The 288,358-nt window shown below is 40.3% G+C and overlaps 4 protein-coding genes across 4 annotated transcripts in view; 3 read left to right on the top strand and 1 right to left on the bottom strand.

Moving 5' to 3' along the window:
* The first annotated feature begins 99,053 nt into the window (after positions 1–99,053).
* SNX2 (sorting nexin 2) lies at positions 99,054–134,714 on the top strand. The gene is made up of 15 exons (XM_059833302.1): positions 99,054–99,161; positions 108,309–108,426; positions 116,865–117,028; positions 118,326–118,392; positions 118,602–118,645; positions 118,735–118,876; positions 122,243–122,321; positions 125,532–125,607; positions 126,875–126,988; positions 127,216–127,309; positions 129,096–129,301; positions 130,350–130,493; positions 133,169–133,249; positions 133,357–133,428; positions 134,232–134,714. The coding sequence occupies exons 1-15, from the start codon at positions 99,054–99,056 to the stop codon at positions 134,280–134,282; spliced, it is 1,560 nt and encodes a 519-aa protein (XP_059689285.1). The 3' UTR covers positions 134,283–134,714.
* Positions 134,715–141,552: 6,838 nt separating this feature from the next.
* SNX24 (sorting nexin 24) lies at positions 141,553–237,594 on the top strand. Its single transcript, XM_059833927.1, has 7 exons — positions 141,553–141,626; positions 189,494–189,577; positions 198,985–199,089; positions 230,124–230,218; positions 231,360–231,392; positions 232,310–232,374; positions 237,051–237,594. Exons 1-7 carry the CDS (start codon positions 141,567–141,569, stop codon positions 237,119–237,121), a joined length of 513 nt encoding a protein of 170 aa, XP_059689910.1. The 5' UTR covers positions 141,553–141,566; the 3' UTR covers positions 237,122–237,594.
* Positions 237,595–239,743: 2,149 nt separating this feature from the next.
* On the bottom strand, positions 239,744–248,310 carry PPIC (peptidylprolyl isomerase C). The gene is made up of 5 exons (XM_059833548.1): positions 248,196–248,310; positions 244,148–244,261; positions 243,564–243,657; positions 241,694–241,878; positions 239,744–240,272 (listed from the first exon to the last, which is right to left on the bottom strand). The coding sequence occupies exons 1-5, from the start codon at positions 248,301–248,303 to the stop codon at positions 240,144–240,146; spliced, it is 630 nt and encodes a 209-aa protein (XP_059689531.1). The 5' UTR covers positions 248,304–248,310; the 3' UTR covers positions 239,744–240,143.
* Positions 248,311–281,134: 32,824 nt separating this feature from the next.
* PRDM6 (PR/SET domain 6) overlaps positions 281,135–288,358 on the top strand; it is a 72,597-nt gene continuing 65,373 nt past the window's right edge. Inside the window, exon 1 of the mRNA XM_059834263.1 lies at positions 281,135–281,660. Coding sequence (XP_059690246.1) covers positions 281,135–281,660 — 526 coding nt within the window. The remainder of the gene's footprint in view (positions 281,661–288,358) is intronic.

Genomic DNA, 288,358 nt, shown 5'->3' with positions numbered 1-288,358 from the left:
TGATTGCAGGAGGAATGGATTGCTCACACAGCACTCATTTTAAATTACCAGGTACACTACAACTTTCATCTATTCAAACACAGTGACATGAAGAGTTATTTAAAATATAGGAGAGAAAAAAGAAAGACGCAGCAGCGTCCACAGCATAGAAAGGCAAAAAAATTCTGTTAATCAGGTTGCTCATTTTGTTCCATTCAGAATAGTGTCTTCATGTATCGCTCTGGCCTTGGTTCATTTTGGCTATTGCAACTGTTTTAAATTTAGCTTGGAAAAAGTGTCCCATATGCCAGTTTTATGAACCATTTACTTTGTAGCACTGAAATAATGCCGTTTCTGGATTGGTCAGGCCAACGGGATTACCTGGTTGTTAATTGCTTGGGTTTGGCTTTATTGAAAGTTTTTCACATTTAAGAATACGCTTTAAAAGATAACCAGACACATACTGTTCTTCTCTTAATCTATTTCCGCTCAGATTTGCCAAATGGCTGCTAGTTCTGGCATGAATTCTACATAGTAGGTAAAGAAAAGAAGCCATATGTATTTTTACAGGTAGTACATGCATTCATCTGAATATTACCTGAACTGGAAGTTTCTGTGCTAGTGTAGCATGGCTTGCTTCAGGAAATCTCTGTTAGTGCAAAGAAAAACTTAAACAGGACAAGAAGCTTTTCAAGAAGGCAAAAGCCTAACATTATATCTATTTTGACCATCCATTTTAAGATCACTGTAGAAAATATACACTACTATTGTTTTTATTTCATCGTTTCTTTTCTTCTGTTGTTTAGTCACCTACACCGTGTCCATCATGATAAAATTTAGCCATCTGTACTGTGTCATATGGGCCAAATATTCCTTCTAATGAAGTTCCTTGGGAATTTTGTCATTAATTTTCAGCTATATTGGGAATTTTTCCCAGTCTTTACAATTAATTAATGTCTTCATCTCCAGAGATCCTCAGAGTTTCTCGCATGCTGTGGATTTGCCCCGACTCATTCCTAGTTCTTCAAAGAACTTGCCTCCAGTAGTGGGATTTAGGTTTTAGTTCAGCACATGCAGTGCTGGGAGTGTATATATAATGTTTTTATATCAAAAGCAAACACGTTTTTGTATGAGCGCTTGAGTCTGTACATGCACAAAGACAGGTTGTGTGTTTTTAAGAGCCATTGTGTCATTTACCAGGAGAGCGTAACACAGGAGAGGCTGATGGGAGGCAACAGAGTTATTATGAAGTATTTTGGCCGGGAAGTCAGGAAAATAGCTGAGATCCAAAGAAGCAATTTGATGCTTTCTCATCATCTGCAAAAAGATTGTCTCAGCTGGTTGGTATAGGCTGCTACAGACTGTGAGTGAGCTCATGCCTGTGTCTGTCTCACAGACCTTCCTGATGCAGTCGCTGGAAAGCCGATTTTCTCTCTCTGCAGTTTCAGGCAACGTTGCTGAGGAAAGACCATGACAGCATGAAAGTGGAACACACGAGATCTTCCTATGAGAGGCCAACTTCCAAAAATTAGTTTTATTTCTTTTATTTGGTCTTTTGATTTAAAAAATAAGTTACAATTCGATAGTAATAGGAAACTGCTAATAACCCTTCTTCAGTTTGCATGGCTCTTGTTGGAATCTGAACCGCGTCGGCCACTAGTTGCTATTCAAATTCTTCTTTACCTTCACCTGTGTTCTTTCTCCTTTCCTCTCCTTCTGGAGGGAAGGAAGGGTTAAGTCTATGTCCTCGCAGAGGAGTAATAGTTCTTCCCAAAAGACAAGTCACAAGCAAACTATTTAATTGTAAACGTCTCACTGAAGAATTGGTACACGAATGAGACATGACTTCATCCTTTAACCCACATGCTTCACTGGTCTAGGGAACCCTGATGGGTTTGGCCCATTTTAGTCATAGTTGTCATGGGAGATCCTTAATGACTTAGTAAGGTAGCTTAAAAAATCTCCATACAGAATCCAGCATATGGTATATTTATTGGCAAATGTTAATCCTCCTAGGAACAAGTTCTGTAGTAACAAATGATGAATTATGTGGCTTCATAAGCACTCATGTCATCAAATACACCATTGACCTTTTTACATTTTCAGGGGGATTTTCTACTGTGTGCAGTTTCTCTGGTTTGGAAGTGAAGCAGTTTAACAATGTGTCCTGAAGGAAACAGGTAATCAATAATTTCAGTTTTGGTTACTGTAAAAGGTAAATGAGACCCATATACTTGTTGGGCAAGTAAGCAATCCAGGGTTTAGCGAAGCTTAAGCAGGGGCTAAGAAAGAACATGAATACTCATAGCACAGGGACACAAAGTAGAATTCCTTGACAGGAGGAAAGAAGTAAGAGTAGGTCAAATAGGTCTTACAGTGCCAGAGAAAAAAAAAAAAAAGATCATTTACAGCATGCTTTTTTGGGGCAAGAATCAAAAGTGGGAAAATACCTTACTCCGGTGAAAAAGTCTGTTACAAATTTTAACAGAAGATGCTTATAAGGTAGCCTGCAGTTAGCAACCAAGAGGACGGATCACCATTTAGGTTAATGAGAGACGATCTGAATCTGTTGCCTGGATCCTGTGATTATAATTTTGGTCTTTGGCTTGTTAGGACATGGAGACTGTAGAAACCGTATTGAGAACTGCAGAAGGGCTGCCTGAAATGACCAGACTGAGAAATGGAGCAGAGAAGATCAGGATACAGTCACATCTGGCTGTCTTCATAGCTTGAGACTAATCTGCCCACAAGAACAGTATTTCAGCAAACATCAATTCAGCAAAATAAGACTGCTACTGGAACCAGAGCACCATTTCCAGCGGAATGGTTTTCAAAAACTAACATTTTGAGATCAGATACAAAGGATCAGCTATTATTACGTGTATATAACACACACAGTTCTGTGTATACAGTATACAGTCTGCTGCACGTGGGTGCCCACTGACTGCAGCACAGGCAGAACTGGAACAAAGAATGCTTTCCTTTTCTAATTGACCATAGTCTGTGTTAAATTCAAAACTATACCCTGTGTTGAGCCAGCTGATGAATTTGAGCTCTTCTGTCCTTGCCTTAATCACTACCACAGTTGCTGTACCTAGAACTATTTCTGAAAGCTGGGTGCTAGAGCTGGTATCAGGTCAGGCAGCCCATGTGGGAGAAATTGAACCTATGTTTCACAAGGTGCACCTGCTGCCAAGTGAAACCAAGGAATCCACAGTATGGTGGTAATGTAGTTATTTTTGGTCTCGGCCTCTCCCTGTGCTCTGCGCAACAGCTGAGATGAACTAACATAACAAGGTGTTGCAATGCATGTACATGCTGTCCCAGCTGTGGGCAGACAGATAGCTGTTGGAGACTCCTTTTTTCCTTGTGTCTGAATCTGTAGAAGGCATGTAAGTAAACATGTAGGTAAGTTGTCTTCATTGTAATTCACTTGTGTGGTAGACGACAGCACAATTCTAAGGAACAGCTAATATTAATTTACCACGCGTTGCAACGGCACACTACGTGCCCCTAAAATCAGTGCTAGAAATTGTTCAGGGATGAGTCAGAGGAAAGGGTGAGCTGTTGGCTGGACCGCTACCAGTGTTTCTTTGTTTTAATATATTTCCTACGTGTTTTTTCTCCATGGCCTGACTGGGCTGGACCAAACTTCACTGTAGAAGTGGAGCAAGGTTGCAGATGAAGTTCAGCTACAAGTGCCACTTTCATTACTTTTGTGAAGACTGACCGTAACCATAACGTGGGTGCAGGAAGCTGGGCAAGTCTGCAGCTCCTCTGCCACCATACGCTTCAGGCTGCCCATCCATATCCACAGGGACGGTTCTCCAGAGACCTGTCAACCACCTCCCCTATCACTGCTGCTCACACTCAGGACCCAAGGTAAGTAGATGTCTCGTCATCATCGCAGAAACGGTCCTCAAGGTCCCACTCACCTCAGAAGTATGAGGCAAATCACACTAGACCAGCACAGGCATACTGGAAAATAGAGTAATCTAAGCAGACTGAATCACTTGGGGCTTGGGCTGCCAAGAGAATTTTTGGGCCCTGAGAACATTTAGGCCTGGGCTGCCTTCTCCATCCCATCATGACTAATGGTCCTAATTGATTGGAACTGCCAAGCCCGGCTGCCAAGCGGAATATTTTTACAATCCTGGTTCTATTTATGCACTGACAAATACAAAACTTGGTGTCAGAAAAGAAAGTGTGAAGCAGAACTTCAGGAAAAGGAACAAATTGGCAGAGAGGACGGTGAAATTATGAACGACAAGGCACTAAGGGGTGGTACCACATGGGAATACCTGTGCCTGGTGCAAGTGAGTGCTGAGAGAGCTTCTAGAAACAAGTCTACAGAGGTCTCTGAAACAGCATTTGGTGCATATTTTGAGAAGTTGTTTTATTTTGAAATATCCACTGGCCTCTGCTGGAGATGCACTTGCTTTTCTCCTTTCAGTCTTTTTGAGGGACAAATGCTACCCAAATTTATCACCTTTATCAGAGCACGTTAAAACATAGAACCAAGCCTGTTACAAAATGACAGCCACAAAGGATCTCAGTAGGAGCGTATTGTTTTTATTGTCTATGACAGAGAAAATCCATTTTTTGGAAAAGACCATTCCCCTCTCAGGCAGCACTGCAGAATTTTTAGCCAGGAAGAGGAAAAGGTGGTGTCCTGATCTGATTTCTTCACAGAGTAATCAGTGCATGTCCACTTGTTATAGAGGAATGAGCTTGGAGGAGCATGGTATTCTTAAGGCTGGTTTTTACACTAGCTCCTGATAACCCAAGCATTTACTGCAGCTGATCCGATCTAAAATAGCTTTTCTCTTTCATTGCTACCTAAAAAAGACAGGGGAATAGTAACAACTTCTCTCACAACAGCTCCTCAGCTCTGGTGCTGCTTGTGCACTGACTGCAAGCCTTCATAAGCCTGTTCGGCTTACCTTTATCAGATGAGGCTGTCCCTCCAGTTTTACAAATGCATCAAGCTTAAATGAAACACTTGGGAAAAGCCAGAGAACATCTTGAGTAGACCCTAGGAGGCAGGAAGGTGAGGGTAATCTGTAAAATGATGATTTTTACTTTACCTGAGTTTGGATTCTCTCCGTGTTTTCTCCTTTGCTATTTGGTATGATGGACTTCTGTTTCCTGTCAGTCTCTGAGCCCAACCCTTCCTACAGCACAGGCTGTCTGTAGCTGCTCATCAGGCTGGTAAAATTAAAGACTAAAAGTGAGAAGTGGATGCATTTCCAATACTTGGTAAGAGCTTATCTGAGCTCTTATATTGTTTTCTTTGGGTTTCTTGACGGGAGCAAAGCGCAATGAGATGTCCAGTCAGAGACTGGAAGCAGATAAGCTTGTCAAAAGACAGTAGCAAAGCAAGGAGATTCAGTAAGAAGCTGTGTTACTCGGTAAGTGAATACAGCCTCAGTCCCAGCAGCGGAGGCAAACTGGCCCAGAATTGCCTTACTGTAGTAAGATCAGTGCCCCTTCTCACGCATGAAGTAGATGACCTGATCTTTTATGTGATCCACCAGGAGTGTTTTATAAGCAGAACTGCTACACAGTCATTTGTCACTGTAGGGCTGGGAAGATGACTACCGAGTTTTGCCCTTCTGTCTCCCTCCACAGAAGAAAATTGATTGTGTATTGATTGTATGGTATATCAGCTTACTACTAACATCATGAATAAGGGCTGTAAATCTGCCTGCTTTTTCACAGCACTGGCTAAGATGAGGGTCTGCCTACACAGGATGAGTGCCCTTCGGTGTTTTTCCATCCAGGCATTAGTAGCAGCAGCAAGGGGCAGAAAAATGACCAGTTATCTCACGTGACATAACATGAGATTTTGGCATGGCCGGGTAGCAACGGGCACAGGGGGAGAAGAACGCTTGTGAAGTGAGGGAATCACCTCTTTCCACCCACACAGCCTTCATGGAGAGACGGTATACCAACCTTTCCTTTCGGCACCCCTCCAGCAGGAGAGACGCCAGGCTTTCATAGTCACTCTAAAACAACACCGCCGTGCCCAAGAGCGCCGGCGCCGGCCGAAACAGCCTGTTTTCCTCTGGAAACTCATTTCCCCGCGGAAGGCAGTAGAGGGGGCCCTTGCCCCGCAAAGAGGCAGCGGACGGCCACCTCCTGCCTCTTCCCCTCCTCCGCTGAAGCGAGATGGGGTACCCCCCTCGCAGGCGGCCGGCGGAGGTGTCTCCGTCCGCCGGGAAGCGGCCCGAGCCCCTGAGGCGCAGGAGGGTCCAGGAGCCGGAGGACACCCTGCCCGCCCCCCGCCCAGCCCGCAGCGGCGGCGGACACCGGCGGGGGATGCCCCGCTCCGGCCCCGGCGCTGCCTCCGGCCGCGGCGGCTCCGCGCTGCCCCGTGTCCTTCCCACTCTCCGGCTTGTCTTGTCTGCGAGGGGGGCGGGAGCGAAGCGGAGGAAGGAAACAAAATTTGCCAAGTGCTGCCCCTGAGATAAAGGATGCGCCGCCACGTTTCTGCGACGTGGGGGACAGTGCTCGACGGACTCCGCTCTGTGCTGACCTTTGCAAAACTAGAATGAAAGCTAGCAACCCAGGGCTACTGCGGGCAGCTGTGTCCTTTTCCCTTCCCCGCACCAATCCTCCCTCCCCGCAACAGGCAATCTGAGAAAATGCTCTTCCCCATCATGCCCCCCGTGACTAGTACACGCACAACTGATGTTTTTGCTCTTTTTACTAAGGCACAGTTTCGTCATGCATGTTTTTGGAACGGACCGGTCTCAAAAAGAAAAAAGATAAATCCATTGAGACTGAATTGCTTCCTCTATATTCAGGAAAATCAGACACAAAGGGTGTCATGCTCTCAACCCTGTCTGATTTTCCAGGAAAGTAATTTAGAACAGCACGTGTTTGCATCCGTCATGAGTCAAGAACATGAAATGAGAAATTTCCAGAATATTTGCCCTTTGTATGTCAAGTGCATTGGATGAAACTGATAAAAACTACAGAATGAGTTTTCACTAACAAGGCAGCATTTTTTTAATCACACATAGAGTTAAAGTATAGGTAGTGAAGAATTGATTTAGCACTCATCACCAAAATTCATCTTATCTCTGGGCCTAATTCAACAGGACAGCATTAATGCCAATGGGATAGTGCACAGAAGTATTCAAGAGGGAATCTAGTTGTGAGACCCTGTCATAAAGTACAATCATGATTATAGATATCACTGCAGAAGAGTTTCTTTTAGTGATTAGTATTTCCTGAGGCTTCATGTTCTCTACAGGAATAAGAAAGTGAACGATTGTCATGTATAATTCACACTTACTCCATGTGTGTTTATTAAGCAAGAACTATATACCTTAGCAAAAAAGGCAATCAATCCCTAATGCAGCAGCCTACAATTCGGAGACAAGACAGAAAAAGAAAGGAAAGGAACAGTGAATGTCAACAAAAACTATTTTTATTTACTTGTGATGTTTATCCTTTCCCTGGGATTCTACCTTGTACAGCTGTCTCACTTTTTGGAGCTTTCTGTCTTCAGATGCAATGTAATACATTATGTTTGATTCCTCAAATGGGCCAAAATTTTCGTGATGATCTGGAAAAGGATTTGTGCAGAAATTGTAAAGTACTTCCTTATTACTTTTTTTAAGATGGTAACAGATAGCCTGCGAGGGGAAAGGAGGGATAAAAGCATCAGGATATGTAATCCTATTTTAATATAAGTTTAGAGGTTTTATGCATAAAAGAGATAATTTTCTTTTTCATAGTTTTTAAGTAGCCATGTGATTTCTTAAAAGCAATGATTAGCATGCATTTCTGAGCAATTTTTCTCTACAGGAAAATTCGCAAGAAATGTGAAAGTTATGCACAGTTGATCTTCATGAAGTATAACTTAAGTATAAGGGAAATATCTGTACCTTTTTAAAAGCAAATTTCTGTGATTATTTTTGTCACCTTGCTCTTTTGGGAATCAGAAAGGTTTTGTTTCTTTGTGAAACACATGGAGGAGACAGAATGATGTTGAGCATGCAATAATGATTCAGATGGAGTCCTCAAACTGTCAGCACTGTCCATCTGTCAGGACAACTGGCTTTGGATAAACAGTGAGAAGCCAGGAGGAAGATACCAGATTTTAATGACTGTTAGGGAGGAAAACTGAGGAAAAAGGTGTGAAATAGAAGACAAAACAAGAATATGAGTTGAAAGTTACCTATCTTCTCCAGAGTTGTGCAGCAAGTCCATCTCTGGGAAGGCATCACAAGGTAGCATCAAGCTGAACTTGCTTAGGACCGGCTGGAGCATCAGTCTGCTGCACCTCACAGCACAGCATGGATATACCCTGTGCATAGCCCTCATGTGGCCCCACAACAAGGAACATAAACTTCACAGAGGTTAAGAGCTGAAACTGGGTTTGCAGCCCCTTGCAGCTCAGGAACCTTTGCAGGTCCCTGGGTTTTGCATGTTTCTTATCTGCCCAAGCTGCTGTCAGCTCCCTTCTTCTGTAAGTGCGTTTGCCTTCCTCTCCCTAGTCAAAGAGCATCTGGACACTTGTGGCAGAAATGGAGTCACAAGGAGGAGGAGCAGCTCATGGGGAGGGAAAGTAATGTTTTTGGGAGTGCTATGCAGCAGGCTGTGAACCTGGGGGAAGCGAGAAAGGCTGGAGAGAGAGAACAGGTGGAAGTAAGGAAAAGCCAGAAATCTAGATCATTTGCTTGTACCTTTGTGCCTCTGTGACCTTTTGGCCACTTCATGTCACCCCATCTGTCAGCCTAGAGCCTTGGAGCCATTTGATGTGCCCATACATCAGTGGGTAGCCAAAAAGCACAAGGAGGCTGGGACTTGGGGTGGCAATTATCACCCAGTGATGCTGTAACACTGAACAGGTTTCTAGTGACCTCAATGCTCAGACTTTCACTGAAACCAGTCAGTGATTCTGATGCTTCTCTTAGTTGGGCAAGGAAGCACCGCTGCTCTGAGTTCCCCGATGAAAGAAAGAATGGTGGCAGAGTAGGTATGTGACTTTCATGGCGTTGAAACATCATATCAGCAATGTCTCTCCTCCCAGCTCTGTGCTCAGCGCTGTACCATGGTGTCCCTTCAGTCACTTTCCCATGGCACTGCATGCTAGAGATGCTACAGCTCTGTTACAATGCATATCTACCGGGAAAGAGCTAAATCCTCTTTAATACTTACAGTGTCATCAATATAATTGTGCATTAGAGTTTTTGCTTTTCAGTGGATCCTCGTTTTACAATAGGTCCTGTGAAAAAACCGCTAGATTAATAAACGAGCGTAAATAGTGTGCAGTAATGACCTGGGATCTGTTCTTTCACAATATCCAGGAAAACCACCCTTTACCGGCTTGCATTATGCTGCTGAGATGCTGCTGCTAACCTGATACTACTTCTTGTCCATCTTGACTAAAAAGGTAGCATTTGATTTGGAAACAGTACATTTTTTATTTTAAATGGAATAGAAAAAAATTGATTTTAAGCCTTAATTGCATACATGTCAAATAACACGTCACATTTAAAGGCTGTCGTGGGAGCCAACCGGTGTAATTGTATATAGACAGTGTTATCTAATTTACCCTGGTTTGTATGATTTACTGGTATGTTTTGCTGTGGGTTGCATTATTTAGTTGTTTGATAATCTCTTTTCTTTTCTGTTGTGATTTATAAGATGGCATTTCTGCTTGTTTTATAACAGCATCTTGTTTTGTCAATCAAAATCTCTTTGTGCAACAGCGATGTACAAAAAAGATAGAGGAAAACAACTCAGAGTGTATCTGATGTTTGCTTTAAAGAGATTATTTATGGGGAAATATATCGGGGAAGCAATTTACAAAGCAATGTCTGGTTATATGTAAAGAACAAATGCTGCAATCAGCAGTCTGTGGGTTTGCTTGCATATGTTCTGTGGATCTGTACAGTTGTCTAAATGATTAATGAGGACAAAATGAATATTCTTTTTTTCATTTTGAGTCTTTGTACTTTTTCCTTCACTCTCCTGATGGTGGAGTCATATCCTCTGTCTTTGCTGCACCACATTTCCTCCTCACCTTTCCAGACTTATCTGGGACCAAGCACAGAAACGGAACAGGGCCTTGCTATTGCCTTTCCTTGCTACACAGGCTACTGCTGCAGGCTGGGGAGATTCAGAGGTTTTTGTCTGATTTGGCAGCTTTGTACCCGAGTCACAGCTGATGAAAGAAAAGGGGATGGAATACATCCTAAGCATTCAAGGCCCTGTGTTCAAGGGGCTATGTATGCATGCCAAAGGCAAGATGTAGAAAAATAAGGTAATCATGGTCCTTAATATCTCCTAGTGAGATGAGAATGCAGGTCCTTCATTTGATCTCCTTCTACATGGGTATTCAAATTTTGCATTTCATAATAAATAATTTTACAAGATCTTTCACTGATTACTTACTGAGTTTTTTATTTATGAAAACCACCAAAAGGCAAGAATTTACTGAAATGAAATAAAATACACTTTAGATCTGTGAAACACGTTTTATTACGAACTCTCCACAAAATACGGCAATGCAGTGACAGCGATGCCAATACTATTATACAAAGTAGAGAGAACAATGTTGTAAGTGTACCCAATGTTTAAAAGAAAATTTCATATCAAATGTTTTCCATTTTATTAGAACCAATTCTGCTAAGACAAGCACCCATTCAGATAATCAACTTGAGTCCCAATCAGTTGAATGATAATGTATAGTATATGCAGGAATTCTTCTTGGATCACTACAGAGGGCATAAACACAGTGTTAAATTGGTGCGGTTCAGTTTTGTACCTCTATGAATTCATGGTCCTGCTTCTGGCAATAGCAAAAAAGTGGCTTCTTCAGGGACTCAAATTCATCCATTATATTAATTTATCAGCTAAAACATTAAATCTCTAATTATGGCCACAGTTATTTACAATATATATGATTCAGATGTCAGCATGATAGAATCAGGACTTTAGATGGTTAAAAGGAAAAAAAAAAAAAACGCACTACCTCTGTTGACAAGGAGAAAATACATGTGTCTGAAATAACTTAGGAAACTGGAGTCTTTTTGTTGTCCCTCCAAAGAGCTTTGGAGGGAATGTGAAATACTTAGTGCAATATTGCATGAGGTGTGCTTATACCTTTAATACATCTCACATATTTGTCAGGGAGAAAAAGTGAATCTATTTTTAGAGACAAACTTTGCCAGAGAAAAGGGAGCATGAGAAAGTGCAGTTCCCACCCAAGCTGCGAATTGGTATTTCCGGGTTAAGCGACCAGAAGGTTTGATGGCCCTTCTCAGAATTACAGGTTTACATGCTTTCTTTCTCTGTCCTTATCTCTATGTTCACAAGCTCGATGGACGCTAGGTATTTAACCAAAAGATGACAATTTATTCCCTTGAAACAAGAAAACTTCATAGGTCCAGGTGACCTTAAAATTTACAACACAAACAAAAGCAAGACAGAAAAGAAGCTAACGTAATTCTTTAGCATCAAATCTGCTGCGAAAAGATATTCAAGAGTATCCTTAGTTTTATAAAATACTAGACAATCAAAGAGCATTGTCTAAGGAAATGAGAAGACAAGCAGGGTGCTGGTTTAGATGGAGGAAATAAACAGGTATGGTATTTTGTTATCTTTCTGACAAAATGTAAAAATTTAAAAAATTAACTGCAGAGGCAGTGTTCAGAGCATATATAAACCAAAGGCTTTCCTCTAATCCTTTACTAATCCCTTACTTATCTCTCCTACTGTACATGCATTGTTAACAAAGATACAAACGGAGCAGAGACACGCAGGCACTCTAAAGGAGTTAAATTCTGATATTTCAAGTACAAAATGCAGAACAACCTCCACTGAAAAAGTCTTTGTACTGATTATAACATATTTAATTTTTAAGATTTATAAAACAGTTTTACAGTAGTTAGTAGCTCACATATGCATATTCCTGGATTGTTCAAACATTTCCCTTTTTTTACTGTGATAGATATAGGAGATTTGTAAAGATAATGTAATGATCATGTTTGAATTATACCAATGTACTAAATTCTCATTATAATTTAAGGAATAAATATTAGGAATGTAATTAAACTTCCATATTTTTAATGTACATTTTATGAGAGAAATTGAGTTAGAATTCTTATCTTTTGCTAGAACAATACTTTCAGTAGAAGAAGAACACAAGTTGGTCCCTAAGTGATATTCCAGTCCTTTTCTGAAATTTAGTTCAAGATGAAGGTTGGTGGAAATAATACAAATTATTGACAGTGAATGCACTGCTTATATCTGAAGAACAGACCATTCGTAGTGATAATGAATTTGGCATTTCAGCATTCCAGAGACCTGCAAGATTTTGTTCAAGGATACAATGCAACTGAAATTTTCAATTGGCCTTATTTCAGACAATTTGAAAAAGACATGGCTACAAAATTGAAGCACAACTTTGTTTAGCTTAATCTTGTTTTTTGTTTTATTTTATAAATTACTTCCATCATTTTGATTTTAAAATTGCAGTGAAGGGGAAAACCTTTGCAGATGTGACTTGTATAATCAAGTGTTGTTGATTCCACATCCTTTAGTGCATATTTTAGTGGCTAAATGTGAAGGATTATCAAGTCATCAAGTATGGAGGTGTCTGTGACTATATTATTTAATACTGGATATTTTTATGAAAAATCTACACCACTGTTCATTGTGTATATGTTACTGTTGCTGTAGGACGTATGAAGCAAAGTTACAAACAAAATAAACTAAAAAAAAACCCCAACTCTTTAGAGGCTGGATAAATAGTAAGAAGCATGTTTAATACAACTAATTTATAGATGAATGTGGTGCCAAGCCAGAATACATTAACAAGGTAAGGCTGCAGGGTCTCTAGGTAAGATAATATATTGCTTTCATTAAAAAGCAATCTGCATGGACCATATCCACTAACACTGGAAACTCTGCAGCTGTCACCTTTATCAGGGGAACAAGAGCAAGCCACTACATTTTAATCACTGGAGTTTGTCAGGAACGAAAAACAGCCAGCTTCCCACAAATCAACAGACATGTATCCTGATAAGGAGAGTGAATTGGAAAAGGACAGCTACACCCCGCACTACACCACCTATTCTAGAGTGATCAAAGCGCTGTAATTGTAGCAGATAAATCTACTGAATTAGGCTCTGGGATGAAACACCCGTCTTTTCACAAAACAAACGCATGCTTACTTGAGTCATCCGTGACATATTTCACTTTTTAGTTTGAGTATTACTGGTAGTTCACAAAGGCAGCTGGAGAGAAAAATAGGACGCTTGTATTCAAAATCCGGTGGCATTTTTTCCAAAATCTCTTTCCTGATCATTACACAGTAATTAATATCTGCACTGCAGTTACTGAGTTATTCTTTTGAGTAGCTCTGCCAATAAAAGTAAACATAATTATTTGTTAATACTCCTTGGCTTTGAATTTGTCACATCTGATATGCACAAGAGCAGATACTATTTTTCTATGGCAGATAATTATTCTTCAAAGAGATGGCACTAAAGAACTGAGACGGGAAATGAGAGTCAAATTTTGTATTATGAGATATACATACTATGAGAGTCAAATTTTAACCTCTAGTGCAATCATTGTTATATGATAGCTATATGGTAGGCAATGACAACAGATATGATCCCTATAATGAGTAATAGAACAAGGATTTCCTGTAATGAAAGAAGTATTAACTATAAAACTGTCATGGAAAATTATTTTGTCCAAGGGAAATATGGAAATATTTGTGTGCTTGTGGAGGCGTGACTGTAACTTTTTTTTAAGGAAGGGAAGGACTGATAGACAAGATTTCTTTTTTTTATGAACTAGCACAGTAAAAGAAAATTAGGTTTTGGGGAGAGGTATTTTCCTTTGCAACAGCTTTGGAGTACTGATTAAAATCAGTATAATGTAACAGAGAGGTCTTTTAAAAAGGAGTAATTCTAATACTGTGTATACAAAGCTTGGAGGGAATGAGATATAGCAGCTTCATAGGATTTACAGTTCTGAACTCCCCACTAATGTACTAAATTGGCTAGGATTAGCCCATTTCCGTGAGCTGGTACAATCCTTGCTGGCAGTCCAGGTGAGAGCACTTAGCTAAACAGCTTATTGCCATTTGCACCAGCAGTTTGGGTTCTTAATCAGCAGTGAGAGGGGAATAAAATAACTATTACCTCACAAGGTAACAGTATTAATCCTGAGAAATACAATGCACCAAGGGTCATTACTGTGACCTGTTATTTGCTGCTCATTAGAAGATCAACTTTAGGTGGCACATGTATTCTTATTTATAGCATTTCAAAACTTTCTAACATTCAGAAAATAGTCCTAATAAATCAATTAAATATATGTTATTGGAACTCTTCAAGGTAGTTTCGTGTATGAGATCCATTCTCCCATTGCTTATTTGCATACAGTTAACAATCATCAAATGTCAAAGCCACAGATCTCAGAAATTAATTTGAGTTCATAAGTAGAAAAGTTACTGTCACGCTGTCCTGAGAGCTAAGCCTCAGAGAACTCTTCCTGTGGTGTAGTCTCCATGAGGACATGCATCTCATCTACAGCAATCAAAAAGGCATGCGGAGGCAGGCACCAACAGATACGGATGGGTCACTGCAGAGACTCAGGAAAGTGCCGAGCAGTTCTGCAGGACACACGTCCAAGCCTCCATCAGAAGTCTCGGGCATTTGGACTCTAATTTCCACAGGCACTCTTACAAGCGTATGAGGTCTGCAGCTGTGTGACTGCTTCTCCCTGTGCCCCTTTGCCAGGCTTACACGATTATGCCAGCACAATAAACCAGAGTTCACAGGACTGTCCACCATATCTTTTTGCTGCTTGTAGGCCTGGCCGGCTATCCATGAGAACGGCGCGAGGCGATTATACCACTCACATGCTAAGCAGGTAGCTAAGCAAACCAGCCCCTGTCACTTTCCCTGCTGTGTTTTCCTTCTTGCTAAAAGCTGTGATATCTAAGCATCACCGCCCAGCACTCATACACACAGAAAGAGGTATGTGCATGAACACTCCTCCCACATGCTCAGCCGCACTGTAGCATGAATCCACAAACACATGATTTTCCCTGGTTTCGCTGAGAGGTTTTATTTATGTATTTATTATTTATTTACTTTAATATTGCAGTGGCTCTGTATGTCTTAACTGCTCAAGAGGTGGGGACATCAGGATTTATTCTGATGGATGTAGGAAGCTTGCTAGACAGCAAAAAAGAGCTACCTACCTCTGTTTTCAGGCTCTGTTTAATTCTACAATTCATCTCAAAGTGTAAGAGAATGATGTTGCTAAACTCTTCTGGAAAAAACAGGGAATTGCGTTTGCGTTTTCTAAATTGTCCAAGTATTTATCTATGAGAGAACCCCAAGCTGGGTTTTATCATATGCTTGAAACCTGTTAGTTAGCTGAAGACCAGGAAACCAAACATGAAATCAATTTATTCTTACGTTTCACTCCTCAGAATCAATTTTTTTTATTTCCTCTGCATTTCAACAGTCCTTTTAACAGTAGAATAATATCCAGAATGGCATAAGAATCAAAGATTTCTTTTTAGCTATCATTTTCTTCTGGAATAAAAATTTGTGTAATCCATCATCTGGAGAGCTGCTGAAATAAAATCACCAATACTCTGTCAACACTACAAAGAAAGTCCCATTGTCTTTCTGTTTTCTTGTACTTTACAAGAGAAGATCTGAGTATTTCATGTTGATTGCTTGATTGGCTGCACTGGGACTCTTTAAAAATACTAAAAAAATCAACAGTCTGGTACAAATCAAACACAGGCTTCTATCAATCATGAGCCTGGGGTATTATCTGAGGTTTTTACCCAGAAAGATGTCATTAAAAGTTGCAGAAATTAATTGGTGCCATTGGCTGTAATGGCCTTTCCTGACACAGTTTCTCAAATGTAAAGAAAAATTATGGATAAGGCAAATTCCTCATGGGATTTTTATATATGTCTGCTTTGTTCTGTTATTGTTTATTGCAAATGTTATTACTGTGATCTATTGCCCCATCATGCTTTGTCTATACTGCTTATGCCGTTTCGCAGCCCACAACAACTGAGGGCTTCCGTCACTGACCAAAATAGCATTTATTTTTAAATTCTATGTTTTATATATTCCTATAGCGATCTCTAGGTGTTAATTTTGTGTGTTTAAAATTTCATACTCAAACAGATCTTGTTCAGATTGATTAAATGTTGCCAATGATCTTCCTAGAGCAGTTGTGAATCTTCACTCAGTATGTGCATCTTCTTCTACAGTTTGTTTAATTGCTGTACAAAGGTGCAGGAGCTATTAGTTTATTTCAATTGTTCTGTTCTGTATATCTATGAAACAGGTCTGTTACAAGACAGTTTTCACTCCTTTCCTTTTTAAATTTATTACTTATAAGACTATCTTCTTAATTACAAGTTAGATTATCCTGAGAGCTAACCTTCCAGAAAGGTAAATCTTTCAGGAGCAGAAAACTAAGAAATGCATCTTATGCCTTACAACAGTGCAAATATAGTAGTAAATGAATGCCCAAAAATTAGATTTGAGATTTACAAAAGGTGTCGTATTTAATACCAGCAGGTCTTCTTAATACCGTCACTGAAGTCAGATTATGCAATTATATTGCATTGCATTTTCCATTCCGGGGCTTGAAAGATCCACTTAAAGGCATTTGGGACCATAAGTCTTGCTTTAAAAAACTGCTGTGAATTAAACTTTAAAGTATACTTTTCTTCATTAAACCTTCTCAGAATACGCTGTGTATAATTTATTGGACCTTTAGGTTAATCTGTTTAGTGTTTGCTGTAAAATGTAATAGACTGAGTGTGATATGCTCTGGCAATACAACCAAAACCCAAGAAACACGGGCAAAGAGTAAAACTTATTGCTCTATTATAATTTCAGCAATGAAGGGGTGTTTTCTTTTTTTCCCCTAGGCTTCGGGCTCATCATACACACGTGTTAAGCAGTGTGAAAGGATCAGCTTCTTCAACCACCTGCCCAGCCTTCAGTCTGTAAATGAGTGATAGTTATCCTGTCATCTTTCAGTTTTAATCTGCTTCTGCCATGCACATTAGTAATCTGTCTTCTGCCCATGCATTTTAACTCTGTCTGGTGATGCAATGCCACTACTCTATCTAGTTCTGGTAATTTCAGTATACAGCTTTCAAACACACGCTTTAACTCTTTGTGACTGTCAGTTTGGTTTTGTTTGGACCGTTTCAGAGCCATGCTTCAGTATTCGAACTGATTATCCTGTGCTAAAGTTGTAAATCCTTGCAGAGCACCAGCAAGATTTCACTGCAAACAGGAACAGTGGGGTGTGGGGGCTCAAGAGATCAGTACAGAAACACAGATTTTCTTTTACATGGTTTTCTTGTGGTGCGCTTTCTCTTGGCACGGGCAGGCTTATTCTAGGGTAGGTCTTTGGTGGCTTATTTTACATGGTATTATAGTCAGATCCTGGTTGCAATAGTCAAACATCCCCGTAGCAAAAGTGTGACCATTGTTATTTAGACTTTTGCTGTCACTCTCAGGAAAAAAGGTCTGCATTTTAATAACTCTAGGGCTTGAATATGGCTTTTCTCATAAAGGCGGTTCCTGCAGGGCAGCATTGTTAGACTGGAGATGTTAGCAAGTCCCATTCTGTAAATCTCAGATCAATGGGAAAGGGTTTTCTCTACCCTTCCTTGGTGATTTCCAAGACCACTACTCTGCCATCTTTCTTTCTTCACGTTTATTGTTTCATCCTCATCTCTCCATTACGAGTCAGACATCCCGTATCATTTAATGGCCCTCACTGGGTGTATTAGGGAACTGCTGAGAACAGCTGTATGTTTGGTGTCACCTTGGGTCTTCAGGCAACCCCATCAAAATGGCACAAATCTAAGCTGGAGCTCCCAGTGACGTTGTTCCCATCTGGAATTGTTACTTTTAGGACCACAAACAGCACTGTCCGTATAGCTAGGTAGTTGTGGGACTACATTGTTTACCATTAAAGCAGCCAGAGTACATGTACTTCTGCAGTACCTGAAACTTAAAGCAGTGCTTTAGGCTGGGTTCTTGCCTCCCTTGTCTGATCATCTCCCAGCTCCATATGGTTTTTCAGGTGCCCATTATGAGTATGACGCTGAAGCCATTCGGTGAAGGTGTGACACAGCATGTCAAGTCATGTGGCATTTACAGCAAAAGCTGTAAGTAGGCAGACACATTTTTTAAAATCAACTATTCATCATATGATTTAGATTTTTCATTATTTTGTAAAGTTGTGATCTATTCTTAAGCATCTCACAAAACGGCTACGTTTGCCAGATCGTTTTCAAGACCTAGCTCAACCCTCTGTAATTCATGCCTAAAAAGCTAAAGTGACGTGTCTGAGGTCTCATAACCACTGTGTGTCCTTGTTTGTACTGAAAATGGAGACTGGGCTGCATGTCAAGTGCCTTGCTCATAGTTGTTTCATTTCATGGGAAAAGGAACCCTTGGGCAGTATTCTGTTTCTTCTTTCTCATTCAGATAAACTTGTACAAAGGTACTCAGAAGCAATGCATCAGAAAGTTCCTGGGTGCCCATGTGAACCACCTGTACCTAGCACACTCTCTTGGCTGCCAGGTCCCAAGATGAGACCCTGAATAGATGCGAGGAGCATCTCCAGAGAGGGTGGGCAGTTATCTGCTACAGTCATTTCTACCATGCAATGTTATCTTCCCTGTGCCTTACAGGGTAAGGAGGCAGGCTGCCCTCATTCGCCTTCAATTTCCCCCAGGGGCTGGTCAAACAATATATGAGATGGATGGAAGGACACCAGCTTGCTGGAGCTCAACCACTTGCTCTGCTTTCCACCAGGTTGCAGTAGCAGCAACCAACAGGTCTCAGAGTGGTATTTCCTAATTATACTCCATGTATCGCTCTTCTGACAGCCATCCTTACAAAGAGGAGCTATAAAAATCAGCCTTTCAACGTGCTCTGGGAACGGAGTTAGGTTTTCTTAGAGGATACTGTTCTGATTTATTGAACTTGCTGATTACTTGACAAAGTTAACAGAGAGAAACCTTTATTTTTATCAGGTCATCCATGTAGTCAGGCTACAAGTCTCTGTGTAAAGACTCTGCAAGACACACAAAAAAAGGCTTGTTGTGCTTTCGCTAGTGTTGAGGCAGTGTGAAGAGGAACTGCTTCTGATTCCTCACTGGTGTAGTTCTGCTGTTCCCAGAGGTGCAGAGACAGTACATAAGAGCATAGTCAGGTCCTTTAAAAGCCCTGGAATAATGGCATGCAGACCAGATCAACTCTTTTTTCAGAAATGAGCATGGGCTTGATCCTCAGGTTGTGTAAACTAGCACAGCTGCTACTAGCTTTGGTAGGGAACTGTGGCGATTTAAAATATTGGAGTGGCTGGCTCCCTAGACAGAGCATTGAGAAATGTAGGACAGTCAAAAAAAGAGATATAGACCATTAAAAATACGTTGATAATACAGATTTTTTAAATATATACTGCAGGCTTGTCTTTAATCTTTAAAGTTTTAATCTTTTGCTGTCTACGAGACAGAACATGATGTATTTTTGATACATTTTCAAAGGTCAGGCCCAAAGTCATGCTCCTTTAGAGGTCTTATGGCTGTTTGTGCTTTTTTGATGTTTGTACCATCATGCAGACCTGATAAGTAGATGAATGACCATGATAAATGTGCATAATGAGAAAGTGATAAGAATTGCAGCATCTGACATGAGTTATGTCTCTGTTGTCCAGAAATGGAGATGCTCTACTTTTATCTTTACTCTCTAATTTCTTAATTAGAAAGCAAGCATATTTTCCACCCAGTGCGTATGTATTTGGCAAGCATGCTGTCTAATAACAAGATATCTCAGCCAATGACCTTATTATAGATACAGCTGTAATTTTTTGTTTAAAAATGTCTCTCCTCCCTGTACAGCATGAGCCCCAGGATGAAGCTTTGTGCAGTGATATATGACAAAAATTGCTAGATATAAAATCTGATGGGATCCTGATGATTTGCAAAAAGTGAAGGATTAGGACCCGATCCTGAAAGCTTTTGAAAGTACATGTTCCTTTTCTCACATATATGGTCTGATTCAAGTTGCTGGGATGAGTTATATGAGTAATGACACACACATGTATTTTGAAAACCTAGCTGTGGAGATCAGATTTTAATCTGAGATGCCCAGAAAGTCTGGATCCTGAAAGCCTTGTAAGGACAAAATTCCCTTTACGGAGGTTTGTCCCATTGATAGGACTCTTGCTTTAGAAAGGCAACAAAAGTGTAGCCATTGAAATAGTTCTCTAAAAATTATCCACTGCGTGCTGTTGGAGAATTAGAGCTGGGGATTTTTTTTTTTTTTAGAAAATGCAGTCTGCATTCAGGGACCTTAACTTTCCAGAAATCAAATGAATGGTCTGAATTAGTTTATAGCACGGATGCTTTCAATCCAGTGATCATTCATTGTCTTTTGCCTCTACTCTGCAAAGATTCACACACTTGCATGCTTTTTCAGGCCAAGCACTTCTGCATTTGTGGAAGCAGAACTTAATGGATTGAACCTACTTCTCTCAAAGTCAGTGGCAAAACTGTTCACTTGAGTGAGAGGAAGATAAGATTAACAGCAATAAAGCTATACCAAGTTAAGAAATTCTGCATGCTGTAAGCAGCAAAACTGTATTGGCTTCAAAATCATAGAAAGAGAAATTAAAATTAAACTTTTTTTATTACATACTGCACAACCGTTGCAATACAATATTTTATTCTGCAATTTAACTATTTGTGTTACTTTTCTGTAATATTACCAAATTACTTGTGCTTAAAAGCTACATGAATAGTTGAAAACAACTACCCCAGGTAACTGCAAAAGCATATTGTGCATATGTTTTTGTTTTGCTGGCACCAAAAGGCAAGATTTATAAAACATCAGCAATACTATGTGTAGCAAAGAGGAGAGAAACATTTTGTGGACAGTGTTTATTTACATTTTCTTGGTTTCCTTTCAAACTAAGATTTGTTTACTAGAGGCATTACAATTTAGTGAGATAAATTAGGCTAAACTTTTTATCTCTGGTGGTTTGCACATGCACTGATTGAACTAGTATTTCTTCTAAAGATTGCCTAGGAAGATAAATGAACAAGAGGAGCAATTAGAGTAAGGAAAAACTAAAGATTGGCTGACATGATTTAAGTTTACCTCTAAGGCAGTTTGTCATTTTGTCTCTATAATCTCTATCAGAATTGACTAAAACCGTAAACATAAATCATTATACTAATTTATTTCACCACACTGTGGTCTGGGAGAAGAAGATTTCATTTTTTTCAACAGACTTTGGGGGATTCAAGCATTTGCAGAACTTTTTTAATATAGTAAAAAAACAAGCCAGCCTAAAGAATCATTGATTAGTATTTCAGCTTCTTTAAAATCTGATTTTTTTGGTGTTAAGCCAAGAAATGTTCCTGTTACTATTGCTGAAATAACTATTAAGAATTCAGAATAAATGGGCATGGATTTGATTTTTTAAGTGACTGTATAAAGCTCAATGCATAACAAAATGTGATGCAAGGCCATCAGTTAATACTTCACACTAGACCAGTTAATAAGCAGCCTTCTCTCCTGAGATGCATCAGAACGAAGCTTGTAGGACTGTAGAATACCTTTGTGGGAGAGAAACCAGTAGATATCTGAGGACATCCTGCAGTATAAATCTCCATGGGCTGTCATGAGGCCTGTTATAGACTCTCCAAAAATAGAGCTCTCTATATCTTCATTAGGAACTGTACTAACAACACTGTCTGCCTGCAATTTTATTCAGACACCACGGTAAAGCAAGGATTATTGTATATTGCTCTTGTCAAGTGAAATATTCCTTATCAGTGACTTTAAGGGACGGATTTTCCAATGCCATTTAGACATCTACATCCTGCTGACTTGCCTATTTGTGAATGGTCTCATGCCATTCGGTGGATCTCTTTGTATATGCCAATGGCAGCAGGATCACTGCCTAAATTGTTCCCCCAAAGGAACACCGTCAGAGATTTTTCTTGCCTCGTGCCCACGCTCCCACATACCCCCTAAGGCCCAGGCTGCGTGTTGCCTAATTTCATTGCCAGCCAACCCTACCAAAACCAAAACAAATTAAGGTTAGTTCTGATAGCTAGATCCAATGAAAGGAAGGGGAAGTAATGCCTCTCCAGGTCTGGGAGGGCAGCCTGCAGCTGAATCTGGTTAAGCATATTGTGACTATTCTGAGTGTATTTCTAAACCTGGGCTAGGGTGGGCACTTCCCTACAAAAAAAACCTTACTTAAACATAGGAAATTTGAGGATGACTGGAACTTCAGGAGTCTGATTTCCTATGGATTTGTGTCTCCTGGTTGACCTACTTAGTAGTCCAAGAAGGAGAGTGTCTGGCATAGCCATTTCCCCTGTCAGATTATGTATAGGTCTCTGTGCCCTGCCTTGGCACCTGTTTTCATGAAACCTTAAGGAGTTTAACTCTCTTTCAGGTCACTGTCCCCGAGTCACCCATAACTCTATGTAAGCAAGGGTTCAAATGCTGTTATGAGGGAATACACAGATAAATATTACACATATTTACAGAGCACGATTGCATAAGCCATAGGAAAATGCGATAAATCAGGATCCATCAGCAAGTATTTTTAAACAGAAAGCTTTAGGGTTTTCAGAAGCCTAGCTTGCCTTGATAAATGTTTCAGTCATCAGTCTTCTGTGTCTGTACTCTACTTAATTTACACTAAATTCAGCACAAGGAAAATATGGCAGGAAAATGTGTCATTTCATTACTTCACTGCTGCTTAACATAACACACACACCACAGACGTGCATATCTCACTGAGAAATGTATACAGGACCTGGTGTTCCATTGATTTCACTGGCACATTCATTGCAGGTGGCAGTTCATCCTCCAGCCCATAGTGATCCCTTGTAGTCCCTGCAAACCACAGAAGCAGTTTATGGGGTTGGGCACAAGCACTGGAATAAACTCTGCTACCTGTATTTTCCTTTCCTTCCACTTTATGGTTTTTTTTTCCTTCTTCCACTGGGAAGTATGAGTAACTGAGACCCCACTCTTTCTCGGATTTGTGTTTCTGGACCAGATCTTTTACCAATTAAATTGTCCAAGCAGCTTTGAACACAAACAAAAACCTGTGGCTCTGAACAGTCAAATTACCACAGAATACAATAGAATGGCAGGGGCTCTTACTTTTTTTTCAACTTGATTTCCTACACTTTTTCTTGAAAAGCATGCTGCAAAAGGTTAGGTGTGTTTCTTATCTCCCCTTTCCCTCGTGATAGCTGGGACTGGCTATTAAGGCTGGAACAGTAATTTCCATAATTAATGTCAGTGTGTGGGAACAAGAAACCACTGATGCCCAAAAATGCCAAAGACTTCTAAACATCTTTGAAATAGTTCTAAAGTCAAGATAAGCATTAGTGATGTAATGAACCAAGATTAGCTCCACTGCTGGCTTGGCCCTAAAGCAAAAGATGCGTTTGCAAAGAGCAAATATTTCAGTGCTCACTCTACAGGTAGGCCAGGCTGAGTGAAAGCCAGTAAAATTCCTGTTTAGTTGTAAACTCACTGAATGAAGCGAAAAGAGGCAAATAGTGCCAAGCCTGAGAAGGAAAGACATTTTATGTTGAGAAAATGCTCATCCCAGCTTTGAACTCCAGAGGGCAATAGTCCACAGCATGACAGGTGTGTAGACATTTATTAAAAAAACGTCGTTTCCAGTAGCTTTCTTGATACTACCAGCAGAACCGGGGTCATGCCAATAGACACATAACAATGGTGGGCACAGAACGTACAGCCAGGGCTGTCAGAAGTGCAGCTGCTAACAGAGTATGGGGCTAATTGGAAAAAAAAGTGCTCTCTTACCTCTGAAAACAGTCAAATGGGAGTTCAGTAGCATACTGGAGGAAAAGCAGGATAGGACACAAGTGAGGAGAAGATATGTTGTGGAAGCAGGTCAGAAGGGTCATGTTATTTGGATAAGTCCTCATGTGTGCCAACTAATAGCTTTAAGATGAGCATGACAGGTGTATAAAAATTTATGATTATTTATTCTGATTATACGTAAAAAATCACACTTTTCACATGTTAGGAACACAGGAATTCTTGCAAGTATCATCTGAGCCGCAAACACTCTGGCACAGCTTTGTTAATGCAACACACCATTTGACTCTGATTGATCAGGAACAAAAATATCTTAATACCACTAAATTCTTTAATAGTATAATTGGTTTTTGAAAGGTGCACTGGATAGGGCCTATGTTTTTCAAGTAAACCACTCCCACTCCGGCAGTGTCATTCCTAATACCAGTAAGCCCTCTCCAGCTTCTCGCAGAAGGTCACTTTTGGTGGCTTTTGCTACTACCTGGAGTTTATGAGTTGTTTTAATCCCTCCCCAAGATGTCTGCTGCCTACCTTGTTGCTGCTGGCACTGTGCCTCTTCTCCCATCATGCAGCGGAGATTTCCTTGTCCTGCTCCAGCTCCAAGCACAGGTAACCTCACCTGGGCAACATTATAGGTTTAATCACAGGCTCAGCAAAGCAAAACAGGCTCCAAACAAAACTGGAATAGACAGTAGGTATATAGGAAAAAAAAAAGAAACTGAAGTTGTCTTTTTGCTTGTCATTGTTTTGTGCTTCCATGAGTCATGTTTACCATACAAAGACTTTGCACGATTTGCTGTTACATGCTAGCATCACTTCTCTCCCTGAGATCAAGGAAGAGCTACACCTACCTGCCAAGGCTTTGCTGAGGAAGAAAAGTTTGTCAGGAAGCAGCTGGAAGTTAGACAGCCACCCATCTAGGATTCAGAGAGGTGAGGGATAAAAAAGTACTTCACTGTACACAGATACTTCTGAATATCTTTTTTTTTTAATCCCAAATTGATGTGGTAGCCAGATGCTCCTGTTCCTGTAGCTATTTGTTTATGTTGTACAAATAACTGGCTATTTGGCTTTATTATTTTTAGGTTTTCTGGGGTTTGTCTTCCCACACTAGTTTTCAGACTGGATACTGTACAGCTGCATTTTGTTGTAGTTTTACTGGGGTAGCATGGGTATAAGCTATATTACCCATCTTTAATCTAAATAGCACCATCTCAGCTGCTCTCTGAATAATTGGAAGTTGTGTCTGGTTCAGGCTGAATACAAGTAAATTTGACATGAGTCTAGATTTGGGGGATTTTTTTCCTTTAGTTGGGTTTATTTTTGAATTCTTTTTAAAACACCTAAGTTTTAGGGTTTCTTCTCTTGATCAATTAACTGGAGCAACAGCACGGGTCTTTACAGTTACACAAAGCTGTTGGATGATCACATACTTATAGAAGCAATACCTATGATTCCAGAACATTTCTACCTATCTTGTTAATCCCAGAAATGGGCACAGTAATCACAGATTTGTTATCCCTGGGTGTGACTCTTATTTTTAAAACCGAAATCACTGCAAGGGGCTTAATATTGCCATACTTGCCTGTAACTAAATCTAGATTCTGTTCTATCACTGCCTTCATACTGAAAGCACTACATTTGCCTGGTTTAGATACCTGAGGGTCATATTTCCTTCTGCAGAGATAACCTCCTGTGGCAGTTGCATTCCATTGTACCCAGGAAACTACTGCGCAGTGAAATTAAAGAGGATCTTGTTTTTTCTTATTATTCCTCCTTATTAATAAGAACAAAATTTACGATGGAAGTATTGGCACAATACAAAGGGACAATGAGTCAGGGGATCATAGACAAGATAGAAGTAAAACTCAAATTTGCATTTAACTCTTTGAATTCAATGTGAGTTTAAAATAGAGAGAGTGAATAATCTCTGTCTGACAATTGTGGAAGCTCTGGCATACAAGTTCACAAGTCAGGCAGTAAGCATTTATAAGAAAACTGTGATACCACAATCAATTTTACAGGTTCGTAAATAGCAGTTGATAGCTAAGAGAAAACAAGTGATCCAAGCAACTTACTCTCCCAAAGCTTGATACCATTCTTCAGTAATTGATTTTGCAGAGAAGGCGAAACAAAGATACCCAGACTTCAGTAAAGCATATGATACCCTCTAACATGGAAAACAATCAGTTACGTTAGAGATTAACATAAAAACTGTGAAGTTGGTGGTAATTGGCTAAAAATGGGGTGGCAGCAGGTTCTTTTGAACAGGAGATTAAACACCTGCTCTAAGGTTACAGGCAGAGTTTCTGAGACGTCACCATGGGGAGTGATAATACTTAGCAATCTTTGCACAAAAAGTTATGACAATTGTCCCAGGTGCAGAGCTGAGAGGAACTGCCAGCAGAAGGTGATCTGAGTGTCCTACAGGAACAACCAAATAACCACAAGCTTTACAGTAATAAAAACAAAAGGAAACTTAATCATAAAAACTGCCAGATTAATAATGTAGGTACTGGTAAAAATCTCTGCTACAAGTGAGAGGCTTTGTACTTGAAAATGAGAGAGGGAGAGAAACAGCAGTGATCATAGATCACAATATAGTCCTCAATCATGTACAAGAAGAAAAAACAATGATGGTATAGTAGACCAGAAATAGTGTACAGCAACATTTGAGAATTCATGGGGATGTATGAGGCATGTAAAGTTTTATTGCCTGCTAAAAACAAATAAAGCCTGCAGGTGTTGAGAAAGATGTTCAGGGAAGATGAGTAGATTATGAAGTTATTGCCCTCTACTCATGTGCCTTCAATGTGTCTTTAAGGTGAAGAGAGTTCCTGTACTCTTTTGACTCATTCTGATGTTACAGAAGATGGCTTTTTATATGTGGAATTGTAATTGTGATTAATTTTGTAACTTGCATACTACCCTTTCCCATTCACCAACAGACTCTCCTTCTTGACGTTCATTTTTTGAGGGTGTCTTTCAGACCTCTTTTCACAGAATCACAGAATCATTAAGGTTGGAAAAGACCTTTAAGACCATCAAGTCCAACCATTAACCCAACACCACCATGTCCATTAAACCATGTCCCACAATGCCACGTCCACATGTTCCTTGAACACCTCCAGTGATGGTGACTCCACCACCTCCCTGGGCAGCCTGTTCCAATGCTTCACCATTCTCTCAGTAAGTAACTTTTTCCTAATACCCAGTCTAAACCTCCCCTGGTGCAACTTGAGGCCATTTCCTCTTGTTCTATTGCTGGTTACATGGGAGAAGAGACCAACACCCACCTCACCACCACCCCCTTTCAGGTAATTGTAGAAAGCGAGAAGGTCTCCCCTCAGCCTCCTCTTCTCCAGACTGAACAACCCCAGTTCCCTCAGCCGCTCCTCATAAGACTTGTGCTCCAGACCCCTCACCAGCTTCGTCGCCCTTCTCTGGACACGCTCCAGTACCTCAATGTCCTTCTTCTAGTGAGGGGCCCAAAACTGAACACAGTATTCGAGGTGCGGCCTCACCAGCGCCAAGTACAGGTGCATGATCACCTCCCTACTCCTGCTGGCCACACTGTTTCTGATACAGGCCAGGATTCTGTTGGCCTTCTTGGCCACCTGGGCACACTGCTGGCTCATCTTCAGCCGGCTGTCAATCAACACCCCCAGGTCCTTTTCTGTGGGGCAGCTTTCCAGCCACTCTTCCCCAAGCCTGTAGCGTTGCATGGGGTTGTTGTGGCCAAAGTGCAGGACCCGGCACTTGGCCTTGTTAAAATTCACACAATTGTCCTCAGCCCATGGATCCAGCCTGTCCAGATGCTTCTGCAGAGCCTTCCTACCCTTGAGCACATCAACACTCCCACCCAACTTGGTGTCATCTGCCAACTTGCTGAGGGAGCACTCAATCCCCTCATCCAGATCATCAATAAAGATATTAAACAAGACCAGTCCCAAAACTGAGCCCTGGAGAACACCACTTGTAATTGGCTGCCAAATGGATTTAACTCCATTCACCACGACTCTCTGGGCTCGGCCATCCAGCCAGTTTTTCACCCAGCAAAGAGTGCACCTGTCTAAGCCACGATTCGCCAGCTTCTCCAGGAGAATACTGTGGGGGACAGTGTCAAAGGCTTTACTAAAGTCCAGGTAGGTAATGTCAACAGCCTTTCCTTCACCCACTAGGCGGGTCACCTGGTCATAGAAGGAGATCAGGTTGGTCAAGCAGGACCTGCCCTTCATGAACCCGTGCTGGCTGGGCCTGATCCCTTGGTTGTCCTGCACATGCCCTGTGAGCGCCCTCAAGATGAACCTCTCCATAGTCTTCCCCAGCACTGAGGCCAGGCTGACAGCTCTGTAATTCCCCGGATCCTCCTTCCAGCCATTCCTGTAGACGGGCGTCATGTTGCAAAGCCTCCGGTCATCTGGGACCTCCCCCGTTAACCAGAACTATTGATAAATGATGGAGAGCGGCTTGGCAAGCTCCTCCGCCAGCTCCCTCAGCACCCTTGGGTGGATGCCATCAGGCCCCATAGACTTGTGGGTGTCCAGGTGGCATAGCAGGTTGTTAACTGCTTCCTCCTGGATCATGGGGAGTTTATTTTGCTCTCCATCCTTGTCTTCCAGCTCAGGGAGCTGAATACCCTGAGGATACCTGGTGTGGCTGTTAAAGACTGAGGCAAAGAAGGCTTTAAGTACCTCAGCCTTTTCCTCATCCGTGGTGAAAATGTTCCCCCCGTCCCTGCACCGTGTGGTGTCCCCCTCCCCCTCCCCCCCGCCCATCCAGTAAAGGATGGAGACTCTCCTTGGCTCTCTCTTCCTTGTTAATGTATTTGTAAAATCTTTTTTTTTTATCCCTTACGACCGTGGCCAGATTGAGCTCTAGCTGGGCTTTTGCCTTTCTAGTTCCCTCTCTGCGTGACCTAACCAGGTCCTTGTACTCTTCTTCAGTTGCCTGCCCCTTCTTCCAAAGGTAATAAACTCTCCTTTTTTTCCTGAGTCACAGCAAATGCTCCCTGTTCAGTCAGGCCGGTCATCTTCCCCGCCGGCTCTTCTTACAGCACATGGGGACTGCCTGCTCCTGCGCCTTTAAGATTTCCTTCTTGAAGAAGGTCCAGCCTTCCTGGGCCCCTTTGCCCTTCAGGACCATCTCCCAAGGGACCCTCTCAGCCAGTGTTCTGAACAGGTCACAGTCTGCCCTCTGGAAGTCCATCGTAGTGGTATTGCTGACCCCCCTCTTACTTCTCCAAGAATTGAGAACTCGATTATTTCATGGTCGCTAAGCCCAAGACGGCCTCCAACCACCACTTCTCCCACCAGTCCTTCTCTGTTTGTAAACAGCAGGTCAAGCGGGGCACATCCCCTGGTAGGCTCTCTTACCAGCTGTGTCATGGTAAGTGGTATTTCCCATGGTATCTTCTTTCTGAATGTGGAAATGCAGTATCCTTGGCTTTTGCCAGACTGTTTCTTCTTGCCCTGTTTGCAAGCTTAGAGTCTAAAATGTTTCTTATGTGCCATGCTAATATCAATGATATAACAAACCTCAACATTAAATTAAGGTTCTAAACTTACATGACAGAACGGTTCCAGGTTAAGAGTAGGTGTGTTGCAGATATCTTTGGATCAAAACAGAGGCAAGCAAGTTAAGAAGGATATTAATCCTCATCCTACGGTGTGACCAGCATACAGAGTAGTGTGTGTGGCTTTTTATTTCGTGTGCAAGAAAGATCTCTTCTGTAGATTTCAAATCCTGTATTTGGTAGGATACATTAAAAAAAATTTTTGCATTGAAGCAGCAGCTCACAGGCGAATGTATTTGCCTCACTGAGCAGCTTGGCATCTATATTTAAAAAAAAAATCATGAAAGTAACACTTCAGTATTACTCAAATATGCAATTAAAGCTGACCCGCATTACCAGAATTTCCATTACTACTGATGTATATTAATCTTGATACATGTGAAAACAATAGTTTTGTTCCTAGCACAAGCTCTGTCTGTATCGAAAGCATATTGTACCTTTTAATGCCAAAAAAGTACTACTTTTCTGTAACATGAGTTTATATCCACTAATTCTGCATTGTCTTTTCCACCCTCGCTTTTCCACGTATCTCCATTCCATCCACTTCCTTTCCAGGACACACACAGATTAGATTAGGTATATTACATGGCAGAACAGTTAGTTTTTAATCATAAATATTTTGCATCCTGGTTTTCTTGAGGCACAGTTTTGCTTCCTATATATTTTAATAATGATGTCATAAATTTATAGCCTACTTTTCTGACCTTTTGGGTCTGTGCCTGCCTGATACTTTTAGAGTGCTGATGGTGAGCTACACCTCTACCCTGCACCTTGTTCCTTGAAGAGTGTCACCTCTGCCAGAGCACCTCCTATGCTGGCCATATATTTCCTGCATCTCCAACACTTTAAAAAAAGCCAGTAAGTTAGTTTTCACTGTTTCCATGCAGGGTCAAAGTAAAAGGATTGCAGGAAGAGTAACAAGGGGCTGTGTTTTAAGGTGTAATCAAACCCTCCCATACCAAAACCAGCACTGAGCTGTATTTAATTATTTTTATTTGTTTTTCTAGGAGTGGTTTATTGAGGTACCATAGTACGCAAGTCCATACCACTCAAGTATATTTTATTCAAATGCATCTTTCAAAAGGGGAGAAAAGGTATGACAGACAAAACATGTGATTGCTAACAAGAGCTCACACAACTTTCAAAATGCGACATGGCAGGCATCTCCTCACACTCTGGGTAAATGGCACACGGTACCGGGAGACATTAGGTTTTTAAAAGTGAAGTTAAACTGATAAATTAGACCTCATTTATTGAACAGCAGTTACAGCCAATTGCCCAGGGAGTCATTTGACACCTTTGAAGACCCTGCTAACTTAATTGGTGATAGTTTGGGGGCTGAAGGAAACATTTAAGCCTGTAGCAGCAGGACACCGTGCAGCATGAAAATAGAGAAGACAGGCATTCTCACTGACAAGGGGAGTCATATATAGATTTTTGTGTCCATTGTTTTTGCTTATTTGTGTGTGTGCTTTACTCAGTCAATCAAATATAATTGACACCACTGGGTTCTGTTGTTTTGTGGATGACAGGAGCTAATGCAAGGGAAAAAAGCTGGAAGTAAACTTCCCCCTGAAAGGCTGTGTAAAGGTTTTTCCACTGGGCTTGTGACATTTTTTGCTCAGTTGTATTAATTGATGTAGTGACAAGGCAGTTGGAAAGATGATGGATACTGATCACTACACTTTTCTTTTTTTCTTTTTTTTTTTAAGTATCCGGACATTAACATAAATTCTGCTTTTGTGTAAGTGGTAGGAATACAGCCAGTAAGAACATTAAGATGAAGGTTTAAGCACCTGCAGACTGAGCTTATGGGACTCAACAGTCACAGCTGGATGTTACGACAGAATGAGCAAGGGATGTTGCCTTGGGACAGACTTTTACTCAGGACACCCAAGTCCCCACCTTCACTTTTCTGCTCCATTTTTTACCCTTTTGTTGGAGCCCTCCAGATGTACTGGCTCCTTGCATCAGCTCAAAGAGCATATTTAATTAAAGCTAACCTGGCTCTTTGCTAGATTTAAAGTATCTCCAAATTCAGGTTGGAAACTTAATTGCCTGAATGAGGTGATAGAGGAGGTCAGTAGATTCTGGTTCCCACAGTTAGTTACCACAGTTAGGAGGGTGGCTTCCAGCTATGCAGAGTACAAGTGTGGGTGATGCCTGGTTTCAAGGTACAATGTAGTAACTACCCTGTGCCTTTCTGTGAGGATGCTGACAAAAATCACACACGCATTTATTTTTCTGCCTCACAGCTTTCCGCAGAGGACGCTGTAGTGCCAGCACAAAGGAGATGCTCTGATGTGCATGAGACCAGTACAGAGACAGCAGGAATGTGGTAACACAAGCATAGCTTTGCCTTTGAATACAGATACTTCATCTGGGCTAACACAGACATCAATCAGTCAGTTTCCTAAAGGATGTCATCTCTGGAGTTGGCTCAGTATGTAAATTGCATAATCATAATCTTAGTTTTTCTGAAAAGACACCAATGCCAGTTCCTTGCTTCTGGACTTCATTCAAAGGAGCTGGCTAAAAAGGGACTTTGTGAGAGTCCAGAATTCTAAAGGAGAAAGTCTGAGGCCTTGACACAAAAATGTAAGTACACCTGTGAATCAACATTAGGGGGAGCATAGGTATCGTCTATGAACACACAGGTTGAGTGAATATTGAATCAGTCATACTCTTCCATTTACTCATTTTCTGTGGTTGTGGTTACTAGGCTGGGATGATTAACGCATTTCATGTGTTAATCTCCTAATTAGAAACTTGGCTTTAAATGTCCCACCATCTTCTTCTGGATCCTATTGCCTATTACTGGCTTAAGACCTACAGGTAAGAGGGGACATTGCCCAGAGAAAGTTGTCCTCAAAGATTGCATCCAGATACAAAGTTTCATGAAGAAAACTCAGGCAAATTCAGGAAAACCAAGGCGTTTTTTTCATAAATAAATATTCCCATGGGTGTCTCTATCCCATAAATATTTGCTTTAGCAACTTGCAATAAAAGAGTTGTTTCCACAGTTTAAGTGATCTGAATTCACTTCCTCCTCTACCATTGACTTTTTGTATGATGGTGGCAATTTAGGGTGAGAGCCACAAAAGGACTTAATATGTTGCTCCTTCTGGAAATCCTCAGTACAAGGTAAAGCACAATTTTTACCCTACAGTGCAGAAAGCCACATAAGGATAGGATACCCACAAAAAGGCAAACTGGCTAGGAGGAGTCCAAATTAACCAAAAGGAAATATGTGGAAGGGAGAGACTCAGCTCTGTGAGTCAGGGAAAGGGGGCCACTTCTTTTAGCCAGAACTGTAGCCAGGTACAACCTCCTTTCTCAAGATTTCTAACCCAGTTCTTCTCACACAACATGCTTCAGTGGTACATTGGCTCACAAGAAATGGTGCCTGGTCATGGGTTCGCTGCCCTCTCTGATGTGGAGCAACGTTTTGTACCTGGACTTGGGGAAGCATCATGACCCCAAGTCTGTATGACACCAGATGAAGGTTGTCTCATTGGCTCTTGCTGGAGCTGTTTCAGGAGGGGTGGATCCGGCCAGCATGGAGCCTGGCTTTCGCTGGTAGTGGCCTTGGGAAGTCATTCTCCTCTCTGAGCAATGAACAGTTTGGTGCCAGGACTTGTCTGGTTGTGCAGCAGCAAAAGTGAGTAGGAGTTTTACTGGTAGACATGTGAGAGTCTGGAGACTGTCTCTTTTTGTATTTGCAGGCTGCAAAATCTTTTTACCTATATGTGCACAAATCCCCAGGAAAAGCGCAACAAAGAGAATCCATAGTTTCCCTCTGGTTTCAAGGTTCACAGTCTTTCCCTTTTGGATGCTTTGGTGTGCCTGATCATAGTGCATAGTGTGCAATACATGAAACAGTCGGGTCTCCTGCAAGGGCAGATATCTCTAGAAAAAAGGTAGAAACATTTGCAAATTAAGTGGTAGATAATCAAAAGCTGATGCTAAAACAAAGTAAACAATGTCGGTGTAGAATTATCTTAACAGTTCAGTCAAAGTGTAAGAAATTCTTTCTTGTTATTTCTTTGGTACCTATTGATACAATTTGTCCATTTGGAAAGTGGAGATCCATCAACAGAAACCTGCAGTCACTTCAAAGTATTTGACTGTTATCATTCTAGTCTCAGTCAAAAGCCAGTAATAAGCTGCATACAATTAGACTGCATCGCTGTTTGTATTGCATACTTTTAGTGTGCAAGCTGATGGGAAATGAAGAACCAGTCAGAGATGCATTCCTGCTTGAAGAATGCCAAGTAGCTATCAAAGGGAGAGCCATGAGTTTCACACTTCATCGAAGGATAGGATTGTCCACCAACCATTGCAGACTCCTGGTATAAAAAGTGATATGTTTGGATACCTACGGAAAGGAAAACCTTTGTTTTTATTAGGAGGAATAAAGTCAAGTATCTGAATGAGGGAAGGGGACCCTTTTTTGACATAACCTTAGTGTAAGCAGATGAATCGCTGTTCTTGTTGATTCTTCAGCTTTGCCTTTTGTTTGCATAAGCGTTCTGCCTGGTTTTAGATTTTATGGACAAGTAACGTACTTAGCCTGCTTTGATTAGTGGCTTAAGGGAACTGGAAGACAAAACAATATTCCTCACCCAAGGATGTGGTGAGGCTATAAAATGGAGCCCAGGGACACCTGATATGTTTCAGGTCCCCAGCACATCCTCCACACTCTAGCCAAAGGATTTCAGACACCCCTTTGAGCTGCATGAGCCACAGGACAGTGTACACCACAGGGATCAAAGGAGGCAGAAGTTTCCCAGTGACTGTAGATGACACTGAAGGCTCTCTGCAGGCAATAAAATACTGGAATATAGGCTTGAACTTGGAGGGTCACAGGAGGAGATGTCTCACATTTGTGAAGATGAGATTTTTTTGCCCATGTAGGAACTTGTAAAATGATGAGGAAGCCAAAACTCAGTGTCTTGAAGGAAGACATAAAAGTTAAAATATTCACCTAATGAAACAGAAACTGCCTGATGAGACTTTCAATTTTCATGTCAAGTTCATCTAAAGCATTTGAATTCCATTAATTTCATTAAACTTTCAGTCACACCCCCATAAAGTTTAAGAATATACAACACATTGTCCATGTTCAGATGGAGTACAACACAAAGAGATGATTTTCCTATGACAACATACACAGCAAAATGCTGAATCAAATCTGGAACTCAGTTCTTCTGGAACCAGTGTAAAGCCTTGTCCTTTGAAATGTACTGTTACTTCAAGTGACTGATCCTACAAGGGAATTAGTATCTCATGGTCCTTGTAATTTAGCAGATAGCTTCTAAAATGTGTAAACAGAACCAGCCATTTTCTGCTGCCAGGGAAAGCACCACGTGGCTGGAATTGCGGATCTTTGCAAGGTGCCATGAAACGATAACATGTGCTCTGAAGTCCCCTGGAGGTCCAGCAGGACAGGTCTGCCAAAAACAAAGACCTACACAGAAAGGATGATTTGGACATACACAGGTGAAATGGGGTTTAGAACAATTTTTATTTTCATTTTTTTCCCCTTTAGATCCCTTTCAGACACTGCAAAAGTATTGGTGTCACCCTGGAGCTGACCTTACTAATTAATCCTTCAGAAGTTTGATCATATATGTATCGATTTATGTTTCTGTCATGTGTTGTGTCATTATAAGAAGTAGGAGCATGGCCTGGCATCACTGAAAAAATCTGTCAGTTGATGTTTTGTTCCATTTCAGTGGGAGATTTTTGCTCTACCAGCCTTTGTACGAGTGGAGAGGGAGTTATTTTCAGACATTCCTGGAACTGAAGTAATTGCACAGTGTTAGTACAAACAGTGTGAAACAAATGTACAGACACTTCCCCCTGCAGATGTTTTTTACTTTCTGGTTAATTGTCCCAATGTAATTATGGCAGTGCGGGAAACATTGGCAACACTGGGTGAGCCTGTAGTAAACGTCCTTTCTGTGTTTCATTATGAAGTTGGAAATGCTCTTCTGTGCAAGGAAGATAAAATCCAATACAGCTTGGGAACTGTGGCTCCAGAATCTGCTATCTCTTCATAGTGAAATGGGCTCTACTTTCGATCAAAACCCAAGGGAAAAAAAAAGCAAATAGTGTTTTTTCTTGTTGAGGTGGTGAACATCCTAACTTAAACTTCATTACAACATTTTTTCCAGTTATTTTTTGCTTATCTGCATAGTAATTAGTTAAGTCCTTAAGATAAACAACAAGTGGAAATCCTTATGCTAAAAATTGGAAGGAAGACTGAACTCATTCAAAGCAAAATGTTTCCCAAAGTATTCCATAAGCTGTCATTTGTGGGAACTGTCATGTTTTTAGGAAAGCTCACTAATGCATGGTACAGCTCATCATTCAATTCACCATCCATCTATTGAAAAAAATCCATGCATTGTTACTTATTATCCTTCTTGAAGTATACTGATTGCTTCACAGAAGACATGGAAAAACATGATGATTATTCAAGGGGCTTTCACTGTGCTTCAGCTGTATAACAATAATTGCGACAAAAATAGAGGCAGCACTGGATGTAACTTAGTATAAAAAAATACACGTGTGACTCTTCACTGTAGTACTGAGGAATACAGTCTCATACTGCTGTCTGTCCCTTCATGCTTAGTTGTATCTGCTATAGCTTCTGATCCAACAACATTTTTTATTTCCAGACCATCATTTGCATAGTCCTTGTTAGTATCCTTTGGATGCATATCATACGTATGTCATACCAACATGCAGATGGATGATGATGCATGTTAGATAACTACAAATCTATCTACAATTGTATTTCAGTGTTGCTTTATATGCGTGTAAATGCAAGTGTGTGTTTGCTGTTTGTGCAAAGCCAGATTTATCCATTTATCCTCTAGTCAGATTTGCAGGAATGGAAAAGCTGTATTTCTCTTTTAGACTAATTTTATGAGGTTGTACTGTGTGTGGCATGTGCAGAGACTAGCTCTTCTATGTGCAGAGATGCACCTAATCTATGTGCACATGCCAAATGAACTCACAGTATTTTTTGCTACTCTTTTTAGGTCTTCAATAGATAAAATTTGTCTTAAGATACACAGGGATCCTGACTAATGCCCACTGAAATTGTGAATATAAAGAAGCAGAGGGTTTATGTCAAGATAGAGAAGGCTGGAGCATCTGCACCTTAGCTGCCCATGGGATCATTAATACCTTGTGGCATATCTCCAGGTTATGGCATGAAGCCACCGCTGCACCACTTCTTCAGTTTCCCATCCACAGCACAGATGAATGTGGTCCCAGACTCAACACTCTTGCAGTAAATGGTATGGGAGCTGGCTTTTTAATTATACCCACTATTGAGATGCCTGTGTAATTAGGCTTTCTAATACAGTTTATCAGTAATCAGTGCCCTTTCCTACTTTAGAATTCGCATCTAAATTATGCACAATAGCTCAAGATTTTAATAAGGCTTCAAAGGATCTAGGTCTGGAGAATGCATCAAGGAAGTAATAAATATTTTAAGGAGTAGCATGTATAAATATTATGTGCATGTGGAGATGATAATGGCAATGCATTACTTTTGATAATGTCTTGGGTTAAATATTCTGAAATCAGCATATCTGCAGTATAAAAGTCTGTATTTTGTAGAATTTAAAGGCTGCAGCCCATCAGACCACTTGACTTCTGCTTTTTCACTTATAGCCAAGGCAGGTGCTTGGATGTATATGCAAATATGTTAAAGTTAATGGGCCTTATATGAATGCAAGCAGTTGCTAAAATTGACTGTAAATTTGTAAATAAATGAAGGAACAGCTTTTGTACAGATCTCTTGACACATTTTTTACTAAACTTATTCTAAAAAAAAAAGTCATGTAGGCAGAACAACGAAATTTAGTAACACCATAAAAGCAGAAAAGGGTCAGGAAACATGCAATGAAGTCGAGCCTTTCAGTGGATTGTCTTAACCTTCTGTTTTTGCTGAAGCTACGCCAATGTCATAGAGGTCTAAAATTTGTGTAATCACCATGTTCTTGTGTACGCTTGCATTTGCCAACTAGCATGAGTTTTTCAGCTGATTTAAACCAGCATATTGGATCAACGCTGTTAGTGTTTTACATCAGCAGAGAATGCTGCCTGTACTATGCTGCTGGCATGCTAAAAGAAAAAGCCAGGGTTTTCCTGAACTTGCTACCTTGCTTGCCACAGTGGGAGGCAGAAATGTAGGGCACATCTTCCTTAACACATTCATAGGTGAATGAAAGTGCGGTGTGCAAGAAATACTTGACACCAGGGGCAGTTGGATTCATGTAATAGACACAGTATTTGTAGGGTTGACTCTAGCTTTGGACACCTGCTCTTCACTGATCAAGTGTGATCGCACTTGCACGTTGGAATGAAGCTGACAGCATTTTTGCAGGCCCTCCAGGGGCTTGTGTTTTTACTTTTCACAGTAATAGATGAAAAGCGAGCAGAGCAAACTGTTGGCGTGGTTATCCAAAGTTCATTTTCTCTTTCTGTTTATTGTCCTGCAATTGTTTCTTTAACCCACTCTATTGATCGAGGGAGGGGAGGCTTAGTGCTGTGCCACAGTCACCTGCTCCTTGGGGGAAGAATAAATGATCCCAGAAAAAGAAGGGGAAGAAAGGAAGGAAAAAAAACCCAAACCTGAAGATTGACTGGGGGCCCTAGTGAATTCCTTCTTACACCAGAGCATCATTTAAGTCTATGTTCTTCCATCTACCTTGTTTGCAGTAAATAGCTGCCCATTATGTCGGGTCAGGCAAGCGCTGTGGCGTCACAGCTCAGCGGCTGTGATCAGCTTGCAGAGCGTGCAGGGGACGGCCTCCAGGGAGCAGACACATGTGTCAAGTTCTTGAGCTGTCAAGGCTCAAAGCGACAGTTTATCTGGAGGGTTTAAAACATCCTTGCAAAGTTTCCCCTTCTTCCCTTCCCCCCTCCCCTTGTTGACAATCTGCTTGAAAGAAGACAGATGCTGGAGCAGTTTTCTTTAGGCTTGTTTAATTCCACAAGGTGCAATGCACCAAATACAATACTGTCCGTCTTTCAAGAGGCCAAGCTGAGGAGGCAGACACATTGTTGGGAGGAGGGTAAGGGGTCCTTTATGCTAACACAAATATTTCCAGAAGAGTTTGATGTTGTCATTTTACCTTCCTTATGTTCTTTGCCCACAATAAACAAACTAGGTTAAAGTTCCTAGAGCAACCAAAGAATTGTGTCGGGGGTGACATTTTTCAAGCCATTTTTCAACCGCGTTTAGTTGAATATTTTATAGCCCTTTAACATAGCAGCAAGTTATCAATATAACATATATTTTCCCATTGCATCATTTTAGCCTTAGAACACAATAGGGTTGTGTGTGGATTTGTTTCCCTGAAAATAAGATTTGTCTTGTAAACAGAGCTGAATCACTTATGAGAGCATATCTTAAAATGCCAGTTTCATATCACTGCCACCTTTGTAGGCTGATTCTGTTCATGGTACAAATACAGAGCCATTTGTCCTAGACATTATGTCCGATAGAGTATGCTTTAAAAACTTAACCTCTCAAAAAAAAATTATTCTGCACTCTCTTTGTAGTTTGTCATCCTCTGATCACAAGGAAGCACATTTTCACTCAGGGCAAACCTTTTTCTGCTCCCGAGTACCTTTTGCCACATACCCTTTCAAGACATCTTCTCTCTTTTTACTGTGCTTCCTTTCTGTCTTCTACAAACATAACCCAGGCGGCCAGTAATAGAAAACATTCCTTTGAGACGATCCTGCCATTAGCCATCTCCATAGAACAAGAAAAGTGATAAACGTAGTGAAGAAAAGCGGAAATATTCCTCCCTCACCACCACTTTTGCCATACTTGATCTCCTTGAATAATTGCCTTTCTCCATTAGAAGTTACAGAGTTTAGAAGAGTTCCCAGCAGGGAGAGGCATAGTTGAAACCAGGGAGTAGACAAAGGTGCATCAGGTTTACTTTCATGCTTTCTTCATTCTTCAGACAGGTTAGGGAGTGCCCTTGAGCTGTCTGCAGACACAAGTGATCAAATCTTTTGGACTTCCACATGTATATCCTCAAACTCAGAGGCAGCAAACTGGCCTGCATGGCATTCTCACTTCTCTGTATGGTTTCCCAGCACAGATCATGATGCATATGCACAAGTCACTGAACAAAAAGGCACTCACTCATCCTTCTTTAGCAGGTAACCAGTCAGGTTTGGAGTTAGCAACATGACTCTGTGATAGCTCTGTTTGATTTGCATCTTCCAAAAGTCTGTCTGGAAAACCTGTTCTCACGGAAGCTGCCTGACTAACCAGAGAGGTCCATTATAACATCCATCCGTCCTTTGGTATCTATTTCTTCAGAAAGGGAATGCTCACAATAATTGTATTTGCAAAAGACATCAGCCAATGTCTGAACCTATTCTTAGAGGCTCCTTGCTAAATGTCTTTAGGTGGCCATGGTCTTTTCAACTGATTCCTATGATTTTCTTCTGATTTCCACCCAAATTCAGATAAAAGAAATCTATACTGACCCTGATAGCACTAGCAATGGCATCAGGTCTATTTCTCTGGTCTAGACAGTTTCCTGTGCCTCTCCCAATTCTCTTAAATGTGTTATGCTAGATATTGCACCCAAACCTGAATTGCCAGGTTAGTTACTGCCAGCAGGACATTGTTAATCCCACTCAGATGTAACACAGAATGCCTCACAGTAGCACTAAGCTTTACACTCATGGCCTGCACCGTGCTGAACTTGCAGCAGGCACAGCCTGGAATTGAAGGAAAGGAAGATCAGTCACTGTGGTACAAGTAATCTTTCTTCTCCCATGCTATCAGCAGACTGTTAAGATAATTTTTGAAGAAAAAAAAGGATGTTGCGGATCAGTTGTCACAAGTTATTTATCTCTTGATTACTCTGCAAATCTTTTTGAGTCACCCCCCTCTACTTTTGCCTGGCAGCTTACCAGCCACTGGATGAGCATCTTGGGCTCTTTCAGATCTGTAAACTGAACCTAGATGTCATGGCACAGAGATGCCACAATATAAGGTCTCTGAGCAAGTTCCCACAATAAAAAACCCAGGAAAGTAAGATTCTCCAGCAGTAAAATTTTACTAGCAATGCAAGTACATACAGTAACTTTTAGGCTCCTCAAGCCTATGCTTAGCACAGCACAGGCTCAGTGGAGTACCAAGTCACAAAGTGAAGATGTGGAGTAACATCTGGGTATGTGATGTCCAGCTGGTGCTCTGCGCTGCTTGGGCAATCTCATTCCTCTGTGCAACTCCTTCACAAGGACAGCACAAGCTGGCCTTCCAGAACTAAACCTACATTATTTTCAGCCCCAGCCATCCCCTCTCTTATCTGTGCTACTGCATAACAAAGTGTCGATGACTGGTATTCTTCCTGTTCCTTGTATCCAGCATCCTTAATCTTTTCTTCCACTATGTGACTTCATGCTGTGTGAGAAAGACTGAAGTAAATGGCACAAATATAATACTCAATGTTAGAGTTTGTTTACATCCTTTGCATAAGCTGCTAAGTGGCATAGAAATGCTCTTGAGATCATTAACCGTTTTTTTAATGCAATGGAAGGTGTGAAGTATGTATCCTAAGCACAGGACTCTGCTCTAAATAATGAAGTGAAAATAAAATATTGAACAAGCTTTCTTTCTCTGTACTGAATAATAAAATGAACCTATCAAAAGTATGTGATGATAATGCATTGACTGATTGGCTGGCACAATCAGAATTTTGAGGGCAAGATGATGATGCAAACATGATGCAAACATGATGCAAGATGCAAACATGACGTTATTTCAACAAAGTTTTTTGTCTGCAATACAGAAACTGAGCAGTTTGTAAAGATGATATCTTTTTCTTAAATGGCTTTCATATATGTCTCCATGGAGAGCAATGTTTATTCATACCACATTGGAAAGCAGGAGTTAGATTACAGAAATTGCCAAGTACTACAGTAACTGATGAACGCATATTTTAAAATTATTTTTTCCTATTACATAGAAATTGATAACCTCAATACATCTCCTCATGACTAACACGATTCCAAAATAACAATTTTTTCTGTCTCTTCTATGTCTTCTAGTAAATGGAGAAAGTGATAAGGTTAACTATTTTATGTGTCATTTAGACTTGTTTTTGACAGTGGCCTATGAACAGTGACCTTGTTCACAGCAACCCATGACCATGCCTTTTGAAGGAGCGCTTCTATGTTTTTTTGTGACAGCTTTGAAAGATGTATCACCATCGTTAGAAAGCCTTCCTGGACTTCAAATGGTGTTTTTAAAAATATGTACTTGATCTTAAATGGCAGAACTGCACGAATTTTGATTTCTCCACTAAAATTCAAAATTTCAGAGATGGCAAGAGAATCCAGGATACCACTGTTAGGATTCTGTTAGTGTCCTGCTGGTTACACAGTACAGTGGAAACTTACTAAGCCATCCTGTAAGATACCAAGTCTCTATCCATTTCAGGAATGCTCAGAATTGTAACAAGGGAGCACTGCAATTCATAAAAAACAGGCTGCAATCAGGAAAAGAGGATTTATCAGAATGAAGTCTTTAAGTGCTTTTTTTCCTGTTAAAATGCATCAAACTGAATAACTGAGTTGTATTACTGCTATTTGAGGAAAATTTACCTAGTGATTAGAAAATGTCATTAAAAGGAAAATGATTGGCTGTAAAAGTCTTTCCCTGATAAAATGTGTTGACCTAAATGATATTCCTCAAAGGTAAGTCAGAGTGTTATGTGATGTTCTCTTATCGATTGTTGATTCTATGTGTACCTCTGGGAACAGAAACTGCAAAGAAATGTTTTGAAAGGAAAAAGAGTGACCTTTTCTATGGAGGCATTTTAATACTATGTGATGCTGAAATAAATAACTGAAAGTATAACAAAGGGGGAAAAAAATCTTTGTGAAAAAGTAGGCATTTTTATATATTCAGAATGAAATCAGAGTTATAATACAGAAACTGCTATTTACACTGAAAGCTATAACTTCAAACCAACCCTTTACATTCATGCACTCAATATTGGAGAGGTAAGGTAAAGTAGCAGTCTTTTGCATAGAAAGCATGAAAGCCCCATCTGGGATGATAAATAAAGTGTTGCATCATTGTCATAATTGAAAACCAGAAGTTTCTACAGTAATGTTTTTGCAATCCTCTTATATAAAAAAGATAATATTTTCTGGGGTTTTTTTTTTGTTTGTTCGATATTTCAGTCAAAGATAGTGGTATCGTTTAATAGCCAAGCCAACCCTCATATCCTTAAAAGAAGAGGCTTGGTAGATGCTATAACAGTAGGAAGAAACTAAACTACTTTTATGGAACTGAAATAACTTGACGATCATGATTACTTTAGTGCCATATTTGAATCGTGTTACAGGAAAGCTTATTTCTGGCCATCTGTCAGGCTGACTTATATATGCTAAGTTATATACAAGCCTTACAGGGAGCACCATGTGACTTATTCTTCATCAGTTTCTTTATGATCTAAAGAGAGCTAAACAATCCATCCTAAGCCTAATGTAGTCCAAATCCCGAGAGGAGGAAGGAGGGTAAGTGTGGATCTATAGAGGGTTATGACCTTTAAGAGAACTCCAATTACAGGTACTGTGGGTAATTTCTCTTGGATCTTTACACGCCTTGAGACTAAGTAGTTACTATTCTCACATTCAAGATATGGCTATACAAACTAACATATATCATGAAGGTATTCCTAAACATTTTGACTGGAATATATTTTGGACATGCTATTAATGAATCATAGGGACAGTTTAATACTGAAAATCAAACACAGCAGAATGGAAATAACAAGGCATTTACATTAGAAGGAGTTTTTGTAACAGTGCAAATACAAAAATTTTTTTCTAGACAGACTATTCCATCTGTGTTCTGTATCTCGTTATTGCTAAATTATAGTAGTCATAAAATTGAGTAAACTGAGATGAGTAGCTAGCATTAAGAAGAACTAAATCTAAAGATGGGATACCAGGTCTTGACAGGGGGATGGAGTAGAGGCTTATATCTTCACCTTTCGTTCCAACAAAAACCAAAATTCCCTTTTTTTTTTTTCCTTAGAAAACTGGTTAACTTGTTTCCAGATACTTACGTTTTTCTGCATTTTTTAAATTCTAGCTGGAATTAGAAATAAAGTATAGAAAAAATGCACAATATTGTCAATCCATTCTTGGACAGGAAAGCAGGGCAGGCAAGCACAGGCTTCCTAGTATTTAGCTGGAGTTTTGTAGCTTCCTTGCTGTGGTACCAAAGGCATACACAAGTACATAGAGTTTCTCCCCTCCAAATCTGGACAACAGAATTTGCTCACTTTTATAGTCATTATTTGTTCAAATCTACCCACTCTTTAGTTTACCTCTGCTCCTTATCAGCATTTGAAGCCAAGTGAAATATGTCACTCTGCTATGATCTGGAACAATGTATTTTTCTACAGGGCAAAGTCTTTCCAAACTCAGAAGCTACGAGGTGATAATTTATGCTGTTCTAATTAATGACACAAAAATTGATCTCCCTGTGACTGAAGATGTTTAAATTTGAATGTGCAGAGGATGGGACAATAGAAACATTGTACAACAGTGCATTGTGGTTCAATTCATGTATTCCTGGCAAGACAAGGAGGAAAGGAGCAGAAGTCCCTAGGGCAGAAGCTGGGCTGGAGGTCTGCCTGCCCAGCAGATCAGCTTGGCCCACAAGTTCAGAGTAAGCCAGTGCCCACCAGAACTCAGCAAGACAGATGCTTCAACAGGGGAGGAAGGTGGGAAAAGAGACGTTCTCCTTATCTGTTGAAGAACCTGGCTGCAAGGGAGGAAAAGGAAGAGAATGCCTGGCAAAGGAGAGCACTGCAGGGCAAAATGGTGTTTTGATACTACTCAGGAATTTTCCCAGCATCTCCAGGGCTTTCTTGGGTTGAACAGATGGATCAGACCAGCAATATCACACCTAGCCAATTCTTCAGGTTCTTTCCTTCCATGTCTGTTTTTAATAACTGCAAGACACAAATGCAGTCAGGAGCTTTGCCAACAATGCTGTGGTCCAGTACTGCAGCCGTATGCCTGCTCTGTTGCTACAGCATCCTCTCCAGACGGCTATCCGGGTTAGCCCAATTTTCACTTAGGCACTCACTTAAGCTCCAGCACCCTTCCCCACAGGCCTCTTGTCTGCTCCCTGCACAGCAGTAACACCAGCACCTCTCCCACCCCTTGTCACATACCAGCGACCAGAGCTGCCGGAGCAAGAGGTCATCTGGACTCTGCCTGCTGTGGAGGCCATAGCAGCCGCCTCCAGCCCTTGCACCTTGCCCTCAGTGCTCTCAGCTCTTGCTGGAGTAGTTCTTTCCTGCAGAAGCAGTGTTGGTGGCTGTTGCCATGTTCAGCAGTGGTCACTGTTTCAAGTGCCCACACAAGTCTGTATCATTTGCACCTTTTGGTTTGTTTCTTAAGTTTTATCTTCCTTTTACAGTACCATGAACGTTACCACCTGTTTTCTCAACACTACAGAATATCTGCACTGTGAGAATTGTCACTGCCTACACAGTTGCTTGTTTTTTAAATTTTTTGGTGTTTTAGGACTTTTTCAATATTTTTATGCACCTTTGCTGCTGTTGTTTTCCTTTAATGTTTGTACTCTTTTTTTTTTAACTATCGTTGACCTCGTTTACTTTTCCAGTTTGCTCATGCAATCTGTTTGCATTTGATTTTTGTTCTTATCTCTCTTTGCATTTGATATTATTGTTTGCACAATTCATACCAATTAAATGTTTCTGGTTCCCTGCAGTGTTTGCGCAAGCAGCCTGCCATCCAGGTGAGAGGCTTGGGCACGAAGGAGCAGGACAACATTAAGATCTGTGCAGAGCCCATTGTCTGCCATATGCTGCCAATCACACTGGAAGGGAGAAGGTGGAGGGGAAAGAGATGATAAAAGAATAAGACAAGAGCAAACAGGAGATGGTGTTGGGGGAAAGACAGAAAGAAGGAGCTACGAACTCAGAAAATATGAGATGCCAAACATTTCAGGTTCCCAACAAAACAGTGACTTAGACTTTTCTTGCTCTCATAAGTAGCAAAACCAGAAAAATGGGCCCCGCCATTCCCCCTTGAGTGGGACAATCCCATCCTCCATTTGCTGTAAAATATGCCAAAAAAAAATATTTCATTGACTAACTGAGAGTCAGCCTTGAATGTGATACAAATAGGCTTCTGTGTTCCCTTTCAGACCACAAAACACACCTTGCAGTGTCACGTGGAAGTCACAGAGGCAGTAACTGAGGTCCCTTGGTAAGGTGTCTTGGTGCTTGTGAATGGCTTCGTGAAGCAGGGGGCACACAAAGGTAGCATTGCCACACATATAGGTAGCAACTTCACAGCTCTGTTAATATCCAGGGGTCCTGTGGTTGTTACAAGCAGGCCTGGCTGAGCTCAACCCAGCTAGAGCTGTGGGACACACAGACGTCATGCAGCTGCCTGCGCTGCTGCCACTGATGGTCACGTACCAGCGGAGATCTACCATGGCCTGAAAACACAACAGTATAGTATCTTTTTCGGCTGATGAAGACCTGCACATACCACAGGAGAGCAAACAGAGATTAACATCCTCTCCATATATTTGGTGCAGCCTTTAAAGCCCATGCACACAGTGCTCCGTGTTTTGATAAGCACCGTCAAATCAAGACAATATGGATTCCAAACAAGCAATGTATTCTCACAGGCGGACTGACAACCTTGCTACTCCAAACAGCTGAGAAATAAAGTTGGAGCTGCCAGGAGCAACTGACAAATGACTAGGACAGCTTTTTTCCTTGCAGTTAAGGGAAGAGTGCATTCATCCACTGATGCAACACAAAAAGGCCAAGCTCAAAAGTGAGCCCTGCGAATACTGTCTCCCTGCCTGTGAACATCAACATCTTTTCATGATCCTCCCTGCTTTGTAGCCTGAAGTACAGTCACCACCCGTCCCTCTCTCGCCTACACGGACATGGTGTAGCAGGAGAAGGTCCAGGGAGGTATGTTACCTGCTGGTGAGTTTGACTGTTGCAATCCACTGGCAGCAGTGTGGTGAGCAGAACACAGTCATATACTTGAGAAAAAATGTATCTCATCAAATAATTTCCTAGAGACCAAACAGGCTACCAAGCATGCCAGAGTAGAAGGCTAAGAGCAGGAAGCTACACCAACCAGCAAGGCCACCTTCCACAGCTGCTTTTTTTGGGAATGAAGGTGTTTTCAGTGGCATGCTCAACAATGGCACAAAAACATACCCTGTGCTCCTGCTAATTTCACACAGATCACATCCAACCTGATCATGTTTTAAACTGATCCATCAAATGATCCAGTGTAATCCATCGTGAAACCTCAGCCTTCTCAGCAGACATGTGCTGCTTGTAGCTGCAACGTGGCAACTGCAACTTGGCGGTTCTAGCCAGTTGGAAAACAGCACCTCAGATGAATGCCTTTCTTACTAGTGACTGTCCCCCAGAGAAGGAATTACATTTTGGAACTGAATTTTCCAAAGTTTATAAAGAGGACTATGAGATTGCCCCCAGGCTGGTCAGTGTAGGCCCTTAGTACCCTCAGGTACCTTTGTTTCAGGTTAGCAAAAGCCAATGACGTTTCAGAAGACACCACTGATATTTCATGTTCCTTAAGGTAATATTAATAAAGTGTTTAAAGTAGGTGCCACAAGCTAAAAATTTAGAGGTACTAAATACCTTTCTATGTACTAAGAGATGTGACTTCAGGTATGGTGAAGACTTGGCAGTCATGATTGTGAGTACCCTATAGTATAGGCATACATACAAGGTACGGTCACTGGAGCAATTTAACCAATACCTTTATGCAAACCAGTGCAACAGGTTTGTGACCAGACTTAGCTGGATAACCATAATGAACACAGTTGTTGGTGTTCAGAATTTGTATGTAAAGGGATCGGAGATCTGTTGGCAAAACATGGTTCCGTCTGACATTTTGTCAAATTTCACCTTTTACTTCATGTAAGTTCATTGCATTTGGGAATGGTCTCAACTGTTCAAAGTAAAATAAAGAGTGTTAGCATGGTTTAAAAGTTTATTTACCCAGCCTTGATCTTCTCTAAGTAACACCAGGGGGAATAACCATTACAGAGGGAATGGACTAACAGATGACATTAGTCAGATATATTGAGCCACAGGATAATTTCTAGATGAGCAGATTGTCTTTAAAAAGCTGTTTTACAAAAATAGTGATCATTTCTTTACTACCACTTTGTGTGTCCTGGATCGTTTTAAAGTTCTTTCTTCACTTATGTACCAGGATTTCATATGTTTTTAAATCTTATATTTTCCTATGGAACTGTTGAACCTTTCTAATGATAGCTGCTCCATAGCCTCCCCTTCAGAGCTTTGTTCTAATCTGTAGAAGCAATTTGCAGTCACCTTACACCAAATAAACTGAGTTTCTGTACTGAAGTCAGTGGAGTTACAGAAATGTTTAATATAGAGGAATCTGTCTGCAGATGGCTGGAAATGTAACCTGATTTTTGAGTTAATATTAATTAGATTGTTTTGGCATAAAAAGACCGGAAGAAGGGGGACAACAGGCTGGAGAAAACTTCATTGTATATAGTATTTTTTCAATCACAGCAGAGAGCACAATCTGATACCAGGTACTATTCTTTAAACCTACAAAGCAGTCTATAGCAGTCAATGGACTGTGCCTTGAAGAAGATAAACACAGTTTAGTGTTGCCATACAGATCTCTCTCTCTTTTTATTTTTTCTTGAGTTGTAACTAATGTTTGGATACATCTTGATAACATCTCTCCCATGTAAGTTCCAGATTGCACAAGATCAGGATATTTTTCAGAGTCACATTTTTGCCTTACAGCAAAATGTTGATACAATCAAGACTGGCTAGATTACAGGCAATCACAATTTTTTTAAGTCGTGTTTCATATTAACACAATATATCTATCACCTGAGCAGATAAAATTATACACCGGATAAGATCTTATAGTTTATTTGTTTGCAAAACTGCCAGGATGATTTTTTAGGACCTTATTTCACTGTCTCCATGTAGACACGACTGATATAAGTGCTGGATAAGATTACAGTTCTGTTCTGCCTCCAGGAAAATGTATAGAATTCTTCCTTTGTTGGGGGAAGTTGCTGTGGCTTAGTTTTCCCCTGAACATCTCCAGGTAGCTGGCTGGAGACTCTTCTAGGCGACTGGGAGCAACTATAAAACTATTTTAATGTTGTGCTTACTCTTTTTAAGGTGTAGGTACTCACCCTGCACTGAGGGAGCGAGGGGGTAAAATCAGCCTATGTGACAGCCAAATTGCCACGTGAACTAGAAAGGAGGAACGACATCTGCTCCTCTCCTCTCAGGTCGTGTTTGTTTTCACAGTGGCTCACAGTGGATGGATGAGCGAGCGCTTCTCACTGCATTCCCTCTCGGGGACAGAAGGCCATTGCACAGCACCTGGCACTGGGGACCGGGAGGCATGTTTAGACCAACTCTTTGGAAATCACAGGAACACATGCATGCAGCAGTCAGTGCCCAGCCATGCCTTTCCCCTTGGTGGCATGGCCTGTCGGTGGTCCTGTTAGCCTGGCAGGCAGAGCGCTGATGCTGTTGTTTCATGGGGCTGGTTACTGCCCCTGACCAAGGGAGCTCAGCACCGCTCCAGGTTTGTCCTGGCCATGGCCCATTCTCCTCACTCATAAAAGGAGCCCATCACATGGAGGTGAGCAGCAGAAAAGTGTTTCTCGTGGCTTTGGGAGCATCACAAGGGACAGCTGCATGTGCTGCAGGGAAATGTCCCTAAGGTGGCTGCAGCCAAGACGGTGAGGTTAGAGCACACCAGTGGCACCCACAGAAGGAAACCGCACTGTAAGCACCTTGTTGACCTGAGAAAACAGGAGGCTGTAGCAGTGCATGCACTGGGTATGTACATCTGGCCAACAGGTATGTGGTGGAGTCTTGGGTATGTTTTTTTCTTCGGAAAAGAAATGACAGGGCAGAATATTTTAAAAGCTCTAAAGATAAAAAGTCCTGGATTGCTTTATTATATGTTGAATACTTACTCAGTATTACAAACCAGAATAAACATTTCTACCATATAGTAGACACTGGCCTGTATTGGTAATATCAGCAGTAATCAGCACTATCAGTACTTATCTTCAGTAATTTATTATTGCAAGTAAATAGGTATTTATTTAGCATTTGCTTTCATTGTAGATCTACATGAAATACATCTTTGGGATTTTTAATTGCAAGTGTTACCAGATGATCCATTTTGCAACACAATAGTGAAAAGACTTTGTGATTGGATTTGTACTCTTCTGCCCTTAGTCTGTATGCGTTCCTATTGATTCAGGTAATGTATCCATCAGGGAAATAAAAATGTTAGGTCTTATTTAATTACACCAAATTACTTTTGTGGCTTTTACATAGTTTTGCTTATTTTTTCCCTCCTGGGAGTCCCATTAACATCTGTTGATCTTTGCATTTTATTTGTAACCAAAGAAATAAGAGCAGGAGATAACTTCTGTGAATTGCAGTCATATGTAACCTATCACACAACACAAATCAAAGACCGTTAAGTGAACATCCTTTAAAGTAACATTTAACTTTAGAAAAGAATCAGAAATCTGGAGGATCTAAAATTACTTGGCTTGAATCTCTGTTGCTATATTCCTTTTGATACAAACCTCTTTGTATGTTCAGAACCACAGCTGACTGCAAATCAAGTTCCAAATATAAAAAGGTCTTAACTGGAGACAAGGAACAGGTAAATACCTGTAAGTAAATACCTACACAATGTAGCTGTCAGTAGTACTGTAATCTCAGTGACCACATCAGATGCAATCTGCAGGGCTGGAGAAGACTTTCAGAATACGTATTCTGGAAGACCCAGCCTTGCGCCTTGTAAAAATAATTCAAATCCATAAAATTCAGATATTACTTTGTACATCTTAGATCTCCACTACTTGCAAATCTGTTAATGATTGTGTGAAAAGTTCTTGCATGTCTCTATGCACCTATGTGATTATAAAATAGGGGTACATAAGTGACAAACCTCCATATTCCTTGGTTGTCCCCATTCTGCCATGGTCTCAGCATTTCTGTGTCTTACACTTCCCTGCAATTGACACAAGCAGATTTAGAAGGAACTCTAAATGAACGGTAATGCTAAAGAAACTAATTTCTTCACTATATTGAACAGTTTTTATAATATTAATAATTAGATTCTCAGACGAGATAAACATTCATGATTCCTATCTAAATTAGAGTTTTCTTTCCGCTGTAAATCTTCCAAACTACACAACAAGGAGTAGCCTATTTTTCCTGTGGAGTTTGTTTCAATAATCTATTCTGAAACACACTTTCCTGACAGAGGGGAGTCTCAAATAGACAAACAATGCAATATCTTGTAATAGCTGACAATCCTCTCATTTCTGCTTGTTTTTATTTTCATAGCAACTTAAAATGGATACATCAGTTACCCAGGAGGACAGTAATTACATTAAAGCATTAATTTGTTTTCAGTAAGAATGTATCTGTAAATAGCTAGACAAGTACAGAGTGAAAATTTTACCAGCAGTCATTATGCAGCAACTTCCTGAGCATCCTGAGCATGTTGTAGGCTCTTTCTGAATACAGTGGGCTTTTATTTTCTTATTTGCAAATTTAGTACCACATGGAATTTCTGAACTAAATAAATAGTTTTCCACTCTATTTGCTACATGATATAACACTGAAAAACAAGCTGGATCTCTGGACTTAAAAACACAGATTCATTCACCCTCTTAAGCCTTTTTTTCCCATATGCAATATATATTCAGTTACAAATACATTGTTCACAGACATTACTGTGTTTCACTAACTAAGCTAAGTGAGGAAAAAATAATAATAGAGGCTTTAACAACTGAAGTATATTCTGAGAAAATGTCCCCTGTTAATGCAACAACAAGAAGCGTCTCCCCACAGATGTTAAGAAAAAGCGGTAACTCATGCTCTGTCTGTTGGAGAGAAACTTACGGGCTTCCTGGAATGATTAATGCTCCTCATGAGTGACAGAGCTTTTTCTTTTTGCCCAGATACCTGTTAAGACTTTCTTAACCCTTGGCAATTTTAAAGAGTATCAAGGGGCTGCAAGTGAGCAGGATGAGATGGGACAGCCAGGCAAGTCACAGGAGAGTATGACGGAAGATGGAAAGTGGTTCAGCACACCACTGTTGGGAGTGTGCCAGCACCACAGCTAACCCAAAGAGATTGTAGTCCCGATCGGGCATAGTGCAGTAATGAAAAACCATCAGATTCATTCAGTATTCAAGGTGGGCAGCTGTATAACAATTTGTTTCACAACAAAAAGTTGACAGAACAAATCCAAAACAACTCTGTGTGCATGTTTACATGGGAAGCTATTGGCATCAGCAGTGCATTTGAAGGTGTGCTTCAAGTCCCTTATGCTTTTTGTAACATTTTCAAATTCATTGCTGTCTTCAAGATGACAGGAAATTCAGGTCTGCCTTCCTCCTGGGAGATCTTTATTCACAGACAAGTCAAAAACCCTTGACAAAAGGCAACCAAGGGAACTTGCTGACCTTTTAGCTGCCTGTCTAACATCAGTGCAAGTATTGCTTCCTGATAAAATGAGAAATTCAATTTAAGGGGAAACGTAGCAGGTATTTGAGTAGGCTCTCATTTTATTTTACTTCTTGGGCTGTCTCTCAAACTGAAAACAGATGTAAATAAACAGGACTCCATCCTTCATGCCTGTGTAGTTACCAGAGCTAACAATGCTGCACACAAGGGTAACATCATTCTTGCACCATTGTCCACCCCTCTGTCTGCTCTGTCATTCACTCGTTGACGTTTATCTCCCCAAAATAAAACTGTCATTTAGAAATCCTACTGTTATATTATCCCATTAATTTTTGTCCTTAATTTTAGGAAGAGAGCTCCCCTTCATTGAAAACCCATCAGTACTACCTCAGTTCTTTGGAAATCAGCTGATTCCTCAACGATGGTTAACCACAGTAACTTCCATAATTTGGAGGAGACTTATAATGCACAAAGCTTGCTGGGTTATAAGAGCAGTCTAGATTTGTGTCCCAACACATCCAACACCTTTTCTGTATGAACCCCTTTCCACCCTCCTCATTCGCCCCAAATGAACAATTTTTTTCTAATATGATCACTCTGAAAGCCTTCAGCTTTCACATGGGAAGTCTTGTCTGAAGAATGCATCAGGGAGTGGAGCATCTCCCCTATGAGGAAAGGCTGAGAAAGCTGGGAATGTTCAGCCTGGAGAAGAGAAGGTAAGGCTCAGGGGGGATCTTATGAAAGGTATAAATACCTGAAGGGAGAATACAAAGAGGACAGAGCCAGGCTCACTTCAGTGGTGCCCAGTGACAGGACGAGAGGCAATGGGCACCAGCTGAAACATAGGAGTTTCCCTCTGAATGTAAGAATACTTTTTCACTGTGAGGGTGACCAAGCACTAGCACAGGTTGCCCAGGGAGGTGAGGGAGTCTCCATCCTTCGAGATATCAAAACCCATCTGGACATGGTCCTGGGCAGGTGGCCCTGCTTGAGCAGGGGAGTTGGACCAGAAGACCTCCGCAGGTCTCTTCCAACCTCAGCTCTTCTGTGATTATATGATGCATGCAGGACATTTGAAGCCAATAGACCAACTGCGTTCTTCAAAGGAGAAGAGATGCCATTTTATGCATAGGAAGAAAATGAACATGGCACTCCAATTTTGAGAAAGACAGGGAATGACATTAAAAATGCTTGCATTAATATATTGTAATTTGGAATTATTTCCCTGTTGTACCCTGCCAACCATTTTTTTTTTTTTGTCTTTAGTGTATTAACAATTAAAAACATTTAATACATAAAGTTAGCTTCTCTCCTTTGGTGTGTACATAAGGATGTACTATTTTTATTTGCATATAGGACACAAACTATAGGCAAGTTTCAAAAATAAATTCTCTGAATCTTGTAGAAACTAAGATACCAGTCTAAGATTAAGTTGTGGTCTGTTATGAAAATTAACCCCAAAATGTAGAAATGTTTAATTACAAAGTTTAATCTTAGAGATTAACACATCAGGCTTGATTTGTACATATTTATTGCATATCTTTGGCATCATTAGTTTAAATTTGCAAAGCTGGTCAATACAGCTGGATTTGGAGGCTATTTAAGAGTTTCATCCCATCCTAACGCTACAACAGGAAAAATATCCGTTGTGAAGAGACAAAGAGAAAAGGCAGAACAGATCTGTGACTGGACCTGTAAAATGATTCACACTGTAGTATCTTTTGGTTTTTTGTTATTTGCAGTTAGCATCCATGTTGTAGATGATGCTTTTAGGAACAATAGCAATCTAGCTTAGCTAGGTATTGTAGTGTGGATTAATCTTGGTGTTTCTTGTGGCTTCAGTTTACTGCAAGTAGCTAAAATACACTTGGTCATTAATTGCCTCCCTCCAAGCAATCTGTAAAATTTGTATCTAATGAATGGAATAAAACAGGGATTCCTACTTCCTGCATTAGATGTCCAGGAAGAAACATATGCCTTGAGAGCTATTTGTTTTCTTAACAGCCCTTGCTGGTTATATGAACAGCACTGTATTCAAGCACATGGGAAATATCCTCTAGCACTGAAGCACAATTATCTGTCATAGTAAACTGCTAAAATTCCCTGGCACTATGCAGGTCTGCCAGCCAGCACCCTGCAAAGCACATACAGCATTGCTGGGACTGTTCCTAACAGGCAGTTCACATGCAGCCAGCTTGTTTTGGACCTAAAGAGAGTTTGTCTATATAGTCGTAGGCTGTTCTATGCTACTTGGTCTTAGCTGACCCTATTTAATATATTAACATAGATTCACCTCTTACCTGGTCTCAGGCACGGCTGCTGGTTAACCTTGGAAAGGGCAGTTATAGCAGAACTTGTGCACCGGCGCAGTAGTTTTTGCAGCTGTCTCCTTTTCACTATGTCCTTCTACTGCTCACTCTACATCTAAGAATCTCACTGCAGTTGAACAAACCCAACAATCTAGTAATATTTTTCTTGAGGTATTTAGTAATATTTATATCTGCTGTAAAGATGCATGTGGAAAATGAGGTGACCAGCACTGAGTGGCTAAAGTCTAAGAAGGAGCTGAAGTCTCTGGTCTTCCTTGCTTGTGTTTTCCCCTCTCAGGAAAGCTGCAGCTACAGTCGATGTTGATGCATGAGTCCCAGAACCACTCCCCGTGACACCACCAGCAAATTTAAAACTATTAGGAGCTATTTTTCCTTCATTCATATCCATGGTAACAAACATTACCATACATATACTGTATGTGCCGGTCTGCAACGCTGATTTCCAGTCCTTCTGACTGAGCTGCGAAGATATTTTCTCATTAGTATTTTAGCTATATACTACTGACCTACCTGCTTGGGCAGTAGGAAAGAAAAGGGTTTATTTGAAAGGGCTTTATGGGAGGCAGGAAAAGGACAAGGAATTTTGAAGAATGAACTGAAAATGTAGAACTGCCTCATTTCTCCTGAGCTTTCAAAAGATCCAGGTAAATGCTGCAGAGATACCACAGAAATACCATTTCAGATTGACACCATAGAGCTCTCTAGTATCCCTCTTAATTATTACATATAACTCCATAGGACCGACTTTTTTCAGTATGTCATTATCATGAATCTTGGATTGCTGATGACTTTGACAACTAGAATTTGATGATTGAAATGCTGCCTGCATTCTCCATCAAAATACAAGAAGGCTTCTCACGGGAAACTAAACAACACTTCCCTATGCAATACTGTCTGTTCTGCATTGCTTCAGTGATTATGTATCTCTTTTTTTTTTTAAGTGACTGGTTCAGTATACTGAAGATACACTAAGGGCATACAACAATCAGATCTTACCAGCTGTTTCATATTCAGCCCACACATCCTGCTAGGAGTGGAAAACGCCCTTTCAGAATGGCCTTAGCTTCTGTGTGAACAAAGAAAAGGCAAAACAAATTGTCAAAACTCTTAAAAAAGAGCCAGCTGCCTTTCCAGGGCAAGCTGCCTCTTCAGACCTACATTTGCTGAAATGGTCCACTTTGCGCACTGTAGGGCGTTCTCCTCCATATACATGTATGGTCTGGTACTGCCTGTTAGTACACTTAAACTTTACTGCAGTTGTGTGTACAGAGAACAGGGACCTTACCAGTGGGATGGTGGATCGATTTGTCAAACTCACACACCTTCTAGCCCTACTGCCATGGATCATCACTCAATCCTAGAAACCAGGTTTCTGAAACATTCAGAAAAATCAGTTTCTTCAAATGTCAAGCTGGAAACAGAAAAGCACGCGTAATGAGGTTTTTTGATACCTCTCCAAGATTTTTGCACTTCCACTCTCTGTTCTGGATGAAATTTTGCTGCTACAGGAAACCCTGATAGTTCAGGTTACATGAACCACAGGTAAACACTTGAACTAAATTGTGGAGCTTCTGACATCTGTCTACCTATTATTTTTCTAATACATATAGCCTTCCTTGGAGAGCACCAGTCAAGGTTAGCAGCACAGAAACCCACCCCAAGTTTTAGGAAAGTTAGATGATCACTTTCTTGATTCCAACTGATGTTTAGCTTCAGCTAAAATACGGGGTCATATTTACAAAAACAATTATATTCCTTGTATTTTAATTCAATTATTATGCACTACCATAGTGCTGCAACACATTAGGGCTTCATGAAGACCAAAGCATGGATTTGCAGGAATGCAAATAATTTTTTTATGCAGAGGTGCATATCATCTTTTGATAAATTCATAGGTGCAGATTAACCTTTTAAGTACTCAGTACTGAGATTTTAGCTAAGCAGCATGAACTCTCACATAATGTTGCCTTTGGCTGTCTGTGATTATGCTGTTTATGGTAGCTTCATAGGAAAATCTGAAGGAAACCCTTCCACAACAGTGAGCTGAAGGATCCTCCTTGAAGCTGTAATTGTTGCTACCAATGCAACATTCCCAAGTTCTGAATCACTGGTATGTGAGCAGCTCAGTGGCCATCAGAAAGAAAGTATTTTGTACTCTCTGGGAGTGCAACAGGTCATAGTAGTGCCTATGGTTCTGTGAAGAAGAATAATTGTTCCTCTACCCCAAAAAAACACAGACATTTCCATGTGGACTAAAGATGTACTGTATAGCAAAGTTCCCTTGATGTTTTTCCATCATACAAGAAAAGGAATATAGTCAGTCACACTGTAAATCTTACTTTGCCATGTCCCAGTCTGAAAAAGTTTCAACTTTTAAGATATGGTAACAGCATCACTGCCCAATTTGCATTATGTCAAGCTAAATTGTTTCCTAAACCCAGCTGTGGCATTCATCAGCGGGAGGAGTTCAGAGGTACTATGTAAAATGTGGCCCCTTGGTGATGTTAGCCACCAAGGTGATGTTAACCACCAAGGACGAAAGACACAGATGTGTAAGCTGGAATAAAGAGCGAATAGGAAGGACTGAAAAAAGAGGGTAGATGTAGTGATCACATAACATACTCCGTGTTTACTAGAGTGGCTGAGATGCACTCAGTCGCAGTCCATGGTGACAAAGCTGGCATTCACCTACTTCTTACAGCTTTGTTGCTGGACCCAGGAGATGCTGGCCTATTCTGCACTTTAAAACAAGGCTCCTTTAGGGCTACTCTATCTTCTTTCTTAACCGCAGGTGCCACAATGCCACTTTGGTCCTAGCTGACTGCCAGGCACCCAACAAATATAACCACTCAAAAGCCATTTTCTCTTTTTTTCACAGCTACTTCACCTTCCTTGGGGGGATTGCAAAGCCACTGAGCAGCTGGGGCATGTAAAACTGGGAGAAGATTTTTTAAGTAACCCTGCAAAAAGATTTGTTCAGCACAGCCTGTCTGAAGTGAGTTGCCAGGTTCGTCAGAAGTGACATCTTTGTCTAGGAGGTGGCCTCTATAAGGTATGAAACATCTCAGCATGGCAGTATATTTCGTAAATGAGAAGGAGCTTATGTGAACGTACCTGTTTGTTATAGCCTTAGAAAGCAAATTTCTCCCATGTCTTGCTACAGTTAGCAAGTGGTGAGTTACAGGTAAGGAGAGATGAAGGGCTTGCCTCTTTAAAAGAAAGACCACTGCTCTATGGCATAAAAACAAAATGAAGAAAATGTACATCCCAGGCTCCCTGTCCCACACCGTTCCCATGCCCTTGTAGCACTTGTGCCAAGGGGCAGGACCTGTCACGGTGCCACCACGGAGAATGTCTAGCTTTGGAGAGAAAAAAGGTAATTTGCCAGCAGATGCAATGCATCTGACAGCTCTCCTGCTGTAAAGGATGTGCTGGGTTGCGGGTAGACTGAAATGAATGTCTGTTCAGGAAACTTTCGGCTGGCAGCTGGTCCCAGAGACCACTCTATTTTCCGTCTGGGCCAAGGCTGAGGATGCTGTGGCTTGAGACAAGGGAAGTAAAGCAGATCCCTCAGGTTTCAGTTCTTCCCCCAACCCTCCCTTTCTCTGCTGTGTGCAAAAAGGGTGAGGGAATACCCTGGAGACAATTTACAGTCCAGCCATCTATCCAATCTACAGGATTCAACCTAAATTTAGAGATAAATCAAGGGTAATCCAGTGGGTTTTTCATAGTTTATCCCCACAAAGCTTGTCATTCCTTCAGTATATTTATTGCTCCTGAGTCTGGTTCTGACAAGGGATATCGATAGAGCAGACAGATTTATTATTTAAGCTTAAATCATATTTGGTAGAATGTACTGGTTAATATTTCATTATGTACTAACAGTTCATCTAGAAATAGTATTTTGTCCTAATTTTTCCAGACACTTTGAAGATGTCTGCATCCGGCGTGAAGAAAATGAACCGTCTGTGTGCCTGCATGAAACCTGCTTTCTGGCAGTTCCCCCAGCTGAAGTGCAGGTTCTCAGGAGACCATGGAGGAGACCCAGACCGCTACGCAGTATTGATCACAGATGAACAGGCTGCAGTAACAAATCCTAGAGATAGCTCTCCACCTTTTTTTCTGAAGACCTTTTCAAACCTTTCTCTAATCACTGGGTAGAAAGCAGTAAATTAAAGCAGCAAGTTCAGGCTTTGGAAACGCTTAGCAGGCAGGGTGCAGCAGGAGAACGTCCAAGAGCTTGAATTATTGTGTGCTGCAACCTTCCCTGTTTACATTTGAGTCATAAGTTATGGAAGTGAGCATAAATAAGAATTAAATATCCACAAAGTCTTTTTTCTTCTGTCCTTTGATTACAGCTCTATTTTATTTATGACTCCCAAAAGACAGCCAAACTTCTATTATGTGACATTTCTTCTGTAAATTGTTAAAGAATCACAAAAATGAAATACTTCACAGCAGGTTTTTCCTCTATTGCTACCTGCCTGTGATATTAGCTTGGTCCCTACCCAACCCCCTCTTTAGTAGGTGATATTTTTTCTAGTAGGGAAGCATCTTATTATAGTTTGTCTGCCTCTTTCTGTGATTTTCTCTAAAGTCAGGTGATTTAGCTGTACAAGGTATTTGATGCTTCTGCCACTTTCTAGGTTGTAGTAGTATTTTCATTGTTAGTACCTGAAATACATTAAAATAAAATAAAATAAAATAAAATAAAATTAAATTAAATTAAATTAAATTAAATTAAATTTTAAAAAAGAAAAAGAAAAGAAAAACCTTGCATGAACATATGGTAAGTTGTGTATTGAACAAAGTTAGAGGCCGTGTAGGGTTTTCATACTGCTGGTCAAAGCAGCATTTTCTTGCCCCATTGCACCTCTGGGCCATTTTTCTAGACCTCCCTTCTCTGACAGAAATGTTTTTCTGAATTTCAGCCTCTGTTTATTTATTGCCAGGGCATATTTATTTTTCCTTGTATCAACACTCTCTTTAGATAGCTATTCTCCCTCACAGGTATTCATACCTAGCTGTATTTATAGAATAGTCTTTTCTACACTTGACTTCCATTTTGCTAGACTAAACAGTCCTAAAAATATAAGAAATGGTGCCATGGAGGGCATAAATCTGAGAGTATCATTTCTAAAACTTTATAGGCTACTGCCTCCTCCAGCCTTTATCATTATTTATTTCATTCTTCCCCAAGCAGAGAACCCTGTAAGTATTGCAAGCATGATTACTAGTCCAGTCCATTTCTATTATTTCTATAATACTTGGTTTCACGTCTTGCACTGGTAATGGTTGTTCTTGCAGCATGCTGTCTGAGCTTCCTGCACCAGTATAAAAACATTTCAGTTATTTGTCTCAGGCCATATTCAAATTCTTTGACGAATTATACCCAGTCCTGTTGTTGATGATTTTATCTGCAAGACTTCTGCTGTTATCCGTATTAGTCTTTATTTTTCTTATTATCCTTCTTTCTCTGCTCCTTTTTTGTCTGCTGTTTTGCTCTTCAATGGCTGAGTTTTTTGAATTAAAACTAGATTTGGAGGATACATAACTGCTTCCCCTTGATTTAAAGTTCCTCTACGTCATGGCAGCATTCATTCCCAAAAGATAGTGCCTCAGGGCCCAAGGAGAGTCCATCTGCAAAATAGGGCCACTTCTAGAGAAAGCATCTGTGCAGTTGACTTCCTCATCATGTCATCCTTTCCTTTAGGACAAGATGCCATTCTGAGCAACTTCCCTCTTAATCCCTGATCTTTTCCCAGGGGATCTCGTACTGTCGTTTCTCCTGGTAGGAAAGCTATCATTAGATTAGGATTATTGCCTTATCTTATGTGTGCACCTACATCCCATCCTTGCTCCTGGTGGTCGGTGACTCTTTCCTGGGGCTGCTCAGGTGCCAGCCTGACTGTTCTTCTGCTTAAGGAGTCCTTGATCTTCAGGTCAGCTGCTGCCTGACACTGCCAGCACAGCATTTCTGCTCCATCCTTGCAACACTTGCCGCTGGTCAGAGATCAGTGCTCCTTACAGTCACAGCATTAAAACCTGGGCCACTAGCCATCTTTGTTATCCCGCATTTCCCAGGGTTAACAAATGGTTATTCCCCCTCCTCTTCTCTTTTTCCGAGAAGCAGGAACTCAGAAGTGCAGGCACCGAGCAGCCACCTGGAGCAGGCAACAGGATGCTGCCTGCGATTCCCACAGCACTGCAATTCCCACAGCATTGCAATTCCCACATAGCCGTGCTGGCTGCCTGTGGGCATGAGCTGGGTACTTGTAACAGGTTTCCTGCAAAGCTAAAATGAACACAGCAAAATCTATACCGGGAAATTGTATGTTTCATCCCCAGAGCAAGCCTTGGATTTGCAGCATAGCGATTGGGCTGACTTGGGTTTTATTTTTTAAGAATTGCTAACAAAAAGTTTCTGCTTAAGACACTATTCACTTTTCTGAGAGCAAGAACTCTGCTGAGTGTCTGAGTAGAAGTATCCGCCTTTTAATAATTCTGTCTAGGTAGTTCAGTCAACGAAGTACAGTGACTCAATGACCAGCTTTAGTAATTTTTGGTTTTGCATAACTTTTATAGTAATTTTAGTTTCATTAATTTACATGTTTATTGTTTCAGTATTTTTTTGAGAAGAGACTTATCCAATAAGTAAAGAAAAAACATGCTCAGGCAATGTTCCCAAACCCAAACAAAAAGTAACTGTTTTGTTTAATCCTGAAAATAAAATAAAATTAAAAGAAATACAGACTGGACTTTTATAAAGCCCCTGGTTTACTATTTCCTACTTTCTGCATGCTTCTGATATAATTTCCTTCTGACCTGTGTTATAACTGAGGTCTGATCCTGCAAACCATTAATACTCAGAATGAGGTTAACTTTTGCACAGGCTTACTTTGAAGATCTGGCCAGGTTGCAATGGTCAAAAGGCAAACTGCTGCTTGAGCCTTTAGTTGCATCTATTCATTCCTCCCTCTTTTGTGGTAAACCATGTATATAGTGTTATGTAAGAAACCATTACTTAATAATAGATGCCTATGCAGACCATACATTTTGTTAAGCACTGCTGTCTTCAGCATACAGCATTGACAGGAGATGACAGAGAAGATAACTTGCCCTCTGACACCTTATATCCTCATTCTCAGTCCATTATCCTAAATGCTGTAAGAGTCTGGACTGAGACCTCTTTGCCATCTGGCTGTCTTTCAATGTTTTCTCCTACAACACCTATCTCCATTCTATTTGTGGACTGAAGGGCATATATGGAGCTGGCTCATCACCCCACAAACCTTTCTTGTATCTGTGTCAGCACGTGGAAATAGCAGTGTCTGACCACAGACTCTGCGTACACACAACAAGAGTAATCCCAGCAATATTTTTAAAACATATTTACAAAGAAAAGTGAAATCCAGAGAGATCCCTTCAACCTAGAGTCCCTGTTGTACCCAAATGCAGAAAAAAACCTGCAGCAGAGAATAATTCACCCCATGAACCCAAACAATAAAGGCAAAAAAAAATCCCAGTATACAGAGTTCAAGTTAAACTGCATACAGTGGAGTTATTTCTACTTTTTTTCATTAGTAGTATGTTATCAGAAACTCACAAATAAAAGTATATCACACTGTCATCAGCCTTTTCTTGAAATATTCATCATCTTCTTGAAAATATTCATCATCTAAATCTGTTTCTCCCTCAAGCCCAGCTCTGGAAGTGAATCAAAAAGATTAAAGAGAGTTCTCCCAGCTCGGGCTTTATCGTACCAGACTGACAGCGACGCTCCCTATTCTTCCTGTCTCTTCGTCTTGAATGTTTTCATAAGGGAATTTATTGTTATTAGTTCTCATTAACACTGCCAATTTGGGGAAACGCATTGCTACTATTAAGATGCAGGCTGTCCACATGTTCCTTTCTGGGACTGGAGTAACAGGTTTTCATAAGGATTGTGTCAGCAAAAGAAAGAGAAGAGAGTATCAACATTCCTCTTTTCTTGGCCAAGAAATTTCCCCAAGATTTCTTCAGTGTGCAAGTTGCAAAAAATGGCTGTAATGCAGCTGTTGCGTCAGACAAATGTTGTCTTCTCACAGTGGATATTCTATGTCTGGATATTCTGTGCTTCCATCTTAGACCAACCTAATCCCACATCGTACAAATCTCAGCAGCCTTCCAAGTGTCAAAAGTCTACAGGTCCTCTCTACATTTGCCTTGTTTGCATTAAAATGTTCAGCATTGACTTATATATTTTCTGCACAGAATATTTATTTGCCTGTTCAGCATACAGCAATGCGTTGTCATCAAATAATTATAATTTGCAAATTACTAGTATTATGCTGCTTTCATACATTTTCTGTCTTCTCCTCAGAAAAATAATTTTTAAGCAGTATTACTCCATAGTGAGTTTTACTATTCTCAACGTCCATGTTTTTCAGCATTGTGTCATGTAAACTACTCAATATTACTACATAATATTGTCCTCTGACAGAATCATCATATTTTCTTTCACTTAAAAAGTAAGTTGATAACTGAAACTGTATTTTCCTTCAGCTCGCAGTGAGCTTTTTCTGTTTATTAAAAAAAAAAAGAAATCATATGATAGCACTCAGAAATTAAACTCTGTTTCTTAAATGGAAAAAAGTTATAGCTTGGAGCTCTGATTTGCTAATTCAAGTTTTCTGACATTATTAGACAAGTGGGTCATTAAATACAACAAGGAGAAAAAAAAATCCATTTTTTCAAAGGAATATTCTGAACAAGGATTTAAGAAAATTAACTGAAAAAAACGGTTGGGAAAACACAGGGATTTTCAAAGAAGTAGAAGAAGCAAATATTCCTGATTTCTAATGGCATGTCAGATACTTTAAACAATAATCAGACTCAATTAGGTGACAAGGTAAATTATTATTTTACTTCTTTTTGGTGTTTAACACTTAGGTAATGATGTTTTACATTAGAGGATTTTTCTGTACTCACAGCAGAGAGTATATCATACCCGCTAAAAATCCAGTCCTTGTAAAACAAGAAATTCAGACTTGGGATGGGAACCCACAAAACCTTACCTCCAGCCCCTGCTGCTGTTGCTGGCCAATTTTCTGCACACATGCCAGCATCGGCCAGTGAATAGCTGTGTTACAGAGAGGGAGTGTAAGCTGGACCATTCTGGCACAGCAGTGGTATACAGCTAGGGTAGCTTGGGCAGCAAGAGGGTGCCACGATCCGCCCAGGAGACTGCTGGCGGTAGGGTAAACCTGTATGTCCTGTGTTAATGGCAAATAAATGAATTAGAGAGTCAGCCAGCAACATCCAATGCTACTGCCTTGTAAAATGCAGGAGATACGCTGTTCTTGCCTGTGGAGTAAAGAGGCAAGGAACTCTGACACAGTCAGGGACCTCTCAAATCCCCCCTTACTGGGTTGGCTTTTCCTAGCAAAGCTTAGCGCTTCCTTCAACAAATAGGTGATGGACATGATGAACTATCAGCAGCAAATATTAAATGACTGAGATCCTCTGGGAAAATCTTGTTGCTGCCATTTAATTCCCTGGGTGTGTCCAATGGTGGTAGCATCTCTTGACCTTAAAAATGTTTTCTTTAGGAGCTGTGTTCCAGGAAGCTCTGGCTTAAATGGTTTCAGTTTGCCTTACTGACTATATCAGGGAGTCTAAGGAAACTTCAGAAGAATGAGCGTTTACACTGAAAACAAGAGTCAATTATAATGTAGCAGTCATGAAAAATGGTGTACACTCTTAAGGGCCTAATCCCTCATTTCTCTGTATATATTTCTCCCATTTTTGACCAGAACTCAGAAAGTGTAAAATGCTACCTGACTTGTTTGCACTGCACGTGGGTAAATGTTAATATATTGGAAACCAAGTGATTCATATTCTGTGTACACATGTTTGAGACCTGACACTCAACTTCTTCCCTTACAGTCATACCTGGCAGCTGAAATGTCTTGCTCCCAGCCATGGGGAGTAAAAGTGACTTTTTCAGCTGTTTGCTGCTTTGTGATTACCCCTGGCTGTTGTTTTGGCTGTCCTTCCCTCTCCTTTTTCCTCTCCTGGAAACCAAGCTGGATATTTAGTCACCAAATCTTCTTCCTGCTTTCATGTAATCTAAGAGCTGCCCCTCAAATGATTTAAACCACACTCATGTAGCTATTGACTTGAGGCATGGGTTGCAGAGTTGAGCCTGAAATCTGAAAGGCACAGTCTCTTTCCAGGTTTTTCTCCCTGTTTGAGCAATATCAAGAATTTTTCACTCTATGTCTCCGATGCATGGTATGATCTGAATGTCTGAAGAGCAAACTGCTCCATCCCTGGTGCTGCAATGAAGCTCATATAAAAAGATACCAAAATATCGGCCCGTGAAGACACTGAGAAGGCTGGCATCCTCAGTGCTTTTAACATCCCTGCTCTGACACAAGATCCTATACTAGCCTGCAAGCATCTGGCTGATGGGAGAAATTGTGCAGACGTCCTAAGAGATTAGATATGCCCATCTGAGCTTCAAAGAAATGGAAACTAAATGTGATTGAAATATGTCAAAGTCTTCAGCTTCTGTCCCTTCTCAGGGGGCTCGTCCCATACCCCGGCACTGGCATTTCAGCCAGCTCAAGCGGTGGGGAGAGCGCCGCGAGGAGCAGCCCCCCATCCATCCTCCCCCACCACCCCGAGTCACGCTGCTGACCCGGAGCCCCGGCTTCCCCGCACAGCGGCACCATCCGGGGTGTGAGGCAGTGCTGGGCCCGCAGGGAGATAAGGGCTGATGGATGGCGTGGATGGCCTGGGGGACGAGATAACGGCCTGGGACCTACCCAGCAAGTATGCAGTGGGAGGAGATGCTCCCTGCTACTGCCACAGCCCTATCCCCCACCGCTGTTTGGGAAGGAGGTGAGGGCCTGACCTTGTGTTTATTGTTACGAGAGTGTTTCCACCTTCTTCAATGGCAAATCTTACCTGAGAAAAGGTTTGGAAAGTGAGCTCATACCTTCAAAAGCCTTTACCAGGCTTCCTGACCCACACATGTACTCCTCCATCACACTCCTCTGGTTCCTTGTCTTCCTTCTTGCTCAAGCACAAGGTTCCCGATGACCACAAGTGTGTTTGGTAGGTTATTCCCCTGCCTTGCTGCCACTTCACACACCTAATTTCACCTCTTCTTGGTATTGTGATGCAGGAAAGTCTTCCATCCTTTGTCTGATGTTTTAACATCTTCAAGTGAAGCCATTGGCTCTCAGTGTTTTATAATATCTAAGTCATTCTTGCAACTGGCAAAATTCAGGATAAACCAGAAGGAGAAAAGATGTTCTGTAATTCTTTTGAAAAAACAGTGCAAAAGGAGATTTCCACAGTTGTGCTTTCACCTTTTTTAATTACACGATTCTATCTGCTACATTTTAAAAAAAAAAAAAAAAAAACAAAAAAAAACAAAACCCTTCCAAAACTTGGGAGTAATCCTTTGGATATTACTAATAGTTTGTTAATATTGCTGCTGTCACAAAGATATCTGCAAAGATGAGGTGGTGGTTTTTTTAAATGAGGTTGAAAAAACAGGTGTTTTTAAAAATGTGAGGGTGTGGAATGTGGGAAATAAGAGCAGACCAAATTTATTGTTCTTTGAAGAGACTTTCAGCATTATCAACTAAACCCGGTTGATGGTCTCTTTTCAGGAGTGAAGTCTCTTCAGCAAATGAGTGTTTAATAATCCTCATGCTCTCATATTTGTAATCATTTCAGTCTGATATTAAATACGACTTGTTCAGATGTCTCTCTGATACAAGGTATGTGTGTCAGTGTTTGGACAGAGAATAATTGGATTCATATCTCTGTTATGCTTTCAAATTGCTAGGTCAGATTTGGGTCTCTGGCTGTAAATTCTTCAATTCTATTCTAAGTCAAAGGAATGTGACAGATTTAATACCTAGAATAAGTTATTAACTGCAATGATGCATAAAACAGTGGCACTTTCAGAAACAGTAGTCTATACTGCTCCTGTTTTCTAAAGAAAAAAATAAAATATAATGTTATTTCTTTGTTTCTTGTAGTTCTTGCAAACATTTTTCTTGATTAATCCATGAAGAACTTGAAACTGGTGTGCCCATAAATACAATCTTCTGATACTTTTTTATCGCAGTCATAATTTCTGTTGGGAATAGTTTTCCTTTCAAAATTACAAAAGCGAGAGGAATTTATACATGCACATGGCATTAAAGCCTCACCAGCTATAAACAGAAAGTGCCTGTTCCTACCACGAACTGTTTATGAAAGACTAATATAGAATTACGGGCTGTGTGGAAAGCAATCAAGAAAGACTGGGTGAGTAGGGAACTTTGCCAGCCTGTGCATGTGCTCAGCTGAAAAATAGTTGGAGTGACCTGTTGACTTTGTAAGACTGAAAATACTTGGGTTTGCTTCTCCTACAGGCTGGTTAGTTATGGTGTGCTCCATGTTTTCCATGTCAGCCTGTTTTACCCCTGCTGTTGCAGGGACACTGGTACGACTTTTGAGGTGGAAGCTGTGGTTCCTACACACAATTTCGCCACAAGTCCCTCGGGCTTGTGGCTTGAGGGATGTCTTTTTCTAACTCTCCTAACTGGCATTGTTTATGAGGACAGGTAGTTACACATCCCTCTTTAGGTAATGGATGATCATTGTTGGTGATTACTGAAGGCTTAGAAGAACGCAACCTACTATGCTTGCTAATAAATATGTTTTATTCTGAAGATATTTTCTTAGGGAATTTGTCCCTGTGTAACAGTCTAAAGGATCACTGTACTACTCTGCATGTCCATATCTGGAGGAAGGTCTGTGGGAAAATGTAGTGATTTTTTAACTACATAAGCTGATACAATCAGAAAAAAAGAATAGAGTAGCACTCCAGCACACAAACCAGATCTGGGAATTTTGATACATGAAATGTAGCCATATCTCTCCACATTTGGTATTTGCTTAATGTAAACTAAAAAAACAACCACCATACATCACATTTCACCTCCTGATATCCTCAGAAATTGGCTAGAGCACTGTGCATATCATTATTGCCAGATATCTGTGTTCTCTTTGCAGCTATTTGCATGAATAACTTCAGAAACAAGCCAATTTTTAATTTTTTTAACAAATCATGTATTTTTTCAACCAGGATGATATTATTTTCCTTTGTTGTCAAAATGGTGGAACTGGTCTCCTAAGTTAAGAAGCAAGAGAAATAATGTAGAGGGTGGACTTGAACTTCAGGCTCCTACATCCCAGAACAACAGCATAATTTCAGAATTTTGTCTCTCATTTTGACTGCAAAAATTTATCCTAGATCTGAAAAAATGATGGTTTTGTAAGAAGTTCGCATCTTGGTATCTGCTTTCAGAAAAAGCTTTCACTGAGATGTTGCCAATTAGCCCTAACTAGAATACAGAATATAGTATATAGCATAGAGCAACTCTAGAAGAAATCGACTTTAATGAGTGTTATATCCTTTCTGTACAACTGTGGTGTTTTGGGAAAACTGCCTACTAGGCTAGAGCCAAGAAAATTTAAAAAGCTGTCATGAAAGCCTACGAGAACCAGCCTGGTTTACCTGAAAAGGACACTTTTTTTTATTAAGTAGCATAATAATCACAAGACATGATGACAATGTATTGTCCTTTTAGGAGTGCTCTCATGACAATCTTCATCCTTCCCATTCAGAAGTCATGTTTAAATATTTTCCTCAAGGTAGTCAGTATCAGAAAGTCTAACAGCTCTTCGCTACTACCCAGATAAGCACTAGTGATGAGGGCAAATGATTGGGAGATACTACTTTGTATTTTGTTGATCATGGTAGTATCTTTGTAACCTTTTAATCTTGTTTTTCTTTTTTTTGCAATATTATGCAAAGTAATTTTATTTTTATATATATATATATGACATCATCATGGCTAAGTGCTTGGGCTAAAGTGATAAATTATAGGAAATCTTGAAGCTGAGACTGCTGTGCTATCTTTAATTCACCATGTTGTGTCTAGTTACAGCCAGGGCCCTGAAGCAGTGGGGAACATTCTGTACCTATAAATCACGACCAGTCATGTGCACGCTTATGTCCTCGCTCTTATTTTGTTACGAGAATCACTTTCTGCTGTTTTAGGTACCCTTGGCATTTCTGATGGTTTCTGATGGTTACTTTTGTACCAAATGATATATTCTGCTGTGACAGTGCAATCAGAGACATTTTATCTTTCACACATTATGCCAGGTTGTTGCACAGGGCACCATTTATTAGTGGTGCCAATAGTGCCCTACCACTGACAGCCAGTATGAAAGTACACAGGATGGCGGAAACAATTGCAAAGGAGTTTATTAGAACTCCTTTAATATTTTGCATAAAACCGTAGCTGCTATAGGGAGGCAATAAGTGGACTGGAGTCCATAAAGAATGACAGAAATCTGTCAGTGAGTTGATTTTGATGTAAAGATCCACAAAACACAGGAATGAGACTCATCAGCATGCAAGAAAAGGGAGTGCACAGTTCAGAAAACTGCTATTTTGTACTATGTACAAAACTACTGTGGTGAACTTGATGATTTGGAAGTTGTTTGTTTTTTTTTAAAAAGTGGGAAAAAACCCCAGTAATTTGGGAGGTATGGACAATGAATTGAAATTAATTTAGTAAGTATTGAGGTTCTAAATTTTGTTTTTTATAAAAAAGTAGCAAAACCCAAGTCATATTTTGGAAAAAATGTTGAAACGGGCTTTCATTTCATACCTTTTTTGATGTATTGAAGGTAGTTTTCATGATGTCATCCAGATAGTTTAAATAAACTGTTCGCATATAAGGTTAACAAGCTGCAGTGGTAACAGGGTCTGTGTGGGATTATATTAGAATTAATTTGATCGATTACTTTTAGTTCCAGAGGTCTCCAGATGAGACAGAAGCCAGCATACGCAGTTTGGCAGATGAAGAATCAGTGCAGTCAACACATGCCGTGAAGGTAATGAACATTCTTTCAAACTTCATTTTTCACCCTGAGCAGAGAAGACAACTAAGCCAAGACACTGCTGCTCAGAGCAGCCAAAATGATAACCATAAATAATCATAATAGAAAGCCCAAGGCTTAAATGCAATTCAGAAGGATAAAATAAGTATTTTTCCATTAAAATGATGTTGTTAAACCCGGAATTTTCATCATGATTTGCCCTGGAGCATATGGAGGTTCCTCTGCCTTGAGATGCTTCTTATGAATTAAAAGAGTGCTGAGTATTTTCTTTTGATAAACTGCTTGCAAGAAGAAGACTGAATAAACAATATCTAGTCAAATCAGGGGAAATCTCTATGACAATGTATTTAATTTCCACAGCTGAACTGAAACTCAGGAAGATCGATTCTGCTGGCCAGCTCTCATGGAAGACAGTGGGAGGCACACCTGTGAAAGGATGCTGAGCTCACCACTGTCTGCTCTCATATTCTCATATACACAAAACACCTGATGATTCATTAGGAGTTTTTAACTCGGTTAGAACCAGTTGCCTGCAGCCCATATCCTGAATCTGTTTCTTGCTAATGAGTGAAATTTGTTATTGGCTTGAAATTTGTTAGAATCCAAGCATAACTAAAATGACACCTTAGTGGAAATTTAAAATTGTGACCACAAATTCAAAAATGAAATCTCTCATGCATTGTATTACATGTATACACTCTATTTTCTATCAATTGCATTTTCTTTCTTTTCCTGAGTCTCACTAACAACTTCTCTGTATAAGCAAGCTTGATGTACTTACAAGAAGTAATCCATAGGCACATGAATACCAAACAGTTTGATTTTTTTTTTTTTAACAAATACAATAATGTTGCTCTTCTAAAAGAAGACCATTATATATTTAAATGTCTAAGTGTATATTTAAAATCTTATATTTTATTTACATGGGAATGTGCTATAAATTTTCATTTAACTGTAGGTGCACAGTTTCATGTTAAGTTGAAATCGTTGGGTGGCTTGTATGTGTTAAAAATGTGAAAGTTCAGGATTCATGTTTCACATTATGTACGATTAAGACAGAAGTTAATACAGATTAAAAAAATCTGCCTTTACTATAAATCTGATGCATCTGTTGGAAAAGAGAAATAGTCTAACTATTTCAATGCAACTTTTTAAAATGACCACATTTAAAAGTAAGATGATGCAGAAATGAAGCACATTAGCTCTGCTCAAAATTCTGTTTATCAGAATTGCTTATACCTTTAACTTTTTCTTTCCAAAAAATCTGTGATAGTAGTGTTTGTAACCTGGTAATTTTTTATTTAGAGGTCTTTAGATAACTGTATCTTTTACTGAAATATCACAGATAGTTAAATTCACTGCAAGCCATCCTGTTCTGATTTTTAAATTCCGAGATTTACAGTCTCACAGTATTTTCGCTTTACCTGCACAAACGCAAATTTCAATGAACCATGTTCTAATGGCCAGATGTCCTATTTCTCTCACTTCTCAGTACAGTTTGCTCATCCATATGCAGCTATTACCAAGTGATTCACTTCATGTTTATACCTTGGCATTTCTCAGTCACACAGCCATTGCACTTTGTTACCTTTGAACAGAGATTCTGGGCAGAAATCCTGCAGTTCACCTGGCACATTTATTATTGTCGTGTTTTAATCTGCACTGTAAGAGAAAAGATGGTCTTATTAGAGATTGTATTATCCCTGCCTTCTTCCTTCACATCTCCCACTGTTTTTTCAATAGCTCAGATAAAAGTTCTTTCAGTCTCTTCCATTTGCAGCTCCTCGAAGAAGCAGCAAGCTGTACATAGCACAAGCATACCCAGCAGCGGGTGGCCATCAGGTATACAGCAAACCAGGTCATTAAGATTTGCAGTTGCAGGGACAGCAGGGAACTTGGTGTGTGTAATCAACACCCATGGTTCATTAAATGCCTCTCGGTTGTCTTAGGTGATGTTGCCTGTCAAGTGGTAGCAACGCACTGCAGTCAATTTTGATAACATTATTTCCCTATCAAAAATTTGGCCATCGCAGATATAATGTAATGTTGACAGTAGGCAGTTTTAAATGTTTCCAGTGTTCAGGTACTGAATGATACCACTCACGAGAGACAGCTGCTTTCACCATAGCTTTTACTAGATAGGAAACTCTACCTTCACTCTGCATCCGCAGCATTATTGGCTGTCAGGACATACTCCTTTAGGCTGTCTTGCCTCCTCTTCTTTATCTGGATACGTAAGAATGCACATCTGAAGAAATGTTTATTGACTTCAGTGAGACTTAGAGTTTATATGTCTGGGAACACTCAAGAAAACTAATCCAAATTAACTAAAGGTGTGAATTTAAAGATGTGATTACTTTAACTGCATTATGTGCACATTCTCATTCAAAATGAAAGTGGCCCTAATTCGATTTAACTACATTTACTTCCAAAGTAAATTAGTACATTCTAAATGAGAGTTGGAACAGAAATTTAATGTGGTTTAGCCAATCCATTTTAAAAGTTAATTCAGATTGATTTTTCTGCATGTTCTAGACAAAACCAACAGCTCTTAAATCAGCTCTGAAATGGAATGTGAAATCCTATTTCATTTAGGTGTGTAGTCTAAAATGTTACTTGCTAGCTCCTCTAAGGATTATTCTGCATGTCTGCAGCCTACGCATTATACCTAGAGATACTTTTTAAGAATCAAAACACTGCTTTTGTCATTTGAAGAGTTTCTACAATACAATTCCTTTGCAATAGAGGATTCCTACAGGAATGCCACTCAACCTCTCTGGACCTTAGATTAGTAATTACTGAGTGTTTTTAAAATGTATGTTTCCATGTCAGGCTTTGAGAGCTGTTGTAAGTCTTCAGAAGGAAGAGAAATTAACAAATTATATCATGAACCAGTGCAGAACAGAACTCAGGGCCATAAAGAGTACGTACATAAAAGCAGGCATACCAGGATGACTTAGAGAAGTTATTCTAAAGTTAATAGAGCATACATACATACAAATCCAAGCTCTCCATAAATTAAAAAATAATAGGTGTGGACTATAATGCGTAACACCAAAGACCCATGTTAACTGCTGGGCTACTGTCAAAATGTCACACACTTTATTTGCTGGCTCTCATAACAGCAGAATGAAATGTAGCAAGAAAGATGATTGCAGACGATTCTTGACAACAACCACCCCTATTAATAGAGAAGTAGTTAATGGTATTTTCTTAGAGCATGGTATCATGTAGCATGTTTTACCTAGTTATGAAATTCAGAGCGGGAGAGGAACAATTATCTTTTACAAAGCTGAAGCATGCTTTATTCTTCTGGAGAGAACCATTAATGTACCATTAGTTCACAATTAGCTCAAACAACCCCATTTGTTGATTGATTGATTGATAGATGGACAGAAGAACAATATTTGTTATATGTATAACCTGTAAAGGTAAGTTAGAGAAAGACTTATGAAGTGCCTCAGTGAGTTAGTATAACAAATTTTACTGCCAGTCAATAAGGATTTGTGCTCTTATCCTTCTTGGTGATTTTGCTGAGAAAGTAAAGATATGTCTGCCTAGAAAAGTGCAGTTGTACCACATCCTAGTATACCACTTCTAACTTAATTAAGGGTCCCTGGAGAGTTTCTTTTCTGATAGCACACACTAAGACTGTGCTGCTGCAATGACTGTTACTGTTATCAGGGCTTGCCCTATGAGGTTGGTGTGGATAAACTATCACATGTTACAGTCATACCTTCATTTTATTGTGTAGATGAACCTGAAGAGGACAAAGTCTCTTTGAAAAATAGATTACTGTCTAAATTAGGTAAAAAAATTTGGGGACTGTGAAAATTAGGTGTAGGAAGAACTTTAGGTTTCTCAAAGTTTGAGTCATGAAATGTAGGATAGATTGTTCTTCTGGTGTTTAGCTCATATGAATACTTGATTTCACTTGCAACTGGAATAATTTAAATACCTAGATTCAGTTTAGAGGTATGAATTTATTCATGCTTAATACTGTCACAATTTTAACGTCTGGTCTTAAAATCTTACCTTTTTCTTTCAGATCAGCTGGTATTTCAGAGATCTAAAGATACTAAATCTTCCAAAATCAAATACATAAATGCTCAGCAAAGTGCCACAGTGTTTAGATCTAAAGCAATCTAAACCTTATCTTTCAGCACAGGTCTATCTAGGAACCACACAAAAAATTAAGCACTCAGTGTGTGCACAAGCTACATTCAGAAACCAAAGCCACTTCTTGTGGTTTCAGCACTGCATTTTCATACTTATTTGTGGCTATTTACGGAAAGGATGTTCAGTATTTAAGGAACTTCCTACCACCCCTTCCAAAGGGAATAGAAAAAATTAAATTGTCTGTGAAAAAGAATGTACATATGAAGAACCTGTTATTCACATTCATGTCATATTTTCTGTCCTATCCCAAAGCACCTCATGGTTTATACACCTTCTCCAGAATTCATTCTTATGTTGACAAGATGAAGATAATTTGACACACAATAAAGCACACTGAACAAATGTAAAAGGTGTAATTAACTATGGAGTAAATTGATTCAATTTTCTATTTGGTAAAGGCTATTTAATATTCTTCCTTGAACATACAAAGATTTCTCTGGGACTGCTGAGTCTATATAGTAATAAGTAGGACACATTCACTGAAATGTCTAAACAGCATTACCAAGTCCATGACATCATAGAAAGTTTATTTAAAGTGCTGTTGGGTACTTGATTTGCTAAGGGTATGGCCGTATGAGCAGTAAGCATGGTCTGGTACAAAGACATTTGCAAGCCTTATATCTAACATAAACTGTATGTGTGTAAGCTGTAGTTAAGCTGCAATAAAGCCTTACAAAAAGAGGTTAAAATCAGAGCTCCATTTGTGAAACTGAGCCTGCAGTTCTGACTTTGAGAGTGCAAAGAGGTCGGGGCTGGCAGAGCTGTGGGCTGCAGTCCCTTGCACAGGCACCTGGCAGCTCAGTGGTAGCAAAAAGGGCTCCCTGAGCTCTCCCTGAGCAGTGTCTTACTGTCTTAATGTTTAGACTCTGCTTCAGTGCAAGGGTGTTAGTTTAAACCACTGCCAAATACAGTGATTTATCAGATTAGCATATATCATGGGACTGAGCTCAAGCCTATGTTGCAGCTGCACAGCTGGTGCTGTCCCCGAGGGACAAGAATGAACGGTACCTCTACAGCAGTGATGGGATGGAGTAAAACTATCATACATGGCATGTGAAGTCTAACTACAAAGTAAGTCATTAGCAAGGACAAAATTAAGAATGAGGAACCCACTCCCGTTAGGATCAGGGGAAAAAATGTATAGCTACTGAACTTTGAACTTCTTCTAGATTTTGCTACTTGACCCTATTATAACACAGAAGATGAAGATGTATTAATTCCTCCTATCTCTGACATCTGTGAATAAAATTTAGGCCTAATTACCATTCTTCTTCAAAAAGAATTAATCAAGGGGGTAAGGCTTGTTTACATACAGTTGTATTGCAAGCAATCACTTGCTCCATTTGTAGCATCTTAAACACTAAACTCAACAATTTCCTCCTTGAGTGAGTTTTGCAATTTTTTAATCATAAATGGATTTGGGGGAAACTCCACAGAAAAAGCAATTCTTTTAAGGTCACTGCTCCTTTAGTCATCTGGGAGGCATGCATATACACTGCACCACCAAGGAGCGCTCTTTAACAGCAGCTCTGTCTTGCAGCTCGCTGGCTCTTGGCCCTGTGTAGAGTCTGACCCTTCCAGGCAGGCTCTAACCACACATCTCTGCTGCTGCTGCAGCTGCTCTCAGCTCCTGGCCCACTGACAGAAAAGGATTGGGGATCTTCCCATCTAAACTTCAAAAGCACATTTTATTTTGGGGGTCCCAGGGGATGCAGCAAGTAACTTCTGATGTGTCCGCTTGCTCCTCAGCATGCTCGCTCCTGCTGGCCCTCCTTTCCCTATGTCATATGTGTACATCCCAAGTTCTTCTCCAGCATAGCCAAAATTTTCAAAAAGGTTCAAAGGGTATTTCTAGATTGCTCTACAACACCCAGCCTCCCTAAGAACCTTTTATTAAGGGGTGTCTCTCCAGGCAGATATCTTACTCTCTCTTAGTGGGTTTCATTCCTGTACTAAACAACAGAAATGGAAGCATAGCATGGTAAGTTCTATCCCTCCAGTAGAAATCACAGCATCTGTAAAAGTTTTCTCGCTGGGTTTTTAGCTCATTTTTCAAATCCTAAAGTTGGCAGCAGATTAGTTTTGATTCTCCTTTTTACTACTTTTCAGGACGGAGGGAGTAATTGCCATAATGCAGTACAGCAGTCCCTCTGATATCAGGTTCTGTAACAACCAGGTATTTTCTATCTGAGTCACAGCAAAACATCCACAGAGGTGTCTTATAGTACTTCAGGTGCCCAGTCATAGGTAGCAAGTCAAAGCATTTTTGGCACGAAAGCTTTTTTGGCACAGAAAGACATCCCCTGCCCTTAGACATTTATAGTTTAAGACAAGAAACAATAGGTAGTTTAAACAAATGGAAAAGGCTAATGGAATTATACAGTAAACCTGGTAGAATGAAACATTAAAACAAAAATAGAAACATTAAAAACCTGTTTTTCTGAAGGTCTTTGTGACATCAAAAATCCTGTGGATGGTGTCAAGGGGCTAGTGTTGCAGTATACATAATTCTTGGTTAAAGCAATGGTAAAGGGTCAGCTCTGAGGAAGAGCAGACTGTATTAAACTTGAGGCTTCGTTTAAGGTACTGTAGCTGCACTCTCCAGCTTCCCTTCTTTAAGGAAGCCTGACATATTCTCTACATCCCTTCAATCATTCACACACGGACACAAATTCTTACACACTGAGAATCAAAACTTCCCTGTATTGATTTTTAGTATGAGTCAAAACTCATTCAATGTATCTATACAAACAATGACCATAAGGAAATCAGAATTAAATAATAGTCCCTAACAGCTCTGTTTCACATATACACAGAATTTTTTTAATATGATACCTCTACTGATCGAAATAGAATTTTATGTGAGCATTGAAAGAGATTACTGGAGTTTTAAAGATGTTCCTATGCCAGATGTGCATTTTCTGACTTCTTAGGCTTCAGTGTTAAAGCTGGTAAGAAAGAACACTCAAGTGTTTCCTCTACAGTAGCAGCAGAAATACAATTTTACTTTATTATTCTTAAAAGTGCGTACATTGATTGTGTTCAAATTTCCAAGAAAAAGTCATTCATAAAAGAACAGCATATTTCAGCCTAAAAGGTAAGAATTTGATATTGTTACAGGGGAAAAAAACCCTCCAATTAAAGGCTGCTAAGAGTTTATTTGTCTTAGAAGAATTCCTGGTCCAAGATGTTTGCAGACAGGGGAATACACATTTGCATCTGTTATATACAGCACAGGCTTGGAAGGTTACCTACGTCATTTCAAGAACTAGGCAGTCAGGTCTAAATCCTTGACTCTGGCTGGAGAACATACCCACTGGTTCAAAGGAGTTTATGGTCTCATCAAGGTGGCCTCTACACTTTCGCTTTTTGGACCAGGCACCTAACAGTCTTCTCTCCTGGTGTTTTTTGAAGATGAATTAGCTCTTAGCAGACCTTCAGGATGAAGGCAGCAGCCAAAGATTGTGGGCACAAACAGTGGCCATCCTTGTGTGCCATCAGCCAGCCAAAGACTGACACCAGGGTTTCTCCACTGGCTCTGTGCTGCCAGATGGTGCTTACGCTGGGGCTCTCCACTCCTGCCAGACAAATCTGCCTTCAGTAAGCTATCGTCTGCACTGGGAGTGGAGCAATAAAGACATCTACTGTAAAGGAGAAATGAGACTTGTCTCAAATGCTGCTTACGTTCTGGGCCAGAGTTATGCAGCAAGTCCCAGAAGGTGTGGTTGACAGCCTCAAAAAAAGCCCTCTCTGGCTCAGTCTTACTCACTTAGACTGTAAGATCTTTTGGATGGAGCCAAAACATACGGTGCTTGTGCAGGACCTAACCCAGTGGGCTCCCAGTTGATGATGTGGGCTCATATATGCTATTGCATTACAAAATACTAAGAAGCTATTTGGTTATATTACTATTATTCAGTGGATGCCAGAAAGTGCAAATGGTGTTTTTGAAAAGCCTCAAAAAAAGTTAATCTAGCTCTGTAGTCTTGCAGTGTAATGATAGTCACTTTCCAGCTAGTCAGAAGTCTAATCACAGCTCACTGCAAGCAGACAAATTAATTTATCTGCGGTCTCAGTTTGCAGTGCAGGCACATACATGGACATCGAAGTGCATGATAAATGATGATGAATCCATGATCCCCTTCTATATTCCTTTCTCAAAGCATGGGGTTTGATATCACAAAAGAGAGGATAAACAAGCATCAGTCATTTTTAACAAGAGAAGTTCAGTAAAGGGAAGCAAACAAAATCTGTCTTCAGTTTATGCTACCCTTAAAAGAAACAAATTCAAATGTTGAGCTTTTGAGGGAAAGCAATGAGAAAAAAACAACCCATAAGTATAAAAAAAAACCAAACCAAACCAAAACAGCACAAAAAACCCTACCACATCTTGACAGAGTCATCTTGGAGAGGGAAAAAAGGAAAAATAGATGGAGACAATCACTTTGCCGTATCCTCCACAAACGGACCTAGACAAAATAGCCTGTTAGCTCTGAAAACCACCTCTCTCTGGTCTGGAGAGGGAAGTCCTGTTGATATCAGAATGACCCTTGTGGGTATGGGGGGGGTGACCCCTCTGCCGAGCGACTTCACACCGGCGAGATGCATTCCAGAGGCGGCTGCCTAACGCCAGGCTTACTCCTCACTCGGTAGCAGTCAGTGCATTCAGACTGAAGTATTTTGACAGGTAGGAGGATACCGTGGCACAAAGCCATAGTACCAGTGCTGAACAGAGAGGGGAGAGGTCTTGCCAAAATATACTCCCTCAAAGCTAGCTGCTTACTGTAATCGCACATCATTTATTGAATATGAAAGACAGTCTGATACCAGCAGGGTGCAATGACCTTGCAATTTATTTCACTTTTCTTTGTCACAGACAAGACACAGCTGGGTCAGACTGAGGTTCTTATCCGCTCTCTGACCAGTATATGCTTTTTTCCCTGCCTAACGTTAGTTTTCTTTACACAGACCAATTAGGAGAAATTCTTCTTCAGAAGTTAGCGGCTCAGATACAGTGCAGGTGTTTACACTGACCCGGCTCAACTGCTGACTGCCAAATCTGTCCGGAGCACTAGGCAATATCTCTGTGGTCTCCAGATACTGTAGGGGCCCTGCCTTACTGACCTTGCCTGCACTTGCCCTCCTTGCTTGGGGAGACCACCACCTCCCATAGCCATTGCAAATAGCACTTGTCCTTCCATGGTGTATCCTGACACTTACCAGCTTGGACTGCCAGGAAAAAGAGTGTTGAGTCTTTTTCAGATACCATTTTGGGAACATCTTAAGGTATTACTCTGAGTTTCTCACTACTGGAATGTACAGCCCTTATTAAATATGTCTGTGCAATTCCAGGCATCTGATGTTTTTCCTGAGTTGTAACAGGTTCATTTCTTTTGTGGCAAACAACATTACCACGTATAAGATATTTATAGAGAGTAAGATGGAACATGTATAAAAATACTAATCTTGTTAGACAGTGCCATGCTTTAGATGCCGCCCAGTGTCTGAGCTCTCCTCCTATATGCAGGTCCTTTTGTTTAAATAATTAGTGTGTTTTATTGACATTATTAGGCTTGAAGGCTTGAATGATTTAGAAAGTTTAAAAGTATACATTCACTTCCTTTCACTGCACCCAAATTCCCTGTCAGTCTTTTCATAACATACAAACAGTGCTATACTGCCTGGAAACTTGGCTGACTTCATTTAACTGTAGACAACCAGGACAAGTGTATTATCGACACATAAGCAGATAACAGGATGTGGGCAACTTCTCACAGGTGACCATCTAGTGACATGACAAATGTGCTGCTTTCATGCCAAGTGCCATAAACAACCATGTATGCACTGACTTTTTATAATCCACAGGGCAGGTTACATAGACAGGACAGTTCAGAGATCTATTCTTACGAAATACGTATGCTGTAGGTAGTACACATAGATTCATTTACTTAATGGGCTCACTTGCAGAAAGTCACTAACAATGCACATAGCAGCTTAGGATCAGAAAGTACTGTATGTGTATTCATTCCTGCAGTAGTCCTGTGGCAAATATCCCGTTGTTCCAGCTATACTGGAATTTTTTTGCTTTAGTGCTGCTAATTAATATTCAGACAACACTTACTATTATTTTCCCAGCAAAGCACTCCATTATTTCATTTTGCCTGAACAGATCTTCCCTATTTGTTAATGTTATGTTTTCTCTTTGTGTTTTACAGGGCATTAATATGGTTTGCATACACTTTCCTGATCTTTTGATCTGCAAAATGCAGTCCAAGTCTTTTTCCTCATAAATGAAAAGAAAGCAAAAATATTAGGCTCTGTAGTGCTTTCACAAATCAAAGAGTAAGTGAAGGGCGTAGGGTTCTCTCTGATAAAAAGGCTTATAGAGACTACCAAGAGTCAGGGATAAAGCCACATAAGGCAAAAGCAAATAAGGTAAGAAGAAAGTTGTGTATGCCCACATTCTTCACAACCTTTACTCCCAGGCATTTGGGATGCTGTTAAACAATAACAAGAAGCAGCCAATTATTTCACCTTATGATGGTCTTGCAAGAAAGAAAGGAGGCTAACTTCAATACTACTAGAGTCATCCAGGCACTTCTGAATTCCCTAGTGAGTTTAAGAAAAGGGTCCCTAGTGAGTTTAAGAAAGGGGTCTCCCAGATATCATATGGTGGATGTGGCGGAACACAGCCTATAGGTTCCTCCTGAGTCCCTGCTGTGTTTTGTCACTCTTAAAGCCATACAAAGAGATGTCATGCGCAAACAGTTGGAAAAATCAACACAAACTGATGTGAGAATACGGCTGGGAAAAATCAGCTCGTGAGAGCCGAATCTGACATTAGTTTTGGACTTCATTGAATTTATTTTTTGCACAATCATAATCTCAGCTGTTGCTCTGGGAATTATAATGTAATGTTTTTCTTCATAGCCTTTAGGCCGTCAATTAATTAATTCTTGGAGACTGTTGCTATTTATATAACATAAAATATAACAAGTTTATCTACTTTCCCATGGTGTCCAATGAGAGGATGATGGAGCCATTCTCCTAAATGAACTTTAATTCTAACATCAATGAACTATATCCTGATTCACAGGCACTGCTGGTGTACATGTCCTGAGTACACTCCTTTTCAACTCACATGCTTCTTAGACAAAAGCTCACTACAAATTATATTTCTGCTGCTCTCTGATGAACTAGCTCATTACTTTCATCACTGGAGCCTGAGACTCCACTCCTCATCTTCATCTCTGTTTTAGCACATACATTAATAGACCTTTGGGAGGGATGTTTTGGAGATGGTATAAGACTGGTGAGAATCCTTTCCTAGCATCAAAACTGGCTAACAGCTCTGAAACACATCCACCTCCTAGGAATGATGGGAGCCCCTGCATATAAAGAGAATGCCCATGAATTTTTTAAATCAGGGAAATACAAAACATTTTCTTTTTTTTCTTTCAATTTGTCTTTTTCAAGGACCTCCTTGCTTTCTCTCTTGTAACTATTGGAGTTCCCTGTTACTGCAGCTCACTTTCCTTGCCTATAGAAAAGAAAGGCACCTTGCCTAAGTCCCAGCATTTTGCGGGGATTTGCCAGGATCCTCACTGAAATACAGGGGTGTCACCCAGACAACTGCTCAGAGCAGATCAACATAGATCTTCCATTTATACAGGTAAATGTCACATTGCATGTTACTTTATGTGCACTAAGCTCTCTCTTGTTCCCTATTTTCAGGGCAGACGAATCTTTGCTATCAGACATTCAGAAATGCAAAGTGCTTCTCAACTACTTTAATTCTTTTTCTTGCGAATAAAATATAAAATTAAACATAGAGGTCCAAGCCTAATGAGTTATGTTATAAATAACCCAGTGCTTGACATTTCGTCTTCGTGCATACACTTTTTTTCTCTTCTTTTCCATTTATAAATCATGACTTATAAACCAGAGTTCCACAATCCAGCTGCTAGCCTTGGGGATCCATTCTGGAACAGCACTGGAAAGGACAGCAGGTCATCTGAAGCAGAGGCTGTCATGGGTTCTTCCAGCTGGTCCTTAACCTAACAATGGCACTAGCTGCAGAAAAATGCAGACATAGCAACAGTTACTGAAGAGAGTAAGAGAGAAAAAAATTATTACAAAGGAGGTTCAAAACTGATTACAAGAAACTGCAAGAACTTACATTATTGAAATCCAACTTTTGCATATCCAAACAGTTTTGGTAACACATGGGTAGCCTGTACTGCATCATCATGGAGTTTAGAAAAATGGGATTCTATTCTCCAGGCAGTTTTCATTAATTTTAAAAATCATTCTGTTTAACAGAGTTATTTTCTGTGTTCGGGTTTACGTTGGATGTGTAAGCACCTTCCAAGAAATAAGCTGGATTTTCAGTGGCAGTTTTTTTCCAACAGGTCAGATTCCCATCAGAAGTACCCAGTTGGGAGGTCAGCTGTCACTTTTGGCCTGGCTTTCAGTCATGCTGCTGGCATAAGGTCCATGCTGAAAGAGAGAAGGGAATCTGATGTCCAGCAGAAACAACAAGCAGCTGCCAGAGAACCAAGGGCAGGAAAGAGCTGCTTGCATGCAACATAGAGTAATCATTGTGTCCTTATGTGGCATGTCCAGACCACAGCATAAATACAATCAGAGTAGGGAAAAATGGACTGGGAAAGTCTTGAGATGATTATCAACAATTGCTAGTATCATTTCTGTGCTTATTGCATTTCCATTTTCTTCAGTGGAAAGATACCATGCTGCTGATGCAGCTCTTCTACAGCAAGTTATTTCATTCAGTTCTCTGCACCATCAGCTATGAAGGTAACAGAGGAAATAAGGGCAAGGGAAAGACAGAAGGTAGAAAGCAACAATTCTAGAAAAATAAGCTGTAGAATAGCATAAGGAGGAAAAGGAAAACAAAACACATAGTTAACAGAGCAAAATGTTGGAAGGCAGGCAGGGAGGATCACAATATTGTCCCAGGTTCTGTTTAGGCATGCAGTATTTTTCCCCTCTACCTTGAAATTTTCATCTCAGTTTGTTCTAAATATTAGAATGAAAACCGAAAGATTGTATGTTCTAAAAATGGTTCTGTGTATTTTGTCAGATAGGAGACAGATGAGCATAAAGCAGTGGGATGAACCAGAAATTTCCTGAGGTCCATTCCAACTCCATCTCCTACGATCCCATGATAAGGCAGAAAGTTATCACAGACAGATACATAACTGAAAAAAATAACTGATCAGGTTGAACAAATGTGACAGACAAGATCATTTTTTAAAGAATCCTTAAGAAAATACTGTATACAGGATTTATATTGTGACAGAATGATCTAAGCAATTTTGGTTTATGTTTCAGGATTACTATCTTGCTTCACGTGAACTGGAACACTTGTTTGTGTTGGATGCTTCCCTTTTAAAAAATCCCCTGTGGCTTCTTTTTCAGATATAAATAAAGTTGAAAAAATATGTGAAGTGTGGATGAAAGAGGAAAAACAACAGATCCAGACTCCCTGGTACCATTCAGTGGCAGCTGATGCCAAACATAACAAAGAAGTTTTACAACAAGCTTTACGCACTAGTCACCGTTTTCAAGTAAACTCTGAGGCAAGAAAAAATGAGAGTTTAATTCTGCACCTCTTGATAAACCCTTTTCAACAATCCATAAAACATGAGTATCTCCAATGCAATGAGAGAATCCAGTGCTTGTTCCTGCATTTATGGCCACCATCTAAAACTGAGCAAAAGGAATCCGTTTGCAGAAGCTGTGTAGGTCCAGAGTTAACAGATGCCACCCTGTGACCTAGAAGAAAGAAAGTGACCCAATGTGCTCCCTGTTCTAAGATCACATATACATAGACTACTCTTGAAAGACATTGTTCAGACTACTGTGTAGTGTCTCATGAAAGAGTTGATCCACACATGATCAACTCCGCACGTATAAGAAAGTTTTCTTACTACCTGCCCCAAACTTTCCCATATGCAAATAAGCCTTTACTTCTTGCCATATTATGAGGGAAATGCAGAATGGGTCACCATCACTTTTCTTTACACCATTCTTTGTAACTTCTCATACATTAGATTAGTATCATGTCCCTCATTGTTTACTCAGCTTTTCCTCACAGACCGTGTTATCTAACCTTTCATCCTTCTTTTTGCTGACCCTTGAAGTCCTTTTAGTTTGTCTACATCTTTCTTACTGTGCTCTGCAGACACGAGATTCTTGACCTGGGGCCTGAGCATTGAGCTGAGTAAAAAAAACCCAACCTGTCTCTCATGCCTTATATAAAATGCTCCTGTTAATATTCCCAGAATGAAAATTGCCTGTTTTGCAGGCGATGCCCTCAGGATCACCCTGTGGTCTGCTATACTCTCTCAATTTCCTGATGCAGTTTTGTTTCCTCACTAGTTAGTCCTTGTTTTATATTTGTGCATTTCATTATTTGCTTCCTGAATGTGATTTTTTTTTTTTAAATTCTGACAGACAATTCTCAAGTTCTTTAATTTCAGAATTTAATCCTCTTTCAGCTCTTCTCACTTATCTATAAAGCATCTACAAATGACAATTGAAGGACTGACCCAGAATAGATACCTGTGGTATAAGCTTACAATGTCTCTACATTTTGGCTGTGAAGCATTGACTATTACGTTTTGATATGGCTTGTTGACTGCCTGTTGTGGTAGATGGATGAGACAACAACTTGCGGCCACTTCCCATCAGTTTCAGATAGCTTCTCTGGGAAGCAGATGTGTCTTTGAAAATGCATTATTACGGTAATTACTCAAAGCTATCAAGTGAAATGTTTTTTCTAAGGACAAGAAACTACTTAGGGTTGCCAGTTGGTGATGTGCAATGGCTTTGTTTCAGTAGATTAGCATTTTCCAATATTGCAAGCCATTTCTTATTCCTTTGTTCGTTCATATATTCCTCATCTTCTTGGATGGACAACATGTGAAGCATTTTTTATCTGGCTAACTGGTGCACAGTTTTTATGATGCTTTTCAGGTGTACATCTCTGTGACTGAATTTGGTGTCCACTTTGTAAAGAAGCATGAAGACAGGCTCCAGTCACATTACTTTCACAGTAAGTTTTGATGCACATAGTTGTCCACCAAGGTTGCTACTTAACCTAGAGACAGGGTAGTCCCTGGACAGTCGAGGTTTGGAGTTAGACACCAGAGGGAGTCCACCTAGCTCCAAATGTAACAAAATACTCTGTTATCTCACAAGAAAAGTGTGAAAAGAATTTGTGGACTATTTTAGACCAGAAATTTTAAAAGAAAGTCTGAGAATATGGAAATGAGGACATGAGCGTTAACCTTGACATATGTTCTGGGTATAAACTGTGTTTCCAACTGTAGTTTAAACACCTGTGTTAGAAAAGGAAGACTCTTAATTTACTGAATTCATAAAGTAGCATGCTGCCTATGCCAGCTTTGACATAAATGCCTGGGAAAAATGAAATCCAATGCGGCGTTTTCCTTTGAGGAAGAAAAAACACAAAATCCTTTGACTGACACCAACGAATTTTTCCAGAAGTAACATGCTCATCTAAAATAATAGGTTCCATGTCAACATACTGAGTTAGTAAAGAGAAATATATTCTTGGCAATAGCTTAGAGCTGTTATAAGAGGACAAAAACCTCACTAGTCCAAAATAGCATTTGTTTCATTTTTTTATACTTCTGGTTAAATAACTGTATGGGAATTTCCTAAGGCTGACGGTTTATGTTCATGATTTTTTAAGAGCAGTGGCTTCTAAATAACATTTGCTCTCTAAACCAGAAAACCCACAATGCATTCCCATCATACTGAAGTCATAATTACATATCCACTAATGTTTTCCATTTGATTTAATTTGGATATTCTAATGCTTGGATCTAATAAGGAGTACACTGTCAGCATTCAAGTTTTTCATCCATCAGAACCTCAGAGAAGACTTTAATTTTCTCCATGTTTTAAAAGGCTTAAGTAAAAATGTATAAGCCCCTGAAAAAAATTTAAAGGAATGTATCCCATGTAATATTCAAATGGGTTATACTAATCATGATCTTGACTCAGTATGCATAAATTGCTCTAGATCACACTGAAAGATGAAGATATATTAAACACCTTTAATTCTACCCTGAATCCCACATTGTCTCAGGGCATACGGAAAAACGAAGCGAATGGCCATATCTTTATATACCTGCCTATGTTCTCATTGCCAGCTTTCAAGGTACCTCCTGAATGCTCCAGCTGTATCCTCAGTGTGCCGCAAATACAGGGGAGAGGATACACAGTGCCTCCCCTGTGATATGCCACCCTCCCCCAATCTCCATCCACTCCTCTGTACCCAGTGAAAGGATGTAAGGACCACTGCTAGACCATTTCTTGGAGCCTGAGGCAGGGAGAGTGCTGAGCAGGGGTCGAATCCAGTTCTTTGAGAGATGCTTAGCCTTCCTCATCCTTTCTCCATGACTAGTCAGTGCCTGGACCCAGCAACCTGTATCGGACAGCACAGCAAACATCTGTCTTCACCGGTTCCTGCTGCCTAAACACCTGCGCGAAAGCATTGGTGCCAGCGCTGTGCTTGCACTTCTCCCAGTCTTCACCAGTTCTTCAGATAATGTTGCCTCTGGGACAAACCCTGCTACACAAGCAGCCTGCTCCACAAAAAGGATGTGCCAGGATAATTTTTTCAGCCCTTCCTTGATGAATAGATACACAGAAGTCAGCCTGGCACACAGGTAAATGCTGGGGCACATACCAGGCTCACAAAATGAATAAACAGTAGCTGCCAGGTGTATACTCCTGTGAACATGCTGTCAGGAACAGCAGTGATGGTGCGGACCATGCAGACTGTCCCAAAGTCTGTTTCTGGACCACCCACCCACAGGCACCAGCACCCTCTCCCACAGGGGCTGACTGTGTCCTTCCACTGCATGGGCTGTGCTACATCCCTTCCTGCTCCATGTTACCAACCCTGTCATCTGGGGAGGGGATGGGACATCTCCTCTACTCTGGACAGCACAGATGAGGCAGCTGCTTACTCTGGTCGTGGCTCCTACTGCACTGAGAGCCCCAAGCAGGTTTTCTCCTTGATGGAGGCAGGCACCTTGCCAGCAGATGCCTGTAGCTAGCACAGCAGTGTGCACTTTCAGGAAGTCTCTGGAGTGTTTAGGTAAAAGCCAAAGAATAACTAAAGCTTAATCACACAGGTATGCAAGTGTCCAACCCTTTTGATCTCATTAGGAAACATGTACCTGAACGATCTTGGGATGTGAGGTAAATTTTGGATAAATAAAAGCATGCAGACAGTTGCCGGTTTCACTGCACGACTGTGCAAATCAGAGCTGTATGCACTGGCTTTCTATCTATGCTGCTGACAAAACTTAGCCAAATGTAGGAACAGAGGAATCACCACACAAAGCAGAACTACAGTCCTATCCCAACTACTAAAAAAATTATCCTCCCACATAATAAAAGGAATATAGGGTAAATCTTCCAAATGTCAAGAAGCAGATCATTTGTATTTTAAAACATGAAGATTAATTAACCTTATAAATATTTAACTTAGTTTAACTATGGGTCACACTACACCATATGAATGTCTAAGCCTACCTCAAGGTTTCAACTACCATGTCTACAGTCAGATTTTTGTATTGAATGAGATTTATTTAATTTTTATAGATCAAAAAGTACTGCAACTGAGTAACAGTTCAATCATTGGGTATGACAAAATAAATATTCTCTAACCATGAATCTTAATTCTTAACTATTGTTCTAAAACCATCATGTTTTCTTCCCCACATCTCACATATGCTATTCATTACTTATTTGCCATGCAAGACCTATTTAATAATTTTAGTCCTGTGTTTCTGTCACCAAGTACGTGGGAATTGTTCCCAAGCCACCTGGGACAACATCAGCCAGGCTCGTTCAGACTGCAAACCCAGCTGGATCCTGCCTGGGCTGGCAAAACCACTACTGACTGCTCATTTCAGCTGGTCGGCTGGAGGATCAGTGCAGCAATAACCTCCTGTAGGACAGGGCAAATAAAAACAGAGCACAATTGCACCCTCTGCTAACACAGGGGACCGGGCCAGACTTTGGGCAGAGCTGGGTGACCCATCAGCACAGAGCAGGTACTGCTCCCAACCCGCACCATGAACAGCCTGTTGCCACCAAGCAATGTTTCCCAGCATGTTGATCTTACTGGTTTGGCCGTTCATCTGATGGCTTCCAACAGCGATCACTCCCACCGGCACTGCAGGCAGGTCCGCTGCAGCGAGCGGCCAGCGACTGTGGACAGCCAGGTGAGCAGCTGGGAAAATGTAGCTTTGAAACACCACAAACCTGAACATTTTTTGAAAACGAATGCTTCAAAACAGCACATATTTTGTAGAAACTGAATTGGTCTATGAAGAGGAAGGTGGGTATGTTTGTGGCAGGAAATTATTCAAAATAATTCAAAGAGCTCAAATATATTGAAATAATTAATTCCATGGACTCGTCATGTTTGTCGTTCTGGACAAATCAGCTTGTCTGCTGCTTATGATCTATATTCCTAGCACCAGGTAGGAAGTGAGAGGCTGCTCTTTCTTCTTCCATTTTAACCTGTAGAACTGCAAACAAGAAGGAGGAACTGAGATATCAGTCCACTATCCTTATATTAATGTGCCATTAGTATCACTTTACGTTCATACTAAATTCATCCTGAACAGGTTCAGTGATTTTACAGATTAACTTACTGGCAGAATCATACTTGTAACCTGTAGTGTTGAAATGAGATGCTTGATGCCCTGTTTTTTGACAAACACCACACTAGGTTAGTCAAAGCAAAGGAAATACATTGTACGATACAATATAAACTAGATAAATAGGAGATCAGAAAACCACATGTATTTTTCTGTAGCTAGATTTCTAGTTTATGCAGGTCACTTAAAAAATCCCTTCTAAGACACCAAGTGAATTTCAACGGTTTGTTTCTGAAGCTCCCATCTCTTTATCAATGGATTCCTCACCACCTTCTGACTGCATGCTCCTCTAAGGACTTCCCTGATCTCTTGAAGATGTTTTCCTGTGAAGAAATTTGAAAATGTGTTTATTAACTTCTTTAGCCAATATGTTGATTGCTTTCTCAATGCTCTTGAGAGATTAATTTTTTTTTCTTACTCTGTGTTTAGCATCTGTTATCACTTGAAGAACAAACTTGAAGGAAATAGATTTTCCAAGCCCAAACTTACGCCTCCACGGGACAAATTTAGCTGGCGCATAGTGAAATAAAATTTGTCAAAGAACAATGTTGTAAAGCCAGATTTTGGCTTAACTTGTCTGAAAATATCTTGAAGAAAAACAAATACATGTATTAGATAGATACAAAAATATATGTATTAGATACTGTATTAGCTCAAGTGGCAACAGTGCCAGACTCTTCTTTTGCACTGCTGGTCAGTGGATGTTTGCAAGCTTTCCTGTTACTTACTGGGAAAGCAGTAATCAACATTAAATTGATAAACTAATTGTTATAACAGCCAGAGACAGTGCTATTTGGTGGAAATCAATTATGTTAGAAGTTTTTCATTTTTCCTACTTATGCTTTGCCTGGTCTGGCTATAATGTAGACAGATGCCCCAAGTCAGTTTACAGCAAAATTGTAAATGATGCAAATTACAGCTGCATTTGGGCTGTGGAACTTTGAAATAAAGCAAATACTGGTTCATGCATACTCACTGTGCAATTTTCAATGAAAAATTGCTTTCACATGCCCTTATCTTCTATGTTCACAAAGTGGGGAAAAAATCTCAGTTGATCGTAGATTATGCTCTGAAAAAAATGACTGGAGACATTTGAAACAACTTTTTCTGGCGCCTAGCTCTCTTAATCCATGCAAATGCAAATATTTTGAGAGATATTTTTAAGTTCGAATGTGGTTTTTGTTTTCTTTCATTTTAGGGCTCTGGTTTTTTTAAAGCAGCAGCAGTACATGTGCCAGTGTGTCTGGAGGGGAGGGAAGTAATTTTTTCTCAGACTAATTTGGGATTGAGTATTATTAATAGTATTTTGAGTCAGGTTAATTCTACAACCACTTTATAATTTTTATGATGATAAATACCATAATCAGCCAACAAACCACATTTAAGATTAAGGCTCAATAACTTAGAGAGTTTATAATTTAGGGTATATGCATATGCTTTGCTGAATGAGATTTTCTCACCTAACCATGGTTGTCCTAAAGTCAAGCATCAATCTATGTATTTGTATAAGCATCCTCTCTAGGCAATGGAAATAGGCACTCATCAGGCAATCTGTCCTAGCGTAAGAGTTAAAGACAGGTAGGATTCTAAAGAAATCATCTTTTCCTCTGACTGTCTCCTTCTGTAGGCTACAAATTGAGCTGAATAGCTTAGACTAGATTCCTGCCTTTTAGCCAGCTGAAGTTACGAGGGGCAAATTGTACCCAAAATGCATATGAAAATGCTAAGGGAGAACTGAAGTGCAGGGTTTTGGAGCTATGTGTTGGATATGCGCGTTCTTAAAATTCCAAAAGCGGTCTCAGAGAGCAGATTTCTGTTCTCTTCACTTTCTGCTGTAAAATCGAAGTGAATTACCTCAAATCAACTACACACAGCAAGCTGAGAGGGGGCAAACTATTTTAAAGCACTGAACACCCATATAAGAGCAGATGCAACACCTCCCTCCTTTTGCACATGTGTAATTGCAGCAGAGGAACATCTGGAACCTGAAACCCGGACCCTCCACAAGCTCTTTGGAGACCCTCGGGGCAACTTCCTAGCAATGATTTCAAAGTCATGAGAACATACAAAATACATTGTCTCCAGTTTCCAGAATATAAATAACAAATCTTGTTCCTTATCTGTCCCAAAGAACTAGTTGCGATGTCACCCTTGGCTTTTATGCACATTTTATAAATGGATGAATTAGCCAGCACCATAGTTTAATGTTTTAAGAATGCAGATCTTCTTTCAGAAAAATCCTGTGATACGTAAAACCTGCGTTTGTTCCTATGGTGACAACTGAAAACTCTTAGCCACCTTAGCATATAGCAAGGCCCCCATCACTGGGATCCCACAGCACGGGAGTAGGCTGCTGTACCTGAGTATCACAGATTCTGCTTTGTGCCAAGCAAGCAGAAAAATAAACTTCCTTCCCACAGGCTCAAGACTTGGCAGAACAATACAGTGCTCCCAAGGTTTATATTTATGGTGGTGAACTGCATGACACTTCCATTTTCTTCCATGCTGCCATCTTCTCTACCTTCAGGCTTTTGCCATGATTCTCCATAAGGTTCTCACACATGCAAAAAGCTTCCTCTTCATTCACATTGTCCCCCACTCCCTCCTCAAATCTTCTAAACTAAGATTAGCTCAAGAATTGTAACTCTTTGACAGAGAAAGACAATACAAACTTTCTTCACCTACCAAGTGCTAACACAAAACTATTTTGAGCTCTCATCTTACTAAGTCCTACACTAGATGGAGATAGTACTGCTGGCTGAAAGATGTACACTGACATGCAGCTCTGGTTACAGGATTTTTTTAACTAAGTGTGTGCTTTCAGCAGGTGATTTTTTTTTCTTCTAAAAATGGACACTCGGAAATGGATTGTTGGGTTTTTTTCCCTGAAATTGTTTTCCTTATGGTTCTGACCCTAATGTTCTCACTAGATTAAATTTTCCCTGGAGAAATTAGGTAAAAATAAATGATGATGTTAAATCCTCCCCTGGTGAAGCAGTGATGGTAAGAGTTAGGAGGCATTTCTGAGCAGTTCCTAATGCGGTACCAGAAACTAGCTGCAGAAAAGGAGGATCACTTCTGACCCTGCCTCCCAGCTGAGGAAAAGAAAATGGTCCACAGTTGAAGAAACTTGGAATCCATTAAAGAAAAATTGCATAATAGCTACATGAAACCTTTTCTCTGACCGCAGGGATTTTCAAATGGTAACTCTTCATGTGCCACACAGGGATGGCACAACAGAGACTATGCACTTATTCATCTCTCACACTGTGCCAAAGGTCCAGCCTCCTTCCCCCCACCATTTTGTTTCTCTAGGTACCCTTGTATCGTCCAGTTTTGGATGAAAGAATGAAGACAATTCAAAACATCAATATAAACAGACAGCTCTAAAAAAGCAGTCAAAGAACATGCACTGAAATTAACTGCTACCAGTATCACTCAGACAGCAGCTAAGATTGCATATGAATCTTTAAGCAGACTGACCACTTCTAATGCTCCTACCTGTAACTGAAAGTCCCAGTAAGTTAGAGAACAGTAAAAAATGGATGTTGACTTTATTGATTTATTGTCAAAAGTCTTGTAACAATTTATCCCGCATAAAATGAGTTAAAATTGATTAATAAAAGGCTGCAAATGTTCATACCTTATATGGGACCAGCTGCAGACCTTACATGATTTCATTACATTCTCTGAAAGTAGGAAAGCAGGTCAAGACAGCTTTATATTTAAAGAAATGTATGAAATTGACTTAGTCATGGACAATGGGCTTGCAGTTACATGACCCAAAAATTTTCCTGGGCTGTAGTTGAACAAATAATTAGTCAGCATTAAGGAACCCTTAGCTCTCTTTAATGGGATTAAACGTTCTGGGGCTTTTTCGCCTCATGGATTCTACTTTGGCAAGGGATGCCTCAGGCCTACTACCTGCTAACAACATCCTTATATTTGTTTTCAGCATGACTCCTGTATTGGGACACAACTCCTTATAAGCTTTGAAAGACAGCAGTCAGTGAACAGGTGACTGAAGCCCAAAGCAAATCAGGATATCTCAGAGGTTGCTATGGGTCTCTCATCAAGGTGCAATGGCCTGGTTTAGGATTAAGGCTGGTAGTGCCGAAGTAAAAGCAAAATTTTGCTGGAAAGCATTACCTCTCTTGTAAAGCATAAGCAGTGAAGGTCAGTACCGATAGCAGATAAACGCCTATCACAGTAACCAATGTTTCTTGCTTAGTTCTCACCTGCCATTAGTGCCTATGAAGATGGAAAACATTACTATTCTTCTACATCATCTTACTGTTGTAACAGGGTAAACATACCCAGTTAATGCTATTAAAGCTTTATATTTTAGTATACTGCAACATTAGATGAACTGGGGAACAGAAATTCCCATTCCATTAATTGATTGAGGGCAGTACCTGTCATTACTCCAAAGGTGAATGAAGTATCTACCTGGTAAAAGAACCGGTCTCTTTCACATATATAAAAATTATTTTTCTCTAATAAATGAAAACACTGACCACTCACTGGCAAAGAATAAAACAAAGGTGGGAGAACAAATCATTTTTTTGTAAAATATGCAATTAAATATCCAGGTGGAAAGATGGTATATGTTTCACGGAAGAACAGTCATCATGATCTGAAGTGTAATGTTCATTTGGCTGCCTGGATGAGTGGACACATGTGTCAAATGCACAGATTTTGTAAATATCTGTGGTTTGTACTTTTTCTTAGGAAGGCTGACTCACTGCTGAGCTTTACTGCTGTGTGCAAGTGCAGGCGCTACACAATAGCACATTATTTCTCTTTTAATATTTTATAAATGGGAAAAATCAAATCTCCAAAATTCATCTACTCTAATTCTAACCACTCTGGTGGCTGTTGTTCCCTCACTGCACTTCGCCATTTTCTTACAATATCTCTTAGTGAGGAAATACTCCTTCAGTATTTCTTGAACATTTATCTTTTGTGAAATTTTCATAAGAAAGCTAATGAAACAGTATATGTTAATCTAATACAGAGTAGGTACAAAACTAGCTAGAAAACAAAGTCAAAGACTGTTTTTCAGTGATTACCATTTTTATGGAAGGATGCATTGAATGAAAGATGACAGTGGTCTACTGTAGGCCTGATATGATTTAATAGTCTCATCAGTGATGGAACAGGGAGAACGGGTATTATATCTGCAAGTGATGCCAAACAGCTGTAGCATAGCAAGAGAATTCAAAATGGTCAAAACAGATCAGAGTAAATGTCGATAAAAAGAAAGACAAAATTCAGTAGGGAGTGTGAGATTTTACTCCAAGGTCTGACTAAACCACTTCACAGATACAAAATGAGGCCAGTATCAGCTCTGAATATGATCACAAACTGAACAAGCCCCAGCAGTACCATGCTGCTACAAAGTCATACTCCATATGAGGGTGTATAACTGGCAGGATAGCAATGGAGTTTTAGGTTAGGCATGAGGAATATCTATTCTGGTGCTAGATAGCAAAGCACTAAAGCAACTTGCCTGCAGAGGTTTTGTGGTCTTCATCATTGGAAATGTTTAAGAAAAGGTTTGACGAACACTTCCAGCAAATGGACTAGATAACCATCTGTGGGTCCCTGCAGACCCAAACCACAGGGGCTGATCTCGAGTTTGTATAACTCACTGTCACTCTCTCTTCCAAAATAGCTTCTTCTTAGTCTTGAGTTTCTTTCAGTTTCACTGATATTTCAGTTGACAAAATGACACGATATTGCAGTGGATATTACATTAGTACAATACTAAGATAGAGTCAGTGAAGTCTGACACTTGTAAGAAGTTACAAAAATCTGACACATTTGACTATAAAACCTTGATTCACTTTGCTTAGAACTTCGTCATCTTTATTTTGCATCTAATTTAATTGGTTTTGGACAGATGGAGAGGAGTATACCTCAGCAAAGTAATAAATGGTCTATTGCCAACACCCAAGTAACTTTTTGTAATTACTTCAACACTTCAGCACCTCTGTGGCCTGAACTAGGGAAATGACACAGAGCCCTAACACTCTTGTATTGTTCCTTTTAAAAGCCATTTAAAATCAACAAGATTATACTCCTCGGTGAAACCTGTTTCTGCATGATAAAAGGAAGATTTTTATTGCGTAACAACTCCCAATCGTCTTTATGCAGAAGACATTTTTGATTTCCGTATCTCCTCTGAATGGCTGGATTGCAAAGGCTCGCAGAGCCCACAGATGCTGTGGGCATAAGCATACTCTCCTGCCTGCAGGAAAGTACAGTGAAAGCTTTGTGCAGCAGATGTATTGACTTGGAGGAACTGGTGGCTGGTGAGCCAAAATCATAAATGACCATTTTTGGAGGGTTCTCAACTTCTTTCAAGGCAAATCAAGAAAGTATGGAACCTGACAAGGGCTGACAAAAGGAAAGGAAGGGACAGAATAGAGAAGGAAAGAAGTAAAAGCCCATCCCTAAAAATGAGTGTGGGTAGGGCTAGTACTGTAAGGCTTGCTGACTAGATGAAGAAACTGTTGAAATGTTAGGAATTCTAGAAAAAAACAAATCCTAGTTGTCTCAGGTTGGGCATCCAAATTAGCAAACACTTTAGGTTTTAATTTTTCAGTCTCTTCTCACCCCTTGTGTAATGGGCAACACACTGCCACAGGAATACTCTGAAGATAAAATTCATCAGTGCCTGTGAAACACTTAGATTTGGTAGTGATGACCCTCAGAGACAAGCTCATGAGGAAACAAATCTTTTTGTCTTCAGAGTAGGGTTGGAACTGCGTATAATAAGTGAAGTACATAGCTACCTGTTAGGAAACAATAAGGAAAAACAGCGTCTGTAACAGTGCAGTCCATGCTCCTTGGGAAGAGGGCTCCTATAGAAACGTCAGCACGTAACCAGATAATTAAGGCAGGCACACCATGTATATACAAAAGGCTGAAACAAGTTCCAAATGTAAACTTAGCCTTGATGTTTTTACTGTTCAGGTTCTTGACTTTGCAACCTTAATATCCTTCTCACGTAGCATTACAGAGGTGGATTTATTGGCTGCAAAGGAAGGGGTGACTGCAGTTTCCATTAGGATACATGGGTAGCCTCCTCTCCTCTCCCTTAGATTCTGCCTTAGTAGCATGAGGTAGAGTTGACAGCTATTACGTATTTGTTGAATCACACACATACTAATACCCAAACTGACAGGGATGAGGCTTGGCTTTACATTGAGGTTTTGTTTTCTGCAGTAACACATCATGTTCTCATGTGTGATTGGCTTTTTGCATCCTAAGTTTTCCTGCAGTATTAATGGTTTTCCAATTTATTTTCTTGATTGGTTTTCTCTATTTTGGATTATTTTACCACCCAGATGTACTAAACCACTGTTTTTCAAGCTGAAATCTCAATTAGTTAAAAATCCACTTCCTGTAGCTACCTTTGTATTACTCCTTGACCCCTCTGCCACAAAAATATCTATGACAGATTTCTGTGTCCACAGATCTCAGAAGCATTGGAAAAGTAAGTAAAAAATAACCCCAACCTATAAATACAACGTTACTTTGAATCAGAGAAGCTAAACTCCTCACATACCTTTCTTAATGAGTGACAAAAAAAATAATACCACAGCTCACATCTTGTTTGCTCTTCATTTTCTTCTGCTTCTCTGGCATGCTCAATTGTTGTGATAGATGACTGCTTCAAGGTATTTCAGAGAGCTGATTTATAGTCTAGCCACATGAGCATTAAAGGCATGGGTGTGAATCTCGACGAAGTCAGGAAACTAGTCAGTCTAGTGGAAAACTATTAAACTCTTAAGTATTATGCTAGATTAGTACACTTGCCAGAAATCTAAAAAAAATTAATACATATCATATGATCTTTTTGATCATGGCAAATAAAATTATGGTGAGATTTCTTAACGTATAATGTCAAAGGACACAGAATTATTACTGAGGTGATTGAATCATAATTTCTAGATAAAGCGTGCACGTGCCAGTTATTTGAAAAGCCTCCAGGAACAGCATACCAGAAAAGGAATACCACAAGAAATTGGAAAGGCAGTAAGAATGTAATGATGGTGCCATCCACAAAAACGTCGATGCCAGAGAACTACATTTCTGGGTAGAAAATGTTTGCATATTTTGAGTAGATTTTTTGCAGTTTCTTACTCTGCATTTTTAAATCTTAAAAATAACTTTGAATGTTATTTAGAGATACACTGAACAGCAATGATCTGAGTTTAGGAATAGAATAAAAATGTGAATAGGGTATATTTCATCTCATAGTCACTGCAAACAACCTAAGCGTCACTACTATTCTTGTTTTGTACAGAGAAGGGAAACATGGATATGCTGAAAATTGTCCCCTTCTCATGAAACTTAAAAATGCTACCCAACCTGGTAAATGACAAGCAAGTTATTACAGCTTTTAGTAACAGTGATATTGTAGCTATGTTGGTCTCAAAACATGTATTTTACTAGACTAGTGGACAACTTTTTCTGACCTGAGGAAAACAGGAAAGCTTGGCTGTTCCTTTTCCATCTACTTTTGTATGTCTAAGAAGAGATATTGTCACTTTCGTTGGTACTTCTGTTCATAAATCCCCTCTATTTGATAACTTCTTTGTTATTTGCAATCGGAATCTTGGAGTTCCCAAGCATCAACACAAATTCAGCTCTCGAGTGGGAGATTTACAAGGTTCATTCAAAGCACTGAGGCATGAAATGTCCTCAGACACCAGCAGGGACAAGGGACATGCCCTCTTAACTCAGCAGTCCACATCTCCGAGGAGAGAGCTCTCCAAAATTTCTTACATCATGAACTTGAGCAGTACAGATAAAATCATGCATGGCATTTACATGTTTCCAAGATAACATGGATTTCTGTTTACATATTTACAACTTTCTCATGATGTGATTGGGAAGAAGCCGAAGGAAAACAATATGTAAGACCATATTCTTTCAATTTAGTCTTTACTAGGCACTCTGCAAACGCTAGAGAGGTGCCACCCTTGCCCCGAAGAGCTTATAGTCTGTAGAAACAGACTCATTCTTTCTACATGAAAAGCACTGTGTCCATTGGACACAGTTTAGAAATTAACCTCAACACAGTAAACGTTAACAAAGTCCTCACAAAGCACGAGTGTGATGAGTAGGTGAAACCTGTACTTTGTCAATATGGAAAAATCAAGATACTCTTTAAAACTTGTTTTTGGTACAGCAGAAACAACAATAACAGCTCAAATCAAATGTTAAGTGTTCTTGGTAATACTATATAGACACTGTTGACATCTGACTTCATCTCTTTTAAAGTAAGTATCATAACTTAAAATTTTGGAAGAATTGATGTAATTCGTGAGCTAACTCACAAATTGAGGAAGAGAAGAAAAGCAACTTGCAAATACTTCATTTGCATGAGACATGTTGCTTTAGTGGTTGTGAATACGACCGCACCTGACCAAATGACTGCTCTGCCGGAATGTTACAGAACATCTCGAAACACAAGGTCAAAAAATAAGTGAAAAGAATGGAAAGAATATAAAGAAGATATTTTGTAATGAATGCACCTGGTATTTAGACATACTAAAGATAAAAACTGTCTCCACTAACTAAGGATTAACACAAGGACAAATTTTAGGAAAATAGAATAGAGTGCCAAAACAGTATCCTGAGACAAAGTTAACTAATTAGAATAGAAAAATCCCAGCCCACTTTTATGTATGTTATATGTAAATGAGTTAGAGCATGCACAAATGTGTTATGTCGTCCGAGTCAGCAATGTTTACAACCAATCATTATGAAGTCTGCTAATTATTTGTGTGATATAAGCTGTGTGATTAAGACAAGGAGGTGCGCTGGTTTGGACCAGGCACCATATCTGTGCATTTACGTAATAAAAGAAAATACCTCGACTCCGTGTGTAACGTGGGAGATGCACACTGGGTCACGAACCCAAGCTTCGGGACAAGAAGAGTGGGGCGTAACACTTCTAATCCTCACTCCCTAAGGAAGATCTCATCTTAAAGAGTGTAATGAGTGGAGTTTCCTCGCAGAAAAAGTTCTTAATGACCGACATGAAACGGAAAACAAAATTTCTTGAACTAACTTCCAACTCCGTGGTGGAAGGTTAATGGTGCAAGTGCCAGACCCGCCGTGCTGACTCCCCGCCCCAGGAAGACAACGTAAAACGCCCCGCAGTTTCAGAGGGAAAAAGCTGGGAATGGCAGGGTGAGGAACGGGGTGGGGAAGGAGCTTCTCCTCCCGTGGGAGCTTTCCCCGGCTTCATTCCCAGCAGTCACATCCAAGACGCAGGCTCACGCCTACCTAAGGCTGCACCCACGCCGCCCCGATGCAGGCAGGCAGACCCCCGGGACAGCCAGCTTTCCACGCGCCTGGAACACAGACACGCGTGGACGCCGCCTTCATAGGACGAAGACATTGCGGGGTTCCGCGGACAGCGGCCGACTTCATTGAACTATTTCACGGCGCCGGCGGCCCGGCCTCCCGGCTAGCCCCGCCACCCTGCCCCGGTGCCCCGGGAAGGGAAAGGGAAATGGAAATGGGAACGGGAACGGGAAGCCCCGGCCCTGGCCCCGACCGGGAGACTTGGAGGCGCGCGCGGGGCGGGGCGCGCGCCCCGCCGCCTCCCGGCCCCCTCCAGTCACGTGGCGGTAGGGGGCGGTGCGGTCGTCACGTGAGCGCGGGGGGTGGGGGGGCCAGGGCTGGTGGCCGGGCTGGAGGGGAAGATGGCGGCGGAGAGGGAGCCCCCACCACTGGGGGAGGCGCGGGCCGCTGACTTCGAGGAGCTGGAGGACGGCGAGGACCTCTTCACCAGCACCGTGTCCACCCTGGAGGTGAGAGCCCGCCCGCCACCGCGGGCCCCGGCCCCTGCGGCCGGGCCAGCGCCCGCCGGGCCCTCCTCTCTCCGCCAGGTCGCCGGTGCCGCGCTCCTGACCGGGGCCCCCGACCCCCCGCTCGGCCGCCGGCTCTTACCGGCCCGGCTCTCCGCTGTGGCCCTGCCGCCTGCCTCTGTTCCGGGAGCGGCGGCTCCTCAGCGCTTCCCTCCCGGCGGGCCAGTGGTCTCGACCCCGCAGGGGCTCGGTGGTTCCTGCCCCTCAGGTCTCTTCCTGCCGAGAGGAACCGAAAACTCTTTCTTTAAGTACTGCTATGCCAGGTCGCCGCTTTCCCTTGTCTTACCCCCTTCTTGTACTGCCGGGGTAATAAATATTTCCACCTTTTCTCGTCACACGACGCCAGTTTTGCGGGTCCTCCCCCCCTTAGACTTTGCGTGGATTAATAACAACCCATTTTCTTTGTTTGGCCTCCTTCCGAGGCTTCACCCCCTGCCACTTTGCAAAAACTTGTAGGAACTTACTCCTCGCTAAGCCTTCCTCCCCCGGAGCCGGCACAACGCTCGGCTGCAGTGGCTGAGCGTCCTGGCACCGAGCGGCTGCGGGTCCCTGCCTGCCCAGCGCCGTCTGCCACCGGTGGCACTTCGCCCCTTCGCCTCGCAGCAGGAGGGGCAGTTGCGGGCGACCGAAGGCAGGAGGCATGCGTGCAAGGCCTTACGAAACCTGCGGTTGTTCAGAGAAGTCAGAGTCTGAAAGATCTGAAAACTTGTAGTGAATACATCTCTAAACCGTGCTTGCTTTCCATGTCAGGAGTCTAATACAAAGAAACCAAAACAACTGAATGCGTAAATAGGCCCCCATTCCGAAAAATGCTTGTGTATTCATTCATTACAGCGGGAGCTTTTCTTGCTGAGTTGTTGCCGTCATGTTTCACCTGTGTGTTTTGCCAGTATCTTCTGGAAGAACTTTGTTTTTCCTGTACACAGTTGCCCATTTAAAAAGAGGATTGTTCCTGTTCCTCTTTTCCTGAAGAATTTCCTGTCCCTGACCTTTACAGTAATAGGATCAGTGCATGTTTCTTTGTTTTACTCTGGCTGTTGCCTGCCCTTAACAAAAAAGGCCAGTATACAAAGAGGCTCTTGCATGTGTTTTAAAGTCACTTGCCTTCTCCCAAGTCACTTTATGTTTTTTCCTTTTTATAGATGTATAATCTGTGCATTGGTAGAAAAAGATGTGTGGAAAAATTCTGTGAAGGAAGAGCAAATGATGTGAACCTGCAGTTGACAAGAATTATATCAATAGACTTCTGTGCACCTGTGCGTGATACAGTGTGTATTACTGGAGTCTAGTTCTGTGCGCTAAGAAAGGCTGCAGTATAACATAAATAACATCTTTACTCATATGGTCTAGAATTAAAGCTGCAAGAGATACAATAAATTTAGTGTCTAAATCACAGTTACAATGAGAAGTCCTCATCTTAATGATTAAAAATAGTTATGGAAGGCTCCTCTGACCGCAAAAAACTGGCAAAAAATGCACTTTGTATTGGGTGGTTTGGCTAACAGTTCCATTGTACTGCTTTATTTTTCTAGACAGTCAGTCTATTTGGAAGAAAATAGCAAAGTAGAAAGGGGAAGCCTCGTTGCTTAGAAGCTTTGAAAAGCTTTGCCAGCAAAGCTTTTTTTGAAGACTAATCAGCTACAGCATTTGGGGAAGAGCCTTAATCTTGTAATTTTCCTGCAAATTTGGAAGGAAGAGATCATGAAAATTGACTTGGAACTTCTCACTAGCTTGAACGTAGAGCGTTTAACTCAGGTATATAGGGCACCTTTGTCCCGAGAAGAACAATTATCTCATGCCGTGGGCCTAATTAAACTTCTGTCTTGAGTGTTTTAATCCTGTAAATATTCATGAAGTAGCTGTTTCTAAATGTCAATGGAAGTTCTATAGTAACAACAAAACAGCATCATGCTATTTGTAGTTGATCATGTATTTGTTTGCTGATGCCAGAGGAGAGACCATAGCAAGGGACAGTGAGGTCCAAAGCCAACTTATATGAAGACTACGGTACTTTTAAAGGGTCCCCAACTGGTTTATATTGGAGCTGTCCATTTGCTTTTTGGTAATTAATTTCAGCCCCCTCCTCCTATTTTTTTCTTGCTTTCATTCTCTTTGCAGCTCACAAAAAGCATGCTGGTCCTTTCTTACCTATGATTTGGGTGTGCAGTGGAGAAGCTGTAAGATTTCTAGGACGCCTTCCAAAGAGCTTGCATGTTAACAAAGTCTGTTTAGAAAACACATGCTAACTCGTCTAAGTCTCTTCTGACAAAATATAAATTTAATGCGTATCATGAACAGCAAGTATGAAATATTTAAATATAGGAAGTCTTACTGACTTCAGTGGCTTGTCTGTATAATCGAATGGAGAATATTGTTTATTTCAAGTTGAATTCTCTGATGCGAAGAAAAGAAGCTGGAGCTTTAACTTTCTTTGTGCACATACTAAAAGTTGATGTCGTGAATTAAACCCTCGTAATTCTAGAATGTAAAACATTAAAAGACTGAGCTGTAACACCTGGCATTTTGGGGGTGTGGTGGGAGCACAGTCTAGGACTTGAAAACTTGCTGGGTGACAGAGTATGAGAATGCTTCCCTTTCTGTGAGCAGACAGCACCTATGAACCCCAGGCACCAGGCTAAGCAGCGGCTTGTCTGAGCTGGTGGGGTTCTCGTTTCCTTGTCGGATATCCACAGTGCCTAAGAGTAGTGGAATGATAATTTGGTTTTCATTGTGCCAACCATATTGTAATGTCTCAAGGACTGCCTCCATTGAATTCGTGGTCACCGAGTGGTCTGTAGCTGCTAGAGTTGCTTTCATCAATGAGAACAGCCAGACTGAATCAGACAAATGGTCTAAGCCAAGCTTTCATTTACAATGATACTCAATGATGGGTGCCGTGTGAAGAGTATTGCTGATGATTAATCATATGTATGTGCTGGTAGTCACCTGCAGTGCTCTCCCCGCTGTCAGGTTTTTGTAGCTCAAGGACTTCCTGAGCCCTAGGTAGCATTACAATATTAATAATCTTCCATGGACTTATCTACTTGCTAAACTTTCAAGTGCATGTTTTTTTGTTTAGTTTTTAAAAGAAAGGTGTCCATGATATGCACAACAAGAAGTTCTGGAAGTTAACTATGCATTATGAGAAGAATCATCCCCCTGTTACAAGTTTGTAATCAATAAATTGCTAATTTGCTGTCTGTGTCCTCTGCCACTGTTGGGCGAGACCACAAACAACTGTATGAAAATCACTTTTGAAGATACATGAAAAAAGTGTGTGTTAGATTTTCTGAAAAATGGTATGTTTAGTGTTACTGTCGTTTCATCATGTCCTCCTTCTTCCTCCTTGCCTTAAGTCTGTTTCTCTGTCACCTTCCTTGTTTATCTGTTGTGCCACTTCTTACTTTATTTTCCGTAAACTTCTAACTCATTTCTGTATTGCTTGTCTCTGTCTTTTGTAAAGCAGGTGCCATGTGAACACATAGGTAAGCTGCCACCTACTCGTTTTATCTGGTATTTATTTTCTTGGGTTTTTTTTTTTTTTTGTAATGGAAGAATATACAGAGGCACTTGAAAACAATGAGTAAAGAGTAGATGTGGTAATCTATCAAGGACTGCCATTTAGGGCAGGCTGTGTATATAACATCATTGCCAGTTTATCAGTTCATGTCAAAGATCTGCAATATGCATTTGGTTTTGCACAGAAGGCAAAACATTAGATAGGCACAGAAGTCCAGATATCTTCAATGATATCTGTTGAATTTAACAGTGACAATTATAGCGGAAGCAGTAAAGACCCCATTAGAAGATCTGAGAGGGAAATACTAAGTCCTTCAACACTGTACTACACCTTTGCAGAAAACTAAGTCTGTATCCAAGATTAATTGGTGTAATTCTACTGGAAATGTGTGTCTTGTTCCTTGGTGTTAAATCCAGGCTGTAGTGGAAGCAGGTGGGCATTCATTCTAGTGTGATGGCTTGCATCCTCTTACTTCCTGCTGAAAATGTTACTCTCCTACAGTTGAGTCTATTCTTTCTGCCCATGTTGTGATTTGTGAGCTTCTGTAACCCCATTTCAGGCAATGAGCTGGGTTAACTTGAACAACTAGAATAGTATGATGGTCAGCTGTTGTCAGCCTACTGTGTTCTGACTGAAGGAGGCTAGGAGGGGTTCAGACAAGTAGTTGAACTGGTTTGGGGAGCACCCTACTATTAAGAGAAGGGAGGATGTCCAGACATCTAGGGCTGTAATTTCAGCCAACAGCAAATGTGAGAACTTGTTGTTTCTTCATAAGTCGAAGCTATAAAATACTTAGTTATTACCACCAAATGTAATGCTCAATAAAAGAGGGGAAAATTGAACTTGTTATTGTCATTGCAAATTGGAATAGGCTCGTAGGCCTCTCACCAGAAACTTGTTTTCTAGAAAACAAGTAGAGCAGCATCCTGCATGTCCTGCATACCTGAGTGTCTTGGCCATTGGGTATCTTGGTTGTTGGATGCTTCACCTCACTTTCAGCTCTGGAGTCACTCAGAAATTTCACAGGCATGAACCTTTCAGGAAATGGACATGTTTGCGAAATTTCGTGAATCACTGGGATCAAGTAAATTTAAAACTACTAAACGGCCATGCTGTCTATGTGTGTCTGAGCCATGAGGTTTTTTATTAGTCTCATCTTCCATTTCTTGTCTGACACTCAGATTTTCACTGCGCTAACTACTAACTCCTCTGACAGCCATCTTAATTGCCACTTCAGCTGTACTTCATAGAGCTAAAAGATGAAAGTTGGGGTACTGCCTTTTAGCTTGCACCTGTAGTAGCGTGCAACTGGAATAGCCTAGTATATTAATAGTTGTTTGAGTGTGTGAGTCCTTTTTTTGAGAGGCTGAGTAGCACCATCTGACCCACTGACTGTGTAAAATAATCAGATTATTAGGAATTATTGACTCCAGTTTCTGATACATTCAGGACTGTGGGTTTCTGGGTTTTCATAGTTCCCTAAGAACTAAATTTGTTTTGAAGATAACAAACTAAACTTTGTTGCAAAACTCTTAAAAACAAGATGATGCTGTGTTCAAAGTTACAATAAGTGTTCAGACCATGGATCATTTTTAAGAAGTTTCAACACATTGTCTTCTTCATATAAAGTCCCAACTGTTTGTGAAGATATTTAACCCTATCCTTAATTTATCTTGTCTGAGAATGACAGCTGTTTAAAAATCTCAGAGAGCCACTGAAAGATTAATAGGCCAGGAAATACCTCATTCAGCTGTCAGCTTGTTGCGGTTTAACCCCAGCTGGCAGCTGAGCCCCACACAGCCGCTCACTCCCCCCAGCAGGAAGGAGGAGAAAATTAGAAGGGTAAAAGTGAGAACTTGTGGGTCAACTTAAAGACAGTTTAATAAGTAAAGCAAATGCTGTGCACACAAGCAAATCAAAATAAGGGATTCATTCACTCCCTCCCACCAGCAGGCAGGTGTTCAGCCATCTCCAGGAAAGCAGGGCTGTATCACGTGTAATAGTTACTTGGGAAGACTAACACCATCACTCCAAACATCATCCCCATCCTCCTTCTTCCCCCCAGCTTTTGTTGCTGAGCATAGTGTTACCTGGTATGGGATATCCCTTTGGTCAGTTGGGGTCAGCTGTCCTGAGTGTGTCCCTTCCAGCTTCTTGTGCAATCCCCAGCCTACTCACTGGCAGAGCAGTGAGAAACAGAGAAGGCCTTCACTGTGTGTAAGCACTGTTCAGCAATAATTAAAACATCCCTGTGTGATCAAACACTGTTTTGTTCACAAATCCAAGCCATGAACTATACAAACTATTATGAAGGAAATTAACTCTTTCCCAGCCAAAACCAGTACACAGCTGAAAGGGTTTTTTAAAGGAAAGACATTTTACCTGTAAATCATCCACAAAACTATACTTCAGTATCAACTATTATTAAAAACAGAACTTGAGATTTATAATGAATATAAATTCATTATATATTTATAAAATAAATATATAGGTAGAACTTCTGTTTCCACTGGAAATCTTCCGGTAAGAGTCACTCCTAAACTTTGTGTCTTGTACACAAATTATACCAGCTGCATGAATAAGCTTTGTTCTTGAGCTTTCTGAGGTTCCCCTATGGTCTGTTTGTTTGAGTCCTCTCCTTTTGTGAGTGTTTTCCATTTGCAGTTTGTGGAAACTGAGGTATATGAAATTTGGAGAAAGCCCTTTGTAATTGAAATGCTAACTACAGCTGTGAAGCCTGGTATCTAGTGCAGAATTCTTGGCTTTCTTGAATAGTGCCAAGGGCAGGATCTTTCCCAGCTCAGTAACAGAAAGTGATCCATAATCCTACCAGGACTTGGTATCTTTCCATGTATTTATGGATATTCCTATGAAGACTCTATTCCTTCTTCAAAGTGGGAAAGGCTTTGTATTGGCCTCTGGTTAACTTGTTGCCTTACATAAATACTTGTTTTTTCATATTATGCTCTATGTTGATCAGGCTTAAGTGTTCAAGGCAAATCTTGTGTCTGGTAGGGTTTCTTTTTGTGATTAGAAGCCAGGTATAGTCAAAAGTAATCATCAGTAACCAAACTAGCTACCTCGGATAAAGCTGAGAAGATAGGCTGGGGGAATAGCTTGAAGGTGTGAGTATTCTCTGAGGGCTTTTTTCCACCACTCATTAATCAAGAGCACAATTAAGGGATAAAGCTGAAAGCCATCTGCTGTGTGGAACAAGTGATCAGGAAGGTTTTTGTTCCCCGTGCCTGGCCATGTTACAGCTGTTTTTCATGGAGGTGAATTGACAAGCATGAACTACATGTCATGCTGCATCTGTGATAGTGTGGGGTCCCTGCTATGTCCTAAACCTCGGATCTGTCAAAATGTAAGTGGGTTACTGTTCAAAATTGAGTAGCAGCAAAACTGGTTCAGAATGACTATCTGTAATGTTTTCGTGAAGAACTGCTTTTGCTGATAAAACTTTAAACTGCTTGAACCTCACAGGGAAATCAAGTATTTCTGTGCTCTGCTGTTTTAGCTGAAGTACAAGGTCTTGAACTCACAGCTCCATGCAGCACTACCTAGAGGGACAGACTTTTTCTTCCAGAATATGCTACTTCTGAGTTCTCAGATCACTTAAAACTGTTTACTATTACATGTGACACCTACTAGCTGTACTATCATTTGTAGAATAATGAAGCATGTTAAGTGCTGAGGTTTTCTTAAATTTCCTAGTTCATTTCATCTAAATTAGTTGCAAGTCTTGTGATACATCTTAAGGATCATGCTTCACAGAGGGAATAAATACACCTTTATTACCCCAAAGCATTCTACTTTCTGTGGGATCATTTTGGCATTGGTTTAGTATGAGATGAGGAGTATACATGTCACTAGTGGATTGGTTGCTTATAAGGTTATAAACTCTACTACCTACATACAGTTCCTGCATGTTTCTGCTTTTACTTTCTTTGCAGGCTCTAGGGCAAAATCCAACAAGCAGTTTGAGAGGCTGCTCCTTTCATTGCTCATCACCTTGGTTTGTTTGTTGGTTTCCCCATATTATATGTGGGCTTTTCAGAGAGCGGCAGCCTTTGGCAGAGGGAAGGGGATATAAGCTCTTCCGTCATTGGAATGGAGCAGTTCCTTCTTCCAACCATAATCTGGTTTAGAGGAATATAAATTTTCTGGTATTCTCGTATTTGCTTTTATCTTCTTTCTGTCTTCAGCAGGGTAAACCCTGGGCTAACACCTTTCCAGGTCGAGAGAGTCTTGAGTTCATATGTCCTCTCAAAAACCATTTTGTACTGTGTCTGGATTTGTCTGGCAGGTTTTTTACTGTTTCTTGCTTACTTCCTCTGTATCAGAATTTCAGGTGTCTGAAGTCTGGATAGATGTGGGGGCCAGGATCTTGCTCAGTGCTACTTGAAGTAAAGCAGCAGTGCCATATTCCATGTCAGGACGACCACTGTTTTTGGAGAGCCAGCTATAAGGAAGGCCTCTCCCTTAGAACTGTTGCCTCTGCTACATTTATAAACGTGAAGATACAACCTGGAGAGATTTCTTTTTTTTTCAGTGTTTTTCAGGCTTTTAAAAATCTTTTGTAGCCTGTGGTGTTTGTTGAAGTGTAGCCTGAAATGTTTACTATCTGCTTTGAATTCTGGTTCTGAACTTGAATTATGACAACTCTACGCAAAAACTAGGAAGCAAGTAGTGACACAATTTTTAAAGTGCAGGTTTTCATGAATAAATATGCTGTTGTTGAAAACTCCTTAGCTAGCTGTCTTGGATGAAGTTGTGAGCAGTGAGTCTTGCAAATTTCCTAGAACTATTGAAATAACAGTAGTCAATACTTACTTAACAAGGATTTTCTAACTGAAGCACTGCTCTTCAGTTAGGTATGTATTTATTTTGTGCGGAAGCTATACAGTTGGTAGCCCAGCTTCAGTATTGCTTTAATTTTACTGAGTGTCTTCAAGTATTTCTCTTTTTCACAGGGCAAGTTCTAGTCTTCTGTGAATTAAAAGAGCTGTGTCTATAGCAAGCCTAGCTTCCATGTCAGTACAATGTGACCCTCTATGGCAATAATCCCCAAATTCAATCTGTTGAAAAGATACCAAAATATCTTATGGCTACAGGCAGCCTTGAATTGTTTGAATGGCATTAACACACTGTTTTAGAAAAACTGGTATAGAGCCCTTGGAGATTTGTTTATTAATTTTTTTCTATGTACAAATCCAAATCTAAATACAAGCCTTTCCAAAAGGAACTTAAAAATCAAATTACATTCATCAATACTAATAAACTTATTCTAGAATTTCTGTAGCAGCTTTTGTTTCATGTTAATTAAACTTGAGGAAACAGGTGACTTTTTTTTCTCTCCGTCAAAGAAATGAAAAGAGCTGTTGACTAGTTTATATCCTTTGTTCGTTGTTACCATGCTAGGAGTAGGAAATGGAAATAGCTGACAGGGTTTCCTTTCTGTACATCTTGCCTTTTTTCTTTGCAATGAAAGAATGTTTGTTGCAATAATTCTTATATACTGACACGTGGCAACTGGTTCTCTGCCAATTATTTTGCTTTTTTTTAAACAGTCAAGTCCTTCATCTCCAGAGCCAGCAAGTCTTCCTGCAGAAGACCTCAGCACAAACTCCAATGGTCCAAAGCCGGCAGAAATCATGCTAGATGATGACAGAGAAGACCTCTTTGCTGGTAATTGCTCTTTTCTTCTAATGTGTCTGTATAAACTCTTTTGCTGTTGGACTGAAAGGAATGTGCTTTTCTGGGAAGGAGAGTTAAAACCTATTTATGCTGTAAAAGGTCATTTTCTTGGCTGTGAGGAGATATGAAGCAGTAACCCAGCAATGAAAACTTCAATTTTAATTTTACGCAATTTAGTATTGTAGCAAATCTTAACTGTTGCTTAACCTGTTGAAGGTATGCTTCCTGGAAAATTTGTTAAGTAATGAATTAGAGCCTCTAGCTGTCAGCATTCTTTCCTGAGTTCTACAGTCATGTATTTAATTGAAGTCCTATGATCTTCTGCAGTATGTTATCAGGTTTATGAACTTTCAGAAGTCACATACTAAAAAGGAAAAACAGCTGAGATTCTTCTTTGCCCAAAGTTGTTTGTTTTACCATTGTTCACACATCTTGCTGTTGATTGTATGTTGTTGTAAAAGTTTTTTGGAGTGTAGCCTTTCATTTCAAACTCTAAGTACAAAACTTAATCTTGCTTAGTAGTGAAAACAAAGTGATATGTGATGACTTCTTTTCAGGATTAGATGAGTTTTGTTAAAGTTTTCTGGGTAAATGAAAATTGGGAATATTTTTTCACCCGATTTGCGTGTGTTGTCTCAGGTGTAAACACTTCTGTGACACTCTTGATATTACATATTTTTGTAGCGTTAACTATTAATTGCTCTTGCATATATTGAATTAGTGGCACTTTGAGAAACTTATTTAATAGAAAAGTTTAATTTAAATTTCCTAAGTAGTTTGACAATGATGGATTTTTTTCCCGTGGGACTTCGTAGCATAAATTAAGTTGTTTACTAAGTACAGTTTTCTCAGTGGTGTGTGCTGTCAGTGCATAGTGTAGCAGTGTTAGCTGGTTAGTAATGTGTTCTGCTGACAGTGATAACAGTATTTATCATTATGTAATTTACAATATTCAAATCTGTTTGTGTGTAAAAACATGACTTAAGTTACATCCTAGTTTTCTACTTAAAAACCATACATAAGCTGTCCCAGTCTTTTTCCCAATTACAAAGACATATAATTTAGATTGTATTGCAAGCTGGAGGGTATTTCCTTTTTCACAAGACTCTTTGGTTATTAAGAAAAGGTAACAAACTGGCATGTGGGACTAGTCCTATCACTTCACTAGTGCATGATTCTGTCTTTATTACTTGACAGTCCTGCATGTTTTGGAGAAAGATGTGTGAAAGTTTTGATAAATAATCAGTCAATAGAAAACACATTTCTAATGCTTCATTAATCAGTCACTACTTCGGTGTTGGTTTTCGACTATCCTAATGTGGGTTACTAAATTTATATTTGCAAACATTTGAACTTATATTTGCTCATGACACTGTTAGAAGGTATTGACTGATTTATTAACTCTCCGAGAGAGTTTTAAGAGAAAGAGAGAATAAAGAATAGAGAGTAATCCTACTTCTTTTGTATTGATGTTACCTGATCTTATGACTTATAAAGACCAGCAGTGCTTTAGCAACGAAGCTTTCTAGTACTAGTAATTTGGTTAGCTTTTGTATATAAAGCTGGCTTTTTATAACCATAGAGCCATCTGGCATAGATATTTTAGGAAAGCCAATTCTCCTTTGGATAATATTAAGAAAAAAGGTGGCTGGAGTAAATATTGAGGGGAACCAGACAGAAGGAACAAATGTTAGCAGCCAGATTGTTTCAGCTGAAATGAATGTTGTGAGGAAAACACACAGAACTGATTTAATGAGTTTGAGTTTTGCTATGGAAGACATTCTCTTAAATGCATGCAGCAGTGAACTGAAGATACCTAATGTACTGCATGTCTAACACAACTAAGACTGGTCTTTAAAAGGTCAGTTTATATACAGACTGAGGCTAGTACAAACTTTCAAACAGGGAAGAACAAGAGTGATTTATGGAGCCTAAGGCAGAATATGACATGTTTCACAGCGTCCTGTTCTAGTCAGGAAGTTTGCATAATACAGTTGTACCCTAGTGATGAACTTCTGCCTTCTTATCACTGTCAGCATGGGCGTTCTCAAAAACAATGTCTAATTTGTGTTCCAGTGCTGTGCACTCACAAGTATAACCATTTTTTCTTTCTTGGGACTGTTTTGCTAGACAATGATGTTAATCCATCTGATTAACTTTTTGATACTGGTTTGCAATGACTAGAAACAATGTGAGAAGGCAACATGAGAGGTCTATTTTCTTGCTTCCAGCATGATTGCATAAGCTTGGCTTTCTGTGAAAGCGGGACTTAATTTACAAGTTATTGTGACTGGGTTTCTTTTCTTCAACATGTTGAAATTCCAGAGAAACCTACCTTTACACAGCTTATCGGAACGCTTAACTGGAGAGGAAGAGAATAAGGTTCCACAGCTTTCTAACTTATGTTGTTCATTCATATTGAATTATTGGACACCAGAAAATGCAGGTCAAGGAAATCCTATGAATGGCTCCTGAAAGGAGAGACTCTGACTCTTTGAGGGCATAAACAATTCTAGTTTTGCAGGCTTATTTGTAGAAAATGTGATGGTATGCCTCTCTAGCTATTGTGGGCTTGATAATTTTTTTTCATTCTTCCATCTAATAATGCAACCTAATAGAAAAAAAGGTGAGGGAGAACAAATCATATGATTCCTGTACTGGTTTAATGCAGTTCAGGATCTGGGGGGGGGTTAGGCTTTTTTGACTATACTTAAAACCTCTTTGCTATTGTGTTTCTGCAGCAGCTACAGGATAGTATATGCAATAAAATGTTTTAGATATTCATTACCTTGTCTCTGGTGACTTGTAAGTGCTTTGGCCGAACTATTAAAACCGGGTTTCAAAGGTGGAAGAAAATGAGTTTTCCACCTGTCATTGGAGATCAGTAAATTTTGCTGCTGCATTCATTAGTATTGTGGTTCTTGGTTCTGTAAGAAAACAAACCCACTTACGCACTTTCACCCTTAGAATAAAAGTCAGTGTGTTTGATGATTTGGCCAAGAAAGAATTACTTTATCTTATCTTGTAGAGCTCTTGCATGTGGATACCATAATCGTCAGCACTCAAAATCAGGTAGTATTAGCAGTATCTTGAGCTTTGGGGTGTGTCTTAAAACATGTCTGTCCATAAGCTTCTACTGTAGAGTGAAGAACTGGCTACTGAATTAGCCTTCCAAAATGTCAGCCTGAAGGTCTGTATACAGCTGCAGAAACGTGCCATGGACTGCCTGTGTGGGACATAAGTGTCTGTGCCTTCTGCCTCTAGTGCTCATAGATGACAAGCAGGCTCTGTCGCCATTTTTGGCAAAATGGAAAATTACAATTTTTTCTCTCCCCTAGTCTGGTAAAAGATTACTTTTGGTGTTCTTTTGTTTTTTCAGCTCCAAAAGGTGTTTGGGAATGGATCATCTTATGCAAATACCTAGCTATTGTGTCCTGGGGCAAACTTAATGCATTGGAGGGGGTGATGTTTGTTTTTGTTGGGTTTTTGTTTTATTTTTCTTCAGGTGGTGATAGATTTGTCTTAGGTTTTTTCCTGGGAGTTAATACAGAAAAGGAGATGCTAATTCTGTGGACTAGTCAAAACATGTACTTTAAGCCCAGCTGAACAGCAAAATTTTCTAGCTGATGGTGTCTGTCAGGCTGTTATCATGTGGTGTGTCTGATTGGAAGAGTTCGGTGCAGAGGCCTTGCTGCTTTTTAGAAGCTGGTTGTTCAGTTCTAGGTCTCTTCTGCAAAATACAAATGCACAAAAGCATGTGAACCTAGAGTTTTCAAGTCAGAAGGTGGCCTTATTAGTGGCTGACTGTTCTGTTAAAAATATTCCTGTTCTCACTAAGATTATTCTTAGTACTTCTGGGAAAACAGTAAGGGTCATGGACTATGACTTAGGTGTAGTAATTCTCACAGTCAGTTTACTATCATGTTTATGTGATCACCTGAGTAAACTTTCAAAGATAATAAGCCAATTTAGACACTTGAGCAATGTCAGTTTTAGAATTTTAGAGGTCTGACATTTAGAAGTGTGACCAGTAAAAATAACTTACTCAGCTGAAGTGAGCTGCTAGAGAGGAGTTGCAAACTTGCACTTTTTGGAAAGTACAAACAGCATCTTAGGATGATGTTTGACAAATTCTGCTGGTGAAAAGTAAAGAAAGAAGAGCAGTCTGATGCTGAGATTGAGCCCCATGCTTGAGCGTTGATAGAAACTTGGTGTAGTTGTCTGTAGAATGTTAATTAGGCATAAATAGTTGTCTTCTGCAGCAGGATGATAAGTTTTTCGTGTTCTTTTGGGGCTAAGCATCTTGACAGTGATCCATAACAAAGACTGTTTATGGATTGTAAAGTAGGTATTTATGTGTAGAAGTCTTACAGCATTAGATTGGTAGTAGTGCTTAATATGTGCTGATAACTGCCATAACTGATAAGAATGTTGGATCTCAATGTTTTCCTCCTAAAAGTTTGGCAGAACAGTTGTCTCTATGCGAGAAGAGCTTATGGTTTGGAGAACTTCCCAGGAAAGCAAGAGACCTAGATTTCATTTTTCATGCGAATACTAATATAGAATATTTAAAACAAAACAAAACCCCCACAAAACCACAACCTAATGCATAAGTTTTCAGGGGAAAATCTAAAATCAATAAATCAAGCAAATGTTTCTGAAAGTGCCATAGTTTCTACTCCGAAACCTGCTGAATTCATCTCTCCATGGAAAAAAAAAACCCACACCACAAAACAAAGAGAAGAATTGTCAATTAAACTTTTTAATCTAGACCATGTAATCTGATTTCTCAAAGTGAAAGAATGTATGTGAAAAGCATAAATGCCAGAGTTCATCAGAACAAATCTATTTCTTGAGAAATAGATATTCAGCTTCTGTACTACTTGAAGAATCTTTTCTGAGGGCAACAAAATAGCTAGAAAGCGTAAGAGCCTGCTGTTATTATATAGAACTAACACTTCTTTTTCTTTCAGAATATTTTTATACTTGTGCTTTAAACAAAAAGTACAACATCCTTGTCTCTGTCCTGCTTTGTCCCCTCACCCCCTTCCACTGTCTTTTCCATTTCACTCGTCTAGATTTACGTAATGTGTGGGATGCATGCAAACTTGGGGGTGAGAGGTAAGAGGAGAGGGAGGATGGCATAAATTCTCCTTTCTTCTTCCTAAAAGAACTGACCTGCTGCTATCAAACAAACGGATACTATTTTCTCTGGGTAAGTTCCTCCAGGAAAATAAAAGAAGAGAGCTAGTAGACAGCACTTTAAAAATCCGCTCAAGCCCAACAAACCTGGGGTTGCACAGCTTTAGAAATACTGGTGTGGACAAAGTCTAATGTTGCTGGTCTTGCTGAAAGGAAACCTCCTTCCCTTCCCATCTGCTTGTTCCTGCTGCTTTCTCTTTTACAGAAATAATGCACCAGCTTAGCAGTATCTTCAGCTACCTGCAGAATAGTAGAAGGGTGCTAATCCTGGTTGGAGTTCATGTGATACACAGCCTAGATCAGTTCATGATACTAATGGGTGTGTGGCTAAAAGTCTGAAAAAGAGGAGTGCTGGGAAGGAATGTGCTTCTGTTTCATCTGATAGCAGTACTGCTTTATTGCCTTGAATTCACACTCTTTTCCTGAAGTCGTACTTTTACAGTAACAGAAATGTTTTCTCAGCTGATGAAAGTGAGAAATCTGTGTACTTCGAATTGTTTCATGACTTGTTTTATAAGCCTGTCTAAAATTGGAAGGTACAGAGAAGTACTTAGTGGTGATTAATGGTTTGTTTCCCAGATACCTGTGCTGGAACATAGCTGGTGATAGAAAAAGGAAGAATTGAAGTGGAATGGCTTTATTTTATAATTTTTTTATATTTTGTATGGTATATATAACATAATATGTTACATATGTACATGTAATTTTTTCTGAGAAATGTTTCTGTAAAACAGTCATTTGTATAACATATATGTTGAATGCTGCTAGCCACCAAAGGAGAGAACTACCTCTTTTCCGTGTTTAAACGTTGTTGTTCTACCAATCTAAAAGGGTTTTTTGCAACTACCCCCATTGCAAAAGCATGACTTCCCACGTGACCTGAGGTTTTGAATTAACGTTCTTTATTGGTTTAAGATTCAGTATCCTTCCTGTGGCATTTGAGGGCAGGAAGCATCAGCAGGATTATTCAGAAAGATCTAGCAGTAAGAATAAATCAATGGTAGGAAAATAAATCAATTCAAAGAAAGCTTTTAGATAATCTTTTTTCATATTAAAAATGGAGAATATAAAAAGGTGTTTGCTTTTAAGTTTAGTTTGAAAATACTATCGAAATCTGTAATTTGAAATTAGGAAGAGCATTGCCAGCAGGTTTCAGGAAGTGATCATTCCCCTCTGCTCAGCCCTAGCGAGGCCACACCTGGAGTGCTGAGTCCAGGTCTGAGCTACCCAATACAAGAGAGACATTGACAGACTGGAGTGAGTCCAGTGCAGGGCCATGAAGATGATTAAGGGCATGAACTGTATGACATATGATTAGAGACTGAGAGAGCTGGGGCTGTTGAGCCTGGAGAGGAGCAGACTTGGAGTGAATCCTACAATGTGTATAAATACCTAATGGGGACAGAATGGAGAAGAGGGAGCCAGACTTGGCAGTGGTGCCCACTGACAGGACAAGAAGCAACACGCACAAATTTAAATACAGGTAATACATAAGAAAAAAAGTTTGTTTGTTTTTAATTTTTTTTTTAAATGGTGAGGGTGGTCAAGCACTGGCACAGGTTGTCCAAAGAGGAGGTGGATTCTCCATCCTTGGAGATGCTCAAAACCCATCTGGATGTGGTCCAGAGCAGCCTGCCCTAGCTGACCCTGCTTGAGCAGAAGGGTTAGACTAGATGATCTGCAGAGGTCCTTTCCAAGCTCAGCAATTCTGTGATATACTCCAAAACAAAGTGATGACAGCAAACTTTGTCAGCCTCAAGCCAGAGTTAGGATCTGCTTCAAACCAGGTAAAGGCATAGTGACCTTGAAGTTTGTTTTTCCAATTTATTTTGAGGTTCAGTATCAAGCAAAATTTAGGCACACCGTGATTGTCATCCCTGAAATAGGGAAAAGAAAGTGTTACAGAAGAATGGGAAGCAGAATTGACTTAACAGAATATCTCTAAGGAGCAGCAGGGATAAAACTGAGTGGTTTTGATACATTGATTAGGAAAGATAATAATATTACTGTTTGCATTAATAAATGCATTGGATGCTATTTCCAGTTCTAGTTTTACATTGCTAGTAGATTACAGGCTATTCTGGAGAAGCAAACAGTCCTACGTGGGACAAAAAAGAGACTTTCTTTTACATGCAGTATAACTATTTCACAAATTTTAAAGTAGATCTGGTCATTAAAACTCCTCTTTTCTTAACTGTTGAGTAAGGACTAGTTATATTCATTATATGCAACAGGCTTTAAAAAGTTTGGAAGAAAGGTGGCTTATTTTCTTCTGAAAATTGAGTGGTTCATATAGACACAAGTTGCAAGCACAGCTCTTTTCCAAATTGCATAGTAAACCTTTTTGGTAACTTTGTATAACTCTGAGTGGATATGTTTTAGTGCCTTTTTACCTGCTTGGTAAAGCACTTGCCACAGGAAGTCTAGTTTGTACCAGAGATCAGTTGGGAAGTCAATTTTGGTACCAAATGACTGTTCTGTGGTCAATATTATCTCTTAAGGAACTAGAATTCTTGAAAATGCACATTTAGTGAGAACCACAGCATTAGTTATTTAAACTGTAACAGGAACTTCTCTATACCCAGGAAGCATGTAGTTTGCCAGTGGTCAAAACCAGTTAGTGGAGGAAAGCATGCAGGATTTGTAGAGCAGGGATTTACATCCTCTTTAAAGACCGACGAACTGTCTACAGTCTGAAGAAAGTATTCAGTTTCTAGCAAACTGTTTTAAGCCCCAAAGAGACTGAAGATAGATAGACACTAAAGGTAGTTAGTCTTACTAGTCAGAATGTCTCACCTGCTAATATTTCTATTTTACAGGTTGTGGGCTTCTGGCAGGGGCAGAGGTGTATTATGGTTGTGTAACTTCATTTAACACATGGCTTGGTTTGCTCAGTTATCAGCCTGTATGACTAAATTAGCTGTTGTTCATGCAGAAATAAATGACTTATCGCTTGTAACTACTTTAAAAGACTCTTTACCTAACAGTATATTAAAAAAAAAATATTGCAAATTAATCTTACTTTAACTCATTATGCACTAGAAGCTCAGATGTCACATCTAGTTTTAGCTATGTATTGAAAGAAATTATCCAGCACAAATGGATGCTGTTTACAGATGATATTATTAAACTTACATATTGTTGTTTTTCAGTGTGGGTTATCTTTGTGATCCACACCCGTCTCTGTTACACAAAAATGTCTTTGCTAACCGAAAATGTTTATCTAGAAGCAACAGAAGAAGTTTCACTGGACAGTCCAGAGAGGGATCCAATACTTTCACCAGAACCTACTCCTGCAATCACTCCTGTAACACCTACTACATTAGTAGCTCCCAGAATGGAATCGAAAAGCATAACAGCCCCTGTGATTTTTGATAGATCCAGAGAAGAGGTATGCAGTGAACTTCTAAATTACAGAAATGTCTTGCTTGGTTTTTTTTGTCTTTTAAAATGACAGTTCCTAAATGTTGACTCCTGGGATCATCCTTTGCTAAGGGGAAGTACGTAAAAGAAAACTATTCTGTTTATTTTGCATATAAAGCTTACTATGAATTTGACTCATGAAAATACCATAACAATTCATTACTTAGGTGATTATATTGGAGATCTGTAGTGTGAGGAGTAAGATGCTCCATTCCTTCAGAACAGGTGTTGCAAATGTGTATGTAGGAGCAAGCCATGAGCTTGATACATGAGAAATGTTAATGATGTATAATAACTTTTACTAGCATGTTACGGTTTTTGACTTGGATTTCTGAAGCTGTTGTTAATGGGGAAATGGAGGAAGCAGTTATTAGCATTATCCTGCATGCTAACAAAGAGCTGAGGCTAATGGTAGTTTTACCATTGCTATTTACATTTGGTGTTCCATTCAAAGCCTGGGCATTGCCGAATGCCTTTCGTTCTGGAATGTTCTTTTACTAGATAATGCCTCTGCTAAATGAGTTTGTGAACAAGACTTGCCTGTGACTTGATGATGGCTGCTTCCCCAGATACCACAAGATGGCATTTTATTCTGATTTTTTCCCCCTTCAGCTCTGGTACACTGTCCCTTCTGCCATGGCGTTTCTTAAGATCTCTGTTTCTATCAAAATTAGATATATTACATGAAACATTACAAAATTCTGCATGATTAGAGCTCAGGCAAGTATCAGAAAATTCTCTATCTGTTACTTTTCCCTTCCCAAGCTCTTCTGCTACAGATACCGGTAATAAAAAGGAATATCTGTCCTTTGATTAGAGGCATATAGAAACATCACAAATGAGAGTGGTTTTTGAACCATAGGATCTGCTGGCGTTGGAGGAGATACAATGAACATACTCCTAAGATAAATATTTACAAAAAATCTTGAGGCCAACAAGTCCTGAGAAAAGGCTGCCATGCTAAAAGCTTTTGCAGGAAGGCTTAAAACTAAAATCATAGAATCATTTAGGTTGGAAAAGACCTTTAAGATCATCGAGTCCAACTGCAAACCTAACACTGCCAAGTCCACCACATGAACTTTGTTGCGGTGACAATCAACATTAGAAATTATATTGACTTCACAGTGGATGGTGTGTCTGGAAGGGTTTTTTAATTACACAAACATATTGACTTTTCCTCCTCCTTCCTCTATACCCTTATCCTTGTAACCATACATAATATGAATGCACATTACCGTATTAAATATGGCATATCTTTTTCTTAGATTGAAGAGGAAGCAAATGGAGATTTGTTTGATATCGAAATCAATGTATCAGACCCAGAGAAAGTTGGTAAGTTCCTTGAGCCTAGTAAGTAATATGGTAGACTGTCTTATCCCTTGAAGACTATTCTGAGGTTTTAGCATGATTTTTTATTCAACCGTCTTTTGGCAGTTTTTAGGATATAAATGGAAAGCTATTTAATGTATATTTTGGAACAAAAAGTGTGCAGAGGGATTAAAATAATTTGCCCTAGGATAAGTATCTTAATTTTCTTACAGGAGATGGCATGAATGCTTATATGGCATACAGAGTAACAACAAAGGTAACTAGTGCAACAAATATTTGCAGATAACCTTGTATCATAGCTGAGTAGATGGATCAGTAGTACATAACGATTTTTTTTTTTTTAAGACTTCGCTTTCCATGTTCAACAAAAATGAATTCTCTGTTAAAAGAAGATTCAGTGATTTTCTTGGCTTGCACAGCAAATTAGCAACAAAGTACATGCATATTGGTTACATTGTGCCTCCGGCTCCAGAAAAAAGTATTGTAGGTAAGTGTAGCTTCTGTAAGATTGAATTTAAGCATGTCATTTAAGCACTGTAATGCAAATTAAGTGTTTTAATACCTGTTGTGCTTGTAAAATAAATTATTTTCTGCACAAATATTACTTACTGCTTCATGGGGTCCAAACTATTAAATATTCTTCCTGTTCTGTATTTTTAAAAAGTTAAGGTTAAATTGGAAAGATACGTACTGGCCTCTTCCTAACTCAGACCAGCGTTAATAATAAGAAGGACGTTTGTCTTAATACATGGCCTTCTGTTTCTTATCTATCATTCTTTCTTCACTGTTGCCCTTCAAGAGCTGATTAGTCTATCAAAACAAAGATGTTAAATGAAAGTTTATTTTTAACTTGTGCTGTTATCAGTTCTCTGCAGTATACAGAGCTTCATACGTACTCCACCTCTCTAATATTTCAGTCTGTTTCTTTTGGTCATGGTGAACGCTAAAGCCTCTATTTAATTCTTCAAAGTTCTAATTCAGAAAACGCTTTTGAGTGATGCTGGTCTTCGCAAATGCCTTGAAGGATCAGATTTTTTCTCCATGAACTAAGAAGCATGCCTGATGCATTGAAGCAACTTCAGTTTTATGAGCTCTAGGTACTCGAGGTTCTTTCAAAATAACTAAACATTTAAAACAGTAAAACCTGTTGAAGTCTTTTGGCTTACCCATATAAATAAGTGATTGAACTCTAGAATGCTGTTTGATATATAGGGAATGGCAGGACTTTTTTTCTGTAGTTTAGTCTGTAAAGCTAATCAGAGCAGCAGCTCTTCAGATAAGTAGGAATAGGCAAACTGAGTAGATGTAGGCAGCAGAAAGCTTGGGAAAATCATGCTTTTAATTCTGTGGAAAACCACTGCATTTTTCAGTCTGTAAGATTAAAAATTTGATCTGAGTTTTCGGTAGTTCTTGAAAGTAACATATGATTCTGTAATAACCAATTTTTCACGTTACAAAAAGAAGTTTACTTACAAATGGTAACAGGGCTAATAAAGGTGGAATGAGGCTTCTAGTCATGTTCTTTGGATGATACAACGTTTAAGGCATTTATGACAGTGTACAATTACATGGAACTATAGTACTTGCATCACAGTCAGCTTCATCTGTAAGACAAAGCTTAGACTGGATTTGAGGTACCACTTGAACAAAACCTGCATAAATATTGATACACTTGGAAGTGTGTAAAATGGTGGGACTTTACTGCAGTGTAAGCAAGCACTGAATGTCACTTCAGATCCTTGTATAGAGACTTCATTAAGCTATAGATAACTTGGGAAAACTCACAGACTCTGTAGGACATTTTCCAAGAGCATGAAACTCCTGTTTTAAACTTGAACTTCAGTGCACAAGTGGTATTTAATTCTAGCCAAAAATATGTAGTTCATATGTTTCTAATTCTGGAGAAAAGAAGGGATTCTAGGCTGATTTAAAATGAGTCATCTTAAAGCAGAGAGCTGGCAAAACAGCTGAAAGTAAGATGACATTCTGTGTTTATATCATGTGTTTATTTTTAAAGTCTCAATACGAAATATCATACCTTCCGTGTTACGCAGTGTGTATTGTACAAAAGTCCTTAGTCTGTTCATTCTGTTACATTGTTGATAACACCTGGAGTTTTAAGCTCCAGCTTTATTTTTGTGACAGGTGGGAGGGTCTGGCATTTCAGACCTTAGCCCCAAAGTGGTCAATTACTGACTGTGGAACAACAGGATAAAACTGAGTCAGTGGTGAGCTAGAGTTGGACACTTATCCAAACTGCCTCACTACTTGCATATGTGCGTTGGAAAATCACATTTTCTGTTCTTAAGAAAATAATCTATTAAGTCATGGATCCTTTCCTGTGAAGGATTAGAGTGCTGGGGCTACAGAAACTGCCTTTACACTTGCATTTAAATAGGCTTATATTAGCAGAGAAAGAAACCTGACATGATATCTAGAAATAACTGTCAATATCACAGGTTAGGAATTCCTCATATTGGTCATTTGATTAAATATTCAGGTTTTTCCCCACAAACTTCTGTTGCTATCAAACTTGAAGGATCTTTTGTACTAAACTGCAGCATTTCATGCTTTCTGCAGTGAAATATTAATGAATAGTAATACTCTAATGCAAAAAGGTGAGGCGTGTGAATTACCTCACCTTTGTTTGAATACTTTAATCCTTGTATTTAAAGACATATTTGATTTTACAGATAAATTCATGGATTTACAGTTATGCTACACTGTGTAGCATACCTTTGAAAAAAATGCCGATCGGATTTATTTTCATCATGTTACAGAGAAGGGAAAAACTAAGGCTTCACTGAGAGGTTAAGGGTCCCTCCTTGTTCCTGTAAGGATGCTGTTTGTCCCCTCCATGGGTTACTGTCTGAAACTTCTAAAGCCAGAAGGGAGATCGGGTGAGGAACAACTTTGGGAACTGTTGACCTGGCAGGTCACAGAGTACATATTCAGAATCTCAGACTTAGAACTTTTAGCTGGAGAAGCACAGAACTGACAGAGCAGGAATACACTACAGGTAGAAATAAGATGTTTGGACTGTATCATAACATACCTCTTCTGTGTTTTAGGAAATAAGAATAATTATGAATGTTCAGTGTTTCATGGTGGTTTTGAAAGGACTCAGGTTCCTAAACTCTCTGAGTTTGGGTCGTTAGCATGAAAAATATTGACTTCAGTCTGACAGTTTTAGAGTTCTTTTGTTGCTGAGGTTGAATGTATTTCCCGTACCACATTACATCAATAACTCTGGCTCCCCGTCATAGTTTTTTGGCCACTCTTGACTTGGGCAGAGGAAACAATGTAAAGCTGCATACATTCTATTCTGCTAATTTTATTTTCCATTCAGTTTGTTAGTTGTTCATATGCTTCAGAATTTTCAGAGCTGGTTAGTTTGCCTTAGTTGACTAAAAAACCTCTTTGTTTTACAACTTAAAAAAATAATAGAATGAAAATATTGGTAATAAGTTTACCAATTAATAGGCTTATAACCTGAGATTTATTTTCCTATTCTGCTTTATTTGGGTAACTGTTTTCTTCTTCTGAACATGAGTGACCAGTAAGAATCTGATCTTCATTTACATTGTCTTCATAAATGCAAATTAAAGTAGTCTTGTATAACTTTCAGTCACAATTAATGTATTACAGGACATGCATATTTCACAGAGCTGCTTCCTTCCACAAAACCATGCAGCATGCAGTGTTGATGTTTCTTCTGTTCCCGTGTAGTTTTTTCATTGTAATTTGACTTAAATATGTAAATTTAGGTGAGCTTTATCTTCTAATCACATCAGTTGTGTTAATGATTTATTTATGATAAAATAAAACCAATATGATGCTATTTTCTTCAAAGGCATGACCAAGGTTAAAGTAGGCAAGGAAGATTCTTCATCTACTGAATTTGTAGAGAAAAGAAGAGCAGCTCTAGAAAGGTAATGTATATATCTAACTAAAACTTGTTTAGCCTCAGAATGACTTGTAATATTCTACGTGGGCTCTGTAATTGGGGTCTGGGCCATCTGTATTTAGATGGATTCTGGAGGCTGTAAGCAGCTGCCAAATTTTTGCGTAGAAATGGAATAATTCCCATTAATAATGGGAAGTGTAGCCTTATTCATAGAGAGAATTGTAGCTAACTGTTTTCAAACTGGTTGGTGCTTAAAACTGAGATTGCAGAGATCCAGTAAATAAAACTTTCTTTATCAGCTTATTTAGGCATTTTGGGTTTGGGGAATTAAGGCACTTCAGCGGTATATCTGTTCCATAGAAAATCAGCTGTTGGGCAGGGAGATGGGTGAAAGAGACCTTCCTTCAGTCACCTGAAAGTAAAATGGCCTTCTGAGGACTTACAGTACATTGATGTGACTAGCTGAATTTTGGATCTCTGTCACCCAGCACAACTAATGCTGTTCAGGTATCTTTGCCATGGAAGGGTACTGTCAGTGATATACTGCATCATTTTCCCCTGTTGACATGGCTAGTAAAGCCTTTAGAAAGTAACAAGTATACTGCCTTAATTTTGGTATTTTCTAATATGCCCATTGCTGTGATGCAGTGGCATCGTATAAGAACAATACACCATATAACAGTTTCAGTTAAACTAGAAAATTAAGAAAAAACAAAGTTTTTAGATTGTATGTTGAAAGACCCATCTAACAAATAATGTATGAAGCTCTTGAATTTCTGGAGTTCCAGAGCCAATCTTAAAAAATATCTCTTCAGGATCCTGTTGCTGGTATCTTGCCATTTCCTAAGTAACAGAAGAACATCTGAAATGATACTGAACCTCAGAATACTGGTAGTTGTTCTGTCTTAGTCATCTGTTGCTGAAAATTGGCATATACCTTAACATTTGCTACTTAAAATTGCACCCAGAAGTTACTGAAGTTGTTCTGCCACTTGGAGCGGAACTGTGAAACATGTTCTGGTTATACAACAAGTCTAATGCTAAAGGAGTGGTGTTGTGAGATATGAAGACGTGTAATAACAGCTGGGATTAGAGTAATTGGGCTTAGATAACTGAACAGATACTTCCACACAACTTTAGGTCTCTGTCTGTAATAGAGATGACTAGTTTCCCTCTTGGTTGTTTACTTGAACAACAGAAGCAGGATTAGAAAAAGTTCTAATTCACAAGCTTGTGTGCGTGCTGCTTTTTCATTTATTTGTTAAAGGAGTTACACTAGTGTACAACTTCTAGTGGATGTTGAGTACTCCTCCCATTCTGGGGAGTGGACTCCTTGGGACTTTTGACAATGTTGGGAAGGCTTCAGGGTATATTCCATTTGTTTTTTTCAGAAAGGCTATGAATATCTTATCTGGCAAGGAGCAACTTTTCCATCATGCCAACTTTAGCTGTCTTTTCCTTTCAGAATCAAAAAGTTCCCTACCTACCAAGGTGTTCAAATGATATTTTTAGGCAGTGGTTCTGTTGCTCTTTCCTAAACCTGAGGAAAATGTATTAATGTTTCCCCGAAAGTCCGACCAAAGAAATTTGCTTCAATTTGCTCTTTTGTGAACTTAGAACTATGGGGAAAGTGGGCAGGAAAGCAGTCTACCTTGTTAGTTGAGTTCACTAAAATTAATGCCCTAAAATCGTAAACTTACATACTACAAGTCTGCCTGCCAGATGTCTTCAAGCATGTTGCCAGATGTCTCCCAGTGAAAGTGTTAGAAGTCTTTCTCGGAGTAAAGGCTATTCTCTAGCAGCAGATTTCTAAAGAAAAAAACTCTTTGGCTGCTTGTCACATTAACTTTAACTTGTACTTGCTGCAGAGACTAGAACAAGCAAGGAAAAGTTGAGCAATCTAATGTATCAAATAGTTTCACTGCAACCCTTACCTTCTTTAGGAAGAAAAATAAGGATCTGATGGCCATTCCTAATGGAGGATGGAAAACATACATGACATTTACAGTATCAATATACTCAGACTTTCAGTTAAAAGTCCTAGCCCACATCACTTTCTAGGACAGTTTCTAAGCAATTTATGAATGTGATGGGGCTGTTCCTGTACTGAGGCTTGAGCAAAACTAAAGCTTGCTGTTGACAGTATTCTGTCACTACATCTTAATTGGCAATAACATATACTTTCTTATATTCCTGTGATGTTTTGAGGTAGTAGATTTCCATCAAGCATTCATGTTAGCATCAGACACTTTCCATTAATACGTAATGTTAAAATCAGTTATGAAAAACTTGCAGCAGTCTTTAGCAGAAAACAAACTTGCGACAGTTTTTAGAGGAAGAATACTCTTGCAATTTCTTTCTTCAGCCCATATTTGTTCAATCAGCAGTTTTTAGATCTAGGCAAAAACTTAAAAAAATGCAAAGGGAAGGAGTTGCACTGATTTATTTTTTATTTTATTTTTTGGGTGTGGATGAGTCCTTTAGAACTAATATGGGTTGAAGGCTTTAGTCTAGCCAGCAAATAAATAGTTCAGACCTAGAACATAATCAGCTCACTTCTCCAAGATTTCCTTTAGTTCTAAAGTCAGCCAGCCAGAATTATCTGTAACAAAAAGCCTGTCCACTGCACTGTATAAGAATGTTTAAACAAGCTCATCTATTTTTTTTCTGACATAAATTGGCTGTTAATAGAGGAGGAGGACTTCACTCAGCTGTAGAAAATATGAAGGATAGTACTTTACCACTGTGCATCATACAGTTATGGCAGGTCCCACCTTAAGATGTTTCTGTTGTAAACAAACTATGTTAAAAACCACTGTCTGCACCTTTGGTGTGTTACGTTGTGGTATGGAGTGCATGGGGCTGCATTACTTTGAGTCAGAAGTTCCAGGTTTTGTGGCAGCCTTACTGGAGTAAGGCTTCGGTGAATGGTTCAACAGCATAGTGGTCCTAGCTTGTAACTCTGGGTAGGACTTAGCCTAAGTGTTTGTTGGAGGCAGGTGATAGAATGCATAAATATGATTTGAAGAGTCAGCAGAGAGGCAAAGGATTGAAGGGGCATGGAACTATCATGTGACCCTTTAGAGGTGACTTTCTAAGTGTTCAAGCCCCATTAGATAATGAGGGAGGTTGTCTGCTGCATTGCACCCGTTCTTTAGATGAAGGACGCTTTCCAATGCTGTCAGGCACATTAAATATGTTTTGTTATCTAATATTTTAATTTTTAAAATCATAGGTATCTTCAACGAACAGTAAAACACCCAACCTTGTTACAGGATCCAGATTTAAGACAGTTCTTGGAAAGTTCCGAGGTATTTAAGTTCTTTTAAGTTCTCCTATTTGTTTCTAGAGATGGTAGTCTTCAAAGCAATATATTCTCTTTGTATTGAGACCTGATCCCGTGAATTCATATGAAATCAAATTGGACTGTACCCTTCATGGGACAGAATGCAGAGGCTACTTTAGGTAATGGTGTGCCTCTGCCTGTGGAAGTGACCAAAAGCTATTTGCTGTTCAGTGACTTCTCAAGGGAGTTGGTCTGTCCCATTCTGCGTGAAGCTTGTCATACATGGTGAAAGTTCATAATTGATGTTACTGATTGTTAAGTAAGATCAAGAATTAAACTGGTGTGAAAGCAGCTCTCTTGCCTCTAGGAGACCAACTTGAGGTGTATTGGTAGGATAATGTGAAAACGCTAGCAGTGCTGCTGGCCAGGCTAGATGTTTTGTGAATAGAGGACTTCAGTCACCCATGCTATTAATCTGGCATCTTTCACAATATTAAATATGTTGTTAAAGATAAATAATATCTCTTTATAAATGTGCATAGTGGATTCACTGTAATACTGAACTGTCTTTTGGCCAGTGTCAATATCTTAGTTATATTAATAAGTCACAGAGACCTCACTAACTGACAAAAGCATCATTGATAGATAACTTACAGTGGATTTGTCAATGCTGCTGACAGACAAAAAAACATCAGATGAAGGGTAATGGCCTGACATAGGGGCCACCTTGTATGGCATATTGAGACTAGCCTGAATAATATGAATTAAATTTAAAGGTTGTTAACTTACACCCTGAGGATTTCTAAGTACCTAAGCAAATACACAGTTCTCTTGATATGCATGAGGTAGGCTTTGAACTACTGAAAAGCAAAAAGACATCAACCTTTTATAATCAGCACACAGTGCAAGTCTTGCATTACAATTAAATGTTCTACAAAATTTCTTTTGTCTAATTTGTTGTAAATCTAAGCTTTTCTGTTCCTGTGGTGGCAGTTTGTTCTCTATAGTGTACAGGTGGCTAGTTAGGACCTTTGGCTGGTTCATAACAACTTTGGACAAGTGGGTTGTTTGTTCCATTTAAATGTAAAGATGTAGAAGAAAAGTAAATAGTCTATATTTTTAAGTTTTCCTCTTGAGAATGTAGAAGTAGTAAATCTGAGAAATTAGATTCCACTATATTGAAACACATAGGAGTAAAGAAAACACTATATCCTTTTCTTTCCCCCTAGTGCCCACTTAAACCTCCATCCTTTTAACCAGTCTGTTTGCCCTTATTTGTCATTCAATTCCAGCTGCCGAGAGCGGTTAACACCCAGGCTTTGAGTGGAGCAGGAATATTGAGGATGGTGAACAAGGCTGCCGACGCTGTCAACAAAATGACAATCAAGATGAATGAATCGGATGCAGTAAGAGCTGATTTTTCAGCTTGAATAATGAGACAAATTAATGAGCCTCAACAATTGCATTTTAAAGCTGTAGAAGTAGAAAATGAGTTATTAATTTGCTTATTGGCTTGAATTCTTAGCTGTATCAGTTGACCACCCTGGCAGTATGTGGATAATTTGCTTCTTTAAAACCAGAAATGTTGTTGGTAATCTACTTTGTAATGCTCGACTCTTTCATCTTTTGTCAGTGGTTTGAAGAAAAACAGCAGCAATTTGAGAATCTGGATCAGCAACTTAGGAAACTTCATGCCAGTGTTGAAGCATTAGTCTGCCACAGAAAAGGTAACTTTACTTTTATGTGGCTGCATAAACTGAAGCACTTAGAACTGTAGGAAATGGTGATGAAACAAGAGCTTAGTCTGTTAGAGCTCTTAACTAATTAATAGAGTTATACAGTATATCTTAATGCAAAAATATAATTGTACCTTTTAGTTTAAACTGCTCTAACATTTTCATATACCTGGTTTTAATCTTAATTTTACCCAGAATATCTGTCATTCCTGAAGTTACTATATTGATTTAGCATAATTTTTTTTTCTTGCAGAGATTCAATACCAAACCTAGCAAGTGATTCTACTACAGTAGATATCCATAAATGTATCTTTAGGTCTCATGGCAAGTGTCATTTCCTTCTGAACAAAAAGTGGCTGCATAAATCCATTTAAACATCTTTTGGTTTAATATTGCTCTGTTAACTGAGTTTAAGCTCTTAAACAGGGATTTACTATTCTTAACTTGGTCCACGTAATGATCCACCATCAAGCTACTATTACAGTAAACTTTTCTGGAAAGATAAGTAGCCTCAGAATATCAGCTTTTGGTTTGCTTATTTTAGAGAGAAGCAAACCCTGTCAGTTTGTATTTTAATCACCTGTGCTGCTGTTTTGTCAAGGAATGCTTTCCATCAGATGATTTTAGAAAAACCAAAACACCAAAACTTTGATTTGTAGTTCAAGGAAGACCATAAATGTGCCTTCTGACAGTACTGTATTATGTTAAAATATGGGGTCACCTTTCAGCTCTACACTTTCAAAAGTATGTGAAAATGTCATAAGTTGCTTTGTCGTAACTTTAGCAGGAATTACTCTCTGTAGTAAAAAATTCTTTGGCCAGATGTCCTCAGGACTAAAGAGTATTTTAAGAAGTAACAGAAAATCAAAGCGTTCGTTTACTGTTGATTTGACATCTGCTCATAGATTTGAAGAAGTGTTTATTTTTTTTAAAGAGTTGTGTTTAAATTGTAAGGGGTTTAAATATCTGAAGACATTTTGCTTCTACAAACATTCCTGGTGTTCTGATGATTCTGCAGAAACAGCTCAGTTGCAAACAAATCTGCACTTTTAATCCTGAAGTAATTTGGATTAAACATTTGTTCAAAGGTCCTTCATAGGATTTAACTTTGTACAGGGTGACTAACATGGGATTTGATGAGGCAATTGCCCTAGTATTTGTTAATAAATAAGCTCAAAACTTTACCTTCCTAGATGCCAGCCATGCTGGTATGTTGGGTATTTTTTCTTTTAAGGCATATCAAAATGTGGCAATACATTACAGTACACACAGTTAAAGGTACTTTAGCCAATAAAACCATCCAACAGAAATAAATTCCACTCATGAGTGTAGTGGTTTTGTGAAATAGTTGGGTTTTTCCCACTCTGAACTGCATGGAACAACTATGCTATAGATCTGTTAAAATTTTTCTGAATTTGCTTTGTAGGTGACCTGGCTTTGTTTTGTGGGCTTGCATTTTCTCTGAACTAGGCAGTTGGATAGTACCGAAGTGACAGTTTTTTCCACGTCTTCTGCTAGATAGAGTAGGCATGACATTAACACACTCAGCAAAACATTTACTGATGGAGAGGTTTTTTGTGCAGGAGTTCTCCTAAATGTGGTTTCATTGTGATCTGCTTGTATATTTTTATCATGAGCTTTAGGAAATACAGCTTATATTTCTAAGTTGGTGAAGTTGGGATTGAAATAGGGCAGAGGTCTCTACTCCACTGATCTATGCTGCAGAGTAATATAACAAATTAACTACACTGTACTGAACATTAGTCCTGTATTTCAGAGCTTTCAGCCAACACAGCTGCCTTTGCTAAAAGTGCTGCCATGTTAGGTAACTCTGAGGACCACACTGCTCTATCTAGAGCTTTGTCTCAGCTTGCAGAGGTTGAGGAGAAGATAGATCAATTGCATCAAGAACAAGCTTTTGCTGATTTCTATGTGTTCTCAGAACTGCTTGGTGATTACATTCGTCTCATTGCTGCAGTAAAAGTGAGTACTACTAGGAAAAATACTGATTTTTGTGTTTTAAGTCACATTCCTCAACTTGTAGATTTAGGGTAAATGAATGTGTGCATTTGTACATGTCGTAACACTTAGCTTAACATTTAACTTAGTTAAGACTAAGTTTTTGCCTGAAGTTCTAGCTGAGTAAAATGAATGCATCCATGATCAGTTATTCCAATGATAAAAATGGCTGTGTTCAAAAATAGGAATGGATTAATAAGATCCAGACAAAATGTAAATGGTGACCATCATCTACTTTGAGCAGTACTAATTGTGCGTGGTATTTGGGGACACCATGCACTACTGTGTCTATGCATACTGTACTTGCTTCTCTCAGGTCACTTATTTTTACAGCATGCTCATAAATTTTCGAAAACATGATTTGACCATATTTGGTAGATAGCCAATAATTTCTGTAAATAAGAAACAAATACAATTTGTGGATCTACAGCTCTTAAAGAAAATACTCAATTTTGGTGTAAGTCATGCTGCTCAGCATAATTAGGTTTCGACATGGGAAGGGGTGTCTACGAATTTTATCCAGAAATATCTTTGAACTTACCGGGTTGTTGGGAGTATATATTTTTCTTTTTATGTTCTTTTTCTTTTTTTTAATACGTATACTCTTAATTCTTCTACCTTAGTTCATTGCTAACAAAAATGTATTGCTGAATATGTATGTAATCCATATGCATGAAAAGTTTGCTAAAATCTGCATTTAGAGAACTATTTACATAACAGAGTGCTTTGTAGTGGTTGTTTTGGTAGTATTTTGTTGAAATGAGGAACATAAAATTGTTTGGGGCACTAAGGTGTCTGCTCTGAAAAGGCTTCCTGACTACCCTGTTATTTGTGGAAGGTATTGAGCCGTGCAAGCATTCTGTCAAATGAAATGCAAGAAGACATGTGGTAGACACAGTGAGGTTTCTCTGAGTATACTTGTTCCAGTTTTATCCAGAATTACCTTTTCCTGCTAGGAATTTAGATAGCTCTAACAATTCCACTTGTTTAATAAATTTGTCTGTCCTTACAGGGTGTGTTTGATCATCGAATGAAATGCTGGCAGAAGTGGCAGGATGCTCAGGTCACTTTACAAAAAAAACGTGAAGCTGAAGCAAAGCTCCAACTTGCAAACAAACCTGATAAATTGCAGCAAGCTAAAGATGAGATAAAAGAGGTAATGTTATCAAACATTATTTTTGAGGTCAGGCTTTCTGCATTAACTCATTCATTTTGCATTAATGCGCTACTTTATACCATTTTTATTTAGAAATCACTTACTCATTTGCTGTTTTCCATATTTATTGAAATTGTTAAAAGGAATTTATTTAAAATATTAAATGTGCCCAATTGTTACTCATTGTAAGATCTGTAAGGCAGTTAATACTGTCTCTGCAGAGTCTGGGAGAGGGGAGGAGGGGAACATGGACAAGTTAAATAATGCCTTTAACTGTTAACAGATCGCTTGGCTGCTAAAGCTAAAATCCAGCTAAGATGACTAATGGAGAAATGTTCCCATGTTTTGCTTAATTATGCAGCATATCTACCCATATATATATATGTATGTATATATGGTGTAATTTCAGTAAAAATAAATCTAACATGTTGAAGTGTCATAATTTATACACTTTTTCTATCATGCTTCACTAAGGAAATTGAAGAGGTAGGACAACTTAATTATTTAACATTAATGCCTTCTAATTACGCACCAGTATTCTCCCATTAAATAATGGGAGAACATCATTGCAGATTTCAAGCTGTCTTACACAGTTACTTTGTTTGGCTTCCTCCTTGGTCGCTAACCACATGCTGCTTTGTTCTTTCTGTCCTTCAATATTTTTTCCATATGGTGTTGAAGTTAGTCATTAACTTGGCTTTCTTTTTCTTAAAAAAGGCCTTTGGTTACTGGGAAAACTTAGTGTCGTTCTTGTGTGACCACATTCTTGCTGGTTGCCTCTCTTGATGTCATCCATCCATCCATAATACAAGTGAGCCGGAACTCCTTGTCAAAAGTACTTCCTGAGTATTGGAAGTAGTAGGAAATACTCAGTGATCCCTTCTCAGTCCCAATAGTAAAAGAATTAATTATGTTGTTCAGAAAGATTTCTTTTTCCTAGTTTATTGGATGACTAGAGAAGGTTGTTAGTAAACCCACAATTTGAACGTGCTGATCGAAAGTTATTGCTGCTGTTGAAATTCTGTAATAGTAGTCCTTCTGGCAGAGAAATGGCAAAGTGGAAGCCTACACAGCTTGAGATTCATCCCTGACTCAGTTGCTTTTTGCAGATAAAAGGCCAAAGAACAGTCTTAGAAATACCTTACTGAATAAGAAGTTTCTCCTTGTCAAAAACTGTTAAGATGGCAGACTATTAGCCAGTGATAATTCGCACAGGACCTGGCATTTGGGCGTGATGAAACTGGGATGTTGGATCCATTTGGCCTGTAGAGGCTTTCACTGAAGTCTCAGGCACCTCTAGTTGCTGTGGTAGGAAAGCACAGGCAGTCTTAATCTAGCTTTTCCTTGGCTGAGTTTTGTATTGTTTCAGTTATTAGATAACTCTTCAGGTTGTTCTTCTGTGAAGGACATCCAGTTATGACTTATTGCATAGCTTCATAATGTATATCTGAAAAGGCAATAAGGGGACTCTGAATAAACATAAACTAAAAATATAAATACATAGCTATTTATTGGAACATAGATGATATTCATGTCATATCACAGTAGTAACTTGACTATGCACCACAAAATGCTTTTGTGAATAAATAGCACCATTGGATTGCTAACAGGAATATGCTATATTGAAGTATGTTGCTTCCCTACTGCCCTTTTCTGAGGAAGATTAAGTGTTACTGAATATATTGGCTCCCATGACTCAGTTAATATGTTGAGATGAACAGATACAGTTGCATTTTAAGTATCTGTTAGCCTGCATGCCTCTGAAGTGTGAGGCTGATAGCTTTTTTTCCACAGTATATTTAGACAGCTAGCTTAAATTCAACAATATAATAGGGTGTAAAAGCAGTTATAAGATAATGTAGATGATGATGTTCTCTTACTGTATAGCTGGATGTCTTTTCCCTTAAACTAAGGAGAAACATAACCTAGTGTCATGTATTGTTACATGAATTCCACACTCCCAGTATGGCAAAACCCCACAGGCAACATCACTTCCTCTGAATTTTCGTTTTGTGCTCTTCTTACCTGCAATAACTTTTCTACTCCTGCTTTCTATGAAAACATTTCCCATTGAACAAGAAAGCACGTGCTTTGGCTTGCCTGAGCAACGTGCGTTCTGACTGGAAAGCCAATAAACATGTCCTCAATAGCTTGTGATCTGCAACAGAAATATGATACATACTTGGCCATAGGCGGAGATGAAGATTTAATCACCTCTTCTGGGATTAGGAAAGTACAGGGAACTAAGTTTTGAGACCCTTCCACGCTTGATTGGACAGGTAGTTGCAGAAAGCTTACAGGTTTAGATTCCTTTTACAGCAGTGTTTGTAAATGGAATAGCAGGTAAAACTTGAGACCCTTTTTCTTTTCTAAAGAATTTTTAAAAAATGTTATCAAGTGTTCCTTAATAGCAACATGAAGATATTTTTACATTTCATCTACAGATAGCATTACCTTAGAGATACCATTGTCTTCACTGATCTGATGCCATCCTATTATACAAATTGTTACTTTGAAATTGTTATTGTAAGACTTTCCCTTAAGTATGCCAAAAAACCAAATAGGTCCTTTTCAGCTCTTGAGTGACTATCACTAATATACTAAAAAAAGTTTGGCTACTGATAGACTGAATGGACAACACAAAATTTTATCTCTGCATGTCTTTCCTTTGCCAGTGGGAGACAAAAGTTCAGCAAGGGGAAAAAGATTTTGAACAGATCTCCAAAACCATTCGCAAGGAGGTGGGAAGATTTGAGGCACGTATAATTTTGTCCAAGTAAATGCAAGTTTTACTTTAGATAATATTGATATTCCAAGTAAAATTGGTGAAGAGGTTAATATGCCATAATTTATTTATTAACAGAAGGAACGAGTGAAAGACTTTAAAACTGTTATTATCAAGTACTTAGAGTCGTTAGTGCAAACACAACAGCAGGTAAGATAAATTTTAAGTTTTGTACAAGTTAATATTTAATACGTTCCATATTAGGTTAGTTTAAAAAAGACAGGCTTTAAGTATAGCAGTTTCTAAAACATAAAGAACTACTACTAGCCTGTGCTGTATTGGAGAACCACACAGTTGATTGCAGTTTCCCAGCTGTTGCTATGCTACCTTGCACAGCTCTAATTCAGGGAAGCAAGTGAGAAGCTCCCTTAGGGATATGGGCGAGTGGAGAGTCTTGTCATCTTCTTCTGAAACTGAAGTAATACTTTCACTTGTAGGTTGGAGTAAATTTTAATGAATATGTACTTAGACTTACTAAAAAGACTTGAATACTTGAATGCTTATTGCTCTTTTTAAAAAGTGTAAAATATTACTGAATATTGTAAAGCAGTAAACCAGTTTCCAGTGACTCAGAGTAGACCTTGTTCCCAGAAGATTGTTTAGAGTCTTTCCTTTGTCCATTCCGGGAATATAACCCTCTGGCTTTGTTTAATTAAAAAAAAGTGGTACCCTTAGAGGTAAGAATAGCAAACTGAGCTTGCAAACAAAGTCTGTATAACTCTATTCTATAGCATTGTGTTCGATGTGTGGTAACAATCCTGTTGCTACAAGCAGATCTGTGTATTTATTACCTGTATTTTTTCTTGCATTATGTAATAATATGAATGAATAATATGAAGCACCTATGTTCTTATTTTGTCCGGTGGAGACAAGTTTACCACAAGAGGAGGAAGGTATATGTGTCTTCTTTTCCAGCATTTAGTACTTAATAGTGTTTTTCCCTTCTCTTCAAGCTAATAAAATACTGGGAGGCATTCCTACCTGAAGCCAAAGCCATCGCCTAAAAGAAGAATATTCCAATGACAAGACACTCTGGATATTTGTCCTGGATAAAACTAAATTCCACAGTGAAATCACTTTAAATCATCCAAATAAACCACTATCTATTTTATGAATTAACATGTGGCTTTTTTTATATACTACAGCATTTTATTAACAAGCTGCATGTCCTGACCCTCTTTGAAGTGGACTGTGGCATGATGTTCTGCAATACATTGCTGAATTGAACACTATTGTGTCTTAATACTTGCACTGAAACGTGCACTGCAAGGCCAGAAAGCTGATATTTTTGTTCTTTACAATACAATGTTCTGTAGTATGTTTACCTGATCTTTATGAAATAAATTTAATTGCATTGATTAATGTTCACTTAAACATTCCTGTACAAAATCATGTTTTTGTGATTACAATAATAAAGGGATGTACTGTGTGAAACATTAAACACTGCTTTTGTGTCTGTAGATATTTACTGGTGTTCTTAGAAGTAGCATTTAAAACAAATTGACTTTATATCAAAGGCAGAAACAACACTTAATAAAGAATGCTGGAGATGATATTAAACATCCACGAGTAAGTATTTGTAGTAAACTATTCTGGTTTTTAATTCTTTGTTACAGGTATTCTTTTCACCTGAAGTTATTACTGCTTTGGTAAACGGTAATGCGTTATTACTCGTAGGGTCAAAAGACTAATGCTTGGGCAACAGACAGGCATAAACCGAAATCTCTTCGAAGTGTTCTACAAAGCTTCTGAAGGGTCAAGATCACCTGCATGGTCAAATACTGATGTCCTACTGGACTGATAAACTTCATCAACTGTCTTCAGTGGTCTCCAGATACAAAAAGAAGAAAATTATGCAATAATTCTGGTAATCGTTGAGGAAGAAAAGTAGGTAATTGAGCTGAGTGAAAGCTAGTTCTAAGGACTAGCATTCTACTTGGATTTTCTTGAGTAGAAAATACATTTGCAGGGACTGGTTATATCTTCTGTAAGAAATCAGAGCAGCTAAATGTTTTTCTGAAATACATAATATTAACATAGGATGTACTGCCCTGTCATTTTAATGACATACTGAACTTGTCAATGGCATGTATTAATATTAATGGCAGGTATTAATACTAACAAATTTTAGACAAATGTTAATCGTATAAAATACAAGAGAAGCTGTTGCTTTCAGCTAATCATAAGACTGCAGGATAAGCCCATGAATTTGTATTGTATTGTCAAGTGTAAAGAAACACCCAATACTATTTCTGAACAGAATGGAAACCTAAATTCAGCTGGAAGATCACACCCTCTGATTTATGCAACAAAAGTAGCATAAACTTTCCAGATTGGTGTCTCCTATTGTTTCTGTACAGAGTTCTGTTGACTCAGTATTTCTAGGAATTCTCAAGGAAACTAATACAGAAACTGTTTCTTTTTTAAAGTAAGTTTATCAAGCCTTTATCAAGGATCTTTTTAAATGGTGAAATGGTAAAACCTTAAGCTTGTAATACCTTGTGCATCAGTGTTTGTTAAGTCACTTAGCTTGTAACTGCTTTTTAAAAAGCTCAAGTATGCAACAGGTTTATGATGAAGAAATTGATCTAGGTATAACACTCTACTAAAATGTTATGATATACTTGACTTTGGCTTGCTCAGTGCTAATGAAAATTGGCCAACAGCTCAACATTAAACTTCAAATTTGTTCCAGTGAAAGTGGGTACTTCCAGAATTAAAGACACAGTTAGGACATGCAAAGCTCAAAATGTACTTCCATGTACTTCCATGATCTTTTTTCTTTAAGTGTTTCATCCAACTTTCTTAGCTCTTGACCTTTTTTTTTTTTTTTTTTTTGCTTCTATCAGGATTAGAATTCAGTTGAATTATGGGTCAGCTTTCTTCTCTCTGTGATGAATGAGAAATAGCTTTCACATTAGTCTCCTAGCAAGGATTAGTCTGACTTTGTCTATATTAGACAACCGAAAACAAGAATGAGTTGTGTAGGGTTGTAGGGTTTTTTTTTCCTTAAAACCAGAAGCCTGTAGGAGAAGAAAAGGATAATAGCATTCCTGGAGTTCAGTGTCACAGAGGGTTGCCAATACAGAAAATCTGTAGTCTTTTTTTCCATCACAAGGTTAATTTGAACAGAAGACTCAGATCAGCTGACACATTCGGCCAGCATAAAACTCTTGCTGTTTCAAGAATGTGTTAATTTATTTTGCATATATTTCCCCTACATTATGAAGGTTGACGGTTTGCTTATTGTCTTTCCTAGTACGATTAACGTCCGTACTAGCAGATGTTTCTCAAGACAAGTGAATGGAGGTGTTGCTGGACTATTTTCTCTGTGGAGCTCACTACAGGATCTTGTACTAAATTAAAAGTGTTGCTTCCCTGAAACTCCAAGCCAGTGTACCACTGAAGAATCACTATCATGAACAAAATGAATGTTTGCAAAATGGTGAACTACATTTGGAATGCTGCATACGAGATAAGGTGCTACTGAAGTCTAGTTTACTTGTTAGGTTAAAATAAACGCTGTAAATGTTCACAACAGTTTTAAATCGTCCCCATCCCTGTATCCATCAAGTCCATGGTGCTTTTTGAATTAAAAATATATGACATATGGCTCAAATTGAAGACATTGTTACCTCTTTTCAGTCTACACTAAGTCTCTGATTTTTTAGTTACTCTCCATTTTAAAATGGAATATTCTGCTTCCCTATCAATTATTCCTTCTTCTACCTCTCCTAAGTTATTTCCCTCTGAAGGCCTCATGGGAGTTTGTGTTTTGGCATCTCTGGAGTTCATGCCCCAAATATGTCAGTTTCTTTCAAATTCTGGTGGAGATGAGCTGCTGGCTAGTATATCCTGTGCATTTAAGTGAACAGCCAACATCCACTAAAATTACATGTACAGTGAAATGATTGTATTAAAGAAAAACAAAAAGGAATAAGGAAAATTTTTTTTCTGTCCTTCCACTTCAGAGTAGAACAGGCTGTTTAATAATTTCAATCTCTGGCAAAATATGAGTCCATTACAACCATGTGAGGGAAAAAAAGTTCCGTATTAAAACATCTAAGGAGCTGAATTTTCAGGTTGTTCAAAATGTTACTTGTTATCTGCTAAGGGGATTTTTTTTTTTTTTAAATTCTTGTCTTCCGTAGTTGAATGGTGGGTGAGCTTGCTAATAAGTAAAATAACTTTTGACTTAACTGGTAAAACACTACTTTTTTTTTCCAGATCAGTGAGAAAATGACTAACATAGGGATCTGGTTTCTATCATTAAGAAAGACGGTCTCAGAAGAGTATGCAGGGCAGCTTGGGCAGAATCATTCTAGCAGGATATTGCTATGAAAACTAAACTAAAAGACATAATGCGATGAAAATGGAAGGGCAAGAAAAGACTTGAGATAAACCATGTATCTGTGGTTTAGAGAGATCAAGATAAGAGCACAAGGATGGAAGATAGCACAAATCATGAGAAAGGAAATGCTTTATCTTAGCCTCACATCCTATGTGGAACTTCTAGAGGAGGTCTCAGAAGGGTAGAGGAGCACTGCACCGTATAAAAACCTGCAGTTATCTTACATCATACTAATGCATTGATTTTCCCCCCTTGGCCCACCCACCCATGTGCACACACACTCAAGCTGTTCAGAAAACTACCCACCTACCAGCTCCAAATATTGTGGCTGTTAGAAGTACTGAAGTTTTCATTTGATTCTGTGAACTCATGTAGAAAACTGACTGACCTTTCCGGAGCTATGATTCTGCCTGTCTTCTTTCCACGTGGTTGTGTTTGTACTCGCTGATGAAAGTGCTTTGTGATGTTTTAGAAACCAGTACACCACTTCAAAAAAAATGCAGCTAAATCTTCAGAGGAGGAAGACGTGAACCCCTTAAAAAGCAAATGCTGGTTTACGCAAAGTTTTACCAAGTATGTTGAATTTTGCTACTGTATGTGTAGGAGGACAGTGAGGTGCAAGTTTACTTAAAACCAGTCTTTCTGATAGCAACTGAAAAATCATCAGACTGAGTTTCTGATCTTATTAAGGACTATCTTTTTTCAATCTGGCCTCTTGTTTTGATGTGTACGTTACTTATCACTTTGATTAGAATTTTTATATGCATTTCTTTGCCTACTTCTATTCTGGAAACTAGCCATTCAGAAAGTCCTTTAATTATGAGGATTAGTGGAAACTGATCTTTCAGAGTTTGCCTATGTTCATTCCTTTTTCTCTCCCGTAAATCATTCTAGCATGGTGAATGCTGAATCCCCCCCATAGGATGAATTGCACAGTGACAGCTTTGGAAAAAAGAAAAACAGAATTGGCCAACAACGGGGGGGAGGTTGTTTTGCTTTCAAAAATATATTACATTTTTAGGTTATCTGAAAGTTTGATTGTGAAAATGCCACGTTCTTATTCAATTAAGTGCGGCATACTTCACTGATGGGACCTGATTCATAGTTTCTCTAATCATGAAACGTTAAGCTGTAGTCTTAATGACAGGTAACAGTTAAAATTGGAGTATATTTATTCATTGATTTTACATTCTGGATCAAGTTAACTTAAGACTATAACCCAAGATACCGATACCTGTAACAAAAACCAGCATTGAAGACCATCACCTGCAGTTCCTAGAAGACCTTTTGGGGCCTGCTCAACAGACGATTTTGAAGGAAGCCTATGTAATTGTTACCAGGAGTGCTCAACTCTTTCACTGTTTTGCTTTTAAGATTACTAAAGTGGTTTTAATACGTTACACCCATTCAAATCAAGCGACATTTAAAATATATTCCTCTTGCTTTGTTGTTTGTGGGAATCATTGTATCATTTGTGCAATTAGTTTTCAAAAACAAGAATCCTAGATGGTTTTCAATGCGCGTTGATAGCGTTTTATGAATTAATGTTTCTTAAATTTTTGCTCCTCAGTGTATGAGACAGAAAGACAATCCTTGGCCAGTCAGCCATGTGGAGAAATCCTATTTTTTCTTTAGATGTAATTTTAAAGATTAGCCAACTAATGATGATATATTGTGCAAATTAAGTATTTAACATTCCAAAACATATTGACGTATTTGAATTCAGCTCACCATGTAATCTTCCTTGTTCCTCTTGGCTGATGCACAGTCAAAAGTTCCATTATGTAGTATTGAATTTGAAACCAAATTAATGTCTCAAACTTTTCTTTGTTAATAAGTTCTACGATATTCGGGAGAAAAGTAGCTTTTTGAAATAATTGGTTATTCGATTGCAAACTACAAATAGTGCCCCTATGAAATTCTTCTGCTGGATTCTCAGTGTAAATGCATTACAGCATAAATGATGTCATTGGAATTGTCCCTCCATTTTGTATTAGGGGAAGAACAGAAACTGAGCTTGAAGACTGGAGTCTTAACCAGAAACTAAGAATAATTATAGCATGATAATTATTCTCCAGCGTGCCCACATTTATCAGCCTGATTAGACTATTATTATATGGCCTGCCTTGCCTTGGAATGGTTATAATGTATTTATCAAGAGTATGCTTCGGGGGAAAAGGGGATTCCTTATTCACTCCCTTCAGTCATCACTGTGTTCCAAGGACATGGTCCCTACAGTGAGAGCACACAGGGACTTGAAACATGCTCACTCTTGTCACCACTACCACAAAGCAGTGCTGAGACCGTCCTGCTGGTCGTCCGCCGTTGAGGATACTGGCACAAGAGCAGGCAGCATTGTGCAGAAACAAATGCCTGAGGGCTATCTTGCTTTGATTTCAGGTCATTTTTTATTATGGCTGTTACTTCGCTTTAGTTTAGCAAAGTGAACTAGTGTTAGTTTGCTTTAGTCCTCTTGGTTTTAGTCAAAAGCCTTCTATTTTGTATTGAGTTCTTCAGGTCACAGGTCTTTACTTAGAGCAAAATATAATTAAATTTAGCTGTCAGTAAAACGGAGAAATGGAGGATCATTTTTTCCCCTGATGTTACTAGTCTAGAAGGAAGTAAATCAGTTTTCAGAAGACATTTCAAAAAGCTGATCTTAGAAGCACTGAGATAGCATAATCACAGAGGTCAGATAAAAGTAATCACTTGTTTTCTGTCCATTTTTGAGGTATGTTTTTATACTTGACTCTGCTTATGCAAAATCAAACCTTCAATACGAATGAATTTACAATGGTAGCTGCTCTTCAAAAGATCAGTGAGACATGGTGAAGTTGCACGCCTTAACCATTTAGCCTCTGAGACTCTCCAGCATTCATAAAACTTTACAAGGTGAGTTCTAAGGTACTGCCATCTCACACAACTATGGTTTGCTGTCATTTTGCAGTGCTTCCAAATGGTTTGAAGCTTGGGGTTAGCACATTTGCGTGAGGTGGGAGTGTTACCCTGTGCAACAGCATTGCCTACTAAACGCATCCGGTATTCCACCCTCTGTTTCTGCCTCCACTGCAAGTCATCAACACAGCTGCTTGTTTTGGGGGGTAAGAAGTTTTCTTTAATTTCCCCAGCGACTAGAAATCATCTGCGCTTCTCTGAAATGGTTTGGTTTGCTCTGCTATGTAAGGGAGTGAGCAGCAGCTGCTCAGGAACAGCCACAACATGGGCAACTTTCCTCCGTGCTGAACTTTTTTTTCCCTTAATTTCATGTGTCAGTTCACAACCGGCATTATGAAAGGTACTGTATTTGTACAGCTGTCAGGAGTTTGTTGACTGAGCAGGCATACGAAGTGGTTTTAGCTGTGGCGTAAATTTAGGGCTGGATAAATTCATCCCTTTGGAAGTTAATTTCTTTTCTCCCCGTGCTGCTGTGCGCCAAAGCAACGCCGCTGCCCTGGAATATTAAAGTAGTGCTCTCACACTTTGTTTTTAAAAATACGGTGTTTCCAGAGGAACCTGCGCTGTTCTCACCTCAGCCCCCAGCACTGGGTACCATGGCGGCGGCGCACCAGCTCTGCTGGCCGGCCGGCAGCCCCGTACCCACCCCGCGGAAAGGCCTCGTCCCGTCGCCCCGCCGGCACCGTTTACCCGCACACCTTCACAGCGGGTTCCCCCGCGCCCCGAGCACGCCCCGCCCGCCTCCTCCTGCCCCCCCCGGCCGCCTTTGGCCGAGCGCGAGCCCAGCCCCCGCCGGCCCCGCGCCCTCGGCTGGCGGGGAGGGGGAGGTGCCTCAACGGCCGGGTCGCGCGCCCCGCCCCGCCCGGGGTCACGTGCGCGGTGTCACGTGCCGCGTGCAGATGGCGGCGGCGGTGCCGCTCGCCCGGGGCTCGCGGCCCTGAGGGGGAGCCGGCGCCTCCGGCCCGGCCCGGCCCGGCCCGCCATGGAGGTGTACATCCCCTCCTTCCGCTACGAGGAGAGCGAGCTGGAGCGGGGCTACACGGTGAGGGGCGGTGGGGCGGGAGACCCCGGCGCCTCGGGGGGCGGTGTGGCGGCGGCGAGCAGGGGCCGCGCCGGGGTCCAGGCCGCCACCCAGGTGCCGGCCTGAGGGACCCCCGCGGGGCGGGGCCGGGCCGGGCCGGGCCGCCGTGCCCTGCCCTGCCCTGCCCCCCTCGGCGCAGGAGTGGGGGGCCTCGGCCCGTCGGGCATCTCCTGCCCCACGCGAGCTTCGTGCTGCGGAGCTGCGGCAGTAGCGACAGCGGCTAATGTAGCGTGGCCAGCGGGTGGGGAGAGGTAGTGCTTCCTTGCCGCTCGGCACTGCTGAGAGAGGCACATCCAGGCGCTGGGTCAAGGTCTGCGTTCCCCAGCGCAGAGGTTGGGGCGAGTCCAGTGCGGGGCCAAACACGATGAAGGGACTGGGGCATCTCTTGCATGAGGAGAGGCTGAGAGAGCTGAGACTGTTCAGCCTGGAGGGGAGAAGGCTTGGGGATTTCATCACTGTGTACAAATATTCTGAAGGGAGGGAGTGAGGAAGAGTGAGCCAGGGTCTTCTCGGTAGTGCCCAGTGACAGAACAAGTGGCAATGCACAAACATCAAAATACAGGCAATACCATTTAAACATAAGACAAAACCATTTTGTTACCATGAGGGTGGTCAAGCACTGGTACAGTTTGCCCAGTAGACTGTGAAACCTCTGTCCTTGGAGGTTCTCAAAACCTGAGTAGACATGGTCCTGGGCAGCTTGCTCTAGCTGACCCAGCTTGAGCAGAGGAATTAGTCTACACAGTTTTCAGACATGCTTTTCGACCTCAGTGGTTTTCTCATCGCAGGGAGCTGTTGGGTTGTAACACTTTTCCACATGTTGCTGGGTAGACATGGGGTGCTCTGGACCAAAGCCCAAGGTGTTTGACTAAAGGTGGATATTCAAAGCTAGCTTCTTTTATTAAATGTATTCATTAGGTAGTTCTGAGCTGTTAAGAAATACCAGGAAAAAAAATTGAATCCTGTAGAATTGCCAGAAGATTGATCCATGCAGGCATAGTTGCATGAAGCAAGTGCATTTCTACCTTGCATCTAACTGATGCTAATGCTGTGTATTCTGTGGTCCCCAGTACTGGCAGGTATTACAAGCCTTGTAAACCACTTTAGATGCATTAACGTGGAAGTGTAACTGCATTAGTATTTCTGCCTCTTAGTTGAACATAAATGCAAGTGGTCCCCTACAAAGTGTCTGTGTGATTTGGGGGAATTAAACCAGCTTTAAAATATTCCAGTTGAGTGTGGTTACAATAGCACAGACTGATCCCAGCATCTCCTAGTTGGGCAGGTTAGCTGAAGTGACAGAGTGATGTTTAAGATGTGCATATCACACAAATAGGATTTTTTCATAGCAATATATATTTTTAGTATTTGTTTTTTGTGTGTTTTTTATTTATTTAATAGTAATTCTGTCAGTGAAGCCTGCTACCTAGAAGATTTGGTTTTTTAAATTTTCTAAGTGTTAAACTGTGTAAGCTTCAAAGAAATCAGAAATGAAACTGTATCTTTCTAGAAGACTTTCAAGAAAATGATCTTGAAAGTGAAAATGTTTGATTATTGCAGCACTGTTGATTCTTACAGCACTGTTTCTCTCAGGTCACTGGTGATGAGTCAAAACTCATGCATCTGAAACTTGCTCTAGCTCAACAGAGTTTGTAGTTGTCTCTGCGTGATTACTTTGCCTCTTCAATCAGATGAGGAGCATTCTATACCACATCCCTTACAAAAATTGTCGTGCTTTATGCTGTCAGATGCATCAGTTCAAGAATTTCCCTGACCACGAAACTGTACTAGAATTCATACCTGAAGTTCCTCTGGGTCAGGCATGCTTGTGGGAGAGCATATGGAAGTCTGTTCTGATAATAACGTGGTGTATTTCCTCTATGTTTTCAAGACCTAATGGACTAGGCATGAGCAAGGCTTATTCTAATGTAATTGTCAGTTTGTTACATTGCTAAATAATTTGCTTAAGTGTTGTTCCAAGCATAGAAATTCATGGCCGATGCAAATGAGTACACTATAAGCCCTTCCTCCAGCAAAACGAAGGTTAATGAGAGCTTACCATTGCTCTGCACTAGCTAGGAAGATACTGTGTAGGCAGATATATTTACCTAAGAAAAAACAGTAACATAAGAATTATTTTGCATTGAGTAAAAAGGTGATTTCACTTGGATAGGTGGAGCTTGTGAATGTTTCCATGTCCAGACCACAACAGCTCTCGTTCTTTTGGACCTCGTTATGTGGGGGTTAACAGTCAGAAGCTGTGGGTTTGGTAGATACCACTATAAAATATGGGGATTGCAGGGTGTTGGAGACTTTGTGATTAAGTAGATGTTTCGCCAGTTCTGTGCTACCTGAACCTGATGAATTAGAAAAGTTGAGATAAGCAGAGGAAGTGACACTGTGAAGTACTGAATCTCTTTGAAGCGTAACCTTCAAATTAAAGGGGATGGGTGCAGTCTGGGACTACTGCAGTATATCTGAGTGAAGTATGTTTTTTTTCTATGAAATTATATATGTAATTCAATTTCAGTTATTATGCATCATCAGGCTTATGTATAGTATTAGCATTTAAAACAGTATGGTAAGGAAGGTCAAAGAAAGTGTACCCCCCAATGAACACGACTGGCAAACTGGTGACAACATACGAGGAAAGGGCTGAGGTACTCTACAACTTTTTTGCCTCAGTCTTCACTGGCAACCTCTCTTCCCACACCTCTCGAGCAGATGGACCTCAAGGCAGGGACTGGGGGAGCAAGGTACCTCCCACTGTAAGAGAAAATCAGGTTCAAGACCACCTGGGGAGCCTGAATATGCATAAGTCTATGGGACCTGACAAGATGCATCCCAGAGTCCTGAGGAAGTTGGCTGATGTAGTTGCCAAGCTGCTGTCCATGATATTTAAAAAGCCATGGCAGTCCGGTGAAGTCCCCAGTGACTGGAAAAAGGGAAATATTGCACCCATTTTTAAAAAGGTTAGAAAGGAGGACTCTAGGAACTACCAACCTGCTAGCCTCACCTTTGTGCCTGGGAAGATCAGGGAACTCATCCTCCTAGAACCTATGGCAGGGCACGTGGAGGACAGGGAGGTGATTCAAGACTGCCAGCATGGCTTCACCAAGGGCAAGGGTTGCCTGACCAGCCTAGTGGCCTTCTATGACAGAGTGACTACATCAGTGGACAAGGGAGGACCTACAGATGTCATCTATCTGTATTTCTGTATGGCCTTTGACACAGTCCGCCACAACATTCTTCTCTCTGAATTGAGAGAGAGATGGATTTGATGGATGGACTGTTCAATGGATGAGGAACTGGTTGGATGGTCTCATCCAGAGAGTAGTGGTCAACTGCTAAATGTCCAGATGGAGATCAGTGATGAGTGGTGTCCCTCAGGGGTCTGTATTGGGACCAGTACAGTTTAGTATCTTCATCAACAACATGGTGGGATCAAGTGCAACCTCAGCAAGTTGGCAGACGACAGCTAGCTGAGTGGTGCGGTTCGCATGCCTGAGGGAAGGGAAGCCATCCAGAGCGACCTGGACAAGCTGAAGAAGTGGGCCCATGTGAACCTCATGAGGTTCAACAAGGCCAAGTGCAAGGTCCTACATCTGGGTTGGGGCAACCCTGCTATCAACACAGGCTGGGGGATGAATGGATTGAGAGTAGCCCTGCGGAGGAGGACTTGGGGGTACTGGTGGATGAAAAATTGGACACGAGCCGTCAATGTGCGATTGCAGCTCAGAAAGCCAGCTGTATCCTGGGCTGCATCAACAGAAGCCTGGCCAGCAGGATGAGGGAGTTTATTCTCCCCCTCTACTCCACTCTTGTGAGACTCCACCTGGAGTACTCCATCCAGCTCTGGGGTCTGCAGTACAAGAAAGACATGGACCTGTTAAAGCGAGTACAGAGGAGGGCCACAAAAATGATCAGAGGGAGGGAATACCTCTCCTGTGAGGAAAGGCTGAGAGAGTTGGGGTTGTTCAACGTGGAGAAGAGAAGGCCCTGGGGAGACCTTATTGCTGCCTTTCAGTACTTAAAAGGTGACCTATAAGAAAGATGGGGACAGACTTATTAGTAGGGCCTGTAGCAATAGGACAAGAAGTAAAGGTTTTAAACTAAAAAGAGGGTAGAGTCAGGTTAGACATAAGGGAGAAATATTTTACAGTGAGGGTGGTGAAACGCTGGAGCAGGTTGCCCAGAGAGATGGTAGATGCCCCATCCCTGGAAACATTAAAGGACAGGTTGGACAGGGCACTGAGCAACCCGATCTAGTTAAAGTTATCTCTGCTCATTGCAGCGGGGGTTGGACTAGATGACTTTTAAAGGTCCCTTCCAACCCAAACTATTCTATGATTCTATGATTGTGTGATCACAGGAGTACTACTTTACACAGCTGATCTTTTACTATTCTCTTTCCCACAAGTGCTAACTTGCTCAAAATTAAGGTGTTTTCTTGGAGTTGCTGAAACAAGGAAGTATCAGAGATGATGTGATTAAGAGCAGAAAAGGATGAAGGAGCTTGGGGTAGATAGAAGATTGCTCGCATGCTGGCTCTCCACCAGCCCAGTAATATGCCAGCGGGTTACAGAGAATGTCTTCTGCACTGACTGTCAGGTGCCACTGCAGAGAAACAGGGCTGAAGAAGGGGTTTTTGAGAAGCGTGGTGATGCTCGTCCTAGTTTCTTTGCTAGATACAGTGATGGTGGTGACCTCCTGCATGAAATGAGAGACTGGAAGGAGAGTCCTTCCTCTCTGCAGTGGCTCTGCATGGCTACGAAATCGTGCTTTCCTGACGTCTCTGGGTTTCTGGTTCCTTATCTTTAGCAGAACAGAATCCAATTCCTCTTGGATTCAGCCTGCCACTGTGTATTCTCACTGCCTGGAAAGGAAAGATGCAAAAAGACTGTTTATCCTTTTCTTTAAGGAAGCTCATTACCAACTTACTGGTTTGTTTTCAGCTTGCTTTCCCTGAAACCTGTTGTTTGAGGTGATTTTCTTTTTCTCCTTGGTATAGCTAGGCAGCACTGGGAAAGTGGAATGGGCAGAGACCCATCAACCACCAGCTAGCTGTTGAAGCAGAGCGCAGTTCTGGGGAGAGGATGGAAGTGACTTGCCACAGAAACTGGGAACTTCTCCCTAGCTTCAATGGGAGTAAATGGGAAACTTGCTCCTTTCAGTCTTTGTTTCAGGAGCTCAGCTTTACTAAAGCACTCTTCCTCTGATATAAAACCTTGAAAGCCTTTTTTCCACCACACCACCCCAACCCCCCAAAAAATAGAATAAGCTTGCACTTGTTCCGGTTTTGTTTGGGGTATACATAAAATGGTGAAACACAAAATAAGGAAGATGCCTGTTTTCCATGTGGACAATTAGATTTCATTGTCAGTTTAAATTGATGACACTAGCTTCCAAACTATTGAGCTTGTGCTAATAAATGCAACAGTTGTTCATAATTCGGCAGTGAATGACCTTTAAATGTAGACGCTTACTAAGGATGTCCCTAGGGAACAATTCAACTTCAAAATGACACCCCTGTGTTCTTGTTATCATTTAAATATGCTCCCTTTGTCAATAACAGAATAATAAATACTAGTTAGATTTCTAAAGTTGATTCAGATGCTAGGAAACTTACTGAATAAATTAGTGTACATTTGATTTATATTGACCAAAAAAATTTTACAGTGGTATATTGCAGGTCAAGGTGACATACATTTAAATGTGTTGTAGAGCAGAGGGCATACTTGACTGACACATGTGCTTACTACGTTTTTAATTAACACTTCCAATACTACTCCCCAAATTGCTCCTGGAGTTGCAAATGTTGTCAAAATAAGATATGGCAGGTAAAATCCTAAAGTGCTGTGGATTTTTTTGGAAGTACATAGACTTTACCTCAGCAGAAGAAACAGTTTAATTACTAAGCTCTACTCTTGTTTATGGAAATATAAAACTACAAAGACTTAAAGTTTGATATTGTTTATGTATTCCAGCATTTTTTACTGTTAAAGTAAATGTGCATAGAGTCAGAAAGGGAAGTTGTTAGATGTTCTTCCACATAAAGCCTAAGAGTAAGCCACAATAGCAAGTGATACATGTGAAAGATAAAGGGAGAATATTTACAAGTATTGTATTTATAAAGCATGGAGGGAGTCATTGTGTGAAAGAGTTTATGTAAAATCAGATTGAAGTATTGCTGTTCTAACCCTTTCACTGAGTCTCTGGACTGTGTGAACTTGGTAGTTTTAGAAAACCTGAATAGGCTCTGTGTGCCTTGAGTATAAAATTTGACAGTATGAAGACTTCTTGCTTACTGGTCTGGCTTGGGTAAACTCACGAACTGTTACCTTGTGTCACAAGTCCTATTGAAATCAGTAACAGACCATGTGGTGGGTTGACCCTGGCTAGATGCCAGATGCCCACCAAAGCCGCTCTATCACTCCCCCTCCTGAGCTGGACAGGGGAGAGAAAATATGAAAAAAGGCTCATGAGTCAAGATAAGGACAGGGAGATCACTTACCAATTACAGTCATGGGCAAAACAGAGTCGACTTGGGGAAATTAGTTTACTTTATTACCAATCAAAATCAGAGTAGGGTAATGAGAAATAAAACTGAATCTTAAAAACACCTTCCCCCCACCCCTCCCTTCTTCACCAGCTCAACTTCACTCCCGATTTTTCTCTACCTTCTCCCCCTGAGCAGCACAGGCGGATGGGGAATGGGGGTTGCAGTCAGTTCATCACAGGTTTTTTGTGCCGCTCCTTCCTCCTCACACCCTTGCCCTGTTCCAGCGTGGGGTCCCTCCCACAGGAGACAGTTCTCCACAAGCTTCTCCAACGTGGGTCCTTCCCACGGGCTGCAGTTCTTCACGAACTGCTCCAGCGTGGGGCCTTTCCACGGGGTGCAGTTCTTCAGGAACAGACTGCTCCAGCGTGGATCCCCCACAGGGTCACAAGTCCTGCCAGCAAAACCTGCTCCAGCGTGGGCTCCTCTCTCCACAGATCCTGCCAGGAGCCTGCTCCAGCGCAGGCTTCCCATGGGGTCACAGCCTCCTTCAGGCATCCACCTGCTCCAGCCTGGGGTCCTCCACGGGCTGCAGGTGGATATCTGCTCCACCGTGGACTTCCATGGGCTGCAGGGGCACAGCCTGCCTCACCATGGTCTTCACCACGGGCTGCAGGGGAATCTCTGCTCCGGCACCTGGAGCACCTCCTCCCCCTCCTTCTTTACTGAGCTTGGTGTCTGCAGTTGTTTCTCTCATATATTCTCACTCCTCTCTTCTCCAGTTGCTGTTGTGCAGTTGTTTTTTCCCTTTCTTAAATACATTATCCCAGAGGTGCTGCCACTGTCACTGATTGGCTTGGCCTTGGCCAGCGGCAGGTCCATCTTGGAGCCGGTTGGCATTGGCTCTATTGAACACAGGGGAAGCTTCTAGCAGCTTCTCACAGAAGCCACCCCTGTAGCCCCCACCGCTACCAAAACCTTGCCACGCAAACCCAATACAGACCAGTTACTCCAAGTTCAAGGAAGTTAAACAGAAATATTAGATCCCTTAGATCAATTAGACTTTTTTATTGTCTTAGTGTCTTCATAATGAATTTTTAGATGTCCTGGTATCTTGATGAGGGAGTCAGAGTAGGTCCGTACAGATACTTTTCTTTCTTACATGGGAAGATGAAGAGGATAAAACAGACGCCAATGATTCTGTAATGTCAGAAAAATGCTATATGAGACCATTATTTTTTTCAGTTTCAATGAAGGAGCACATATTAGTGGAAGAAATAGACCTGATAATTGAGGCCAAAGATTGCTGTTATTGAAAATACTTTTTTTTTGTTAACTTGTGCATTTGTCAGCAGTGATGATTAAATTTCTTTCCTCCAGTCAGTTTTCCTGTTGACAGACTAAGTCATTGATACGAAACTTGACTGCTTGGTATGCAACAGGTACTTGAAGAGCATAAATTAAGACAAGAATTTTGCAGTGCACATGAAGGCATCTAGGGCAGAAACTGGAAAAAGGTAAAACCAAAGTGAAAAACTGACTGAATGTATACGTAACAATCAGTTAAAGCTGTTTCCTTTTTTGTGTGTTTAATCTGCTTTGGGGTGTAGACAGATTAGACAGAGACATACGGCTCCAGTGATCTGTAATTGTTGTGCAATTGCTCAAAACCCCCCTGATTCACAGTCATGAAATCCTAGTGGAAAGGGCCATGTAAGATTGCTGTAAGGAAGAAACCATTTTTGATGTATTCCTGAGGGGGCAGTTCAGCAGTAGGTTAAAGAAGCAGCAGCGTAGTTACCTATATCAATTTACCATCTGAAAGACCAAAAGTTGACACATTCTGTCAGTAAACCATAACTACAAAACATACGTTACCCAATTCTCTCCCAAGATGTACTGATTTGCTGTTTTGATGAGGAAGTTACATTTTCAGAAAGATAGGGCATAGCAGAGCATTCAAAGATACATAACAGTAAAGGTCTATGTGAATTCCATTGAATCTTTGAGAAGTAGTAGTGGCAAAACTTTGTTAATAATGTAACATGACCAATGGAGTTATTTCATCAGAGGGATTCATGCTTAACTGCTTCTACCGGTGTTTTCTGTCCATATAGCATCAAGTTGTGATACTTGTAAAATCTTGTCAACAAAGATAGTGTTAAGCATATGTACATTCTTTACTTCCCAGGAGTGAGAACGCATCAGGCTTTAACACAACATGAGGGAAGATGTAATAGATCTGTCCATTCTTTTTATTACTGTAGCGCACATTTTAATTGGTCTTTGAACTTTTTAATGCCTGATGTAATTCATTCCAGGTTTAATTGATAATTAGTGATCATTGGCATGGCATTTATGAAGTTATCTTGGAATTTCAGTATATGATACCATTTTTATGTTAGGTGACTGGTGAGTCCTGAAGATGTGTTTTTCATCTACAGCAGTGACTATGTTATTAAATTAATTAAGTCACTATTGCAGGAGCAGTTTTAGAAAGCTGTCATTTTAATAATAGGAATTTATTTTTAGAATAACTGGCAACTTTAACTGACAATTCTTCAAACCATTACAATTCAAAATTGTCCATTGGAAAATACTACCAGATATCCACCACTTACAGTTTTTAATTTTTGCAGTCTTTGTGAGGAATGTTGTCTGTGCTGCTAATTTACGTGAACACATTCTTCTTGGCCTTAGCTGTCTCTCTTTTTTTAAGTTCTCTCGTGAATTTTTTGTATGGAGGAGTTTAAAGGATTGCTTGTGTGGAGGCTGAATGTATGTAAATCTTAGTGATTCTTGTAATGATTATCTTTGAATTCACAAGGAGTAGGGAAGAAGTCAATGGGACTTTGTACTGCAGCTTAGTGACCTCATTGTGTTTCTTACTCAATAGGCCACCGAGGACAAAGTTTAATCAGTCTAGACCCAGCTCTGCCAAGGTGGAGAAAGGTCTTCTTGGTGCCCTGGCAGTGAGGAGAACATAGAGAAGACACGCTGGCGTGGCAGAGCGCTTGGTGATAGAACTTCAGTGCTACATTTGAGTACAGTGGAAGTACTTACGTTAGGTATGCACCATGGAAGTGTGCTAATGGAGGCTTTCCAGCTACTGCATTTTGAATACTCTTATTGTAAACACCCGTTATTTCTCCTGTTTATAAGAATTATCTGAGGACTTGTATCAGCTTTTCATTTTCAGCTTTCTGTAAGTCTGAACTTTCTGTGGCTTGGGGAAGGCTAAAATAGCATTTTGTAGAGCATTCTGGAAGGGGATTTTGATGACAAAGTAGAAGTGTCATCATTGCCTTTGAAAGTGGCATTGTATTTTTAATGGGAAATGGAAGAAGTGTATGTAGTCTGTTAAAAAGACTATTTATTCTTAGATGTCCTGATGATAAAGATCTTGTAGCTAGAACATGGATACTCTTTTTCCAGGAACAGTCTGTTTATTTGTTTTATTACTTCAACCTATGTATCATGTTATAAGCATTTCAAGAAGCATTTCACATTTCATAAACCAATAAAAATTGTGTGGTTGTTGATTTTTTTTTTTTTAAATAAAGTGGTTGGGGCACAGCAGTAATGCTTGCATACTTTTAGGCATTGAAATAAGATGGGACAGAAAGAGCATACCATGAGAAAGGAGCACCATCTCCATTCCAGGTTTTAAACAAAATACGTTTCCTCTCATTCCTCCTCTGCTGGTGCAGTGAGAGCTCCACCTCCTGTTCAAAACAACCTTCAGCTCTAAAAACGTATAAATAGGAAATGTGAGAAGATGCCTTTGGATGTTGAAGCTGCCACCAGTGTAGCTAGAGTAAGTAATTTATAAGAAATAACAGCCAAACCTCCACTGCATCTTCCATTTAGTATATTATTTATTTGCATGTCACAGTGTTTGTGGGTCCCAGTTAAGACCAGAGCCTCTAGGTGACAGTTGTTTAATTGTGTACATGGTACACAGAGCTTCAAAAATCACTCTTGAAAGGGGTTGCCTACGCTTGGTAATAGTTGTTTGCCTGATGAGATGCTGTGAAAAGAAATGTCTATCCAAAACGGTATTATTATTGTTCAACTACTTAATTCCTTAATATAGTGAAAATGGTATAAAACTTTGTGAAAGTCTTTTCTCCCACTAGTCTACGTTGAAAACTGTGAGATAAGAATTACCGATCTTCATTATTTTATTTTTTATATTCCTTGTCTCCTCCTGTAATTGATTCACTTTTTAAAAATGGATTCCCTTTTTATATAAGGGCAGAAGGTATTCATGTGCTGCAGTATCTCCAAATTGGAAAATAATGAAGTCTAAAGCTTTCCTATCATCTTTTACATAAGGACAAACAAAGAATCTTGATTATGTGGTGCAACAATCAATTGTTCAGCAGCAAGTTTGTATTGATTACAGCAAACTGTTTTTATGAAAAGTGACCATAGGTACTTCAGCTAACTGCCTTTACTTCTGATCTTGCACGGCGTTCTCTTTCTTTGCATATAGATTCTCTTCCGTACTGTTCACTTAGCAATCAAGCTCTTTCCAGGAGTAGGACTCCCTGGTCACACGCTTCCTTGCAGTCAAGCTGTGATGGTAATTGCAGTCTAATTTTCTTGTTCTTTTGAGAAGTGGAAACATAAGGAACATGTCTTCATTTTAATCATAAATTAATGGACTAATAGATTTATAGTAATGTCAGGAAATGTTATAAAAATATTTACTTTGCTTGAAAGATGCAAAGAAATGGATATTCAGGAAAAAAAATGCAAAACAGATTTGGAGTTGTATGCTATGCCATTACAGAATCAGAAAATATGTTAGCCTATTGCTTTTCTGATTTCTTCCAAATTCTAAGAAAAATTATGTCCCACAAGGACATACGCTACATGAAACTCCAAAATACTCCATTCTTAAAAGCAAGTTAGAGAACATTTAAAAGCTAGGTTTTAATTAAAGATCCATTCTCCATCTAAAAGCCAAAGACCTGGCTTCCGTTTTTACGTTGTGGTGAGGGAGCATAAAAAGTCAGTAAATACTGAAAACATCTATTTTTGGTATTGAATAGAAAAGGCCTTTCCTTCTGCTGAGTGCTCAGAAGGTGGGTGTGTGATTGGTAGGAGTACAATCTTTGCACTATTTCCTCTGCATGTTTTAAAAATTCCTGTTGACACAGAGATTACAAAGCTTAAGTAGTTTCTGAAATACGGCTGAGGATGCTTTTTTTTTAATTTATTTCCTTTCCATATTTCTTCTCTGTATCAAAACCTGTTACTTTAGTAGTTTCAGTTTTACCTTCCCTTGGCAGAAATGTTACAATGTCAGACTTCCAGGTTTTGCCATAAATTCTTAGTGCCAGTTGGGAAGAAGGAAAGAATATTTTTAGATATGTTTTAAAACAGCTTGGTAAGAACTTGTTAGGAGTGTTACTGAGGATAGTAATTGTCTCCTCTGAAATAAGACAATCCTTATGTTGGCCTGAATTAGAAACAAAGTAGGAGAATATACCTTAAGTTCAGCACTTTCAGCTAAGAAGTCCTTTAACATTTTCTCTTTACCTTTTGGTGCTTACTTGCTACTATATATTTATGTGGAAAATAAACATAAGGAGAATACATTAATGGGAATCAGAAACAGTTTTAAGGTACTTGGTACAAAAATTTTTTATCTACATGCATTTAGTCTTCATAGTTGAATTTTTCCTTTACTACTAGGTGGTTTGTATCTAATTGCAGCTTCAGAAAACCTCTAAACATAGTTTTAAGGTTGAAAAAAACCTGGTACCGCCTGGCTTGTAATACAGAACTCTAAATGGAAAGGCTGATTTTTGCTTAGACCATGGGATAAGGAAGGGGATTTCTCCTGAAAGGCGAATGTTCTGTAAATTAAGAAAAGGTGACTAAAAGTTAGTTCTTTAAACCATGAAAGCCACTTTTCTTTCTTTTGCTTTTTTTTTAAAGTGTTAATTTTATGAATGTCATTAGTCTTTTTAAATTCAGCGGCCAGGATAGTATCACTAATGCAAAACTTTCGTAACTGCCTAGGTGTTTAAATAATACATTTTGTGAACTGATACAGAAAATACAGTTACTTTAGTTCTGAAGTGTATTTGGTGTCTGGGAGAGAACTGGCAACATGCTGCACACTCAAAACTATTTTTTGCTACTCGCCAACAAAATTGTCAAAAATTGCTGATTTGAAAGGGGGTAAAAACCTGCTTAAAGTAATCACAGATATAACTGTTATCTGTTAAGGGCTAAGAACTTAATACCCCATTTCTCAAATGAGTTTTTACAATAACGAGATAGCTGTATCACACTCCGAAGTGAAAAGCTCATGAACTTGCCTGCATGGTTACTTCCAACCCCTACTCTTCTAACAGGCTCCCAAAGTTGTTGTTGCTTATAAAAGTGGAAAATGGACCTGATAAAAATGTTTAGTCTGCAGGACTGTGTTTTATTTATCATATCACAAAAGAACAATGTTTTGTTGCATCATGGTCAAAATAGAAGCGACCTTGCTTGTTCATGAGTGCTCAAAGCCTAGAGATAAGAGGCAAAATAATAGAGTACAATAGAAAGAGTGTAGTGTAATTATTTGTGGCTTGTCAAGTGAAGCCCTCTCAGGCCCCAAGTGATTCAAATCTGGGAACTCTGCACAATTCTGTACACTAAGCGTAGCCAGCATCAGAGAAATCTCACCCAGCTTCCCCGACAGTACTGAAATTGCATCAGTTTGTCATGCACTGAGCATGCCAGCTTCACACAATATCATTTGCTTGCAAATGGGCCTGGCCCCAATGCCCTGAGACACATTCTTTGGTATCTGACTCTTGGCCTGTGATTTGTCATGTCTCTAGTGCTATCGGCGTAAAGTAATTTTAATAGATTCTGATGGTTTGCTTGTGGAAGGTAAAGAATGCGCTACAGATTGTGTCAGGTAGCTTTCTATGGCATGTAGCATGGTAGAGGCCCTCATGATGGTGATAGCCAAACAAAGAGTATGGAGAAATGAGAACCCTATTTTGAGTGGTAATTAACGCTCCCCTTCTCAACACCCTGCTGCGGACATCCTTGCTAATTCAGCAGGTTCAAGAACTTAGCTCAACAAAGCTGTGTTATTTGCGCTTAACAGTTGTTTACAGATGGAACATATAGCCAAAAATCAGTGGCTTTGTTTCTCCCTATTCAAGAGGAAAAGTGCGTAGGGCATGTAAAAATGTTAATTAATTTTCAGGGACTAAACCGTATATTTTTTTTTTCTTGGTGTCTAAATCTAAATTAATTGTTTGGAGTTTAGTACTCTCTAAATAAAATCACTGGATTTTTTAGCAAGTACAATTTATACTGAAATGTATCTTCTATAAAATTACATAAATATGGTCTCGAATATAGATTCCTGAAGGATTTCTTCATAGATTTTAATTGCAATAGTTATTTGACAATTACTGGATTACTAAATCTTTCTTTGGAATAGTTTTCTTGCATTATGAAGTAAGTATGTGGCATTTTTTTACTCTTCCTTTGACACCACTGAGATGAGATTATTTTGCCATTGACAACTCTGATCTTTGCATCATTTTTTTCAGCTGACTTCCTTAATTGATTACTACTTTGGTGTTGGAGCCTGCAGCATAGCTCTCCAGAATCTGCTGACACCAATCGATTAATGTGAAGGTGTTAATGTTAGTGATTTCATCTAAGAAACATTCAAAACCGTGTCAGTAATCTGTTCTTAAAAACTGGCAGATCATTGAATCTTGTTATTTTGAACTTGTTAGTTTGGGTTAACAAGGATTTCTCCGGAAAGCCAGAAAAATATTTTAGTGAATCCTGTGGGAAAAGCAGATTTTTATTCAATTGTTGTACATTACTATAGCATACATGCACATGCCTTAATATTTAACAGACTGTTTTAAAATATGTTCTTATTAATATTTATGGTATCTCTGAGGAATTATAAAAATGCTTGAGCACAAACTATTTCTTTTTCGTTTTACCTAGGGAATTTCTGACAGCAGTGTAACTCTGAGCACCCCGCTAGCAAGTCTGTGCAAGTCTGCCACTTTCTTTCCCCCTGTAGCTTCCACATTTGCGTAGAAGTTTTGCATAGCTAAGCAAAATTTTAAAATGAGCCTACGTTTTTTCGTTTTCTGTTCTAAATATATTCAGAAAAATGCTGTTGTGTTATACAGTTCCTCAGAGAAATTCTGGGTTAGGATCAGAACTCACTCTTCAATATTGCACATAAAAAGAAGGAAGGAAAGTTTCTTTTTAAGCTTGACGTAGAACAGCTTTTGAAAGTATCTTTTGCTTTTGTTTCTTGGTGGAGTTTTTTGTAGGATGATTCTTAAAACAATGTAGATTTTTGTGATATGCTAGCTTATGTGTATGTTATTTGTGCATCAGTAAAACAGCTCTGCCTTATTTCCTGGTTAAAAAATGTGGTTGATTGTGGAAAGTACAAGTTAGCTGAATCCAGCGAGCATGCTGTTAACACAAGTTTTGTTTGTACTGAAGGCAATCTAAATCAGTTGCCACTAAGCAAACATCAAAACCAACGAAGTACTGTGGTCAGTGTAATCTCCTTATATTCAGATAGAGATAGAACATAGACGTGCATGCACACACACGTGTTTGTACATATGTGGGTGCAGGTACACAGAAGCATGTGCATATGTCAACAACAGAAGGATTTAATGGGTTGTATTGCAGAGGGGTCTGTCTGAGATCCTGTATGAGCTGATGTTTTAATACCTACATGATAGAGTAAGAGTGTCCTTATTCAAATTTGCCGTCAACACCAAGGTGAAAGTGGCTGTGAGCATGCTGGAGAACAAGAATAGAATTAAAAATAATTTGGTGAATTGGAAGGATTATTTAAGAAAGGAAAATGGGGTGCTAATTCAATAGGAACTGGTGCAAAGTGCTGTATTTATGAAAAATAATAGCATGGAGTAAGACCCAACAGATAGGTAACAAGATATTCCTGAAAGGATGTGGGGCTTATAGTGCACTGCACGATGGCCGTATCACTGATGTCATGCTGTTGCAGAAAAGGCAAATGTGTGTCGGGGTTTTGAAAGATGACTGTAAAAAAGAGGTCAGTGATGAGGTTTGTATACTAAGCATGGAGTACCATGTCCAATTTTAGGTACTGCATTCTAAGAAACATGTGAGTGTATGGGAAAGGGTGTCCACAGGAGAAGGCAGTGTAGGAGGAGATATGACGTGTTACACTGCTTTCTGGATCTCTGATCAGTGTGAAGAATTAAATACACCAGGGGCTGTTTAGATGGAAAAGAAAACACTGAGCAGGAACTTCATAACAATCCTCAGTAACATAGAAGGCTGTTGAAAAAAGAAAGGAGGCAATCAGTCTGTGGATTGGAGATGCTGTGGTCCTGTGCTGTGCAATTTCCTGTCCTATCCACCAGAAGTAAGAAAGACTAATTACAAAATGGTGCTGAATAATAAAGATACTGCAGCACCAGAACACCCTTCAGGAGTAGGGTATGGAAGCTCCATCTGTACGAGGCTTAGGTGTTTCTGTCAAGAGTAAGAAGTGTAGTTGGTCCTGCCTGGAGGCAGTAGGTTGAGCCAGATAACTCCCAGAAATACAGAGCCAGAATAGACCTGAGGTCTTTCAGTGCTGGGAGATAATATGCAGAAAACCCATGTAAGCAAATTGTGTGGATGTTCTGAAGTCCCGCTGGCCATCTCCCAGCAAAGTCTTCCTCAAGCTACTTTTTGTGAGCCTCCCTTGACACTCAGCAACTGTCCTTTGCGTTATTCCAAAAATTGTACCTGTATCCATCCCCTAACCTCTTACGACTTATAAATTCTGTGGCTTTCTAAAACTCTTGAGAGTTCACCCAAAGTAGATCTGTTCTATTCTCCTAGGAGCTGTAGGAGCATCTCATAGTGGAACAGTTGCTGAAACAATCATGAGCTTCTCCATCTCTGTCTCTGCATGCAGGAGAAGAAACATTTGTTAGTTTGCTCAAGAGAGCCTTTTGCAAGGTCTTCCTGGGAGGTAGTAATTCTTTTCTGCTCCCAGGTCAAAATTTTGAGGTGACAGCAGTGCTTGGAGCAGACTTCTCACATCAGGTTATTTGGTTTTTTCCTTTTCTAAACACTACTAATACTATTCAGTAAAACATTTGTGTTCAGTATGTATCTTGTTTCATACTTCAGAATTGGACCACCTATATCTGTTCCCATAACTGTAAATGTACATAGCAATGAAGGGAGGTGCAGAACATGGAACACAACATCTCCCTCTGTAAGCTAGTAAGAAACTGCAAAAATTCAGTGCCGCTCTTACCTCAGTATACCTCTTCTATGTGTATTATCTGCTACAAAATGAAAGCTTTCTAAATGTTTAAATTGCTAGATGGGTAACTTAATAAGAGGTGGCTAGATTGGTGGCTTAGCTGTAAAGCAGAAAGCAGCACAGGGACAGGAGTGACAGGAGTCCTGATCAGATCTCTGGGTCTCCAACCCCAGTCCAGCCCTTTGTCCTCATCTGCCTCTTAAAAAAGGAGACAGGCACATTTTTATAGGAGGGGAAAGCCATGCAGGAGCTGTTCCCAGAATTAACACCTGAAAAGCATGGACTTGTTCCACCTCAATCCTGTCTCATCTGAAGAGGCATGAAGGTAGACTGTACAAGTTTGGAAAGTTAGAAGACTCTTCAGGTTTACTAATGACAGAGATAACAGAACAAAGACCAAGCAATTCGTGCCACTTACTCCCAAATATTTTCAGGAGCTGATGAAAGAATTGTATTTTTTAAAAGAGTATTTCAGGGGGGATTTGTAGGGCAACCATTGTTGCCAAGTTACATACCTTTATCTGCAGAACTTACTGTAGGTATCATCTACTCTTGCTTTTGGTTAATGAATTAGTCAAGCGCATATTTTCAACTTTGTGGGATGAGCTGCTGCTTGTGAGTGCATTCTTCAGTGCTCAAAGATCAGTCACCTCCTTTTCCTCATGTTTCTTGCGTGTTCACTAGTAATGCAGATGTTGTCTCTGCCCTGATGCAGGAGTCATTATGTGATGACTCTCAGTAAAGTTGTGTGCTTGTTCCCATGTGCTTTCTGCTGGACAGTGATGTGCTCCATTGCGTCACAGACTGTGTACTTTGCCAGCAGGCACAGGCAGAGCAAGGCAATACAATAGTGCTCTGCCACCTGCCACTCTAGTCCTCTCTTGCTCCTCTTAGCCAGAGACATCCACAGATAGTTTAGCTTCACTTAATTCTTGACGTGTAATTCATTTATTGCTTATGCTTAGATGTAGCTTTTTGCCCTAAAACCAAGGAGATGATCAAAGAATCTTCTGCAGCTCCTGCAAGAGTTATACCTTAAAACAGAAGGCTTGGTGCAAAGTACTGGGTGTACAGCAGTATGGTGATGTGCCTCTGTCCTGAACACTAAATACAAACCCCTTGTATTTCACTGCTGTCCTTGGTGTTAGCAGGATGTTTGATGCTAACTGATTTAAAAATCCCTAGTATGCAAGAATCATGGTCACTAACAAGGAATATGATTACAGTGAAATTTTTTATTCCTCATGGCTCAGGCAGACCATTTCTGTATTTGTTAAGGTAGCAGGGTGAGGTTATGGTGGGCAGTGTGATAAGTAGGCAACATGAGTCAACATTCACTCAGTCCCCAGTTACAAACCCATTTTTACCTCCTGCATTACCACAATTCTTAATTTCTAGTTTGTAGATAGTAAAACATGATTCCATTTACAAATCATGAGCAGACTTGGAGATGAGCATTGGGGACTAATTTATCATTCCCCAGGGAAGGCAAGTTAGTAGCCAGGTAACCTGTCTGATGGCTGACATATGTTGATTGTCAGCCTTTTGGAGGCCTCAATGCTGGATCACCCAGGCAATGGAGACAGAAGATTTGACTCTGATCGCTGACTAACATCCAGGCCTCGTGGGCGGTTTTAACCTGAGAGCTCAGTGCATGCACAGACTGCCCAGCCACTAGATGATCTCCAGAGGTCCCTTCCAACCCCTATCATTCTGTGGTTCTGTGAATCAGGGTTTCTAATAGACTTAGGGCCCCTTCTCTTGGTGTAGGCAACTTGGAAATGTAAAAAATCCCCTTTCATAGAATCATAGAATGGTTTGGGTTGGAAGGGACCTTTAAAAGTCACCTAGTCCAACCCCCTGCCATGGGCAGGGATGTTTTTCACTAGATCAGGCTGCTGATTGGGTCCAACCTGACCTTTAGCACTTCCAATGACGGGGCATCCACAACTTCTCTGGGCAACCTGTTGCAGTATCTCACCACCCTCATGAAAAAAAAATTTCTTCCTTATGTCCAATCTGAATCTCCCATTTTTTAGTTTAAAACCTTGCCCCTTGTGCTGTCACTACAGGCCTTTGTAAAAAGTCTGTCCCCATCTTTCTTATAGGCCACCTTTATATATTGAAAGGCCACAAGAAGGTCTCCCTGGAGCCTTCTCTTCTCCAGGCTGAACAACCCCAACTCTCTCGGCCTGTCTTCATAGCAGAGGCCAGTCCTCTGATCATTTTTGTGGCCCTCCTCTGTACTCGCTTTAACAGGTCCATGTCTTTCTTGTACTGCAGACCCCAGAGCTGGATGGAGTACTCCAGGTGGAGTCTCACAAGAGTGGAGTAGAGGGGGAGAATAAACTCCCTCATCCTGCTGGCCAGGCTTCTGTTGATGCAGCCCAGGATACAGCTGGCTTTCTGAGCTGCAATTGCACATTGACGGCTCGTGTCCAATTTTTCATCCACCAGTACCCCCAAGTCCTCCTCCGCAGGGCTACTCTCAATCCATTCATCCCCCAGCCTGTGTTGATAGCAGGGTTGCCCCAACCCAGATGCAGGACCTTGCACTTGGCCTTGTTGAACCTCATGAGGTTCACATGGGCCCACTTCTTCAGCTTGTCCAGGTCCCTCTGGATGGCTTCCCTTCCCTCTAGCGACTCAACTGCACCACTCAGCTTGGTGTTTGGTTCAGTTCTGTGTTGAGATGGCACTTAAAAGGCCTGGGATCAAACATGACGAAGACCAATCACAACAATGCTAGAATGCTTGCTCACTGAATAGTGCCAAGATCTTGAGAAATAAGTTTTTAATTATCTCTTGAGGCATTAAGCCCAAAGGGATTGATTAAGTTAAACATGGACAGCATTATTTCTTGAATTCCCTGACTTTGGAGTGCTTGACTTTTAACCTCAGTATTCTTTTGTTGTATTTTTTCTGACATACTAATGTCTAAATTTGTACTTTTACAGTGGATGTTGTTGTACTCTGTATTTCAGTGAAAACAATAACAAAGTTCACTGCATAGTTTTGAAAAAAAAAAAAAAGCCAAGTTACAGGCCTCTTAAATATTTTATAGCATGTCACTGTTTTTTTTTATTTTATTCTCCTTTGTGTAACATTGTAAATATTTAAATATGGCTCCCAAAAATAAAATCTCTATAAAATGTTGAGCTCCTGTTGAAGGCTCTAGGGATTTGGTGTGCTAAGTTAGAACTGGTTGAATGCATTTTAAAAATATCTTTTGGCTGTAATAGTTCACTTCAACAACTTTGACTAGTGGTCAGGAGTAAGAGGCAGGGCACAGGCCAGCCTGCTGGTGACCACTGAGAAGCTCCGAGGTCCAGGTTCTGCCTCTGTGTTCCAGCTACTCCTGAGCAGCTGGGATGAGGGATGTCTTTGGTAAGCTCCCAGTGTGAGCACATATTGAGCAACACTGGACTCACTTGGTTTAGACAAGGTGGAAACTTGCAGTCACTACAGAATATTCCTTTTAGTTTCCGGGGATTTTGAAGCCGAGAGAGAAGGCTGGATTTCTGTTTCTGTTGCTTAACCTTTCTAAGCAAAGGTTTCCTTCAGAAGTGGGAATTAGCACTGCTTTCTCGTACTAGATTCTTGAAATTGATCCTGGCCAAAATGAAGTCAGAGGCAAATGTTTGTTCTGTTCAATCTCCTGCATGCTTTATGTTGTGATCATATGTGTGTTATTAAAAAACCCAATGGTCAAAGAAGTGCACTTAAAATTCACACTGAGCATAAGCTTTGCTGTTTTTTAGTTGTTGTTGATCCTAGGAGGGTACTGATTTCACACATAAGTGTGTGTATGTGTGTCTAATACATATATTTATAAAAAATAAGAGAATGTTCAGCACTTCAAATAAACAGCCATACTCTTCTCTTATTAATCTGTGAGTGTACTCGTATTAGTGTTTAGATCTTGAATGGATTCTCCTACAACATTAACTGTTTAAATTAATAAAATAGTGTATTAGGTGATAAAGTGTGTGTATTACAGCGCACGTTATCGGTTACCTGGCTTATTAGTTAGTTGTGTATTAAAGCACACAGTATTTAGACAAATAATTAGCTACTTCTGTGACCTTGCTTTTTATATACAAAATGAAAGAATAGCAAGCACAGTCTGATTCATGGTGGCTTATTGTCATAATTGCTGTTTATGTTTAATTGGAAAAGTACAGGAAGTATAGATTTTTCTCATTTAAAACCTCTAGTAGACTGAAGTTTGTTTCTCCTGGGTGTTTTTTAAGAAAATCTTTGGAAAAAATTGAAATTCTTCATAATAACGTAGCTCTCAGCTATGGATGCTGCTATACGGTAAACATTCTTTACAAGCCATTCACTTGACTATTTTGTTATTTATAATAAGAAGAATGAATGTTTAAAAGTCCATAGAAACCACTGGAGTATTTTTACCTCTACTGAGTTATTAGTAGTAAACATTCTATAACTTGAAAAAGGTATGCATCCTCTTTATCTGAGGATTGTCCCTGTAAGTTAGCTCAGGTTTACTCCTTGGAGTGATGGTTTCTGTCGGTTTGTGTCTTTGCTGGGGTGCCTAGCAGACCAGTAGGGGTCAGTCTATGCATTCAATTTAGGAAATACATAAGTCGCTTTAATTACTTTTTTTATTGCATATGCTAGCATACTTGAAAATAATAAATCCTAGGGAAGAATTGTACTCATTATTTATTATATTATTCTATTGTCTTTGAGTTGGGAGTATGTGTACAAAACTTACATAATAGTTAACATTTTATAAGCTGACTGCAAAGCATGGATATGTCAGAGACTGGATATCTAACGGTACAGTTTCAGGAGGGTCTAACTTTGAGAGAGTCTTCACAGTTTGCTCCAAAACAGAGTGTGTTGAAAATAAAGTGGTTCTGGTTGGAGCTGCTGTATTTCCATGCCCCAACACAATAAAAGGCTGGAAAGCCTGGTGAGGCAGGTTGATGTGCCACGTAAATGCTTCAGTAATGTTTTCTTCCATTTCACTCAACAAACTTTAACACCATTTTAACAAGTCTAGCAGAAAGATATCAAGCATGTTTTTCCTTCTAAAATGTACATCTATTAAAAGAACTAGATAGCTGATAATATCCTACTGTTCTAAGTTGGGCAGTTAATTGTGCAACTAGTTGATAATCAATGTGGTCACTTTGAACCAATATATAAGACCCATCTGTTTCCAGTTTTTTCTCTAGCGGCAATGTTGTGAAATATCTCTTTCCTTCCTGCCCTGCACTAAAATCTGTATCTTAGGATTTGAGATGTTTTCTGTATAAGGTTAAAGAAAGATGAAAGGACATAAGCATCTTAATCCTTTCTTAAATAGGGCATTTAGCCAGTTTTAAATTAAAGATGAAGACTAAGATTTGTTGTTTGTAGTACTTTCATTACTGAGATTTCTTAATGAAGGATGCATTCCACATAATTAGATGGAACTACCTATGCTGTTTATTTTCATATCTTTCCCATGATCTCCCCTTCCACAGTAGTTTCTGTAAACATACTATTCTGTGCCACAGTTGTGCCTTCAGGAGCTCAGATACGGACCTTGAGCCTTATTTCAAAATATTTTGAAGCCGTTGAGAATCTTCAGTGAAGGTGGTCTATGCAGAAAGCCCTGTTTTCCAGGAAAAACCACCCCAGTCTGGTGCACTAGCTGAAATCCAGGACCTGAGAGTTCAGCTTCTGATTCCAGCAAGTCACAGTGCTCTGGTAGTTTGCTTCAGAAAAGCCTGGAGATCCATATGGAGTCAGGTGAAACTGAGAGCATATTTGTAATACTCATAGTCTTTGCTTCAGAGGCTGCCTGTAAGGGTAAAGTGATTAATTTCTATAATACTGGTACAACAGCAGATGGGAGCAGAAAGAGGTAATGGCAAGATAGTAGGCAGCAGTATTGCTTGTTTTTCTGTGCCTGCTGCGATTTGCTTGATTTGATTGATAAGCAGTATCTGAAAAATTTTGCTAATCACTTCTGCACATATTCCACTCTGACAAGAGAACCAAAGATCTGCACAAGTGTGTGTCTTTCTCCCTTTTTTCAATGAATTGGTTAAAATTCTAGTTATATTGGTAATTTGTACATTACAATAAAGAGTATCTTTGTTTCTTCCTTAACTGTTGTCACTTTACTAAGAGTTGCATAGCATGGGAGAGAGGGAATGGTGAAGACACAAGTGGTGGAAAAGAGTATCAATCTTTTTCTTGTATTCTTATTTTATAAAATTGATATTTTGCTTGATTAAGTATTCTAAAAAGTGATATCTTACAAGCACAGAAATGTCTTCAAATGGCTATGATACATTTTTGATTGGAATAGAATAACAAATTTAGTAATCCTGTAACAAAAAGCTATGAGCATCTTTTCAGCAAATGTTATTCGAATTAACAAAATTATTTCAGCTTCAGTGTATTTTCTAGTGTAGCATGAGAGTACTTGTTTTTCCTTCTTCTAATGTTTGTTCTCCGCATCTCTACTGAAGACATTGTAGCTTAATTGAGTCACAGCTTTTCTTGATTCTCTCTGCCCCCAGGTATACTGGTTGTTCTGGTCATCTAAGCCTAAAATATTTTAACACCTTTGTATGTAGCCTTCACTTCTTCAAAACTGATCTTTGAAACACATGCTTACTCTCCTTTTCATTTCAAATACATTATTATCTTCTATTATGCTTATCAGAAGTTTAAAAGTTTGAACATGTGAGTATTTCCACCTCTTCAGCTGGTGAGTGTGTAGCAAAATTCTGCAGTGCTCAAGTTAATGATACGTTGCTAACATGGTAGCAACTGAGATTACTAGTTTCAGTTAGGTAATACTAATAGTTACCATAGCACGTACTACTTAACATGACCTATGTATGATTTATTCTGCTGGTTAATGATAAACGAGTAGTGATAACTGGGAGATTATAGTATGTTTTTTTAAAAGGGAATATTTGGGTAGGGCAAATGATTATTGTATTACTTAGCGATTAATTGTATTACTTTTTGCAATTTTTTCTTCAAAAAAGCTATCCATTCTGAGGTAGATTGAAATAAGGCTTTCCAGGAGAATTCAGGGGTTTGATATGAATTAGGAATATGACAAAATGTCAGCATACTGAGCTACACTTTCAAACAGCAACTTGGAGATCAAAATGCCAGAAAAAAAACAAACCTGAAATCCTTTTGCTTCTTCATCCATGGGGGAAACATATACTCATCTCTCTTCAAAATATATCCAAAGAATGATTTTTGAAGTATGTTGACAAGAATCAGCAAATTGGTGTGTTCAGACCAGATAAAGGGAGCAGGTTCCAGGATCCAAAAAGATAAAAATATTTTATCACTTTATTGACTGAAACAATGTTTCTGTGGTTTTAAATGAACGTATGATTCTTTTTTTCTTTAGGAACTGCTTTTCTGTACGTACATTGTAAATTTTTATTCTATGTAATCTTTTTTTTCCTAAATCACAGATGTAGCAATTTACCTTTTTTAAACTCAATTTCATTTTCAGGTGTACTTGTACTTAACATAAAAAAACTTTTAAAAAGTAGAAATTAGTAATAAAATAAATTAAAACCAGTTCACAGGCCCAAACAGTAATAAAACTGAGAGTTGATAACAGTCAAACCACCTAGGCAGGGTGAAAAGTCGTGTTACAATGTACAGTAGTAAATGTTGTACTGGTTTTGGAAGTTACTGCTTGTACACTGAACTTTGTACAGAACACAAATTGGTCATTTTGCCAAGGAGCAGAGTAAAAAGACTGAAGCTGGAGGAGCAAGTAAAAAGTGACATGGAAGTGCACTGCAGGAGTTGTCATAGATCCTCAGTGTGGGACCCTTTTGAATAATGTGCCTTCAGTGCAAAGAGTCCCTGCTTAAAGAAGCCCTCTTAAGTGATGTGTTTTCTAATGGAAAGGTCTGGTTATGTGATGCAGGTTGTAGTGTCTCATGCTTTGGGATTGAAGATAGCAAAGAGAGAGCCGTAAATTACTGCAAATTAGTAAACATTGTAAGTGTTTGTGACCGCATGCATTTGTTTTTCTTAGTCTTTCAGGATTCCTCTTAAAAATGTTAGGTTCTTGGTTTATTGTAAACCTTTTACAACAGCCTATGGCACTGAAATCTGTACTTGTCCACTAACAAAGGAAGATGCCTCTGATGCATAATGAATCCAAATATTAGTTTTTCTTTTGACTTTGACTTTAACTCCATTGAGTTTAACTAGGAAAACAGAAAAGTCATTGCTTCAGCTTAGTGTGCCTGTCTAGAAAGAAGCGATGATACTGCTACAGGCATGCTTTGAGCAATGGCTTGGGCATTTACCCAGTTCATATATCCCTGTCATAAAGAGTCAGTTTCTGTTCTTTTGAAGTCAGATGCAGGGATGTAGGCTTTCTGTGAATTATTCACAGGGAAGAAAAAGTCTTCTGTTTCTTCTAAAACAGAAAGAAATGCCTGTGATGTATGTTCTGCTGTAATGAAATAAAGGAATATTAAAATAATGCCCTAAGTATGAGCAAATAATTTAGATTATTACATGCTGCAGATAGGATCTGCTTTAGGAAAATAAAAGCTGAATCTAAAAGGATTTAAGTAGTAACATTATCAGATGTGAAAGTCATTTTATGTTATCTAAAGATTGAAAAGGTGAAGTGTGTTTATTATAATTCACTTCCAAATTCTGCATGTCCTCTATGTATCCATATGTCAGCAGCCTGTCATAGAGTCTCTGTTTCCAGTTCTCTTAGCTCCTATTCTATTACAGTGGAAATATATGGCTTCTTGCTTTTTCTAAGAGAACTCACTCCAAGGTGTGTCCAGCAAAATTTGGGAATGATTAATACCAAGTAGTGTATCCTTGATTTTCAGAGTGACTCAAAATAGGTTAACTTCATTGAATGAAGAGAGATGTTTCTTGTGCTTTGGGTGGATACTTTGCACTTCAAATAAAGCAAACAGTTCTAGATCCAGGGTTAATGTAAAAGTAAGTTCACTTGGGTTTTTTGTTTTTTTTCATAATTGGTTATGAATTGCTGCCATCATCAGTATCAGTGTTAAGGCTTTGAGCCCAGATATTTACGCATATCAGACAACTGAGATGAAGAGAATTTCCTGTTTTCTGTATAAGCACAAAGTACAAGAACCAGACTTGGAAAGGACAAAATGTAATTTGTCTGCAACTTCTTGTCTAAAGATATTCTTGATAATTTTGACTTCTTATGAATAAAACCTTCGATAGTAAACGATTTTATGGCAGAAATGCAGAAGACTTCTTTGTCTTTGTTTTCTTTGTTTAATAAAAAAGTCAGTGCTAAAATAAGTTTCTTAAATATACATAAAATAGCATCCTATCTATACTGTCCATTGTCTGGAGTACTTCCTCTTCCCTTCCCAGTAACTTCAAGAAGATTACAGAGAGTTTTTTTTCAGACATTTGGCATCACATACATTGAATGTGTGACTGGTTTTTTATCTTCCATTTTCCCCTTAGATCTGTACATATTAAATATGCATGGGTTTGTGTATGTGCAAACAAATGCTGACAGCTAACCATAGTATCTGAGATGACACAGTTTCTGTTCAGTGTATACTAAGCTAGCTGGGGAAAAATGTTGAAGATATATTTGAAACCCATTTGGTAAGATTAAGTCCTTGGTTTCATTTTTCTGAATCATTGTAAATATTGGCTTCTGGGCTGAAATCTTCCATCACAAGTAATTAGTATACATTGAAATTCTTCTTAAGTTTCAGTGAGATCAATTCATCTGCTTCTGAGAAAAAAATGAAGGGAAAAAAGTGTTTTGCCAGGGTTAATAAAATAAATTCAGTCTTGTAACTGTTGTGCTGCTTCTTTTTTCTTTTTTCCTTTGGAGCAGAAGTTGGGAAGTTTTACTAGAGTGGGATTCTATTAGAGTGGGAAAAGTAATTGCTCTTCACCTGAAATTCGATCCAAACTTAGCCAGATGACCTCTGAAAATCTCAGTCTACCCCAAGGATTTTTTTCTCTCTGAAAGCAAAATTCTTCTAGATTTTTTGCAGCAAGTGTGTAACAAGAACACCAAGAAAAGAACAAGACACTTCTAACAGTTATCCTTTTTGTCTGAAAGAAGTTTCAGTGATACAACTGAACTGAAAATAGCAAGACTGCTGTCATGCTTTTCCTTCGTTAATAAGTCTTATATAGGATAGTCCATGTTGTTTCTACTGAGAAATAGCAGATGATGTACTCTGCTTGTTTAAGGCATTATTCACTTGCATTTCTCTGTTATTTTTAAAACCTGGATTTCTCTAGTTATGTAGGACTTGGGTTTAGTCAGCCTCTGGTCTCATGCTGCTTGTCTAAGTCAAGGGATAGGAAATGCCTTCTCTGAGGTCTGAGTCTTTTATCTCTTTCCCCTTGAAATGGAAAGAATTTTCTGCGTGTCTGAGGCGGCCAATAGTTTTGTTTTGAATCTGAAAATTGTTTTCAAATATAAGTAGTTAACCTGAATGTAAGGCTTAACTTAGAAAGGCTGAGCAACACTTACCCATTGTGAAGAGCTGCTTTTGGACCATTGGCGTCTTTTCCCCCTCTGGATTTTTTTCTTTGAAATAAGATCTACTTGCTCCTGTCTGCTGTAAGATATGAAATGGAAAGCAAGTTCTTCTGAGGTCTGTGCTGTGACCAGTGTACCCCTATAAGTTTCATGATTTCAGGTTATTCAAGTACTTGTTTTAACATGCTGGCTTTTTTGAATCACTGTAGTTTACTTTGTGTTAACTGCTTTGAGCTTTCCAGTTAGACTACTAATGCAAACACAGTTTCTGTAAGGAATGGTTGTATACTATAATTATATCCTTACTGGTTACTCGGTGGAAAATAAGTTTACATTGACATGGTTTTCTACTCAAGGTTACAAAAAGAAGAAAGTAATAAAAATAGGAAAATGAATGTTTTAGCTGCAGGACGGTTTGTATGGAGAGCATCTGCTCAAGAACTCTTCAGCATTTAAATCAATACCGTTTGAAAGACTCTCATGCAAGTTGATGTAATAACCTCTGAAATACTAATGATCAGTTATCACTTCCATTGGGAAACTGTACCAGTCCCAAGCATAAAAATGGCCATTTAAAATGTCTTTACTAAGCAGTACAGAATTCTGCAGAACTAAATCTCAAGTAGGTCTAGCTCCCTAAATGGTAATTCCATCTTTTTTTAAAAGGTCAGCTCAATTAGATTTTGGCAAGATTAAGTCTTCAGTGTCTCTTAGTATATTCATCAGGACACATTGGCTGGTAGTTTGCAAGTGTTCATGAGCAAAACGGGTTAGTAATACATTGGTACCAGTACAAATAGATTGTCCTCATCACCGCATAGACAAAACACTCATGAGAACTGTGCAATTCTTTAAGCACTAGTGGCATGATATAATGAAGTTGTATTCCATTAAGCACTTGTATACAAGGGAGCAAAATGTCATCACCTGAGTGTGGCTGCGTTTCTGTGATACAACCTCATCTGTTCCGTCAACTAGTTTTGTTCTGATCAATAAGCAGTTTTCTGTGGCCTTTCACTACTGTCAGATGTCATTGAATGATGTAAATGCACGTCAGAAACTAGAAACTTGACAGCTCACCTAGACTAAAGAGAGAGGTGTGGGAGGGGGTGTACTGCTGGGATAGACAGAAATGACAGCTGATGGCTGCTGTGTATAAATGATTTGATATTGCTACAGACAAGATATTTCATTTTCCATAAGCATGCAACAAAACAACCGTGGCTTGTACAAGTCAAATCATTCAAAAAGACTAAAGAGAAAAAAAAAAAAAGGCTTTTTATATTACAGGACATCACTGAACACAATGTTTTAAATGGCCCACTTACAAGTTACCTCTTATTTTATTCTTGTCTTTTGATATTAAATCTTGGGTCCTGCTTGCTGTTAAAATAAAGGAAGATTACTAAATATTGAAAATGTTCTCCTGGGTAGGTAAGATGGGTAAAATGTCTACTCATGCTAGCATACTCTTTCAAAGCATCAGAGAATTCAATTCTTCAATATTTCACCACAGAATCAAAAAATGGAGGGGTTTCGGTTCGTTGGGGGTTTTTTTCCGTTGAAGCTTAAAAAACCCTTCAAAATTGACAATAGGGCAGTAAAGAAGAAAATAGTTATATTCCGTAGTGGGGAATTGTAGCTGAAATGTGCACTATTTTTCTCATTTGTATATTTTTGGTTACACTTCATGATTCCAATGAGGATCAACTGCCATAGGAGTTTGTACGAAGAGGAGAGAGCTTAGTACTATTCAGTATTTCATTTATAGTTGCTGTATTATGGGGTCTTACACCATGGAACAGACTCTTGCTCCAATTTTACCCTAAGAAGTTTACAATACAAGCTCCAGACCACAGTATTCTGGGAGGAGAGGAAGTTTCTGTAATAGATGATTTCGGCTAGATAAACATTTAAGCTGTTTGAACAGGAGCATGGTATTTTGCTTTTCATCTTGAGGATTGGTTTAATCCTTCCTGTGCAGCATAGATGTCTTATCTTTACCGTATTTGCTACCCCATAAGAAGGAAGACACGGAAGTCATGATTTTGAAGAGAAAGTAAATACATTAGTAAAATGAAATGTTTCTAAAAAATCCATGCTTTTAGTAATCTAAAGTAACACCTGCTGATGTATTAACAGAGAGGTCTGTACTGTAGCCTACTTGTAATAGCAATCTCACTGATACCACGTTGCCCTCCACGCTGCTCTCCTGGCCACTGGCAAAACTGCTGAGAAGGTAGGGGTGTTATCCTTGTGTGATGGTGCGTGCGTGTGTATACAGGTGTGTAATGAAGCTACCTATCTATCATATCCAGTTGAAGTTTTGCTACCTTAATAATTTTATTATGCTTTAATGTTCTCATCCATTACACTGAAGCATGATTTGTATGAAGAAAAGCTCGAGAGCCCTCAGATTCGGTACTGTGCTTCCATTGCAGCAGGCTTTGGGCATGTGCCCTTTGGCCAGTGCTTATGTACTGGAGATTCAGTCTTCACCAGTCACTTGCCATGCTGCCGCGTGTACGAGGATGTCTCAATTGAAAGGCCTAGTCTCAGAGAAGGAGTCACGATTCCCATTGACTTCTGGAGTCCTCAGTTTGGGCTCTCAGATTACGGTCACCTCTGTGTCTCTAAGAGGTTTTCTGCAGGGCTTTCAAACAATAGCTGTCCTCAGCTGGAAAACTTAGACCAGGTTTCTTGAGAGGGACATGAATCTTGGTTAAAAACAGCCAAGCAAGACCATTGTAAACTAACTGTATTCCCTGTTTTCTCAGACATCAGGTCTTACTTCTGCCTTTCCTTTATATTATTTCCTCTATATTACTTGGTTTGACTTACCTTTGTGTTGTATACAAGGAATGGCTAGGTCCTCATCTGCTGTTGTACATTCGTAATGAGTACAATGGAAAGTAAAGTGGGTGATGCTAAGTCATTAATTGCTACTCTGCTAGGATACCTGAATTAATTTACTGTGTATGATGAACTATTGTGATGAAAGGAAGGCTGCTGGAAAGCTCTGTGTAGGCTGATGTTTATTTTAAATCAGAAAATTATTTTGAGTTGATTTCTGATTTGGCTTATGAACTCTCTCAGAGCCAGTATTGTTGCCTTGCAAATGAGAAATGTTGTCAGTCTTTCTGATACATAAAATGACCAAAATTATTTTACAACAACGTCAGTGTGTGTAGGATAATTGTCATGAAAACAAAGTGGTGTCAAGGTGCAGCTGTTAAGCGGCACTTTTGTTACTGACTTCATTGTGGCCAGAATATTACTAACTTTTTTGTGGGGGAGAAAGGGAGATGATTGACTTGTGGGGTGGAGGAACTAATTAGGCAGAAGGAAAATATTCTAGCTGCAGTATTGTGTGTCTGGACTCAAATATCTTGAGAATGGTTATTGAAATTCTCTAGAAGCTAGCAAGAGGGCTCTGCTGCAACTTAGTGCTTTCCTGTGCTTTAGGATACTTCTTAGGTTTAAAACAATATACTGCATATTTTCTACCTATTAATTTTTTTTTTTACAAAATCACTTTTATCTTACTTTGAATACTTGGTTGCTAGTACTGGCAAGTGAGATGAGATATCTCATAGCCTAGTATAACCCCTTCAAATATTATAACCCCCAGAATACATTGAGAATCCCCAAACGAAGAGGGTAAAATGCCACTTTTGCATTGTTCACAATCCCACTCTTGATACAATGTTTTAAAAATTATTGCTAGAGCTATTTCTGCAACAGTTCTGAAATACACTTGCAATCCTAAATACACTGCACAGTGATAGAAAGTTTAAAACTCATTTGCGATAACAGAAAGTTGTGTGGTCGCCCCAAACATATACTGATTATAGCGATTTTCTATACCATTCTGTTTTTTCTCTCTGTGTCTTGTATATATTAAAGTAACCACATAGCCAGTTTTGGGTTGGGGTTTTTTTATTTACAGATTTTGCAGTGTTTCTGTCACTTCAACTTCTTGTTCCTTATTAAGACTTCAGAGATACAAACCAGTAGCTCAGTAATTGCTTTCTTGAATCTGCCTTTAATAATTACATTTAGTAAAGCTGTATCGAAAATTAGAAAGGCAGAGACTAATGGAAAACTAGATTTTTCACTGAATTAGAAAGCAAGACAATCCATATATTGACAACATTTCAAGTTGAAACAGATCAGGAAAACTGTTTTGGACTGTCTGTGCAAGAGGCAAACACAGGCCTGATGTGCAGTGGCATCTGCATTTTATACAGGCAGAGAAACTATAAGAGATTTCATGTAAATAGGTGTCTTGAGAGGGGACAGTACAAATCTGATTTGGAAGCAAGTCACTTGAGGTTTTTTTTAGTCAGAGAACCTCTTTTTTCTTTACATTAATAAAAAATCTAGAAAGTACAACTTTTCACTGATTAAAATACCTTGAAATAGGAGGAGGGGGAAAGAGGGAACTTGTTTTAAGTTCTTAATTTAGACTGGACCATGATCTGCAGAAGAATGTTTGCTGAGGTTGGTATGACAGCACTGTGAGCCAGCTTGTATGAAGGGGGTAGAAGAGGGAAGGTATTGGGTCATTGTTTAGTCATTACTGGGGCTTTTCACCAAAAATTTAAGGCATTTGAATTCCCATTTTAAGAACAAGCAAAACCATGAAAACTATTTTCAGACTTCTATTCCTGATATGTTGAATATTTTAAATGCCTCTTATTACAAGCAGGCAATGTATTTATTTATTTAACTGCAGTGTGTTTGTTAATAAATCGGTACCTTAAAATAAAAAAAAACCCTGAAGCAACTTGAAAATGTCTACAGATCTTGCAGTGTGAATAGATCATCTTGCAGTTATGTATTGTCAGTTGGATATAAAAGCTTGTGCTTGAAAGATTGGTATTTTAAACCAGGTTTATTTACTGTTCTGTCTCCACATGCTTTCCCTTTACATGTAGTAACTAAGCTGTTTTGTTGATAAAGATAATTTGGGTATCTTTGCGCCTAGTGTTTTGAGATTGGGCCTTGCTTCAGTTATCCTTTAAATAGACACTGTGCCTAACAAAGGTTATTTTAATATCTTCAGCATTTTTGGAGACCCTTATTTTCACCCAACAGTACAGTCCCACTTACATGCTACAGATTTAATAATGGTTTGCTTTGACAGCATAATGCTTGCTTCTGCTGCTTTTTAGGACATATTCACAGAATTGGGCACATGTCTTGCCTGAGTCTTTGTGAGATTTGGATCCGTGTACATCAATAGAGCATAGATCCTGCGATTTTATGACACCGTGGACCAATTTCAATAAACATGGAAAAAGAGAGTTTTGCTTATGTAAATTTGTACAGTTTATTTATTGGATATTAACTTCAATTTTCAATTTTCAGTATGTTTCATTGAACGTAGGTTGATGGTTTGAAGGCTTCTGAACATAGAAAAGCATTGATCTTCTCTTATTAGAAACTTCACCTTAAATCCTAATCACATAAGATGGAATTTAAATAGGAACTTTGATTGTGTTTTTTATATATATATTAATCAGTATGTAATCTTAAATGCATGATTAATACATGTTCGTAATCTGATAAGCCTCTTCATTGATCCAGCAACTTTTATGACATACGGAGAGCATCAGTTGTTTCTAATTAGCTTTTGAACCTTTGTTGAGACAGTGTGCTATACTATTCAGTGATAACAATGAAGATGACGCTATTAGATCACCAGCAATCTGAGAAATTTCACTCCTGTTTGTAGAAACCATAAAAGCTAATATTATCCTTGTTTGGAATAGAAATAAATAATGTATAAGACAGCACTGCCAGAATTACAGAGGAAATGGAGAGGACCACAAAGGTGAGGCATGCTTGGGATTCCCTCTTGGCTCTCTAGAATTGCCATTTGAGCAAACCAGCATTATTTGTAATTTAGGAAGGATGTTGTCAACTGTGAATAAATTTTTGTTTGAACAGTGACTTTTGGACCTGACTTTTTTTTCCTGTACTTGATTGGAAAGAGGAAAGGCTCTTCTTAAGAGAAATAGTGTGAAGCTAATGGGTATATCTGTTGTCTGCCATCCCACCCACCTTCTTCAAAATATTGCAACAAGATCTTCACAGAAACAACAGGTTCAGGATATCATTTGATAAATCAGAATATATTTAACTTTTCAAGGTAATTACTCTGCAAAGCTGAAGGGCAAATTGCTGCTCGATAACACAAAACTGTACAAATTTGTGACCAAGGAAAAGTCGTGAATGTATAACTGGATATTCTAATGTCTTCCAAAAAATGAGCACAGAAAAGGAAGCTTTTTTTTTTTTGTCTTTTTACTTTCCCTCCTGACTTGGAAGGAGCTTTCATAGGATCATAGAGTCATTTAGGTTGTCAGGGACCTATGCAGGTCGAGGCATGCCCCCACCACATCCCTGCTCAAAGTAGGGCCAACATAGATCAGATTGTGCAGGGTCTTGTCCCACCATGTTTCAACTTTCTCCACTACCTCTCTGGGCCCCTGCTCCAGTGTTTATCTAATGTAGACTTTCTGATGAAACTATTACATAGGCCAGATTTGGCACTAGACCTCGTGTTAGTCCTATTTTTCTAGAAAAATTGAGTGAGCTTTGCATGCAGTAATTTTCCATTGGTTCTTTTAAAAAAATGGATAGAAGGAGATCTGATAGAAAATGTTGGTTTCGGTGCAAAGAAAGATCTGGGAATAGGATTTTACAATATTTATTTCTATTTCTGGTGGTAGAATTTTACAAGCTATTTATTTTGCAGATTGATGTGGTGATACATCTTGGGGGGAACACTTTTTTGAAACCCAACATGTTGGGTAATATGTACATAAAGCAGCATCTGTCCAAAAGCATTCAAGTCCTATTTTTTTTCTGAAATTATTTTATAACTATTATCTTGTCAGTGTAAACTACAGTAATACTTCATATCTTCCTTTAAGACCATTACAAATCCTGCAGTCTTTACAGTCAGAAATGTTATGTTCAGTTTTAGTAGGGCATTACAATTTCATGTAGAATTAATGGTCAAGATCTTAGAAAACTAACATGTAATATAAGAATAAGAAAATGTCACCCTTCAAACGCTAGCCATGTTTTACCTACACATTTTAATGAATTGGTTTGCTCTATTTTCTGTGGTCTTAAAGAATAATTAGAAGATTTTGTTCTACTTAAAAATCCTCCACTGGTTTCATTCAGTATTTGCTAGTAATTGCAGTGATTAAGAAGTTTTGAGGAAAAACAAGTTTTTTCCTTTTATGTATTTCAAGAATACCTGAAGTATGAATACTATTTGATGATTTTTCAGTTACATAGCATCAACATATGCCAAAAACACTGGCTAGAGCAAAATTCTGCAGTGGTTCATGGTTTTGCAGGTTAATGTCTTCTGAGACTTTTCTTCTCTCATGAGGTAGAGGAGCAGAGAGATAATTTTCACTGAGAGTCTCTTACCTCAGGTAGAAAAATCCGTATTGCATTTTGTGGAACAGCTCTTCTATTTCCCTCTCCACCTCTTTAATATACCCTGGAAAGAGCAGTTGAGAAGTGTCGGATCTACATGTAGAACAACAGTGGTCCCTGCAGCAATACACCTTCTCATGTTAAATCATCTAGATGCCAGCACTGGCAGTGCATGGAGGAACTGAGTTTAGGAGGTATTTGGGCTTGTGTGTGCACTTGCCAGGTTTGGTAGTGGGGTTTTTTGTTGTTTTTTTTTCCCCTCACATTTTACATGTAGTCCTTAGTAAAAAGCCTTCCTGACAAAATCAGAAAGAAGTGAGTAAGTGCCAGGGTTAGTTTCTCATGTCCTGAAATAGCGACCTGTACCACAGTGTGGAAGGTGGGATGTGTTTGCAGTGTGCATGCGGGTAAGCGTGTTGTACGTCTCTGCTTTGCATCCGCTGGGTCTCTAAGGGCTTGAGCTTTTAACCTGAGGCCACTGACTTGTGCCCAAGTGGGATGCTCTAAGTAGGTTTTCCTAGGAAATAGCATGAAGTAAGCTTTGTGGAAGCCCTTGGACTTTAGATCTAAAGTTTCCAAAGTGGCCATGATCTTACCATTTGCCTTAATCTTGAGGCCCTACTTTCTGCACATACAGTTTTCCTGCCTTTTAAAATGTTTTTTAGTTCTTAAATGGAAAGAGCCCCTAAGGACATTGTCTTTTGCTCATTTGTTCCCACGACACTGTCAGTCCCGCATGCTGAGCTGAGTGGACACTCGGTGGGGAAAAGTAGCATGTGACTGACCACTGCAAGTAAGTATTCACAGGGATGCTGGGTTGCATTGTGTGAAAATGACACTACGAGTACTTAAATTCACAAGCATTGTTTCTTAATGGTTTCACTTTTTTCTACTTTTTACCTCTGAGCAGGTGACGGAATAAAGGGAAGGGAATGTATCATTTGGATAGGTACTGCTCAAGACATACAACCGGTGGACATGGAGCTTTTAGGTCCCTAGTATAGACCTCTAGACTGACTGTCGCCTGAGTTTTTATCATCCAGCTGCCCCACCAGCAGTGGAGGGAGGGAGAGGGACACCATGTGTTACCAATGGGTTTTCACAGCAAGCAGATGCAGTGATATACGTTTCTGATTCATACACAACAAAATCATGCATTCCCTTCAAGGTTACAGGAGTCGGAGTACTTGAACCTGAACCATAGAAAAGTATTCTGTAGGCCTAAAATTTGCCCTGACTTTGTGGAGATGCCATAAACTTTCAGTCAGTGTGGACATGCTGTAAAAATAACACAGCACCAGCAGTGCTAATGCCATTGGAAAACCTACATCATGCACATACTCCGTGCACAGTTTAGTTAGGAGTTAGGCTTTTTTCCAGCAGTTTATGGGCTGGCCAAATTTACTTCCCAGCTGTCTTCCTGGTCTTGTCCACATCTTGGGGGAATTCGTGTGAAATGGTTTGGGTTTTCTTTTGGGTTGGGTTTGGGGGTTTTGATTGGGTTTTTTGGTGTGGGTAAAGTAAAATATATTTTTCTTTAAGTATGTGTTTGGACTGTCTCAGCTGTAACTTTCTAAAAATATTTTCTGTCTGAATCATATACCTGGTATGGAAAATCTAAGCCCAAAAATTAAAGGTTGGCAAAACTATAAGTAACTTAGAACAGTCTTGTAATGGAAAATATTAGATTATTCTAATTACTCCTAGCACTGCCATTAACTCCTATAATATATTTTATTAAATTAAGTCCATCTCAAGTCCTCTTGAAATGTTATTGAGATATTAATTAAAAATAGCAGTAATGTGTGTGAGCTGCAGCATGAAACAGGAAGGTGAGGAATCAACTGATGCAAGGTGAATGTCCCTTCGTTACCCCTTCAGATTTCTTACCTGTGCAAAACATAGGTCGTTGAAAGAAAAGGTGAGTATGGACAGAGGCTGTACAGAAAGATGAGCAGTTACTTGCTGAGGCAGTTGGAGATAAGATGGCACCTCACACACATATAGGATAAGGTAAGTTGCATTTTCTCTGCCCTGTAAATAGAGAAGTGGCACTTTCTGTAAGTACATAGAAGAATCAACTTTTGCTGCAACTAAGAACTTAAAGTAAACTAAGCAAAGTTTACATTCCTTCTGCAGTGAGGTGCTGGAGATTCACAATAATAGAGCCTTTGTAACAAAAAATATTTGAAGAAGTTAGTTATGGCAGTGTTTTGTGTGAATAGAAATGGCAAAAGTTTTTCTATTCAGTAGAAAAGGTGAGAACCAGGAAAATGCCAAGATTCGATGAGGTTTGCATAGGGGAGTGAAGTTTTCACTGAGTTCTTAATAAAGCGAAAAGAAAATCTGAAGCCTCAGAATGAAAGAAAGAGTGATATCTGTGACAATATCACATCTTATCTGTAATGACTTCTTATTGCTGTCTGTGATTTTTTTCTTGATAGTACTTTTGAATTTGTCCAATTGAATTTAGGGGTTTAAGTCTGTATGTATTTAAATAGGGAACTTGGTTGGCATCTGCAGGTGGTGAACATCCAGAGTTTTCTAGTACAGTAAATGAAGATTTCTTTTACACCCAAGAACCAGGACATGAAACGTCACTCTCAAATTTCAGCTAAAAACGAGTATATGGATCTTGTTTCCTCACAGTGCTGTGTTTAGGAATCTGCTAGCTTTTATTACTGAAGTGTTCAAGCCCAGTTAGTTCTTCAGTAGTCTGTGCTTGGCTGTGTCTTTAATTTTTTTCTTCTTTGAGGAAAAGACAGTTACAGATTTTTAGATCTGTGAATGATACTTTTTGACTCTGATGCTTCTGGTTAACATTTGAAGAGATTGGCATGCTGTGTTATCTTCAGTTCAGGTGACAGTCGGCAATTAAACATTTAGCACCATTTTCAATCATCCGTTGCCTCTCACTTTGTTTGCAGTATGCATGCTTTTATTTCCATGTTTCCAGCATCAGACTCAATTTATAACTTGCTTAAAATCTTTCTGAAATGGGTTGGATAAATAATACTTTATCTGGCTGAATACATGTGCAGGCATGTAATTACTCGATGTTTGCCTCACTATCTTCCAAGTGATTGAGAGGCCAGTTGCAAATTAACGTAATTCTCACTGAATCAATTTTCATTGTCTTTGAAATGATAAATATTTAATTGTACAACCAGTGTTCTCTGATAAGTTACTCAATCTTGTATCGCAAAATTGCTAATAGGATACTTTAATTATATATATTATCCTGGATATTGGTTTGTATTAGTATTTATACTGCCTTTGAACCCTTACAATACGTTGATGTAATCGCACTGGATTTAGTCTCCATAAGTGGTTTAGATACTGCCTTTTCTCTGACATGGGTCAAATTCTGTACTGCCTTAGCTCTTCCACTAATGCCAATACAGTTCTGCCTGAAGCATCTGAGATTCAGCTGCCGTGTTTTATCCTGTAACTCTAAGGGAAGCCAATTAGGAAATATTTTTCTTTCTTCCCTGCATTCTTCCCTTGTGTTCAAGCCAAATCCAAACCCTGCATCCCTCTGAACTTCACACTCACCCTGCTCCCTTTTGTGGGATGCCTGCACCTCACTGACTGCAGCTCCCTCAGACGTACCCGGGATAGAGCCAGGCTGGCCCCCTTGGCACTGAGCTTTATCCAGACTTTGCCACAAGTTTTGCAGCTTATGCTGGCCATGCTGCTGCTACTGTTAACGCTGCCAGCAGTACATGAACTAGTTTAAATCTGGCTCAGGAATATCTGCGTTTGCTGTGGCCACCAAGCCAACTACAACATAAATGCTTTGTTAGTCACAGCATGTAAACTCAGAATCTTAAAAACTTAGATCTTAATTTGGGCACAATATTTTATTATTTTGGGGCATTGTTTGTGATAGCTGCTCTTGCATTTTCTTCAGTAATTGTGCTGAGTTTGTTGCTTCCATTCTTTCCACCTTCCTTACACATGTACAACCATCTGGTTTTCTGCAGTTGGATACCACATCCTGGTAACCTGTTTCAGGTCTTCTCTCCGTCACAGCAGGCTTAGTCCAGTAAGAAATGAAACTGCCTTATAGTTATTTGAGTTTATTTCTTGGTCCCACTTTGAATTACCATTAAAAAGAGATTAACCTGGCAAGGGAGACCTTTGGTGAGCAGGATGGCATTCTTTAATAAATTGATACGATAACTCTTCTTTTCAGACATGGGTGCTGATGTTTGAAATAGTGCTGTCAGTTGCATGTAAGAATAATGCAGATGGCAGGCAATACCAGAGGTAATTAGGTTTCCATTTTGGAAGGCAGACCAATGCTAATTTAGTGAAAGTTTGGATGAGTTAACTCCTTGAAAAGAATTGCCTGAAAATGTTGCATGCATCCTGACTGCTCATCTTTGTTATTCACAGAATAGCATTTGAATCCTCCATTTTGGGGCTGAAGACAGGCTAATCCCAATATTTAAATGTAATATATGAAAGATCTTTGCTAAGCTGCACAGACATTTAGAAAAGCAACCTCCTTTGCCTACTTTGACTACCGCACTTGAAAAATGATTCGGATGAACTACTTATGTTGACAGGTAAAGTGGAGCAGAAACTTCTCAGATGGATTACTGGAGAGACCCTAATGAGAAAAGATGCAAGGTGGATATACAGTATTCCTTTCCCCTGCTATTTACTCACCATGAAGAATGTGGAGCTGATTTTTAATAGCTTGTGTATACTGTAACTTGATTAAATACTGTTGTGTTTCATGTTCATATGTGTTTAGTTAGTCACTAGCAGAGGAAAAGGCTAAATTTACATACCATGGTAGACATACCATGGAATATGAGACAGTACGAAGCCAGCTCTTTTGAAGTGCAATGCTCATCACCCTGCTGTGTGTATACTTTTTTAATGTGTTCTTTGACTGGATTTGACATTTTTGTTTGTAAACAAAACATCTGTGCTTTGGAGGTCTTAGGTGGCCCAGGTGTTCTCCAGACAGCAAATAAAAGTGCAAACAAAGTAACACAGACTTAAAGTCTGTGAGAAAGAACTTAGTCTTGTGTCTAGCTTCTTGCAAAAAGGAGTTTCTTGCAGCTAGTTGGCTGTAATATGGGGGCACTTTCATTGTGGTTAGGAGTTGCGTCCAGCCTTGAGAGGTGAGAGGACTCTTTATAGAATCTCCAGATAAAATAGCGAAGGATTTTGTCACAAAATAGAAGAGTCCTCATATTTCATCAAACTTAGAATTCATCTGTTTCATGTAAATACGCTTTTGCCATCAGTTATTTTTTTCAATATTCAGTTTTATCCCAATGTAGTATTTCGATTGGAAAGTTCATCTTTTCCATAAAAAGGCTTATGGTTGTTCTATTAGTAGAACACTTCCGATAAGAGACATTGAGATGATCCAGATGGACAAACAGAGCAGAGCAGGCTAGATTTTTTGTCTGTGTAACTGTAGGCATTAGCATGTGTTAGGAACTTTCTCCTTTTTCAGTAAAGAGCAACACATTTTTCCTTAAGTTTGATTCTAAGGAAATTAGCCAAATAGGTGACCACAGTGACAATGAGATTTTAAAAGGGTGTCATCTGTGTAACAGTTGTGCTCTGCAGAGCTAATAAATAAAAATACCAAAAGCAAGTCAGATCTCATAGCTTCTTGGTTTGCTTACAGATTAGATTTCCATAGTCAGTGTTTCACTGGCAAGGGAGAGGCTTTTTAGCTTGGAAAGCCAAGTAAGTTATTTTTCAGGAAATGACAGAGAAGTTCCTATGGGATTTTATGAACCATGTGTTTGGAGAAGATTGGTTTAAAGAGAGTTGAAAAAAATCAGAAAACTACTTACTCTTATATGTCAGCTACTCTTTCATTCAACAGTGACAGCTCTGTAGAAGCCTCCCTTGAGCTTCCCATGTTGTAGGAATTATAAAACTGTCTGACTGGGTTGCAGTATAAATTGTTTTACTACCTCTTCCTCTAAACCCTAAGAAATATGACATACACTTCTCAAAGGCCATCTTCAGAAAGAATACCCCTGAGTCCTATGCATGCCTTTTGTACGTAATTCCTACCAACAACTGTGCCACTTTATGAGTGGAGGAGGCCCATACTGCCAAAGAGTGTAGGAGAGGGAATGTCCTTAATTATTTTGTAGTATTGGTGGGAAAGACAAACTGCATGCTGAAAGGTTCTCAAAGAGACTGTAGTCTGGTTTAGGTAAGTACTGGTACCAGTAATACTGGTAAGTGTTAGTGAAGAGACAGCTTTTTCATTAAATAAATGGCTGAAGATTACATAAAATTAGTAAGGAGATATTTGAAGTAGGAGCCACTTTTATAAGAACATATGCTTGTGATTGTTCTTAGGTACACATCTTTTTTTTTTAGTAATGAAGGTCCAAGTTAGATTGCAGTAACATGAGATTTAACAGAAGTCAGTGAAACAACATACTTGTCCTCTCAATGGGTTTACGTCACAGTAGAAAATCTATTTGTTGTATTATAAAAACAGTAAGGCTGCTCCTCCAGGCCAGGAGAGGTCAGGTAACTGCTTGACACAGGCTGGAGCTGTTGGGAATATTCTCTGGCAATCCTGCAGTGAACATTTCACTTCTCTGACGTGGTCTTTTCCCTTCACAGACACTGGACAAAGCAACATCATAATTGCATAATGTCAAGCCTTGATTTCCATAGTTAATAAAACTATGTACTTTTTTTTCTTGTTCTGTAACCTAATATTGTACATTGTAATTGGGACTAAATTAAACAGTCTGATCTCATATATCAGACATGACAGTGCTTGGCGGGGGGAAAGGGGCTGTTTGTGGTCCAACCCAACCAATCTTAGGTAAGATAAGCACATTTTGTAATGGATAATGTAATGGACCTGAATCTCTTTGGAGCCCTTCAGTAAAAGTGAACACTTGGGTTGAGTAGAGCTGTACCGCTGGAGGTCGAAAGACAGGCACAGCAAGCAGTTGCACAGGTCAGCAGGGAGGCAGAGGTAGCTGTGGGCTCATTGCCTGCCTGTGAGGACCAGTGCTCCAAACATCTGCACTAGCTGAGCTGCCCATCTGCAGCTCTTGCTTGCTGACTGCTCTCGTGGTCATCGGGAAAAAGGGTTCTGCATGTATGAGGACTGCTACTAGGAAGGACAGACGACTCTCAGCTTTGTCCCTGTTCATCCTCCCCCCCAACACTGTCATTACTTTCAGTTTCTAATACTAATCTTTCGCTTCTTTTTCTTCACTGCCTCTTACAGCCACTTTCATCCCTTCTCAGAGCCCCAGCAAAACCAAAAGGATCAAACTGAGCTCTTCAGGACTGTTCTGCTTCTTTCTTTACTGTGCCCCAACTTGTTTCCCAGTTCTATGCAGGAAGGGGGCCCCTTCCTTATGGGAAGACTATGCAGGAGCTTGTGTAGGGGCTGCTTGTGTAGGGTGGGGAGAGCAGTTGCTACAGGGAGGAGGCAAAGATGTGACTATAAGCAACCTACCTAAGGCACTGAAGATCTTAAGTCTCAGCAAGCGGACATGGTGGGGATAACCCAAAGTAGACAGTGGTTGCAAGACAGGGGAGAACTAGAACTGAGGGAATGTTGTTGGAGAGGAGAGAAAAAGGGAGATTTCCCTTGCCTCATGCCTCTGTGACCCACGTCAGCCTGTCTCTGCGCCCTTGAACTGCCCTGTGCCCACTGCAGAACTGAGTTTTGCTGCCCCCCCTTCCGAAGGATGAAGTCAGAATAAGTTAATTTGTTTTCATTTGGGGGATAGAGAGATTCAGTTTTATCAAGGCTGCTATAAAGTTTGGGTTGGCTCTGAATACCGTCCTCGTCTCCACCTCTGCTGTGGAGGGCATTCAGAAGTATGGAGCATTGCCATGAGGCACTTACACCCCTGAGATACCGAACTGCTGCTGCAGCTACATGCAGCTCTGGTTACCACCACCACCCAGCTGCTCTTACTGATTCTATGGACTATCGTTTACCCCCGGATCACTTGGATGGGAATAGGTTTAAAGTCATCTTTTGATCTCTACTATATGCCATGGTCTTGTTCTAGTCATAGCACAACTGAGACAGAAAATGTGCTATTGTTTGAACAATAATGAAACACTAAGCACATGGAAATCCTATTACTGTTTCATGGACCATAGCTGTCATTTCATTTGCTCTGGAATTCCTTCCATACGGCTATGACAAAGGTTTAAGGTTGAGTTTCTTGACACTTTGAATGCAGTCGCTGTTCCTCAGACAAAGTCTGTCAAGCATGCTGAAGCATGTAAAGGGATGTATTTATTTCTTTAAGTAATACATTAAATAGAATTAGTGTTGGTAAGCTTGGTCTTGAGAGAGAAAAGCACAGTACTAGAATTTTGTGGGGTTTTCTTTCCTGGTGAACATTAGACAAATGTATCTGTTTTTTGTAAACTTCTCTTTTTCTGCTTCTGGTTTTTGTATCTCCTCATTCTAAGCAAGGCTGCCCAAATCTCTTTCTCAACTGTAATTTTTCAGAAGTTTATATACTTTGTAATTCATTTTTCCATGTATAAATGTACACAATATGATAGTATTAATTTACCATAATTATAAACTGTGTAGTTAATGTAATTTCCGTGAGTGAATATGGAAGTGCCATTTGTGTATTTCTCATGTAATAGAAAACCAAACTGAGAAGTTACTATTCTTGTTAGTTTTCCTCCCTACTCCTGGTCATGTTTGTCATTCTTGTCTGTGTTTTTTGTTAAACTGATCATTCTGGGTTTTTTGAGACAAAGTTACTGGAGCTGCATATTTTCGCATCAAATTATCAGATAAAAGATGTCCTTCTGTATCCAGTGTAAGCATTTGACATAAGTAAGAACTGAAGGAGGGCAGTATCAGCGTTATTTACCACATAGTTCTTGATGTGCACTTACAACACAGATGGGCTTACAGGAAGGCATGGGTGGTTCTTGTATGTCTTATTGGTTCATATTTTCTTCTATTTGTGCTTTCTGTCTTGGAAATTCACAGTAATAGAGTACCAATTGTTTGCCTGTATATAATCCAGTTTAGTTATTATGTAGTACTGTTCAGTTTCTGCAGCAAGAAGAGAAATGTAAGTATTCTTTTTGAAAACAGTGAGAAAGGTTCATTCAGTTAGAGGTTTGCTAATGATCAGAAATGGATAAATTCAGGAAAATAGCAAAATTAAGCATGCTTGCTAACAATAAGAAATTGAGAAAATGGTTTCCAAGATCTGAGTAGAATCCATATAATTGGAACAAAATGGAGGCAAAGAAGAGAGGCAAAAAGGGTGGTTTTTTCCTAAAAAAACCCATATGTAAATCTGTTTTGTAGTCAGACCTGAAAGTTTTTACTATCTTATTAATGAAAATCTTAGGAATTCTTCTCGAAGGGTTTCCTTTACAGGTGTGATGGTTATGAATTGCAGTGGCACATCTGCAGTTCTGCTAGGCAAAAGATCAACATTATTCATACTGATACCCATCCAAAGGTTTTGTCCCATACATCATTTATGTGGCTTAAATTCTGTTAGAAGAATGCTTTTAATGGATAATGAACTTCTGGCTTTGTGCAAACATCACTGATAACTCTTGTGGTAGTAACCAAGAAAGGTGAGTCATTTCTAGTTCCAGAGTACTCGTAAAGAGTTTTCTGGTTGGTGTCTTCATATCTATGGTCCCATATCTATGTGTCCTAGTCAAGATGAACTGGAAATCTTTCAGTGCAGTGTAATTTCTGGTATTTCAGTGACTATGGGAAAAGCATTTTGCTTGTCTTATTCAGTGATTAATTGTTGCATTTTTCATTTAACTAACTGTCATTTATAAAAAGTCATACGTCTTTTCAGAGTTATCTCTTCATAGAACATGAACATTTTTACAAGAAAAGTAATTTCCTTGCAGTGTTGCATTTTTCCCCCATAGTTCTTCCGTCTTTATTTTGGCACTTTCATCTATGTTCACCAGTTTCCTTACATTGTTTTTCTGTCAGGGCCTGCAGTTGCTCAGTTAAATTTGTGTGAGATTTGTCTATAGCTATTTTGAATTTGTGAAGAGATCCTATCTCTCTCGTAAGCTAATGTATCTTTCTGTCTTTCACACAAAGCCATGTTGTTATATGAAATAGTGGCACAGAAACTCACTTCAGTGCTTTTAGTTTGCTCTTGTGAATTGTGATCTGGAAAACAGTGAGGAGGCAAACCTGGAATTTATGCTGTCTAAATAAAGTCATTTAATAATATGAAGTTCATAAGAACAATACGTGTTATTTCACTTACTTGAATTTCTGCTCTATAAGCTACTTTGTAAATAAATTTAGTAGTTAGATTTGCATTAAAGAAAAACATTTACAGATATTCCACTTATTTATCAGTAATTGCTTTACCTTTCTAAAATATAGGTGCCACAGTGAGTAGATTAGAAATGCCATTTGCAGGGTTTTGTTTTCAAACAGTAATTTTCGACTTCATGCATAGCAGATCTGTTGTCCAGCTTTGTAAATTTTAGATGGCTGCTAAAGCGGGATCCAAGGGCTCTGGATGGTAGGAGGCAAAGTTAAAGCCTCTATACTGGTACAAACAGTTGAGGGTGTAAAGGTAGCAGATTTGTGGTTTTGGAAATGACATCACTGTGCATGGGAAGCTGTGGTTCTCTCTTCTCACACCTTCTGCAGAAGTGACCAGCAAATACATTCTTTAGTGTGTTCATCTTGTTAGCAAAAATTATGCAAACAGTAATTAAAACTTCGCTAAGATTAAAAAGGAGGCTGAATAAATGCTGCATACTTTTTGGTGTTCTGTAATACCTTAACCAGTGATGAAACGCAGAACAAAATAGATACATGCTTTGAAAAGAAGGTCTGCAGAGGGATTTGTATTTCATTTCTTTCCCATATTCCAACTATTCTCTTTTATGAAATGACAGGTTTATAGACTACAGAGGGAAAGACATTTCTCTGAAGTTACACATATATGACTAAAACCAAAATGGGACTGCACAAGCCAAGCCATGATTCACAAGAAAGTTACCTGTCAAGGGAGTGCTTATAGCTGAGGCAGGAGCCCCTTAGACTTCTCAAGATGGCTTGGCAAACCCTGTAGCCAGCAAAAGTGCTAAACTAACGGTGCGGAGACTGTTAGCTGACTGAGGTGTAAGTGGGTGTTACGAGTTGCTCGTAATTGCTGGAGATTTAATATCAAGTTAATTCAAAACTGTTGCAACACCTTAACTAATGACTCCTGGTCACTTCTAACTTAACTAGTTTCATATTCTGTTCTCCATTCTTCCTACCAAGATATCCTTGAAACTCCTTCAATGCAGTGGCTTTTCTGTACAATGTTTTTTTGTTCTGTACAATGCATTTTGTTCCTTGCAGAACTATTTCTTTCATACAGTGTGTAGAATGTAAGATGTAAATAATGCTTTCCTCTCATATAATTAGGATGTTAAGTCTCAACTAAAGAAAAAAGCCTACATTGATTTTTCTTTGCATGTGATTCTCTTTACAACTCTGAACTTACAACATATTCCTAAGGGTGCCTTGGAGTTTTTTCACGTGTAGAGGAAAATTGTTTAATAGCCAATAGCTGTTCTCCTAAAATAGATAGGGGGGAAAAAAAAATCAATGCACCCAAATAAGGTCATCTGCTCGTAGTGATTAGGACACAGAAATAGTCCTTTTCAAAGAGGTAGTATGTAGGACAAGTTATTTTGATGGATTACAACGATCTGAACTAATTTTGGTAATGTAAACATTGGTGTGAAATGACTGCAGTTCCATCCGTACTGCATTCAAAGGTAGACGCATTTCAGTCTGGATTAAATAAAATGCTGTCTGTTTCTAATGTGATTTGGCTAGCCAGTGAAAACCATAGCATTTTGATCTGTTTGAAAGGCAGGTTCTAGTGGACAATAGAAAGTGTTTATCCAGCATGGTTTCTGTATGTTTGCTCTGATCAATGCTAGCTGGGCATGTTGTGACAGAACCCCCTTTTTTCTGCATTTCAGGCATACACAGTGTTTGCAAATTTATTTCGAAGAGTTTTTTATTTGGCCTCAGTCTTGGGTCTTCATGTAATCATCTGTCCTGAACATCATCTCTCATTGTCCTGGAAATAATTATTTCCAGTATTTTCTGAGCAAAACAGAAAACAAAGAAATCCTAGATAGACCAGGCACCTTTTCTGTATTGCTTTTCTGCTGATCTTGTCTTCATTTAATAGACCCTGTTTTCCTGAGTACTTCAAAATACTTCTCATCACTTGCCCTCAGAACTGACCCGGTGACCTGAGAATCAAGAAAATGTCATGTTAGTGACTACTAATTAGTGGATCCAAAGAGCTTCTTCTCCTGGCCTTTCAACCTTCCAGAGGCAGCAACAAAAGCTGTCACATGTATCATGCAAAGAAAACAAGCATTTGCCATGTTTGGGGTCTGGTTTTTTTTTTTCCTAGTGTGTAGTTAGTAGCACAAGCTCAATTGAGACTACAGATGAATTTGTAGGTTAGGAGGAAATTAACCTATGATACAGTGTTTGCATTTATTTCTCCTTTTCCATTCATAACATACTGCATCTGTTATCCAGTTCTTTCTGAACATGTGTGACTGTGTTAGTATGCTGTATTGTAAGAGGGAAAAAGAATGAATCTTTTTTCTCTCATTTTTTTCATTCTTAACATCCTTTGTTTTAATATTTTTCTTTTTTTAACTAGTTCAAAATGTATTAAATATGTATGAAAGGGAATATTTTATTGCTTAGATTTTAATGTACAGCATACAGTCCAAGCTTAACTTGTCTTTTTGTATGTTTGTTGAACAAACTTGTTAACAGAAGGTTCAGCCATACTTCCCATTAATCATTGTTGTACTTCTGTGCCTCATGAGTCATCATGGGTTTTTTGGGACAACCTACTGGAATGACTGTGTTAAAATGTGCAGTCACAGCCATGTCGCAGAACTGTTTATGCAAGTACATTAATCTCCTTTTTATTATTTACAATTTTCAGGTCTTTAAAATAGAGGTGCTAATGAGTGGAAGGAAACATTTTGTGGAGAAGAGGTATAGTGAATTCCATGCACTTCATAAAAAGGTAGTGATCTCTCTCTTTGTAACTTTGTTTTGCCTTAGTTGTGATGTTTTCCTCTTTCTTGAAATTGTTACTATACATGGTTTATCTTAAACACATCTCGTGATTCATGTCTCTGGAAATGACTTCCCAACTAACTCAGTTTCTTCACTGTTCCGTGGAAAGGGATCATGACTTCTCAGATGTTACTAACTCTCCTCTTCTTTTTGATTATTGTTTACATTCTGTATTGCTAAAATGCTGTCTGTAGTATGTTTTTTTCTTCTTGTAAAATCACAAAATAAGGCACATTGCTATAGCAAATAAGTAAGTTTTTTGGTTTTATCCAATTAGGCAAGTAATCCGTTAGTTCTGTAAATTGTGTTGCTAACCTGCTGTATGTAAAGCTGAGGAAACAGCTTGTATACACCAGGACACTAGATGTGAAAAAGACTGAGTAGACCATCTCACGCTGCTGCCTTTCATACAATGAATGTGATGTAAAATATCAGACTTCTGGATGAGGCGCTTGGCACATGGTTCAGTGGTGGACTTAGCAGTGTTAGGTTAACGGTTGGACTTGATGATCTTAAAGGTCTTTTCCAACCTGAATGATTCTATGATTCTATGGTCTGCTAAGCTTGTCTCCTGAATCATCTCACTAATATATAGAAAGGAACACAGTACTTTCAAGATTGGTTATCCACTAATTGTTCTTTAAATTGTTTTGATCATTGTTAAAGGAAAAGTATGATTTCTCCTTTCCAGGCAGAACTGGATGCTGCTATACAGTTGTGCAGCTGAAAGGCAAGTTTTACATTTTTCCTGCCTTATGGAGTCCAAGTATTGTGAAGGAGAATTCTGGAAAAGCATTGCAGCCCATTGCCAGCAGTGGGGCAGCAATGAAGAGCTTCAGTCCTTTGATCCTAGGACCTGCATGAACTGAACATTTGTTGGTTTGTAGCTCTCAGTGGCAGCAGAGCCTGTGCACACTCAACTGCTTTGACAGGTGCTGCTTCCTTTCAATATGGAAAAGCTTCCTCTGCAAGTGGCAGAAAGGAGCACGGGCATTTACAGCTTCTGCCACTGCAGTGTCAGAGGAGCTTACCCACACCAGCATGTTTGCTGGTGGCCCTGAATCAGCCCAGGAATCATCTCATTCAGGGAACAAGCATTATCCTGGTGGCAGAGAGGATGGATTTTGCTAGCCATAATGGATATAAGCAAATTTGGGTCAACAAGAGGTAGCTATTGACCCATCTGTGTGTTGGCCCGCAAAAGTCCAAAGAACAAGAATATTGTTGCTTTACTGAACCGTAATTAAGATGTGCTAGTACTTCATGCCTTTTTGCTTCTTGCCCCAGTAGTGGTATCAGCTGCCACTTTCTAATACTCATTTCCTTGTTTAATGTTTTAATTCAGATATGTCTCAGATATTTTCCCCCTTGTGTTCACATTGAATATGATACTACATGAGCAACAGTGTCAGAATCAGTAGTACAACTCACTCACCCACCACCAAGCCTTGCAATACATGTGTCCTTTATTTTACATATGAGAATAATCCTGCAATTGAAAGTAAAGCAGGTGAGTAGAGGTTAAACAACTAAATAAGTTAGGAAACATTAAGAGGGGAAAATCAGTATTTATATGCTTAAATCGCACCCTACCCAAGTAGACTGTCTCCTGTAGTTAGAATAGAATAGAATAGAATAGAATAGAATAGAATAGAATAGAATAGAATATTTTCAGTTGCAAGGGATGTACAACGATCATCTAGTCTAACTGCCTGACCCCTTCAGGGCTGACCAAAAGTTAAAGCATATTATTAAGGACGTTGTCTAAATGCCTCTTAAACACTGACAGGCTTGGGGCATAGACCACCTCTCTAGGAAGCCTGTTCCAGTGTTTGACCACCCTCCACCCTCTCAGTAAAGAAATGCTTTCTAATGTCCAGTTTAAACCTTCCGTAGAGCAGCTTTGAACCATTCCCATGTGTCCTGTGAGAGGATCCCAGGGAGAAGAGATCAGCACCTCCCTCTCCACCTCCCCTCCTCAGGAAGCTGTAGAGAGCAATGAGGTCACCCCTCAGCCTCCTTTTCTCCAAACTAGACAAACCCACAGTCCTTAGCCGCTCCTCAAAGGAGATTCCTTCCAGCCCTTCCACCAGCTTTGTTGCCCTCCTCCAGATGCATTCAAGGACCTTCACATCCTTCTTACGTTGTGGGGCCCAGAACTGCACACAGTACTTAAGGTGAGACTGCACTAACGCTGAATACAGTGGGATAATCATCTCTTCTGACCGGCTGGTTATGTTGTGCTTGATGCAGCCCAGGATGCGGTTTGCCCTCTTGGCTGCCAGGGCACACTGCTGACTCCTACTGAGCTTGCAGTCAACCACCACCCCCAGATCCCTTTCTGCAGGGCTGGTGTCCAGCCACTCCTCTCCCAATTTATACTTGTGCCCAGCATTACTCTGTCCTAGGTGCAAGATCTGGTTTTTGGACTTGTTAAATTTCTTCCCATTAATCATTGTCCAGTGCTCCAATCTATCTAGATCCCTCTGCAAGGCCTCCTGTCCCTCAGAAGAGTCAATAGCACCTCCTGGTTTGGTATTATCAGCAAACTTGCTTATGGTGCATTCAACTCCTGCATCCTGATTATTGATAAAAATATTGAACAGAACTGGCCCTAGGATTATGCCCCTAGGAACACTAGCCAGGTGTAGTCCCGTTCACTACAACCCTTTGAGCTCTGCCCTTCAGCCAGTTCTTCACCCAGCACACTGTGAACCTGCTCATCCCACAGTTGGACAACTGGTCCAGAAGGATGCTGTGAAGGACAGTATCAAAAGCCTTACTAAAATCCAGAAAAGTTATATCCACTGCCTTCCCTTCATCCACTGGGCAGGTGACCTTATCATAGAAGTGTATCAAATTAGGTAAACAGGACTTTCCCTTTGTGAACCCGTGTTGACTGTGCCTGATGATTGCATTATTCTTTAAATGCCTTTCAATAGTACCCAGTATAACGTTCTCCATAATTTTTCCAGGAATCGAGGTTAGACTAACAGGCCTGTAGTCCCCTGGGTCTTCCTTCACACCCTTCTTGCAAATTGGAGTAACACTGGCTAGCTTCCAGTCAGCAGGGACCTCCCCAGACTCCCAAGACCTTTGGTAGATGATCGAGAGGGGTCCTGCCATAACATCCACTAGCTCCTTCAGTACTCTGGGATGAATCCCATCAGGCCCCATTGACTTAGGAACATTCAGCTGATACAGCTGGTCTGTTACAATTTCGGTGTCCACAAATGGAAAGTGACTTGTTTCCACACTTGCGGTCCTCCAGCTCAGGGGACTGGGCAGCCCAAGGTTTATCAGTATTATTAAAGACTGAGGCAAAAAAAGCATTGAATGCCTCCACTTTTTCGTCTTCCCTTTGTTGTTGTCTAACTTCACTGTAATTTCTGGAGTTGCACAATTACTCCACGCAAAAGTCACAAATGACTGCAGTCTCGCTCTCAGATTTGTCTCTTTGTACACTGCTTCCTTTGCAGGGGTTTCTCCTTAGAACACCAAAAAAACCCATAAATGATGGTCCCTTTCTCTCTCTCCAGAAATAGCAGCAAAATAAACAAACCTGAAAAACAGGTATTCTAACTAGACACTTTGCACCACTCTTCAATTTGTTTCGTCTTACTCCTCATCTGCTTGCTGTCTGTTTATATTACTCTGCAAACTTGATAGTGACTTGTTCTTATTTGTTCCCTGTACAGATGATGCAAAGCACCCAGCATGTTTTGGCAACGATATACCTCTTTTCTTAAGTCTTACTTTTTGTAGTTGTAGTAACATTTCAGTAAACATGGTTGAACAGCTCGTGCTGTGAACCTTCCTTAGTGCTTTCAGCATTACAGAAATCCTGGAGAAAGCATTCTCTGATAATAGAGTATGCGGTTTCACCCTTTCTTCTCTCTGTTTTGTGTTGGAGCAGAAGATCTCAATGCTCTTTAAAAGGTAGGGTGTGTATTTGAACAGTTTTGTAAAGGAAAAGGAGAAGAATATTTTGAACTTGTATCTTAATTGGGTTTTGTGAACAGTTTGTTCACATCCCATGACACTATTTATACTCGGGTCCAGATACCAGTTTGTTTTCAGCATGCCAATGGGGTATTTATTTTTTGTTCCTCTCTTCCCCTTTAATTTAAAATGTAAATTTCACTCTAAATTGCTGTAAGTACATGGCAATTGGAAAGGTATCTGTAGACTTCAGATCAGGTATCAGACTTCAGGTATCTGTAGACTTCAGACTGCATATTCAAGGTGCCCTTAGTGCTGGAGATATCTGTAGTTAGCAGGAGAAACAAAGATTCTGTAGAGAACAGCCATGGTAGAAAATGGGAATAGAGGCTGAAGGGAAGATTGTGCCTTTCGCTGGAGAAGGACATGCTCCACTGGCATTGTATGGAGGAAAGAGGACTCCATTGCTCATACAGGACATTATTCATTTGTCAGAATGGGAATTAATGTTTTGATTAATTTTGATAACTTATTCTTTTTTAAACAAAGCCATTTCCAAGAACATGGCTGGATTTGTCTCCTTCCTGCGTTCAACCTTTCTTACATTCCAGTTGTGTGAAAAAGTAAGCCCCATTTCCTGTGCAATCTGGCTGTAGTGGAAAAGGATTAAAATCTTTTCAAGACTGCCATGCTACACCAGGAGTACAAATTATTCCCTTGACAAAAAGCATGCACTGCTGTTGTCTTTTTTGAAATAGTTTGCATAGGCCATTGTACTTTGACCTGGTTATGAAAGACAAACCAGGCCTTTCAGGCTATGCACCATTCACATTACAGTATTGTAATCAAGTCTGAACAAAAGTTTTATTATTTTCATATGGAGAGTTTTTTAGAAATAATTAAATTCTTTCTATGTATTTAACATAGTTAAAAATACAACAATTTATTTGTATTTATTCCCTAATTCCTTTTTGTACTTTTTTTCCTTTACATTTTTAAATATTGGTAGTTCTTTTTCAGCACCAGAATGCTAGAAGGTGACAGTGTTACAGCTACTGCAGTGAAATCTGCAAATATCTTAAATTCTGTACATCTTCTTTTGCAAGTTATTTATAATTTTAGAATCATTAGGGTAAATCATATTGACTTTTCACACTTGGACAAATAATTCTTTACTTGATAATTTGAGCTGTCTTTTAGTCTTGCAGGAAATAGAGTCTATAGTATGTCAAATAGGCATTAGGTCAGTGTTATGGACGGGAAGGTATTACGGACAATTGTCCTCAGATAAATATTTCTTCTGTAGAGACAGGTCTGAAGCAATATAGCTAATACATACATAGATTTGCTTAATATTCTTTGACATTGTAATAATTATTTGTTGTGGTATATTATTGGATTATTGTAAGCATAAGAAAGTGGGCTTATCATTTCTTCTTTGTACATCTGTATAGCATGGGTTTCTACATATACACAGTACCTGGGCTTGCACATTTAAGCTATTGTTTATTGGATGCTTTATATAACAGGATTGTTAATCATCAGCTGAGGTACCAGCCACAGAGTATTATCTTGTAAAACAGCTAGGCTTTGGTGGACACTTGTATTGTTTCAGATTTGTCTCCCCACATCTGGAGCATTCTCCTCATTTGTTACTCATCTGCAGGTGCTGTCATAGTTCGCAACAGCTGTGGCCATAACTTCTTCAACATTCTTAACCAATTTAGAGGAAAAATGGGGTTTTACATGCTGGCTCTAAGATCAGTCAGTAAAAGTACATGGATTTGGGGTTTTGTTTTGGTGGGTTGTTTTTCTCACTTCACATTTAATTGTAGTTTAGCACTGTTAAGAAATAAGGAAGTTGCAAAATGTTTCCAGAGCAATTGAGGTTTCCTTGCTGTAGCTTCGTTACTTGTGATTGTAGAGACGTTGATATGTTGGCACTGCTTTTTCCTATGGTGACATCTCAGCAAGCTCAAAGATGAAATGTAAATTCTCCATCTCCCACGGGTATGCATGTCAAAGTCAATTTTGAGTTTCTTTCCTTGCATTCCTTGCCTCAGATTTACTCAGAGGCAATATCCAACAGAAAGAATGTCTAATGTCGCCTTCTATTAAAATGCAATGGAGTCTATTCCAGTTGTTATTTTTGCTCTGTAGTTTTGAGGAAAACGTTAACATTTTTTGGTTTTGAAAAAATATGTTGCTCCAGCAACAGTGTTCTTAGTGTTGCCAGAATGTATGTTTGTGTGTATCTATATGCACTCATGTATATGCATATATGCATTTCCATATATATCTGTAAAAGCTTTCCTGTGGGAATCTTTAGAAGAATAGTTATGGAGCTCTGTTGAAAATATATTCAGTGGCAATCTTACTGTTTCACTGTATAAGGTATTCACAGAATCACAGAATCACAGAACCACTACGGTTGGAAAAGACCTGTAAGATCATCAAGTCCAACCATCAACCAACACCACCATGCCCATTAAACCATGTCCCACAATGCCACGTCCACACGTTCCTTGAAAACCTCCAGTGATGGTGACTCCACCACCTCCCTGGGCAGCTTATTCCAGTGTCTGACCACTCTCTCAGTAAAGAAATTTTTCCTAGTATCCAGTCTAAACCTCCCCTGGTGCAACTTGAGGCCATTTCCTCTCATTCTATCACTAGTCACTTGGGAGAAGAGACCAACACCCACCTCTCTGCAACCCCCTTTCAAATAATTGTAGAGAGCGATGAGGTCTCCCCTCAGCCTCCTCTTCTCCAGCCTGAACAACCCCAGTTCCCTCAGCCGCTCCTCATCAGACTTGTGCTCCAGACCCCTCACCAGCTTCGTCGCCCTTCTCTGGACACGCTCCAGCACCTCAATGTCCTTCTTGTAGTGAGGGGCCCAAAACTGAACACAGGATTCGAGGTGCGGCCTCATTAGTGCTGAGTACAGGGGCACGATCACCTCCCTGCTCCTGCTGGCCACACTGTTTCTGATACAGGCCAGGATGCCGTTGGCCTTCTTGGCCACCTGGGCACACTGCTGGCTCATCTCCAGCCGGCTGTCAACCAATACCCCCAGGTCCTTTTCTGCGGGGGAGCTTTCCAGCCACTCGTCCCCAAGCCTATAGCGTTGCATAGGGTTGTTGTGACCAAAGTGCAGGACCCGGCACTTGGCCTTGTTAAAATTCATACAATTGTCCTCGGCCCATGGATCCAGCCTGTCCAGATCCCTCTGCAGAGCCTTCCGACCCTCGAGCAGATCAACACAGCCGCCCAACTTGGTGTTGTCTGCAAACTTGCTGAGGGAGCACTCAATCCCCTCATCCAGATCATCAATAAAGATATTAAACAAGACCGGTCCCAAAACTGAGCCCTGGGGGACTCTGCTTGTGACCAGCCACCAACTGGATTTCACTCCATTCACCACAACTCTCTGGGCTCGGACATGCAGCCAGTTTTTCACCCAGTGAAGAGTGCACCTGTCTAAGGCACGATTCGACAGCTTCTCCAGGAGAATACTGCGGGAGTCAGTGTCGAAGGCTTTACTAAAGTCCAGGTAGACAACATCCACAGCCTTTCCCTCACCCACTAGGCGGGTCACCTGGTCATAGGAGGAGATCAGGTTGGTCAAGCAGGACCTGCCTTTCGTGAACCCGTGCTGGCTGGGCCCGATCCCTTGAGTATCCTGCACGTGTCCCGTGAGCGCCCTCAAGATGAGCCTCTCCATAACCTTCCCTGGCACCGAGGTCAGGCTGACAGGCCTGTAGTTCCCCGGATCCTCCTTCCGACCCTTCTTGTAGATGGGCGTCACGTTGGCAAGCCTCCTTCGTCCTGGTTGGGTGGTCTGTAACAGACACCCAGTAGGATATCCACCTTGTTTGCCTTCCCCCTCATCCTTACCCATAAGCACTCAACCTTGTCATCACAATCATTGAGCTCTATACATTTAAAACACTCCCTAACATACAGAGCCACCCCACTGCCTCTCCTTCCTTGCCTATCCCTCCTGAAGAGCTTATAGCCATCCATCGCAGCACTCCAGTCATGCGAGTCGTTTCTGTGATGGTGACTATGTCATAGCTGTCCTGCTGCACAAGGGCTTCCAGCTCCTCCTGTTTGCTGCCCATGCTGCGTGCATTGGAGTAGATGCACTTGAGCTGGGCTATCGATTTCATCCCCAACATCGGCATGCCGGCCCTAGGCTCATCTCTAGGCAGCCTGGTTTCATCCCCTTCCCCCTTCGAATCTAGTTTAAAGCCCTCTCGATGAGGCTCACCAACTCATGAGCGAGAATCCTTTTCCCTCTTGGGGACAGTTGAACTCCATCTGCAGCCAGCAGGTCCGGTGCCGTGTAGACCGCCCCATGGTCAAAAAAAGCAAAATTCCTCCGACAGCACCAGCCTCTGAGCCACGTGTTGACCAGGTTCGCTTTCCTGTTCCTTTCAGTGTTCCTTCCCGTCACTGAAGGGATTGAGGAAAACACTCCCTGTGCTCCTGATCCTTCAACCAGTCACCCCAGTGCTCTGAAGTCCCTTTCAACCGCCTTTAGACTTCTTTGCTCAACCTCATCACTGCCAACCTGCATAACCAACAGCGGGTAGTAATCATTGGGCCGTACCAGACCAGGGAGTTTCCTGGTGACCTCTCTCACCGGGCCCCAGGGAGGCGGCAGACTTCCCTGAGGATTGGGTCTGGTCGGCATATTGGGCCCTCTGTTCCCCTCAGGAGGGAATCGCCTATGACAATTACTCTCCTTTTTGTCTTAGTAGAGGTGGTTGTGATACATGGGGCTGACTGTCTCGCCCTAGGCAGCCCCCTGGATGGACTTTCATCCATATCCTCGTTATCCTGGCCCTCAAGTTCCAGAGCCCCATATCTGTCTGCTATTAAACACAGCTGTCAGTCTGTTGGTGCAATTTGAGACCACAGATACTTTGCTCACTTGATTGCCAGCTCTCCAGAGAAATGGTTACATCTCCTCCCTGTACTTCTCCCACCTGTTCATAGTTGCCTAAATGTAGAGTTAGAAACTGTCACAGTGTCTTGTCACCGCACTTAGCAAGGTAATATCTGGGTATATTGCAGTGACATTGTGAGGTATCATTCCAAGTTGACTAACGGGAAATTCATTTCAAGTATTCTCATGTAGTTGTTGCCATTTTGTTTTAAGGCTGTTAGTCACAAGAAATTGTTAGTAGGGTTCCTCTTCACTGGCCAGGGCAGCTGGACGTGCAGCCTGGAGGTATGAAGTCTGCTGTTATTTCAGTGAGCAGATGGTGAGTAACTTCATTGCCATGCTGTTCTTCTTTATGCATGGTTATTTTACCTGTACTTCCTCATCTCTAACATAAATGTGTTTACTTTAAAGGGACGCTATTATACTTTGTTTCTGTCTGTGTTTCTTTTCGTTTGCAGCTGAAGAAGTTCATAAGAACTCCAGAGATCCCTTCAAAGCATGTGAGAAACTGGGTCCCCAAGGTTCTGGAGCAACGACGGCAAGGCTTGGAGTTGTACTTGCAGGTGGGTCTCTTAGTGCTAAAGTAGAAGCGGCATCCATTTTCAGAGTGGTAGTATCCAAAGCATTTGGAGATACAGCAGGTGTGAAGTGGAGTGTTTTACTGATAGGCAATTTTAGAGGTGAGAAATGAGCTGGATACTTCCCAGCAGTGATGATTTCCGTTCACTTAGCAAGACTACCAGCTAAAAATCCAGACTTTCGCTTTTTTTCCTGATTCTGGTAAAAGCTTCTGTCTAACTTTGGCTAACCTACTAGTACCTTATTTACCTGTGCCTAAAATGGGGAAAATGTTATTCTTCCCATAGTAGTTCTGACTGTGCCAATCAAAAGTGTTTGAGAAGAGATACAAGGAGGCTTTATTTAACTTGCCTCCATTTAGACAAACTAGGGAAGAAGCAGCTCATCAAATTCAAATCCCTCTACTGTACATGCCTGTATCTGAATTGTTCATCTAGTAGAAGTGGGCACCTGTCATCCCATATTCATCTCGGTCAGTTTGGAAACTTGCACTTAAAGTCCCAGATTCTACCTATTTGGGTTCTGATTTTGCTACAGACTGTAAAAGGAGTCTTCAGGAGTGACTCAGACATATAGATGTCTAAATATACTGGTGACAAATCCCAGCCTTTTTTAATAAAGTAAATTTCTGCTCTCGCCGTTACTGCTTTAAAAATGCCCTGTGGTGTAGTTTCACAGCCATTTCTCTGATGACAAAGCCAGATTAAGGTGTTCCTCTAGACATGTTCCCAGTTCACTGCACCTTCAGCTGTACTGATGCAAGTGCTGTTTTATTGAGCGGGATCATAGAAATGATCTGAATGGAAAGATAATTATTTTGGGAGGAAAGCAAGAGTGAGAGTATTCTATTTTTACTCAGATCAGAGTAGTAAAAATAGTAAAGATTTCAGAGATCTGGTTTATATCATCATCCACAGTTGCAGTGGCACAACAGGAGGACTGGTGAACTGCAACATAAAGGACAGTGAGCTACATTCATAGAAAAGAGACGGTAACCTGCACCGCTCAGGAACCTCCCTGATTCTTGGGAAGGTTTGTAAAAGAAAACTGCTTAAGGAAGAGCCTAGAATTATAGTGTGATGTGATTAAACTTTTAAAAAGAAATTTGGAAATAAGGAGAAAAACACAGCTCAGATTTTGTTCTGAGATATAGAGGGCATTTCAGGCAACATAGCTAATTTTTATTTTTTACTTTTAAATATTTAGTTAGTATTGTTAAATTGAAAAATTTAATCCTCTTTTCTTTTCTTGCTGTATGGTATTTATAGCATCTTTGGCATCTAAAAATTACATTTATTGTGTGGGTGAAAATCATTGCTGTTGGAGAGACTGGTTTTGAAAAAGAATAGGGCCTTTTTGGTTTTGATGAGTGTCGGCACATCTTGCTCCGTCATCTGTATTCTGTTTTTCTCTTACAGCCATTTGCTGTGAATTTTGTAATTTTTTCTGATTTTAATACAACAGTCTTTTAGAGAATATCGCTACTAAGGCACATGTACTGATTTCTCTTATGAGGTTGATTTTGTTAAAAAGATACAGGGCTAAGTTGGTTAGCACTTTTTAATTGTTGATAAACTTTAAAAGAACATCTCCCCCTACTGGAAGAGTGAGTCAACTCTTGTTCTTATACAGTCTTGTGTTTAATTAACTTTCCCCTCTTCTGTCACCATTGGCTGTCATAGGAACATGCAATGGTTTGGGTTGGAAGGGACTGCTGGACGTCATCTGATTAAAACATGACAAGCCTCTAAGTTATATCCATACTGATGTGCATACTAAATTAAAACAAGAACGAAAATCATTAATATTGTTGTCAAAAAGTCATTAATTTCTGTTTCTGCTAACAGAAAGCAGAACTAATCATCAGTGAAATTTTAACTTATAAAATAATGAAAGCCTGATTTTAGACAATTAGAAGTTCATATTAAGGCACTTCGGCTATCAGAAGGTTTTTGATAGTGCCAAGCATTTTCCAAGACCCACTCTAGGAACATGCTATACTTTCAGAAGATATGATCCTTTTTTAATTTAACACCATGTATATAAAGTATTGCAAACATATTTTTAGGTGATACTAATGAGTGTTAATCTGTAAGAGCAGTTTGGCTACTATCATCACTCGTCAGTGGTGGTACTAGAAGCCAGCCATTTGTGCAGCTGGTAAACTATTACGGAGTCATGGTAGTCGTTAACTGTTTTTTCAAAACCAGCCAGAATCTCATGCAGAGATTGAGCAATTACACAGCTGTTACATTCAAATAATTTGTTTTATGTAATACATATTAATTTCTCATTATTGCACTTTGCACCTTGAAAACCTGTATAGGCAAGAAGTAATACGGCTTCTAGATAGCAGTCAAATACAGACCTGTATCTGACATGGTCTAATCGTATTGGCTTCTTAATCTATTTTTATTTAAGTAGTCTTCTATAGTTAAATGCAGATAAAAATAATGATATGAAATTAGAATAGTAGAGTTGATCTGTATCAAGTAGTAGAGAAAGTAAGAAATGCCCATCTGAGCCGGATGGTGCTGTAGTTGCCGGTATCTTGTTACTTCTTTGTGACCTTTTCATGATGAAACTGCCCTCTTAAATCCTTTCAGCTCAGGTTGTTTGTTTCTTGGAGTGGATGGACAGGAGCTCAGAAACATTTCATTATATCTTTCTGAAGAATGGCAAAATTATGAATAAACCAACAAATATTATTAAATTGTGAGATACAAATAGTAATTTTCTTAAATTTATCAGTATCCACTGTCAGCTAATATTCATCAGATGGCTTATTTTTCTCTTGTTTTTGAAAGGTTGAGTGGGGATTTTTTTCTTGTTATAATAGACCAATTTTCATGGAACTGTGAAAGAGTGATTTATCTATATTATTTTAAAGTGACTTTCATATTTTACAAGTTTGGCTGGAATTTATAACTTTCATTTTTAATACTGTGGAACAATTGACTAGTAAGCGCTAGTATGTGTAGTAATTCAACTGCATGTATAATAATAATACAGAGCCCTTGTGAATACTGAGAACAATCAACTGACTGACAAGAGGAGAGAAGGATTATGTTTAATTTATTAATGAAGAAACAGATGCAAAGATAAGTGAATGACAGTGTGGCTCCAAATATTCAAGCAAATTAGTATGAAGCAGTAAGCTATTGCTCCTCTGCTGATCCGTGGTAACTGTCTCTGTGCATGATCATAACCTACAGCACACAGGACTTAAGTTGAGCTGCTTTAGTCTTTGCTAAATAAGAAAATGCCTGTTATTGATGGTGGAAGAGGACTAAACCAGCTCTAATTACCTTGTGGTGGCTATCAACTAAGAGTTACCGTAAATCAATTAGTGTGTGATATAAATTCTGACTTAATAGGTACTTATTTGTATATCTGAGCGTGTAGCTTGCAATACAGCAGAGATGAGAATCCAAGGGTTTTGATTTAAAATTTGTAAAATAAATAATTGGATTACACTATTGCTGACAAAAATATCTCTGATAGTAGTATAAGGTTGCACCAAGATTTGAACATAGCTATGATTTGTTTATAGTTATGAAATGTCTTCTCTTGATATGTTTCCTGAAGAGTTTGATGTTGAGAAAAGGTAGAAGATACAGATTTGAGGTAGCTGGTTGTGTAGGGAGCCTCTAATTTGAGAAGGGCTGGCCACTGGACCTGCTTTGAAAGTCTGTGACTCCTGGTAGTATGTTTGTGAGCCTGCAGAAATATGTTTGCTTGAAAGTACCAGAAAGTAAAAGTAAGTGTGGAAGATGATAGGGCAGATTGTTAATCAGCATTGTAGCTTCTGGGTGGTGGTTGTTCGGTTTTTTTAATCCACTGTATAATCTTGGACTGACCATTTATCACAAAGCAATACAGAAATACGGTCTGCTTTGGAAGTGTATTTGAAGGAGATATGGATCGGTTGAATTCTCCTTTTTGCACAATTATTGTTGTGTATGAGTTCAGTAAGTCATCTTTTGGATGGACCAACTGAACAGGTAGTTGGGGTTTTATTTTGGACATTGAAGACATTGTTGGAATTCCTAAGGGTAGCAGTGAGGGACCTTATCTAAAGCAGCTGCAGCTGTGTTGTCAATTTGATCAGTATTTGTTACAAATAGATTTTATATGATGTACTCTTGGAGGAGCAGTTTTTATGGAGCTTGTTTCCAGTGAATTGGTAATGGGGAAGAATTTGATCTAGCCACCTGCTCTCTACTGATTTGGAGTTAGGTCATATCCTCGTCCCAGTAAGATGACACTGGATGTTATTGCCATCCAGTCTGTCTGCCCCAGGGACTTGCCCTTTGACAGGTCTGCCTTTTAAAGTTCAATGAAATAGATATTTTCTAAGCCCCTTGGGCAGAAGAAATCTTATCATTTGCTGATATCATCAGTCCGACAAGATAACGGGCATCATTAACAGAATTCACTGTGAAGTGGCACCCACACCTCAGCATGAGACTGTGTAGCTGCTGCTAGTCTTTGCTGAAATGATTCAGTTATGGAGAGATATTTTGGAGGAGGCCCATATTTTTTATGAGCTTCAGGATACTAACTCGTTTCTTGTGGTCTGGGTGACCTGAAGAAATTCTTCTTGTGACTGGCAAGACTCTAATACAAAACAGAGGGCTGTAAACCTTCTGAACTACTCTGTATGTATGTAGAGTCTGTATGTAGATATGTCTCTAACCAGAGTTAAAATGTAGAGCTAACATTTCTCTCTTGGCTGAGGTCAAGAAAACATACTTGCCTTTTATTTACTCTTGAACTTTTACAAAGAGAACAGTCCTGATTCCTGGAGATAAGATTGGTTGAAGTACTGCTTGGCTGTGAGACTTGAAGACTTGATGAACTTCAACGTTCCAGCAGTTTCAGGAATCCAAATCTTCAAAATGAATTATGGAGTTTATGAAACTGTACTAAAGATTTGTTTTCCATTTAAGGAAATAATCTGGAGATCTGAGAAGCACTTTGACCTGTATTTCAGTATTCTTCAAAATGCAATTCTCTTTAAAAATGTTTTAACTACCAATCCTTCCTGAAAAAGATAAATAAAACCATATCTGTTATGATTTCGCTCTTAAGAGAGTAGAATCCAATCCTATACTCCTTAGCTGTCTTAGTTTCCAGCAGGGTGGAGTTAGGAAAACAGTGGATGGAGTGATGAATAATGTGTAGTTGTTTTATGAGTAAGTTCATCAGAAATATGAAGGAGGAAAATCACCCATTATTATATTGCATTTTTTTACTCTTTTTTGGGGAACAGTTCAACAGCAACTGCAAAAACATGAAGACAAATGAGCTATTTCTGCAGTTAGTGACTGCAGAAAGAAAACTACCTTACAGAAAATTTGGCCCAAATTGTCATTTCTTCATGGGCCATGATGATTTTCTTTAATTACTTCAGTAAGTGTTGATACTAAATTCCTTGTGGTAAAGTTTAAATAAATAAATAAATAAATAAATAAATAGCCTTTTCTGACTGGACAATGGCTGTGAACAAATCAATAAATCTGGATGGAAGGATTAAATAACCTTCCCTAGGCCCAGAAAAAAATCCTCTGATTTTAGTCATCAATCCAAATTGTATTCTAAAGCTTCCGAACTGTCTTCTTTTAAGTTGATCTAGTTGTGTTCTGTTGCTTCATAAAAGTTTTAGATTCAATTAAAAAAATTAAAATACTGAAAGGATCTTTTTGTTGATTTAGAAACTGTTGCAGAGCATGTCAGAGCTAATACAGCATTTCATATTGTAACTGAGGATAAGAATCTTCTGCTTTCTTTGAGTATCAGTCATTGCCCCTTTTCACTATCATTCTGGGGAGTGAGATAATTTGATTTCTCAGGGGTTTTTATCTAATTGCGAAGAAAAAGAGTTTTCCATCAGCTAGTGCGAAGTTTCATTAGTTCTTCACTGCTTAACTGATTCAGTTTCTGTTGGCCTCTTGCTGTTCTAACAAGGAGGAATGTGAACCCAGTCGTTTATAACTCTGTCCATCCTCAAGAAGACTGGAGAGGTCTCTGCTCTTAAGAAAAACCATCTAGACTCCTGATGCCAGTCTGCAAGTACTCCCCATTGTACATAGGCTGGAGCTTTGCCTTTCAATAGCCGAATACTCCTCCTCCGCAACTGTAGCTGAAATACTGCTTCAGAGCTGTCTTGGCTGGAGTAGGATCAGAAAATGGGGAAAACAAATCCTTGGTGATGCACAGGATTTTTCACTGTTTTCTCTTCGTGAAGTGGAGGAAAAAATGTCCCACACTAGTACATAAAAGTCAGCCTGAGCTCTGCTAGGCAGAACGAAAGCTAGGATTTCATATGAAGACAGGCAGATCTTGGTTTGTGGGTTGGCTGAAGCTGACATAGTTCTCTAGGATCACAAGCAATCTCTAAGTGCTTTCTAAATGGAACAGTTCTTGACATTCCATTATCAATATTAAGGAAGAGAGAAAATGTAATGTCTGTAGAGGTGGACAGTTTTGAAGCAGTGCTGTTGGAGCTGTGTAAAAATACTGAGATCTCTGTGTGTGATATGTGCACTTTTATGAGACATTCATTTGCTTTTGCCCAATAAAAATAAATCAAGTTGGTTACTATTTATTTCTGGAAATGTAATGGCAAAATGAACCATTCAATGATCGTTCAGCCATTCAGATTTTATTTCTGTGCAGTTCACGTTCATCACATTTAGCCACTCTGTCAATGTTAATATTCATTACAATTGTTCTTCCTTTACATTCTCAGAAATGCATTCTGTATCAAGCATTTAGTTATTCCTGTATACCTGCATGTCTTTGTCAAAGGGTGTTGTGAATGCAAAATTTTAAATTGGTTCAAGGGAGGACTGGAAATGTTCATGGAAGAGCAGTTTATATCAAGCATAGAAGGTTCTCAAGCTGTAAATAATTTTTAAGGCTGCTAGAGCATTGAAGGAAAATGTCTTATATGTTAGTCTTGCTCATTTATACTCTGCCTTGGTATCCATTTATAGACATTTTTGGAGATAGGATACAGTGCTAAATGGACCTTTGGTCTGAACCATTATGACCTTTCTTACATAGTCCTTAAAGTAATTAAACACATACTTCTGTTTCAGCTTGTTATTAGATTTGATTAAACATTAATGTGTTTTCATGAACTGAGTCCTGTATGTATCACAAACACTATTCTTAAAAGAAAAAAGATTGAATCATATGACTGAGAAGACGTGGTTGAATCATATTGATATAATGAAGAGATATGCAGGTCAGATGCCACTGTGCAAAGCCTCTTGTAAAGTCTAATGCCTTTTAAGACCAGATGCTTTACACATGGGAGGTAATTGGTTGTATATTTAAAAGCTGAACTTGGAGGAAGAAATTTTAAGCTATAAAACTTTTGTGCAAAATGTGGGCCTGTTCTTGTTCTTCTCCACCTTATTCTGTGCATGCCTGACCTGTGGTTTTTTTTCCACTAGGCTTCTGTTTAACCATTCCCCATATCTGAAAGCAGGAGCTGGATAGAATTCACTTCGACTTCCTTGTGTCATTCATTAACGACCACAAAGATTTCTGCAGAGGCAGTCCTTCCCTTTGTCCTATGTACACATTCGCTGTTGGGATCTATTTCTACCTAATTTAAGACCAAATTGGCTTATTTTCAGGAAAAAAAAAAAAACCCCAAACATTGAGTCCAGAACAGATGCTTATCTTCCTGATTGCTGTTTCTGGAAACCCGTTTTGTTTAAAATGCAGGTGGATACGTTAGAAAGAATGCGTCTAGCATTAGAAAGTTGCAAGTAAAATTTGGATTCAGTGAAATAAGATTTAACTGATGTTTTGCTGGAAAGTCTGTTGAATCACCCACATCTATTAATCACATTGAAAATTCTCTCCATTATCCAAAATTATTCCATGTCTTCCTTCTCTAACTCCATTTAGTCTGCAGTAATCAAGGTTGAACTGTACCTGTAAGAAGCTCTAAAAGCAATGGTATAATAAGTATAAAAAGACAAAATGTTCTTTGTCCTCATTAAAGATTGTGAGCAGAGTGTTAAATAATATTAATGGCTGGGATTGTCAGTACTTAACAGTACTTTCCTAGTACAAGTGATTTTATTGATCGATACAGTCTCAATGTAACAGGGCAGATTATTCTACTGATTTTATCGAAACCTTAACTAAGTTTGTTAGTGTACCACATATCTTTAAATAGATCTAGATGATGATGTAGATTAAGAAAAGCAGACCACCATCCATCTTTTTTTGATCAGTTAATAACTTAAATCCATCATTGCTGCGACCAGCTCTTTTAAGATTCTGTTGTGCATACATGTTTCTTCGGTGGTACAGATACATAGCTGGTTTTAGCTGTTTGTGGATTTAAAGAAGCTTGCTTGACACATGCAGGATTGCGTACTTGTTAAGAGGAGGTGGAAAGCAAGAGAAAATGGGAAAGCAAAATAATTCTGTAGATAATTTAAAAAAGAGCCATTTATTTTGACTGTCTGTTTGCAGAGGTGTTTCCTGCAGAAATATTCCAAGCATTTTTCAAGCATGCTTAGGAAAATTATCTGGTTTATGTTGTAGGAGTTACATTTTTTGCTTTTCAAGTGGTGCTATATTGTGGTTTATGATTCATATTTTTTCCTTAATCTTCAATGATCTGTTTGGTTTTGGTGTATAAAATTGTGCTGCATGAACTTCTCTCTCATTTCACTCATATGTTAGAGCTGATCAAAATAAATTTTACTCAGTTAAAAGCAGAATTTGCATTAGAAGTCATGACAGGTTTAGAAACTCTGTGTAAGGGCTCATTCTCTTTTCATTATGCTGTATATCATAACGCTATTGTATCACATACTTTCGCCCAAGTTAAGATGAACATCAAACTGTACTAATTGTGCATTTATATACAGTGAGAAATTAAGTTCTTTGCCTAAGTTGTCACAGCTTGTTAAAGCAGAACTAGAGATACTAAAATGCGAGTGCTGGTGCAGTGCTATAGTCACAGTAGTCTGCTGACAGCCAATTGTTCTAATAGCCATGATTCCCTCTAAAGCAATACAAAGTGTGAGATACTTACTTCATTTAGCCATGATGAAAGAAAAAAATGTCACCTTCCTTAACCTGAAGGCAACTCCTCATCTGACATGTAGGCATTAAATTTTCTTTTTCCTTAATAAATATTTGTTAGAGCTTCTTTGGGTGAAAAAAAAGGCGAACAATTTTTGTCCATTGTAGTAAAGGAAAGAAGGAGGGAGCCGTAATTCTTGCATAGAGTCTTTATTGTCACCACCTGAAGTGTGGGGGAAAGACTCAGTTTCCCTCATCTTTTTAATCAATCCACAGCATTTTAAACACATTTTAATTTCCTACTCTGTGTTGTTTTACATAAGCTAATTCTCATTTTTTGGTGTACAAATGACTACTGCTTTTTTAAATTGGACTTTCAAGGCAAGTTAAGTCTTAAGGGCTTTTTCTTTAAAATTAATCTGTAAGGTTACTTAATGAATTGCCAATGAATGGGAAAACTTATTTTCTAGTGAAAGAGTATTTTATTATTGCATGTGTAGTGCAACACACTATGTTCTTTTATGCTTGTTCACTAGTGTACAGCACTAAATTAGTAGTATGTAGTTTATACCTAGAATAGGTAGTTTAGACCTAGGTCTGCCAAATCATTGCCTTTATGCAATCTGATAGTATTCTTTTGCCAACACTCTTTGTGTGGCTGAAGACCAATCATTAATATTCTTTATGCGTTTATAAACTGCACATGAGGCTGGGGCAAAAAGTTCATGAAATAGTGAATAATTCTGTCTTTATAGGATTTGAATTTGCATTAAGACACAGGCTATGGCTGGAGGTGAGAGGAAGAAAACAAAATAGTGAATATACGCTGAATAATTGAATAGCATCCATTCTGTGCTTTGGATGAAGAACTGATTCTGGGGAGAAAAAGTAGTATGGGATCATATAAGCAACATTAAGTAAATCCTTACACATAAGGAAGCTGAATTAAAGTTTGATTGATGAACTTAACCTGTCAATTCTTCACTTTGAAGTGTGCCATAATAACTTCAATGTTTTACTCTAACGTTGTTTGCATCATTTAGTATAGACCATTCTGAAGGGAGAAAAAAACAGAAAAAAAAAAAAAACCAAAAAACCCAACAGGAAACTGTGGAACTAATCACAGGGTTTTACCTGAAAGATACTGGATTAAATAAGCAGTAATTCTTGAGCTTCTGCCTTAGAGGTGTTGCAAAGAAAGAGAACAGCAACAGAAAAATTCTTTGCAAGAAGGGCTGCTTAAGCAAGAAATAAGAGCTAGTCCATCAGTAGCTAAAAGAGGTGACCAGAGGAGATGACTATCTTCATAAGATAGGTTGTGGAAAGGTGGTCAGTAAGCCTTCTCCTTTGGTCCTGCAGTAAATTGGACTCTTGTGCATTAGATATAATGCCCTTATGTGTGTTCCTTTTCTTGGCTTTTATGCAGTCTTGCATGTCTCCTTTCTGAAGGATATGTTGAAGGATTTCAGAGTGAACTAAGGGGAGAAGGTCCTGTGATCATGGGTAACCTAGGAGAATCACAAATGCTTGTTATCTTCTGCTAACATTGTCTATCTATCTCCACACACATCAGCATTACTTGCCTTTATTTTTCTTTTCACCTGCTTATTGTCTCTGTAATCCAAATATAATATGGATTTAGTTAAGCGTATAAAAGCTCTTTTTACTGAAACTGTTGATTGTAGAATGTCTTCACTGAGACAGACTTGAATTTAAATGCATGTACATTTACAAACAAATATGCATTACTGAATGATACCTAAGTTTATAATTCTGATATGGATTTTTCCTGTTGACTTTAAAAATATGGACATTAAAATAAGAAACTTCCATGGAGTTTCTTGGATAAATACTGTGAATTATATATAAGAAAATCTTTAAGAAGTATTGATATAAAAATGGAATTTTGTGATGCAGTTTCTTCTTTTTAATTTCTCATAACTATCATCTTTATCTAATATACTTTTTCTTCTGTAGATGAAAAAAGTTTGCAGAAACAAAGCATGAAGTAGAAGTAGAACCTTTAATTTCATTAGGCACGTTGTAACTGGTGAAGATTAATGTATATATCTCTTGCTAATTCTTTTCAATTACTCAGTTCATATAAATTCCCAAACCTTGTTAATTATGCTGAAGTCAAGTGGTAATTTTTAACAGTATTTCCACAGCAAGGGAATTTTCCTGGTCTAACCTTGCCGTCCTGTAGAAACTCTCAGCAGATTAGGCATTCTGACTCTAGTCCATTCATTTTCAGCACAAGCCTAATTGCTGCCGACTGCCTGCCACAGGTACCCTGGTTATCGTACATTTAAGGGATGCAGGTTCTTCTGAGAACAAATAAGGAAAGATTAATTGTTTGTTTTGTTTCATCCCAAGAGAAATGTAGGAGCTTAATCAAGAAAAATAATTTCTTCTGTTGATTTGGCTTATTTGTGGAAAGGGATAATTGTATAGAGGCAGGCATAGAGCTATGCATTTTGAAATAAATTTTGCCATTTACCTACTTGGGAAGCAAAGATACAGCAAAATGAATGTAACACAACATTGGAATTGATGGGGATGGTTCACATTTCTCATAGTAAGTAATTTGGCTGTTGGGCTTTTATTTGAACCAATATTGCTAGGTGGTATTGTCATTAGTTTTGTCTGCTTCTTTGGAAATCTAATCAAGGAGACAGTAGTAGGGGGAAAAACACTTTTCCAAATTGTCCTTAATTGGTAGAGCACGAAGTGAGCTAAACACTCTGGTATTTTCAATTAAAGAACTTGTTTCCAGCAAGCGCCATTAAATCTATCTTTCCCAATCTGATAAATAAGCTATCAAAGAGTGGAACAGATTAATTGAGAGCAATTAGTTCAAAGCTCAGTATAACAGTCAGAGTAAACCAACGTTATCAATGAATGCAAATTTTATGTAAAGCAATAAGAAGCACTGATGCAACAAAATAGAGTTGAGAGTAACCACTAAGCACAAAGGAAAATTTTAGCTGTGATACAGAAATTAGTCTTGTTTGTCTCACAACAAAAGCACTAAAAGCCATTTCTTTTCAAGACTTCTGTTACGGAAATGTCAAATCGTATTTGACACCTTTGCTACATACATTTCTCCTTCAACATGCTGCAGGAAGTAACAGACATGGGAAAATCACAGATCCTACAATTCAGAGCCGATCACAAGATTTACTCCAATTGCATCTAAAGCTCAAGAAAGCCCTGCTTATACAGCATTTGTGTTTGTTACTGTCTGGTAGACATGGTAATCTCTTAAGTGTGGTTTGCTTACGTTAATAACCAGTAACCCCTGTGTTTGGTAGAGACTTAAGCCTAGCACGCTGGATTTTGATTCCTCTGTAATATGGGTGGGTGTCCCTAATGATAGGTATCTAGACATTTTTGATGGGTGTTCCTTGCTTCCAGCTGCCTGTGCATGCCGAATGGTATTGACCCACACGGCGTAAGCATCATTCGGCGCATGAATCCTCTGGATGCTCCCTTTAAGTGCCAGCCTTTCTCCTTTTGAGAATGAGTGCATCAGCATGAGGAGAAAGCTTCTCTGTCACTTTAGATATTGAAATAAATTTACAGGCTTTGAGTATTAGTACGTTCAAAGAAAGTGTTGCATGTTGGTTCAGTTGTTGATGTTTGTTGTCTATATAAGGCTTTGGAGTAATGTGCTCCATTTAGAAGGCGGCAGGAGAAGATACATGTAGTCCTTTACACACTAAACGGATTGATTTCTAAGTCTGTTTTTACACAACTACCTTGGCTAGGTAAGTTGTATCACTGCTGTGCATGGTGGCATCACTCACATCAACTAACAGCACTCACATAAACTAACAGCACAAATATACCAGCTGCCACAGCTTTTAAAACTGCTGTCTTAGAGCAGTAGTTCGTGTGGTGCATCCCTGGCCTTTACAGCAGTGATGTGGCTGGAGTCTGCTTTTGTAGAATTACAGTTTTAAAATGGTTAGATAAAAGTCTTACTTGTTATGCTGTTGCAACCCACTGGGTACGTCTATTCTTGGAAAATGAAAAGGTCAGTGATAACTTTCCCGATAAAACCTTCTGAGAAAATGTCATTCCAGTTATGTGTATCTGACTGCGGGAGTTCATCCTCCATTTTTCAAGCATCTTATTTTTTATTTCCAGAATATCATCATCAGTAGAGAAATACAGTATTCATAACTATGATAGTATGGTGTCATATCCGCTCATGAACTGATGATAACAGACATGCTGCAACAGACGTAGCACTTTGAACACAGGTCCTTTACAGTATTTTTCTTTATATCCTTGCTGGCAAGTCACTAGGAGATCACAGTTGTATTCTGAGTAACTGTGATTTTCTGAGCAGCTTCTCTGTAATGTTGACTTTTGGAAAATGTTCAGAATGTCCCCAAGGAATCAATCATAAGGAGGTCAGATGAGTGAAACCCCTCCCAGTTTCTTCAGATGTCAGGGCACCCAGATCTCCAAGTGTCCTTTTCAGCATGGGATCCAGCTCTCACACCTGGTTCAGTGGGGAAGATTCCTAGCGTAACATTTCAAAAGCACTTGTAAAGCAACAGGAGATTACGGAGGAGCAAAAACCATGCACAGTCTTGTAGCCACCAGCCTTTCAGCAGCTGTCTCTACATTATCCCGTCAGATGTTTCTCTGTGTATTTGGATTCATTCAAGGTCATACATGCTAACAGTTTTGAACACCAGCAGTTATCCAACTTTAAATGCTGGAATGATGAGGCCATGTACTGCAAGAGTAAGTTACCATAGGATATTGGGGTCTTCTTGTAGTATTGGAAATAAAGGTTAGTGGATTTTGTGATGAATTTGTGCTCTGATGATGCAAGAGGCTGATGATAACTGTGGTCCAATGCAGATACTCAGGAGCAGTATTATTAATGTAAAAGTACAGACAGCATTTCGGTGAAGAAGTCTAGCTGCCAGGCTTGGCATCTCAAAAAAAATTGAATGTGGCCAAAAAAAAAAGAAGAATCCCAATTTCTCTGGTTTGGTCAATTATTTTTGCCCAAATTTACAAAGTGGTGATGGTCACCAAGGAAGTCAGAGGAAAGTGCACCATCAGACCGTTGATTGATGCTGAGATACAGGACAGGTGGAGAAGCTGGGCTTGCCAATGTGTGGATAGAGACATAAATTATTTTCACTGTGGTATATTTACCAGTTATAACCAGCATGTTATCATTTTTTTTATCTATAACATATTCTTTCAACTTCCTATGTCACTACCCATCTTCCAACCTTTTCTCTTTTTTTTTCCCTGAAATTTTGTTTTGTCCCCTTGACTGGTTTATTCAATCTACATATCAGTCATAGTGTTGTCTTCTGATGATGTTGAAGGCGACCTCTGTATCCAGTCAACAGAGAATGCAAGGGGTTTTGTAGACTTCAGTTCTACTATAATTCCTTTCTGAACCATTATACTATAGACACATCCATTTTGATTTTGGGGCACCGCTTCTCCAGATGTACTTGCACTGATGGCATACTCTCTTTTATTTGCTTATCATGGAGTCTGGAGTCTGATTAAGCTATCCATACCACAGTATTACAGTACTGTTCTGTGCTTTCATTAAGACACCAAGAAATGTGACTTAAAATAACAATTTAACCTTAACTTCAGATGCCAAGGCTTACTTGTAGGGTAAACCAGAGCCTTCAGGGACAGAATAACTGCTGGCAAGGAAGGGTGCAACACCCTTTTTGTGAATTCTTCTTGTATGGGAAACCCAAAGACCAAATATTTGTGACAAAAATTAATAATAGAAGTAAAGAAGATTGCTATCTAAAAATGCCAGAATATATGATTCATGAATTCATGATTCCCAGTTTCAACCTCATTTGTAGACTTTAGTGGACAAAATTAAGTAGTTCTCTGGTTGCTGAGTAAGGAGCATCAAGCAATTGCTAAGTGTGAAGATAACATCAAAAACATAAGATTTATAGAGAGCAGCTTGGCATTCTTGCAGTATTTTAATGTTATGATAGTTTTTAACAGAAATCCAGATAGCCATGTTACTTCTGTTAGGGGGCTAACTTGCAATCCTGTTTCTCCTTTCCAGAGAAGTCAACCCTCTTTCAATAACAAGAATGTAGAGAGTTTTAGCCAAATCAGAGCATTATCTATAGAACTGCTATGCTGTGATAAATGCAGCCATCCAACTGATGCTGCTTGTCTGCCATCAGCCAGAAGAAGTAAATAAGCATTCACTGACCAAGTTAGGATGGTCTCTTTTCACAAGTAATTGCATTATTCCTCACCTTTATCAAGGACTCCCTTGCTAGTGAGTTTTGGGAGGGACAAGTGTCAAGGAACAGAACCATAATGAAGTACCTGCGATTGAGCAAGGATTACATTGCTCTGTTAATTCTGTAAAAACTTGTCAGTTTGCCACCCAAATAAATGCCTGGAGTGCGTAAAACATGGAGCAGAGTGACCTCTAGAAGAAAAATCAATGGCAATTCATATTTCATATGTCTATAATTGCTTGTGAGAGCATGGCAGCAGTTTGTTTATAGACCAGCTTGTTCTACCAGGAATTGTTTCCTGACTTTTTCTTCTTTTCAGTGGTGATGCCTCTTATGGACTGTGAATCACAGCCAGACACAGCAATAGACAAGTTTTATTGGTGGTGATTTTTTATTATTGTTTTCACATTACTGTCTTCAGAATTGCTGCACCGTGCTCTGTTTGAACCAGTGCACTAATCTATAGTCACAAGTAAATTGTGTTCACAACTGTTTCCTTGGAAGACTCCTGAAGCTGTTTTTTACCTTCTTTTTAGCAGGCAAGGCTTTATCCTCTGTGAAGTTATCCATTTGCTAGTATTTTAACCATCAAACTGAATCCATTGTGTGGCTTTCATGTTTAAGCAATTTGTCAGAGAGGCAAGGAATTTTCACAGTCTGCTAATTTAAAGACAGAATTTTGAAAATATCTTTTTTCCCCCTGCTTTGCTTTGCTTTGTTTTTTCATATTTTTTAAGAAGCTGTTGTAAGATTTGTATCCCCACTGAGGACTGAGATGTCATAGGGATAGAGAAAATGCCGCTCACTTTATGGATTACTGTTAGGTCAACAAAACTTTGGCAGCATTGATTAACTTGACAGTGAGTACAGCAGTACATTTATCACTTATGGCTGTGCTGTAGAAAATCTAATAAGAGGCAAACAATTCCCTTTAGAGCAGTAACAGGTTCACTGTGGCTAACAGTGCATGCACTGGAAATTTCTGACTTTAAATTATACCCTTGCTGCTAGTTGGGTCATTGACTCAAAGCTACTGCACTTTCACTACTATGTTCTGTATTATTAATTTGACCAAAATTGTTTTGGCTTCTGTAAATGTGATCAAGCTGTATATTGGAGTTCATATAAACTCATAAGCATTTTTGAAGAAGGCATGCAGAAGGAGCTTGATCCAAGCTTTGTTATGTAGAACGGGCAGCTGCTTGTTGTAACTACAAATGTTTGGGGTCTTACAAGGTTATAAAAGAAAAATTTTGAACTGTTGCTTACAAATCTGCGTCTAATTCACAAATTTATATAAACCCAAACCTGTCTTACATTTAATAAGTTTCATTGGTTGGTTGGAAGGACTTTTTTCATATGTGCAAATCTGTGTTTTATTAATTACCAGTAATTACCTTAAAAATTCTGTACAAGTTGATTTATATATGTGTTTTTCCAGTTGTCTTGTTTTTGTAAGAATTACGAGAATTGAACAATGAACAAGACATCTTCTGTCTCTCCTGTGTATAAGTGCTGCTGCTTGACTGCAAGTTAGTGTTTGTTCTAATCTGGTCATGAAATTATTTTTATTCAGTATTGCTTGCTTTCACTTTAATAAATCTTTTCTGGAAGCCCATGACCAGTACATTGGGAAGTGTCGTTGCATTGCAAATACAGAGAAAAGAAGTTATTTGGATGGGGGTTTTTTTAAGTCTTGTAGTTTGTAGTTCTCTTAAATGGAAGCCCTGCATAAGATACTCTTTTACAGAAGTGTACCAAGCTTTTTTTTCAGTTCAAATAACCAAAAGTAAGTAAAGGACGCATACCTGAATAATTGTGTCTCTAGGTGCAAGCAGGAGAAAACAATGAAGAAAATGTAGTATTAAGTGCAGATCAGAACATATAATATGCAGCTAAATTTGTGGCTTTGTGATATAATCTGCAAAATTGCTGTTCAAATGAGAGAGTAGTTAATTTTCTTTTAATATTAGGATATATGACTCACTAGAGCCTTTGTGAGTAGCAATTGTTATTTCAAGTACTTTGTGTTATTTTAGGAAACTATTTAAATTGGAGGTTTTGTTCTGCAGTATCTGTAAAAATGATGTTGTTTTCTTTGTTGGGAGAGAAGTATTCTACTTGAATCAATTGTCAGGAGGCTTAATGTAATAAGGCAGTTTGTGGTCTGACTAAAAGAAACACTGTGCAAAAAAAATTCCCATAGCAGTTTGTTTTTAACAGAAAAACTGAGTTCACCTGAAACATACATACATTGAAAACCAAGCCTTAATAAGGTAGAGCAGCTTTAGAAGGAAACAGAGTGGGTTGCTGTCCAAAGTACGTCTTATAATGACTATGATTTAACCAAGTATCTGTTTTAATGATAGTATAGCTCTATCAACAGCATAACAGCAGATTCTTTGCAACAGATGATCAGGCAAGATGACATAAGTACCCTTTGCATAGTGAGGGGAAAAAAATACAATTAAAATAGTCCTTCTTGTTTCATTCTTCTTTTTTTAATTTGCAGGACAGAAGTTGTGTTTCTCACTCTCCTAATACATTTTAGAGGCAACAAGACACAATTCCACACTTTTTCCTGGGTTCATACAATAAAGGAGTTACCCTACTGCCTGCCTTACTGAACAGAGACCTGATATTGATTAACTATCACACTGGCATCAGAACTACTCTTAGGATTCAATTTTTTTGTTGTTTTGCATATTTTATTGATCAAAAGTGGTAAATGAGCATCAAGCGTGCAAGAAGACGATGAATTGTTTACTTGCATAAAATAACCTTTCAATAAGGGAAGATGCATTGCTCACACTTTTGGTGCTGTTCTGCTGCCCGAAGCAGATGGCATTCAGCTGCTATTGATTTGCTCCTATAGTTACAGAGCAGCATGTAACAAGGCATGCTCATTTCTCTGAAAGAGAGGTGAGGTTTTTTGCCAGGGTAGCGGGAGTGAAAAAGGAAGGACGGGGGGTTTTGGGAATTGTTTTGGGGTTGGGTTTTTTTGCAAGAAAAAACAGGGAAAACCTTGCAACTTGTGTTAGCAGCTCTATGCAAACAAAAAGCAGGGTTTGTATGCTTGCAGAGAAAGGGAGTTACTTTGTCTAGTTCTAGCAGTTCTGGTAACGTTAATTTCCACTGCAGATTGAATCCATGAGCAAGCAAGTATTTAAGATTGTAAAGAACATCCAGAATTTAGCATCACAGACTGTACACCACACTTCTTAGCTGCTCTGTTTTTTATTTATACATGTTTTTTCCTACTTGTATAAGAACTGTCAACTCCTTAGCAAGACAAAATCATACTGCAATATGCTGGGCTTGATTCTGCAAACAGTTCGTTTCACTGATGAGTAAAAAATTTAATAATTTGCTGTTGGATCTCTCCTGTAAGGGGGGGGAGGGAGGGACAAAGAGAGCTTTCTCTGAAACTTTATTTGAAAGGGTATTTAATGGAGAATTTTGGCATGAACAAGAACTTTAGTTGTTTGACAGGTTTTAATGAAATGTAGATAGAAGAGGGTTTCAGTAAATAGAGCATAGGAATGGTTGTTCTAAGACAAAACTTGTTAGATAGTTTAAAGTGTTATTTCTGGAAGAGTAGTATGATGGGTGATACTGAGAAGCAGGGTTCAGTCCTTAGTCAATCTGTTTTAACATAGAAATAACCCAGCTGTCAAGATCCACAAGTGTGGTAGTATGAGTGTTAACAAGCTCAGCCTCTTGATGACAAAACTGGACCAGTTAAATATTCTGACAACATGATTGTCACATATTAACGTCTTCCTTGCCCATTTGATTGTTCTGCAGTGACTCTTTCTGCTGGAAGAGCTTACTGTTCATTTTTTATCAGTCTTGAGCATCTTCCTGCTCTAATGTTGTTTGGGAAAATAAAATAATATACTCAGTTATGACTGCCCTGCTATCCTCCATGTCATTTATATTGTCTTCCTTTTTAATGAAAATAATCCATGAATTATGACCCCAACAAAATATTCTTACAGCATAGTTAGTAGCTAGTTATTTATCAAGAATTTAATTTAAACATGCATATTAGTGTCTGTTAAAAAATGTCCTACTTCATCTGTTCAAACTTCTGTTCTCTGACATTGATTCCAACTTGCTTGTGTAATTTATGAAATGCTGTCTAAGCTTTTTTAATATCCATATGGTTAGACGTCACTACATATTGACCATTTATTACGCTGCTTCTGTAGCAAAGCAGGCAAGAAGAGATTATCTGAATCTTTCACTTTAACCTGTTGGTTTCAATAGACTAGAAATTTCTTACAAATGTTTTTCAAAAAGAACAAACCTCGGTGAGTTTTTCAGAAAACAAATGGTTTTGAGTCAATGGCTAATGCTGTCAGCACAGCATTTACCGCATTGTTGTAAGTTGGTTGGGTCTTGCTCTCCTATGGGACTAAGGAAATGATTTAAACATAAGAATTATTACAAACAGAAGTTAATTTAACGGGACCTGGAAAAGTGCATGTTTTTAAACAGGGTTTCTCTGTTACAGTGGTTCTACAATAAAAACAGTTGCTTTCACAAGTTAAAACAAATACACTTGTATTATTGTTCTGTTCCTGTGGTGTCTATTTATGCTGTTAGGACTGCCTCCGGTTTTCCTCAGCCCCCATCTCTCTCATTTCTGAGTTTGTTAGTGGTCAAAACTTACTTTTTGCTTCTTTGCCCTTGTGTAAGCAACCACCCTGTTAACCACAAAATTAGGATATCAGAGTAAATTGTTAGTATGTTAATAATTCAGAAAAAACACAAACCAGATTTTTACCTTGCTTTTGCTGCTAAAGGTAAGTAAATGTCTTGCAAATGCAACATGTATTTTCTTATTAAGCTGATTAAAATTTAATGTAAGCTTCAGAGTTTTTTAAGTTAAGCTTACCGATTTCCTTGTAGTTACTCTTCCAACATTGCAAAATAGCGTAGAGTCCTTATTCAGCACCACATTTTGTGCTGAAAGGGCTACCAACACTCAAAACTAAAAAACAAAACCCCCACCATATAAATCTAAATATATTTGGTCAGCTACCTTACCCCTTCTTTACCTCTGCAAAAATGACACAATGAGTTCATTAACCCCAGGTGCAGTGAATTCCCTGTGCTTTCTACAGTCTCTTGTTTGGACTTCAGAGTGGGTACCTGCTGCTTAGTCTAATTAGTTTCAAAGGGAATGTCGAGTCATTTCTCAAGAGTTTACTTTGACCCAAAACCTCTGATAAGAGAGTATCAAGGAGAAAAAATAAGAAGTTATTGTAGAGTTGAATAGCATTTTTGTTACACTACCTTGTGGAAACAATGCAGATGAGGGAATCGTCCTCAGATGATTTCTCTATTTTTGATATGACATTTGCATGAAGTTGTCATTCTTGTGAAGAGTGAGACTTGTTTCCATAGCTAACTTCCTCAGCCTTCATCAACCACCTGACTCTTTCCTTGTTCCCAGCAAAACCGGCAAAATGAGTTGGAGCTGTGGGAAGTTTCTTATGAAGCAAAAAAGAAGTGAAAACACTATTTCAGGGCTATTCTTAAATGTTTCAGTATTTTTCTGGGCTTTTTCAGTTCTTTCAAAGCTGTGTTATTTGACCAAAACCACATTATCCAACAAAAAAAATCCAATATCCAATCCAACATCTGTGTCTTAACAGAATAAGCTGTGACATTAACCAGAGAGTGGGGTTTCCCTGAGATTGAGAGGAAGTTGGTCATGCTGCAGAGTTACTCCTCTGTTTCGCTGATTGCTGAGGTGTCATTCTGTTGCATTTGGCTCTGAAGAATGGAGTACAGCTTAGTTCTTTAATTGCTGCCTTTTCTTCAGGCGTGCTCATAGCTTTCCTCCTTATAAAGGACTATTTGCAAGCATCGTAAATACAGTAAATAGAAAATATGGCGGTGTAGTAAAAAATAGTAAACATATTCTGTGCAGAAATAGGTCACAATTTTTTTCAGACTCCTCTTTGAAATGAAACATAATAACAGGAAAAAATATTTTTAATATATTTTAGTATGTCTAGAAAGTAAACATGAAAATACAAACACTGCAGCCATTCTGCAGCTGAAACTATATTCTCTGTCAAACTGTTTTTAATGAAGTGTAAATTACTTTAATATATCTCGCAGCCTGTCTACATAAAACTTCTAGTGAATTGAAATAACAGTCACTTCACTTCTATTTTACATTCAGAAATGTATTTTCTCTCAGATAATTTGTATTCAATACAGGTAAAACAAGGCAAGCAATATTTGGTTCCAAGTGATGTTTTAAGTTTTCTTAAAACATTTGCTGTGTTTCAGTAACGCTCTTCTGTTTTTTCTTTGTTTTGTCCTAACATTATTTGGCTTTGCAAATCTTTAAATAATGTGCGTATTTCTAAAATAAAACTTCTCAGTTGATGGCAAGAAAGACTTGCTGGATTATCATCCCTTCTTCCTCACTGCCTGCAAATGGGAATGCTGGCTGCCCACTGGGTCAGCATCCAGCTCGGTCCTCTGTCCCTGGCAGTCCTTCCACAAAGCAGAACAGAGCTCCCATGTCCCCTCAGCAAATCTCCACCCTCGCTAATGCTGTGAGAGGAAGGAGGTAGAGGGGCTGTGGGTGCACAAAAGCCGACAAGTTACTTTTCATCATGGGGTTTTGCTGGTGAGGACTGGCAGGCGGGAGCAGCCTCTTCCAACCACCTGAATGGCACAAAGGATGAGTGAAATGGAGGGAGGAGAGAGTGAGTTGGCCATCTCCCAGCCACGCTCCATCTTCCTTCTCTTCTCTCCATCTGCTACTGCAGACTAATACAATTAACCCTGTAACTCAGCTGGCATAGCATAAAATAATAGTTGGAGCAGATTAGACCAGAGGTTCCTCTGGGAGAATAGCCTGCCTTTGATAGGGCTTAAAAGCAGGTATATGAGGGAGAACAGAGAGAACATGCTTTGATAATTCCTCCTTAATGTGCTCTCCATTTCCATGCATTTTCAGTTCAATGAATTCCTCTTCCATCAATCTATTCAGTCTCTACTTAAACACATACAAATTTTCAGCATCTGCAATGTCCTGTGGCATGTATTTCAACAACCTGTTCCATGAAGAAGTCCCTCTGTCTGTCTAAAGCCCCTCCTTTTTTGTAATAGCAATCTCTAATAATAATTTCTAATAATTTCTTGATTCCTTTTCTGATAGTTTCTACTAAATTTTTTATTTGCCTTTTTTAATTGCTGCTGGGTAGCAAGCTTATCTTTTGAGGTATATATTGTAGCCTCCAGCATCTCACTCCTCTGATCACTAATGATCAGTCTAAAGCCCATCTTTGTTTGTTATTTTTTTCCAATATGCGTCACTCTGGGCTGTGTTGTCCTAACCCCTCTTTCAGGACTTGTAACTACTTACTCATCTTTGCAAGGATCATGGCTGCTGGGTTTGCCTTAAAGCCTTTGGTGGGGGTCTTTGTCAAAAGCCTTTTGGAAATGAAAGTAGGCTTTATCAAAAGGGCCATATTTATCTGTGCTTGTTGATCCTTTCAGGACTTGCAGTAAGTTTTGAAACAGGGTCTCCCTTAACAGCAGCCCTGTGATTCTTTTCCATCCAGACATATTTATCCATGTGCCCACTAATTCTCCTCCTTATTGTAATTGTTACTAACTTCCCTGGTACAGGCATACTAGTTAATAAATCCCCAGTTCTCTCGTGGTACTCTTTTTTTTTTTTAAATTATGTTTGCCCTTTTTTTAGTCCTCTAAAGCAGCCATAAACAATATGGTATACACTGATGTTAACTCAGAAAATTCATCACTGAGTTCTCTTAGGCCCTTTGGACAAATACTGTGTGATCCTGCTGACTTGTTACTGTAAGAAGCAAATACTCTTCTGTGTATTTTATGATCTCAATTAGAGACATCCTTTGATGAGAATTGAAAAAAAGGAAAACTAAAAGTATATCCTGAGAGTTCAGAGTTTAAATCTGGCAGTGATGAATGCTGGTGGCTTGAAGATGGCTGCTTATGCCTTGGAGAGGCATACTCTTCGCTGGATAAAAATCTGGCTGTACGGCCAGGCCCAAAGAGTTGTGGTGAATGGAGTGAAATCCGGTTGGCGGCCAGTCACAAGTGGTGTTCCCCAGGGCTCAGTTTTGGGACGATCTTGTTTAATATCTTTATCGATGATCTGGATGAGGGGATCGAGTGCTCCCTCAGCAAGTTTGCAGACGACACCAAGTTGGGAGGGAGTGTTGATCTGCTGGAGGGTCGGAAGGCTCTGCAGAGGGATCTGGACAGGCTGGATGGATGGGCCGAGGCCAATTGTATGAGGTTCAACAAGGCCCAGTGCTGTGTCCTGCACTTTGGTCACAACAGCCCCTTGCAAAGAGGCTTGGGGACAAGTGGCTGGAAAGCTGCCCTGCAGAAAAGGACCTGGGGGTGTTGATTGACAGCCGGCTGAATATGGGCCAGCAGTGTGCCCAGGTGGCCAAGAAGGCCAACGGCATCCTGGCCTGTATCAGAAACAGTGTGGCCAGCAGGAGTAGGGAGGTGATCATGCCTCTGTACTCGGCGCTGGTGAGGCCGCACCTCGAATCCTGTGTTCAGTTTTGGGCCCCTCACTACAAAAAGGACATTGAGGTGCTGGAGCGTGTCCAGAGAAGGGCGACGAAGCTGGTGAGGGGTCTGGAGCACAAGTCTGATGAGGAGCGGCTGAGGGAACTGGGGTTGTTTAGTCTGGAGAAAAGGAGGCTGAGGGGAGACCTCATCGCTCTCTGAAAGGAGTTCATAGTGAGGTGGGTGTCGGTCTGCTCTCCCAAGTAACAAGTGACAGAGCAAAAGGAAATGGCCTCAGGTTGCACCGGGGAGGTTTAGATTGGTTATTTGGAAAAATTTCTTCACCGAAAGGGTTATCGAGCACTGGAACAGGCTGCCCAGAGAAGTGGTAGAGTCGCTATCCCTGGAGGTATTTAAAAGACATATAGATGTGGCGCTTAGGGACATGGTTTAGTGGTGGACTTGGTAGTGTTAGGTTTATGTTTGGACCTGATGATCTTAAGGGTCTTTTCCAACCTAAATGGTTCTGTGATTCTATGATTCTAAGAAAGGGTTATCACATACTAAGAAGACAGGAACATGTGCTAAACCCCGATACTTAGAGGAACAGTCTTAGGACTGAAGAAACACTTGCAAATTTGGAAAATCTAGAACTGATATTTTCAGTACCAGCTTTATTTGCCTTAAAGTAGAGTATATATTTATGATAGTCTTTAATTACCTGATCAGGCACTGTTTCAGGTTTTCTGCTTCTTTTTCCCACCTGACCTCCTCATCAGTGCACAAGGATCAGCATAGGAGGAGAGCAGCATCTGACTGTGCGAGAAACCAAAAAACCTACTGGTTTCCAAACTTACCAGCTGTCGTAGTCTGCAACCTGAATGTTGGGGGGTTTTTTCATCACAGCGTATTTGTATTTAGTTCCTTTAAGCTTTCAGAAAACAGTACTGCAAGTTTAAACCTCTTTTGCTTTACCTATTGTTGTATTGTGGATTGTAAATAAATACAGTTGCTTTTTTCCAAACCTTCTTCTCCTGTACTCCTGAGAAGACTTATCCAACCATAACTACTTAATTTCTTTACCATCCTAGATGTGTATTTTCTGGATCTACTGACTGATATATGTATATTATTGTCTAAGGTATTCCTGCACCTGTTTGTTATCAGCAGCATTATTGTCATGGTCTTAATTACTTGTTAATTGTCCATGTTCTTAGTGGTCCATTGACTGTTAAAAAACACTTCAATTCAGCCATTTTAAAATCAACATTTATTTTGGTGTCTTTCTTTGTCATTAATTGATCTGCGTACTCTTTGCACTATGTTTTCCTGTTACTTATTTTTAAAAGCCTTTCTTGTTCCTACTAGCTTTTTTTAATACCATTAACTCATCCTGCCCTTCTGCTTCTTTTCCTTTTGCTCCGTTGATTTCTTCATTTCTCATCCAGCTTTGTCTTAACCTCCAATGCTTTGAGCAGTGTCTCGGGAAATTATAGTGACTGCTTCCTTTCATTTTTATTTTTCAAAGGAACTGTAGTCTGTTGCACTTTGTTTCTAATCTTTCAAGGGTTAGTCTCCTATTTTGCTGCAGAGAGATTCACTCTTTGCTCCCACTACATTATGTTCCCAGTTTTCGTAAAAAAATTCAATACTGTATTTTTCACATCAAATGGGTTATATTTGTACACTTAGCCTCAAGTCAATCCGCTCTGCACTTAGTAGTTAAATACTAGTTGGAACTGTAAATGTGTCATTAACTAGCTTTCTAACTAAAGTACTCGCTACCTTAAAACTTACTTGGTAGTATTTTTAATCAAAATGAGTAAAGTGATTTAAATTTAGGTTAGGTAAGGCTTAAGTAAAAACTTTAATAGCTTAGAGACACTGTCATTAATTTCTGCATACATGTTTTCAGTGATGATCCAGCAGTCATTTAACCTATTGGACTTCCCTTCCACCTAGTTAATTTATCCTCTGTGTAGCTTAAGAATGCTATAATACATGGATTTGTCACTCAGGAGATACCTGGTGAGTTTTAAGCTCACTGGAAGTAAAACAAATTGATCTGAAAGTTGGTGCAGGAATTTTTCTACTATTCTCCGGTCTTGAGGTTCAGAGGTGCAATTCCCCTCTGCGCTTTTTTTATTTTTACATTTTTGTGACTGTACATTAACTTTCAGATAGTAACTTCTGGATCTTTGTTGGAAGTATTTTAGCATGTAATACCTACAGTCAATATCTTGTTCCTATTCAAGCTCTACCGTGTAGATGGCACTCTTACTGTTGACTTCCCTTTGATACGCAGCCTGGGAGAGTTAGCTAGCTGGTACTTTATATGGAGCATCACGTCTGTGTCGTTGCATGTGTGTTTGCATGCTTGTACCTTTATACAGAGTTTTAAGCATGGTTAATAACCTCTTCCTGTTCTTACAGAACTGCCCATCAGTGAATGTTTCTGGTAGTAATGAAAAGTGGAGAGTCCTTACTACGACAACTTAAGTGAAAACTTATTTAGAAATAATTCTTGTTGATAACCTATAACAACATCCTCAGTGAGGAAAGGAGTGAGTTTTTTCATAGTTCTTCACAATGGGTAACATTATTGTATCTGCTCTTACTTTAAAAAAAGGAAAGCTTGCTCTTGGAAGTCTGGTTCCTTTGCCTACTTGGTTTTTAGCTAATGTGTTCTTTTGGTAACCTTTTTATCATTTCATGGGACTGTGTAAAGCAGTTCAGGAAAAGCAGGTTAATAGAAGAATATAGACTCTAAAGTGTTATAAAAGATGTGGGGTTTAGTCCCAGTGGAGACTGACACTCCAGCCTACTTACTGTAGCTGGAATGTATTGATTTTCTTCTCCCCCATTTTAGCTGCACCACTGAATTAGGTATTGTGAAGCATCTTTCCCTGTGAAGAGAGGAAAAACTGTCATGAACTTTTTCACCCTAACGGTACAACATTTCAAACTAAAGCCGTTTGAATGGAAAAGTCTGTAAGGGGACTCTTAAAAACCTTGTAACTCAGCTCCCCACTCTCATTTCTCCCCCTCCAACAGCTGTTCAGCTGTTCCAGCAACCTTGAGAAAGTATGATAGATGATTGTAAAAAATTAATTTTTAAAGCTTTTTTCATTGAGAACAACCACAAAAATAATAATAATGATGATAATAAAAATCTGTGAAAACTATGCGTTCCTGTGGCATGATCTCCTAAGGTTAGCAAAGTGGTCTTGTTCAGGTTTTCAGCAAGATGTTCGGTTACTTTTATAATTGGCTGATGAGTAGGTTTGGACCTAACTAGAATGCCAGTGTTCGATTTCACAGTGTCCTCTGTGAAGATATGTCACCATTTACCCTGGCTTTAGTGACAATTTTCTAAAAAGCAAACTCCTGGGAAATCATTATGCTGTTTATATGTCTCCCTTGTTGGAGAGCATTATCCTGTGATATTTTAGCACTGTTTTCCACTGCATGATGGCATCTAGCTAAGGTTAAGGCAGAACAAGTCCCTTTGCAATTTTGTGACTATATTTTACTTGCTGAAGGAGAAAAGATAACCGACAATTAAGTATTTCAGATGTCACTGAAAGAACATGTGCAACTGATCAATGACATCCTTAGGGAACATGATTTTATGAACCTGATAAGGTAGAAAAATTGAGATTTTTGTGATTTGTGTTACATAATAATAATTGCACCCTTTCGATGAAAAAGACATTTCTGCTGATGTAAACATCAGGCTTTCCCTTGTGGGTTTTTTTTTTTTTCCTGAAGCACAGACTAGTTCATTAAAGTGTGACAGTAACAGATAAACACCCTTTACGATTTTCTAAGAAAATACAACGCTTATACTCTTAGTTCAGCTGAAATCAATGAGTTTGAAAAATGTATTTCTGGAGTCACTTCCCAAATCACTTGCCAGAGGTTGTGTTAGGTGTTCTGCGTTTTTTGAATTTATTTTAGGAAGGAAATACACATGCTGGGTGTTTCTCTTAAATTAATCTACTTAGCACTCTGGGGCCCATATTTGAAACTCATTGCTGTGACCTTCGTAGAATTTGGATGTATTAGATATTCACATTACTAACAAACTCATTGTGAGGTTTTATTTCTTTGAAAATACATATCTTTAAGTTTCTGATTGCAGAGCAAACAATGTAGTAGTCATGTTTACAAGCCAATGATGTCATATATTCACTTGAACAAGGGCTGCAGTTGAGCACATTACATCACAACTTATAGATAGTGGTTTAGAGAATTTACCTGCTGATTCCTTTTCTGCTCAGCTATTATTTAAAGATCTTCAAGTTTGCAAAATATGTATTTCTTACAAGTTTTCAGTCAGAAGTCAAGAATCTATTGTGTTATGGGTTGTTCCAGGTAAATTAAGTCAATTATGAGAACATTTATTTCTGATTTAAGAGTATTTTTTTGAACAACTTAAATAGGAAGTTGAGAATGCTTACATCTTTCTCTGGACATCCACTCTGGGCCACCACCAGAGGCAGGAAATGTAGCTAGACAGACACACCTAATCCAGTGTGGCTGGCGTTTTTTTCTTGTTGTTCCCGGGTTTTTTTCTCTTTTCCTTTGGTTTCTACCATGTATATTAAACAGCTGGATTATGTGCTGGCCCGTTTTTGTATTGAAGCCAATGAAGTCAAGCCAGAAGATAATTTATTCCATTATTAGTACAATTAACTTGTACCTTCATTAATTCTTTAATTCCTTAAAATGTATGTCACATCATTACATTACATCTGTTGAAAATTCCTCCTTTGTTCAATGCCATCATTCCTCCCTTCATAAAACTCTAGAAAAGAAAAAATTCTGGAAATTAAAAAGTCCCAATCAACAGAGGTGGCATCCAAAATACAGTGCAATGCAAAATTGCCTTTGCTTCTCTGCAGATTCTACATTTTCAAGTTTATTGATCACCAAAGCAGAGTTATTGACAGTTAACAAACTACATGGATTAACACACTAAAACAGATGCTATTTGCTTACATCTTTTTTGTGAAATACATATGGTCAGGGCAGGGTTAGCAGGGCTTGGGTTGACTTGATGCATGTTGTGAAAAAAACCTAAAAGGAATAAAATGAGATATTAATCTGGAGTGAGTAGAAGTAGAAACAAATAGGTTTGTTGGGAATTTTCCTTTTATACAGTGATGTATCCTTCTCTTCTTCCCTGACGATCACTGTTCTGTTCAGCAGCCTCAGCAGGCAGCTCAGCTTCTGGCAAAAGCTGTCAGGAGGTGTAAGTATGAGGTTGCACATAAGCATTAGATGCCCTTAAACATCTTTATACAACTTTTTGCAGTTCTTCATTGCATATAATTAGTAAGATGGTTTTATTTGAGCACATCATACGCGTTGTTATGCAGTTCACACACCCTCTGAATATGCATCCACCTTCACCCCTCCTTCTGTGCATAACCTGAATGCAGAACACGATAAATTTTGCAGCAGCGGAGTGCTGATTTTGCATTATGCAAATGAAGTGGCATTTTTTAATGCAGCATCTTCATATAGAGGTGAACTGAAAGGCTTAACACTTGCCAACATTTCAGACCTCCGTGTTCATTATATCCATTAAAATCTGGAACAAAAAAGTTCAAAAGCTGCATTTTTCCGTTCTTTTTTCCAAACTTGTTAGTGATGGCCTCAGCTGTTGAAGAAACGTAGGCTCTGAATTCAGATTTGCAAGTGTAACATAAAGAACTAGTTCTCAAATACCTTTGTTTTGAAATGTGTTTCTCTCTTTAAGTCTATGCACGTTTTATGTAATTTTTACACTAACTGGGTTTTCGTTACGCAAATAACCAAACCATTTGCTATAAAACCTGCTGTAAAATCTAGATGACCTCTAGATGTCTCTTCCAAGCTATTTTTTTTGTGATCCTCTTATCCTCTGCGTACCATTGTGTCTCCCTAGTGATACTGTAATGTAAAAGAATACACATGCAGGAATAAGTTACCTCCTGAATGTAAACAGAGTAATGTTTCTTCCTATCACCAGTCTTGTTTCTTCTCTAGGTTTTCTTTCTCCTAACAGAGGGTGTGAAAATGAACAGGATGAACGTAGATAGCCTCACCTGTACAAGTCGTTTTATTTATAAATTTAGTGAAGTTTCTTCCATGCATGTGTTCACTCTGGATCCAGGCCTTTATGAAGGAAAGCTCTTCAGGGAAGAGCTTGTGGCTTTCATTTGCACGTGAAGTACATATGTTATCAGAACGTATGGCAGTATGAACAATAAATAAATAGGGGCTTAATCTTTCAGGTGAGGCATTGGTTGAATTTATAAACCATTTTGTTTGTCTCGTGAAAATTAAAGATCAACAATTACTTTTGGTCTGCTTCTATGAAACTGTCAGAGATCTGTTGTTTCCTTTAAAAGTCATTCTTTCATGATGAACATGCACCTAAGTATCTCATCTATTCACCTCATATTTTTAACTGTACTTGTAATTAATTTACTGAAAATTTTAAGTCATCTTATCAGTGGAAAAACAAAGGAGGATAGAGTCTGGCCATTATGTCATTGCTGTGGAAGAATGTGGCAGGTCTAGCCAGCAGCTTTTTGGTCAGAGCTTTGTCACGAGGAGTCACAGCACAGATATAAGGAGTACGTTGTAAGCTGATCTGTCAAGCCAAGCAAAGAGTTTCCCTTGTTAGCATTTACCAAGGCATGTATTAATAAAACTGCACAAAGTGGAGACTTCTTTTTTCCACTGATGTGCCAGACAGGAGTCTTCTGTGAGGTGAACACGAAAGCACTGGGCTGTAGCTGCTCTATTTTATGTTTTAAATAAACAGAATTTTATTCACAAATGAGTGTGCCTATAACTTAGTTCCAGAATCAGACATCTCTGCTTGAGAGGCACCTAGCTTGGCACCAGTGATGGCAGGTGAAAAAAGAATGTAGTAGCATAAGCTGAATGTATTTATATGTGATTTATTAAGAACTGTGGTTTTCCTATTGAAAAGAAGCACTCCAAAATAAGTGTAAAAAAAATGGAGAAGAATTGAGAAGTGTTGCAAGTGGGAAATGTTTTTTTTTAGCTTGAATAAAAGTGTGCAATATCTAAAATACTAAAAAATCTTGGGTTTCTATTGTGCCTTTTTTCTTTTTTGACAGACAGTCATTTTAGAAAATGAAGAGCTCCCTAAAATATTTCTTGATTTCCTGAACGTTCGCCATGTACCTACCTTGCCAAAAGCTGAAAGCTGTGGGTAAGCTGTCATTTACTGTAAAATACATGGAGGCCAAAAGGCCCATATCCACTCAGTGCTGATGCAATTCCATTGACTTAAAATGGTCTTGCTGCCAGCTCTAACACTGTAAAATAAATGGGCATTAGGTTCATGTTAAGTATGTTTATGTATCACCAAAAGGTGGTAAAATAAATCCAGTCTGTTCAATGACAGAAGTGAGGTTTAATGTAATATTCTTGGAAAGCAGAGTTGAGTTTAGATGAGAAAAATATGATCTTCTCATAGATCTTGAAGTATCTACTGAAATGAATTTTGTAAGGTATTCATAAACATTCACTAAATTTGCAGAGAAAGCCTCTGCGTGTGTTTTTTGGTCATAGTATCTGGACAAAATAGAAGTTCATTCTGTGATCATTTTATGAGCTCCCTCTGTGTGTTCGAAAATGGGGTCTTTCACCTTTCTGATGACATCTACCCTGATGGCCCCATTGCCCTTCCCCTGGGAAGGGTTCTTGATCAGGGTGGGAGAAGGGAATCTTAGTATGATTATGATGAGTGTCATGACTACAGAAATACCCAAAGCAGTGTAACTGGAAGCTCTGCTACCATCTGCAGCTGTAAGGTTTGTAAGGAGAAGAATTTCTTCTGCTATGCAAGCTGACATAGTTGGCAAGTCCAGCAATGTTACCAGAACTCACTCCCCAGAAAGCTTTGTGGCCCTTTTCCACTTTGGAGGAGGCTGTGTGGATCTGCAGTGGAGAGAAGGCGAGTTGAAAAAAGTGGAGTAATTTTGAGGCCCTCTTACACACGGAGGTGTCTATGGCCCAGGGTGGTCTCCAGAGTGATTCAGAAGCTAACAGACTTATATTTTTCACTTGTAGTTAATGACATCAGCCAATACCCTCAGTGGGGCTGTACCCCATCACTTCATAGATAGAAAGATATGCTTGTGAATCTGTTAGAGTAAAATGGATGCTGTCATTTCCAAGTAGTGGTTCTAAAATGATATGATCTCCCACATTCATTTCATCTTACTGCATTGTGCAGCTACTGACCAGAAAAAAGGTTGCTCACTTTGATGGTTCTTAAAGGATTTGGGGTTTTTTTATTGTAGAGTTCATTTTGTTGTAACCAAAGTTTCCTCTCACTTTACTTGCAGCTCTTTTGATGAAACAGAATCTGAAGAATCAAGGTGAGCTTTATTCCTACTCTTTCTAGGACACCAGATTAATAAACTGCTTGAAATTATTGGCGTTTACTGTATTTGTTTCTTGCAGTTGACAAAATAGCAGTAGTTTAGCATTAAAATTAGATGTGTTTGTTAAATATTATGGCATTTTCATCAGCTGTGCTAGATCCATCCATTTGTAGTGTGAATTGAGCATCCTTACGCTTGCATTGAGAAATTCCTTACAGAACCCTAATAGAATACTGCTAGCTCTGAAATATTTCTGGGAATGTTTTTTACCCATTGACGTGTATTTTTCTTAGCAAGAAGATTTAGCGGGAGGAATTAAGAGGTTTGGGTTCTCCCCTATGCATTTGATAGAGCTTTGTACGTGTCTGGTTGCACTACTTGGCACATGTATATACAGAGCAGAGCGGAGGGGGCTGGCATTGGCTGGGGGAAGATGTCTGTACCGTGACCAGGGTGGGAGACAGCCCTGTGAGGGGTTTCCAAGGACTTTCTCTCCATGGGTGAGGTGTACAGCAACCACTTTGGGGGCTGGAAGAACGTGGTGAAATTGTGAATCTGTTTGGTGGCCTGAAGAGCCTGTAGGCTATGGAGCCTGGTGGTAGGTCATCTTGTAGCCTGCATTACACCAAGTACCAGGGAGTAGAGAGGTCTCAAAGCCAGCTGCAAGTTTCCCCTCCTGGATGCAGCCCCTTCACCTCCAACTTCACGTTGACAGTTTCACTGTGTGCTTGAGGAGCGGCAAGCTTTGCTCCCAGGAGATGGAGCCTGCCCTTTTTGGGCAGCGCTGGTGTGCAGAAACGCACCAGCATGGCTCCTGTGCGGCTCGACCACCTCACTTAATCAAAGCTAGTTTGTAGAATATTCTGTTTGCTGTCCCTTGATACTGACATCCCTGTTCTTGACCTTTCCAGCAAACTGTCCCACCAGCCTGTGCTGCTGTTCCTAAGGGATCCATATGTCTTGCCTAAAGCCAACGGTAATCAAACCTGTCATCTGCTAACAGCGCTTTACTGATCGGACCCTGCACCGCATAAACCACATTATTATTAATACCGGCCTAGTCAAATGACACTGGTCCAAAATCTAATAACCTGCCAATAAAAGGGTAGTTCTTGTGTAAGAAACCATTAAAACACTAAGTGGGGTGGGTGATTTATAAAAGTGTGGAATTTTCTCCCCCAGTTGTTCTCTCAGACAAACCTACCGAGAATTCAAATCAAAAGACAAAGAACATCATTGCTTTGCTTTTCTTGTTGTTGACCCTTTGGGCTGTTTTGCCTGAAGGATTAGAACTTAGAGGCCCAGTCCTTTGTAAGTGCTTTTTCCCTAAATACCAGTCGATCTACTGCAAGCATGTTTGTATTTCCATTTGGATTATTACTATTTCTTATCGTTTATAACCTCTAGAGCTCTTTATGTTAGCCTTCATCTCTTAATACATGGTTCAAAAGAGTGTTCGAAATAGCTTGTTACAAACCCTTTTTCTCTTTTTTCTTTTAATAAAAAGTTATTTGCATTATTAATTCAGAGAACTTACCCTCAGTCTTAAATTAAATGTGTGCAGGAAAAAAAATACCATTTTTATTAGTGTGTTGCTCCTGGTTTTGTCATTTTACATGTTTGAACTGTTACTTCTACTAAACTTTGTATTAAAAATGTAATACACTTTCAAGGGAGAATTTTCTCCCAGACCTGCAAATTAAGGTTGGGTTTTTTTTTGTGGCATTTTGTTTGATTTTACAAAATGCTGTGTTGAAAGCAAGAGTCAGGTTCTTGAGCTGCTTGAGCTGCCTTGAAAATCATGACATTTGTAAGAGTAAATTTAGGAAAGAACACTTGTTTGCTTATAGTTTCTCAGCCAATTATGAAGTGTACTTCCTTGATTTTCTCAAGATTTATATAAATACATGAAGGGAGGGTGTAAAGAAGATAAAGCCAGGCTATTTTTAGTGGTGCCCAGTGGCAGGACAAGAACACCAGGAACATCAGGAAACACTTCGACGTTCTGAGGGTGACTTAGCACTGGCACAGGTTGTCCACAATGGTGGTGGAGTCTCCATCCTTGGAGATACTCAGAAGCTGTCTAAACGTGGCCCTGGGCAACTGGCTGTAGGTGTCCATGCTTGAGCAGGGGCTTGGACCAGATGACCACCAGTCATCTCCTCCAGCTGCAACCATTCTGTGATTGTGTTGTTTTTTCAAGCTGTTTTTCAAAATGATAGGGACTAGGCTCATGTATTTTGAGAGGGTCAAATAGTTTCTCTTGCAGGCACTCTAGCTAGTAGCGTGGTCCAACAGTATTGACCCTATGGAGTCTTAAAGAACTTGAAGTTGTAGTTCTACAGTGAAACAGCAAGTGCAGAGGTCCTGTGTGACCAAGGTCCACACTGGAAGACACATTACGGGGTCATTTAGTTTTTACTTTGACTTAGCACTAGTCTGGTCACATGGACTGAATGCCTATTTAAGGCTGGAGTGCAAATCACAAAACTGATGAACTGAAGTGCATTAGGGGGAGATGGTAACTTCACAAGGTCACTCCTGACACAAGTGACAACAGTAATGCAGAGGCACCCACAGAGTTACCGCTGTCTAAAAGTTGGTCCAGATGCTGCCTATACTAATATTTAGTGAGCCACACTGTATGTCTTAGTCTTACTGTTTGATGCTCCTCTTAAGTGCAAACTTGGATTCCTTGAGAGCAGGGTGTAAATTATGAACGTCATTTAATTCCATACCGTTTCTGAGAGAGAAAATGGATTTCATATACAGTTATCCTGAAAAACTAAGACAGTGCTTAATGTTTCCAGCCCATATGTAAGGTTTTGCTGTGAGACTTCTGTTCAAGATTTTGCCATTCTGTGATGGTATTTACCTTCCTTCCCTAATATGTATCTGAGTAAGGCTAAGCTTCCTTTTCTTGAAATCATTAGGAACTTTATAATGAATTTTGTAACTGCTCTTTTAAGTAAGTACTGCTTTACTTGGATTAAGATAAAAGCTTCTTCTAATGCGTGACGTTTAAACATTAAGTTGGCCTCATTAATGACATCTGAAACAAAGGACTTTTCAGGCTTTTGCCAAGGCATTTTTTGGCCTTGACACACAATATTTAGAATTTCATATGGCAGGTGAATATTCTTTGTATTTGAAGACCCTAAACCATCAAATTCATTTGCAAGTTATTCTTTAACTTAATGAATTAAAACACAAATTAGAATGTGAGTTGTAGTTTAAAAAAGGAAGAAAACCAAGTTGTAAGTCTAGAGGCTTTACTAGTTGACTCAAGTCTAGTTAGAAAGAAACAAAGTTTTTAAACAACTACCATTAGTTCTTCTTTGTTTTTAGTTTGCAGCACAGAGAAAATATAGATAAGCTTTCTAAAATTTTCTCTCTCAGATCAGTTCTTACTTTGATAGATTCCGATTCCTTTGTAAAAAGCAGCCAAGGCTGTTCAAACTATGACCAAAATTAAGCGTTCATTAGCAAATAACTATTCATTGTACGTACTCTTTGAAGAAGGTGAACGATGACAGTTGTTTGGATCAGAAATGGAGTTAGTCTGTCCTGGATGCAGGAATGCCTGTGCTAACATCTTCCCATAAAATAGGAAATGGCGTATTTGTGGGTTTTTAATTAAATGAATAGTTGTTTCTGGAACACAATGCTCAAAGAACAATTTTTTTTTTCCCCTCATTGCCCTGTCTTTATAAAATATAGCCTTGACATTATTCTAATGACTGGACTTTAAGCATTGTTGAGTTGCAAGACAACTTTCCAAAAATCAGATTCATAGTTACAGACCTCATTCATTGATTTTCAGACTCACTTTTTCATGGTGTATCTAACACAGTCTGACTGCATGAGCACATCACTTACTGTGTAAAGTGGCCGTTTCTTTTTAAGGGGGCGGGAAAAAAAATCACGTACAATTATGAAGAAAAACGAAGGAAAAATCTAAAATGCTGCAAATTGAAAATGATACCTCAGAAGCTAAAAAATTGACTCTTAGATTTACCGTCACTTGTTTGTGTATTGTTCTGATGATTCTTTAAGCCATGTACATACCACAGAGCTGCAAGACTGTGCTTCGGTGTATTTATACATTTAACTTAAATTAGTATGCCTGATTTTTTTTTAAGCAACAAAGCCTCACAGTAAATCTGATGCTGTAAAGTTGTATCATTTTTTAAATCAATACTCATTTTCCTATATATACTGTATGTTGTAGAAGAACCAGTAAAAACTGGTTTCTGGAACTGCAGCATTTAATTTAGAAGGAAAGCATCAGATTGCCCTTACAAGTGTATTTTTAATAACATAAATGAAAACAGCATAGGGTTATTCTACCAGGGTGGTTTAGGATAGCTGAGCTTGCAGGACTTGAGGAATCATTATTGGATCCAAAATATTAATAAGTAATTTATAATGATGACATACTGTGAGAAGTTGGGGACAATTATGCATGTATTGTTTATGGTGGAGGTTACCGTTCGTTAAAACGTCCTAAAATATCTCTGTTTGTAACATCTGTAATACACTGGAATCACCTTATTAATACCTATGAGATAACACCTTTAAGCTAATAAGGATTTTTTTTTTCCTACTGAGTCTAAATCTCCTTTTTGATCAGTATTTTTACCTCCAAAATGATTTTAGCAGAAGAATTAGGGGCAAACCCTAATTCCCACCCACATTAGGTGACACAAGTGTCTAATGATTTTTATAAAAGTTGCATCTCCCCTTTTTGAATATCCTATAGGCTGATAGGGGAAGGAAAGATTTGATTAGTGTGGAAAGTTCTGTATCAGAAATAGTCTGTTCTTCTAGGCAAACCCATTTCCTAGTGTACTAGCAATTTTAAGATCGTAAGATGTGATCAGAAATTCTTACTCTGAATGCCCAATGATTTAAGCAAACCCTTCATTAAAAACGCAGGAGTTGGTGCATTTGAAAAGTATTTTCACTTCAGTAATGTACCTCCGGCCATTCCTCTGTGTGGATCTATCATTGTGTTCTATTAGGTAATTCTTTCATGCTAAATTTAACAGGAAAATTAAGTGCCAGTTCCCTCTACACCCACGGTAGGTACATAGTGTTTTTTCTTTCCTTCAGATATTATGACTTTTTGTAACACATGACATTTTATGTTGATTAGACAGCCTGAAATTTTCCTGTTTCAAATAATCATCTCTGATTGTATAGGCATCCTCAAGTCTTCTCAGTCTAAACATTGCTGTAAACCACAATGGAAAAACAGCTTTGAAGTATTCCCAGTAGCAATCTCGGAATTCTTTCAAGTATATTGAGATTTTGTTAGAAATTGAATTGCCAGTGTAATCCATCTTCCTTGTGAGAAAAGATTCAGATAAAGAGCTGGAGCCTAGCAGCATTAAGTATTAGAACATCCCTTTAAATCAATAAGCTACAAATCTGGCAGCGCATTCATGCAATGCCCAGTGCTACACTGAAGTGGCTTTAGTGCTGAAACAGCATTACTAATAGCACATCCCCAACACGGATAAACAGTTGAGTGATGCAGTAACCCAAATTATATGAGACCTTACCCAGTTAAGTTACACAAAAACATTTACGTTGTACTGACATAGATAAGAGAGCAAGGTTTTTTTCTTTTTCTTCTTTTTTTTGCAGATGACTTTCCAAATGTTGTTATAGAAGGCATTCTACATGGAGTATTTTATCCTCATTTACTGCCCAGGTAGAAGCGACGCGTGGCTAGAAGAAGCTGAAGCAAATCTCCGAGTCATGTTTAATGGAATTAACAGGAATAAAATTCTCTGATGTGAAAATTACGCTCAGAAGCAAGAGGCACAACCTCAGTTTAAGTTCAAGCATTATTATCATTTTAAATAAAATCAATGTCACTACAATTGCTGCTTTTAAAAAACGAAGATATGGAAACAACAGTATTGAAGTTATTTATACTTTCTATGTATTGATACGCTCTAACTATTTAACACTAAAAGCTTAAAGTCATACACTGAATTACACTAACCTTTGAAAAGAATTGAAAGCTTTACTAATTATTTCTATAATTTCTATCATAAATTACACTAAACCTTTTTGCACCAGGATTTTTCCCAGCACATTACCCATTGCTGGCAGTGGATGGATTAGAAGTGCTGGCACTGAAGAGAGTGTATGAGAAATTGCCAAAAAAAAAAAAAAAATTAAAGCAAGAAGAAGTTGAATGCAACTTGAAGTATTTTGTTCATTTTTCTTAAATTATTTTGAATCTGCTCCTTGATATCAGGTTGGAAAAGAGCCAACACAGGTGTATGGAGAATTTCTATTGGAAAACATACTTCCACATTCTGATATACATAGCTCTCTCTCAGGAAATTTTCTAGATTTCAGTTGAAATTATTTTATCTACCAGGAGGTTTCACGTGGCATTTATGCATTGCCATTCAGTTATGACATCTAATCTGTGTGTGTGTTCACTCTTCATGTCAACTTGCAGACCATGTTCCATATCTTAACATTTTACAAGTCACAGAGCATACAACTCTGTGGTAAGCTAAAGCAAGAATATCATTAAGTAGTAAAATGATAAAATTAACACTGATACATATATGTATATACTTATATATATGTATTTGTTCAGATTTAACTGGAAATTTGTATGTGTGCTACTGGACATTACAAAATAAATTACTAGAACATGAATGCAGCGCTTCAGTGTGTTTTTTGTGTGTTTCTATTCAAACAAGACATTTCTGACAGCTTGTGTCATCAGAGATGGGTCTCACAGGTATCTCCACATGAAGGATGAGAAAACACCCATGTGCCTGCTCACGTAAAACCCTCAGCACCATGCTATCTGAACATGCTAGCCTTATGGAAGTGTACGTCTTGGGGGAAAAAATTCAGTGTAACTGAACAGCCAGTAAGTCACTGGGCTTATCAGAGGAAGGGAGTGTTGCACAAAAGCTGTAATGGCAAAGCTAGACACCAACAGAAGTCTGATCCTGGAGATGCATGGGTTGCCTCCTGCTGACTACTGAACCTGTTTCAAAGCTGGGACTTGTATAGAAGGCAAGCCTGTGACTGCAGCACTTGTTCAGGTAGCAGAACTCTACACTGTCTGCGGGATCAGCCTCCAGGAAAGCTTTCAGCTACTAGCAGAAAGCTATTTGGGCGAGGGAGGCTGAGGCATTCTCACTCTTATTTCCTAACACTGCTTCCCAGTGCTGCTTTTCAGAGAATTTTACTTCAAACAGTTAGTAGAAAGAAAAATGAACAGGGATAAAATGGAAGTCGGATTGCCTAGTACTAGGCAAATTTAGAAGCCCTCGACAAGTTCTCCTCTAGCTGTTTTAAAAAGGACAGTAATGGTTTCACAGGTCTCTGGAAAAAAGTGTCAGAATTTACCCTCAGGAGAGGCCCCAGGACTGTGGCTGGTGAACCAGCAGAAGTACCCCTGCAACTACCAATGATATGTCAGGAGGACCTGAGGTAAATCCCTGCCCACAGCGTTTTCCTGTTTCCCTGTGAGGGGGGTGCCAGTAGGTACCTACAAGCTCTGTGCTGTAGTCCTTGCTCTTCCCCTGCACCACTGCAAGTCTGGATACCCCACCTGGGCTCCAGGGCACCCTGCAGGAAACTTGTCACTACAAAGGTAAGTGGTGTGCTACCTACTCTGCAGGTGGATGAATCCTTCATCAGATCTTGGCATCAGCTCTTCTATCTTGAGTTCTAAAACACTGGAAACTCAAGAGAAAAAAATCCTCATCTCTTTCCTGTGGAGTACTATGTAACTCATTAAAGAACCTAACAAACACTGCTGTCTCTAAGCGGTGCCTTATGCTGACCTTGTTTAAAAGCTACCAGTTAAGTTGTCAGCTTAAGAGTTATTTAAGAAGCATTACAAAAATAATGAACCTGAAGCTGCATCTCTGACATACAGCACAACTGCAAGAAAAAGTATTTGAGCTTTATCATAAATAACATTAGCTAGGTGTTATAAAATTCACTGTGCTGTAAAACAAGGACTCTTCTGTTTTAACCAATTTCTAACTGATGATCTTACTTAACAATAGACAGAGCTGCTCTTTCTTGATTACTGGATTGTACCTGAGCACTGTGGTTTTTTGAAAGACAGCAGAAACTTTAACTGACACGTTAAGATTAGAGAAATTTACCATCCCTGCTCTAACCTTACAACCTCATTTCCTGGAAAGCAGCACCCTCTGCCTATTCTGCAGAATCAACTGAGGTGAGAAAAAAGGCCTTGGGGGGGGGGGGTGTGGGTGGATCAAAAAAGCTCTTCATTAAGTATTTATTTGAAATCAAAGTTTATTTATTCAAAACACTTCTGCACTTCTGTATTTTACTTTTTTTTTCATTTTTAAAAATGCTGATACTGTTACAGAAAATACTATTTTCAGTTGAAAAGGCAGAAACAAATATTGCAAAAATTTCCAAAGAGAACAAAATTACTGTATTTCAAACCTTGAAAAAAAGAGAAGTACTTCTGAAATTTTTCAAGAAGTAATTTTTCTGCAAGATCTAGGATGTAGTGGGATATGTCTTGAATTCCAAGGAGTGACAGCTCCATCAAGTTGTTAAAGAAATGGTCATATCTTTTATGTATTCGGTAAATGATAAGTATTGTCTAGCCTCATGCATTTTGGCAAAAAACTGAATGGATAGTTGTGATCGGTCAAAAACAGGCCTTAAAGAAAAGTGATTAAGTTTTACTTTCCATTCTGACTGTTGGTCTCACCAGTCGCCTACTTCAACTACAAATGGTTCTTTTACAGCTATTTTGCCACTGTTCACAATCACACAGTCTTGAAGCGGCTGGTCATGTTCATCTGTCTGCTGGAGTTCTATTGAGTGCACCACGGACTGTTAAAGAAAGGAAAAAAAAAAAAAAAAAAAGAGAAGTTCACTTTAGCCAAGGGAACTCCAGCAGCTCAAGTCCGGTACCAGGAAAACGACTAAGCGCTCCTAGCATTACTATTTATTAAGCAACTTCTGAACAAAGACCTTTACCCTGTTGAGTTCCCACATGGGTTTTTTTTTCCACATTACCAGTTGTGCCACTCTGCAGCCCACACACAGTTGACAGAAGCACAGGAAGGCTGTTTGTCCTTTTATAAAAACTTTCAGCCAACAAAAGTATTATGAAGGGGCAATGGAAAAAATCTCTTCAGCTGATCAACCTAGCACATACAGGGTCTATCTGTAGCCTATGATCAGAAAGTGAATCCAGAGATCATAAAGGATGAGCAGTAATTATTTTTCTAATTGTACAATGTAACTGTGCTTCAAGAAATCTGATGACTGTTTTCACCTTTAGTATAACACACACACACACACACAGATTTCAAGAGTGGTACCATGCCCTCCAGTCAGACAGGTACAGGTAAACTACCAGCCTCACACTAGGCAACTAATTAAAGTAGTATTTTTCAAAGACAAAATTCAGTTTGAAATATTGACTACCTGGCTTTTGATATTTGATATTTGATATAACTAAACTAAAACTTAGTCTAAGTCTCTCCTCAAAAACTTTCAGCTACTACTGTAGCTCACGAGAACTGAATTCAATATGAACATGCGAGCGGTGGGCAAGTGTTCTGATGAAGTTTCCAAACTCCTCAAAGAACTGGTCAGTGCAGCAGTTCATGTTTCCCCCACTCATTTTAAAACACAGATTAAATTGAATAATTTAAAAGGAAAACCAGACTACTGAAAGTAGAATCAGTTGGAAGTACCATTTTTAAACTTAAATTCTATTTGGCCTTTGATCAGTTTTGCAGCTGTGCACAGTTTGAGGGAATTAACTAGAATTTTTTTTAAAACAGATCTGAATATATGTGTTTGTACACTTTACATTCACAAGCTTCTACAAACCCTAACAGTGAAAGTGTTATCTGTAACTAGCACATGCTACAAAAATAGATTTTAGCTTGTAGAAATACAATTATTTCGTGGCTAACAGCGCTAGTGAAAGGGGGACCTGAACTTACTCCATCTGTAACCTGCAAAGGTGTCAACGTTGATTTCATTGGTTAGTGGTCTGAAACAAGAGCTGTGAAAGCCAAAGGCATGATTTAAGTTTCCATTTCTGCAGTCACCATCTGCTGTTTCAGTTCTAAATCATCCAGCTCCAGGCTCTTCACAATCATTTTCTACCATGTACATATTAGGTAAACACTCAATTGTTTTGAACTACAATGGTGTAAGTTACACTAACACAGATACAACACGGCAGAATTTGTCCAGATTTTCTTGGTTTAATCTTGCCATTACTTTTAGCTTACCATTCCATCAAGGACTTTGCCAAATACTACATGTTTTCCATCTAACCAGGAAGGCTTTGTCACACTGATGAAGAACTGGGATCCGTTGGTGTCTGGGCCAGAATTAGCCATGCTAACCCATCCAATTCCGTAGTGTTTGAGCTTGAAGTTCTCATCTGGAAACCTTTCTCCATAGATGCTTCTTCCTATGACACAAAATAAGAAAGCAAACTTTAAAAAAAAAAAATCAAACAAAAAAAACCCCCTTTTTGTTCAAAAATGGGAAAAACAAAGTATGAATTTGGGAGTCAAAAATTAATTGTTTGAGTAAGCACAGTGACATCACTGTTCCATCATCAGTGATTCCACAACTAAGAGCATTTTGTGTGTAAAGAAAAAGATAAGCTAAGACACCACATACAAGGAGAGAATATTTAAAGCTGATGATGCTTTATCCTTTGAATTTAACAAGTAAGCTAAGTACCTTCAAAGGACCTGCTTACATACACCATTGAACAATAGTATACTTCCATTGACCAATAGTATACTTCACCCTGTTCAACAAATTTCAATTACGTAATTACGGCCACTAAAAATAAGGTTGCCATGTTTTGTGACAATTTTAGTCTTAACTTTTCCTCCTAATAAGAAATTGCTTAGGTATATATGAATTGTTTAGATATATATGAAGACCAAATGGAAGTTAACCTAAAAGACTCAGTGTGGATTTGTACAATCATTACATAAGGATTTTGATGTTTCTGAAATAGTTCAGAAGACAAAATATTTGAGCCATGTTTAAACCACCACCACTTTGAAAAGAGAAGGCTGTCTGTCTCATTCTTTATTTGTACAGTGCCTAGCACAATGGGGACACTGCTCCCAACACTGCTAGATACTATCCCAATAAACAGTATTAGCAGGCAAAAAAAGACTGCCTACCTTTAATGCTAAAACTGTGTCTTTGGACTTTTAGCCTTCCCCATTGTTCACTGCACGGAAAAGGAAGGTGTGTTTGCCATTCTATCCCACCAGGGAAATCACCAACATTGTACGCAGACAGTTCAAGTCATAGCATGTGAAGAATGTGCATGTAAAGGATGAGAAGAAATCAGAAGCCAGAACGCATGCAATGCAAGAGATGCTGCACTGGGATTGCCCTCCTTAGTGGGCCAAACTGGTCATATGGAGGCTCAGGAGGGAAAAGTGATACACACAGCCAGAACTCACACCACCAGTAAGTTTATGGTTTTAAATTTAGTAAGAGAAAAAAGGGGAGAGGGCATCACCCTCATTTTCTAATTTCTCTACCCCTGTTTTGAAATTCCCTCCCACAGCACATTTCAGAAGATGCCACACAACTGGCTGAGCTGAAAGCAGAGAGGACAGCCTACTCCTTCCCTACCTGCCTTCCCTCTACATGCTTTCACTGTTTCATCACGGATTAGTTTTCTGCTGGGTGACTTGAATTGCTTCATGTATACATGCAATCAACGAGTGCCTCAGAGAAGGAGCGCTGTCACAAAGCCAGAACAGGGGAAGGGTGGAGACATCCATCTTTTGGAGACAGTATGTTGTAGTAGCAGCTCAGCTGGTCACGTGGCTCCAGCCCACCACGCAAAGCCATGCTTCTTGAATGGGGACAAGTCACAGACAGAAAAGAGCTATCTGCAAAAATTGAGGACAAAGGAAGCTCCACACATACTTATAATCAGGTAATCCAAGTAATTGCAGCTTATGTTCTAAGATGCTTTGAATACTACTAGATGCTCTAAAACAAATTTTTTTTTTCATTTATATAAGCTGAGAGAATGAGGGAATACGCTGATTTACCCATCCTTTCAACATTCAAAGAAAGGAAAGGGAACCTGGAAGATATGAAGCATGTTACCTCCTGATCCATCTCCAGCTGTGAAGTCTCCTCCTTGAATCATGAAGTCTTTGATAACACGATGAAATTTACTTCCTTTGTATCCATATCCTCTCTAAGAAAATGAAATAATTCTTTAAATGAATATAACATCCATTTCTATACAGTCATATGGAAATATGCATGCGGTGAATGGCCACATTTCACAAAGTATACCACCACCAGAGACAAATACTGGCAAGAAACAAATTAAACTGAGATGCAGGTGAATGCAGCTGGGCTGTACTGCCACAAAGCAGGTATTATTCAGGTGATCAAAGGCATTGGCTTTATTTGACTGGCATCTGACCATAGTACCTCTACATGCTAGATCTGCATGGCAGGGACAGACTGAGGTGGTGATATCCAACATCTCATAATTACATTGTGTGAACCAAGCCCCAAACACCCAAGAAGACACACACCAGTGCACAGCCTTGGGGATGGCACTCTTGCACAGGCTCCACTGAAGTAAGATTGACAGTTCACAGCTGAAACAGCATTAAAAAAATATTTACTTCCCAATCTGAACTTTAGTACACAGTGGAAGAAAAATGCAAACATACTTCTCCAGTTGCCAGCACAATGAAGTTCTCCACAGTCTTTGGGACAATTTTTCCAAACAATCCAATTACAATTCTGCCAACATCTTTGTCTCCAATCTTCACATCAAAGAACACCTAAACATTTTTGTGAAGAGAACAAAAGTGATACAAACATGAGCACAACAAAAAGGCCAAGCTTTTGAAAGCATAAAGTGGAAAGAAACTGCTTCTGGCTGGTCTATATTAATAGTATCCTTCAATTCCTGAGAATGCGGTTTAAGAAAAATCCTTTCAGAGCTACCAAAATCAGATTATGCAGAAAACTATTTGAGAACTGGTGACTCTACGTTTTGATCCTTACTGCTTTTAAGGGCTCAGTGAGACTGCTGTATCACAAGTTTGAAGGTAGTGTTCACGAAGACTTTTCTCAGACCTGCATGTCTTTAAAGCTGTATGGAAAAGATGAAATATGAAAGTAAGGAAGAACAATGATGCTATTGCAGCGTGGTGAACAGTAACAAGGAACTATAGTACTGACACTCCCCAGAAACGATAGTTTGCTATCCACTCAATCCTCACTGTTCTAGGCATTAGTATGTATGTGATTAAGTATAGGTGAAAGCCTAAATTTCATTAAATTGACAAACAGTGGGAAAAAAAATCTTACGGCTCAAGCAAGGATTCACTTTCCCAAATATGAATTCAAACCTGACAGAGAAACAACCATGCTGTGTTATTCAGCTGATTACCTAAAAGCTTCCATATAGATGTCGCTAAAAATCAACTTCAAAAAGGCAAATGAGTTATAAAGCATTTTAATATAGTTCAGAATGTATGAATGCATATTTGAATGTGCAAAAATGTTCCAACAATTACTGAAAATAGGAACAGCTATAAGGAAATGAGGCATTTTGAAGTTCTGAAAAAGTTACATAAAGACTATTACAACTTCTAGGAAACAGCAATGTGTATTCCTGTGATGTGGTATTTGCTGTTCCTGCAACACTAAGAAATTAGTCCAATAATGATAATAAATGACCACAGTCTCTCCAGCGTGAATGCCTCTTTCACGCTTTCCTACTAAACTTTTCTGCTGTTTCTTGATCTTCCATGTGGTTTTTGACTGTTGAACTTTTGGCTAACGCTATAGAAGCTCTAGAAAGAAAATAAAATTCCTTTTGATACACCTCATTCATTTCCTTGGCACTTGCACTAAATAACATACTGCTTAGATGTGTGGGTCCCAAAGTATTAACAGCTCGCTTTCACTAACTTCTTAACATTTTTATAAACATACCTCTCTGAATTTTGCCGCCAGGGTTATCTAAGTAAGGGGTATTGCCTGCCTACATTTTCTAAACGAACCTTATTTTGCCTAGAAATGTTGTCCTAGTAGAAGGACTGCCTGAAATACATAAGCATATAAAAGTAACACAACCAAGGCTACCAAACAATGACCCCAGATAGCAGTAACAAACACTTTCACAGAGCCAAGTCCATTGTATACTGTAAACTTAACCCAACCAGAAGGCTTCATTCATGGCAGAGCTGCTCACCTAAGCAGCAAACCCAGTACTTCCAAAAAGCGTTGCTTCTGCTTATTCTGCGTTTGTGAACGAACAGTAAGTTCCTGGCTTCCTGTTAGCACTTCATATACCTGTGCTACACGCTTGGTGATTTTTGGAAAGCTCTGTGCTCCCTAATTATGCACCACATATGGTGTCTATGCGTATTTCTGGCCAGGAAATCAAATACGGAAATATTTGGTAGCCCTAGATGCCATTTTTGCATAGAGAAGCCATGTTCTCTGAAGCGTATTTCCTCAAGTTCTCTGGAAAGTCAGTAAGCATGTAGATCCTAGTGAGCTCGTCAACACAGCAGTCTCAAATCTCAAAAATATCTGGCCAGATTATTCACCAAAAACTCTTAAAGAAAATAAGTATTTTAAATTTTCAGTCTTACTAATATTTATATAAATATGTAATCCTATTTACAATTTGCAGTGAGTATTTCAAGGCTGAAATGAAGAAGAGTGCACTAGGTTCTCATGAACATGTTCATATATAATTTACACAAGATGGTGTACATCAAAACAAAAAAACAGCCAAGAGTATTCAATTATTCAGGGGAAAAGAAAAAAAAGCTGACTGTGAAAGAAAGATCTCATGATTCCTAGAGACCAGATAATATAATGACAAATGAACTCCTGATCAATGCAAAATACTGCATGTGGAAAAGGACTATACAGCCTCAAAAATGGGTCCCAAATCGGCTAGCACTCAGAAAAGACACCTGGAGTCACCCTGAGCAGTCTGATGAAAATCTTGGCTCTGGGCTTGTGAAGGTCAGAGAAGGAAAATCAATGTTAGAAATAATTAAAAATGGCTAAGGACAAGAGATGGGCATACTTATGCCATGGTATACATCTGTACTGTGCATTCACACCCTGACTGCTGCATGTAATTCTTGCTTATCTATCAGAAAATGATAAAACCAACCTAAAAGAGGTAGAGAAAAGGGCAGCACAGATGCTCAAAGATCTGGCATACCTTTTGTATGAAGGAAGATTAAATAAAACTATGCAAGCTGGAAGAGAGAAAACTGGTGTGATCTGATGAACTCTGTAAAGTTATGCCTGGCTTGGACAAGGAAAATTGGCAGCTGCAATTCTCTATGTCCTGCAACGTAAGAATCAGAAAAGGGCATAAAATGAATTTCCAGGCAGAAGGTCTGAAGAAGCAAAGTACTTTATGCATAATTAAACTGGAATATATTGCCAGAAGATGATTTGGAGGCCAAAGCATATGGGATTTACCCCCCAAGAAAATCAAATTCATGGACTAGAAGTCCATGGCAATGAAACTGTAGACAGTTGTAGACAATGGTGGCAATGAAGTCCAGAGACAAAGGCACAGCTTGTGGCTTAGGGAGCTGAGGCCCTGCCAGATGAAGCAGCTCTGACCCTGCCCTGTCACGCTTTCACGAGTGCAGGCATCTTTCACCAGGAACACGGCACTCACTCTTGAGTGTAGGTGGAAAGGTACTTTGGGGCAGAAACATCTAATCCCTACTTTATCCAAAGCCAGACTGGACATCTCACCCCCTGCACCAGCCAAAACTTTTTGGAAAGAGATGCCAGCGTGTTGCGAACCAGGTGCATCCCCATCCCGCTGCCAGGCAGCACGGTGTTCAAGTCTTGTCTCTTGGGCAGAGCCATCTGTAATTATCACCCGCGGCCGTGGCGCAAACCCCATCCTGCCAATGAAGGAGATCTGAAGGCCGAGCCACGCTGACTGCCGGCCCCCAGCTTCGCTGGCAGCACGCTCTGAAGCGTGACGCTGTTAGGGTTAGGTCTTAACCCACACCAGCTGCCCAAGCCTGTCGTGGGCAGGAAGGACAAGGGAGCGGGAGACAAGGGGGCAATAAAATGACAGCTCACAACACCGAGAGTTTCAGCAAAGAGGGGAGGCAAAAAAATAACTATGCCACAACTAAGCCCCAGAGCAGTTAAAACCCCACTGCTCGGCACAGCGCGGACACCACCAGGCAGACCCCAACTGCCTGTGGCCACAGCAGAGACGGCAGAACCAAGGATGTAATTACGAATTTTAAAGTTACCATTTCTGTCAGCCAGAGGCAAGCTGAGCTGACTGAAAGTTTGAGGTGTGGCAGCGCCTTACAGAAAGGGGTCATGCCCAAAGGGGTTAAAAAGAAAAAAAAACGAAACCAAAAAACACCCCAAAACACTTATAAACGGGACTTGTCCAAGCCCTCTCCAAACCCGACCCCGCAGGGGCCCCCTCTCTGCCCGGAATCCCGTCCGGGAAAGAGCGAGCCGGCGAGGGACCAGTTTTACACCATAAAACCGGGGTGAACGGCAGCCAGGCGGCCCCCCCCCTCCCGGGAACCGCCGACAACGGGCGCGGAGCTGGCAGGGAAAACACCCTTCGGGGGCCCGCTGAGGAGGCGCCGCAGCCCCATCACGACCGACCGATCCCGACTCGCTCAGGCCGGCGGCCGGGGAGGCTTCCCGGCCGGCGCAGCCGCCCCGGCCGCGGGCGAGAGTCACCTTGGCTGTCACGCTGGGTCCCCTCCTCTTGAAGCCCTCACTCGCCGGGGCCAGGAAGCAAAGGCAAGCGACAGCGCCGAGCAACGCCGCCGGCCCCCCGCGGCCCATGGCGCTGAGGCGAGCACTGCGGCGCCTGCGCCGGGCGGCTCCTCCCGCGCCGTGTGGCGGGGGGGCCGGCGGGGGGAGCGGCGGGGCGGCCGCCCGCCCGCCCGTGCGAGCGGCGGCTGTGGCTGGCCCCGGCCCTGCTGAGCGTCGGAGGGTGGGCGAAGCCTGTCAGGAGCGCGGCCCTTGGGGACCCCGCCTGGACGGAGGCGGGCGCTGGGAGAGGTGCGGTGACAGCCGCCTGCCTTCAGACCCCGCGGCTTTCTTCCGAGCGCCTTCTCCTGCTTCTGGGGTACGGGGGGCTCCCAGTACCCTGGCTGGGTTTGGGGTGGTGACAGTGCCGGGGCGGTCGTGGTGCCCGTCCCTGTGGGGGCGCGGGGAGCCGCGTGGCCTCCTCGGGGGCTCAGCCTCACCAAACAGGAGCTGGAGTTGCCTGTGAGGGGCTCAGCAGCGCTGCTTTTGGCTTCAGCCAGTCCGTGTGCGCGGGAGGGTTGCGGGGAGATCCCACAAGCGGGTGAAGTAGCCAACATAGTGGATGTTCGGGGGGCTTTGAAAGTCGGTCGTTGGTCTTTCATCTTCGGGGTATTTAATGTGCTGAGGAGAAGGACGAGCCCGTAAGGCACTTGTAATACTTACGGTTTCCTTTGTGTTAGCAGCAGAGGTGCACTGCTTGGCACCCGGGTGAGCACCCATGGCTTTGGACAGCGAGGAGCTGCACCAGACAGATTCATCACACACAAATGTCTTTCCCAAGCCGTTGCCTACCAAGACAGGGAAGAGGGATCCCGGTCTAGCAAATTACTTCACCTTTGACACTGACCTGCTACCTTCTCTGCTCAAAAACTGTTTGCATTCAGGACCTGTCCCAAATGCCATTGCTGCTGTAGTCTCTAGAAAATTTTCAAATTGTAACGCACAGTGAAATTTGTGGCCCCCCAAGTGCCAGCATACGGAAGAAATACAATTAGTAGATACTGATAGACTGCAAGCGGGGGGCTGACAGTGGCATATGTAAACGCACTCGAGGTTAAACTAAGCAGCGCTGTGTTTCTGGGTGTATGGCATAGCTCCTGTACAGAAAGTTCGGTGCTGGTTGCAAAGCCATCCCAGAGCTCTGGCGCAGCGCCCGAGGGACGATAATCTCTGCGCCGCCTCACGTACACTGTCGTTGCTGCTGAGCCTCTTAGCTTGAGGCTCTGCCTCAACTAGCAAGTAGCAGACACAGTAGTTGGTGCTGAAAGGTTGATGTCTGCACTGTGTGCTTTTCAGGTGGCCTGTCCAGTTGACCAAATGCCCACTAGCAGTTGAAGAGTGCTGGGCATACTCCTGGAACACATCTTCCAGTTTAGTTTCCTCTGACAGGAACCCAGTTTGTGTATGGCAAGACCTCTGCACTGAGAACCAAAGCACAGCAAGTGGGAGCGTTGGAAAGATGCACATCAAAAGGGCACTCCTGATCCGAACTAAAACATACCATAGACATACCCTAATGCACACCTTTGACTCTAGTTTGGTCACAGACTACTTTTCTCAGGAGTTGGCATTTTTCTGCTGTTTTCCAGTCTGCCCCACATGCTGCTCGCACTAATGCATCTGGGTGCAATGAAATTTCTCATCAGGCGACTATAGTAAAAACTCACTTCCCAAGCACAGCAGAGAGTGGTGATTACTGATTCCACATTACATAGCACATGAGCAGAAACACCAAGTGATCGTCTTAATTGATGACTGACACAAACAGATTCCCTCTCCTCAAGAGGTGCAATTGTAGCTCCTGGGTCAAAGAACCACCTGGGCTAATCTAGGGCTTAACTTTGGCACCTGACCTATGTACTGGCATTTTGTAAAACTGAGGGCTTTACCAATGCCCTGCCCCTGGGGACTCACTGTCAGCACTGGGGACTATGGGGCTTCAGGGCATGGTTCAAGACATTTACCCAGTTTCCCTGTAGCTAATTAGATCAGTTAATCTTAGTGCTGAAACAAAACTAGTTCATGTGTGTATAGGTGGTTAAAGTGCTTCTTTGATCCCGGTGTTAGTGGTTGCTATATTTCACACTCACATTCTTCTTTAAATACCAAAGCAGGCCCAAAACTTTACTGTCTCTTATGTCAATGCACTTTCAGAGCATATGAGTATGAGAGTTTACTCAGAGTAAACTGACTATGTGTTTATTTTCTCTGCCAGTTTGATAAGGTACTGAGAATTTAAAATTATGATTCAGCTGCCTTCCTTGCATTGCATCACCACATAGTAATGGTGTTTGACTAGCTCTGGAGTAAAGATTTACTGCAGAAATGTAACAAAGATATACTGATTTGTTGCAGTAGTTGGGTATAAACTTTAAAAGGACTGTATTATTGGATAAATACATTAGAAAATAGTTAGGGATTTTAACTAAATACTCACAGAAACCTTTTGCAGCCCACATATGTAGCTAATCACAGAAATCTCAACAGTTAAAATCCAGAAGTTGAAAACTTACCGTTTCCATCTCTCTGTATCACTACAATCTACCTTTATTACAGCTACCTATTCAGTATTTGTCTGCTCTGAAGTTGTAGTCATTATGCTTACACTAAACAAGAAATGTTACAGAGTGTGGGATATTCAGAGGAATGTTATGAAAATGGAAAAAGGTTCCTCTTGGAGCATATGTGAGGGCATGTTAAAATTCTTCAGCACTCTGAAGGTAATATTTTTAGTTTTGGGGTGAGTGGGAAGAGACCGATGTGGGCAGAGCATTTTCTGATACTCCAGGTGCAGGCAAGTCACAAGGTGAATGTTGACAGAAATGTGGGAAAAGGTGGAGCCATAACTAATTCTAAGTTTTGAATCTGAAATAAGACAAATGCTGGCTGATGAGACTGTATTTTCATAGAGCAATTCAGTCAGAGTAGGTCACTGGTTCAAATCATGAGGTGCAGAGGAACAAGCAGTGAGCTGGAAAGACAAGAAAAGATGGGCAGCTCCTTATTTTCATACTCCTTAATACAGAAAGGGCCTAGTCAGTGTAGGTATGCTGAACAATACTGTCCACAGTACTCCCTTTCACTCTCAATAAAAATGTTTGTGTTTGCAAGGATGACTTCCCTGTTTATTGAAGTGTAAATATGTTTCATCCATGTACAAGATGGTAGCATGAGGCAGGAAGAATGAAATGAGTGGTTAATAGCACTGAAGAGATTTTAAAACAGCAAGATGAGACAGGATCTGGTTTACATTATCTTGGAAAGTTTATGCACATTGGTGATGCTGCTAAGTAATTTTTGGAAGAAGATAAAACAATGTTTAAAGAGGAAATCTCAAAAAGAGGCAGAAACTTAATATGTTCAATGAAAAAATTTTACACGGAAAACCTCTTCCTGACGCTGAAAGAAGTACATGTTATTTTTGTAGGAATTTGATGTCATGACTATCAAACTGAAAGTACACAAAAGCCAGACGAACAGTAGGTTTTGTACTAACTGTGAAAAGAAAGAAATCCTTACAATAAAACTAGGGAATAATATGTAAAAATTGCTTATGACCTCTTTATTTTTCTGCTTTAATTATTCATAACTATCTTGAAGTTTTTGGAGGTCTCCTCGAACTCTTTACACAGACAAATGAGTACAGTCTGCTGAGAACTACACTGAATTCACTGCGGCTTTGCACAGGCACAGTTTCTCTATATTAAAAAAAAGGCAAAATCAGGAAAGGGTCTACAACAGAAGACCATTCTTTCCTGTTCCATCTTCCCTAGCCATGAACAATTTGTTCACCTCTTCCGTACAGCTGATTTGAAGACTGTTATCATTTCTCCCCTTGGTTTTCTTTTCTGTAGACTAAACAACCCCAATTCCTTCAATCTTTCCACATGGGTCAAATATTACAGCAGGCATCATCTGGCTCTGTAGTTTTTAGTTGAAATATTACCGTTATCCTTAAATGGGAGTAGAAGTTACAGATAAGCACATTTTGTCATTTCTTGCTTTTTTTCTTTCTTAAATTGATCAAGTGACGTGAGGCTATTGTGACAAAAATTACATAGCCCATTAAAAGAATGTGTTCAAACTATATTGTGTAATATGGTGCACAGGGCATTTTGCATTTTAGAGCTAGCAGACGTGTTATTTTGGTGCTTGATGTCTTCTGAAGTAATCAAGCCTTTAAAAGAATAATTTGCTACTGTTTGACAGTCTTCAATTTAAGTAATAGTATCTGTAATGAGGTGTTTCATTGCTTCTGATGGGCTCTTTACAATTTAAAATGGATACAGAATAGGGTTGTATCAAGCATATAGCACCTGACAGATTTTGATTTCTAGTAGCACTAGCATTGGCAGTAATTCTAGCACTTCCTTTCAGCGCTATGGCATTTTAGTGAGCTATGATTTATTGTAGTGATATAGAAATATTTCATATCCAAACTGCTCTAGTATATCATGTTATACAGGTAAAAAGAATTCTGGGCATGACATACATAATAATAATGCTTTATGGCTCTGTAGACACTTTCTTCAATGTTAACTGCTTGACAGCTGCCAGGATAAAACTTGGAGTAAGCACTATGTTCTGTAAGGCTGCTATAACTGAGCTTTTATTTTTATTTCCTCACTTCGAAATGGGTTTTTGATTCTTAAACCTGAATCACTGAAAGTGTGTCATCTTTCCCAGGCTTGATCTTTGTCCATATTGTTTCACAATGCTATCGTATTACTTGTCTCAGATTTTTAATGTATCACTGGTAAAGTCATATGCTTAAAGCCAAACTTTAATCCCAAAAAGACTAAGAAATTACACCACTTCATCTTATACATTGTCTGTATTATAAAGCTATACTATATCAGAGCCATTGTGATTGCATATAATTCTAAGAGAACACAGTTTAAAAAAAAACCAACTTAAGGTCCACAAATTGTAAGTCACTATATATGGCCTTCATGAATAATGAAGAAAGAAGTTTATGGGGAGTTTTGTTTGTGTTTTTTTTGTCTTTTCCTTTATGTGACTTCAGAAAGATGGAGTGTATCATATGTGCTGTCTCTTCTATTAAATCACTTGTAAAATGGCTTAGACTTCTCCTGTCATCTGGTGCACTTATGCAAAATAAATGTGCCCTATGCTCCGGATAAGTGTCTTCCTTTTGGTTAATAGTTTTTAAGCTTTCTAAATTTTGTATCCAAACACAATTTGAAGTGTCACCCTTTCCACTCTAATGGTCAAAGCATTTATTTAGGTGATACCAGCAACGTGTTTTCAAAATAGTGCAGCTGGAGCCAGAACCATTTTTGCTTTGAGCACATTTGTTTACAGGATATCAGAGCTATCTGTAATTGCACATCTCACTGCAGTGAGCATTTAGCACATAGTCATTCATTTGAGTTCTGTTTTTCATACCATCTGCAGTTGCATAAGACTCCTTAAGGGAAAAGAAAAAAACTAGCAGTAAAGCCTCGCTGTAAGGAAGCATACAGTCAGATTTCTTTGTTTTCAAGGCAAAAAGTCTAAAACTTCTTCATAGCATCTTAAAATTACGTGTTTTTTTCTCTCTCTGATTATTACCGTCAATAAAGATTTTAGTTCTCCAAACACTTTTGCACATCCCTTAACTATGACTGTGGTCTGTCTTCCATGGAACTACTTACACCTGAAGGTCAGTACATAGGTGCTTGAAAATTATGCCTTTGTCAATAACTTTGTCGATACTTCTAGCCTGATAATGCCCAAAGGTGCAAATCAGGATATACAGCCTGTGGCTTTGGGCTCTTAAGAGAAAAGAGGAAATAATTCCTTCCTTAAAAACACCAATGGGAAGTTGAAAAAGTTGTGAAGCAATATCCTGTCACATGACTATGGTGAAGAATTGATCCAGCTTTGCTCTTTTCGTGTGAGATTTTTAATTATTATTTATATAGTTGCTGGTAGAGTTTTTTGAGCAAAGGTGAGGTGGGGGAAGAATGAAATAGGAAGAGTGAAACAGAGAAAGCTCATTCATTATTTAGGAGGTAAATAGCAACTCAGAAGTAACACTCGGAAGATGACTAAAGTACTCAGCATTAAGAAGGCATGTGAATGGGATTGGTCCCCACCTGCCAAATACCAGAGAAGACTGTAGTAGTCAAGAGGAAAAGCTTGCAGCTGTTCAAGGAGAAAGTGACAATGGCAAGTACAAGAGTTTTTCCTTTCGGAGTCGTAAAGAAAGCAGTCAGATGTTGAGAGAGCTTTTATATGAAAAGTGATAATTTTAGAAAAGACCTGAGTATCTAGAACCAGGGAGAAGGCTGCTTCAAGGATGGTTTTAAATGGACAAAAATATGATGGTGGTTTATTTCAAGATGAGTGAAAGGTGAGGATAAATGATATTTCTGTCTTCAACTCACTCTGGAGCCTGCTGTGCTGACAGAAGTACAAAGTTAGCTTCATTAGTACAGGAAATATGGCTTAGAAGATACAGAGAAAACTGATACGTGTGATTTCAGCATCCCTGATGTTCAGCATTGTTATTACCATGCTAAAAGTAGTGTCTGATCAAGGACCCCATCTATCTAGTAGGTTTCTAATCAGTAAGCTGCAGTGTTACTGAAACGATGAATTATTTTATCATCTTACAGAGTACACTACGTAAGGAAGATATCTTAAACTACCTACAAAGGTTTGGGGCCAGTTCTTCACCTGCATAGTACCTTTTAACTTTGAAAGACATTTCATACTTACGCATACGCAGTTGCCCGCAACACACTTGACTTAGATACCACCCTATTTGTTCCATGTTTCAGGTGATTATGAAAATATACAGTGAAGTAAAGAAAATATGTTATTAGGGCTGTAGTATTCTTCCTGGAGATGTTGCCAATCAGACACCAAATCTCTGAGAAATGCATACCATGATCCTTTGTCTGCATGAAATAATTTTGTATAAATTTTTGCACATTAAATGTGTGCAGTAGCTAAAGGAACTCTGCCAGGATTACATAAGGATCTAGGAAAGGCCCCTAGTGCTGCTTATGAGATGAGCAGTAAGTGCTCCCCTGTAGGCAAGTATATATAGTTGGTGTTTTTCCTTAGTATCTTTTGTTTGAACAGTGTTATGGTCAGTCATACGTAAACTCCTGTACACTGATCCTCGTTAAAAATTTCTGTGTCACAGTATCTAGGAAAGTATGATGGTTTCTTGTACTTGAAAAAAAGCAGTATCCTGAGTAGCATGACACAATAGCTCTGCATATATTCACATTTTAGTGGTGTTTGTGTGGGTTTTGCAACATTCAGATGAATGCCATTGAAGCTATTGTTCTTTCCCTCTTCGTTATCTATTCTGATTCTACCCATTCTAAGTGATTTATTTTATAAAAATCCTACTCTAGAGTGCTTTGTAAATTTTACATTTTGTGCCTAGTAACTTGTTACAGCAGTCACCCTTGTATTTCGTCATAGGGTTTTTTGTAGTGCTGGTAATGAATGGTAATGCGAGTGTGTTATTTTTGAGAAAGCAATTCCAGATCATTTGGAAATAATTCTGATTTTCGGTTTTTGAGAGCTGCACAGATGGCAGTGGGACGCTTTATATTTACAAGTCAGATGTTCAGAGGTGCCTGAAGGATCTCAGCATTTAATTTCCATTATCAAAAGAGGAACCAAGAGGCCTGACATGAAAAGCTGGGGATTTTAAACACCTTGTTCACCTTTGGGAAAGGAGCTTTCGGCCATTGGGGAACTTTTCAGTATTGTTTTTAGACTTTACAGGGTTAAGCTAGCAGAAAAGAGTAGTGTTTTAAAGACTTTTTTTAAAGTGTCAACAACCCACCTAAGCCCTGAAGACTACACAAAGCATTTTGAAACAAGAACTTCTTACAAAATACATAGAATATACATAACGCATGGAAATGCAATTGTCTGGAATGAAAATTTACTCATACTGCTGTCACTTCTCAATATTTAATTAATCCGAAACTGATGCTGATGACACGTTTTCCTCTTGCCTTTTGTGTTCTCTGTATTTCCTGGGAAGCAAGACTGCTAAGCCTTAACTGTAAGTGTTTGTTCTTAGTACATTGCCATTAAATGTTTTACTGGTTTTTGGTTTTATCACTCATTGATATGAAGCACTGTAATATGTCAGAAAAAGCGGAAATAGTCTGGGAAATTTAAATTGGTCTGAACAAACAGAGCAGGTCTCTAGGCAGCCTGATCTAGTTGCTCATGGCAGGGGGTTGGACTAGGTGACCTTTAAGGGTCTCTTCTAACACAAACCATTCTATGATTCTGTGAAAAGGAATCATATTTGTGACTGTGAGCAAAGGAACCTGGGATAAATAGCTGAAGGATCAGATGTGTTAATATGATTTTACTGGGAAAAAATGCTTTTAGAAATATGACTTCACATCGTGTTTTATATGCTGAAATGCCTAGTGTAATTGTAACACCATTGAAACTTTTGTTACTTCTTCAGTCTTTAGATTGCTTATACTTTGCTGGATGTCGTATTTCCTCTATGTCTGGAAGCATACCTTAATTACATCATGTTTTGGATGGCACATCTCACAGAGTTTTGGTAGAGAAACTAGTGATTTGGATGGTGAAACAGATTACAGAATCCCATTTGTATTATTTAATCCATTAAATTCTAGATAATCCTCATTAGAGTGACAAAAGCCTTACATTGATTATTGTTTTTCAGTTCAAAATAGACTTCGGTGGATTTAAATCAAATCCCACAAATGCTACCTGGAAGCTGATTTATTTTTATGTCAGTTTCTACATATCTTAAAGTACGGCCCTGGTGTCTAGCAGAAGCAGCAGCAGAGTAGAAACAGAGCAGATGTTTCTCTGATTGTATCTAGGGGTATGTCAATGGTATTCTTAGAAATAGAGAAATTTTGGCTTGGCAAACTACTGGTGGCATTTTTCTCCTCATTAAAACATCAGATTGATAAAGTCCATGTACTGCTCTGTTCCAAAATGTTCAGGCTTCTTTAAACATGAGCATTCTTATGATTTCATTGGCACTGCAGGCTTCTAGGGAACTCACTTTTTACAGATCTCTTCCTTCACATCTTTCCTTCCATCAACCTGACAAGTGAGAAAAAAGTCACCCCTAAGATTGCCAGTTGTGGCTGCTGCTGAAGGCAAGGGATTACAGTGAATACTTAAAATTCAGTTCCAGGAAATCTTTTTCCTTTTTGGGGCTATGCCCTGTCTCTCTCCCAGTTGACAGAAAAGCCAGCACTTTCTTAGATTTATCAATGTCCTGTGTCAAAATTCTCTAACTTCAGACAGCGTAGCCAGGGAAGTGACAGCTTTATATGCATCCCTCTGTAGAAGACCTCAGTAGAGTTGTAAATCCAGAGTTTATTCACAACTGTTGTGCTCATACATTGCTATAAAAGCAGACTGATACATCATGTGATGTGCAAACTACTGTTTTCACACTTAAGACACCAATCTGTAAATTTAAACCAGTAAATCTTCTTGAACGTGAAGACAGAATTGGTACTCATTTCATAAACACATTGGCTATGTATATGATGTCTAATGTAGCAAATGTTCGCTGAGAGGATAAACAATGTCACACACAGCTAAAGTGTTGCCTTTTAATGACATGGTTCATAAATTATAATGTCATTAGGAAATTAGATTCAAACCATTTAGAAAAGCAAAATGAGTGTTTGAAATGTAAATTAGAACTTGGATCTTTTTTTCTGCCTCTTTAGCATCAGTGTAAACTCAGTTCTCACAAAGTGGTGTTTGCCTTTGTCAAAGCAGGATACTCAAGAGGATACGAACAGCGCGTTGGTGAAGCCTTCCAGCAGGGGTGTCCTTGTTGGCTGACCTTCTCTTCTCTCTGTCTTCTGTCTGTGATGCTTCCCTATTAATTGCATTTTCTGTCTGAGTAGGGTTTTTACATTTGGTAGTGTAGGATTTGTACATTTGGCAGCCTGTAAGGATCAACTTGGCTAAGGATGTTTTTCTAGTGAGACTAAGAGTGACCACATGTGGTCTTTTCTGCCAGAAGGTGTGAGTGGTAGAAGAGACATTTCACAGCTATGATCTGATTAAATGAAGCTTATCCATAGTTGTGTGTGAACCTCTTACCAATTCAAAGATAGCGGCATGATTCATGCTTCTTCCTTCAGACCTAGAATACGTCTGCATGACTACAGATACTATCACAAGTCGTATTTCAGCTGTGACCTGAAAGAGCAAAATTGTCAGGTGTCCCAGTCCTGATTTCTAGAGGAAAATAAGATGACCATGGCTTTCAGATCAATTCATTAGAAAACTCCTCTGTGAAAGCTGGGACAGGAGGAGGTCATCTATGAGGACAGCTAAGAAGACAAGCACGAGTTCATACTGTGGCAAGCTGGGATAAACATGAAGTTAAGGCTCCACGTTTCCTTTCCTTTCCTTCCCTTCTCTTCCATTCCCACTGACTTTTTCTGAGATTTACAAAAAGTTTTAGCTCATCTGTACAGTGAGTTATATCACTACCTCATTGCTACACAAAGATCAGTGGCTCAGTTGCAGGACCCATCTGTATTCTTCAGAAGTTACAGTTGGGAGAGTAAGTGATGAATCCTCACTGTAGCAGCTTCCAGCAGTACGACAACTGTGTCTCTATCTTCCAGTGGATGCTGTTGCCTCCGCTATTAAGACATTAGGATGCTGACAAGAAATCAAGTGCAACTAGCTCATCCTGAATCACAGCAAGGTCAAAATTGTGCTGTGAGATGATGCTTTGAGTACCTGTCTGAGATACTGTTTCCAGCAGTATATAGGCCTCTGTGTCACGCTATGAAGCCTTGGCATCCTGTCTGAATTAGATAAGCAGGTAGCATCAGTATGTACAAATGCCTTATTTAGCATTTAGCTTGCCTGGAAAATTTTGTCTCTCCCTGATGGGCAAGGACCTGATAAAGCAAACGGTGAATTTTTTTGAGATCTTGAACAAATCTCAGCTGCTTCAGTTGAAACTGGCTGGCTGAGGCTGTTAGGAGCCCATCAGTCACGGAGCTCCTATCCAGCTTTGCATCTACTCTTCCAACAGGTTCATCTTCAAAGTCATGAATTGTCTGAGTGAGTTCAATGAGGTAGAAGGCAGTTGTCCTTCCCTAAGCCTGTGGTTTTGTCACCTATTAATGTTGCCTTTCTGTATCTACCTAGCAGTAATGTCAGCAAAACAAGGAAACTTAATAGAAAGTATATTTTCAAAGGATCTTGCTAGGCATTCAAAGCTACAGAAGCTAAAGTGATGCCTTGGGGGTACAAAAAAAGCGCAAGCTTCTGGTATGAGTAATCCCAGTTGCTGTCAGTAATACCATGTGCTGTTGGTAGTATCATCATGCATGTCATGGCTATAAGACTGAGCACATGCTCAGGATTCTGGATAAATATTTGAAATTAGTTAAATTACTTGCTTGATTCTAAAATTGTAGTCCACTAACCAGTTGCAAATTATCTGTATTTTGTTTTCTGAATAACAGATGTGCTTGGAAGGCAGCGTATTTCAGAATAATAGAATTGTTTTTTTAACAGAACCCTGGGCCTCCCAAGGAAGTGTTTTTCACAATTGGTTTGGGCGGGGGAGAAGAGTTCTTTTAGATACTCCGGTGTTTTTCCAAAGAATGCAGCTACAGCTCCCTTCTCAGCGTACTGAGAAATGATCATATATTATTACAGATAGCTATAGATCATGAGCTGATTGCTGTTTGATTAGGAACAATATCCCTACAAACTTCAAAGGGTAGCAGACCCTAGTTGTTGGCAACCGCCAGTCCTGGAGCAGGAGAAATGAGTATAATCTATGTAAGAGGACTGTGTGACTGAGGAGCAGGAAAAAGGCTTCACAGCCAACTCTGACCCAGACCCAACTACTTATAAAAGCTCAGAAGCTGCAGTGGCAGTTCCATTTCTCTCATAAAAATATTGGCAGTTGAAAAGAGAGTTTGGTATTTTGAGGATTTGGCTTTGAAAACAGCCTCGGAATTTTATGCACCAGCCTGGAAAGTGCTGCAAGAAACTCTGACAGAAGTTGTCTAAAAAAGTAGCCAGAAAATGCACATGGGAGTAGAGTGAGTGGGCTAACAGAAGTGGTGAGCGCCTGGCCTGACTTCAGGTGTCATCAAAGCTGCCATTGACTTCAGGAGGCCTTAAATCAGGAGTAAAAGTCTGATGTCAAGAGCTGTGTGACGACCTAGTTCAGACTAGTATCACCACAATACCAGGAAGGACTATATACTGAACTACATCAAATCTTGTGTACTTAGAGACTGCACATCACTTTTAGCCCCATCTCATGATGAGTGTGGTAAATGCACTAGGACTTGGAGAACAGACTTAACTCTAGTTTATCCTGGAAATAAGGGTGAAATTATGAAGAGAAGAATCAGTGAAAAGATGAGCAGTTCACGTTTATTTTGTATGCCTGTTTTCCCTCCAAGAAATCTCAACAGTGAAAAAAGAAAAAGATAGACTGAAGAAAGTAATAAGAACAAGGCCAAATTACACTCAGAAATACATATTTTTAGTCCTGCCTCCTGTTTCCTTTTTCACTTGAAGGCAAAAGAAAAGTGACAACACATAGCCCTAGTGACTACTACCGTTGAGTCTGAAGGGAGTAAGGATCAGAAGGGATGACATAAAATGCAGCCTTTACTCAAATTCTGGTTGATAGGATGCAGCTGAGGTACTTTGTTTTAGGAAGAAACAGGTTCAGAAAGTTTCAAGGATGAATATGCTTTTTGTTTTCAAGAATTATTGGTATGAATTATGTAGGCACAACCTTTTTTGTGAATGTAATTATAGATTGCATATTTCCATTATTTTAATTTTTATTTAATTCTATTTTCCTGCCTTGGTTCAACCATATGGGAAACAGAAGTAGCAATATTGGACTTAGAGAAAAATGTAGAGGAATAGGGAGAAACCACTTTGGTTAGACTGGAATACTCTTTGGACACCAAAGGATTTTTTTCTACAGAAGAACTGAAGTAGATGTTTCAGAAGTTGCCAGTCAAGAGACACCTAAAAACTAGTAACAGAGCTATCTTGCTTTTCCCTCAGCATGGCAGAACAGTAGCCCGAGACGTGAGTACTGTAGATAGGGAGCTGGTTTTGGAGTTCAGCTGCTTTTACTGACTGCTTTTTCCCTTCCTGAATGTAATGTCTAGGGGCCAAGAACCATGATTTTTTGGCAAGACATGAATTCCCAAAAGTTTTCATGGTTTCATCAGCCCAACACGTAACTTTAACATGCCTGCAGTTATGAAGCTGTCATTATAGCATTACATCCAAAGGTCATCAAAGGAGCATTTCCTCCTGAATTTCAGGAGAAGGTAAAGGGGCATTGGATCAAGACCTTTTGTGTTTACTCATAATTACTCAGAAAACTTTTCAACAGAAAATCTCTCCAGCAGATAGAATTGGAGAGGAAAATGTAACAAGTCTGAGTACTCACTCACTAACGATAATACTAGCCCCCCATTTTACATTAGCCCTCTGCATGTTACTGTATGTTATTGTGGATTAGGCAATGAATAACACTGACGAGAAGATTATCCTCTTTCTCTGTCACTGGAGCTACACGTTATTTTTCGTTGTTTCATAGTCCTTAATCTCTTTAATCTGCTTTTCTTCAAGGCCTTTTCCCCAGTCATTGAAAAGGGGAACTGATTAGATGTGTAAGAAGCAGAGGTGGTACAGGGCCTAGCACGTAGCCCATGAGAAGCTGCTATCAGCAAGAAGTCTGACTGTGGGGAGGCAACGTCTGTGATGTGGTATAAAAAACGCAAGCTGATCGGAGTCCTTATGGGTGCAACAGGACAAGCCAGATTCAGAAACTTTATTTATCGCACTGTGAGGATGCCCTTTTGTGTTGCACCTAATCTGACTTAACTGTGGGCTGTTGCCAAAAAGAGGTGATGCCATTCTTGCTTCTCTCTTCCTGTGCATCGCAAGTGCCAAGCTCTATCTGGTCCTTTATGTCATATGAAATAATCATACAGCTATGCAGTGAGTCAGATAAACCTGCTGATCTGATAGAGAACGTACCCTTCTTTTTTGTAGATTAGTTATCTGGTGGATCAGTGAACCAGAACAGCTCACTCTAAAGCCTCATAATGAATAGCTCCGGTTTTACATTGGTGAAGGCAAGACAGAGAGTAGAAAAGTGGGTGAACATGTAGAACATGTAGGTGCACCCTAAAAAATAGCAGGTAGCTATCTAGGACAGGCTCCATTCTAGGATCTCATCGTCTATTGGACCTTTCTGTACCTATTTTCTTTCCACTCAACAGATACAGGAATGCTTTTGTATTTTTCTTTCCAAAGCATTGCAAAGACAGTTGACTAGTTCAACAACACAGTTCGTCTCAGGATTTCTTGTAGATTCTGGTGATGACTTGCCCACTTTGCACTCCTGTGCTGTTGCGAGCTTACTTTTGTCTGCTTTTGCTGTCTTGTTAGGCCTACAGAACAGGCCTGACTGCAGAGAGCTTTTTGAAAGGAATAGGAGTGAATTCTTCTTCCTCACACAACTGAGGACTGAGACAAAAAGGTTAAGAGTTATCTAGGTGCTAAATGATGCTGTTGGTTTTGTTTTGATCAAAACATTCAGGTAGTTGAGCTAAAGCACTCAGCTGAGCTCACATATGCACAATTCTTGCTAACAGCTTTCTTGCTGCTCTGCTTTTTTCCTCAGAACTCTTCCCTGTAGCATCACTGAAAGTTACATTATTAATTTCTGTTATTAATTAACGTACCAAATCATGAAAAACAGCCACTATTTGGCATAATTGTGATGTTAAAAGTTTTTATTTAATGCAGTTCTAATGCTGGAGTGGATGATTGGACCCCAGTTCAGGACTTCCCGATGCAAGAGACATGGACGTACTAGAGAGAGTCCAGTGAAGGGCCATGAAAATGATGAAGGTACTGGAGCATCTGTCCTATGAAGAAAGGCTGAAAGAGCTGGGACTGTTGAGCCTGGAGAAGAGAAGGCTCAGGGGGATGTCACCAATGTATATAAATACCTGAAGAGAGAGTGCAACAAGGACAGAGCCAGGCTTTTTTCAATGGTGCCCCGTGACAGGACCAGAGGCAATAGGCACCCACTGAAACACAGGAGGCTTCCTCTGAACATCAGGAAATACTTTGTCACTGTGAGGGTGACCGAGCACTGGCAAAGGTTGCCCAGGGAGGTGGTGGAGTCTCCCTTCTATGAGATACGCAAAAGCCACCTGGCCACTGTCCTGGTCAACGGGCTGTAGGTGTCCCTGCTTGAGCAGGGGCTTGGACCAAATGACCTCCAGCTGTCTCTTCCAACCTCAAATGGTCCATGATTCTATTAACCTTCTGTTTTTACTAGGAGTTTGAACTTCGAACACTTACTGCTTACGACCCTTTCTGATGATAAAATACACAGTAATATGATTTCCCAATGTGTCTGACTGTTCTGTATGATTCATCCACAAGAAGAAATACCAGAATTACTGCCATATGCACTCTGTCTTTAATCTTACAAAAATAAACACTGAAGCCATTGAGAGTGAAGCAAACTGCTCAGTTTCCTAAAATAGAACAAACAGCAACATGTTATCCTCTTCTTCATCATGCAGAAGTAACTGAAGAATTCTCTGCTAGTAATTAATATGGAAAAAGTGTAAGAGAAACAAGGCAAAACCTATATGAATGTGGAGGCAATTTAGGAAATCTTTTGCAATATGTAGTTAAACCCCCAAACCTTAAATGTCCCATTCTCAGAGTTAGATCCAAGAACAACATTGTACTCAGTGATCTAGCTGCCACGAATAAGACTTTTAGTTGTTTTACCAAAGGCTCTATTCATCAGATTTAAGGGCGCAAGCAAAGGAAATCGATTCACTTCTGGACCACTTTCCACTGAATGACTTTCCACTGTGAAATTCATAAAATAAACAGTCTGAATGCTGCAGTACTGTGGCTACTACCAGTTGCAGTTGGCTAAGACCACTGCACAGTTTTTCCCAGGCTTTTAGATGAAGCTGTGGTCATTGTCCTCCATCTTCTCTAGATGAATGTCACCAGTTCATTGTGAATTATTATTGCACACACCACATACTTTATACAACACACAGGGATAGCTGAAGAATATTTAGGACCCTTGGATATTGCCTTCCAGACTCATGCCCCTTGTGATAGAGAGGCACGCCATTGGAACAATTTTTGATATGTCTTATGATGGTATATGGATTGCTGTTTGAATTTGTTTTCCAGGTTTAAGCTTTCTGGTTATTTCAATATCATAATAGAAATCAGGGTATAGCTGTATCACAGAATCAAAATCACTGCAAATGTTAAAGTTACAGGTTGTACAGTATCCTCTGACAGTACAGAATTCCTCTACAGAACATGCCTTCAAGGCTTTCTGTAGTCTAACTCAAATTGTCTGTCTTTGTGGGACTTCCTCAAAGATCAATTGAGATCATGAGCTGTTTCAGACAGACACGTCATAGAAGATGCAGCCATGGAATAAAGCAAATCCATTTTCCTGTGTTGTCAGTCTGCCTCAGTCCTACACTATCGCCAATGGTATCATTTTAAGGCATTGCATTAATTTTTTTCCCTGCTCATGTTTCTTGTCTAGACACTAGCCTGCTTCCTGTATGGTGCAGGAACCTTCTCTCCATGTCTTCTGTGGGGCAGGTTAACTTTTTTGTTATTCCCCATGCACACACCTTATTATTGAGCACATTTCAGATACCCTTACAGCATGTCTGATTTTTCCCCTGTACTTCATAATTCTCATCCCTTTTATCTTTAAAGTTTAACACTCTGCTAACATCAGTTAAGCAACTTTTGAGATAGCCCACTTGAAGGAAAATAATAGAAATAAAACTGTTCTGGTATAGGTTGTCACCTCAGAAGTGCCAGAGGTGTGGCCAGTGTTCTATAAAGTCATCTGTTCTTCAGCTGCTGGGAATGAAATGTGACAGTGCAATCTCTATTTGCAGTTATCTGTAAAAGGCAGAGACAGTGGGAATGGGAGATTCCAGTGTCCTAATTTTGTTTTGTAATAATTATGTTTGTGTCCTGGGACAAATAACAAAAGCCCCCCAAATACTGCACATATGTTTAGGTGTTCACATGACACTTGTTCCATTGATTTCAAAGAATATATTCTTACGTATGAAGTCTAAACACATACTTAGTCCATGTAGGATCAAGACCTAATTTTTCACGGACTTGGTTTCTTCATCTGGAGGATAGCCATCTGCTATGTTAGTGATATTGATAAGAGGCTTTGTAGATAAAAATTGAGAAAGAGGTGCTAATTGCCACTATTTCTTTGTAGTTGTTTCTACCATTTATTCTTGGCCAAAATAAAACCAAAAAATCTTAATGGAATAAAGTCTGAGTAAAACTTCAATAAGGTTTGTGATACCTTACCTTTCTATTAATTTTTAACTGAACATAATTGTTTGCCAGACAAAAGCAGCTTCCTGTTACACTACTGATTGCTTCAGGAAGTTCCAGATTTTCTCCTAAATATATAATAGCTGAACCACTCTCATAATGTCCTAAAGGGCATACCAATTCTGTAGACTTCTTTTTGGCAGATGTGCTCCAAAGTGAATGTTCTGGACTGCAAGTTAAATGCTGTTTGAGGACTTCTTGACTGCATGTACACTTACAAGTTTGGACCATATAAATGTGTACAGAGATGTTTTGAAACAAGCCAGATCTGCTTATTATTCCAACTTAATTGCTGAATGGGCAGACTGCCCTACTCTCTTGTAACTTTTTATTGCAGGGAAGCTGTCTAATCTGGCTCTTCCTCCATCAACAGAACTTTGTGAACTGTTCACATCCCACTTTGAGAACAAAATTAAGATCACTGTGAGTCAGCTGCCCTCTAATGAAGCTGCCAACACTAACAGTTCTGTAATTCCAAATCTTGAGCCTGTCACAATTCTCGAGCTACAAATACTTTTGGCATTTTGTGCTCCAGCACCTCGGGGCACTGTTATGTTTTGCCAAATCTTTGGTCTAAACAGTTACAGTTTTTCTTGATTCTCTAATCCCTCTGGGTTCTCACATTGTTAATCTTTCTTTGATGGTGGAGAACTTCTTAATAATGCCACAAAGTAAAACAATTATCAGTCCAGTTTTTAAGAAAAAAATCTGTTACCAATAGAAGAACCAGCATGTTGCCATCTAATATTCAATCATCATTCTTTTTTTTTATTTTACTGATTGTAACACATTGCAAATGTGGCAATATCTTTCAAAGAAGGTCTCTTGGCTTCCTCTCAGACTGGACCCTGTCCTCTGCACAGTGAAACAATATTCTTAAGAGTTTATTTTTGATCTTCGTACCCTGACTGATGAGGAGTTTTTTGCTGCTGCTGCTTGACCTCTATTTCCATTGGCATTATTTTGATCATAATAGAATATTAGGTCTCTTGGCAACCTGGATTGATTTAGCTCTTGTTTTCATTGAGATCTATTATGCACATAGTCATTCTGCCTTTCTCTTTCTGTCCCTCTCTCTCATGCATATATTCACAGGCACACACAACTCAAGAGTACCTTGAACATACCATAGCAGAAAGCAGGCAAGTAGAAGTGGTCTGACGGTTAATAAACAACTCTCCCGGCCAGTGTGTGCGTTTATTCACTGTAATCCAATTAAGAGATGTAATAACTAGCTCATACCTAATTTTTCATCAGAAGGTGTGAAAAGTGTTTACAAAGATGTGTAAGAACTAGTATCTCTGTAGAGACACTGTTGCAGACAGGGAAGTTTGCCTATTATTAGGGAGAGTAGCTAGTCTGGGAATGGAAACCAAGCTATCAGCATATAGTATCATGAAGAAAGGGGTATCATTACTGAAGTCTCATGGTTTTTCAGCCATCCTATCTCAATCTATTTATATGACATAGTTTTGTGCACACTATTCAGGTTATAAACATCTTTAGGTCCTGTTTCTTTTGGTCTTTATCTGTCTCAGTGCAAATCTTATATGTCGTTTGCAAAATGTTCGTTCCAGGCAATTTTATGTGTACAGCACCTTCAACTGGGTATTCATTTGCCCGGATGTTATTTAATGCTATACGTTCTGGCAGGTATGCTTAGGTATTCAGGTGTTAGATCACTCCATTTTGAAGCGCAGTGTCTATTTTTTCTTTACTGAAAGGGTTGTCAGTCATTGGAACAGGCTGCCCAGAGAGGTGGTTGAGTCACCATCCCTGGAGGTATTTAAAAGGCGTGTGGATATGGGTTATGGTTTAGTGGTGGACTTAGGTCCGTTAGGTTACCGGTTGGACTTGATGATCTTAAAGGTCTTTTCCAACCTAAACAATTCTATGATTCTATGATTCCATGATTCTATGTTTAGCACTGGTCTTTTGCTCAGCTTTTCTTGAAATATAAAACAAAGATGTGTAAAGCTAAATCACTAGTCATTGATTCCAGAAAGGAATTGCACCTAGTTTCCTTGTTTGCATTCTTTATCGATGCTCAAGTTATTCCTGCCTAGTAAATCAAATGCTCTTTTTTACCAACTCTTATCTTAGAAACAACTAACAGGTATTATTCGTAGCCTTTTTTTTGTCTCATTTGGTATTGGTTGTGTTTCTTGAAAAGACTGCCAAAATACTGGTTCATTCCTCTTTGTAGATTACAGCATTTTAAACGTTTCATATAGTCAAATCTTCTTAATGTCAACATCTATTCTCCAGAATGTTTTGAAACTATCTGGGATATTTCAGTAGGTGATCTGACTTCCCTCAAGTAGGAAGTAAAATATTAAATGTTAGAAAAATAAAATCTTAATTCCATTCTTCTTAGGTCATTGTTCCCGAGATTTGTAAGAGTATATGAAATATTATGAGTGTATTTAATCAAAAATATATTTTAGATGAGTCCAGTAATCAAGCACTCAAGGTATCAAACACTAGTGATTTTTTTCAACAAACTTTACATGGGAAAATGCTTAAAATATGGCTGTAACTATAGCATAATGAAGGTTGCATTTTTCGTTGTCTCTTAGATTTTCTATATTGCATTTGTTCCTTTGAGGGGATTCAGTGCAGCCAGTCCTGAAAACCTAACCTGTGTTCTAAAAGTAAAGCTGCTATTTTTCTGATCACACCATATCACAGATAATAAAGATTAAAGAATCAGAGGTTAGCTAATAAATCTGCTTATCTTATATAAATGGAAAAGTATTTAGCTCATTCTCCCACAGCTGTGTTGATTCTACACAACTACCAGGAATTAAAAGTGGTAAAAAATATATTTTAATCACAGAAAAACAGAAGAAGGAAAAGCACCTATGACTCAATGCAAACCAGGAGTAAGGCTGTTGGAAGGTGCCATTTTCATATAGTCACTTCACTCACTTTGATTTCAAACAGATACAATTCTAGGAACTTAGGAACTGAAGTTCTAGGCTTAGGAACTTTTTTCAGTACAATGTAAACTTCCCATTGAATAAGCTGAAATTAAGTACGCTTAACAATAATAACTTTTTTGAAATGGTAACTTCCACATTCTTATTCAAGCTAGTAGATGACTACATTTAACTAACTAGTCTTTTTCTCAGATATGTACCTTGGTGATTTCTCAAGTGATAATACGTTCCAAAAGTCTAGTGAATACTAAACAAGACCTACTAAGTCCAGTATCACACTATGTTTTAAGCAGAGTCTATTCCTTCTGACTGAACCCCTATTGATTTTCAATCTACTTCTTAGGATACGAAGGTAACACGTTACATAGCTGTCAGATTAATTTCCAGATTTCTGTATCTGTCCATATGTGCAGATTTTAACAGAAATTCATGGAGTTAAGTGTTTTATGACTCAAGTTAAAATTGTATTCAGGGAACACTATACTGTTTACGTACCCATCAGCATATCATTTCCCTTTCTGGAAAACTCTTTTATAAAACATATTACAGAAAATAGCCATTGAGCACACTCCATAGAAGATAGATAGACTCTGAAAATTGTGTCTTTGAATGTTGTCTTGTTCAAAGCCTGAAAAGGCTTTATGGAAAAACTGAATTCTCCTGCTGAACCTGGAAGAGGTTCTCAGGTTATTCTGAATTCAGTTTGTGAATGTTATCACCCTTTGTACATGATTAGGCAAAGTTAAAAAGAAGTAATAATGATTCTGTCATTTCTTCAGGTCATGTGGTTTTAGCTGAGGAATCAGTTTCCCTCCAAATCACTATTCAAGAGAATTACTGTAGTCTTTAGCCATGGCATAAATCTATATTAAAATTTTTCTTACTGCTGTTGTCTAAAGTATGTGATCAAAGCACGCAAATCTCCAGTGTTTTCCAGCAATGGTAAGATGGACAACAATTGCTTGATATAAAAATGGAAGCTTTGTACTCTGTGTGCCTGATAGTGTTTGTTATAGCACTTGTCCTGCTGAAATCAGTGGGACCTGGGATGTGCTGATGGCATCAAAATTTGCCCATTCTTGTTATTCTTCACTCTTGCTTACCAAAAACTTAAATAAAAAAGAAATTATGTAGTAAGGGAGCTTCTCAAAGTGCATGTTTTGTCTTTGCTTAACGTACTTCCTTCCTTCCAGCCCTATTATTTTTGCTTTGGAACTATTTATATAATCATAAAAGAAATGCTATAATATAACATTTCTTTGTGGTCTGTACTACTTTCATTGTTCTGCATGCACGGAAGGGAGTCTAATGTCGCAGTTCTATGTTAAATCTGTAAAGCCTTTGTTTCAAGGCTTTACAGCCTGAAAGAACTAAGAGGTGCTCAGAAAAACATCATCTGTACTTTTTTTTTTTTTTTGCTTTTTTTCTGTACACTACTTCTATATCTTTACATTTCCTGATGCTTATTTCTGAAAGAAGGTCTCTGGGCTCTCTTGCTCACTACTCAGCTCTTCTGCCTCTGCTCTTCCATGATTTTTTCACAAATCTGTAGAAGCCTCAGGAAGTTCCATGAAGAGCAAGATTGCGTGTTGGACAACCAAATTAACAGCCAAAATGGCAGGAAGAATACATTTTGAAAGGTACATGCCAGGGTTTCTCAGGGAAAGGGAAGTGTAACAGAGCAGAAGAGTAAGATCAGGAGTGTACCTGCTTCACCTCCTTGAGATGCAACTAGAAACGGCTGTTGAGGAACAGAAAGGGCAGCAATCTGGCAACAGAGAAAGTAAACTTAATTTCTTGCTGGAATGAGTCTGAACTTTAAAAATATTGCAGGTTTAATGTAGATGGCTAGGACAGGTCACGGTTTAGATTAGGTTGGATTTGTGTCATGACTCAGTTCGTTTCATCTCTATAATGAAGCTCACTTGTACCCTAAGTGATTAAATAGTGTAAGCTAAGTCACTGTTAATGTTTTTGTGTTATCAGTGGGTTTTAGGGTATTTTATCTTAAGTAGTGCCATTGTATTGAAGTGTGTGGCATGTTTTAATAATCCATGTAGGTGCAGAATAGACAGGAAATTGTTCTGAAATGTAGAAGATTTTGAATGTCAGAGGACACTAGGTTAATTGACTTGCCTGGCATGCATTGAAAGTCTGTTCTAACAGAAATGGGTGGTTTCATATCAAAAGTAGTTATAACATTCCAGAATGTTATGAATCCATTCCAGATAAATAGCGCAGTAATCCATCCATATTTAAGAAGTGTAATTTTGGTTGGTATGTCTGAAAAGAAGTAACACAAGTAATGATTAATTTGGCTTTTGAAAAAACTATTGAGCTGCCTACACTGCTTGTCATTGAAGTTCCTAATCATACATTACATTGTCAACATGACTTAGACTTTTTTTATATTCCCTGGCAATATAAATGTAATAGGTTGAAGACATTAACTTTTGGAAAGTTCAAAATCATAAAGGCTCTGGAAGTGGAAACAATAGCCCTTACCAGGAGCTTTACAATAAAAGAATAAATGCATTTATATGACTTATTAGCCTAAAATGGGGTACCAATAAACAAATATTCAAGTTTAGCACTAAGCACATTCTGTTTAGTAGACCTTTTGTTAGAGAAAGAAATCTTAAAGTTATCCCAAATGCCCTTCTGGTAGAGTGGTAGAGGTCATTTTGCAAGTTCCTCCTGGGCCCATGTTCTTTAGGTGACATAGACTGTGTATATCACAGCCTTCAGTGTCACACAAAGATAATTTCTTCTCAATGTAGTTTTATGCATGAAGAAATTACCAACTATGGTTTATTTTTATCACCTGACAGCTGAAAATTACAGCATGTTCAGCCAGCACAACAAATAGTGTGGGAGGTCCCTTCCATTCAGCACAAGGCTTAAATTAACCTGCCTCAGAGAGTATTTTGCATTAGTCTAGCTGGTACAGACTACGTAAGGATGTGATTCCTTTTCCTACTTCTGTCTGAAGATTGCAAGCGTCAGAAGAGATGTGATAAGTTATTTTAGGACAGTAAACAAGTTCCAAAGTGCAAGTATAATTCTGTGGTTAGGTTACCAAAATATGAAACACCTGTACCTTACTATTTACATGTTGTCCTACAAATGTCCTGTATAAACTGTTGAAGCTGTTTTAAATTGCACTTTCTTATACTGTAAATTAAATAACCAACACAAAAGAACATCAGAAAATCAAATTCCGTAGTTTGCAAACTGCAAGACCTTCAGTCTATGCTGTTGTGGAGGTCTGAACAATGTGTCTTAAGATCTCTGTAGTGGGCTTCCCTCACTGGAACAAAAGTAGCAATGGTAATCCTTTTGGGATTAAGTGGAAGGAGATATCCCATACATGTTCCTAGAGGAACTGTTTGCATACGAGAAGTGGAGTGTGGGAGGAACAGCATTCCAAGGTTTGCTCTTGGCTTTGGGGAGGAACTGAGGTGTTGTGATCACAGCAGTGGCTACAAGGGATGAACTGTGTCTAGATTTTACACTCTTGCAAGTGAACATGGTTTAGCCAGCAACTCTGATATGTGAGATTTGTCTACAGTGGTTGTCAGGCAGAAGCTTAAACTTCTGTTCATGCCGTTTCACCCAGTCATCCACATGGAGCAGCAGTGAATGCCATCTGAGTCCTCACACTCTGGCCAAGTTCCTTCTGCGCCTTGTAGACACTAGCTGTTCTGTAGACAGTTTGCACAGCAGGGGCGCGGATAGACAGTGCCTAAGTCTCTGCCGCTTTCCTGCATAGTTTGTTGTCAAGAAGTTAGATGGAGTTTTATAGCTTGTTGTTTGATTCTGAACCCTTCTTTTCCTTCAATGGTTATTCCAGACTGCCAGCAAAGGCATTGCCTGATCCCAGCTGCTCTAGGCTGGCTCCCACTTCCTTTGTCCTTCTATTGTATCTATAGATGGTTGGCCTTGTTTTTTCTACTTTTTCTTCATGCAAAATAATCTTCTGATAAATTACCTGTGTTTGTCTTTCAAGCATCAGGAATTGCTACGAGCGCAATGGTGTGCTTAATATCTTGAAGGCATCTCAATTTTATCTGGTCAAGATTTTCTTATGTTTATGAGGTAAGACTGACTGGTCTAGTGGACGTTTTGGTCTAGTGGAACCTTTCCCTGTGGTTATTAGCAACTGCTGGAGACATTTTGATTTCTGCTGTTCTGTGTGGGGTATTCATTTCCCAGGGCCCCCTAGGCTTTTTCACTTGACCAATTCCTTTCTCAGTGCAGAGGCCCATAGCATCCCTTGTCTTTCCATTTCTTTACCTATGGTACATTGTACATTCTGGAGATTTTTCTTCGTTTTTTTTCCTCCTAGAAGTCTCAAGTTTGTTATAGGGTATTTTGGGGGGAAGTAGGAGATTGTAGGGCTCTTACAGCATACAGTAGAAAAAGAGATTATTATTTTTTTAGCTTTTTTGACTTAGCAGCTATTCTACAGTTGCCTGCAATGGTAGTCTACTGAACTCAGTGACCAAAGTGTTTCTTTCCAGTCTACACTTTCTACCTCTTCTTTCTAAACCTAGGAATCAGTACTTCCATTGCAAGTGTAGCAGAACACCCAACCCGTTCCAGCCAAAATGTGGAATAGCTCACAAAATAGTAAGGCCAGTCTGGTTGTCAGAAGGCAAACAAGAAACTAGAAAAACTGCCTCTTGTTAGTCAGAGGGGAAGAGTGCAGGATTTCACAATGGGGAGCTTAGGCAGGTTTCTAGCCTAAGGTGTGTGGTCATTCCATATATTCCCATACATCAGCTGTGTTGGTTTTGGCTCCCTTGCCATGAGTAATTCATGCTGGAGGATCTCAGAAGGTAAGCCTTGCTGCAGAAAATTGCCAACTGCAGTATGATTGCTCGCTATCGAAAAGCCAGTTTTTTTAATCTATGCATGTCATTTATTCTTTGAGCAGCTATATTTCCGAATTCAGTTCTGAACTTCAGTTGCCATGATAGCACTAGATAACACTGTGGTAAGTACTTAACCATGTGAATAACGGAAACAAACATTTGTCTGGTAAGGCATCAGAAACTGAACTAAAGCAACTATTGTGGAGTGACACCAACTCTACTGTAGTTACTTAGTTATTTCAGTTGTTGATTTAGATATTCCTCCTTGAGAGTTCATCTTCATATGCTGTTCAGTTTTATTCATTTACCTAGTTTATTCATTAACCTGGTCATGAGGTGCTATTTATTAATGCTGCTGTAGCAGCCCAACATTTTCTACTTGGTGCTAAAGCTGTGACCAGACGTTTTTCACAGTATGCATGGTACACACCACACATCTCTTCCAAAAGAGCTATTACCCTCTCCTCAAGTCCTTCTCTACACATGAAAGCTTACCAAATGCAGCTATTCCTGAATAATGATACCAGAATGAACACTAGTATTCCAGAATTTGACTTACTGAAGCTAAGTCCCACATACGGGCTTATTTTAAGCAAAAAATCACCTACGAGACATAGTCCAGCAAAAAAAATGAAGAACATTCGCAGGGCAAGTGTTTCAGATATGTTCTTGCAGACTTTTTACCAGCTGGTACATGAGGCAAAGGAAGACACAGTCCCTGCTTTGAACTTTTGTTCCCTTGGGCTGTCAGTCTCTTCCTTCCCCCATCAATAGATTCACGGGTGATTTATGAAGGGGGGAAAAAAAAAAAAAAAGGGAAAAAAATAAGAAAAACTACCAGAGTGCAGGCCTAGAAAAATCTGTTATAGTATAATGTAAAAGTGGGAAACATGAAGTGTGAGGTTCTTCTGTTTTTTCTGTTAAAAAACATTGAGTCATGATGATGATGCTAAGCCGAAATTGGCAAAAAGAACCCCATAATTTCCATTTATTTCTGCAGCATTCTCATGACAATACTAACCATTAAAATGCTAGTATTCTTGAGTTTTGTCCAGACCTTATCATTCTCATGTCACATGCAAACAATCATATTTAATAGATTCCGTATTTATGAGAGCTATTTTTAGATGAAGTACAGGAAAACTCTGTAGACTATGTTTCGCTGGTTGAAGAAGCCACCCAGTGTTGCTTAAGCATTCAAAACGTTGAGTCTCTCAGTTTTGGAAAGCTTGCCATCAGGGACTGTAAAGGAGGTCTGCCTTTCAGAGTGCTCCCTTACACTATTTCTGAAACAACGGTGAATGAAATACATGTGAGAGCGTGCACTCAGCCATGCAGGAATCAAAAAAAAAAAATCACAAAAGCTGTGCTTAAAGATGTCAGATGTGCTTAAAGTATTCTGCCTATTAATCTTGTTATCACCCAGAGAATGGATTTTAAATTGTATAATCCTACCTGGAAAACCTTCTTAATACACTGCATTATAGATGAAACTGTGTCTTTGGTTTAAAAAAAAAAAAAAAAAAAAAAAAAAGCCCAAAGACAAAATTTACATTTGGATAGTTAATTTAATTCTCAAATAATTGAGAATACTTTCAGAAGGTCTGTGCGTGAAAGTAGGAATGAAATTAACCCAAATTTGGCATGTGTAAGTTCAACTTCATTTGTACCCTGACTTGATTTATTTTCATGTGGTCTTTACAACTGATTAATTCCTTTTCTCGTCCCATCTGCAGTGTGCCTTGCTTGGAGTGGAGTTTGCTCTGTTGGTGGATATAAATATTTGAATCTGTCTGTGAGGGGGATTTGGTGGCTCGGGGGATTGATAATAGACTATAGAGCATGTCACCTCAAGGGTCACTAGTTCACATCCGTATCGGGTCAATAGTGGCAGAAAGTCATTATGCATCTGGCTGGCATCTGCTTGGTGGCCATTGCCAAATCGTTTAATAATCTCCGTCCACTTCCACGGGGCCAGGTGCTTTCTGTTCTCCCCGAAGCAGCGGTCTGCAGCAGACCTCCTCGGCCAGCCTCGTGCTACCTGCTCCCAAGGAAGGATCCCAATCCCCTTTTTTGAGGGACCCCCTCCATCCCCCCGGCACCCAGAGCGGGCTCCTCCAGGGCCCAGCACCTCCCGGGGTCTGCCTCACTCAGCACCCCCAGGGAGAGGCCAGCAGGGACGCCGGCTGCCTCGCACGGGGGCAGCCCCGAGCCGCCTCTCCCGACCCCCTCCGGCTGCCCTCCGGCGGGGGGGTGCCCGCAGCCGCGGCGCGGGAAGCGGCCCCCGGCCCCGCGGCGCCTCCGTCCCGGCTTCGCCCCGCCGGCGGGGGAGCGGGCGCCCTCTGGGGCCCCTCCCGGCCGCTGCGCGGCCCGCGGCCCCGGCGGGGCGCCTGCGGGCCGGCAGCGGCCCCTCCCGCGGGGGTCTCACCCGCCTCCCCCCGGTCCTTCCCCCCGCGGGGAGCCCGCCCGAGCGCAAGCCGCGCTGGGGGGCGTCTCCGTGGGCGCGCTGCGGGGCGTGCGCCTTCGCCTGGCAGCGCTGGCCGCAGGGCCGGGAGCGCGCAGGGTGCCTGGGGCGCGGGAGGGAGCTCAGCGCACGGCCGGCCGGGGGTCCGGGCTTTCGGGAGCGGGACCTCCTTCCTCGGCCCTGTCCCGCCCCGCGGTGTTTGCCACCGTCGGCCCGACGCAGCCCTTTCCGCTCCACAGCCCTTGCCTGGCTCTGGGGGCGTACTGTCAGCGAGGGGCGGGCGTGGGGGAAACAGCTTTTTGGTCGGTTTCGCCCTCTCTTGCCGCGCTTTGGTTGCTTTCTGAGTTCGGGCAAGGGGGAGGGACGTGCCTGGCTTCAGTTCAGGAAACGCCCGGGAGGCGGCGAGTGCCGCCAGGCCGCCCCCTCGCCCGCCGCTGCCCGGGGCGGGGGGCCCGGGGCGCGGCCCCGCTCCGCAGCGGCAGCAGCGCAGCGGCGGGGCCGGGAGCAGCGCTGGGGCGGCCCGGGCGTGCGGGGCCCTGGCGGGTGGGCTGACCTGCCCCGGGCGGGTTCTCGCTGGGGGTACCACCTTCTAACCAGGTGTGTGGAAATAGGTGCGTGCATTGTGTAGAGCCTTCTTCCATCCCTCCTCCTCCCCCTCTTCTGCTCTTCGAGGGAAACTAAATCCAAACGGTGAGATGTAGGAGAGCGCGAATCTCCGTGAATCCCATCTGAATAAATGTCTATATTAATGAATTATTAACTCAGCCGCTCATGACCTTAAAACTGGAATGAGGAGACGCCTAGGGCAAGAAGGAAAGCTGCTGAATCCTTTATCGGACTCCTGTCAGAGGTAACCGACCATTTGTCTTCCCCAGATCAGGAGAATTAATTAATATGAAAGGCAAACTTTTTAATTGTGTGTCAAACGAAATCAGATAGGGTGTCCCCGATTCAATCCCTTCCTAAAAGGGGTTTAGCTCCCTTTTCTACCCCCGCCCTGAAATAAAACCTTCGAGTTTCCAAAAAGACGGGCATCCTTCCTAAGGGTTATTTACAAAACAAAAAACGAAGAAAAAAAGAAAACCAAAAGGAAAAAAAATCGCAGGGAAAATGATGAATTTGGGTAGTTAATTTATCGATCTTGGCTCCTCTTCCCGCTTGTTTTATTTTAGAGGTCATTAATCAATGAAGAAAAACACCACCGTGTTCCCCCTTTGCATTTAATACACTTACCCTCCTTATTTATTTCTTTTGAACAAATTCCTAGCAAATATTCACCAATCGATTCGTAGGCGATGGATTTTTATAAAGGTTTGATCGCTTTCTAAACGGTCAATGTGATTTGTTTCAGTGCTCGTCCTCTAAATAATGAAAAAGCCTGAGAGAAGGGGAAGGAGTGTTACAGGAGGAGGCAGTAGTTAAAAACTCCTTTCTTTTTTTCTGCATCTTTACACGCAGAAGTCACATCCAGGAGGAAAAAATGAAATAATTAAAAAAAAAAACCACCAACAAACAAACCAAGAAATAGTAACAAATAGACGGTAGGCAGGCTGGAGGGAGACAAAAGGGACGCCCACAAACCGCTCTGCCTAGGGAGGCGAGACCAGAGGTCAGGGCTGGCTGCAGCCGTCGCGGGGAGGGCAGGCTCCGCGGCTGGCAGCCCTGCTCGCAGCTCTGCTAGTTCTGCTCTCTCCGCGGGGGTGAAGGGGCCGGGAGCGGCGGTGTTTTGGAGAGGCAGGGGCCGCAGCCGCTCTCTCTCCTGATGGGGCGCGGCGCTCCCTTCCCCGCCCGCCCGCCGGCGCAGGGCGCAGCGCTGTCCCCGCTCGCCGCTCGCACCGCAGCTGCCCCGCTGCTCTCTCAGCCTCCCCGCGGTCGCCCTCCTCCTTTCCCCGCGTGGGTCGAGCGAGCCCGGCGCGGCGGGGGTGCTTGTCGCGGAGGAAAAGAAGCCAAACGAGGCGGCTCGTTGGGTCCGCCGGCCCCCGCCTGAGTGACGGGGAGCGCCGGCCGGTGCTGCCCGGCCGCAGCGCCCCGGACCTGCGGGCAGAGCCAGCGGGCGCTGGGCCGGGCTGCCTGCCAGGACCGGCTGCCCCCCGCCCGCCGCCCGCCGCCCGCGCCGCCGTCTCCCGCTGCCCGCCCGGCCCTGAGGACGGGCGAAGGCGGCGAGCCTCGCACTTCTCTCTTCCTCTTTCCTCCGGTTAGGCTGGGTCCCGAAGTGTCAGGGGCTCTATAAATCTTATTCTGCCACCTTGATCGCTCGAAGCGCTACTCTTCCAGCTGTAAAAAACAGCACAGTAACAGATTAAAGTCCTCCTAATATGAACCCGCGTGAAATATTTCTGTTAACAACTCAAGGCAAGTGCAGATATTGACAATGTACTTAAGCCCATTAGCTCGGAGCTTTACCCCACTTCATCACGTTTTTCTAGCGTGAAACGAATTTTTAGAGATTGCTGCCACTAAAAGCAATTCGGTGCTTTTAAAAATGTCCTGCGAGGAAACCAACAATAGCGCGGAGGTGCGCATTTAAAAAAATGAAAAGAGTCGGAAAGGGCGGAATAAAACTGTGACCGGGAGGGAGCCGGCCGAGGGCGAGACTGCAGCGAAAATAGCGAAAACCGGGCGCGCCCGTCCGCAGATGAGCTGCCCGACAAGGCGCTGCGCGCACGCTAGCGAGTGTGCGAACCCACTCCCACCCGCACCTCTGTCCCTCAGCTGAACGGCAGCGTTTCAGAACTCCAGAAAGTGGATTAAAAGAGCGAGAGGGCTGAAAATTCATTGTATGCTGCACAATGGAATTGATCAAAGACATACAGAAGGTTTTTATAGCCAACTTTATAACCCAGAAAAATCGGGGGGTTTTCCTACTCATGTTGCCTTTAACTTAGGTGTTATCAATCTGTACAGCAGATGACGGATGACCTTGTCAAAATGACGCCAGTCAAAACATTTTTTGCCCCAGCCCTGGTCAAATTTGTGTTAAAATGTCCTGCCTTAGACACAGACAAAGTCTAAACAGCAGCAGCTTTCCCAGGCTCTGCGAGAATGAAGGGTGGGAAAGAAATAAACTAGAAACGGGGTGGGGGAATGGCAAAAACAGTTTACAGGCGCACGCGTTATGTTTGTAAGCACGTTTGCATTTAGTGGCAGCGTGACACCTGGCAATGGGGGCTTTTTTGACACTAGGGAGATGTTTTGGTGACACAAACACTCCGTGTTAAGTATTTTGTCTTAAATGCGTGAGATACTATGCACATGCGATGTACGTAAGAGAATATAGTTCTCGTCTAGTTTTTCATACGGTGTAGGAAAGAAACTGAAAAAATGTTAAATACTCACTGACACATGAGCTCAACAACTGTGTGGCGGGGCGGAAAAAGCCAAAGTTAAGCAAAGTGGAGAGAAAAAGTCGCTAGAGGTGAGAAGTTTCTCGCCACAGGTTGCATCTCCGCCTGCGTACTTCTTGCTCTGTGCTGTAACCGAGTACAGAGAGCAGGACAGAGACGTGCTGGTGGTGCTCGAGGGGACAAGGTGTGGGGAGGGAGAAATTCTAGGGCGGTGAGTTCCCTCGTCTGTTGGGATGTTGGGACATCCCGGGGCAGGTCTCAGGTAGCCGAGGGGAACGGGAGGCGGGTCATCCCGGGGGACACCTTAAGTAAAGCAGCTGGGAGAGTTTCAGGATAGCGAAACGGGCCAGGAGGGTCTCTAAAATCCACCTTAACCCCCGAAGGGCAAAAGCCAAGCGAGGCAAGGCCATGGCTCCCGGGAGCCCGGCAGGATGCGAGGCGCTCGCTGCCTGGGGCCGGCGCGGGCCCGGAGCTGCCGCCGCCCCGCAGCCCGGCGCTGGGGGCCGCGCAGAGGCGCGGATCCTGCTCGGGGCTGCTCCGAGGCATTGCTCCCCTTCCGCCAGGATAAAAGCCCAGCTCTTCCAGCGACGCTGCGCTCCCAGAGCTGGGGGGGGGGGGGGGGGGGCAGGGGGTGAGGGGGGGAGGGAGGGAAGGAGGGACGGAGGAGGGTAGGAAAGAAAGGGACACCTTTAAAAGTTGAGCAAGGAACAAAGTGGGGGAAGTTGCCAAAAAAAGGCCTCTGCGTTCAGGCTCGCTGGTAACTTCCCGCTCCCTCCCCTCCCTCTTCTACACACCACACACACTTGTATTTTGCGCTGTCGTAAAACCCACGTGTCTCGCCCGGAGTCTGCCAGAGCCGAGCAAAGCGCCCGGGCGCGACTGCGATGCGCAGCCACGGCAGAGGGAGCCCGGCGGCTCGGAGCTAGCCGGCCCGCCGGTCCCCGGCACCTGGAAGAGGGTCACCCCGCTGCCCCGTGGACAAAGACCAGAAAAGTCCCTCCTCTCAACCCTCCTCCGGTTCGAAGGCTCTCGGGGCTGCCTACACCTCCGCACGCCGACCGCGCAGCAGCCGCTCCGGCGCACCCCGCTCAGGTAAGGCAGCTCCGGGCCGGGGCGCCCGGCGAGGGGCGGCCCCGGACCCTCCGCCTCGTCCGGCAGAGCCAGCCCAGCCGGGGCCGCAGCGGGGCACCTTCCCCGGGGGGTGGGGTGCTGCCGGGCCGTGTCCTCCTCCTGTAAAGGCTACCGTGGGAGGCAGGAGCGGCTGGAGAGAAAAGACTCGCGCGCGTGTGCGCGGGGCTGAAGTTTCCGCCTCCTCCTCCTCCCTGTTGTCAACTTGGAGGGTCGTTTGCTCCCGCGGGGAGAGGGAAGGGGATGAAGGGGACAGGCTTTCTGCGCGCCGGGGACGGGGCGAGCCGCGCGCCTTTCGGGGCGGCTGGCTCTCCGGCGGCGGAGCGAGGGGCTGCCCGCCGCCGCTTCCGTCCTGCCCGCGGTCCGGGGGGGCGGCGGGGGAAAGCCTGGCGGCCCCGCTCAGCGCCTTTCTCGCGCGTCCGCCCCGGGGCTCCTCGGGCCGAGGTTTCCTTCTGCCGACCCTGGCGCGGGCAGGGAAGCGGGGCGGGGACGGTCCCGCCGCCCGCCCCGGACAGTGGGCTCGGGGAGCCCACGCGTGGGCCGGCGTCTCGCAGCGTGGGGAGCGCCGCGGGGTCGGGGCGGCCCGGCCGGGCCGGGGCGGGGGTCTCACGTCTGCTGTCCCCTTCCTCTCCGCTCCACAGGCAGCGCGATGCTGAAGCCCGGCGACCCCGGCGGATCCGCGTTCCTGAAGGTGGATCCCGCCTATCTGCAGCACTGGCAGCAGCTTTTCCCGCAGAGCAGCCAGCTCAAGAGCAGCGGGGCCCTCGCCCAGCTCCAGCCGACCGAGAGAGCCGAGCCTCCGGCTGACAGCCTCCGCCAGCGACCGGCCTCCCTCTCCTCCGCCTCCTCCTCCTCTTCCTCGTCCACTCCGTCTTCCTCCTCCACCTCCTCCTGCGTCGCCGCGGCGGCCGCTTCCCTGGCCGGCCTGACCTCCCTGCCTGTGACCCAGCTCCCGGTCTTCGGACCGCTGCAGAGCTCCGAGCCCCCGGCCGGGGGAGCGCCCGCTCCCCTGCAGGGCAAGGACTTGTGCGGGGCCGGCGGCGGCGGCAGCAAATGCGGCGAGCGCACCGCCGCTCGGTTCCGGTGCACGGCCGAGGAGCTGGACTACTACCTGTACGGGCAGCAGCGCATGGACATCATCCCCTTGAACCAGCACACCAGTGACCCCAACAACCGTACGTATCCTGCCCCTTCTCGCAGTCCACGACCCCCCGTCCTCCGCCCCTCCCGCACCGGGCCAGCCTAGGGACGCCCCAAGCTGGGGGACCGCCGTCGGTGCCTGCACCGCTCTCTCCATGAGGAGCATCCTCCGCCCTGCCCTTCCCTCCCTTGAGCTGCTTTTGCGTTGCTACCAGTGCTTTCGGGAGGCGGGCGGTACTCCCTCGGTAACAGCTTTTCTCGTCTGAGACCCAGGTCCTTCCCTGGAAGACACACTTCACCGGGAAGGCTGCTGTGGGGGTAGATTTCTCTCGGGGGGCTGTTTAGGAAAACGGATTCAGAAATGGTTCAGAGCAACTTGCTATAAAGCTCGTCCTTTCTCGCCTTGTTTGTATCACTCCGTTCCCGCCTGGAAAGCCCGGGCTCCGCCGAATACCCAGAAATCAATCGCTCCCCCGAGCTGGGCAGGGGAAAAGTTGCCGTTTTCGTCATATGGGCTAGGCAAAGTTTTCCTCCCTTTTATCTCGGAGTATCGTTTTCCTTTCAGACCTCGTTAACACCTCGCTGATTTTAGTTTTCACCCCTACGGAAAAGTATGACACGGTCATTTAATAAGAAAAGATGGTTTTCTAGACGGAAAAGGTCGTCTGCCTGAGTGTGGGAATTCATTTAGCACTTGGTGGCTACAAAACATTTAATACTGCTGTTGCCAATTATAGAAGGTTTTTTTGGGGGGGAGGGCACCCCTATTATTAAACATCTGTATCGACTAGAGGTTTGTGATTTTAGAAATTGGTTCTGCCTGTCTTTTGTTCCCCTATCTGTCGATACTATGCAACCGAGGAAATTCACGGGGTGCAAGTAACTAGATGAACTATATTAATTATTCAGATTTATTACTAACACTCAGAGCACACGGATCTGTCCCTGTTAAAACACTGGAACATGGCTTCAGCATGTGCGCTTTTTTCCATTGCTTCAAACACCCTCTTTTACCCTAAGGTTTCTTAAAATTCTCTATTTTTGTTGTCCTTCCCCCCGAAATGTCTATTCAAGGAAGGCTGTTGAACAAACGATACCCCAAACCAGCGATCCGTAAGCACATGCTCAAGCGAAACGTAGATTCGTTTATTTTCATTTCAGACGCAGAGTTTGTTTTGAAAGTTTCCATGAAACTCTTTTGTGTGATAATTAAACTGTGTGGATGCTAGCATAGTCTTAATCGTTGTGTGTACGTCTTAAAGAGCAAAAGGAAAGCTGACTCTGAGTTTGGTGGGGATTTCCGCCCCCCCCCCCCCCTTCTTAACGTGGCAAATCTTTCTATATAGGATACCGACTTTGTTTTGAGCGACCTCCTCATGCGTAGTTTTACCCTGTAGTGAAACGTGTATTTTCTATTCTGGGGTGCTGCGAACGTGATCTCATAAATTACACGCACTTAATGGAATCTGAAATGCACTTTTAATCGCCAACCGAACCGTTCAGGCAATACATGTTTTACTTCTCGGAGCAGCTCTGTAAATCTGCAGATAAAGGTTTTAAAAAGAGAAAGGAAGATAAAAAAGCGATTTGGGGGGAGCATTTTGAAGGAGTGAGTGGAATAGTAGCACGCCGCAGAGTCGCAGGCGACGTCTGCGTAGTTTCTTCCCCGTCGCGGTACTGAAGGTGGGTTGGAGAAAGCAAACGGGTCGCTTGCAGAAAGGGCCCTTGTGAATCGCGTCCGGCTGGGTCGGGGCAGCGCTCGCCGTCTGAAGGACGGGGCAGGGTGCTGCCGGCACGGCCTCTCCCTTTCTTTCTGCAGCGAGGTCTAAAAAATGTTGTAACTGACCTTGTTCACAAGGCGACTTTCGCTCCAGCGGTTACTAGTTGTCTCAGAGCAAAACTTTTAACGCGAGTTTTCAACCTTCCGGGACCAGGTGAGTTTGCTTTGGGCAACTCGTTCTTAAAAATAAAGAAAACAGCAGAGTGTGGGTGAGGAAGGAGTGCGGGAACTGCAGTCCGTGCCCTGCCACGCACCCCGCTCACCCGCCCGGGCAGAGGCGCAGCAAAGCAAGTGCGGGGCACCGGCCTGGCTAGTCCGGCGCGGCTCCCCGAGTGCCTCGGGGGTCACGCAGGGAGCCCGTGGGCAGGCGGGATTTTCAGCCCCTTCGACTCCGTCCCTCGCTCCGCGGGCAGCACCGGAGGTGCCCGTTTGAGGGCAAGGAGGCGAGGGTGGTGGGTGAGGTGAGGAGCCGTCGAACTGAGTTTGAGTTGCTCTTGCTCGGCGCACTTCTAGCTGCGGACAGCCCCACCGAAGCTCGGAGGCGGACGAAGGGACGCCCCGCGGGAGGGGGCTCTCCCCCGCCCGGCACAGACACCCGCCCGCGGGGCCCGATCCCTGCCCGAGCGCGGGGCGCAGGGCCGCCGCCTCGGCCTTGCCGACTGCAGCCTGCCGATTTGGGGTTGGCGGCAGGCCCCTGGCTGCTGGCTGCTTCTCGGGTTTTAATTTTAGATGAACCCCCTTCGCAAGCCCAGCGCGTGCCCCGTTTCCCCTTCTTTCCCACGTGCCCCCCCGCGGCGCCAGCGGGCATCCCCGTCTCCTCCGCCGCAAACCGCCTCCCCCCGCTCCCCCGGCGGGACCACCCCGCCGGTCTCACCGCTCGGGAGAGCCGCCTGCAAACTTCGCCGGTGCCTTCGGCCGCTCTCCGGGCGGCCGCCCCAGCGCCGCGGGGCAGCGGGGAGGCGGGCGGGCGGGCGGGCGGCGCCCGCGGGGGCGGCGGCGTCGCTGCCTCCGCGCCGGCGGGGCCCGAGGGGTGGCGGCGCTCCCGCCGTCCGCCGCCCCGCCAGCCCCGGCTCCCCAGCGCCCGGCCCGGCGCCGGGCGGCCGCCGTGGGCGGCGGTTTCCCCACAGACACACGCCTCGATCGTCAAGTATCAATGAACATGGCACGGTCTGGGGCGGGGGTGGGGGGGCGCGGGCCGCCAGGGAGCTGTGGGTTAAGTGTCTGTATGCAATTGTTTTAAATGGAAAGGGGTTCAGTTAGGAAAAAACCAAACCCAACAACAACAGCAACCACCAAGAAACAAAAGCCCAATTAGAGCCCTGCAGTCTTTACTCCTAGGGAAGTAAAGGGGATTATGTTAAAGCCCTGATAATGGGGCAGGCGGCTGGGGACCGTCTTCTCCCCGGCTCCCAATGGGGAAGGATGAGGGTATTTCTGGGCGCTGGGGGAGGGGCGCTTGCGCGGCGCGGAGGAGATGTCCTAGGGTGAGTTTGGGGGGTGCGGGCCCGGCTTGCTGCCGTCTGGGCTTGCCCCTCGCTGCTGGGAGAGGCTTTCGCGGCGAGAAGTCTGCGACTCCTCTACCTTCTCTAGAAAGCGCCAACCTGCCACTGTAATAAACACGCTGCGTAAAACTGGTCACGCAAGCGAGGAGTTCGCACGCCTCTTCCCATTCAATTTTCGGGGAGACAGTGTGTATATAGCACGCTGCGAAGTGGATCGGTGTGGGGAATGTTTGGGTTGTTTTTTTTTTCTCGAGGCTGCTGGTAACCTGTATGATTTAGCTATTTTACATCATTAGTTACCCAGCACCCTTAAACGCAGCAGATAGCCATATATTAGATTGAAGTTAGGGAAGGTGGTGACTGTTTATTTAGGGTGATAAAATGGTCCATCAGCAGTAATCTCCATCGATATGTGCCACCAGGAGATGAAGGATGAGGGGACAAGCCACAATTAATTGCCCTATAGTTTTGTAGGGGAGAGTGGAGCCGGTGCGGACTGAACTTCGATCTCCTCTCCCAGAGCCTATTCATCATCTCTACATTGTATATGGGGGTCTCTCAGGGGCGGGGGGTGGCAAGGTTTATCTACACACAATATTCTCCTTCCCTTCTCATACCTGACACGGAAATTTAATTCATTCATACCTTCAATCGAAGGCAGGGAAAATCAAACCCGCCTCCCCCAACCCGCCCCCGACACCCGCCTCGCGAACATAACCCGAAAGCCGCTCCGCAAGCGGGACAGTCCCCCCGGCGCCCCGCCGCAGGCCGGGGCCCTGGCACACCGTCTTCCTCGGCGGAGCTGCGGCGGGCTGTGCCTGATCCCCGGCCGGGGGGCTCGGACCCCGCGGCGGCTCCCGCGCTGGTGCGGGGACTCCGCTCCGCCTCCCCCGCGCCGCGGCGGCGGCTCGGCCCCGGCCCCGGCCGAGGGAGAGCGGGGCGAGGCGAGGGGGTCAAAGCCCGGGGAGGCGGGGGTCGCGCCGCGGGAAGGGTCGGGCAGAGGCGGGCGGGGCGGCCGGGACCCGGTGCCGGCCGTGGCTCGCCGCCCGCCTGCGGCCGCTCCGCACCCCCGCGCCGCGGTCCGGCCCCTGGGGCAGCAGCCTGGGCTCGGCCCCGCTCTCCGCAGCGGGTGTTCGGGATAGATAAACAAATAAATAAAAGGAGCCCGAGGGGAAAAGTGTATCTGCGTTTCGTCCCCCCGAAAGCCTGCCTCAAGTCAGGCAGTCTGCGAGAAACTGCGATCAATTTCGCAAAAAGGGATTGCTGTCAGCTCGTCGATGAGGAAACTGAGGCGCGAGGAACCCATGATCCCTACCTAGGAAAGCGCCAGCCCTCGGGAAGCGAAAGGGTACTGTCTCACCCAGCCCACCCTCCCTCTTAGCTGGGTACCCGGGCCCAGCCAGGGACGCAGGGCCAGCCGCAGTGATTTATACGCCAGTGAGTAATACCGTGTGAAATGATGGCCACTCACACAGGATACCTGCATGCTTGCGGTGAATTATGAAGCAGAGGGTCAGAGGCCACCCTTCTTTAATACCAGCAAACTGCAGGTATCCAGTATAACTGCACCTTTGAAGCATATTATTGCCGAGACAAAAACGTATTTCTTTCATTTATTGTTACAGCTGGTTTGCTGGTTAAAACACTACATCGGACTCTACCTTTCCCTAACAAAAGCTTTCTCCTCTCAGATTTCCTTTAAAATATGCAGTAGCAGTGTTATTTAGGTTGGAGAGTGTTTAGAATTGTATTTTGGGGGGCAATGATGTGTCCTTTCCCTTTTGCTTAGGTTTAGTACTTTTAAGTGTACTCACATGGAGTTAGAGTGCTGGCATTACGCTGTGTTCATTTTTATGGAGGCAAGTAAACGATAACATATTGCACTCCTCCCAAAAGAGCCATACCAAACAGCTCCACTAGGAAATAATTTAATTTTTTTTCTTGCTTCTTCCTTGCCTTAGTCCTCCCATCTATAGAGCATGAAGGTACAAAGAGAGAAACTGACCTCCTTCCAAAGAGTCTGGCTGCATCTGGGCCTGCAACGGAGCGTTCCCACTGACCTCACCTTCTACATCTCCTGATTTTATCAGGAGACACTCGGCTCTGGCTGCAGTCCTCCTTGCTTTTTCCATTTTCACCAAATCCCTCAATTTTCTCACATTTCTTGCTTCTTGTTCTGTTGATTTGGGGCTTGACGGGCGCTATTACAGCCAGTGGAAGTATTAATTTCAGCGGTCCTTAGAGAAGGCCTGTACTCACACAGCTGCTCTCTGAGGCCAAAATAGAAGGAAGGGCACACACAGTGCGTCTCTCCTTGCTGCCCTGTGCGGCAGCCCTCTGGAAAGCTCACACTTGTCCCACTGTGTCCCTTTTTTGTGAACTTCTCACACACAGTTGCCATCCAGTTTGGAGATTTTAGTGATGTCAGTGGACCACAGCACTCACTCTCTCAAAAAAACCCCCTCTTTTCCATGTATTGTTAAGGGAGTTGGTGCACTGTATCACATCCGACTCTGCAGTATCCATGAAGATGATGCTGTTGATCCTTTCTGTGAGGCAGGGTAGTGTGCAAGTCTTGAAGTTCCCCCTTTTTTCCCCTATGTGATACTAAGGACTTCCTTCCCTTGCCCTCCAAGGCAGAGGAATCCAGTACTTAATAGTGACTTGTCTTAAAAGGGTGGTATAACACTATTGAAAGTGTGCTTGGGTCAAAGCCTTCCAGGTATCATTACACAAAAGTTAGTCACAAAAGAGGAAAAGATGCACAGTAACATTTTACTCAAGGCATGGTAAAATACGTCTAGTAGGGTTTCCACTCCTTATAACATTTATGAGGAATTTTAAAAATTTTATTTGTACAATTGCATAAAAACTAAAGAGAGATGTATAAAGCATGCAACTAAGAAGAATTTCATTACTGCTTAGTATTAAAGACAGATTACTTCCCTCTCATCAACAAGCCATAAGCCAAAACAGTTTCAGAAGATGTCCCGTTTTCCAAATTTTCAGCTTTGGCTAGACAAAGGGAAAGGAACACAGCAGGAGATCAGATGCTGACGCTGCCAAGCGTTAAGACATTACCAGTGTTTTTGGATAGTGGAAAATAAATATCACTATGTGTGACTTTCTGTAAGGATAAATGACAGTGACACAGGGTTTGTTTATACTCCTCACCAATTTCTTCATTCCTTTTCCTTGAAAAGGTAGAAATAAAATGTTTTATCCACACTCATGCACACATATTGTTGGGACAAACTGAAGAAATCCTTGTTCTAAGCAGGTACTAAAAGTCTCGTGCATGAAAAGTTACGCATATCTGGTGGCAGTATGCAGGAAACTGACACTGAAATTGCCAGAGTGGAGTCATGAAGATGCCTTAGCATGTTTAATGTAAGTTGCTACAGAGACACGGTGTCTCCAAGAAACCCATTAATAATCAGATAGTTAGGAG

The sequence above is a fragment of the Gavia stellata genome, chromosome Z, assembly GCF_030936135.1.
Source record: "Gavia stellata isolate bGavSte3 chromosome Z, bGavSte3.hap2, whole genome shotgun sequence".
Taxonomy (NCBI): Eukaryota; Metazoa; Chordata; class Aves; order Gaviiformes; family Gaviidae; genus Gavia; species Gavia stellata.
The sequence above is the reverse complement of the archived record's forward strand: the minus strand, read 5'-3'. Positions and strand labels throughout refer to the sequence as shown.

Excerpts from the sequence above, each read along its gene's own strand:
- SNX2 (XM_059833302.1), top strand. The coding sequence starts at position 99,054 with ATGGCGGCGGAGAGGGAGCCCCCACCACTGGGGGAGGCGCGGGCCGCT. Across the intron at positions 99,162-108,308 it reads GCACCGTGTCCACCCTGGAG|TCAAGTCCTTCATCTCCAGA; the intron begins GTGAGAGCCCGC and ends TTTTTTAAACAG. Across the intron at positions 118,646-118,734 it reads CATACAGAGTAACAACAAAG|ACTTCGCTTTCCATGTTCAA; the intron begins GTAACTAGTGCA and ends TTTTTTTTTAAG.
- SNX24 (XM_059833927.1), top strand. The coding sequence starts at position 141,567 with ATGGAGGTGTACATCCCCTCCTTCCGCTACGAGGAGAGCGAGCTGGAG. Across the intron at positions 141,627-189,493 it reads AGCTGGAGCGGGGCTACACG|GTCTTTAAAATAGAGGTGCT; the intron begins GTGAGGGGCGGT and ends TACAATTTTCAG. Across the intron at positions 189,578-198,984 it reads TCCATGCACTTCATAAAAAG|CTGAAGAAGTTCATAAGAAC; the intron begins GTAGTGATCTCT and ends TTTCGTTTGCAG.
- PPIC (XM_059833548.1), bottom strand. The coding sequence starts at position 248,303 with ATGGGCCGCGGGGGGCCGGCGGCGTTGCTCGGCGCTGTCGCTTGCCTT. Across the intron at positions 243,658-244,147 it reads TTGTGCTGGCAACTGGAGAA|AGAGGATATGGATACAAAGG; the intron begins GTATGTTTGCAT and ends TCATTTTCTTAG. Across the intron at positions 241,879-243,563 it reads AGCTGGAGATGGATCAGGAG|GAAGAAGCATCTATGGAGAA; the intron begins GTAACATGCTTC and ends TTTGTGTCATAG.